This window comes from Phascolarctos cinereus, unplaced genomic scaffold, assembly GCF_003287225.1.
Source record: "Phascolarctos cinereus isolate Bilbo 61053 unplaced genomic scaffold, phaCin_HiC Scaffold_7;HRSCAF=346, whole genome shotgun sequence".
NCBI lineage: Eukaryota > Metazoa > Chordata > Mammalia > Diprotodontia > Phascolarctidae > Phascolarctos > Phascolarctos cinereus.
This window is the reverse complement of record NW_027556180.1, coordinates 92,719,228-93,007,585: the sequence shown is the minus strand read 5'-3', so window position 1 is coordinate 93,007,585 and position 288,358 is coordinate 92,719,228. Positions and strand designations below refer to the sequence as shown.

At 37.3% G+C, this 288,358-nt stretch overlaps 4 protein-coding genes, 1 long non-coding RNA gene, 1 other non-coding gene and 1 pseudogene across 7 annotated transcripts; 2 read left to right on the top strand and 5 right to left on the bottom strand.

Annotated features, from left to right (window-relative positions):
* Positions 1 to 19,097: 19,097 nt before the first annotated feature.
* Positions 19,098 to 26,987, bottom strand: LOC144454854 (uncharacterized). Its single transcript, XR_013483416.1, has 2 exons — positions 26,905 to 26,987; positions 19,098 to 19,368 (listed from the first exon to the last, which is right to left on the bottom strand). It is a non-coding gene; the product is annotated as an uncharacterized LOC144454854 (long non-coding RNA).
* Positions 26,399 to 44,301, top strand: CNMD (chondromodulin). The gene is made up of 7 exons (XM_020977032.2): positions 26,399 to 26,515; positions 26,980 to 27,120; positions 32,258 to 32,398; positions 34,855 to 34,968; positions 37,052 to 37,205; positions 41,688 to 41,854; positions 42,842 to 44,301. The coding sequence occupies exons 1-7, from the start codon at positions 26,444 to 26,446 to the stop codon at positions 43,058 to 43,060; spliced, it is 1,008 nt and encodes a 335-aa protein (XP_020832691.1). The 5' UTR covers positions 26,399 to 26,443; the 3' UTR covers positions 43,061 to 44,301.
* A 12,422-nt stretch (positions 44,302 to 56,723) lies between these two features.
* Positions 56,724 to 124,339, bottom strand: SUGT1 (SGT1 assembly cochaperone of MIS12 kinetochore complex). Of its 2 annotated transcripts, none has more exons than XM_020977024.2 (13): positions 124,193 to 124,339; positions 124,025 to 124,082; positions 115,742 to 115,832; positions 111,586 to 111,655; positions 109,931 to 110,001; positions 106,525 to 106,578; positions 105,791 to 105,813; positions 103,864 to 103,886; positions 100,949 to 101,045; positions 100,031 to 100,138; positions 60,728 to 60,818; positions 57,545 to 57,726; positions 56,724 to 56,845 (listed from the first exon to the last, which is right to left on the bottom strand). In XM_020977024.2, exons 1-13 carry the CDS (start codon positions 124,222 to 124,224, stop codon positions 56,744 to 56,746), a joined length of 1,002 nt encoding a protein of 333 aa, XP_020832683.1. In that variant the 5' UTR covers positions 124,225 to 124,339; the 3' UTR covers positions 56,724 to 56,743. The 2 variants fall into 2 exon arrangements, with proteins under 2 accessions (XP_020832683.1, XP_020832684.1); XM_020977025.2 differs by lacking the exon at positions 124,193 to 124,339 and adding an exon at positions 121,794 to 121,850 and having other exon boundaries at positions 124,025 to 124,064.
* LOC110201410 (cyclin-dependent kinase 2-associated protein 1 pseudogene) lies at positions 108,751 to 109,753 on the bottom strand (annotated as a pseudogene).
* Positions 124,340 to 127,489: 3,150 nt separating the features above from the next.
* Positions 127,490 to 220,225, bottom strand: ELF1 (E74 like ETS transcription factor 1). Its single transcript, XM_078147631.1, is given in 12 exon segments — positions 127,490 to 129,195; positions 129,198 to 129,672; positions 138,424 to 138,894; positions 140,489 to 140,681; positions 141,611 to 141,694; positions 149,951 to 150,115; positions 151,037 to 151,144; positions 151,394 to 151,568; positions 164,205 to 164,252; positions 177,647 to 177,910; positions 203,662 to 203,803; positions 220,114 to 220,225. Coding segments are annotated over 10 exon segments (1,932 nt in total). The 5' UTR covers positions 177,719 to 177,910; positions 203,662 to 203,803; positions 220,114 to 220,225; the 3' UTR covers positions 127,490 to 129,054.
* A 38,106-nt stretch (positions 220,226 to 258,331) lies between these two features.
* On the bottom strand, positions 258,332 to 258,403 carry TRNAE-UUC (transfer RNA glutamic acid (anticodon UUC)). Its single transcript has one exon. It is a non-coding gene; the product is annotated as a tRNA-Glu (tRNA).
* A 290-nt stretch (positions 258,404 to 258,693) lies between these two features.
* WBP4 (WW domain binding protein 4) lies at positions 258,694 to 286,405 on the top strand. Its single transcript, XM_020977023.2, has 10 exons — positions 258,694 to 259,235; positions 260,262 to 260,334; positions 263,530 to 263,592; positions 263,672 to 263,795; positions 264,927 to 265,112; positions 267,243 to 267,289; positions 267,823 to 267,898; positions 276,461 to 276,663; positions 279,607 to 279,779; positions 283,749 to 286,405. Coding segments are annotated over exons 1-10 (1,158 nt in total). The 5' UTR covers positions 258,694 to 259,233; the 3' UTR covers positions 283,960 to 286,405.
* Positions 286,406 to 288,358: the final 1,953 nt, after the last annotated feature.

The following is a 288,358-nucleotide window of genomic DNA, read 5'->3' as shown; positions in this document are numbered from 1 at the left end:
TTTTTCTCTCTCTGCTGCTCTCTCTCTCTCTCTCTCTCTCTCTCTCTCTCTCTCTCTCTCTCTCTCTCTCTCCCTCTCTTTCTCTCTCTCTCCTCCCCCTGTTTTTGTCTGTCTGCTTCTCTCTGTCTTTGTCTCTCTGTCTCTCCCCTCCCCATTTCTGTGTGTCTGCTTCTCCCTCTGTCTCTTTCTCTTTCTCTCTGTGTCTCTGTCTCTCTCTCTGGGTCTCTAGGTCTCTGTCTCTGTCTGTTCTCTGTCTCTGTCTCTCTATCTCTGTCTCTCTCTCTCTCTCCCCCTTTCCTCTTTCTTCTCCTCTCTCTCTCTTGACCTGAGTTATCTTGCTTTCAGTAAATGAGGAAATTCACTTTTTGTATTTTCTGATAAATTCTAATCTATAAGAACTTCTCTGGTTTCCTTTTGCTATCTGCTTGATAAATGATTCTGTCCCCTATTCACTATTTGTGAGGTTATTTGTATAATTACTATTTGGTAGGATGGGAGACAAGTCTTAAGATATGAGCTTCACCTATTCTTTTCCCTTTAAGTGATAGATATCAAGAAATCAGCTCAAACTGAACCTAAAATCATTTCCCTTACCTAAAAATATTTAAAGGGGCAGAGAGACATAATTCCAATCTAGTACCTCCTCTCTAAAGAGAGCAGAGTGGCCAGGCTCATGGCCCCATTCTCCTACTCCCCCTCAGATAAGAATCAAAGTTTCACTTGGAGAGTAGTGGGCAAGATTCCAGAGATATCTATTCTTCCCTCCCCTTGAGCCACATTTTGACAACTAGTGTAAATCTATACATAACCTACATAGGTAATACATATACTTGATACTAACTTCTCCCTACCCTTTCAGTCTTACTTCATATTACATGCCCCAATACACACTCTGTACTCCAGCTAAATTGGACTACTCTGCCCCCTAAACACTTTTCCCTGTGCCTTTTCTTACATAATTCCTGTATTACTGGAGTATATCCTCCCTCCCTCTCTTTACCTGCTGAACTCCTATTCATCCTTTAAAACCCAACTCAAATGCCAAATTTTCTATGAAACCTTCATTCACGTCCTCCTTCTTCTCCCCCACCTCAGTCTGCCTGGTCTAATGAACGTTTCCTTCAGATCTCTCAGAGCACTTTCTTTTGTCTCTCTCTAATATACTGCTCATAATATTGCCTATTATAGTGTATGTGTTGGGTTCTTATCTTTGCAACAGATTGTAAACTGTATGAAGGCAAAGATAATGTTTAATCAAAATTCATAGAGTTGTAGATTTAGAACTAAAAGTACTTAGAGATCATCTTATCTAACCCTTTCATTTCACAAATGGTGAATACGAGGCCTAGAAAGAGGAAGTGGCCTATTCATCATGATGCAGATACATATCTGGAATTTGAACCAAGGTCCCCTGACCCCCAGTTCGATGCTCTTTCCACTATTTGCACCATTCTGGACACAGTAGGCACGTTTGAATCCGTAGGTAACTAGCAAGGTCACCCCTAGGAATTTTGTACTGATGAGTCTCAAAAATAAATATGAGACATGTAAAAAGACAAGGAACAAAAGAACTTCCAGCTGGGGCCCAAATGGGCCAATGACCTACAGTGGTTACAACCCTAGTCATCAGCTACTCTAGCAATAACTTTAGTGAAAAAGTTAATGTGGCATCATTTACAAACAGAAAGTAGGCTAACCACTGAGGGAATCTGGCCAGATAAACATACATAGAGAACCATGCTGGGTATTTTATTTTATTTTTAAAACTTTATCGACAATTCATGTTTTATGTTCACATTGCTTTCCTAATATACTTCTCCCCCGCTCCTGCTTACCACCCCCAATGGCGTGCGCACACACACACACACACACACACACGAATTGAAGCTTTCCTTATAATGTAGGGGAAAAAAAACGCTAAGTAGAAACTAACCCATCCAGCTTTAACCCATGACTGCCAGGAGAAAAGCAGCCTCTTCTGGGTTTGTTTTTGGGGGTTTTTTGTGAGGCAATCTGGGTTAAATGACTTGCCCAGGGTCACACAGCTAGTGAGTATCATGTGTCTGAGGCCGGATTTGAACTCAGGTCCTCCTGACTCTAGGGGCAGCTGACTGCAGCTGCCCCTAAAAAACAGCCTCTTCAAGGCAGCGACATACCTCCTTCTCTACAACTTGTCCTCGCATTGGTGAATTCCTCTTCCAGAACCTCAATATAAGGAAGTGCCCACACCAGCCATGCTCACTTCGAACCTGGCTCCACCCTTCTCCCAGACCACTTCTCCATCTGGCGGCTCCTGCCCTTCCCCTAGCTTTTCACCTCCTTTTATGTAGTTGTGCTCCCACATTAGGATGTAAGTTCCTTGAAGGACTGTCTTTCTATTTTCCTTCTTTTTGAATTCCCAGGGCTTTGCACAGTGCCTGGCACATAGTACATGCTTAATAAAAGTTCTCTCTATCTGTCATCTATCATATAGCTATCATCTATCATCTGTTTCTATAACCTATTTATCATCTACCTATCATCTATAATCTATCTTTATCTATCATCTATCTATCTAAACAACCAATACACTACAGTATCTGTGTTAGCATCATTGCACATTTGTAATCATCCTCCACCTCACTTCAATAGAGAGAATGAAAACTGCTCTTTATCTCCTGAGCCAAGATTGGTCATTACAATTTATCAGAGTTCAGCTGTTTCTCAGTTTCATTTTCATTTACATTGTTATAGTGACTATGTATGTTCTTCTGGTTCTACTTATATCTATCTACATCAGTACATAAAGATTTTCCCATGACTTTTTGCATTTCTCATATTCATTATTTCTTTCAGCCCAGTGGTATTCCATCATATAGCACAATTTGTTCGATTATAACCCCATTCAACCCTGATTTGCTTTGTTTGCTGTTTCTTACTATCACACAAAAAAGAGGAGTATGGCCCCAGGACTTAGATTCTTGGATCAAATACTATAGTTTAGTGACTTTCTTTTTTCCACCAATCTTTTCTTCTCCCCTTTCCCTCTCAGCAGAGTTTCTGAACTAATATTTTCCTGCAAAAAGAGATCTGTGAGCTCCCTCTGTTCCCCATGTTTTACATCCTAAAAACCCTTGACACCATCCTGAATTTTCTCCTCTTGTACTCCACTTTCTCATAAACTTGTGACCTTGATTCCATCTCCTCCTATCTTTTCTGGAAGCTTGTCCCCATAATCATTTCTCTCTCTCTCTCTCTCTCTCTCTCTCTCTCTCTCTCTCTCTCTCTCTCTCTCTCTCTCTCTCTCTCTCTCTCTCTCTCCCTCTCTCCCTCTCTCTCTCCCTCTCTCTCCCTCTCTCTCCTCCTCTCTCTCTCCCCCTCTCTCTCTCCCCCTCTCCCCCCCCCTCATTTTCAAACCCTACCTACCTACCCTCCTGCTACTAACAATCATGTCCAAGTCCCCTACATTCTTATAAACCTTTGGTCGACCCTACTCTTTTGCCTTTCTTTGCACTGCCATTGTTTAGCATAGTGCTTGGTACACAGTAAGCATTTAATAAATGCTTGTTGGCTGACTGACTGAATGACCACCATCCCCTCAAATTAGTGTCCTACATCTCTCCTCCCTTTCTCAAAGTTCAGAAAAAGTTACATTGCTACAACTTCCCCTCTTCTCATTCACTTGTTAATCTGTTACAATATGGCTTCAATCTTCATTACTCAACTGAAACCTCTTACCGAAATTAGCAGTGATCTCTTAATTGCAAAACCTGAGTCTTTTCTCAGTACTTATCCTTCTTGACCTCTCAATAGCATTTAGTCCTGTTGATTACCCCTCTTTTCCTGGATACTATTACTCTGTCCCTTGGTTTTCATGACACTTGTCTCTCTTGGTTTTCTTCCTATCTATCTGGCCACTCCTTTTCAATTTACTTTGCTGAATCATCCTCTATGTCCCCTCTCTTATTTGTGAGTCTACCTCAGTATTGTCTCCTGGGTCCTCTTTTCTTCTCTATATTTTCTATCTTGGTGATCTCATCAGCTTCCATGAGTTCTCTATCATTTCTCTACAGATGATTCCCTTATCTATTTATTCTGTATCAGCTGCCTGCTGAACATTTCCAACTGGATGTCCCATAGGAATCTCAAACTTGATTTTCCTAAAACAGACCTCATTATATTTCTCCCCAAACCCTGACCTCTTCTTCACTTCCTTATTTCTGTTAAGGGTACCACCATCCTTCTGGTCACCCAGGTTCTTTGCATATATTTGCATTTATTCAATTTATATTTATGTTCTCTATATTTATATGTGTACTTGTCTCCCCATTAGAATGTAAGCTCCTTTCAAAAGGGAATTGTGTCATTCTTTGTAATTGTGTCCCTAGTGCTTAGTATAGTGTCTCGCTCATAGTAGGTGTTTAATAAAATACTTGTTAATTGACTGATTAATGCTTGATTCAGCCTTCTCCCTTATACCTCACATCCAATCAATTGTCAAATCTTGCTGATTCTCTCTCTACAGCATCGTCCACATTTATCCCCTTCTCTCTACTCAACTGGCCACCACCCTAGTTCATGCCCTGGACTATTCCATACCTGGACTATTTCAATAACCAGAAGGTTATTGAACAATTAGAAAATTGTACCCACTTCGCTAAGTCTCTCCCCACTCCAATCTGTCCTCCATACAACTGCCAAAATGATATTCCTAAAGCATAGGTCTGAGCTTATAAATCCCATTCTCAAGAAGCAATATTACCTCTAAGACAAAGTCACATTCCTCTCTTTGGCATTCGTAGCCCATCACCATCTAGCTCTGTTTCCCTTCCAGGGTTATTATATAGTACTCTCCTTTACATACTCTCTATTCCCACCAAACTAGCCTACTGGCTCAATTATAACAGATAGATAACATTCCTCCACCTATCTTGGTGCCTTTGTCCCCTATGTCTGAAAAATCTCTGTTCTCTCCTCTGCCTCTTAGAATCCCTTCAAAACTCATCTTAAGCACCACCTCTGAATGGAAGCCTCTTCTTATTCTCCCCAATTAACAGTCACCTTCATCTCAGAAATTACTTTCTATTTATTGAAACCTGTGGTCCAAGGTCTCCAAACTACCTAAGCTTTGGGATCAAACCAACTGTGTCTGATTCTAGGAAAGGCCCCAAAAAACATATTCTCTCTGTTATTCTGAGCAATCTCCAATTATATTTTGTGTCTAATTCACAAGTGGAAAACAGGGTCCTCAGCTCCCATATAAGCATTCAAGGAAATAATTACATATCAGATAAAGAACAGCCTTGATTTCTCCCACATAAGATACAGAAGGCACAAAAGATTCACAGGAACTCATAAACAGATACAGCAAACACACAAAGTGCTCACATTAAGCAGTCCACAAATATCCCTTAAAAGGTGCCTGAACTTCAGATTGCTATCAGCACAACAGCAATCTGACATTCCGATAAAATTCTTCTCTCCTGAAGTGTTCTGTCCAGGCCTTTTCAGTATCATTGTGCCACACTGTGGTTTGAGCTTTTTCCAATACACTCCTCAGAAGGCAAACACACTTTGGGACTGCTGGACAGGTAACTTCCTTCCCATTGGACTTAACACTGTTCAAACAGTTCTCTGAAATAATGGAAGGTGGAAACATCCAGATCTCTTCGCTCCCCTTATCAGGTTTTAGCCTCTTTTAATCATTCATTTATTCATTCATTCATTCATTTGTTTGTCTGTTTTTAGTTTTCAACATTCACTTTTATAAGTTTTTGAGTTCTAAATTTTTCCCTCTCCTCTTCCCCTCCAAGATGGCATGCAATCTGATATAGGCTATACAGGTACAATCATATTAAACATATTTCCACATTAGTCATGTTGTGAAAAAAGAATCATAAAAAAAGGGAAAACCACAAGAAAGAAAAAAAGAGAGAAAATAGTATGCTTCAGTCTGCATTCAGATTCCATACTTCTTATGTGTACAGCATTTTCTATCATGAGTCTTTTGGAATTGTCTTAGGTCATTGTACTGCTGAGAAGAGATAAGTCTATCAAAGTTGGTCATCGTACACTGTTGCTGTTACTGTATACAATGTTTTGCTCACTTCACTCAGCATCATATAAGTCTTTCAAGGTTCTTCTGAAATCCGTCTGCTTATCATTTCTTATGGAACAATAGTATTCCATTACGTTCATATACTACAGCTTCTTCAGCCATTCCCCAATCGATGAGCATCCCCTCAATTTCTAATTCTTTGCCACCACAAACAGCTACTATAAATATTTTTGCACATGTGGGTCCTTTTCCCTTTTTTATGATCTCTTTGGGATACAGATCTAGTAGTGGTATTGCTGGATCAAAGGGTATGCACAGTTTTATAGCCCTTTGGGCATAGTTTCAAATTGCTCTCTAAAATGGTTAGATAAGTTTACAACTCCACCAACAATTCATTCATTTTCCAATTTTCCTACATCTTCTCCAACATTTATCATTGTCCTGTTTTATCATATTAGCCAATCTGATAGGTATGATGTGGTACCTTAGAGTTGTTTTAATTTGCATTTCTCTAATCAATAGTGATTTAGAGCATTTTTTTCATATGACTATAGATAGCTTTAATTTCTTTATCTGAAAACTGCCTGCTCATATCCTTTGACCATTTACCAATTGGGGAATGACTTATATTCTTGTAAATTTGACTCAGTTCTCTATATATTTTAGAAATGAAGCCTTTATCAGAGACACTGGTTATAAAAATTGTTTCCCAGCTTTCTGCTTCCCTTCTAATCTTGGTTGCATTGACTTTGTGGAAAAACTTTTTAATTTAATGTAATAAAAATTATCCATTTTGCATGTCATAATGTTTTCTGTCTCTGGTTTGGCCATAAATTCTTCTGTTCTCCATAGATCTGTCAGGTAAACTATTCCTTGCTCACTCTTTATTTCTAAATAGGATACCCATTTTGAACTTATCTTGGTAAACGGTATGTTGCTCTATGCCTAGTTTCTGCTATACTATTTTCCAGTTTTCCCAACAGTTTCTATCACATAGTGAGTTCTTACGCCGTTAGCCTCTTTCAATAACAAGACTGGTTCCTCCAGTTGCAGGGCTAGATGCATGGGTGGTCCCTTTCTTCAAAGAAGTATTCTGTTCAAAAATGGCCTCTTCTAGCTATAGGATCTATGTAAGTGATGTTCTGCTTTCTTTCAGAGGCACGTTGCTCAGGAGCTCCTCTTCTTTCTCCATGAACTCCCAAATTTGCAGTTATTACCGGGAAACCTCTAAGGCTAGCATTTTGCAAGAGATCTCCCTTCTTTGAAAGAAGGCTAGATTCTGGGACCATGTTCAGCAATATTTTCCTTAAACTCTCCCTTTGAGACATCTAGGTAAGTGCATACCTGCTTCTGCCATATTCATATTCTCTCTTCATGTGCTCCCTGCCTCTCTGTCTCTGTCTCTCTGCCTCTCTCTCTGTCTCTCTCTCTCTCTCTCTCTCTCTCTCTCTCTCTCTCTCTCTCTCTGTCTCTCTCTCTCTCTCTCTGTCTCTCTCTCTCTCTCTCTGTCTCTCTCTCTCTGTCTCTCTCTCTCTCTGTCTCTCTCTCTCTCTCTCTCTCTGTCTCTGTCACTGTGTCTCTGTGTCTCTGTCTTTGTCTCTCTCTTTCTCTCTATCTCTGTCTCTATCTCTCTCTGTCTCTCTCTGTGTCTCTGTGTCTATGTCTCTGTCTCTGTCTTTCTCTGTCTCTGTCTCTTTCTCTCTCTGTGTGTTTGTCTCTCTCTCTGTCTCTCTCCCCAGTCTCTGGGTTGTATAAATACAGCCCTGGGTCACCACAAATGCTTGTACCTGGTCATTAATGGTTCCCATGGAGGCAGTGGACAAAATCTTCTCCTCCACCTTGGGAGAAAAATATGAGGGGAAAGGCCAAAAGGGACGGGGAGGGGCACACAAATAGTCATTCCTCTCTGTTTTTTAAGCTGGCAAATAAAAGTGACTCCTCCAGGAAGAGTCTATCTTCCTTAGAGTTATAGCTAGCCAAATTATTTAGGGGGTAGTCCCAGTTGCTAAACCCCATCCACCAAGAAGTACCAAGGGGCAGCTTCAAAACAGCCAGCTCCTCTTGGAGCAGGCTTAGTCTCTGAGATCTAATCAGGAATTGTCTTTTTCTTCTTAACAAGGTACCAATGGATATCTCCATACTCTACAAAGAGAGATGCTTTCAAAGTCCTACACAAAGTTTTACTGCTTACCAAGTTGAATATCCCATCAACTCCAGGCCCCCAAAAATGTTATGTTTTTATTTACTTATCTGTACACATATTTCTTCCAACATAAGGTAAACCCCTTGAGGGTCAGAAATCTTTTGTTTTTGTCTTTGTATCTATCACCAATGCTTACTACAGTCCCGAGACAAAAGTATTTCAAAAATGCATGTCCGGCCTCAGACCAAACATTTGACACTTACTAGCTGTGTGACCCTGGGCAAGTCACTTAACCCCAATTGGCTAAAAAAAAAAAAGAATTAAAAAATGCATGTCAAATGAATGAATGATTCCAAATGGTTTTCCAGAAGGGTTGGATCAATTCAAATCATCACCCATAACATATTTCTACTCACAGCCCACCATGCTGAGCATTTTAATTCTACTAAACAAGACTTAGCATAACTTAGATATATCACATCAGCTTAGACGTGTCACATCATTTCTCAATCCTGCTAAGCATACATTGGAATGGCATAATAGTAATCATAATAACAATAATAATAAACATCATTTACATAGCACCTACATGGGCCAGGCACTATACAAATATTATCTCATTTGACCCTCATAGCAACCTCAAAAGGTTATGTGCTATTATTATCCCAATTTTACAGTTGAGGACACTGAGGAAAACAGAGGTTAAATGACTTGCCCAAGGTCACACAGTTAGTACATGTCTGAGACAGGATTTGAACTCAGGTCTTCCTCACTTCAGGCCCAGTGCTCTATCCTCTGTACCATTTAACTGTCTCAGTAAATATAATAGAGTCAAACACTGACACTATAACCCCCATCAATGTGTCCCATACTCTAGGACTTCTGTGCATGGAGCTTTTTCATTTGAAGACCCTTGGGGCTCTAGATGGGTATCAAAAAGACAAAGATGCACCCAGTAAGGATACCTGCAGATTGACTACGGTTGCCTTACACCCCATAGGCACTCGATCAGCGTTTGCTTATTTTATAATTCAGAGTTCGTTCTACCTCAGTGTGCATTGATTTAGGGGTCCAATATCATTTCATTTTTTCAAGACAATCTGAGACTGCTCACCTCCTGGCTTCCTTCACCCCCTCCCCCCCACTCCCCCACCTCCCACATCCCCCCCACACACACACATATGCCCAATGAGAAACAGCTTCAAGGGCAGCTTTCCTAATAAAGTTCCTTATGACCAAACAATAGTGCTTCATTCATCTAAAAGGAGAGACCATGTTGTCAGAAAATCTGTAAGCAGCTACCACACAAATTCCCCAAAGCAATGAATGGAGCCTCTGTCCCATTTACTTCTGGGATCCAATTTCACTGCAAAACTTGGCCCAGTGGAGTTCATAAAACCAGCGTTCAGACACCATAAATGCCTGGTGGGTTTAGTGTGGACCCTGAAAATATCATATGCAGCATTTAAGCATTTCACAAGATACAGTTCAATTTTCACATTACTGAGTGCCACATTTTTTTGGTATGTTCATAGCACTCTTTCGAGAAAATGAAATGATTTATTACCTTTAGAGGGGTTGGTTTAAAAAAATAATAAGCACCAGTGTTGACTCTTAATATAGTTTCTCCTATAAAAAATTAAAGACAGGAGTGAAAAAGAAGAAAACGAAGCTCAGGTTTCTCCTCTGTAAAATGAAGGGATTGGACTAGATAACCCTTCTGGGTTTAAACCTATGACTCTGTGATCTGATTTGAAGGACCATGAAAAGGTAGGTTACAAAAAGTTGAACAGTCCATGTCATCATTTGCATAATTTTGAGAACAAGATCTGAATAAACAGCGAATCCCAATGTCAAAGAAAATAGTGGTCTCAAGCAATTGCCTATATTTTGACTAACAAAAAAATCCCCATATCTAGCAGGCACTAATATGGGAAGCCAACTTGCTGCTCGTCAGGTGCAAAGAGGATTTTGATTCAGCCAGAAAGAGTAACATGGGATTATTTGTGGTAATTTTCAGATTCTGAATTTGGTTTTTTAATTTTGGATGTTTGGGGGGGGTATTTTTGCAAATTGAATAAAATAAGTTCAGAACCTCTTTGTTGCCCTATTTGTTTTTGTTACAGCTGCTCCCAGGAGGAATGGTATTTTTTGCCATCTGTACATTGGCAACATCTTGCAGCTTTGTGCTCTGTCTGGGCATATGTTGTCAGCAGTTTTCCGTTTCTCACGCACTTGATACCCTCCTTTAAATTCCTATTTAAAACTCACTTCTTCTGCACAGACTTTCATGTGCTTACACTAATCACATCAACTCTCTTTAATCTTGTGTGGGTGTGTCATTATATCGTTCCTTCACACACCTGTTCAGGACAGGGAAATGCAATGCTGCCATGGGTGATTAGTTGATTGTAAACAGTTTTAAAGAAGAAATGGAAGGGTTGAATATTAATATGATGATAATATAGAAATGTTGTTTATCCAGTAGTTTACTGTCTAAAAAAATTTTATTTGGAAATGAATGATAAATCATTTCTTATACACTATGTTCCAACCACTGTGCTAAGCGCTGAGAATACAAATACAAAAGCAAAGACAATCCCTGCTCCTAGGCGTTTATGGGGCAGCTAGATGGTGCAGTGGATACCGTGCCAGGCCTGGAGGCAGGAAGACTCATCTTCCTGAGTTCAAATCTGGTCTCAGATACGTACTAACTGTGTGGCCCTAGGCAAGTCACTTAAGCCTGTTTACCTCAGTTTTCTCATCTGTAAAATGAGCTGGAGAAAAATGGCATACCACTCCAGTATCTTTGCCAAGAAAACTCCAAATGGGATCAGGAAGAGTTAGACACGACCAAAAAACGATTTAACAGTAATAACAAGACATTATGTTCTAATAAGAGGCAATAACACACATAGGAGAGTGGAGGCCAGAAGGGGGCACTTTGGTCCTGACAGCTGAAGGAGTAGTAAATGATGGACCCATAGGGACATAGATTGACACTTCCCATCCAGGAACAATGACAGTTAATTTGTCCCCAGTTCCGGAACCAGGAAGGGGAGAGGGTTTCAAGGTGGGGGAGAGGGGAGAGGAAAAACATGGTGACAAAATGACTTGTGAGCCTGTGGTGGAGATGTCCTAAGAGTGGTGAGTCAAGTGAAGCATATTGAGGCTTTCTTGAAATTCTGGGATAGGAGAGGCCCAAATGACTAATTAGGTCATTTTTTTTCTTCTTATGAACATTGAGCTTAATCAGAATGCTCTGACTAATCCATCAATCAATAAACATTTGCTAAGTGCTTACTATATGCCAGACACTGTGCTAAGCACTGAAGATAAAAAAAAGAGACAAAAAAAAAACCCTGTCCTCAAGGAGCTCACAGTCTAATGGGGGAGACAATATGCAATCAAATAAATACAAATAAGCTATGGAGCAGCTAGGTGACACAGGGGATAGAATGCCAGGCTTGGAATCAGGAATACTCATCTTTGTGAGTTCAAATCTAGCCTCAGATACTTCCTAGCTGTGTGACTTTGGGCAAGTCACCTAACCCTGTTTGCCTCAGTCTTCTCATCTGTAAAATGAGCTGGAGAAGGAAACGGCAAACCGCCCAAGTGTCTTTGCCAAGAAAAATCCCAAATGGGGTCACAAAGAATTGGACATGACTGAAAAACAACTGAAATATACAGGATAAATAAGAAATAATTAACAGAGGGAAGGCACTAGAATTAACAGGGGGTAGGAAAAGGCTTCCTGTAAAAGACAGGAGGATTTTAGTTGGGATTTAACAGAAGCCAGGGAAGATAGTAGGCTGAGTTGAGGAGGGAGATTATTCCAAAGTAGAGTCATAACTTGGAGTTTTTATATCATAGGGCAAAATTTCCATGCAACAAAGAGATCTCCTGGATGAGGGAGGCAGGACCTTTCCCAGAAGATGCTTTCTTCCTTCCTGGGTGCTCTTCCAAATCCAGCACTCTTTCTTCTGTATCCTCAGCCTTTAAAGGGCCACTGAAGTTTGCAACAATGAACAGGATCCTGAGATGAGACTGAGCCTCCCTTCCATTAGGCATCTACCCTCTCTTCTCACAACGGAAGGAATCCCACCAAACAAACCCAGAACCAGTCAAGGTTCTATTCTCCACATGGGAAAGGCCATTTCTGACCACATTCTCATCATCCTGTCTCCAGCTTCAGCCCCTCTTCTCTTAACAGGTCAGCAGTGCTGACTTGTCAGGTTTTCTGCCCTGGGGCAAAGCTCCAATTACCATGCCCCAGTTCAAGCTCTTGTCAAGAGTCATGAAAATCTTCATAAAATTCTAGGACTTCTAGATCAAAGGAGATAGTAATTCTAAAGTGCTTAGCATAGCTACTGGCACATAGTAAGCACTATATACATGTTGGTTATTATTATTTTTTTTTATTATTATTATTAGCTACTACAGGACCTGCATCCTCCTATTACATCATCAGGATGGTGTAGGAGATGAAACACCAGACTTGGAGTAGAAGACCTGGATTCAAATCCTGCCTCTGACATTTACCAGTTGTGTGACTATGAGCAAATCACTCCACCGTCATCATAACTAGCATTTATGTTTTGCCAAGCATTTTACAAATAGTGGACAAAAATGAGATGCTAAGTGGATAGAGAGCCAGGCATGGAGATGGGAAGACCAAATACAGCCTCAGACGCTAGCTGTGTGACCCCGGGCAAGTCACTTCACCCTGTTTGCCTCAGTTTCCTCATATGTAAAATGAGCTGGAGAAGGAAATGGCAAACCACTCTAGTATCTCTGCCAAGAAAATCCCAAGAAAGGGGTCACAAAGAATTGGACATGACTGAAAACACTAAACAACAATCCTTACAAATATTATCTTTTTTTATCCTCACAATAATCTTGAAGTAAGTGCTGTGATTATAACACCCATGTTACAAATGAAACTGAGTGAACTTCCTAATAAGCGTATGAGGCAAGATTCGAACTGAAGTCTTGTTTGTTCAAGGGTTATGCAAGGGCCTCCGTATTTTCAAGGTGCCTCTAGAATATCACCTCCATTAACCTCACTGGTATCTATAATTCTGCATGATAGGTTCATCCCTTCCAGTCAAATCATTATATCTTGAGGAGGGAATCCCCATTAAAATTCAATAGCAGGACACTATCAGACCTTAATCCTTCATGCAGAAATAATTTGCTATTTCTCCTTGAAAGGCAAGGAGAAGACTCCTGAGTCCATGGAGCACAAGGTGCTCACATTTTATTGGGAGTGGGGGTAGGGAAGGGGAACAGATGCTAGGCCAATTCACCCATCAACACGCATTTATTAAGTACCTACTATGTACCGGGCAGTGTGCTAGACACTGGAGATACAAGTACAACGGATGGAATAATCCCTACTCATAAGGAGATTACGTCTTGATGGATCCCAAAGCTTGTTGACTAGAATCACTAAGCAACAGAAACGTATTCGGATAAATTGCATCTGTTTGTGTTTCCTGTTGGGAATAAATTTACAGGGGTTACTACAAACTGCCAATTTCCCTGGCCCTCCAGTATCTCTGCAGCTTTCACCCACTCTCTGGGCTCTGTTCTCAAATGAGTCCAGAAGGGCATTGCTTATTTTGAAAATGACATGTTCAGTGTTATTAATACATTCCAAATATTAAAATTTTTGTCTAAGAACTGAGAAAATGATACCAGGACCATAATTTAGGAAGACCAGGTGGCTAATGAATACTTGGTGCCCAGGAATGTCTTGATTCTACTGCCCTCCTCTTCCAATTAACAAGAGCGTTGATGATCTCGGGATTGTTTCTAGCCAGCTGGGATAAATCAGCCTTTTGGCAGCTGCCCAAATGATGTATTTTAAGGGCACAGTCCATGCAGCTCTATATTGCAAGGCAATTGGGGCCATTGTGTATGCATATGGATTAACTTACTGTGCAGGCATCCTATCTGCTTGCTTAGTACCCTGTGGGTTGGCACTCAATAAATATTCAGTAATAATAAAGAGGAGAAAGGTCTAACAGCCCCTCACAATGGTTCTCTATCCTCATATTTCTCTATTACTATTTTTACTCTTTCCAGTAAAAAAAAAAAAGAAAAAAAGAAGAAGAAGAAGCAGGATGGTGAGCCCCAGGTACTGTTGCCACTCCTTCGCCTACACTAGAACCAATAGAAACTAACATAGTATTTCTCATAGGAGAAAGTGTGCTGCCGTTGAGAAATAGAAGCGTCAGGGTGAACTTGGACAAAGAGAACCTGGCATCGTTCTTACAAGGGCATGAAAATTATCAGCCTGGCCCTCTTTCCCTGGAGATCGTAGTGATCAGAAATGATGAAGGCTACATTTGGGCTGGTTACACAATTAACCAAATGAGCTACTCTAATGAAAGTCCAGTCTGAATTGCAATATGTGGGTTCAGATCACGATTATTCTGACACAGACAACCTCTAGACACTCCTGAATAATCTTTCCCAATGCCCTAGATTAGGCTGTGGATAAATAACAGGTTTTATATTCACTCATTCAGCAATTCAAAAAATTATTTAGCATCTACTATGTTCAATATAGGCAGGACATCATAGTGAATAGAGTACTAACCTAGGAGTCAAAAAGACCCAGGTTCAAATTCTGCCTTTGACTCATGCTGACTATGTGACCATGGGCTTCTCTTTCTCCTAGCCAACTCTCTAAGAATACAAGCTACAGATAGGGGCTGATCTGTATGAGTGGAAGGAGTTTCCATATTGGGAGTCCCTACACCAATGAAATCACAAATTTAGACCTCTCCACCACCAAGAAAAAAAAAGGTTCAGTTCACTGTTACTTGGAGAGTTTATTATTGTTGTCCAGTCACGTCACTTTTCATGACCCCATTTGGGGTTTTCTTAGCAAAGATACTGGAGTGATTTGTCATTTCCTTCTCCTGTGTGTCCCCATTTTACAGATGAGGAACTGAGGCAAATAGGAGTTAAATGACTTGACCAGGGTCACACAGCTAGTAAATGTCTGAGGATGTATTTGAACTCAGATCATCCTGACTCAAAGCCCAGGGGTGCCACCTACCTACACCATACTAGAGGAATACAGAGATGTATAAATCCACTCCCTGCCTTCCAAGAGCTTACAGTCTAGTATAGGTATATGAAGCAGGTAAATACACAGAGCATGATGGGTAGAAGGGGCCTTTGAAATCAAAAAGTCCCACTTCTTTATGTTACAGATGAGGAAATTCAGGCTTAGAGATTACAAGCAACTTTTCCAAAGGTCTTTTAGTCATTTAGAGTTAGGAGCAGGATTAGAGCACCACCACCTCTTACTCATCATCCCTACCATCCTTTTTCTGACGTTACTTGACACCCTAGACCTCAAGATTAATCATTTCAATGCTGCCTTCTCCATAGCCTAATAGTTCTCTTTTTTTCTTTCTTCCTTTCTTCATTCCTTTCTTTCTTTCTTCCTTCCATCCTTCCTTTTTTTTTTTTTCCAAATCTCTCTACTAGTTATGCCTCCATTTCTTCACCTCACTGTACTGAAGTTGTGCTTTTGGAAGATCACTAATTACTTCTTGTAGGGAAAGCCCCAGGGAAGAAGTGATTAGTAAACATAGCTGTCTCCCCATTTCTACATTTTCACCTCCTTATCTGTCCCAGCTTCACCCACAGTATCCAGGGTCCTGGGACAGCCACTGCCACTACCATGCCTGGCCTCTGGGAACTCTGCCTAGTTATCTTAGCTTTCCACTACACCATACTTGAACAAATCCCTTGGCCCCCTTAGGTCAGGTGAAACAACAGAGAAATTTTTCAGAAAGAACTTTTTCAGGAGTTGTTCTTTTCCCCCAAAAGAAACCAGTAAACTAAGAAGAAAACGAAACACATGAAAAAATAAAAATAAAAACAAACTGGTTTTACAGAGCACAGGCATCTTTTATCAATTTAACTAGTACAGCCTCAAATCTGCTTGGGTAACAGTCTGCCAGGCAAATAGCCCAAGCTCCTGTTCCATTTCACCCCTTAAACCCTGACAATCAAGTCAGGATACTAGTCTAAAAACGATTTGGGTAGGCCTCAAGGACTAGCGGCACTTCTAGTCCCTTCCAGAATCAGATTGTTTTCATCTCTTTCAACTATATACTACTCTTCTTCTGTAGTCATCCTGGTCCCTGCACCTCAACAATACGTCCATTGATTGGTTGTCAGCACCAAGAAGGCAGAAACAATCTCTTATTTACCTCTGTATCAGAAGAGACAGTCATATTGTAGTGCCTGGAGAGCCAATCCTGGGGTCAAGAAGACCCAGTACATGCTGGCTGAGGGAACCTGGGCAAGTCAGTTAATCTCAATATTCCAGGCAATTCTCAGACTATAAATTGGAGCAGTTGCCAGTCTGAAATGGTGGAGAGACTTTCCACACCAGGGAGAGTTGCCTAAATGGATGAAAGCCTAGTTCTGACTAAACACCCCATACATACCCACACACATCACCCCAACACCCATGAGCACTCTGTAAAATAAATGCTGGCTTGATAGAAATAAATTGTTCTGGCCAGCTTCAATGTGGAATTGTGCTTCATTCCAGGTGCCACATATTAGGAAAGAGACAACTAGAATGAGGGAGTGGGGGGGGGTGGAATTTAAGAGCGTGTCATCTAAAGATCCACCTTAGGACCTGGGGATGTTTAGCTAGGAGGAAAAAAGATTTATGGAGAATCTCTAAACCATCTTCAAGTATTTGAATGACTGTCAATTGGAAAAGGGGTACTTGTTCTGCTTTGTTTCTGGGTGGAAGTTACAAAGCAGCAAACATGTATAGAGTGCTATGTGCCAGGCACTGTGCTAAGCCCTTTTCAATAATCATCTCATTTGATCCTTACAACCCTGGAAGGTGCTCTTATTATCCCCATTTTACAGATGAAAAAACTGAGGCAAACAGAGGGTTAAGTGACTGGTCCAGAGTCACACAGGCCAACTCTTCCTGACTCTAGGCCCAGCACTCTATCCACCTAGCTACCTCAAAAATTAGGCTTGGTCAGGGAAGCTAGGTGGCACAGTAGATAGAGCTCTGGCCTTGGAGTCAGGAAGACATGAGTTCAAATCTGGTCTCAGACACTTGACACTCACTAGCTGTGTTACCATGGGCAAGTCACTTAACCCTGATTGCCTTACCTAAAAATTTTTTTTAAAAAATAGGCTTGGTGAAAAGAAAAACTTTCTAGCAATTGAATCTATACAAAAGTGGAACAGATTGCCTTGGGAAGTGATGAGTTCTCCCCCATTGGAAGCCTTCAAGCAAAGGCTGAACAACCACTTGTCCAGTAAAGATAGGATTCTTGACGTGTGAGCTGAACTATATAGATGGCCATTGAGCTCTGTTCACTTCTAATCACTGGAATTAAATCATCTTCTTTTTAAAATCAATTCTACCTCCCGACTTCCTTATTTCTGCCAACACCATCATGATTCTTCTTGTCATCCAGGCTCCAAACTTCAGAGTGTTCTTGGGCTCCTCCTTCTCTCCCTCTCACTGTACCCCACCCCCAAACAACACCCTATAACATATACCCAAATGCAATCCATCCTCAGGTTCTATTCATTCTTCTTCCTTGTTTTCTCTTTCATCCGGCTCTTCCATTCCATTCCAACCATCCATCATTCAGGTGGCAAAATGATTTTCCTAAAATGAAGGTCTTGACCATGTCACAGGGCCTCACTCAATAAGCTCAAGTGGCTGGTTCCCTGTGACCTTCAAGATGAAATCATCTGCTTGGCAATTAAAGCCCTTTATTGCCTGGTCCCTTCCTCCCCAAACAGTCTTCTCATGCTTTATTCCTTTCTACAGTCTGGATACACTTGTCTACTTGCTGTTATTCTCAAATGACACTCCATCTCGGGGCTCTGTTTATTTGCACTAGCTGTCACCCAAGCCTGGAATAATCTACTTCCTCACCTGGGCTTTATAGTTTCCTTAATTATCTTCAAGATTCAGCTCAGATGCCTACTTCTTCAGGAGCCCTTTTCCTGTTCACCTTCTTTACCTCCTTCCCTATTATAAGAGTGGCTGACATTTATACTGTATATAGTTTATAGGAGAAGCTAGGTAGCCCAGTGGATAGAGCACTAGGCCTGGAGTCAGGAAAACCTAAATTCAAACCTGGTCTCAGATCCTTACTAGCTGTGTGACCCTAGGCAAGTCACTTAACTTCTGTTTGCCTCAGTTTCCTCATCTATGAAATGAGGATGATAATGGCACCTACGTCCCAGAGTAGTTGTGAGGATCAAATGAAATAATAATTTTAAAAGGCTTAGCACCATGCCTGGCACATAGGAAGCACTACATAAATATTACCTATTATTATTCAATTTTTTGGCCAAATAATGAGAAAACAGGACTCACTGGAAAAGATCCTGATGTTGGGAAAGATTGAAGGTAAAAGGAAAAGGGGATGGCCGAGGATGAGATGGATGGATAGCGTCGTGGAAGCAATGAACATGAGCTTGGACAGACTTTGAGAGAGTGTGAGGAACCAAAGGGCCTACCATGCTATAGTCCATGGGGTCATAAAGAGTTGGACGTGACTGAATGAACAACAACAACAAATATTATTAATTAATTGCATGTTGTCTCTACCATGAGGAAGTCAGCTACTTGAGGACAGGGATAATGTTTTTGCTTTTCTTTGTATCATCAGTTCTTTGTATCCCCTTAGCACAGAGTCTGGCACAGAGTAGATTATTAATAAATGCTTGTTGACTGATAATTGACCACTACCACTCTACTTTGTGCCTTTATCATGTCATGCTTGGTCTAGTGTAGTAACCACCTGATTCCATCCATACCCACTTATCCATTCCAATCCACAATTTATCTGTTCACACACACACACACACACACACACACAGAGTTATAGATATAGATAAAACATTTATTAAGCCTTGGTTTCATTATTTATTATAATTATTGAAGACAATAACAATAATGACAATAATATGCTTTGCAATCCCAAGCACTGCCTTCTCTGTAGCAACAGGCCTCCTGTTCTCCTCCTGGTTCCTATTTGGTGTATAGAATTCATTCTTCACTGTCATGGTTCTCTTAGGTGCCATTCCACATACCAGACTGACTTCACTTCAGGGTGAGGTGACATGTCTTGGTACAGGTGAAAAAAAGCCTATAACAAAACTATAACAAGATTCTGTGATGCTTCATGGTTTGTAAAGTCTTTTCCTGCACATTATTTTATTTGAACCTCACAACAACCCATGAGCTAGGTGGGGCAGATGTTATTATCACCATTTTACAAACAGAGAAACTGAGATATTACGAAGTGACTTGCCCAAGGCCAGACGGCTAATAAATGGCAGAGATGGGGAATAGAGTCCAGTCTTCTTACTTCTAGTCCAGGGTACTTTCCATTATAACATAATACCTCAAGATTAATCTTCCTAAAGCACCTCTTGGTTGCAATAAGAATAATAACAACAATAATACTAGCTAACTTTTATATAGTTTTTTATATATATAATATTTTAAAGCTTGTAAAGCACTTTACATGTTATGTCATTTGACATCACTACCCCACTGAGAAACCTTGAATGGCTGCCCATTTCTTACCAAATATAACCCAAACTTAGCCTGATATTAAGGGATCTCTCATAACCTAGACCTTATCTGCATTCCAGGCTTACTTCATACCACTCTATTATGTGATTCCTGTTTTGCAACCAGTCCAGATGACTCCAATCAACAAGCATTTATTTTGTTTTTAAAAATTCTATTTTGTTTTTATTCTTAGGTCCACATTCTTTTATTTCCACCTCTCTCTCCCTCTCCCACTTGAGAAAGCAAGAAAAATAAAACATGTATAGCAAAACAAATACCCAAATTGGCCATGTTCCCCCCATTTCACCCCACACACACACATGTACACACACACACACAAAAGGCTTTAAAATGCAGTGTGCGCTTCACACCTTTATCTGGAGGTGGTCAACAAGCATTTATTAAGCACTCACTATGTGCCAGGGAGGTGTACTTTCTATTCTAAGCCCTGGAGGCACAAAAAAAAAGCAAAAATAGTCCCTTGCCCTCAAGGGGATGGAAATGTAATGGGAGAGACAACAGGCAAACAATTATGTACATATAAGATATACACTGAGTACATTGGAGTTAATCTCAGAGAAAAGGCAATAGCATTAAGGGGGACTGGGAAAGGTTTTTTTGCAGGTGAGATTTTGGATGGGACTTGAAGGAAGCCAGAGAAGACAAAAAGAGGAGGTTAGGAAGGTAAGCATTCCAGGCATGGGGGTTAGCCAGTGAAAATGCTTGGAGTTGTGTCTTATTCAAACACTCCGGCAGGAGGCCAATGTTATTGGATTGCAGGGTACTTGGAGGGCAGTAAAGTGTAAAAAGACTGGCCAGGTGGGAAAGATGATGGTTATGAAAGGTTTTAAAAGCTAAACAGAGGGGTAGGGCCAAAATGGTGGAGTAAAAGCAGTGACTTGCTTGAGCTCTCCCCCAAACCCCTCCAAATACCTGTAAAAAATGGCTCTAAACAAATTCTAGCACAACAGAACCCACAAAAAGACAGAATGAAACAAATTTCCAGCCCAAGACAACCTGGATGATTGATTGGAAAGGGCTATTGCACCAGGCTTGAAGAGCACAGTTCAGCATGGGCTGCACAAAGACCAGGCCTCAGCCAACCTGGAGCAGGTCCCAGGGGACTGAATCAAGGGGAGTTGTGGCAGTTTCCAGACTTCTCAACCCACATATGCCAAAGACAACTTAGAAGGTCAGTAGGGAAGGTCTGTGACCCCAGTGAGAGAGAAGCTTGGTCTGGCCCCAGTCCCAGCGCAGTGCCAGGGCAGCGACTGCTTCTGGAGCTCTCGGCCCACAGATGGAGGGGGGCTGATTAGAAGGGGATTGCAGGGAATCTCTTTGCTGGTGCTGAGGCAGGATTCTCTTGCTTTGCCTATGGTTGGATCTGGGTTGCAGTTCTGGATGGTGGTTCTTGGGCAAGGAAGAGTGTTGGCCTGGTGGAGCTTGTAGTGGTGCTGAAGAGGAAATTGTCCTCACAGTTACAAGGCAGAAAAGAGTGCTTGTGGTCACTCATAGACCAGAGCACAAGCCAGGAAAGGAATAAACACCTCACCTCTGATCATACCACCTTTGAAGAACTGAAAATTTACAAGTCCCTAGAATTATCTCTGAAAACAACTGCACAAAACCCCCAAGTTTGGGACAGTACCTTCTCCATACAGGAAGCAGACCCCTACCTTAACAAAGAATTTAAAAGTCAAATAATTGGCTGGGATCATGAGCAAACAGTGCAAAAAAGGTCAGACCATAGAATCTTACTTTGGTGGCAAAGAAAATCAAAACATACAACCAGAAGAAGACAATAAAGTCAAAGCCCCTACATCCAAAGTCTCCACGAAAAATATGAATCAGAGAAGTAGAGGGAAAACTGGGAAAAGAAATGAGAATGATGGAAGAAAATCATGAAAAATAAATCAATAGCTTGCTAAAGGAGACCAAAAAAATACTGAAGAAAATAACACCTTAAAAAATAGACTACCCAAATGGCAAAAGAGGTCCAAAAAGCCAATAAGAAGAATGCCCTAAAAAGCAGAATTGACCAAATGGAAAAGGAAGTCCAAAAGCTCACTGAAGAAAATACTTCCCCTAAAAATTAGAATGGAGCAAATGGAAGCTAGTGACTTTATGAAAAATCAAGAAATTGTAAAACAAAACCAAAAGAATGAAAAAGTAGAAGACAATGTAAAATATCTCATTGGAAAATCAACTGACCTGGAAAATAGATCCAGGAGAGAGAATTTTAAAATTATTAGACTACTGCCATGATCAAAAAAAAGAGCCTAGACATCATCTTTCAAGAAATTATCAAGGAAAGCTGCCCTGATATTCTAGAACCAGGGGGTAAAATAGAAATGGAAAGAATCCATTGATCACTTCCTGAAAGAGATCCCCAAAGGAAAACCCCTAGGAATATTATAGGCAAATTCCAGAGTTCCCAGGTCAAGGAGAAAATATTGCAAGCAGCCAGAAAGAAACAATTAAAGTATTGTGGAAACAAAATCAGGATAACACAAGATTTAGCAGCTTCTACATTAAGAAACCAGAGGTTTTGGAATATGATATTCCAGAGGCAAAGGAGATAGGATTACAACTAAGAATCACCTACCCAGCAAAACTGAGTATAATCCTTTAGGGGGAAAAATGGATATTCAGTGAAATACAGGACTTTCAAGCATTCTTGATGAAAAGACCACAGCTGAATAGAAATTTTGACTTTCAAATACAAAACTCAGGAGAAGCATGAAAAGGTAAACAGGAAAGAGAAACCTTAAGGGACTTATTAAAGTTGAACTGTTTACATTCCTAGATGGAAAAATGATATTTGTAACTCATGAGATGTTTGTCATTATGAGGGTAGTTGGAGGGAAAAAAATACATATGTATATATAGATAGAGGGCACGGGATGAGTTGAAGATAAAGGTGTGATATCTAAAAAATAAAATTAAGGGGAGAGAGGATCATACTGGGAGGGAAAAGGGAGAGGTAGAATGGGGTAAATTATCTCACAAAAAACAGACAAGAAAAAGCCTTTACAGTGGAGGGAAAGTGGGGGAAGGTGAGAGGGAATGAGTGAATCTTATTCTCATCGAATTTGGCTTAAGGAGGGAATAACATACACACTCAATTGGGTATGGAAATCTATCTTACCCTACAGGAAAATAGGGGGGAAAGGGATAAAAGAGGGGGAATGACAGAAAGGAGGATAGATTGGGGGAGGGGGTAATCAGAAGCAAATACTTCTAAATAGGGACAGGGTCAAAAGAAAGAACAGAATAAATGGGGGGGAGTGGGATAAGACGAAGGGAAATATAGTTAGTTTTTCACAACATGACTACTATGGAAGTGCTTTACATGACTACACCTGTATAACCTGTATCAAGTCGCTTGCCATCTCAATGAGGGTGGGTAGAGAGGGACAAAGGGACAGAATTTGGAACCCAAAGCTTTAAAAACAAACGTTAAAAAATTGTTTTTACATGCAACTGGGAAATGGGGTATAGAAATCTATCTTGCCCTACAAGAAAATAGAAGGGGAAGGGATAAGGGGAGGGTGATAGAAGGGAGGGCAGTTTAGGGGAAGGGGTATTCAGAATGCACGCCATCTTGGGGTAGGGGAGGAGCAAGACGGGGAGAAAATTTGGAACTCAAAATTTTGTGGAAATGAATGTTGAAAACTAAAATAAATAAGAAAGAAAAAAGAAAGAAAGAAAGAAAGAAAGAAAGAAAGAAAGAAAGAAAGAAAGAAAGAAAGAAAGAAAGAAAGAAAGAAAGAAAGAAAGAAAGAAAGAAGGAAAGAAAGAAAGAAAGAAAGAAGGAAAGAAAGAAAAGAGCAAGGGTTGGGAGCTTGAGGAGAGAGGTCAGTATCAGTGACTCTGAATGATATAATAGAGTTGAGAAGAAATGGATAAAAAAGATTGCCAGGCACCTGTGAGGACACAATTGATTTTTAAAGGATCCTATTTTTTTTTAATTCCTCCAGTGACACAATGTTCCTCCAAAGTAGGACAAAGAAGGTAGTTAGAGAGGAGAATCCAGGATTGGGGATGAGCAGGGAAGGAACAGTAGAAGTTTAAAGTGGCAAGGAATTCAAACATTGATGAGCATCTATCTTTTAATTAGCTTGCCAGAGGAACAAGCTTGTGAAGGATGAGAAGCAAAGTAGAGTAAGGATAATGGATGTGAAGAAAAGAGAAGGGAAATCAAGGGACTTGAAGTTAGGATGAAAGTGAAAATCAAGTTCAGGACTGAAGGTTAGGAGAAGTAGAAAGAGAGGTGATTGTGACCAGAGATGGGAATATCAGAGTTTAAGATACTGAAGGAAAAGCAGTTTTGAGTGATGGTGATTTCTAAGGTATGACATCCCCAATAGGCAGTTGAGATATCATTGAGATAAGGGGCAGCTAGGTGGTGCAGTGGATAGAGCACCGGCCCTGGATTCAGGTGGACCCGAGTTCAAATCCAACCTCAGACACATAACACTTACTAGGTGTGTGACCCTGGGCAAGTCACTTAACCCCATTGCCTAGCCCCCCCCCAAAAAAAATTAAGAGATATCATTGAGATAGAAGCAGAGATGTACTGGAGTTGGCTCATACTGGCTTGTGTGAGCCAGTTGTTAAATTTATAATGTAACCATTTACATCTCAGAAGTCAGCAAATATTACAAATAAGGGCTTGACTTATTATTTTGTTGATTGTTGATTTTGAAAAATTATGGACAAAATGTGAATAATGTAAATTAAACTTTAAAGTGTGCCAGTAAAACAAAAAAAAAAGCTAAATTTGATCCTGGAGGTAACAGAGAACTGTTGGAGTTTATTGAATGGAAAGGTGTAACATGGTTACACCCATACTTTTAAGATCACTTTGACAGCTGAAAGAAAAAGAGATTGGAGTGGGGAGAACCTTGAAGTCAAGAGAACAGCCAGAAGGCTACTGCAACAATCTATATGTAAGAAGGTGGTAGAAGTATCATAGGAGAGAAGGGTGTGTATAAGTGATATGTTGGGAAGTAGAATTTTCTGAATTTGAAAACACATTGGCTACAGGGGTGAGAGACAGTGAGAGGTATGGAAAGACCTCCTACGTCACAAGCCAGGGTGACTGGAAGGATGGTGTTGCCCTGGAAAACAATAGAGAAGTCAGAAGAGGGGCAGATGGGGATGAGAGAGGGGGAGAATTCCATTTTGGATATGTCGAGTTGAAGATACCTCTTCGGCTCAGTTTCCAAACACATTGCCTACCTGTGTCTTTCTTTGGTCATATCCCAATTTGACTGGAATCCCCTCACCTCTATTCCCTATCCTATTAAAAATCTTTCAAGGTTCAGTTCAAATGTAACTTCCCAGTACGAAGTTTTCCCTGATTACTCCCTGCTCATAACGATGACCCCCTTCTCAATCTTTGCCACATAATGGGTGATGTCATTATTTGTATTTTGTTCTGTGTTTTATCTCCCCTACCAAATATATGTTCCTTGACAGTAGTGTCATATTTACCTTCCTATTCCTCTCACCACCTAGCACAGTGCCTTGCACATAATCGGAGGTGGAATTTTAGATGGGACTTGAAGGAAGCCGGGGAAGACAGAAGGAGGATCTGAGGAGGGTGAGCAAAAATGTTCAATAAATGCTTATTGAATAAACAATTACAGTTTAATAGATTCCAAATGTTGATGCCTGTTCTGAGGTATTCCAAGTCCGAGTAGCTATTTTCAAAAAATAAAAAACCATCTGTTTTAACTTTGTTTTAGGAGTTTAGGTGGTTTAGGGAGAGATGTTAATTTCTAGACATATTTTGTATGTTTCATGGTCTTTGTTGACTCATATTTCTTCATCAAATTTGTATCTCTGACGAGCATGTATGCCCACCTCTGTATTACATTACATCTGTAATTGCAAGCTTTCTATTCTCCCTCCAATTGCTTCTTGGCATATGTCCTTCACTTAGTTCTCTCAAAGGAGCAGAATCATAGGGATGATGGTGGATGTTGTTTCACACTCCTGGTTAGAGAAGCAGTCTAAAGATTTCAGGTGGTCTGACTTAGTAGGGAAGGAAAAAAAAAAAGACCTGGACAAAACTACTACCATTGCCTTCCTTTCTCCCTGTAGCAAAAAATCTTCCATTCTCTCCCCTGAACCCCATACCCCCAACTGACCCTTTGGAAAATGCCCATTCGCCTAAAGAATCTAGAAATGCTATTCCTGAGGTTGGAGGGAGGGCAACAGTACCAAGAAATGAGGTCTCCCGTTTTTCCTCACTGTTCTGTATCACCAGACCTCTCTCTCTCAAACACCAATAGGTTTTAGGCACGGGGGCTAAATAGATGTAGGGACTTTCTGGGTCCTTGATAAAGCAGAGAAAGAGGAGAGCCGTCTTTCCTTGCCCTGAAGAAGCAAAGGGAACAGTAGGGTCACTGTCCACTGAATCTCGTTATGGGAAATAGTGCTCAGGTTGCAAGAAGGGAAAGAAAGTTAGAGGAAGAGAAGGCAGTGGGAGGGGATGGGAAACTGGGCTGGGCCAGGAGGGGCTGCCCAGTGGGTGTGAAAGTGTGGAGGGGGGGGAGGGAGTTGAAATGCCCATCACTTTGGGAACCGTTGGAAAGTAGCACTTCCGCTCCACTCCTGGTGGAGCCTCACGCCTCCCTGACCAGTCATGGCAGACAGCTCAGACAAAGTGCCCATCGCCCTAGCAGGCCCAGAGGACGTGGAGCAGTGTCGCCCACCCGTGAGTACTGCGCCTGGAGCGCTGGGACAGGAGCATACAGCCAGGCCTAGCGTAGAGTTGTCAGGGCGCTTGATGTAGGGTTGTGTGTGACTCTGCTTGGGTCCGGTATCTGCATGTATTTGAATGTGCAAGGGGGCATAGGAAAGCCATCGGACTGAACCCATGGCACAAGTGCATGGGGAGGGAGGGGGGATCCGTGTACACACCATTGTGCGTGGGAGTGCAGGTTTCAACAGATCCAAGGGCAAAGTGTGCTTGTTACTGAGGCACCCATGTTCGTGGTTAACCTCAAAGTTTCCCCACTCAGCAGGAAGGAACCGAAGGGGAAAAGGAACCCCTGTGGGGTGGGGAGGACACTGTATTTGAGCCCCGGGCCCCTCGACCCTTACCAGGCTCCCCGCGCGGTGCCCCAACAGGCGAGGCACAGTGTGGAAGCCGTTTCTTCTGCCCTCCCCCTTCCGCAGGCGTACACAGCTGTGGCAGTGAGACCCTCCAGCCCCGGGCGGCTGCTCAAAATCGGAGCCGTGGTCCTTATATCCGGGGCGCTGCTGCTGCTCTTTGGGGCCATCGGCGCCTTTTACTTCTGGAAGGTGAATGACAAACATGTGAGTCCTGGGGTGCCGCGGGCAAGCGGGGAGCGAACTCTTTCTTGCTCCGGGTCCGCCTGGTACGCCAGGTGCGCTGGGATCCCAAGGCACCGCGGAGTTGGAAGTTGTCAGTAGTGCGGTTGGGCGCGGGGAGGTCTGGACCCTTGTCAGCTACGCCCCGAAGCCGCCCCTGGGAGGAGCCCCAAGGGCTTGCATAGGAGCCCGATAAATTGGTTAAATTCCAACAGAGATGAGTTTTATGGTCTTAGGGAATTTATGAATACTAAAAGAAATTACTGTAATGGAAAGAGGGGCTGCATTAAGACCTAGGTCATGGTCCAGGCTCTGAGATTCATTTACTGTATGACCTTCCACAAGCGACTTAATTGCTCTGGGACTATTTCCTCATCTGTAAAATGATAGGGTTGGACCACATCTTTGAGTTCTAAAGGGTTCTGACTATTCTAGCTCTGAAGGATTGTGATCCTAAGGGAGTTAAGTCTAATGTGAAGTAATGAATGTTCCAAAAATTAGATGATTGCTCCAAGTGTCTTTAAAGGGAGCATCCAGAACCAGGTATTGGAATGAACTTAGCCTTTCAAGACAGTTTCATCTGACTTCTGCAGCAACTTCCCCTTCTTCCTCAAGTGCAGGAAGAAAATAGAGGGCCCTTAAAGATGTTAAATAATATTTAAAAATCAATTCTTCCTTCGGTTTTATAATAAATGTTCCACCGAACTGCCTCCCTACTTTATTTGTATACAAATATTTATTTTCGTAAGAGTCCAAGAAACAACATTGTTTCAAACTTCGCTTGGAAGAGTCCCAATGTGTATTTTAAAGGGCAAGAATTTTGTTCGCCTATGTAAAAAGGGTATTTTATCTCAATAACTATTGGACATGGTCTAACGTGAGCTTATTTCTAGTAATGCGGAGAGGGGAAGAGAAAGAAGGGGGAAAGAGAGAGAAGTGGGAAATCCATCTCCATCCGCAGCCCATACAAAGGACTGTTTCTTAATCATTCTCCAGAGATTTTTTACTCCCTACTCTGCCTCCTTCACTACCTCCTCTTCTCTTGATCCCTCTCTCTACTTCCTTTTCCCTCCTCCCCCTCTCCAGGGAATTCAAAGCATGAGCTATTTCCAGTACTTAGAGAAAACGGGTGCAGAAAGCAAACCAGCCATTTTGCACCTCACATCATCTTCTACAGACATTGCACAATTTGTATTCTTAAATCCACGGCCTAATGCAGATAACCAACCACGCCAAATATCATCGAATCTATTGTAGGGGCAACATCAAAATTTATAGCATCATTCTGTAAGATGAGAATGGTAGTGTTTACTGTGTATTTGTATTTGAAATGTAAAAACTGGACCACATGCTCCCATTTTAAAGCAGGAGTTCTGGACGGAGGAATGGATTTCAACATGTAAATCTCTACCAAATATTGAGTCTCCCCTTTGGGAAGCTTTATGGTATTTGACTATAAATTCATACTTTTAGATAAAAAGGGTAAAGAAATAAATATCCCAAGTCTCACTGTCATATCATGATAAAAATAACTGGATTTTATGTAGTTGGACTATGCTATGTATTAAAACTAATTATGCCACTTAGCACTTAATTAAGAAAAATATTTGTAATTCACAAGATTCTAAAATGAGAGGATAAAGCATCATACGCAGTAAGCGAAGCTTATTCATGTCTTATTTGGTCACACGTTGATTAGTTTTGTTTCATGAAAATAATGCTAAGAATTCCCAGAAATAGTGAAGTACTTAACTGTCAACAATAAAAGCTACTTTTAGCATTTTAGCAGGATCATCAAGAGAATCATGGTGTATTCTTATTTTATTTCTGTAAAACCCTCACTGGAGCCTTATATACTTGCAAATGTATATTATATAGATATGAAAGATTTTGAACACAATACTTAGTAGAGTCTCCATGTTTCTTGGATTCATCTCTTTCTACTCACGAAGCTATAATCCTAAATCAAACTCTCGTTACCTTATTCTTGGACCATTGCAAAAGCTTCTTACTTGCTTCCCTGTATCAAGTATCTCTACGCTTTCCAATCTATCCTCCACCATATCATACTTATGTTCAAGAAGCTTCCCAAGGGCCCTATTGCCCCTAGAATATAATACCAACTCTCTTGTTTGGTCTACACAGTCTGACTCCAACTCATCTTTCCAGGATTTTCCTGCCCACTCAACCTTCAAGCCAAACTGGCCTCCCTGATGCTACCGTACCCTGTCTCCCTTTTCCCACTTTTTGGCCATTGCATAGGGTAGCCTTCAAGCCTGGAATGCTCTCCACCTCCTCACCTCTTGGAATTCCCAGGTCCCTTCCAAGACTCAGCTCAGGTCACTTACACAAGGTCTTTCCAGATCCTCAGTTGCTAGTGCTTCATTCACTCTCCCAGCCTCACCTAATTACTTTTTATTTTGTATTTACTTATCTGTATACCTGCTGGGGGAGGGAGACAGCTCCCCATTTCCCTATAAAATGTAAATTCATGGTGGGTCAGGAATCTCAATTTTTTTTGTCTTTGTATCTCCAGTACCTGGCACATAGTAGGCACTTTATGATAACTTGCCGAATGATTTACATGTATACAGAGACAACTGTGTACTGTATATATTCACAGCAGATTTTCAGTTCCAGGTCTGCTTCCTATTAACATAAACTAATTTTAACAGTCCAAGCAAAAGTTTAATTGGGAAGGTACATTTGCTGTTTTAAAAGACATTCTAAAATTAAAAAGATTATCCATACCACTGCTCCCCTCCAATGGTATGGATAGATGAAAGTTGACTATAACTCAGCTAGGGTCCTTTTCATACGGATCTGTTTCCTATGTTTATGCCATTTTAATTTGGATTAAATGGTGCTTTGGGTGCTAAATAAGTAGTGATTGGTCTCAAATATGGACTTGTGCATCCTGAAATAAGCTATAAAAAGTGGGCAAAACTGAAAAAAAATGGCAATTCTCTGGATATGAAACATCAGGTTACTCTACCCCCAATAACAATAGTAGCAACAAATAATATATTTAGGTTCTTTCTTCATAGACTTTTTTTTTCAAATGATCTCTGGTTACAGCAATCAAATCAATCTTGTATATGCTTTGTTAAAAGCAGCTATTTGCATTTTGGAAGACACCAGTATTGAGGCAAACAAGACAGTTCATGGTCCTTACATAGCAATGGTCTTCAGTTTCTAAAAACACAAAGTTTTTACAAAGCTCTTCGTGAGTCCAGAGACCGCACTGGAACCCAATGCCATGTTTTTATAGCTCAACCCTTCTTGCTCCTTTATCAACTGCTATTCATACTGGATTCAAGCAATCTGTCTCTAAAACTTACCATAGCTCAAATAAGATAAATGTATGTAAACTCTAAAGCTATACAGATATCTTATCACTATTATTTATCTGACCTCTGATTGTTATTGTAGGGTAGGGAACCCCCAATGTAGAAACTTTTGCCAACAAAGCAGATGTGTAACTGTTCTGCAACTTATCTTCAGTTTCCTGGGGGCCCTAGCCCAACCAGTATGTGTCAAAAGCAAAACTATATCCCAGGGCTTCCACACTCAGAGGTTAGCTCTCTATCCATTGTATCAGGGGAAACCAGCTTATATTAGTAGTATCCATGTTGTGTCTCCTTATCGTCCTATGTTTTTATGATTATTAATGCCTCTCATCTCATTCTCATGTTGTTATTTATCCAAGTACCAGGAAGTGCTGATTCAGCAAATGAAAAGAACCAAAGCTCACCTATAGAAGTGAGGACTGTGTGTGCATATGTGGGTTCGGGCACCAACAGTGAAGTGTGAATGAGAAATGTCTGAGCTGAGACCCCCCAGACAAGCTGTTGTACTCATTCAAGTCTTAGTTCCCTTTGTCACCAAAGTAGATCACAGACTAAAACAGGGGATCTTAACCTCCTTTAGTTGCCTGGTAAAGCCGATGGAGGCCTTCTCAGATTAATGTACTTAAATACATAAAATACATGGGATTACAAATGAAACCATTATATTGAAATATAAGTACTCTAACAACTTCATGAACCCCAGGTCAAGAGCCCTTGCATTAAAGTCTCAATGAATTCCTTACCATACCTTCTGTGCTCCTGATAATGAAAAATGTATGGTCCTTAAGGGCAAGGAGTGTTTCATTTTTGTCTTTGTATTCCCCAATACCTTTCACATAACAGGCACTTAATACACCTGTGAAGGTAGTCATGGTGCTAGTCTTCTTGCTCCTTTAAAATCCAAGCCATTGACATAAATTATATTAGCAAATTTGGGTCTACAAGGAAGTGATTTGCCCAAGGTCACATGGGTAACAAATGGCAGAGCTGGGATTCAATCCTAGTTATGCATCTGACTCCTAATTTAATACTTGCTCTGATATACCAAACTGCTTTAAATTACTAAGTAAAAATAAATTAATTAATTAATTAAAGAAACACACAAGATGATCCAGGAACATTATGATACCTGCTAATTTATCAAAGAGGAGTCTGGGCACCAATTCTGTCTGCAAAAACAGGGGATGAATGTGACTGCTAGTTCTATTCTAACAAAATCACACATAACAACACAATCTGAATGCCTTGGGAGTTCATTATAAAAAGAAATTCCCTGTACTGGTCTAATACAGACATGAAGATTGACCTTGCTTAAAACAAATGTGAGCTATATAACAAGCTCTAAGACTCTGTGATTCTGTAAAATCTCATATATTCTGTTTAACAAGCTCTAGGATTGTGATTCTGTAAAACACTCCAACAAGCAACATTTGTTAACCCTGTCTCTGTATTACTTAAAACCTATTCTTGATTAAGCCACTACTACTAATACAAGCTGGTTTCCCCCAAAACAGTACATCCCCCTGGGCATCTTGCCAATACCATTTCCCATTCAGCTGGAAGGGGAGCAGAACAAAAGACATTTTAGGTTTTTAAAGAACTGATTGAGGGATTAATGTGGATGAGGTTCTATCATAAATACATGTATAACTGTTAACGACAGATGTCAGGGGCCTTGGAAAAAATGTAAGTCATACTATATATTGAAGGGCTAAAGAGCCACTGATTGCTTTACAAAAAGAAAAGCACTAACTCCTTATATTCAATTCCAGATTTATAATGTCCATTATACCATGAGTATTAACGGAAAAATACAGGAGGGATCAATGGAAATAGATTCTGGGAACAACTTGGAGACCTTTAAAATAGGAAGCGGAGCTGAAGAAGCAACTGAAGTTAGTGATTTCCAGAATGTGAGTAGATTTGATCCATTTCAGAGATTTAATGATTCACTCCTTTTGGATTCTTCCAGTTCAGGCAGAAGCAGCATTTCATATACACAATCCAAGCAGTAAGTATATTTTTATGGAGAAATCTGTTACCAGCTTAGGCCATAAGCCTAGGTCTTTAAAAAAGCATGAATCAGATGGTGTAGTTCTACTAGTACTTTCTCCTCTTTTTTTTAAGCCTTCCATTGCTAATGCTGTTTGTTACCTGGCTGACTCCTCCAATTGTCAAAGAATTAGCTCAATGGAGTCATCATGTAATGCAACTAAAAGCAGCTTTTTATTTTCTCTTCATCCTGTTTCCAGGCACTTGTCTGATAAACTGGAGGAGTGATTGATGTAATTTTGCTTCTTTTAGCTCCCTTTGTTTTACTACCTGCTTGCTTAAATTGTTTGCTTAAACTCTGCATGGATTTGGGGGGGTGGGGTGGGGATAGTTTAAAAGAGGGTACAGAGAAGTGGTACAGAGAAGTGACAATATCAGTTACCAACATGATGTAGATGACAGTTCCCCTCCCCCCTCTGGGAGGGAGAGAGAGGAGGGGAGGTTACAAGAGGGAAGAAAAGGGGAAAATTGAGAAGTGGAAGGAAGAAGGAAAAGGAAAGGGAAAGGGTGAGGGGAGCAGGGAGGGAAGGCAACCTTTACTTCCCATAGGCATCCCCCATGGATTGTTTTATTTCAATACTCTACACAGTATAGACCACTAGACCAAACTCAGCTGTGACTCTGGGTTCTCAAAGGCTATGCTAACAGAACAAAGCTCTGGAGGTCCTACCACAACAAAGGGTTTCAATGGCTATGAGCTGTGGTCCAAAAGATGAGCCTGGCTAAGTATGGAAAATGCTCATCACCAGGGCGGTGTCAGGTTGATCAATTTTCTGGGCTACATTCTCAAAGACCAAATGATAAAGGGGTTTCAAGAGTCATCAGTGGAGGGCGAGACCCACACCCTCCTTGAAGTACTGAAATAACATGGTTGTAGTCTAGGCTCAATCACCTTAGACCTCAAGGCCCTAGAAAATACACCTTTTTGGGGTCCTCCAGGACCTTTCTCTTCGATCAATGAGGAAAAAGAAAAGGGAAGAGAGAAGAGGAAGAAGTGTGGAAGAGGAAGAAATGTGTGAGCATAAAGTCACTCTAAATTGATCCAAGTCATGCTTCAAATTCTACCTGAACCATCTTTAAAATCACAGGGATAAAGGGACCTCAGAGGTCAGCTGGTTTAACCCCTCATTTTGATAATGAATAAACTGAGGCCTATGGAGTTTATATGACTTGCCGAGATTATGGAGCAGCATTTGCGTCTTACCTCAGCTTGCAACCCTTCCCTGCAACCACTTTCTCTAGGAATAAAATCAAATCAATACTATTATTGCTACTGGAAAGTCTATTAGCTGCACTATGTCTCTGCTCACTGTGCCTATGAATTCCCAAACCAGTGCATCCCTCCTAGTCTATCTCTCCCCTATAGGTATTAAACTGTCTGCTCTAGAAATTTTAAATTCCTTAAGGGCAGGAACCATATGGCTTTTGTATTTGTATCCCTAGCATTTGGCACAAGGCAAATGCTTTTTTATTTATTTATTCCATTTATTCAAGAAGAGAAAGAAGAGGTCACATTCTTGAATTTAAAGTCTGCAAAGTGCTTTACTTATAACCTATGATGTAGGAAATAATCTCACTTTAGCTTTCCTCAAGCACTTGGAATTTTATGAATCCTGTTTTAAGCTATGAAATTTGTTTTTAGCCATAAAAACAAAACATTATAATAAACCTAAAATGCTGGATTCCACCACCCTCAACTAAGTATATAGACTTACCCACTGAACTTTGAAAGGTCAATCACAGCAACTTAACCACTGCTATGGACTGCAGAGCTGTGAGTTTTGTTACTGATGTAATTCCTGAGGTTAGTAAATGGACAAAGTAAAATCATTTTGAGAACAGGGTGTGGGGACAACACATCAAAGCTCTTGGGAAAGATTTAGGAAAATAGTTAACTATCTGGTTTTAGATTATGCTAATTTATTTACCCTTATCTCAAAGCCCTTTGGAAAGATCAGTTAAGGAACCAGTCTTCAATTATGTTGACTTAATTGCTCTTTAGTCCTCTTGTGGGATGTAAGTCTGAGACAAGGGCCCTGCTCCTTAGGGGTAGAAGAGATGATGCACAAAATAAACTGTAAACAATAAGGTTATATGTCATAAATGCAAAATTAATGATACAATGTACTACAGGATTCAAAAAGGGAAAGATAAGACCTGGCTAATGAGGTTCTGGGAAGGCTTCATGAAGGTGGTATCTGAACTCAAAGCTCAAGAATGCGTAGTGTTCCAAGAGGCAGAGGATCAGAGGTTATGCTAAGAGGTACTTAATTATAGGTAACCAACCACCAAAGATCTTTATTGTTGTTGTTGTTAGGGCATCACTGGAATCCGTTTTGCTGGAGGAGAAAAATGTTATATTAAAGTCCAAGTGAAAGCTCACATACCTCAGGTGGATGCCACAACTAAACAGAGCATCAGCTCAGAACTGGTAAGTAGCAACAAAGCAGAAGCCTGGTTCCCAATAATCTGTGGTAAAAAATCCTTCATCTTCAATCTCCTGGTCTTAGAAGACTGAACACAGGTCAAATTTCCACTTCTCTCTTAAAGGAAATTACTATTTTTGTTTCTGTGGCTGAAAAACTCTATTTTCGAAAGACTCCTCTTTCATAATGCAGTCTTTTAACGAGGTAATCTCACTAGGGGCAGGGTGAGGGGGATATCTTAAAATACATGATGATTCCTGGCTCTAAACGCTATGAATAAATGGCATCTAAACCAGCCTTTCTCCATAAATGTTACCTATTGGACCCAGTTTCCCCTCTAGGTCTATGCAAAATATGTCTAATCCTTCTTCCACATGATAGCTTTTCAGGTATTTAAAAAGTTATTTTCCCCTAAGCCTTTTTCTTTTCTGGGAAAAATCTTCTCAGTTTCTTTAATTATTTATCCTATAAGAATGTTTTGTGATCCTTAATGTCCCTATTAAGATGTGATACCCAGAACTAACAAAATATTACAGTTGTGACCTGACCAACATATCACAGTATGACCATATTCTCCCTCTTGTTCTGGACATTATAATTCTATTAAAAAACTGAAATTGCTTTTTGGAGGGGAAGGAAAGGATGTATTGGGGGGTGGGAAGGCCCAGAGGTGGAGGGGAACTGACAGCTACATCATGTTGCTGACTGATATTGAAATTACAGTAAACTAAAGTCCAAAGTCTTTTTCCTACAGCCAGTTTCTCCTATCCTGTATTTGTGAGGATCTGCTCCCCAGCCGTCACCTAGCTAGCTAAGCCCAAGCATGGGCCTTAATGAAAAAGCCTGTTGTTTGGGGACTCTTTACTATGTATGTTGGCTTCCCTGTGGGTAATAATAATGATAGAGTTTGGCAATTCCATTATGAGCTGTTCTAGGCTCATCGATGGGCTGTACTGATAAGCATAAACTTCAAAACAATTAGTTTTAACTATTTTAACACACCCCACCTCACCTCCCACCAGTATTTTATATGGCACACAATTTGGATAAAAATGTAGCAGACTTTTATGCAATCTGTTTTAGTAGATTTTCTTCTACAAACTTTGCGTAACTTTTAAAAGATAACTGAGCTTAGTTAAAGGGGAGAGAGAGAGACATTAGGAAATGAATCTGATATAGAAAGTAATGACATCAATAATGAAATATTGGGTGGGGTAACCTAATCTAAGTTGAACAAATGGATTAATTAAACAGTAGTTTTCCAAAGTAACACGAAGTAATTTTAATTCAGCCATAAGCTCAAGGGGAAAAGTGTAAATAAGTGCTGCTTTAGATTAAAAAAATGGAAAAAAGTATTTTGATATCCCAACCTACTGCAGATGAATAAATACATGAAAGGAGCAACTTGGCAAAATAAATTTGTCTCCTATGTTATCAAACCACTCTAAGGAACCTACTATAAAAGAAAATCTAGAGTTTAACTTTGAAATCTCACTGGTGTGCTTGATGCCACAGACATCTGAAATATGTTTTGCTACAGCTAGAAAATGTCAAAATGGTTTACGTTAAATAATACTTTGAACTAAAAAACACTGAAGAACCAATCATTTGCATCTCCCTCCTCAAGCTCTTTGAAACAACAAAACAAAAAAACCCGCAGAGTTGGTCCTATCTTCAAATGGGGGTAGGGGAAAGGCTGGTTCCTGTATCTTTATTAGAATTTGGGGGTCCATTTCGTTGCTTTGCCTTCTAAAGAGCTTGAATTACCAGCACCTGAGTAGCCTAAAACTAAAAAGCAGATAAATTTCATTTTCAATTCAGGACCCTGGCTTTTCTTTGTGGAAACTATCACAACAGTCTAAAATTCAAAGAAGCACCTCTGAATGACACACCTCTGAAGATTATGTAAATGACTACAAAAAGAAGCCAATCTTTGTAAAAGGCACCTGGTAGTCATTTCTCATGAAGCTTGTATAAAATTTAATAATCTTACAGGAACAAATGCATCTTAATATATCCACGCATATATAAAATGATCCATCGTCCTCTGCTAAACTACCAGTGCATTTTGTTTTTAACTGCTCACAGGAAGGCAAGATCATGCCAGTTAAATTTGAAGAAAATTCTCTTATCTGGGTAGCTGCAGACCAGCCTGTTAAGGATAACAGCTTCCTGAGTCCTAAAATCTTAGAACTTTGTGAAGATCTTCCTATTTTCTGGCTTAAACCAACACATCCAAAAGGTAACATTTTAATTTTCAGATGAACACTACTTAAAATTTCCTGGTTTTTATCTGGATCCTGTGAGTCACTCCACACTAAGCATTAAAAAACTGGGCCAATTAGAAAGATAAATCAAGATGTACGGACAGACCTTAATAATTAGCAGGCTAGATAAAACAGCAAATAAAGACAACTGTAACTGAGCATTAATGGCAGGGAAATGAGAATGAAGGAAGATATAACTATATTCATTACCTATAATTTTCATTTAATAAGTTCATTTTTTCTTTACCTTTGCCTCTGAATCTTTGCTGTTTGTTCATTTTGACTTTGCTCTTCTGCCACTGAAGCATAAAATCATTGTTCATGCATAGAACTGTGGGAAAGCTCAAGATGCTGAAAGCATACGCAAAGACTCATCACACAATTCCAGCCTTAAGCACTGGTTTTCAAATCTTAGTTTAAAAAAATAAAAAAGAAAAGAAAGAGTCCAGTTAGGCAGGTCCAAAGCTGTAAGTAAATATCCATCAAAAGGTCTATACCTCTGGTATTACACTTGGTTCGTCTCTGCTCCTGGCAAAAGTATAGCAGTCTAATAATTTTGTTTCTTTGTTAAGTATACACACCATAATAGTATTATAGGGTCCAACACATCTACTTTGGGGGTAAGGAGCAGACCTGTCATTTTACCAGTGTGGGAAGTTCCTCCCAACTTCTCAGTAACTTAAGTCTTAGGGGAGTTGCCAGGGGGAACTGAGAGGTAAAGTGACTTACTTGCCCAATGGTTACAGTGTCAGAAGCAAGACTTAAATCTAGGTATTCCTAACTCAATGGCCAAACCTCTATTCTGCTATGCTGCATTTCAGACCTATATAAAACATGCTTCATTCCATCAATATACAAATAAACACAGTGAGGAACTTATTTCAGCATCACTATTTTTTTAATTTAAAAGCCAACCCCAAAATTTATGATTTTATATACACATATATTCCATAGGCATATTTGTGTGTCCATCTATGCACATACACACACACATTTAAATATTAAAAGGAAACCAAAAAAAGGCAGTATGTTGCCATTTAGTGTTGGTCGAGATTCAAATTACAGTCACCAAATGTCTTAGAGAATGATCTTCTTGAAAGGATCAAAAAGGGAGCAAAGCAAACATATGGACCTCATTAAGTCCCTAGTGACGAAAAAGTTGTCCCTATGCCTCATTAATCTCCGTTTTCACTCCCCAAGTACCTTTAAACAAGTAAAACCAAGCATGAGCTGGACCAGGTTTGGTATTTCAGGCCCAGGTGGGTTTGCAATGGGTGGTGCTGTCTAGTACCACTAATTTTATCTCAAAGTACTGTGATAGTAAAATATCGATACCCATGCGCTGGAATAATGAAATATATTTGAGGGGGCCCTTGGCATACAGCAGTGGTACTTAAAGTATGGTCCAAGGAATCCTGGGAGTCTGAGAGACCTTTTCAGGGGATCCACAAGGCCAAAACTATTTTCATAATAATATTAAGACATTTTGACTTCTAATATGATATACATCAATGAATATAACCCACGTATACAAAAACCTGGGGAGGCAACAATAATTTTTAAGAGTGTAAGAAGGTCACCAGACCAAAAAGTTTGAGAACTGCTGGCATAGAGAACAGTGCTGGACTTTCAGGAAGACCTGCTGTTTTAAGTCTTGTGTCTAAATCTACAGAATCAGGTAAAGACTATAATTAAGATGATTAAGGTCTTTAGATGGAGGACCTATGATTTTTGGATTGTCAAAGACACAATATGGAGGCTGTAACAGTGTCGCTCTGAAGGTGCTTGACTCCCTATGTAGAAAAAGGAGCAGAGCACTGGACTTGGGAGTTGGAAGAAATCCTGTCTCATATCCTAGTAATATAACCCTAGTCAAGACACTTAACGCGAGATGCAGTTTCTTTACTGTTAAGTGGGGATAACATCATCAGGAGAATCTACCTAATAACATTATTGCAACAACAATCCAATTCAATAAACTTGGTACCTACTGTGGGTTGACACACTGTGCTGGGTGCTGAAAATACAAAGACAAATATAGGGGATGAGGTGTTGAAAGAGAGGGCAGTGTTAAGGACACTCTGAAGGTTAAGCCCTTAACTGAGAGGAGGCACTCAATAGAAAGATAGAAATTTGGAGTAAAGGTGGATTTAGAGAGAAAGGGAATTCTCTTTTGGACAAGATGATTGAAATATATAAAAGACATCAAACTAGACTATCTAGCAGGCAGTTAACAATTCAGACATTTAAGAATTGGAGTTGAGGAGAGAAACTGTAGCTGCAGATAAAGAATTTTGGGGTCACCTGAACCCATGGAGATCAATAAGAAGCAATAAAGAGAGAAAATGGCTCAGGACGGCCATTGGGGAGTGGTATCCACAATAAGGAAGGAGATGGTTACCAAGCAAAAGATATTGAGGACCAAAACCACAGAATCAGTTAGAAGAAGATCATCTTTAAGTCAAAGGCCATCTAATCCAACCTGTACCTGTTGCCCCTTCAACAAAACCAACAAACTTTGGAACGAGAAGTTTGAAAAGAGCAATGGGAGTTGAAGTCAGATTGCAAAGGGTTGAGAAGCAAGTGGGGAGTAAAGATATCAAGTGGAAGCGTCAGGGAGTAAGCTGGAAAGGGAGAAAAGAGAAGAGAGGGAAGAAGGGAAAATAAGGGGAAGAAGGGAGAGAACAAAACAATATGAACAATGGAAAAATTCTAGAAACGAAAAGGGATATAATTGGGGACACATTTGGGCAGAAGGGGAGGACAAAGATAAAAGAGTGGATGAAGATGTAAGAAAGATTTTAAAGTGTGGATGACAGATAAAGGAGCTCCCAAAGGACCTCGACTCTGAGTAAAATGGAAATGAGGACATCTTCTGAAGGGGATGGTGGTGAGGGTAGCATTGAAGGCCACAGATATTTGGAACCCCTGCTGAGAGGACCAGGTTAAAAAACGTAACTTCTGGCTCTAAATCTATAATTGGGGCACTTCAGTGAGGGCCTAATTGAGACTGGGTCCACTGTAAATTCATGTTATCTAATCAAGAGTGTGCTGTGATTTCCCCTTCCAATCAGAAATTTAGAAATAGGATAAGCAGATGAAAGATCAGGAAAGTACAAGGTGGGAATAATCCAGAGCTGAGGATGGGTAGAGTGTAAGTGGTAGGAAAAAGGGCCAAGAAAGTCAAGGGTGGAGTTGAATTGGTTAAATATGGGATCCAGACAGTGAAGAGTGGAAAGTGAGGTCAGATCAATGGATTAGGAGAGCAGGGAGAGTTGGAGGGTACAGAAGTTGAGCTGAAGATAATGCATATAAAAGAACTTTTTGAACTTTCAAGTGATATATATTTACGTATGTGTCAGCTATTATCATATTTATTAATAATAATATTCCAATAAATCTCTGAAGTTTAGGAGTACACACTTCCTCATTGCTACATTTTCTAGCTCAAAATGTCTGGGTAACAGAGACTTAATTAATAGGGGGCTCAACAAACTCATCACCGGCCATACACAGTCTTAGTGGGAATGGACTATAGCTTAAAAACTGCTTTAGCATGTCTGAGCTGTTAAGATTTCAAATTTTGTGGCATCTGTACGCTCAGTATCCACATGTCATTCTATAACACCAAAGAACAATTATGTTGCAAGGGAAGAAAATGCTGGCCTAGAAGCTGAGAGAGGTGTTCTCATTTCAGATGGCCAAGCACTCGCCTTGGACAAGTCACTGAAATTCTTGGACTCTGTTTTCTCATGCTTAAAATGAGAATAATAGTTACTGTCTCTTTCAATGGGCTGAGATGTTTTTAAATTGAATTGAGTTTGGTGAGATGTGAAAGTACCTTTCAAACAATAAAGTTCTATACAAATGTTTAAGATACACGACCAAACTTTGACTACCCTTGGTGTTTACTATCCTAGATTCTAGGATGACTATCCATTAACTTTGAAAATTCTCCTCATATCCGTATTAGGTGGTAACTAATTTTGTCTGTTTTAATGCTCACTTAGGTTATTCCATGAACTACTAATCCACTTTCCTTTTCTCTAGGGTTTAGCAGGTGGCCAGAGTACACCAATGTTAATCTTCATTTTAATATTTTTAAATTCACCTTTAATTACAATGAATAATTACAACAAGTGCCTTGATGCTTAAAATTAACTTCTTATGGAAGGAGTGCTATCATTCATTAACATCCTTTTTAAAAACTATATTGATGATATTCACCATCAAACATACTAGGGAACTGACATTCTCTCGGAAGGATAAAATTTTTAAAAGTTTTTAAAAACACAATCAATTAAATGCAATTTTCATAATCATCAAAGAAGAGACAAGTTTTTCAAATACCTACCTAAACTGTGGCCTGTGGCCTTCTGCTTCATTTTCATGTAGAAGCAGGAAGATTTGAACTTTTGTTTTTAACTAAGGAAATAAAGTAATGTCTCTTTTCCCAGAAAACCAAAGAGAACGAAGAGAAATCCTGAGAAAAATTCGTCAGCCTACTACAAGAAGACCAAATACTGGGCCACAGGGTAATCCAGGCCCTGGAAGTCCAGTTAATGAAACAAGGCCCAGTATTCAGGAGGATACAGAACCCTTCAATCCAGATAATCCTTACCATGTGAGTAGTTATGTTCAGATCAATACAGCACTTAAAATGTTTTAGAATATGTATTTTGAAACAAACATTTAACACTCAGTAGTAACTTTTTTTCTTATTTAGTAATAACTTTTAAAATACAAGCCTGTGAGAATTAAGACACCCCACCCTCAATCCCCTACCCCCACCCCCATGCAAGCCTTGCCCAAGTATAGTAAAATCTTGATAGACCCAATTGGAATTTTCAATTAACCTACATTGTTTTTCTACATAGCACTTAAGAGGGAAAGAGACAAATCTAAGAATCCAAATGTTTCAGATTTTGTTTTAGAAACCAAACACACTGAGGGCCAGAACGTCTGGCCCATCTTTTCCACCAAAGCACTTTCTCTAGCTGATTTTCTAGTATTCCGAAGCCTACAGTTAGTTACATTTCAGATCTTGAATTTGGATTCATTTGCACAGCATTTTTTCCTCAGTGACTTGAGGTTCAAGGAGTATTTTTTATCCCCAATGATGAAACGAAGGCAGGAGGAAGATTACATCATTTCTCTAGGATCCCTGAGAGTTACACCCTGAATTATTATAATTAGCTCCCCCTCTTCCACCATTAGATCACTGGGTTCCAAACTGTGCCACCTAGAGATTTAGAACAATCCCAACAAGAAATCACTAGGTGTCCCACAGAAATTAAATTGGCAGTGGTAGATTCTTTTTTTGCTCTGTGTCTGTATGCTTAATGATGCCTAATAACCACATCTCTGTACTGTAGGAAACTGCAATGTAGCACTTTCCCTTTTCAATGGCAGTTTTGGTAGGTGGCAATTCCATGAAATCAGAAGGAATTTTATATAACTTTCAAGCTTTTAAAAAATATTAAAGACTCTTCACATTAGCCTATCCTGAATTCTTGTAGCAATGAAAAATTCAGGATCTAATTCTGAAACCATGTACACAAAGTGAACTTTACATCCTAAAGAAAATACAAATAATTCTTTTCTCTTACAGCAACTAGAAGAAGGTGAAGGCATGACATTTGACCCCAAATTAGATCATGAAGGCATCTGCTGTATTGAATGCCGGCGGAGTTACACTCACTGCCAAAGGATCTGTGAGCCTCTTGGTGGATACTATCCCTGGCCTTATAACTACCAAGGCTGTCGCTCAGCTTGCAGAGTGGTCATGCCTTGTAGTTGGTGGGTGGCCCGTATCTTGGGTATGGTGTGAGGTGGTTTCCTATCTTAGGTACAATAACTAAGGCAAGAAAAAAATTGGAAATGATGAGACTACAGCTAAAGAAGTATGGAGATTCTTGGAGTTGAGGACACTTAAGTATATAGTCATGTGTCATCAGTAGTTCATTCTAGATGCCTTTATTACTCTCTACTGCTTTAAACTTCCAACGATGCAAAATATATTTTCTCTCAGTATGGGAAAAATCCACCAAAAGGGCAATATTACACCAGAAACACACATTAATCTCCTCCTTTTTTGCTGTGGAATTTGGTTTGTCAATAGTACCATTTGTTTCTAAATATCACCATCCCTCTGCTCTGAGTTACATGTGAAAAGTTATGTCCAGTTAGTCCAAAACTCAACTTCTACATTTGGAAGTACCTTTTATACCAAGTGACTGAGGAAAATAAATCACAGGTCAAGTTGTCCCCTGTTATTATTCATACTAAGTTCCAAGATCATTTTGTTTAAGACAGTCATAGCTCATCCAATTCTAGCAAATATGCTCCAGAGGCTACAAAAATGTAAGTTAGATAACAACCAAAAGAAGTTGAAAGAATAAGCTGCAGAATGGAATGTGCTAACATAAATGCTATCTATACATCTCAAAGTGGTGGCAACATGGGAAGTTCCTTTTCCATATAGTATGGTACACAATGCCATAATCCTTCAACATCATCAGCTCCAGGAAACTATCTTTAGGATGAACGTGGTCAAATTTAACCAAAGCCAAACATTCCCGAGGGTGCAGAGGGAAGGCAGAGAGAACTTTATTATCAAAATTTAGAAAAGCAGATAATCACAGCTTTTTCAACCTGCTTTCAATAAAGGGTCACAGGAATAAAGGAGGATGGTGATTTCTACCTTTGTAGTACAAATCAGGCTGTCCAATTATTAATAAATCCTTCTCTTGGTAATGGGGCTGATGCTGTTACTTAGAAGATATGGCCTAAGAAGAATAACAAATATCTTTTGAAATTAAAATATTTCTCTAACGAGAGCATGAAGAAATTTTCCATTTTTTGACATTTAAGTTCTGAGTGCCACAATTTTAGAGAGCCATAAAAACACTTTTCTAAAGAAAAAATTATAAGTTGCTTTCGGGAAGATTTATAAATATGAGCTGAGGAAGTGGAAAGGAAGATCATCATGCTCCTGAAACATAATAATTTTGAATGTACCATACTTATGTGCTGATGTGATAATTCTTATTTTTAATAAATTACACACTGCTGCCAATGAAAGTATATAAAAATGTTAAAAGATATTTACAGCCTTTTCTTTCTAACTTGATTACTGGGTCCTTGTTCACACACTTGCATTCAGTGACATGGGACATGAAACACTGCAGCAAGAACCAAGAAGGAGCAACAGCTTAAAGCAGAAATAGAATCTGTACAGTCAGCATATTCTCAGGCAACAGAGAATCTTTAAGGATGTTAATGGACAACTAAAAATGGTTGTCATTCTATTGCAGAAGACATTCTCAAATGATATACTTTGTCATAAACTTCATCAACTGATAGAAACATAGGATGGAACATTCTAGGGGGTTGAAAAATCGTTAAATACAAACTAAAGGAACACCATCGGTGTTAGAAAACAAACTACGTATCTGGGAGTATTAGGAGAGAAAGTGGTGGAGGAGAGCTGGGACTGGGTTCAAGGCAGGAAAGATAGAGGAAGGTAATCTACCTGTGTTGAGGGGAATGAGGTTCAGGGAAAGGCAGGCTTTTGCCAGGACAGGATGAGATCCTGGGAGGGCCTAGAAAGAATATGTGGTAAAGGGAAAGGAATTCCTGCAGCTCAGGAATTACTAGGATAGCAGTAGGTTATTCTGAATGAGATTACGTTACTAATGAAACTCACTGTGGTAAACTGTTATTAGTCAATTATCTTAATTGACTGTTTAAGAGTCTTCTGTAGACTAGGTGAGAACAGGAAGATAGAGAACACGGACAGAAGTGACAGACTGCCACTGTTACCAAGGTGAATAGAAAGAAGTACAAAAAGAGAAGGCTGTGGACATAAGACTAACTTCAAAATATTTACAGCTTTGCCTAAGAGGGACCGTTTCTCTTTACTTAGGATAGAAAAAGGGAAAGCCTAGCATAAGACACTTATAATGGCACTACAAACACAGACATTCTTTTGTTTTTTTAGCTGATAAATTCTGAGAAATCAGTTAATCAGCGTATACAGAAATTACTATTAGATGAGATGCATTTTGTTGTGACATCTGCATTAGAATGATAGACTCTTAAGCTTAGAGATCACCTACCTAGTCCAACTTCCCTCCCATGGCATTTCTGATGAGATGTCATGAGATACTTATCACCTCTCATCTGCCTATTGCAAGTTTCCTAATCGGTTTCTCTGCCTCCACTCTACTCCCCCTTCACTCAGCTACCAAACTGATATTCCCCAAAAGCAAGTCAGTACCCTTCTCATAAACCTATTACCTCTATGATCTAAAGTCCTTTATCACCCAATTGCCTTTCTAGGCTTATCATTATACCCACCCCACCCCCAATACAGTCTATGAGAGTCAAACTGGCCTTCTTGCTGTTCTTCACACTTAGCATCCCCCTTTCTGTTTCTGTGCTTCTGCACAGGCTGTCCCCCACACTGGAACAGATTCCCTGCTCTCCTCTGTCTCAGAATCCTGGGTGGACACAAAGCTTGTCTTATAGACCCCATCTCCTACATCAGGCCTTTTCTAATTCCTCTTTTTCCTCTAATTCCTTTGCTAAGTTCCTCTCCCGTGAAATTGCTTCGTATCTATTTGGAATATGCTTATATATGTACATTCTGCCCCCCAACAAAAGCTCTTTTAGGCCTTTTCTTTTTGTCTTTGTTACTAGTGCCTAACAAGTTGTTGGTGCATAACAAGTGCTTAATAAATGTCTACTGATTGATTTAGCTAATGCTAAGTTTCTTTATACTGAACTGAAATCTGCCTCCCTCTAATTTCCACTCATATCATGTGGTATTTTAGTGTCTAGTGTGCAATGTGGTAATCCAATAAATATTAAAACACCACCACAAAGATACCCCTACTACTGTCATTTCACAATTTAAACAAATCCTGATTGGAGTTTTTAAAAGGCCCATGGCTATTAATAATTTGGCTCAGAGAAAGGGCTACTCAACTCATATAAGAGAGCTGCTGTCTATTCTTAAAAGATACAGCAGACCTGTAGACGATGCAAAAATAAATGCCCTGCAGGGTGCATGTTGTGCATAAAAGATGCTCTATATGACTCACTTTAAAATGTCACACTAAAATACTGTAATATTCTTTTATTGCTAATGTAAAGAAATCCTTGTTCAGACCCCTGATTTAGTTCCATACAACAGTCTGGACGTTAAAAAAGTAAATATATTCAGAATAACCATTTATGCCATTCAAAACTTTCTCTCACCATAAGATTTCATTACACACTGAAATACAAGCTACATTTCTTACCAAAGACAACATTTCTCATGTGCATGGCCTAATACTTAATTTTATGTGCTTATTTGTATATATGTTCAGAGACATGTTGTATGCACACATTTACAACTGGCTACTTTAAAAAAAATTCTCTTATCTTTGTGCAGCCAAAACTACACTGACATAGTTCCATACCCCAAACATGAAGCATCCTAAGTTCTCTCGCTGCTCTGAAGGCACAAGTTTTAAAGCTCCTGGGGCTCAATGCACTGACATGCCGTGCCTTAAAGCTTCTTGGAAATCACACTTTAGCAGAAATATTCACATGCAAAGTCTGAAAACACATTAAATCCTATTCAAGGACTTTCGTACACATGATTCAAAGAATGTTAGAAGGGTTCTTAAAAAAAACCCAACTAATCCAATGTTCTTATTTTATCAGTAAAAAGGCCCAGGTGGCTGAGGTAACTTCAACTCAAGGTCACATATACAACATGGGCCTCAGATTAAGGAAACATAGTGTATAAAATAGGTTAATCAGTAGTTCATTATTTACTTTCAGAAAATATTCACCAAAACTTTTCATTAAATAGCCAGCTCCCTTAGTAAAATTAGGATGTAATTTATGTACAAAACAACAGGAACTCCTATTGCATGAAGTAAAGGATTCATGCATATGCAAGTAGTTATGCAGAGTGTTCTAAAACTCTAAAATGGTACTTAAGCTTTTGGATCATTTTGTATCTTCTGGTCAACCATGTATAAAATTAACATTCCTTTTAATGGTTTCTAGACATTAATTCTTTGTTCACAACTTAATGATTTAGTGATCCACTATACAGGTGCCATGTATAGAACACTGGACCTAGAGTGAAAAAGACCTGAGTTCAAATCCAGCTTTAAACACTTAACTAGCAATGAGACCCTGAGCAAGTCACTTAATCTCTGTCTGTATCAGTTTCCTCATCTGTAAAACAGAGATAATAATCACACCTACTTCTCATGATTGTTGTGAGGATAAATAGACAATTTTGATAAATATACAGGCATAGAAGGAAAAAGAGTTAGGTGAAGGAAGTGGCAGCCATATGAATCGGGACTGAGCTAAAGCTATGGGAAAGTGGATGAAGGTGGGAAGAAATAAACTATGCAGACAGAGCACTCACTGGCTATGCAAGATTGAGGGGAGTGAGTTTTTACCCCCTCAGATGGTGGTTAGTAACCATGATTTTACCACACTTAGTTGATGATCATTGATATTAAGGTCAATATAATTTAATGATGTTAAAATTTTGAGTTATCAAAATGTCACCATCAGATGAAGAAAACATTTTCCCAAGTGTCAGACAGTATTCTAATTCTAGTTCTACTGCTAATCAGTTCTATCAACAATGACAAAATATCTTAGTGTCAATTTCAATTTGTACAAATGATAAAAAAATAAAATTTGCTCTTTATGCCCATAGGAAGTCAAATGACAACTTAAGATGTGAAAGCACCTTAAAGTGGTAAAAGTTCTAAACAGATGTAAAAGACTGACTAGCTATGTCATTTCAAACAAATCACAATCTCTTTGAACCACTGTCCTCATCTCTGAAATGACGGGATTGGGTAAAATGATCTACAAGGTCACTTTCAGCTCTCAAATTCTATGAGATTCTCTCTCTCTCTGTTCCCTCAAACATGATGGGGTTACAAAACACCTTTTCAGTACAGTTTTACCTAACAAAGAAAGCTACTTCTTTGTTCTAAAACCCAGCCCAGAAAAACAATGCTTTCTTGTTTTAATTTCAAAAATTCTGCTAAACAAAATCTTTGTAAAATAAATGTTTCCAAGTCTTCATCCAGAAATCAGCATTTTATTCAATCAAAATGTTTCTTAGGTTCTGTATTTAGAATATACTGGCATTCTAAGACAGAACTATTTTCATTAATTATAGGCCTACATTAAAATGCAGCATTACACATAAGTAAATGTATGAAAAGAAAATGAATGGAAATTGGGTGTGTAGTAAGTTAAAGGACATTCTAATACCACCAGAGAAAGTAGTTTAACAGAATTCAACAGAAAAGGTCTGGTCTTCAAAAATATTGTCCTATCTATCTAATCCTTTGAAGGATAGCCACCATAAATGTTTTCTAAAGCTGACTTGAGGTTTTTATTTCTGATATTAGGGCTACTACCACCATGGTATATTTGGCTGCTTATTTTTTTAACCTTTTGAATCTGTTCTGCTCCTGGTAAGCTCCCCAAGGGTAAGAAATGGCTTTTTTAGTGTACCCTAGCACAGTACCATATGCCTTCTTTGAATTACATTAGTTGAACAAGGAAGAGATGACAACTATATGTATTGGAAATATTCACGTTCGCATGGAAATATTCACTTGGCGTTCTGTGTTGAAATGTGTTTTGCAAGGAAGCATTAGAACAACGATAAATTCCATAAAGGACAAGTGGATGATATAGTAAGCTGGGTTTAAAGTATAAGCAAACATAGAGCTTGGCTGAATTGTGAACCAAGACTTTCTATTATTTTTTTTCTCTTACTTTATTCCATTACCAAACAAAGAAAACACCTTTTCATCTGCCTTTTTGGTACGAAAGACTAAACAGTAGTTGCTCTATTGTGACACAAAACTACCACCAAAGGGACATATTTGGTTCTCTGTACCTGAAAAACTCTGCACAACAGTTCTTTAGTGTTTTAAGACAGTTACATCCTTAAATGGAAATATTTCTACTCGGGATTTCACCCTCCTAAAAAAATGGTGCCTACATTTGTTAAATGGTCTCAGTCACTGGTGGTTCTCTACTCTTCTACACTTTTCTAAACTCAGTCCCTCATAAGAATCATTTGGAGGAAAAAAAGAGTAGACAATAAAAAAAGAAAACATTTCATGCAGTCTCCCATTTATGTACAAATACATTGCTACTTTTTAATTATTCACAGATTATCCACAGCCAACTTTCACTACAACTTAATTTTTACTAAGCACTTTTACCTGTGCTATCTCCCCCTATTTTTAGGCAAGAAATATATGCTAATAGTAATATTATATTATCCTAATTTATAACATAATTAGGAATGTAAATCTCCCAGGAAAAAGAAATCCTCCATAATGAATGAGTTAAATATAAGGTCACTTTTTTCCTGGTTACCTCTTCTTTTCAATTATCCACACTATAGCTCTTCTCTATTTGCACAGCTAATTAAAGGTTGGTCATAATTAGATTCTGTTCAAGTGGACTTAAAGCCTAGAAAACTACAAAGGCAGTGAATTTCTATCATCCTGGTGCTGATTATACAATTTGGGGGTGATCCAGAACTCTTCATTTGTTTACCTTTTGAGGAATTTCACTGTTCAACAGCATCTTTAGGAAGAAACGGCAAAGATATTCTAGTCATTTTGATATTAATCAGCACCTCTGGAAAAAGCTTTGAATGGTAGGAAATTCAAACTTCTGACTAAAATGAATTCAGATTAGGAATTTCAAAGAAGCTAGTACTGACAAAGCCGACATAATCAAATGATTACCCTTTATGAACCAATGAACGTAGTCATAAACAGTCATCTCACAAAAGGGCCTAATTAAGAAAATGTATGGATAAATCCATCATCACCATCAAGTAAGAGAAAAAACCCTCAAAAGCACAGTGTACAGGTAAGTCACTTTTTTAAAAATACAATATAATCTTTACCACAGGCATCAATAAGCAAAGGTTAGCTTATAAATCCATTAAGTCTTAGGAACAAAAATGCAAAGAATAGAGGCAGCTAGGCGGCACAGTAGATAGAGCACTGGCCCTTGACTCAGGAGGACCTGAGTTCAAATCCGGCCTCAAACACATAACACGCACTAGCTGTGTGACCCTGGGTAAGTCACTTAACCCCATTGCCTAGCCAAAAAAAAAAAATGCAAAGAATTCTCTAACAATCCCAACTATTCACTGGTAAACATCTAACTAGGGTTAAATCATCATATAGTTCTGTTTCCACCATAAAGAATTTAAGAGTTATTAACATTAGTTGATTGTGCATGCCCAGGGTTCCTCAAGTCAGGAAGATAAGTTCATTTAAATCCCACCAGTAATAGTTGCTAGCCATGTGACCATGGGCAAGTCACTTAACTTCTCCTATCCTCAATTTCTCCATTTGAAAAATGGGGGCAACACCACCTATAGTTCCCTAATTCACAGGATTATTAAGGCTCAAATGAGATAATACGTGTAAATCTTCTGCAAAATATGAAGCACTTTATACGCCAGTTATTATTCTTCTACCAAATGCCAATTTTCGTTAAGATTTTATTATTTAACCATGTAATAATCCCTAGTGGATAAGAAGTCAAAGAAATATAAAGACAGTTTCTCAAAAGCACAAAATAATAATTATTTGAAAAGCTATTCAAATCTTTAACATTTAGAGAAATGAAGATTAAAACAACTGTGAGATTTCTTTCACATTCGTCAAATTGGCACATATATTTTAAAACTACAAATTCAATGGTTGTGGGGCAAATAGTATGCTATTATACTTTTGGTAGAACTATAAATCTGAAGAGTAATCTGGCAATGTATGATAAAAGTTACAAAACTGATTATAACCTTTGATTGTGATTATACTCAAAAGACTATATTCTACTATTTCTTTGAAAAGAAACCTATTTCTACAGAAGTTATTACCACTTCCTTTAATCTGTAAAAGGGAAAAACATAAAGCAAGTCATCTATTAAATAATTAGGGAAACATCTTAACAAACCATGTAACATAAATGTAATAGAATATCATAGAGCCATTTAAATATGATGAATATGAAAGACATAAGAAATACAAAATCAATAAAAAGTGATGCAAAATAAAGAGTGAAGATTAATAGAAGCATAGACAACAATGATTACAATAGAAAAAAACCAACAAAATTTCATAAGTACAAAGAAATCTAAAGGAGAAACTGCAAATGCTGTTAAGTTTATAATTTTTGGGGGGGAAAAAGGTATTTTGGATAATACTGCTTTGGGGAAGATTTTACTCTATATTGCATTTGATCATTTCTGTGTATCTGAAATTTTTATTATGTATAACAAAAATTGCTTATAATAAAAAAAAGAAATAATGTTAACAAATATGCAGTAGTGGGGGAGGGGAACAGGGAAATCCTCACATCCTACAACTAATGTAGAATATATAAATATTAAATTTCCCTGCCACCATTTCGCCTGAGTTATTGTATTTGACTCTCCCTGCCCTCTTAACAAACTAATTGACAATAAATGATTTATTCCCTTAAGTACTTCCAAGACCAGCCCTTTCCCCCATACACATACAAACACTTGATATGAATTTAGCATTTCCAATATCATGCAGTAGTGGTAAAAGTGTCAAAAGTTGGTGAGAAACTAATTTGTAATGAGAAAAAAAATACTTCTGAATCTCTGCCTTAGTATAAGCAGATCAGACATCAATTTTTTTAGCACAAAATATTGTCAACTATTTTTTAAAGCATAAATTTTTAATTAAACGAAAGTTCATCAAGAATAGTTTATCCCCTCTCCACTTAAAAAAAAAGGGAAAATGGTAAGATAAAATTTGAAACAACTTCTCTTGACCCCAAAAAACCTCAAACATCTCTTTTATGTTGGAACTTAAAACCCTCAGACCTAAAAGTGCATTACAAATAATGAAAACCATTTTCAGCTTTTTGTATAGAGCATACTTTTAAAACTACTCAGACACTGATAATTATTATTTTTCGACACCCTTCTAAGAAGTATTATGATGTAATTTATTCAAATACATAGCATTCTATTTGAAAATCAATGAGGAAAAACATCCATTCTCACAAAAAGTGGACTTTTCACATTAAAAAATAAAAATAAAAACAATGATAATATTAAAAAGCCAAAAATTAAGACTATTAAGTATGTGATGAATTTAGCTGAATAAATTTAATTAAATAAATCTACCTTTGTTTACAAGCATTCTGACCAACTTTAAAAATTAGTACTTTTATACACCCATTTAGAGGGGAAATTAAATTATTTTTTCCCTATGTAATGTGTTGAAAATGTTAACTTCTACATTAACAAAAAGTATTTTTAAAATGTTATTCTCTGTAAGAAGTAGGAAATTCACATTCCTACTAAACGTTCCTACTTAGGTCACTTAGGATTTATATTTTGATCTTAAGGCATATGGTGATACAACCTTTGTATTTATCAAAGTTGAATAATAATTTTAATGAATATTTTTCAATGATGCTAGTAATTCCAAGACAACTCACTCTGTGTTCAGACTCATATATTTATCACACTACATACCCATCTGATTATTTGGAAAGGAGTCCAGTGAGTACCATTATAATCATTTCTTCTCAAAATTAATCCTGTGGTGGCTGGTTTAATGAGATAGGAAAGAAGGCTGAGCATTCAATCTAATTAAGGAGTCAGAATGTGATGACTGTGATGAAGTTGAGAAATCTATCTGCCAGTAAATTACATCCCTAGATTTTTAGTCATAATCAAAATAGTCAATCTACAAGCATTTATTAAGTTTACAATGTACCGGGCACTACACAAAGGTGGCACAACGGATAGAGCACTCATCTTCATGAGTCTGAATCTGGCCTCAAACACTAGCTGGATGACCTTGGGCAAGTCACTTAATCCTGTTTGCCTTAGTTTCTTCATCTGTAAAATGAGCTGGAGAAGGAAATGGCAAACCACTCCAATATCTCTGCCAAGAAAATCCCAAATGGGGTCACAAAGAGTCAGACATGACTGAAAAATGACTGAACAAGAACAAAAGGCACTACGACTAGGTAGAATAATCTGTTTACAATGTAATAGAGTGTAATACGATGTAACACTTGAAAATATAGAAAAGGCTATATTAATGTTGGTGTTACAGTGATACTTTCTAAAATTTTCTTGCTCTTTTACAGATTAATTTTTGCATGTAAAACAACAGTCTGTCCATTTCCTTCTTCTCATACCTCCCATTTCTGAGACTTGAGAACAAAATGAAATCTAACTATGTGGCTGCAGTCATGGAAACTGGCATAATCATAATGAAAATGTCATGTACTAAAAGTAAAGAAAATACTCAAGGTCTCCTATCTTTCGCTGGCAAGCTGGAATTATTTAAATGACTGCCGCTAAACAATTCTAAAGAACTCAGGCTTTGGAAAATGATACACTCTAGAAGCAAGCTAAGAAATCTGAGAAACTTTAGCCAACATTTAAGAAAAATTTTATTTGAGCTTCAAAACAAATCAACATTGTATCTAAGTTGCCCCTAGAAATGTGGATATTGCAGCATTTTCAAAAGGCTCTTTTCTGATATCCATCCAAAAATTTTATGTGACAAAATCCAGTAACCATCCTTTGTCTTATAAAATATACACAAAGGTCAAAATAATATAGATTTTCACCTTTTTTTTTTACTACACTTATACCTCAATTTCTAAAAATACATGTTTTTAGTACTTACTGCCAAACTTTGTCATTCAAAAAAAATATAATATTCTCTCCAGTAGAGTAGGAGGATGGTAAGAACTGAACTGCTTTTTAGTTAGTTAATACTTTCAAAATAAGAAATGGAAATGTTACAAAAATTGTATGACTGCTGATACAAATGCTGTCCTCCCCACACTATGCTACTCATTTTACAGATTACTAAAAATAGATTAAGAACAGAAAGTCTATGCTAAAGATAACCAGAGTCAATACTTGACAGTGGGAACAGAGAAGTGTGGTCAATTCTGTGAAGAAGGAATCATATAATTTCACAAGGACAGCCTTATGGACAATGAGTATGACAGCACTGCCAGGTCCCTCCCAATGTTGTATAATTGAGTTCAAGAAACAAGATAAGCTGGGGGCAGTGAGGTGGCGCAGTGGATAGAGCACCAGCCCTGGAGTCAGGAGGACCTGGGTTCAAATCCGGCCTCAGACACATAACACTTACTAGCTGTGTGACCCTGGGCAAGTCACTTAACCCTCACTGTCCCCCCCAAAAAAAGAAACAAGATAGGCCATTAAAGATAACATGAAGATAGTGACAGTCTCAGAACTGAATGAAAATGGGTAAGTGGTGTAATAAAAAAGAAAAAGCTGATTCACGTGCATGTAATGGAAACCATGTCATTATATGAATTCTGCAATTATATGAATTCTGCAAGATGAAGACAAAATAATACAGCTATGCCTGGAGGGAAGGTTCATTTTCAAAGGGCAAAGAGTCGTCAAAGGTAGTCATAAAAGAATCAAAATTCTAAAGTACCACAAGAAATAAGATACCAAAGGGTGTCCCAGAAAGTGATTATCAACTCAATGCCTAGTACAAACAGAGGAGGAGGATAGGGAAGAAATAACAGATCCTTGACTAAAATAAAACTGTTGATCCTTTAAGTCAAATAAACTTTCATTATGTAGAATGATGGTGGAAAGGTATTATTTTTAAAGTAGTCCTAAAGACCTATTATTATCCCTTCTAGTTTAGAATCTAATCTCCTTGCAAGTAAGAACTACTTCATTTGTTGCCTTTGCACCTCCCATGCCTACCACTGGGCCTGGTTTGGAGCAGGAACTAAATAAACACTGGTGGATTAACTGATAAGCAAATGCCTTTTATATTGCTTTTGTTCACATAAAGAATTCATTTTTTACCAGTATCTAACAGAAGCTCTCTAAAAGCAGATATTAGATTTAAGAAGTAATGTCTAATATCAGATATTAAATACTCCTTTTTAAATAGCAAATGACTTTTTTTAAAAAAAGAGTAGAAATTGAAAAAAAATGAGTTCTGTATGAAAAAATGGGATGATGACCTACAAGTCAGAAAGAAAAAACCTAGATAGCATATATTTTGAGATTATGTTAAATGGTTAAAATCTGTTAAGATGTAGCTCAACTGTCATTTTGCAGACAAGGAGATCAAGGCACAAAGAATCAGATGACTTGCCCAAGGTTACAGAGCGATTAAGTGGAAGAAAATAACTAGAACCTAGATCTTGAGGCCAGTGTTCTTTCCACCCCAAGAAAGCTTCCTTAGAGCTAATACTTGGGTGTTGGGTGAGAAACTAAGTGGCTTCTCACAGCACCCAGAGATTTCCAATGATCTTATGGAGTTGAGGAATCCCCATTATCTCAGACTTCAAAGTCTGGAACAAAGTTCTAGGAAGCTTGATGAGGCTTTAAAATTTTCATTTAGGCAGCAATTTTCCCTCCTCTGAACTTCAATCATATTGAATACCACAATTTCAGCATTCATTGTTTTCTATCTCATGTATAAATTTGTCTCCTTGACTAAGCTTATACTTCCTTTGTATGTTCATAGCACTTAGCGCTGGATTGGGCACACAGATGATGCTACACAAATACTTGTTAATTTAACTGAAAATGCAACCACCCCAATCTCTAGAGACTGGATGGGGCATACAGAAGCCACTGCTGCCATGTTCTTGGGAGCTGCCATGTTCATGATGTGTCAAAAGTACCAAGAAGTGAAATTTAAGCTACTCTGAAGATCCTTACCTCAGCTTCCAGTGAGGTACAAATAGCTTATCTTGCAGCTTGCTTAAATCAGCAATATGTTGAATCCTAATATCCCATCTTTTATACCATGCAGCATAATTTGGAAATCAAGAATCAAAATCTCAGCTCAATTATTCATATTATTTCATAAAGACACCAAACAATAAATTCCTTTTTGATTTGCCTCTAATAAATAACAAGTTCTCATTAAAAACTCTTTAAAAATAAAATAGACCAAACTTCTTAATAGAAAAAGTATATTTACATCTTCATTTCAGAAGCAGTTAAAAAGCAAAAACAATGTAACATTTCAGTTGAAAAAAAAAAAACCTATGTTGACCCAAGGTTGCCAAATCTAATAAATTAAGTGAATACTGTGCATCAAAAATAAGGCAAGAATCCTAGATATCCAATGAATGATTTCTCCTCCCTACAGAAGTACAGAACTAATCTAGCAGAAAATAAGACAAATGAATTTCAGTACATCTGAAACCCTTAATGACAGAAGTGATAAAATGTGAACTTTACACTTGATCAGACACCTAGAATAACCGCAGGAAAAGCATCTTCTAAAGTAGAGAAGAAGGAAGGAGGTATCATTTTTAAAGGAAATATTCTGTTCTCAAATTCAGAATGCAAAGTATATAGACACAGTGGACATTAGGTGAGTATACTCAATACATTTATAGCAAACTGATTTATTTAGAACTTTTTCCATTCCATGTCATCGGGAGGATTAACATCAACTTTCCTTTTACCTACATCAGACCAGTTGGTACTCAGAACTGTGCCTCCAGACTCCATCTGCAATAAGGTATAAAGTTACACTGTGTTAAAGCCAAGAATCAGAATAATTATTTGTCTTTCTAAAAATATACCATTATTTTAAATTACTGAATATACACATTCCTGAACATGTGCAATAATAATGTTCTAAATATATAAAGATAATATTCTATGTAACTTAAGATGGCCTGAAAAAGTAATAGATTTTGGTAGACTTGAAAGCTTGGAAGTAATGAGAGTGAGTTGAACTGTCACTCGACTATGCTCTTCAGGTAGGTAATAACTGGTTATGAGGAATAATAGAATTCAAATAGATTCCAATGCAAACTTTCATACACAGGAAATATTATCAGTTTAAATGATGAATGAACTGGTTCCCAAATAAGATTACTGAAGACATTAAAAACTAAGTAGATAATAATTTTCTATATAATTGTGCTTAGGCACAATTATTTCTTGAAGGCTTTTCCAAACCTATATAAACTACATTTAAGGTATCTAATCAATTTTCTTATGTAACCCTTCACAGAGAAGCTGGTTTGTACCTGCATCCTCTTTAGAGGAATTGTTTCAGGCTTTGTAAGAAGAAAAGTCTATGCAAAAGGTCTCAGGTGACAGGACAGAAAAATCTAACCTTTAAAAAGGACATATTTAGTACTCTTTCAAAATTTTCTAGTTATTTAATAAATTCTTCTTAAAAAATGTATATGATCTTACAAATGACTTGTTCATGGCACGTTTCACTTCATCAGAACCATCTGAATAGATCTGTTGAAATAATTTGTTTAAAGCTGCATCTCCTTCTAACTTTTCATTCTTTTCTTCTTCCTTGATCTCACCAACTAATTTGTCCCAATTCCTTGTATAATGAGAGGATGATGGATAGATGTGCTTTGAATCTATGAAATTAATGAGAAGAGATTAACAACAGGTTTTGATCACATCAAGAATATTTAAATGATATAGGATAAAAATTTTAGCAAATCATCTAAGCAGTTGAATTTCATATTTTTAATAGTATTTTGTTTTTTTCTCTGTCACCTAAACAAGCAATCTATCTGAATATCTAAAATTTCTCAACCAATTGACAAAATCAGAATCCTGGGAATTTTGTCCCACAGTAAATAGCACTTAATAATAGTAAACTTGAAGCATTTTATTTAAAAATCAATTTAAAATAGATTAAGGAATTTATCAGGACTTTTATGAACATTAAATGTTAATGCCTTTATCTGAGGTTCTCAAATAGCTCTGAGGACCAAGAATAAATGAATCATAAATCATTTTCATGACATTTAAAAGCAGAAATTAATGGTCCATCCTCTCCTCCACCAAACAACAAAGTCTGCTTTAAATGTGAGATACACATTTCTTGTAAGTGCTAATAAATAGTAAATGTTGCCTCATGGGCTACGGTGTTAAATGTTCATTAAAGTAGTTATTTGAGGTTTTAAGCCAATAAAAAATAAGTGATTTTGGATGCTCAAGTTATAGGTATACTATCAACAGTGCACAAGCTTATCCTAACATGAGCCCTTGTTTTCCCACTTCCTGCCCCCCACTGTAAATATGGGAACCACTCCCTGTTTCAGGATTCTTTGTGCCCTTCTCACCCCCACATATATTTTTATTCACAGTAAGTATATTCTCTTCAAACTTTTGCTCACTCCTTCACCAGCATCTAATCCCCAATCTTTATCCAATTTTCATCAGTGGGCTTAGCAAATTACAAATATGATAGGAAAAAGACTAGGAAATGCTAACCTAATTAATACTAGCATCAGTTCATGAGATATCTGAGAGCAAGGGTTACAATCTCTATTTTACTGATAAAGAAATTGGCCCAGCTGACTGAGACAAGTTAAGCGATTTGCACTTATCTATAGCTTCCAGCCTACAGCACATAAGAATCTGACAAGCATGCTAATTTAGAACAAAAGAAAACAAAGCAGGAAACAAAGTATCCTATATATGCATTATTCTGATTGGGTAATTTTAAAAAATAAATGTTAATAGCACAATTGTGTCTCTGAAAATGTCTTATTTTTTAAAAACTGGCCATAAACATCTACTACAACAGATGAATTAGTAAAACTTTATTTGCAGGAAAAATGGTAAGCCTAACTTTACCTCCAATTTCATTCTTTGGAATGGGAACTGTAAAGATTATTTTAAAGTACTCATTTAAAATAATCTACTAGACTATGCACCATTGTGCAGAAACCATGACTGACCTTAATGAAACCAGCTAAAGAGAGAAAAATGTGACCACAAGAAAATCTCTGGAAATCACCAAATTTCAGATTATATTTTATTTATATTGAAATAAAACCACTGATTTCAGATTATATTTTATCTATATTAAAATAAAATATAATTTTATTTATATTAAAAATTTAAGAAAATCAACCTCACAAAAATTATATTACAGAAGGACAAAAACAAAAAAGTGAGCCCCAAGAGCAAGGAAGCAATACCAAGAGAGATTAGGTCACAGAGATGATTCTGGTGATTGGAATATGAAAAAGGAGATTGATAAGGTTTACTTAATATTAAGAATTAACCATTTCACTAATAAATAACCAGTACTGGTTTACTGAAAAAGCTGATTATATTGACTATATATGGCATTTTTCACTATAAGAGTTTAGCAAAATACTTTCCAAAATAATTTCAAGCTGTACCTAGAAAATATACTCCTTCCAATACACATGAAAACTATCATATAATCTGCAAGTAACAAGTCCAATTTTCTTTTGTCTGGGTCATCCAAATTAAGTGATAATAGCACCCGTTGAAACTACTCTCATGCCACATGAAACCTTATTGTTTTAATTACTAACTAGTTTAAGAATTCAGGGTTGATGTTTACAAAACAACTTACAAATTACAGAATTTTATTTCCTCAAGTATAGAAATATAGGCTATTGCATGAGCTCTGATTTCACCATAATCATATAATAATCCCTCCCCTCTTTTGAAATGACAAAGCATTTCATACTTGTTATTATACCTGTATATTATACCTTAAAGGGCAGTTAGTTGGCACAGTGGATAGAATGGCAGGCTTGGAGTCAGAAAGACTCCTCTTCCTGAGTTCAAATCTGGCCTCAGTCACTTACTAGCTGTGTGACCCCTGAGTATGTCACTTAATTCTGTCTGCCTCAGTTTCCTCATATGTAAAATGGGCAGGAGTAAATGGCAAACTACTTTGCCCAAAAAACCCTAAATGGGGGCAGAGTCAGATACAACTGAAATTACTAAATAACAACATCATACCTTGCACATCTATAGTTTTTATTTCCCTTACTAGAACTGTGCTCCACATTCTTTGCATCTCTTCATCTTCCTGACACTTCATACAGTATTCTGCAAAGCAGATACCTTAAAATCTATTTGTTGAATTAAAAGCTCCTTAAAATACAACTTATTTCCCAGAAACTAAACCCCTGTATGGCTGTAGCAAAATGTACTAAATATTCTGAAATTCCAGGAAATTTGGATTTGACTACCTCAACAAAGACAAACAGGTGGAAAACAAACAAAAAAAAGGTAAGGTGAGTAACTAATTCACACAAACAAGCCAAAAGGAAACATCTAACACCAAAAAGATCACCAAGGTGACAACTTAAGACAGTACACAAACTTGAACTTTTTTCTGAAGATCTGCTGTCATTCACTCAACATTCATTCTAAATTATTTCTGAATTTTTATGGCTTATAAAGTTAGGACCTTTACAAGAATTACAATTTTGTATTCATTTACAGAACAACCTTATTATCCTCAAAGTATTTCATCTTGAGGATATAAAATAATGAAAGGTGAAAGAATGCTCATTACTTTTTAATGTCAATGGTACAATGCTTGAATTTCAAGATCATCAAGGTCAGAAAACAAACCTGGTGTGAATTGTTTGGGTTTGGATACATCTCTTTGTCCCTCCAGCTTCTCCCATCTTACAGCCTCTGACTTTTTCATTTTTATTTCAATCTAGAAAAAACACATACACACAAAAAAAAATCCATGTACAAATCACAGACAGCAATCCACAAAGACTTAAGAGTTTCCTTAGATGTCATAAAATTCTTATGAGATAAATTACATGGTTTTGGCAACTTTTCCTTAAATAAAATATTAAGAAATAGAGATATCCTGTTCATCTTTTTGTTTCCAGACCAAACACTCATCTTCCACAAATGTAGAATTCAGAACAATGTACACCAGGTTAATAATAATTATCAATATAATGGATCATGGAATCAATATTCATTTTTTTCACATGCATTTCTTATGCTTACTCCCTAACTACACTAATGATCACAGCAGTACTTCAAAATCTTTTTACTCATTACATAAAAGTCACAATCACGTTTTGATGTCTATAATAAGAATTTTACTTGATTCATGCATGCATTCAGTAAGTATCTGTCAAATAACTATCATGGGCAAGGCATTATGCTAAGAATTGCAAGGGATACAAAAAACACGTGAGACATGATCTTGCCCTCTATGAGCCTATAATCTAGTAGGCAAGACAGGACAGGTACAGAAATAATTACAAACTAAGTATATGATAAATGCCAATGAGTGATACGGACTATAAGAGTGATACAAACTACAGGGTGATACAACGGCTATCAGAAGAGATATGGAGCTGGGTGGTTAGGGGTGATACTGTTTCAATTAGGAAACAATATTTCAACTGGGTCTTAAAGATGGCGAGGATTTTAATAGGCAAAGATGGAAAGAAAGGGAATTCCAAGAAGAGGGAATAGCATGAATAAACATATCAAGGTGGAAAAGGGCAAGATATATTTAAGGTAAAGCAATTAGGCTAGTTTGAATGGAGTGAAGCAAAGTAAAAAAACTAAAACGGAAGAAATTTTTAGATTCTTCCCTCTGACCCTAAGTTATTTGATACTGACTTAGCTGTAAAAATATTTTCCTTCCAATTCTTTGAGAGTGGGAACTGCTTTATTTTTTGCCTTTGTATTCCTAACATAAAATACACAATAGGTGCTTAATTTTAAAAATTAATTGTTGAATTGAACTGAATACAGTTAAAACTTAAGGATTATATAGGTCAGATGTGGAGCATCTTACATGCTAGAATAAGGAAATTTAGACTTCAGGTTGATCCTACAATAAGGCAGTTACAAATTGTTTCCTTTTGCTCTCCATCTGGGCTCTATATAATCCTTCATTTTCTTCACTGTCTAACCCTGTTATCTCTTATGTAATGGCTCATCCCTACTGAACACTGTCAGTTCTTTAAATCATAAATGCTATGTAAATTAGAATAGTAGTCAAAAGGAAACAAGCATTTGCTATGTGCCAGGCACTGTGCTAAGTGCTGTTTAGTCTATAATAGTAAACTTAAACAATATATTTGCATAATTTATTACAAAAGTAAAGGTAGCAATATATACTAATCTATACATGAGGCTTAAGTGGAAACAGTTAACCGAATATAATACACAGTACAGAAGAATTCAGTGGTTCATATTCTGCCTCCAAAGAATACTCAATGATCTATGAGTTTATGCTGAACATATACTTACTGTTATGAAACTGAACTAAACAGTCTACTTTAGAAAATAATTTTACTTTAGAACAAGTACTATGTGAACATAGTAACTAAAGCATCTAAACCAGGTAGGCACTTGAAGAGGAACTGTGTCACCACAGGTGTCCCTCAGGGTTTTGTTCTTCTCTTCTCTATACTATTTCACTTGGTGATCTTACCAGCTCCCATGGTTTAATTACCAGACATCTATGCTGATGATTCTCAAATCTATCCTGCCCCAATCTCTCAGCTGACCTCCAATCTTGCATCTTCAACTGCCTACACCTCATGTCAAAGAAAATCAGTTAAGTGAAAACAGCAAGAAGTGACATGCAACATTCTTCCTTCATAGTCAGTTCCACCTCTCTGGAATCATTTGTCATTTTTCAGTTATTCAGTTCAGCTTCCTCTCAGTGATTTTCCGTCTTTACACTGTGACAGTTATTGTGTACAATGTTGTGGTTCTGCTTATCTCAATGTATCAACTAATACAAATCTTCCTGTTTCTCTGAATTCCTTATATCTGACATTCTCACTGAACAATAATATTCCAACACATTTATATGTTTGTTCAGTTATTTCTTATCAATGGGTGCTTGTTTCATTTCCACTACTTTGCTACCACAAAAAGCACAGCTATGTATATTTTTCTACTTACTTGTTCCTTTCTTTCTATTTATTTATACCTTTGGTTTGTATGCCTACCCAGGAGTAGGTTCTCCAAAGAATATGAACAGTGACTTTTTCTTGCCTATTTCTGAACTGTTTTCCAGAAACAGCTGGACCAATTCACAGCTCTATCAACAATGTATTAGCATAAATGTATTCTCGTAGCCACTCCAACATTGTTTCCATTTTTTCATTTTCCCTTTTTCCTCCCTTTCCTAATCCTAGGTCTTTAAAGACATGCTAACAGAGTATAAGCTCTGGCAGATCCTATAAAACTTGAAAAGCTCCCAGTATGAGTCAGGCAATTTACTATGTTACCTGAGGATAAGAATAAAGCTTGGAAAAACTTATAATCAAAATAGTGGCCATCAAATGATGAGTTTGTTTTTCACCATAGCAAGTCATTAACCTATCTATTAAGGAGTTGGGAGGGGGAGGGGAGCCCTACAAGATAACACCTATATACCTGAAATAAGGGATCTCTGAAGATTGCTTAAATAATTGGATAGACAATGCTGATGAGAAGTAATGAATGAATACTTTTAACTTTAAAAGTAACCTACAGAAGAAACAAGTTCGAGTTATTTGATAGCCTTCCATTTTAAAAACTGAACAAACACATTTAGAATGATTAATATTGAAGTAATTCCTTTCGACATTTTAAGACAAAATCTAAGAATAAGATTACGATGCTATGAAGGAAGTAACATTTGTTCAATCATTGGTTTTATGTTAATTAGAATAATAAACTCCCTCTATATTGCAGTTCCACTTTAAAAACATTAAACATTTTATTACAGTATATTACAGAAAAAAAATATCCCTATGATGTTGGTGAAAATGGACAGTTTCCAGTAAGGGATTTCAGTTTCAAATGAAGAGAAAATGTTTTCCACACCTTGTTTATGCCAACTCCAATGGAAGATTTTAAAATACTATTTAAATGAAGGCTAGTATGCAAAATATACACACAACTTAGATATTTTTTTTAAAATGATATATAAAAATAAAATATATCAATTGAATTTTTAAAGCAGTTGCCTATTCTCCAACGACAGATGGTCTTATCTGATGTAATATCTTTAGAGAAACATACTTAACACCATATTTTGGAGGAGAGCCAGAACTCACATATTTTAGCAAAATTAAAGCAAATTTATTTGCCTCTCAGAGTATACTATAAAAATCACAAATTACTGTGAAACTATATTTAACTGAGACATGAGATAGATGCTAATGAAATACCAACAAAAAAACCTACTTAAATCTACACTGTTATAACTGATGGATCACATAAAATTCACAAAAGCACAAAGCTATAATCAAATAAACAAAAATCCCTGATTCTTTTTTAATGGATACATATCAAATATCAGAACATGTCAGTCAAAATTCTTAAGAGTACCTACCTTGCTAAATCAGATTTCCAGAAAGACACATGGCTAGAGCTAAAAAGAATTTAGATGTCATCTAGTCCAACCTCTACATTTTGCAAATATAAACCCAGAGACGTGAATGGTGTGCCTACAATCTCTTAGTTAATCAGCAACAAAACCCACTGTGTTAAATATCAATCTATAAACCAACAAGACTTTATTAAACAAATGCCATGTGCCAGGTACTGTATTAGGTACTGGGATACAAATCCCTGAACTCAAAGAGTCTACATTCTACAGTAGTAAACAACATATACTAAAATACGTAAATATAAAAAAGTTTGGGGTGGGGTACCCATAGCTGGAGAGTGAGGGGTCAGGAAAGGCACTATGTAGGAAGAGATGGTACTTGGGCTGAATTCTGAAGGGAGCTAGGGATTTTATGAAGAGAGAGTACACTCCATGTATTCCATGGTCAACTTGTATACAGCACAGAAACGGAAGAGAGTATCATGAGGAACAAGTAGCTCAATTTGGTTGGAGTGCAACATGTTTGAAGGAGAATAAGGCATAATAAACCTAGAATGTTAATTTGAAGCTAAACAATGAACGGCTTAAAATGCCAAGCGGAAGAGTTAGTGTTTAATCCTAGGGCCACTAAAGCTTATTGAGCAGGAATGATATGGTCATACATGTACTTAGGAACATCACTTTGGTAGCTTTGGAAAGGATAGATGAGAGGTGGGAGTAACTAGAGGAATCGAACACAATTAAAACTACAGTGAAAACTTCTAGTCACTATAGTTGCCTGAATAAAAGCAGACTGCTCAACTCCAGCAAAATCTTGAAATTCATACCAGACTGAATAATGATATAGAAATCCAGAAAGAAAACACAGTAAGTAGTTTCTCCTCCAGAACTGCACATAAGTCAGCCTGAAATCCAGGGACCATAGGAAAGAGGATCCTTTAGCAAAATAAGTAGCAGTGTGGCCAAAGACCTAATATAGCCTGCAAGCAAAGCTCTGTGTCTAGAGGCAAGAGTGAAGGGCTCCCCTGAGAAAGCTCCAGGGCAGAGACCTTTGAAGCCCTGGAAACCAGCATCAGGCAGCAACCAGCACTGCAACTACAACATTCAGATCATAATAATCCAAGCTCAGGGTCTCCAAGGTCCCCAATATTCTGTCATGAAACCATCAAAGAGGGCCCTAAAGATTCATCACTCTGAACCTCAAAAATCTAGGAGGAACTAATTCCAGGAGTTGAAGGTCAATGCAGATATCCAAAGGACTCAAGGCAAGACCAAAAAAGAATCAACCATCTTATCCAAAAGCAGAGCAGGGAGAGCAACTGGACCTGGACAAAGCCACCATTCAGGAATTAAAGCTGGAGAGAGAAGTATTTCAAAGAAAACCAACCAGTATCAATAATTATTGCAAATCTAGAGACAAATCCAAAAAAGAATACAACTCCTTGTTTTACCAATGAAGAGACTGAGATGCAAAAAAAAAAAGCTAGTATTTGAAACTCAGTTACTCTCATCCCAAAATACAGCACTTGCCTGTAAGTAATGGGTAATCAATGAAAATTTTAAATAATGCAACAGCCTAATAAAAGTTTTTCAAGAATTTTCAAAAGAGTTTTCAAGAAAACTTAGCTGACCTCTGGGCACATGTAGAAGAAAGAATAAGGAGGGAGACGCAAGGCAGGAAGATCAATTAAATATGCCACATATGAAAATGAGCACTTTATTTAGGAAAAGGAGGCCATAGGTCTAGTTTTCCCTCTACCATTTTTTAACTATGACCTTGGACAAATCACTTAATCCCCTACACTTTGACCTCATTTATAATGAAATTAGTATCACATGTACAGAATTTTTGTTGTTGTTCAATCGTGTCCAACTCTTCGTGATCCACTTTGGAGTTTTCTTGGCAAAGATACTGGAGTGGTTTACCATTTTCTTTTTCAGATCATTTTACAGATGAGGAACTAAGGCAAACAGAGTTAAATGATCCGCTCAGAAAAAAATGGAACACTGATGCATTACTGGTGGAGCTGTGAACTGATCCAACCATTCTGGAGAGCAATTTAGAACTATGCCCAAAGAGCTATAAAACAGCATACCCTTTGACCCAGCAATACCAATTCTGTGTCTGTATCCCAAAGAGATTATAAAAACAGGAAAAGGACCTACAGGTACAAAAATATTTATAGCAGTTGTTTTTGTGGTGGCCAAGAATTGGAAATTGCAGGGATGCCCATCAACTGGAAAATGGCTAAATAAGTTGTGGTATGTGAATGTAATGGAATACTATTGTGCCATAAGAAATGATGAGCAGGTGGACTTCAGGAAAACCTGGAAAGACCTACATGAACTGATGCTGAGTGAACTGAGCACAACCAGAACACTGTACAGAGTAACAGCAACACTGTGCAATGACTGACTTTGACAGACTTAGCTCTTCTCAGCAATGCAAAGATCTAAGACATCTCCAAAAGATTCATGTTGGAAAATGCTCTCCACATCCAGAGAAAGAACTATGGAGTCTGAATGCAGATCAAAGTATACTATTCGCCCTTTTGTTTTGTTGTGTTTCTTCTTCTCGTGGTTCCTCCCATTGGTTTTAATTCTTCTCTATAACATGATTAATGTGAAAATACGTTTAATAGGAATGTATATGTAGAGCCTATATCAAATTGCACACAGTTTTGGGTGAAGGCAAAGGAAGGAAAGGGAGAAAATTTGGAATTCAAAATCTTATGGAAATGAATGTTGAAAACTAAAAATAAATAAATTAATTAATATTTTTTAAAAGGTGGGGGGGTGGAGGGAAACGACACTTGCCCAGAGTCACATGGCTAGTCTGTCTGAGATTGGATTCCAATTCACAACGATGAGTCTTCCTCACTCCAGGCCTGGCAGTCCATCCACTAGACCACCTAGCTGCCCCAGGTACAGAAGTAGGAAATCTCCAAGGTGCCCCCACACACACAATATTCATATCACATGTAATCTAAGGTTCCTGCAGAAACCCAACTGTGAAATGACAAGGGCCTAAACTAGATCCACAACCATGGGAACTAGTGAGAGTAAAAAAGGAAGGGCTGTGCATTTTCTAAGTTGTGAAACATTTTAGTGGGAGAATTCATTAAATAAAGATAAGGGAAAAGACTCAAAATGAACCAGAAATTTCGAGTTTGGAGGAAAAACTCTCTCAATATACAAATATTTATTACATTTTTGTTTGACGTTGCCATTGACAGAAACAGGGACATTAAGAGAAAGGGTGGAAAGAAGCAGTTAAAATTGGCTTAGAAAAAGATTAAATCTATTTTGGACGTATTGGATTTGAGAAAGTGGAGAGGAAACTTCAAGGAATCATTTAGAGCTAATAATCATTTCCTTTATAACCTAAGAAGAAAAGATTAGTACAGTTCTCACATTTTTATCCAAGACGAAGAATGTTCTTCTTGAACAACAGTGCACTGGAATAGAGAACTGTCACTTTCCTGGAATTATTTATTTGTCTAATAAGTCAGTATGCAAAGCTATCACTAAAGTTCTAATATAGGGGCAGCTAGGTGGTGCAGTGGATAGAGCACTGGCCCTGAAGTCAGGAGGACCTGAGTTCAAATCCAGCCTCAGAACTTGATACTTACTAGCTGTGTGATCCTGGGGCAAGTCACTTAACCCCACTGCCTAGTCAAAAAAATAAAAAATAAAATAAAATAAAATAAAGTTCCAACATAGATATTCCTTGATTTGCAATGATTCAACTGCCTATGCTCAGTCAATTCACACATCCACCATCATTCTTATAATATACATTAAAATAGCTTATTTTCATAAAGTTAGAGTTACAAAGTATCTTCACATTATCTCGTGTGGTTCTCATAATAGGTAAGGTTTAAGTATTAGGATCATAGTGTCATAAAAATAGAGCCAGAAAGGAATCTCAGAGATCATCTAATCCAGGGCTTCTTAAACTTTTTCCACTCATGACCCCTTCATCGCTTCTTAAATCCCATGTTGGGTCAGGACCCACAGTTTAAGAAGTGCCGACCCAGGTCCCTAGATTCCAATTTCAAATTCCAAACCTCCTTCACTGTATAATGCTATTATCCCCCACCATTTTAGAAAACTAAGGCTTCAAAAGGCTTGACCAAGGCCATATTATGCAATATGGTATGCTTTTCTATGCCATCAATATGCCATTTCACTTGGTGATCTCATCAGTTCCATGAGTTCAATCATCATCACTAAGCATATGACTCCCAGATCAAAATATCTATCTAGTAGTCCTTCTCCCTTTCCTGAGCCAGTAGCACATCCCCATCAGCTCTTCAACATCTCAAACCAGATGTCCTGTAGGCATCTTAAATGAAACCTGTCCAAAACAGAATGTATTACCTTTCCCTCTTTTCAAACTTCTCTATTCTTGCTGTGGGGACCACCATCCTCTCAGGCATCCAGGCCCCAGCCTTGGCATCATCCTCAACTGCTCACTTACGTGCACTCCACATATCCAATCCATCATCAAACCTAGCCATTTCTACCTTTGCAACATCTCTCATATACAACCCTTTCTCTCCACTCCTATAACCACAACTACAGTTAAGACCCTCATCACCTTTCATGCAGGATATATAAATGGTCTCCCAACTATGTGCATTTTCACTGGCTATATTCCATTCCTAGAAACGCTCTTCCCCCTCACCTCTACCTCTTAGTTTCCCTAACTTCTCTCAAGAACCAATTCAAAGTCCATCCTCTGAAGAAGGCTTCTCCTGGTACCTCCAGCTACTTTTAAGTTCCCCTTTCAGATTACCTTCCATTTATCAATTTTGTATATAATTTGTTTGTAACCAGTTATTTACAGTGTCTCTTCCAATTGAATATATACTCCTTGAGGGCAGGAACTGGGTTTTTTGCCTTTGTTTGGATCACTAGCACTTAACACATAGAACCTAACACCCAGCACATAGAAAGCACAAACAGAGAATACAGAGGGACTGACATTAGTCAGTGTGCTCCCTGCATAAGCTTGTCTCCAGCTCCCAGCTTCAACCTAGGCCTGCCTTCTGGCCTAAAACAGCCCCATATCCCCAGGGTCTACAAAGTGTTAAAAGAAAAGGAGGTGAAAAAAGGTAGTGAACCAAAGAGAATGTCCTATAAAGTAATGAGCTTGACATTATGATACAACTAATAACCTATCTCTGAAGGCAATTTCAAAAAGCTCTCACTCATATTCATATGTCAAAAATTTAAGAGATAGAAAGGACCTCAGAAGTCATCTACTTCAATTCCATTTTATCGATGAGGAAACTTGAAGCCCACCAAGGTTAAATCACTTGACCAACATCACATAGGAAGTAAGCCAAAGAGCCAGATGTGAACCCCAGGTCCTTTGTCTTCAGATCCAGGGCTCTTTCCATGTCATGTGAATAAACGTTAATCTCTAAAGATTATTCTGGGAATTATGCTCACTTTGATACATAAGTGCAGCCACATTAGTATAAAAAAGTTAAATACATCACTTTATAATAATACATTATATTCAAACCTTTAAAATGGCTGATCAAATTTAGCACTGTGTGCCTTTGAGCTCAACCACAATTCAAGCCAAATTTTGAGGCTTTTTAACACTAAGTAAAAACATGAGGGCAGCTAGGTGGTGCAATGGACAGAGCACCGGCCCTGCAGTCAGGAGGACTTGAGTTCAAGTTCAATCTCAGCCCAGATACTTGACACTTACTAGCTGTGTGACCCTGGGAAAGTCACTTAACCCCAATTGCCTCCAAAACAAAACAAAAAGAAAACATGGTAAAGGATAAAAGGATGAAACATTCTATCCAATTAAGAGTTGGTTTACACATTTTAAAGGCAGACAAGCTTAATATGAAGCAAAATGTGCTGATCCTTCTTGACCTCTCTGCAGCTTTGGAAATTGCTGGACACTCTCTACTCCTGAACAGGCTCTCTTCTTTGGGAAACAACGTTGCGTGTGACACGTGACAAAGATCTCTCTAGGTCCTCATTCCACCCAACCATTTCTTCTCAGTCTTCTCTGTTGTATCATTATCCTTATAACAAAGATTAAATGGGTGCATTCCCAACATCTCTCCTGGACTCATTTCTCTTTATAACTGTCTCACCTGATGATCTCATCAGCTCCAATGGGTTCAATTATCATCTCTATAAAATGACTTTGAGATCAATATATCTAACCCAAGCCTCTATTCCTATAACACCTACTGGTTATCAGACACCTTTAAATTCCAAGTCTAAGACGCATCTCAAACTCAGAAGATCCAAAACTGAGCTCATTATCTTTCTTCCCCAAAGGTACCCTCTTCTACCATGCTATCTTATATTTCTGTCAAGGATGTCCCCACTCTTCCAGTGAAGTTAAGTTCCCCACTTCAATATCATCTTTGTTTCCTTACTTACATATATCTAATCAGTTACCAAATTTTTTTTTCTTTCTCCACAACATCTCTCACATATACTTCCCATTCTCTTTTCTCACACAGCCACAACCCTGATTTGGGGACCTCATCATCTCTCTTCCAAACTACTACAATAAGCCTCCTAATTGGTTTCCCTGGTCAAGTCTCTATCCACTCAAATCCATTCTCCAGATGCCTGCCCAAGTGATTCTTCTAAAATATAGATCTAATCATGTTATTTCTCTAACTCAATAAACTCCAGTAGATCCCTATTTCCTCTATAAAGAACTCTGGCATTTAAAGCTCTTAAAAATGTAGCCCCAATCTATCCTTCCTGCCATCTTACTCCTTACTCCCTACTCCCTTCCACACATTTTATAGTCCAGTCATACTTGACTACTTGCAGTTACTCATACACAATACTCCAGAGATCCTGTTTTCTTGCATTTCCATTGGCTGTGTCCCATGCTTAGAATGCTCTCCCTCCTCATCACCTCTTGGAGAACCTGTTTCTCTCAAGACTCAACTCAAACACTTCCTTCTGCATGAAGTCTTCCTAGTCCCTCCAGTTACTGGTGCCTTCCCCTTGATGATTCACCTTGAATCTCTGCTGTAGGTACCTTGTATGTATGTGTGTGTGTATAAAATATATATATATATATATATATATATATACATATATATATATATATATATATTTTATACACACACACAAACACACACACATATGCGCATGTTATTTCTCCCATTAGAAGTAAGTTCCTTGCAAGCAGGGGCTATTTCATTTCTTTTTTTTAATCCCTAGTACCAAGCATAGTGCCTAGCACATAGTAAGAACTTAATAAATGCTTAACTGACTGAAGAGACTGAAGCATAAAAGAACCAGAAGATTTTGTTTCAAAGGCAGCAAGATTACCAATAACCTGTTTTCTAATGTCTATTATTCCTACAGGAATGAGAAAATGCAGTGAGAAAAACAAAGCAGCATAACATGTATCTCTGGATACATTTCTAAAAGTGATATCAAGGAAACCTAAATCTCCCCCAAAAGTCTCACAGATAACTATCAAAATCTCTCTGCATAAGATAATTCCTTTTGAATTATATAATGCCAACCAAGTTGTCTCTACACATTCTAATTTGTTGCAGTAAAAATAGGGCAGAAAATATGAAGAAATTTTTTTAAACACAGTAGATAATATAAATGTGTATTTGATGTAATAAGGTTATATAAAATACATGTGTGATTGGTTACCAAGTTACTGTTTAAGCAATTTATAAGAGCATTAGAAAGCCTAACATCGTACCATTTATAACTGATTAAATAAGTGTTTCATAATTCCCATCAAAAGTTGGGTAGAAATAGGTCCTTCCTTAAGCAACTAATTCACTATTATGTCATTGTTTCTATGAGATCAAATATGATTACATTATTTTGGTTAATAATATACATTTTTCATAAATAAACTTCTCTTTTTTCAGCTGAGAGTTCTTCATTCTCACAAAGAGGTTCATAACCTTGGAGTTACTGTCATCAGTAATCAGTTGCTAACAATAATAATTGCTGAATTTATTGTTTATACAGTCCTTTGAGGTTTCCAAAGCTGAAAGAAAATGAGGATTCTAAGAGACACATGTGGAAGGGGTGGCACATCCCAGCTATCAAAAGATATGCAAGGCAAAGACACTAGAAACAGATTATTTAAGTTTGGGAATTAAAAGTAGGCGAGTTTGGCTGGAATACAAAGTGTGAGGAGAACAGTATGAAATAAATTTGAGAAGATAGGTAGAAGCCAAATTATGTCAAGGCATAAGTGCCACCGAAAAGTCCCCATTTTTTAAAAAATATAATAGGGAACCACTGAAGGTTCTTGATAAGCCAAGTGTTAAGATAAGATAAGATAAGCCATACTGTTAGACCTGTGTTTTAGGAGGACTATTTTGGCAACTATGCAGAAAATGAATTAAAGGATGAAGAATGAAAACAGAGAACTCAATTAGGAGACTGCTTCAATCATGTATGTCAGAAGCGAGAAGGGTCTGAATTAGGGTAGTAGTTTTGTGACTGGAAAGAATATGTCATGGAAACAGAGGGATGAAAGTATTTAGAAGGAAGATTGACAGTGTAAAAAGCTGAAGAGAAGTTAAGAAGGTTAAAAACTTTGAAAAGATTATAACATTAGCAATTAAGAGATGGCTAGTAACCTTAGATAGTGAAATTTCAACCCCTGGTTAGCTCAGAATCCAGAATGACAGTAAATGAGAAGTGAGAAATTTACAGTAATGAGCCTAACCACATTTTTCCTACGAGTAGGGTTACTGATGAAAGAAGAAATATAGGACAGCAGACCAAGGAGATAGCATGTATGATCAAGTGAAGGTTTTTTAAGAATGGAAAAAAATCTGGTCATATTTGTAGGCAGTAGAGAAGCCAGTAGATATGAAGACAATGAAGATGAGATAGGTGGAATGAATAAAGTCTTAATTCACACAGCTCCACTTAATACACTATATATATTGTCAGCCACAATGAATTACTTACTAGCTGTTCTCTGAAATTGACATTCTATCTCATGTCTGCCTATGCTGAGACAAGCTATCTCCCATGTCTAGAATGTACAACTTACAATAATTTTCACTATTCACAATCCTTATTTAGGCATAAACCTTCCACATAATCTATAAAACACTAACTTCTCTTGCTTTTTACTCCAGAACCACGTGTTCTAATATATTTTAGCCAGCAGCCCATGCACACCTTTGCATTAAAATTATCTAGTATTAAAATAAGGCTCATTTAATTTAGAGGTTTCTACCAAGTCCTTTGTATAAGCTGTGATTAACTTCATAATGTCTTTTTGCAAATACTTAATCAAGAGCATGACAACAGGAGAAAAATAACTATTCCATAAAATGATGATACTTACTACCTTTATTTTATACTCTTCAAGGAGTTTATGGTGAGAACCATCCTTCCGCTTAGCTACAACTTCCTTTTGTCTTCTAATTTAATTTGTAGCAAAAATGCTAAGATAGTATGATTTCATTTCCCCCATGCATGTACAGTCACTTAGACAAAGATCTCATACTTAGTGACACTACCAATTTAACAAAAGGTAAGTTAACGTTCAGTCTAAAAACTGATTTTTAGAATACTTTTGCTTCCTCTTTCCACCACTCTGCCATAATCACTGCAGCATCAAAGAGGAGTCAGAAAAGACTAATTATTTTGTACTACTCTTCAAAAATCTTTACTAGACCATATAATCTCCTCAAGATATTGTCTTATATATCTCCTCCCTTCCTCAGCCAAACTCCTTGAAAAAAGGTTATCTACTAGAAGAAAGAAATTAAAGGCATAAAGACTAGTAAAGAGGTGATAAAACTATCCCTACTTGCTGATGATATGACAGTTTACTTAGAAAAACATGGGGAATTAGCAAAGATACCAACTGAAACAACAGCTTCAGCAACATTGTAGGCCACTAACAAATTCTCAAAAATCAACAGCATTTTATATAAGAATAAAATCCAAGTGGCAATAATAGAAAAGAAAATCCCCTTCCAAATAACTACAAAATGCATAAAATATCTGGTGATCAATTTACCAAAGCATGTAAAATATACTTCTATAGATTCAATTACAAAGTGTTTCTTAAATACAGAACAATTTAGCATAGCTGGAGGAATATCCAGAGCTCATGCCTGGGCTGTGTCAATATAATAAAAATCACAATACTACTAAATTAATTTTCAAAAGGATGTTTTGCAGAACTTAATAAGATAATAATAAAATCCATTTTTAAAAAAAGGTCTAGAATATCAAGGGAAATAATGAAAATAGAGTAATAGCACTTAAAACAGCAGTCATCAAAACCATTTGCTATTGGTTAATAAATAGAGGTAGATCAATGGAACAAACTAGACAAGAGAGAATCAGAAACAAAATAACTCAATAACCCAGTGTCCTATAAACCTCAAAACTTAAGTTGTTTAGGAAGAAATTCCTTATTTGATAAAAGCTCCTAGGAAAACTGGAAAGCAGTCTAACACAAATCATGTTTAGACTAAATTCCATAATACATGCTAAATGGATGTGACCTTAATATTAAAGATCACATTATAAAAAAATTATATACATATACCTGTCACAGCTATACATAGGAGATGTATTCTTAATTGATCAAGGGGCAGAGGCAACTACAAAATAGGTTAACTATGATCACATGAAACAGAAAAACTGCTCAAACAAAATGCAAATAGAATAAGAAGAAAGGCAAGCAAATGGGGAAAATCCTTGTATTAAATTTCTCTGTTAAAAGTTTGGTACTTAAGTGAATAAAAAAATTAACATATTTATTAGTTTAAGACCAGAAAAGCCATTTTCCAAAAAGATAAGTGGTCAAAGGATATTAACAAACAGTTCTCAAAAGAAGAATTATAAACAATTAACAATCATAGGGAAAAATGCTCCAAATCACTTGATATTTTACCTCATTCACATTCTACAAAATGGCAAAGTTAACAAAAGATGCGAACAGTAAATGTTGGAGGAGTTGTGAGAAGACAGGAACATTATTAGTGCATTGTTACTGGAGCTGTGAATCAGTATAACCATTTTGGAAAGCAATTTGGAATTATGCAAATAAAGTGACTAAAATGTCCATACTCCTCCTTCACTGCACCCCAGAGATTTCATTATCAGGCTCATATACCAAAGAAGTCATCAATAAGAAGAAAGTTTCCATATATGACAAATTATTTACAGCAGCACTTTTGTGACAGCACAAAACTGGAAACAAAGTACATAACTCATCAGCTGGGGAACAGCTAAACAAATTGTGGTCTATTACTCTGCTCTAAGAAATAATAAGTGAGATGAATATAGAGAAGCATGGAAAGACTTATATAACTGATGAATGAAGCAAGCAGAGCTAAGAAAACAATAGATGCAATGACTGTAACAGTACAAATGGAAGGAGCTACCAAAAAATTTTTTTCAAAAGTTGCAAAATTTAAAAAAACAAGCATGTCTCAAAAAAAAGAAATATAACAGCTCCACCCCACCCTTTTGAAGAGGTCTACAAGTGGGGTACTTTGCACAAAAACAGGTAGGTCCCAATTAGTCCAAATTATGAATCCTATATGTCACTTTTTTCAAATTCATATTACAAATTTCCATTTGGCTAGAACCAAGTACTATATTTTATATGTTCAAATTTGAATTTATATAATCACTTCATGGGATTCATAATTTGTATTAATTCAGACCTAGCTGCTGACCATTTCCCTCCTCCTGAATATTCTCCCCCCCCTGGCTTTTTATGACAATATTCAGGTTTGCCTCCTACTGTCTGGTTTGCTCTTTCTCGTTCCCCTTTGCTTGCTCATCATTCACATCATTCCCCCTAACTATGGGTGTTCTCCAAGGTTGTCCTGGGCTCTGTTCTCCTATTCTCTTTCTTGGTAACCTGAGCAGCTCCTTGAAGTTTAACTATCATCTCTAAGTAAATGACTCCGAGGTCAATGTATCCAGCCCTAGTCTCGTCCCCAACTTTCAATTTCACATCTAACTGCCTACTGAACAATTCAAAATAGATGTCCCAAAGATATCTTAAACTCAGCATGAACATGTTAAGAGGACATGTCTTCTTAAACTCAACATGTCTAAACATATCTTTCTCCTCAAAGCCTTCTCTCCTTCCAGTGTCCAAGTTCATGAACATTATCCTGGACTCCTTCAACCCATATATCCAATCAGTTGCCAAATCCTGCAGTTTCTACCTTCTCAACATCTCCTGAATCCCAATTTTTCAGTCCTCTCACACAGCTACAATTTAGTACAGGTCCTCACAGCTTCTCATCTAGATTATTACAATAGCCTCCTAATTGGTCTCCTTGCTTCAAATCTATCACCGTTTCAGGTCATCCTACATACTACTGTCAAAGTAATACTTTTTTTTTTCGTGAGGCAATTGGGGTTAAGTGACTTGCCCAGAGTCACACAGCTAATGAGTGTTATGTGTCTAAGGCCGCATTTGAACTCAGGTTCTCCTGACTCGAGGGCCAGTACTCTATCCACTATTTCACCTAATTGCCCCCAAAGTAATACTTCTTAAGCACTGATTGGACAAGATCTCCCTCTTGTATATTTTGAGTGACAAGCACATAACTTTGTTAAGCACAGCACACTGTAGGCACTTAATGATGAAGAGTAATAAACACCATTTTTGCAATTTTAAACTTTTTTGCTTTCTTTAATAATAAAATATTACCTCTTAACTACTACCAAAGGGAGAATGAGACTTTTTTCAACCACCTGACTTAATCACCTAAGAAAAAAAGCTTTACTTTCCACCTCATGAAAATTAAACCGAGTTACCACTAACTCTTCATTTTTATTTCTTTATGGAGCCTAAGAGGAAAGACTTTAAACACCAACAGTAACTTCCTCCAACCCAGAGAAGGCATAAACTGGCTTAAGTTGTTTTTTGTACATTATTCTAAGAAGAAAGCACGTCCAGCTCAAGCACAGAGTGCAAAGTAGAGGAGGTAGGAGAGAGAAGCTAAAAAGTTTTCATCATCTTTAGTCAGATGTTCAGAGTAAGGACTGAAGCTTCACTGCAAAGCACTATGAACTTTAAGACAAAGTACTAGTCAAATGTATGCTGAAAACAGAACACAAAATTAACTTAGCCTAAATAAGATGATTCTAACTATGCGCTACTCTATCTTACCTCACACTCAGCAGCATTCTAACATAAATTTCATTTATATACATTTCAACATATATCCTCTCCCACCCATGCAATTGTAGGCTATTTGAAAATAGGAACCATGTTGTTTATCATCTTCATAAAACTGTAAAATGGGGATAACAGCTGTAACACTTACCTCAAAGAGCTGACATGAAGATAAAAAAAATACAATAAATAATATTATTGCTATACTGTCAAAGTTAAAAGACACAACCTTTTTGTTAATCAGTAAACTACAGAAGTGGAAAGTGACATGTGTGAACAATCAAAATCAAGCTATAAGACAATTTTGTTTAACTGCACAGGAGAACTGTTCAGAAATGTTATCCACTGTGTCAAAATAAAAGGTATGAATGCTTTTTTTTTAAAGACAAACACACACACACATACGCGCCCTACTTGGCACTCCTCCTTTCAGCCTATCTTTTTACAATTTGCTTTCATATCTCTTCAAAACTTGCTCTCTCAAAGAGTTAGAGAACAAAGTTATCTTAGGGCAGCCAAACTTCACCAGGATTATAACCAAATTTAAAGTAATTTCATCGCCTCCACTTCCCTCTTAACACCACCATTTTAAGTATCTTAGCTCTCTCTCCTTCCAGAAAGCATTCTGTGATAGCATACCTGAACAACCACAACATCCAACTTAATTAAGGACTTATTCAGACACAAGCATCAACTATAAGAAAGATGCAGCCACCTGCCTGAATCATGAGCTGAGAACAAGGCTTTGAGTTTCCATAAATCAACCCAGCTATGGTGCTACTAATGACACAGAGATATCTTGCTTTATGCAATACACGCTTTTGAAATTGTATATAAATACACTTTTAAAATAAATCTACCCTATGAACTTTTAAACAATCTTAAAAGGAATTCTTTTGTAAAGAATTAAAATCTTCTGTCACTACAACATTAAATAAGACATGTATATTACATAATAAAAAGTTGTGTGTATAATACTGATCCCGATATGCTAAAAATCCCCGGATCTCACAGCTAGCAGATCACCTTAAAATCTAGAAATAGAGCTACTTTCATTAATAAACACAGTCGCTAATTACTAGCTAATTTGAGAGAATACATGAGTGTGCCAACAGTTACAGATGCTGAAGAGTCTACTCATACTTTCATTTCCATTCTGAAACCTAGAAATATATCCTGACCCCCTAGTTTCCTGTCCCAGTGGAAATATGAAGTTGGATATATGAAATAGCAGCATACAGGAAATGAATACCAAAGGATAGATAGCTCACTTAATTTCTTCTCCATGATCCATTCTTTCCTCATATACTTACTTTATATTATATTCTTATTTCTGAATCACACATAAAAAGTTTCTTGTTTTACCTGAATAGTTGAAGAGGAAAACAGTCACAGTATTACCTAAAGCCACTAAAACCTGGGGAACCATACAGACCTAAGAACAAAAAGGCCTTTGTAAATCCAAAGTCAAAGCTCCTAGCAACAAGCTGTTTAAACTGCAATGTACTGACCTGAACTTCAAATTACAGTTAATCTATTCATTAAAACAGCTGCAGGTAACTATCAATTTAAGAAGCTTTTTGAAAGTACGAGGAAAAAGAAAAAGACTAAATTTCCATGAATCTCTTTCCATGCCCACACTTTGCTTTTGACATTTTGCATATTTGAAAATTCTATGGCTTTAAATCTTAATGGTTTTGGCAGAACATTCCTAGAATTATCACCAACCTTATTTCAATCTCCCTCTTTCAAAGAAGAAGTACAGAAATTTATGCTAATTATTTCATATAATCCTATTAAAAACCATTAGTAAACTAGATTGTTTCAAATTTAAGTCAAAAGTTAACCCTAAACTTCTAGTTTGGTGGTCATAGCCCTACTTTCTTACCTATATGGCAAAATATTCAGAGAAGAGTACATACCCTAAACATATTTAAATTAACATTTAAAACAAAGTTTCTAATAAGAATTCCCTAATTGACTTTTATGTATAATGATTTCTAACTTATGAATTTATTAAACATGACGGTAAAGATGGGGGAGGGGAAGAATCACTCCACAGCAAAAAGAAAAATGCAAAAATTCAGTTGTCCAGCCCTAAATCATAGTGCCCTAGAATAAGCAGGTTTCTTATACCACCAAACTAAACGAAATACACAAATTCAACTTTCGTTGAGTACTACAAATAAGGAAAAGTGCTATCATTTGTAGTTTTTGGCAAGAAATCAACACACAAGCTCATCAGGGATAGGGAAAATGTATTGTACTTCTTTATACCTCAAGTATAATGCCTTGTATACAGCATGTACCCAACAAATGTTTCCTGGACTGAATTGAAGCTTCCACTCCTTTCAAAATCTCCCCTTCGGGGCAGCTAGGTGGCGCAGTGGATAAAGCACCAGCCCTGAAGTCAGAAAGACCTAAGTTCAAAAAGGACCTCACACCGAACACTTGCCACTTACTAGATGTGTGACCTTGGGCAAGTCACTTAGCCCCAACAACCTAAAAAATCTCCCCCTCATCAAAACAAATTAATGGTCTAAGGTTGGGTCACTGAAGGGATGACTACATATTTCTATCTCCAATCACAGAAATTACTGGTAAGAACCTTCATCTCTTTATAAAAAAAGCAATACAGAGGGAGAAAAAAAAAACGTGAAATCCTTTAGTCAGGCAACAATACAAGAACATTTCCATAAAGCAAAGTTACTTTGACAAAAATTTTGTTAATTCTCTCTTCTATTTAGAGGTAGAATATTTGTTTCTTAAAATTACTGTTTCATAGCCCAGTTTATTCTACATTAAAGGCATAATCCTATGATTGTTTTCTTGGAAATTAATAAGAAATCAAATAAAGAAAGCCAAGAAAATCAATAAGCAGGAAAAATTATAATGACCAAATTTGGTCCCAAGAAGAGATATGAGAGGCCCTCTCACGACTTCTTTACAAGGGTATGAGTACGGTACAATACATACATGGGATTTTTTTCAATTCATTGATAAATTTTGTTGAACTCCCCCCCCTTTATATTTTGTTGTAAGGAATTGCTCTCTACGGGTGCGGGGAGAGATAGAGGTCCAGTGTGAAATGTAGGTAATGCAAAAAGATAATAAAATTTATTTTAAAAAATAAAAATGGATTAGTAGGAAGATATTTTTGTAACCTGGCATTTAGTAAAGTAACAATTTTAGCCTGCCATTAAACAGTGAAATACTTCAATTAAATTGTTTATTAATCTATTTTAGCTTTTCCTGGTTCCCTTACAGAAAATTTTTCATTCAAATCAACCACTGGATAGATATAAAATGAAAGAAAAAAAGCAAACTTCATTCAGCCTTGAGGATGAAAGCAAATAGGATTAAAAATATAAAGAAAAAAAGGAAATGCAGCCTGAAAAAACAAGCTCATGAAGTCACATTGGTTCATGTCACAATAAATTGTCAAATTTCATTAAGTCACAAATTTCACTTGATCTGTTTAGTAAAAAACATTCACCCACCATACTAAGTGGTTCAAAAATGCTAATAAGAATACTGTAAGAAAATTATTTTATGCTTCTTGTAACAGAAATTTAATGTGGTTTCACTTAAGGAATGGGGAGACTCAAACACAGGGTTTTTGGAGAACGCTTTTACACACAATTTTATATTGCATTTTAGCTCCCCCTGCTGCTCATACAGACAAAATTATTTAAGTTAATTTTTAAATTAACGCCTATTTGGTATCACAATGTGTTATGTGAGTGTGACACCATACAGTGGGATCCCTGGATTAGGGATGCTGATCCTTAAGCACATGAAAATTTCATTTCTCAGAACATAAGAGTAATGAAGAACTAATAGTCTGTACAGAATGCTAAACTAGTTGGTAAAATAGAAGTGTAGCAGAATCTTTGAAAGAAAGTGATTACATTATGCCATCATTTATAACAGCCAATGATAAATACTGTCAGACATGTATCACAGCCTTTAAAGTAGCTTATTTCAAAAAGTTACGATGTGGTCCCATGACCTACAATACTAGAAAAATATGCTGGGGAGGCTGAAGAATGAAACTGATGATACAGTCAATAATAGTGCCTTTATAGGAAGAAAAGGTAGAAACATTTAAAGAGACTGCTATGGCTTTAGAAGATGGCTCCTGACTGAGATTCAAAAAAGGACAAGTTTAAAAGATGAAAGCAGAGACACATAACCAAAAGAATATGTAAAAGAGTGACATGAACCTGGAAAACCGTATAGGTTAAAACTTATAGTTTGTAGGAAGTTGGGATTTAGCAGAAAACAAAAGCAATGGCCAACTAAATAAGTCTGACTTTCCATCACCACTGATAGCAAGCGAGGAATGGCAAGGAGTGACAGATTTTGCTTTGAGACCCTTCAAGCCATCATTCATGAGTTCTGACCCCTGAAGTAGGATACTCCAAAACAGAAGCACTATGTGCTGTATGAGTAGCACACCAGCTCATCCACAGATGGTGACCCTCGCAGTCAAAGACGTACAGACATCTACCAGCAACAATGGCCCAGCTAGACCACTGTGAACAAGATGTCTGAGCCTTGGCCTTCACACTATCTTTTCCAGTCTCCATCTTCTCTATCCTGTTCCTGACGTTATGCTGTTCTTGCTCCTTCCCTGTAATCTGCTTCATTCCATCCTACAAACTAAGCACGGCCAGCTCCAGTCTAACTCCACCATCACCACACAATCAACTGCCTTCCCCTATACACATGCCTTAAGAGTAACAGGGAGCCCCTGAAGCTTTCTTGAGCAAAGGAATGAAACGGTTAGACTCACACTTTAGGAATATCAATTTGACAGCGATGTGAGTGAGGAATTTAAAAGGGGAGAGACCAAAGGCAAGAAGACCAATTATGAGACCTGGAAATGAGCCGGGTTATGACAGCTTGCACTAGGGGGCTGTGGTATGAGCAAAGAGAAGGGAGCAGATTCAAGGAACGTCAAAGAAAAGCAATCAACGAGACTTGACAACTGAATGACCTTAATGAAGTAAAGGAGAGTTCAGAGTTAAGAATAACTCTTAGATTATGACTAGAAGAATGGTGGTTTCCTCAAGAGAAATAAGGAATACGGGAGTGAGGAAAGAGCGCATGGTTTAGAAGAAATTGTTTGGGCAATGTTGCATTTGTGATACCTACAAGATATCCAGGTAGATATTTCAAGCAAGAGGCTAGAGCTGTGGGACTGGTACTCAGAAGAGACAGGGTGGGATGTGAAGTATCTGTATAAAGCTGGATAGGATTCACCCATACAAAAAAATCAAGGCGAACTGAGATCAGCAAGGACCAAAAAAAGGGGAAAAGCCTAGTGCATAACCCTGGAGTATACACATACCCAGATAATGAGCACAGATGATGAACGTGAAAAGGGGGACTGAAAAGAAAGGATTAAACAGGGAAGAAGAGGAGCAGCTAGGTGGCGCAGTGGATATAGCACTGGCCCTGAAGTCAGGAGGACCTGAGTTCAAATCCAGCCTCAGACCAAACACTTGACACTTACTAGCTGCGTGACCCTGGGCAAGTCACTTAACCCCAACTGCCTACAAAAAATAAAAATAAAAAAATAAACAGGGAAGAAGAAAACTATGACAAAGCAATACCACAAAAACTCAGGAAAGACAAAGTATCCAAAAGAATAGGGTAAAATACTGCAGAGATGTAAAGAAGGATGAAAACTGAAGGAAAGCCATTAAATTTAACAATAAAAACGTCAACAGTGACCTTGGAAAAAGCAGATTCACTTGAGTAGTGGGGAAAGAAGCCAGTCTAAAAGGAACTGGGAAGAGAATGCGATGATAAAAAACAGAAGTAATGAGTACAGATCTGTAGGCAGCAGAGAACAAGGCGGACAAGGAAAGGGTGAGAATTAATGAAAAAAAATAAGAGGAGATAGTACAATAATACAGAAGAGCTGCTATTGAAAAGAAGGGCCACCTCAACCTCTGAAACTAGAGCTAAGGAAGAGAAGATAGGGGATGATGCTGAGGTGCTCTGAAAAGTGAAATAAGGAAGGTTTAGGCTGGTTGGGGTGTTAATAGGTTACAGACAGGCCAGACTTACTCACCTGCTAGTTTACTTCCATCTTCTTTTACAAAAAGAATGATCTTCAGGCTACATGGGTTATTGGAGCCAGTAACAGATGGGTTCAACTTTGTGTATTTTGGGACTACTCCTGTATTTCATTTCTAAGGTGATGGGAGAAAAATCAATTGTAGGCAACAGTTCTCTTTATCCTGTCCCTCTTTGGGTATTATATAGCAACAGAGTCAGAATACTCCCAAACCTGACACTGACTACATCAGGGCCTGGCTCCAGTCATGCTTCATTTGACCCTTGCTTTTGAATAAAGTGTGCACTGATGCACTCATGTACTCCCCTATGGCTCAACATTCCAGTAATTTTTCAGATTAAAATATCCCTCCCTAGCCACCACTCCCCAATGTGTTGCCTCTATTAGAAGGTAAGCTCCTTGAGGACAGGGACTGGCTATAGTTTTTGTATTTTTATTCCCAGCACTTAGCCCAGTACTTAGCACTTAGCAAATGCTTTTTTTATTCATTCATTCTTTCAGCAGGCTTCCTATTTGTCCAATAATAAAGAATAGGCTAATGTGTTTGATCCAGGACACCAAAGAAAGGGAAACTAAAATCACTGTGAAGTATTCTGAGAAGACATTACTCTCCAAGAAGGAAGAAAGAGTCAAAAGTTCCCACACTGAAAAGGAATCATGGAATAGGGAACAGGAGACACCAGCGTTAAGGCTCCAACAAACAAGAGAAAGAGAAGCCGGTAAAGCAGGAGAAAAGGGGTTGAGTCCATGACAGTTATTAACATGCTCTGTAATAACATGGGCTCTGTAATGACTATCCTATATATCAGAACTTCCCTTCTTCACAGGGGAGTTGGACAATGGAGTCACACAACAACAGCCCATCACAAAGGCTTCTGAAGTCCAAAACTGCTTGACATGCCAGTGATCCTTTGCAAGTGAACCCTAGCCAAATTTGGTGATACCTATAGTTGTCAGAAACCACAGATCTTGCTCAGGACTTTCTAAACTTCCTGCTGCCTGGCTTATCTGTCCTGTCCTTTTAACCTATATCTACAAATGTCCTCTCCCTTAATCGCCACTCCCCACCTGAAAGCCTCTAGAAAGTATAATATCTTTTTCCACTCCCCTTTGAGCAGCTGACAACTCTCTTCCACTCTGCTCCATTGTAGAAGCTTCTCTCCCCTACAAGCCTTTTCTCAGACAATAAATGCTTTTAACTGTTATCAGATTCTGTTTCATTTCAGGTCCCATCATGGGCCTGGGAGTCTTAGTTAACACAGTGGAGCAGAGAAACAGAAAAGATTGAGTTGTGATGAGTGGAAGCTATATGACAGCTCCTCATTGACCTGTGTGTCCTTAACCAAGTTTCTTTACATCTATGCCTGGAACCTCATCAGTTACATGAAGAAGTGAGGTGAGAACATCTCTAAAGTCTCTTCCAACTCTAAATCATATGATCTTATTTAATGGTTAGGTTACAAAGCTTACATTGCATCTAATCAGAGGATAGGTAGCTTTCATTTTTATGTTTCTAATTATCTCACCCTGCAATGTCATTTCTGAATTTTCACACTCTCTTTTCTCCCTCTTTTCCCTTTTAAGGAAACCCTAGACATAAACAGCCCTTCTGTAGCCTGGAGTGTGCAACAACAAGGGTAAAAAGGAAGGAAATATGGTGGTGGTATCAGTAGGAGAAAGAAAAATAGTAATCAGGGAATGGGAATGGATTTAGCGACCAGAAAGATCCAGGCAATTCAGTGTCATGAGTTCAGTCACAAGAGAAGTTTAAAATTTACTAAAAGCCCTGAGGCCAAAGACAAAACCTCCATGACTGGTTAGAAAGAGAACTGAAGCCCAGGAAAATAAACCAAGATTAACAAGGCCTGTGTCCCAGGACTAGATCTTCACAGAGCTGCGGATTAAGTGAGAAGACAGTAAGTGAGCACCCAGGAACTCCAAGTAACTTTTAATTCTAAAATTCTTATAGTCTACTAAGTATCGGCTTAAATTATATTCCCTACTATAGTGAACATTCCTGTTCATGGCTGTCATTTAACATCTACACTCCCCTCACTTAAATCAAAACCCCTAAGAAGGAGGTTCATCCTTAATTCTACAGCATAATCACTTACCCGATGCAATTTAATTATATAACTACATGGATAAACTCAAATTGACACATGCAGTTTGACATTTTCAAATTACATTCCGGGGGAAGGCTATGCATTACAACTAACTTTGAATAAAATGTTACTTCAAAGCAACTGTAAACCAAAGACTAATTATGACATAATTTGTGAGGCAAAGAATAATAGCCTATGTCCATTTTAAAAACACTTAGGAAATGGTCTAATTTTGTACAGTGGGCATTTTTTCTTACACAAAGAAAAAGGTAAAGACACTATAATGGTCTCCAAATTCATCTTCTTCTTGTAAATCTAAATACGTGGCACTGCCTTAAAAAAAACAAATCAATTTATATTTATTAGGTGCTGAGGACAAAAAAAAAACCAATCCCTGCCCTCAAGAAATTTATAATCTAATAGGAGAGATATGTAAACATATAAAATACATGCAAACAAGCTATAAACAAAATAAATAGTAAATAATTAACAGAGGTAAGGCACTAAAGAATTAAGAGGGGTTGAAAAGTGCTCCCTATAAATGACAGAATATTACTTAAATATTACTTAAAGGAAGCCAGGGAAGTCAGGAGATAAGAGTTGAGGAGGGAGAGCATTCCAAGGTATGGGGGACATCCACAGAAAATGCCCAGAGCCAAGAGATGGAGTGCCTTGTCTACGGAACAGCCAGGAGGCCAGTGTCAAAGGACGAAGGTGGGAAAAGACTGGAGAGTTAGGAGGGTCTAGGTTAGTAAAGCTTTGAATGCCAGCATATTTTGTATTTGATCCTGGAGATAAAAGGGAGCTACTGGAGTTTACTGAGTAGGGGGTGACATGGTTGGACCTTTGCTATAGGAAAATCACTTTAGTGACTGAATAGAGGATGGACTGGAGTGGGGAAGACTTGAGACTGGCAGACACCACCTCACCCTAGAAGGCTATTGCAATAATCAAGGCATAAAGAGATGGGGCCCTAAACTTGAGTGATGGCAGTGTCAAAGGAGAAAAGGGGGCATAAAGGAGAGATGCTGCAAAGGTGGAATCAACAAGCCTTGGCAACTAATTGAATACTGGGGGTGGGGAGAGATAATGAGGAGTTAAGGATGAATCCAAAGTTGTGAGACTGAGGGACTAGAAGGATAGTGTTGCCCTCTACAGTAACAGAGAAGGTAGGAGACGAGGGAGGCTTTGGAATGCAAAATACTGAATTGTTTTAGATATGTTTAATGTGTCTTTTGGATATCCAATAAGAGATGTCTGAAAGGCAGCTGAAGATACACGAGACTGAAGGTTAGCAAAAAGGCTGGGACAGAGTAGGTAGATTTGAGAACTGTCAGCACAAAGGAGTTACTAAATCCATGGGAGCTGATGAGACTACCAAGTGTAACAGTATAGAGTCAGAAGAGGGCCCAAGATCTCTGAGGATTTGATCTGGATAAGGATCTAGCAAAGAAGACTGAGAAGGAGCTGTCAGGAAAGAGGAGAAACAGGAGAGTCCTGTTTCTAGGTCCTGACAACCTAGAGAGAAGACAGTATCAAGAAGAGAATGTTCAATACTATCAAAGGCTGAAGAGAGGTCAAGAAGAATAAGGATTGGGAAAAAATTTCACAACTAAGAGATCATCAATGAGTAACCATCAGTAAGAGAGCAATTTTGGTGGAATGATGAGGTTGGAGGCCAGATTGTAAGGGGTTAAGAAGAGAGCGAGAGGAGATAATGTGGAGGCAACTACTGTAGATGACCTTTTTGAGGAGTTTAGTCATAAACGGCAGAGAGATATAAGTCAATAGTTAGAAGAGGTAAAAGGATCAAGTGAAAATTTTTTTCAGGATGGGGAGAGATAGCGGCATATTTGTAAGGAGTAGGAAAGGAGCTAGTAACTAGAGAGAAATTGAAAATAAGTGTTAAGAGTAGCGATGACAAAGGGAGCAATCTGTTGGAGTGGATGAATGTGATCATCACTTGATCAGGTAGAGAGGTTAGCCTTGGTAAGGAGGAAGTCCATTTCATAACGTGGAAGAGAGAGTGGCAGAAGATACCTGAATGACAGGAGATAACGAAGAGGGGGGAAGAAGGAGCTCATGACAAATTGCCTCAATTTTTTCTGCAAAATATGAAGCAAGATGCTCAGCTGAGACTATGGAGTAAACGGAAAGCCATGGGAGATCTGAGGATGCATGAAAGATTAGAAAAACTTGGTATGGAGAGTGAGATAGTGAGTTAAGGCAGGTTTAGAAGGAGAAGCAGTAAGGGCCAAGTTGAGGTTGCAGAACATAAATTTTTTTCCTCTTAATAGCATTTTATTTTTTCCAATTAAATGTAAAGATAGTTTACAACATGCACTTTTTTTAAATTTTTTAAAATTTTTTTTGGTTAGGCAGTGAGGTTAAGTGACTTGCCCAGGGCCACACAACTAGTGTCTGAGGCCAGATTTGAACTTAGGTCCTCCTAACTTCAGGGCCGGTGCTCTATCCACTGTGCCACCTACCTGCCTCTACAACATTCACCTTTATAAGATTTTGAGCTCCAAATTTTTTTCTCTCTCCCTCTTTCCTCTCTCCCCTCCCAAGACAGCAAGCAATCTGATATAGGCTACACATGTACAAGCATATTAACCATATTTCTACATTAGTCATGTTGTGAAAGAATCAGAACAAAAAGGAAAAACCATCACAAAGAAAAAATAACAAAAAAGAACACAGTATGTTCGATCTGCATTCAGACTCCATAGTTCTTTCTCTGGATGTGGACAGCATTTTCTATCATGAGTCTTTTGGAATGTTGTATTGTTGAGAAGAGCTAAGTCCATCAAAGTTGAACAGTGTACAATGCTGCTGTTACCATGTATAATGTTCTCCTGGTTCTGCTCATTTCACTCAGCATCAGTTCATGTTAGTCTTTCTAGGATTTTCTGAAATCTGCCTACTCATCATTTCCTATAAGATAATAGTATTCCTTTAAATTCATGTAACACAACTTGTCCAGCCATTCTCCAACTGATGGGCATCCCCTCAATTTCCAATTCTTTGCCACCACAAAAAAAGGTGCTACATATATTTTTGTACATGTGGGTCCTTTTCCGATTTTTTTTTTATCTCTTTGGGATATAGACCTAGTAGTGGTATTGCTGGATCAAAGGGTTGCACAATTTTATAGCCCTTTGGGCACAGTGTGTAACATAAATGTGCAGTGGACCTAGTAAAGATGGTTGCATGATTCATTCCAAAAAGGGGAACCCCTTTCATTCAGCAGCACTTGAGTAGAAGGGAGCCAAGAGCTTTTCTTAAGGGAAGATCAAAGAGTGATGAAAAGCCAATAGATTATGGCCTGATAAGGGGATTTCACAATCTTGAACATCGAGGGGGTACCATTTGTGGGTAACGGCAAGATCAAGGGTTATCTTTATATGTGGCTCCCAGGAAGTGAGTAGGTTGAGGAACTGAGTGGCTTGAGGGAGGGTCAGTGTGTTTGTTGAAGTCACCTAGTATGACAGAGGAGTTGAAGAGGAGAGAAAAATTGTTATTTATGTTCTGAACTCACTGAGGAAGAGGAATGACCTGTGCGTCTAGAGATTAACAGCTACTATGATTTTGATTGAGCAACAGATAGGAATTTAACACAAACCTCAAAGGAGGAGAAGTTACTGAATAATAGAAGTAGGAAGTGGCAATGGGGAGCAATGAGTATTCCAATTCTCTTGCCTTGAGGAGAATGAACGAACAGTCAGTGCTGGAAAGAGTGGCCAGGGAGGCTGTGTCATAGGTTTCAGAAATATCTAGTAGATGGAAAGAGAGAGAGGAAAAGATTTAGGATGAAGGCAAAGAGGTTTTCTGTCTATGGAACAGGAAATTCACAGGTCACAGGGGAAAGACTGGGTGATATTTGGTTTAAACTTTGGGGTGGGAGGATTGAGGGGGATGGGAATAAGGAACTGGGTTACAGTGGCTGGGAATGGTGTTTAGATAAGATAAAGGAGTTCAGAATCACCGGGATGTAAAAGATATCCAAACGTGAGAATGTTCATCATTGAGTGGAGGGCACCACTCATCTTCCTATAAGAGGCTAGAGATTGAGCTGGAGGCCAGTAGGGCCTCCTACTTCAGAGGGAGGCCCTGCTCACTACTCCTTTTCCTTCTGAAGGGTAGAGACTGGGAAGGAAAAGGGGACAGGAGAAGATGAAGGTCTACTTCCTTCACAACAGGAGAAAGAAGCCCTATTCCTCAACCACTTTCCTCTTCCTCTTTCCTCAAGGGAAAGGCATAGCAGGTGATGGAAGGCCACTCCTCTTTGCACCAATGGGTCTTTTAATCCCTGTTGGAAATGGGGCTGGCAACAGGAGGCAGAAGTTACCTTGCACTGGCACAGATGAAAGCCATTGCTGTGAGGCAGATGGAAGATACTTGGCCAGCCATTTGCCTTCCTTCAGTGGACGTGCTGTGTGCATCAGGAGATGAAGGTAAGGCGTGCAGTCTGAGGAACATTTGGTTCCTCTTCTCATCTGAGGAGGCTGGAAATGAGACAGTATCAGAAAGGACAGACTTCCTATACACAGGGAGGAGTTCTTTGGGGCAGAGGGAAGCTGGCCCTGCCCCTCGACATCTTCCCTCAGAGGGCACAATGAACACAGAAGGTGATGGATGAACGCAGAAGGTGATGGAAGGCACAAGGTCCACTAGGTCAAAGTTCTAGAAGAGGAACATTTGGCTCCTCTTCTAACTGGAAAATGACACATTCTTTGGTGCAAAAAACAAACATGAGCAGAAAAGGCTTAAAAAATTAGCTCTACATCAGGAGATCTTAAGCTTTTTTGTGTGTCATGGACCTCTTTGACAGTCTGGTGAATCCTAGGGACCCCTTCTCAGAATAATTCTTTTTAAATGAATAAAATAAAATGCATAGGATTTCAAAGGAAACCAAAGTTTAGCGAAAATAAGGAACTAATTTTTCCCCCATCCAAATTCATAGCTCCCCTTAAATGGACCCCAAGTTAAGTGCTGCTCTACATAAATGTTTAAGAATTCTTCTGCTTCCCAAAAAAATCTGATGAACCCAAGAGACTTGTGATTTTAAACAAAATTTTCAACTTAAATAAACCAAAAATAAACTAGATCTGAAACACAAAGCCCATACAAAATTCTGGATAATGAGAGTTTGCTTCCTTACATTTGCTTAGTATCCTAATTACTCTCTCCAACTAAAAACCTGACTTAATTTTTTTTATAATTCAAAAAGTCCCTGTACCTATGTAAAAATGGATCTCTCTAGAAATATGTCCATATATCTTCACCACCACAGCCAGCAGCGTGTTGGTGCAGAGAGTCTCTGATCATACTTAGTAGCTACAGTAGCCACATGGCTCTGATCATCCTATTTCTCTGCCCTGAGCACCCCCCAAAAAGAAGGTTCAAACTCTACAGCCTACTGCGGCATTTGACACCCTTTATACTCCTGTCCTAACTAGTCCTTTCTTGGAATTTAGAGCTATAAAGAACTGAGAGATTCAGGCTAGTTTCCTCATTTTACAGCAAACCAGGACCTAGACTACATTTCCTAGACTAACTCTAGGGAATCATTTCCAACTACTTCCCCTACAAACTTTAACCAAACTGGACTACAAAGGTTTGAACAAAAGTTTTCCAAAGAAGAAATGCAATCTGTCAACAACCATATGAAAAATTATCCAAATCACTAAGTTAACACCTCATACATAACAAATTATCAATGTTAGGAAGGCAAAATATACTGCAGGTAGAGCTATATATTTGTTCAACCATTCTGGAAAATAACTTCGAATTATTCTAGAAAAGCCATCACACTGTACATGTCCTTCTTCTCAGAAATGTCACTTTCAAGCATATACTTCAAGGACGTCAAAGACAAAAGGAAAGGTCTCATATGTATAAAAATATTTATGTACATAGCACCAGTAAAGAACTGGAAGCAAATAAGTGTCCATCAATTGGGAAATGGCTGGACAAATTGTGATAGATGACTGTGCCATCAGAAATGAGTATGAAGAATTCCTGGGGCGGAGCCAAGATGGCGGAGTGAAAGCAGTGACTTGCTTGAGCTCTCCTCCAAACCCCTCCAAATACTCATCAAAAATGGCTCTAAACAAATTCTGAAGCAGCAGAACCCACAAAAAGACAGAGTGAAACAAATTTCCAGCCCAAGACAACCTGGATGATTTATCAGAAAGGTGTATCGCGCCAGGCTGAGAGCGCAACGCAGCGCGGCATGGGCGGGCAGGCTGCAGGGAACCTGGAGCAGGCCTCAGAGGACTGAATCGTGGGCAGCTGTGGCGGTTTCCAGACTCCTCAATCCACGAATGCCAAAGACAACTTGGAAGGTCAGTGGGAAAAGTCTGTTTCTGTCGGTGCTGAGACAGGAAGGTGGGGTTTCAGATCCATTCCCCAAGAGCGCGGCCCTGGGGGGGGGGGGGGCAGTTGCTTCCCAAGCTTCCGGCCCACAGACTGAGGGGGAATCCAGTGGCTGATCAGACAGGGACTGCAGGGATCTCTTTGCCAGTGCTGAAGCAGGAATCTCTTGCTTTGCCCGTGTTTGGACAGGCCCCTACAAGTATCTCTGAAAACAGCTGTACAAACCCCCTAAGCTTGGGACAGTACATTCTCCACATTGGAAGCAGACTCTTACCTTAACAAAGAGTTTAAAACTCAAGTAACTGGCCGGGATCATGAGCAAGCAGCGCAAAAAAAGTCAGACCATAGAATCTTATTTTGCTGAAAAAGAAGATCAAAATATATAACCAGAAGAAGACAACAAAGTCAAAGCTCCTACATTCAAAGCCTCCAAGAAAAATAGCAATCAGTCCCAGGCCTTGGAAGAGCTCAAAAGGGATTTTGAGAAGAATGTAAGAGAAGTAGAGGAAAAACTGGGAAGAGAAATGAGAGGGATGCAAGAAAATCACGAAAAACAAGTCAACAGCTTGCTAAAGGAGACCCAAAAAAACACCCAAAAATAACACCTTAAAAAATAGCCTAACCCAAATGGCAAAAGAGGTCCAAAAAGCCAATGAGGACAAGAATGCCCTAAAAAGAAAAATTGGCCAAATGGAAAAGGAAGTCCCAAAAGCTTACTGAAGAAAATACTTCCTTAAAAATTAGAATAGAGCAACTGGAAGATAGTGACTTTATGAGAAATCACAACACAGAACAAATCCAAAAGAATGAAAAATTAGAAAACGATGTGAAATATCTCACTGGAAAAACAACTGACCTGGAAAATAGATCCAGGAGACAGAATTTAAAAATTATTGGACTATCTGAAAGCCATGATCAAAAAAAGAGCCTAGACATCATCTTTCAAGAAATTATCAAGGAAAACTGCCCTGATATATTACAACCAGAGGGCAAAATAGAAATTGAAAGAATCCACAGATCTCCTCCTGAAAGAGATCCCCAAAGGAAAACTCCTAGGAATATTATAGCCAAATTCCAGAGTTCCCAGGTCAAGGAGAAAATATTACAAGCTGCCAGAAGGAAACAGTTCAAGTACCGTGGAAACACAATCAGGATAACACAAGATTTAGCAGCTTCTACGTTAAAGGACCGCAGAGCATGGAATATAATATTCCGGAGGGCAAAGGAGACAGGATTACAACCAAGAATCACCTACCCGGCAAAACTGAGTATAATCCTTCAGGGGAAAAAATGGTCATTCAGTGAAACAGAGGACTTTCAAGCATTCTTGATGAAAAGACCAGAGCTGAATAGAAAATGTGACTTTCAAATACAGGACTCAAGTGGAACATGAAGAGGTAAACAGGAAAGAGAAATCATAACAGACTTATTAAGGCTGAACTGTTAACATTCCTGCATGGAAAGATATTCATAACTCATGAGACCTTTGTCAGTATTAGGGTAGTTGGAGGAAAAAAATTATATGTATGTATATGTACATAGATAGACAGGGCACAGGGTGAGTTGAAGATTAAGGGGTCATATCTGGAGAATAAAATTAAGGTATGAGAGAGGATTATACTCAAAGAAGAAGAAAGGGAGAGGTAGAATGGGGTAAATTATCTCACAAAAAAAAACAGAAAAGAAAAGTCTCTTGCAGTGGAGGGGAAATGGGGGAAGGTGAGAGGGAATGAGGGGGATCTTATGCTCATAGGATTTGGCTTAAGGAGGGAATAACATACACATTCAATTGGGTATGGAAATCTGTCTTACCCTACAGGAAAATAGGGGAAGAAGGGAACAAGAGAGCAAGGGGATGATAGAGAGGAGGGCAGATTGGGAAAGGGGGTAATTAGAAGTAAATACTTCTGAGGAGGGACAGGGTCAAAAGAAAGAATAGAATAAATGGGAGGGCAGGATAGGATTAAGGGAAATAGAGTTAGTTTTTCACAACATGTCTACTATGGACGTGTTTTACATAACTGCACATGTATAACCTACGTTGAGTTGCTTGCCTTTTCAATGAGGGTGGGTGGGGAGGGAGGAAGAGAGAAAATTTGAAACCTAAAGTTTTAAAAACATATGTTTAAAAAAATGTTTTCACATGCTACTGGGAAATAAGAAATACAGGAAATGGGGTACAGAAGTCTATCCTGCCCTATAGGAAAATAGAAGGGGAAGGGGGTAAGAGAAGGGGAGAGATAGAAGAGAGGACAGACTAGGGGAAGGGATATTCAGAATGCATGCCATCTTGGGGTGGGGGGGGGGGAGATGGGGTGAAAATTTGGAATTCAAAAACTTGTGGGAGTGAATGTTGAAAACTAAAAATAAATAAATTTATATTAAAAAAAAAAAAAGAATCCCCACAGGTATGATTTTCCCTATTTTACAGACAAGGAGACTAAAACTCACAGGTGACTTGTATCAGAGGTCACAACACATGTCTCATATAAGTCCAGTGCTCTCTCTACTAGACTCCACTGCATATATTGATTTAAAGCTATAAGATTCAGAACTGAAAAGGTTAGAATGAAACAGTGAGTCCGCCCTCCTCATTTTAGAAGTGAGGACACCAAAGCCCACAGAGACCTGCTCAAAGACACCCAGGTAGTGAGGGGCGGAGCCAAAGCCCAAGGTCTCATTCTCTAATCTAGTGTTCTGTCAGCCACACCCCAGTACATCTCTGAAGAGGCATTCTCTTATATTCTTATAAGATTAGTCAGGTTATAAATTAAACATAAAGCAAAGCAAAACAATCAAATTTTTAAAAAAACAGGAAGAAACTAGCTAAAGGAAGCACACTGCCAAGCACATGAGAAAAACTTAATGTTTCAACTCCTCCAAGATTCCTGGCAGCCAAAATATAAAGGAAAAAGCTCATCATATAATTTTTATTTTCTACAAGGGAGATATAAAAATCCATCCCCAAAGGTATATTTTTCTAAAATTAAATTTTATTAGGAATACCAGGTAGATTAACACACAATTATCAAGGGAATTAAGTTCTATAACTTGCAATAAAAATTTTTCTTCACCCTCAACTCCCTTCATCCATTCATTCAAAAACTTTTCTTATTAAGTACCTAACTAATATTCTCCTTCAAAGAAATCTTAAGTGGCATTAAAGTTGAAGTTATGGCACTTGGGTTCAAATTGATTAAACATTAAAAAATCCAGTCGTGTGTGTGTGTGTGTGTGTGTGTGTGTGTGTATACACATATATACATACATAGACATATCTTATATATAAAATATCATATATATGTATGTGCATATATAGTATATGTGTGTGTATGTATGTGTGTGTGTATGTATGTGTGTGTATATGTATGTATATATGTGTGTGTGTGTGTGTATATATACATATATATATATATATATATATCTTTTTTATCTATATCTTTAGACCGAACAAAAGTTAAGTTTAACTAGCCTGAAATTTCAGAATGAGAGATGATAAAATCCAAAGCCCTCATTTTAAAAGTAGAAAAAACTGAAACCTAAAGAGGTCTAAAAAAAAAAAAGACAAAGACATCCAAGCTAAATGATAATAAGTTGGATTCAAAACTAGCTGAATCTCCAGACCCAAAAAGTAGCCATTAATGACTTGATATCAACTTGGAAAAATGTCTCCAATGTTGCCCCATTCCCTCTCAGGACTCAGCAGGGGCACTGCCATGGCCACAGGTGCTGTCATTTAACTCTGCCCCTCCTCAAAAATAAGGGAGTCACAAAGAACCAAAAATAGCCCCATATTCTGACTGTCAGGGTTTACCAACCTTCAACTCAGCACTCCAGCTTCAACTCTTGGAGACTGTGCTCCTTAAAAGTAAACATTTCACCATATCTAGTCCTAAAACTCCCACAAAGACCTACCAAGATGCTTTCTGGACAGTTTCATACTACGTCCCCTTACCCTCCTGTTCGGTCTCCGAAACAGCACTCCAGCTTCTACCTGGTCATCTGTGTTCTTGACTTAGAGAACTTATCATATCTCTAGTTTGACTCAGACCCACCAAACCACTCTCCCTCCAACTTTATGACACTGCATAGTACATGTACCCTCCTTTCACTCTTCCTCACCCTACCTCTCCCTTCCCACACCTTTAGCTATAGGAATAACATTCAAATCAATACTACCATTTCTGGAAAGGACATGACAATCAATTACCCTATCATTCTACTCACCATTCCTATGACTTTCCGAAACAAAATACCTATCCCAGGCCACCATTTTCCTATATGTGTCATCTTCCCTATTAGAATGTAAGTTCCCTAAGGACAGGGACTGCATTGGTTTTCTCCATTTGTATCCCCAGTGTTTAGCATACTGCATGGCACATAGTAAGCACTTAATAAATGTCTTTTTATTCATTATTCATTTAGTACCCCAGGGATTTGTGCTTGGCCTCGTGCTATTTAACTTTTCTATCAGGATTTTGAGAAAAGCACAAAGGGCATACTTATAAAAAGATGACACAAAACTAAGAAGGAAAGCTAACACAATGGATTCAAAGTCAGGACTGAAAAAAAATCTTAGCAGCCTAGAGTATTGGGCCAAATCTAATAAGATGAAATTTTACAAGGATACCTGTAAAAAGCTTTACCCTTGGCTTGAAAAAAATCACCTTCCTAAATATAAGACAGAAGAGATGTGGTCAGACAGAAATCCACAGGGAAAAGATCTAAGAGTTTTAAAGGCCTAAAAGTTCAACATGAATTCATATTATGAAATGGTAGCCAGGAAATTTAGTGCACTCAGGCTGTATCAGGCAGAGTTCAGGACTAGGGAGATTAGAAAGCATGGTGTGGTGGGTAGAGCAGTACATTTGGAGTCAGTAAAACCAGAGGTTAAATCTCTCCTCAGACATCTATAGCTGTGTAACTCTGTCTCACATTCCTCATCCATAAAACAGGGATAACAGTATGTATCCTTTTTGCTCATCCTAACATTATGTTAGCAGCAAGGTACTGACATCATGACCTCCTACAACACTTCAGAACCAAGAGGTTTCTCTTAAAGAAACAGAAGTAAAATCTTTCCATTCCTCAGTGGATTCAAATGAAAAATGGCCATAAGATAAGCTCAAAAAGCTAATCTCAACTCAAAGAGCAGACAGTGAATATGGACCAAGCTAGGGTTTATCAAGAATTGTCAGCACAACAAAGTACATATTTATTCTGGACCAAATTCAAACACCTTGTCATGACACCATACCCTTACAACTGTCCTCTCACTGAGAAGCTATCTGAAAATATTTTTTAAATATTATTGCTGAAGAGACTGAGCTATTCATTCCCATTAATTTATGAGACTGGTAGAATTCCTCAACACCTCATTCTCCCTCACCTACCTCTGCAGCCAATCAGCTGCCAAGTATTGTCAAGTCTACCTCCTCAGCAACTCTCTTACCCACCAATCAATATAACAATAGGTAAGAAAGTCAAAACCGTAGTTTACACATCTTTATCACCTTCTGACTAGGCTACTGCAATTGTCCCCTAATTAGTCTCTATGCCAAGTGTTTCTACCCTCTCCAATCTATTCTCCAGAGAGCTACCGGTGATGTTCATGTAGCAAAGATCTAACTATGTCACTGTCCTGTTCATAAGTAAACTGCCGTGGCTCTTTATTACCCTTAGTATCAAATACAAACCCTTCAGTGTATTGTTTAAAGCGTTTTACAATATGGCTCCAGCCATACCCCACTTCAATCACTCTGCTTTCCAGCCAAACTAATATACTTGCTCTTCCTTGTTCAAGACATTCCATCTCCTATCTTTATCCTTTGCACAGACTGTCCATTTATCCTCATAATGCACTTCCTCCTTACCTCTGGCTCTTAAAAATCCCTAAATACCCTCAAAGCTTAGTTCAAGCACCACCTCTTACATGAGGTTTTCTTAATCAGCCCAACTCCCAAGTGCTAGTTCCTCTCCACTCTAAAATTTTCTTATATTTTTTATGTGTATGTATACATACATCTGTATGTATATGTACACACATAAAGATACACATGGACACAACTGTGTGCACATGCACATCTGTATATACACACACATAAATACATATGTAAGCACAGATTTGTATGTGTACACAGTGTTCCCCTAATACAATGTAAACTGCATGATAGTAGGATTGGTAGCAGAGGATGTTTTACCTTTGTGTTCTTATCCCCAGAGCCCACCTGCCACATCATAGGGCTTAATAAAGGCTTTTTAATGGATCAAGTCCTCCTCTTTAAGGAAAGAAAATTGGGGCCAAAGATTTTATGACTTCCCCTGGTTCATACAGTTAATTTTTAATTGAGCAAGGACTAGAATTCATGTCAATTAACTTCTAATACATGTCTTCCTAGAATATTAGTCTCCATGTTTTGACTGTCATCTGATTTGCATTCTAATTTTGGATGTTACAAATTATTTGATCGTGTTTATGCAAAATTTGTATAAGATAACGAAGAGTCAACTAAAGTAACATGCAGGGGCATCTAGGTGGTACAGTGGATAAAGCACCCAGCCCTGGAGCAGAAAGACCAGAGTTCAAATCCAGTCTCAGACATTTCCTAGCTATGTGACCCTGCAAGTCACTCAAAGTCAATTGCCACCCACATCCTCCCCAAAAAGTAAAAAGAAACTTTTCTCCACCATACTAACATTCTTTCACTCTAATTTTCCTCAGTTACTATGAATAGAAAAAAAGTCAACAAATGCACCGAAAGTGCAATCTAAACGATTTGCTATTCCCTCATTTAAGGCAAAGAAATTTTAAGTTTCAATTATAGCAATTTTTTTAAATAAATAAAATTTGCAAAGCCCTTTGCAAACCTTAAAGTGCTATATAAATGCTATCATCATCACCATTATTATTATTTTTTAAAATAAACAGAAATAATGCTGACCTAACATTAGTGTTTTATGACAGGATGACCAAGGGTAATAAGATAATACATGAAAATAAGCAGATTTGTGTATTCATAGGAAGAGAGCATTTTAGTGATAGCAGTAACAAATAAAAACCAGACTCCTTAGCTTGACACACATGGATCTCCACAACTGAAACCAAAATTTGTTCCATCCAAAACGAACTACTTACCAATCCAGAAACATGTTCTAATCTTTACCACCTTCATGTCTTTGCTCACACCATTCCTCACTGGTGCTGCTGCTCTCCCTCCCACCTCTACCTCAGATTTTCAGGTACCTGCTGATTGGCTGAGTTTCAAAGACCACATAATTCACAAGGCCTTCTGTGATACCCTTGGCCAGAAAAGATCCTTCTCACTTCTGAATTCTCGTGGATTTAGTTGTACCTCTCCAAGACAAAGCTAAATATAAACGTACAGTTTATCTGCGTGCATATCTACTAGATCTTTTGCACATGCCTACTGAGGGACAGGACTTATTTTCCTCTGTACCACACACAGTGCAGTGATTTACAACAGTGGATATTTTATATTTGTTGAATCCATTTTAAGTACACACTGCCATCTTCAATCCTTCATTTTAATACATTTAATACTTTAAAACGTTAATACACGCACAACAGTTACACAAAAGTCAACAAATGCAGTAACAACAATTAAAAATCATATTTTATTTAGTAACAGAGTTCAACCAAAGTTTTCAATACCCAAACTAGGCTATTTCTGAGTTAATGTCTTAAAAAATATATATATTAATACCACCTTTTAGAATTAAAACCACTTGAAAATTTGTATGGATAGTTTTATCTTTTTAAATAATATTACTAGCAATCAGCCCTTTCAAAATGCTTTACCTTTGTTGAAAGTATTTTAAAGGTGCTCTGTTCAGGTACTATAGGATGAATAAGTGAAAGCTTTAAACTATAGTCCTCTCCAGATGGAAGTTTCACCACTGCAGACAACTATTGAATAAAAATATTATTAAACTTCAGCATAATATTCGTATTAAATTTAGCTCTAAGAACTTGAATAGGGATATTATTCAAATGAAATATCAGCTCTAAGGTAGAAACCTCAAAATATTCTATTTTTCCACTTAGTATCATTTATATGCATTCAAATGTGAACTAGAAAACAAAAAAATAGAAAATATTTCAAAGAAAAAAAAACTTTTCTCCACCATACTAACATTCTTTCACTCTAATTTTCCTCAGTTACTATGAATAGAAAAAAATGATTTAAAAGTACCTACCTGTGTTTCATGTTTGAATCTCAAAAAAGCTTATCAAAAACAGACTAATACTCTCATAATTTCATTTAATTCTGCACTGCACATTATCCACCACCAAATTTAGCTGTCATAAACTTCTAATCTGCAAACAGCCACTAAGTCACTACACATACTAAGGATACGCTGAGATTTAAAATCTCTATAGATTTCAAAAATAAAAACTAGAACCATTTTACATAAACATACTACACAAGAAAATAACACATTTCTCAGCACTGATAAATTGGTTCTAGCAAATTTCAAAGCCAGAAAGAATTAAAAAAAATTGTTTTTAAAAAGCATACCTACACCTATGGTATGATTTGTCATGTCATTGAGCCCATGATAATTTTAAACTAAAAAACAATCATTAAATGATCAGTCTAGATTTTTTATATTACTTCAGGTAAAAAATAAGAGTAATGTGTATATACTGTATTTGCAGTCAATACTATTTAAGATGAACAAGCAACTGCAAATAAGGTTCAAAGAAAGTAATCACCTCATTTTCCGAAAACACCACATTTATGTTATTCTTCTGAACATTCTTGATCATAAGTGTAACGATTACTTGAGATTCTGTTTGGTACCAGTCATACCTTTAAAAATAAGCACAAAGAATTCCAACCAGATAAGAGACTTAAAACCAAACTGAACTGCAGAAAAGATAGAAGAAATGGAATTAAAATAATTATAACAACTGTGGAGGAGAGATGAATTGTGTTCATTGTGACAAATAGAAAGAATCATTAGGAACAAGACAAGTGCTTAACTACATGAAAGTCAAAATCTATGTGCAACAAAATTCAATATAATATAAAGAAAAAGAAAATAGACTGGGAAATATATTTACAGCAAAAATTCATCTAAAATACATCATGTTAAAAAAAAAGGCCACTGATAATTCCAAATCCACAGGAGGTAAATGGTAAAAAGATATGAATAATTTTTCAAAAGAAACATAAATTGTTAATAAGCACTTAAAAATGCTTGACTTCACTAATAATCAGAGATGTAAATTAAATAATTTTGAGGTTCTACCTCATACCCATCAAATTAGCAAAATAACTAAATTCAAAGAAATTTAATCCTGGCAGTGTTGTAAGGAAATATGTATACTCATTACATTGACTGGAAAAATGAAAACTCATATAATCTTTTTAGAGAAGAATCTGGTAATACCTAGCAAAAATTACAAAAATGGTCTCATTCTTTTACCCAACAATTCCATGGTTGGAGATATACTGTGAAAGGCTTATGAAAAACAAAATAAAGGGTAACATACTGAAAGATGTTCATAGTAACTTCACATATCATTGCAAAACACTAGAAACAACCTAAATATACAATAATAGAGGAATAGTTAGATAAATTAAAGTGAATCAAGTAAAACGGGATACTTCAATTCAGATTAAAAAGTATGAGGAAGATAAAGAATCTAGAAAGACTTAGGTAATAATGCAAAGTGAAAATCAAATTGAAAGGAACACAGTACATACTAACTACAAATATAAGAAAAGTGAATGAGAATGAACAGAATCCAAAGGAGTAACTGAAAAAAATGACATGCAACTTTGTACACTGAGATTAAGTTAAATGTAAGTAGATACTAAGTAATTTTAGTTGTGATGATATTCAATGTTGTTTTTTAAGAAAACACAAAGTTTTAAAAGGATAAAAGTAAACACAAAAACATAATTCATTTATGTGGTCCTAATTCACAAAAAAATTTATAATATAGAAACAGATGCTACATTTTAGTTCTCTAACCCCTATCATAAGATTCCCTGAAGTATTTGCTTCCAAAACAAGGAAAACCAGTTACCAATTAATTTACGCACAAAAATCACTGCTTCTCTTTGACATTTTATCAAGGAAAAAAAAAAACCTGTTGTATTAAAAATAGCAAGGGCTCCACCTTGAGGGACAAAACAGCAAAGCAATCCAAACTACCCTGCCTACTTGTTGGGGAAATTAATATGATTTTATAAGTGGTACTCCTAATCGTGTTTTGCTTAAGTTAATATTAAATTACTTTCTTTTTATTCCCTCAATACATACCAACTGATGATACATACAAGTTCAAAGAATGTTAAAATGATATAGGGAAACCATCCTAGAAACAACTAAGTTATTTACTAATCTATAGACAGAGCTGAGTAATTACAATGCTCACAACTATGAGGAAAGTCACTGAGTGCTTCTTCACTGTTTTCACAGCACAGCTGTCAAAGTAGGGTTCTAATTCTGTCCAGTTTCAGCATCAAAGTTGTCAACACTAAGAGACTGTTCTTCTTCTGCATTACTTTATGCTTAAACAGTGTCATGCATATACATAAATACTCTGTGGTGATTATAGTGCTGGTCAAGCCCAAGTGCCCATGTTTCTATTCTCTTACATTGGCCACCTCATCCCATATTTTTTCTTTTCTGCTAAGAACGTGACAAAAGTAGAATACTCTGTTAAAATTTTCAACCTGCTTTGCTTGAAATGAACCTTCATTAAATGGATTACATGGGGAAAAGAACCCAAATCTTCCCTAAAAAAACACAGAAAAGATCTAGAACAGACTTAAGTTATATTTTTCCCAGTTCAAAATATATAGAGAGGGGCTAATATATTAATAAACTCAAATATTTTTGGTAGTCTTCCATCATCACCTACCAGCTTTTCACCAGTTTAAATTTTTATTATCAATGCTGCTCCCATATTTCCTATACTCCTTATCCCACTAACCTGGAAAACAGATATAAGCTTGCCCAAACAAAAAAATTTTCATGAAAATCCAAAATTACTGGAAAAATTGAGTACCTGCAATAACCAGGTGCTTTCCTATTCCTATCTTCCTTGCTCTTCCAAAGTGAGAAAAGAACGTATCTAACTAGTTTATCAGCAGAGGCATGGGAAGCATAATGAACCCAGAACAGCAACTACTATCAGGGGGAGGGCCAGCTCACAAGCAATCATCCCTATATTGCTTATCCTTAAACAACAATTAGTCTTCTGTCAGGGATGGCCCTAAGCAGCTGCCACCCTTATTTTGCTAAAGGTGTTTCTCTGAAAATTTCACTGGACTTACCATCAGTTTTCTTACCTTGGAATTACTAATTTGCTTAGCTACTATACTATTAGACTTAAGAGAAGGAAGCTGACCGTTCTAATTTATGGAAAGGTGATGAAGGAACAAATATGAAATTATGTGAAATAACTTCAAGATTAAACCAAATTAAAGACAAGGTTATTTGAACTAAACTGAATATCAATACTAATCACCAAACACCCTTGGAATTAATTTTAGCAATCCCATGGTGAAATAAAAAAGGACAAGGTTATTTTAAAATCATAGCATGAACCCTTCTTCAGTAAGAGCACACTTTACTGAACAATTTAACACTTTTTAGAAATAAAATACTTACTTGATTTTTGATTGCTGGGTTTGCTGTTGTACAATCCAATTGTGGCACATTGAATTAAAAAAAAATTTACAAGTTAGACTGGCAATTGTACATTAAAATGCATTTATTTTCAAACTTTATATTTAACAGTTTGTTAAACTACATTGATAATGGAAAAGCTAAATAAAAACTTGATTCAAAAATAAAAAGTCTCTTATTTTTATTATTATATTACATAGCGAAAATACATAGGGAAAAAAACTGTAAACACTGATTGTTTTCCATTTGTTCTGCAATATCTTCTATCTACTTAAATGCGAACATGTGGAATCCCTCCAGCAATTTTCTTAAAAGTAGAGTTCATCTTGCCTTTATTGCTGTATCCGCAGGGCCTGGCACATAATAGGTGAGTAATAAATGCTTGCTAGTTGACTGAATGAAAAATGGCTAACAAACTGTGGTTTATAAATGTAATGGAATAACACTATGTAATAAGTAATGTTGAAATAAAAAACTCAGAGAAACAGGAAAGTTTACATGAAATAATAAGGTAAGGAGAATCAAGAGAGAAATATATACCACAACCACAACAAGGTAAATGAAAGCAACACTAAAAGATACCTGAAGTCAGAGTTAATACAGTGACCAGCCTTGGTTCCAAAGGTCACTAATGATGTATGTATTTCCTTCCTCTCAGCAGAGGTGGTGGACAAGTGTAGTATATTGCATACACTATAATACGAAACTGCTAGATGGTTCTCATTTAACAGCTTTTCTTTGTTATAAAGTAGGGTTCTAGTGGTAGGGGAAGATTATGAGGAAGTAACAGTAGTACAATAAATTATTTTTTTTAAAGAAAAAAATAAAGGAAAACTTTTATAAAAAATTTAAAAGGAAGGTAGTTATTCTAGGACTTTTAAACTGTGACACTTATTCTTATCTACATTATATCCTCAGATTAAGAGAAACATTACTGTTCTTCAAAAAAAAACCCAGGAAAGTCTTGACCATTTTCATGACTTTACAAGTATCGTTCAATTTCTTCTGAGCAATAAGAAATTGGGCATGTAAGGAAATGGAAAAGGTACAAGAGAAGCAACGAATAGAAAATGTTAATTCTAAGGAAGATATACTAACTTCCTGAATTGAAACTGAAAAGCATCACAATTTACACATATACATATGTATAACATTCAAAAGTTGCTATGAGCTGAAATAGAAATATTTCCTTTATATCTCACTCTACTAAATACTCTCTACCCTATGCATTGAACACCGGTCAGAGAATAGAATATGGCTATTCACCAGGCTCCCAAAGACATGCCTGTCAGTCAAGATGGCATGAAATTAAAGACTAGTCACAATAGGTCCTGGGTCAATGCTAAAACCAAGTAATACTATGGTGTTGTATTAGGTAGGGAAAGGTGGAGGGTAGGGGACAAAGAATCCAGGCCTAAACTGGGAATATGGATCTGTCCTAGAACCACTGTCTAGAGAAGAAATTGAGAACTATCTGGTAGTTGACAAAATTCAATGGAGATGCTGTACATCTCTGGTGATATTAACAGAATATGGGCTGGAATTCAAAAGCATAGGTATTTATAATACTAAACTTTGCTGGGTTTGCAAATCTCCTAGAGCTAACAAAAATCTTGTCTCTATCCAACAACTACCAGGTGGAAATTATGAATTAATGAAACTAAAGGAGTATTAAATCAATGTTTTGTGCAAACTAACAGCATTATAATTTTCACAAGTGAAAGTTCTATATAAAAACATCAGCCAAGAACAGAATTTAATTTCAATTTTTAAATAATGAACAGCTAATATACCATAAGTACTGACCTTTTAACTAAGAAACTGTTCATGTTAAATCCTGTCATGTACATATTTAACCCTTGAAATAAAACTAAAACAAACATAATAAAAATAAAAATGCAGGGCTTACCATTCCAGGTTCTGATACTACTTCTAAAAGATAAAATGACACATTTTCAGGCACAAGCAACACACTTAAAATCAACTGGATAAACATTTCTTTAATGGGTCAAGATAACAATTACATATCATCCAAATAGTTTGTGCCTATCTTCTATGCATTTTCAATTGAGAGAGAAAGTCTTTTAAGTACTAGGATTATCTTTAGTTCATTGATATACTCATACCATACCACACCAATTCAAGTAATTTCATTTTATTGTCAGTATAATACAATGTACAAATCTGAAACTAGCACGCCTATTTCCATGAATACCTAAAGGATATGTAAATCTCACTTAATATCTTAAATATATACAATATGGTTCCAAAAACTATGTTAGATGAAACAATATTAGAGGAAGAATTTAGTCCCACAAAAATATTATAAATGGAATATCAGCCACATAGCATCACAAAATTTCACAACTTTACAGTGTTTACTTATAAAAAGTCAATTTTATAGAACATTTTTAAATATTAATTTAAATATTAATAATCTTACTATAAAATTATTTTAGTTGAGGCAACTTTGTACATTATAATTATATCATTTTAAAAATCTGAGGGCATCAAATTTTTTTAAATATTAAGTTCAAAGGATAGAGATACTATTAAAAATCACTCTAGGGAGACAAAATCAATTAATGACTTTGAGAAATCTAACTAATTTAATAATTATGAAATGTACAAAGCTATACTTACTATTTTCAGTTTCTTGACATCTTTTAATCCAGATGTTGAAAGTATTATCTGTATCTGAAAAGTAATGAATTCATTTTAATACACTATATCTAACCAACTTAAAAAATACAAGCGTCTGCCCTTTAAGCAACTGTTACAGTTTGGTTATAGCTAAAGAGAAAACTCAATTTAATCTCTAGTTATTTGTAAAGAATTTGTTTTAGCAGCATAATTTTTTTAAACTACAAATTCCCATTATTTCACTAGATAAACAAAGATAACCTACAGCTTTTCACCTGACCACCTGCTTTTATAAAAACCTCCTACCATAAAACCGCTCCCTACATCAGGGTTCTCTGTCATTCATTTGGATTAGCATGGGGACTTGATATCTAGCAGCAGGGTTCCTCATTTTCCGACTGGGTCTCAGGGAACTTCTTGTGGCCCTAAGTTTTTTATTTTTTAGTGTGCAGCTATTTCCTTTTCTCTCTCCTCCTATAACTCTCCTACCAGCTTTACCTGTCCTTTAAACTGATTTGGCTTTGCCATCATAGCCAACAGTGAGAAGCAGCTTTGACCACAACTGCATAAAAGAAATGGTGGAAGCAGAGTCGCCCAGAGAGAGAGAAGCAGCAAATACATATTTAATACATCTGCATATGTACATACATACAAAAAAGGTCATTAAAAAAAGGCCACTTCAGAAAACCCAGAACAATGTAATGCATAAGTGCCTTTAGTGCCTAAAAAAGTAACACGCCCATAGAAAAGAAGAGTAGACCCTAAAACTGAATAATCGCTCCAATATTTAAAATATTCACACACTTATAATAGACAACACATTTCATTATTAATAGTAGTATCAACACTTTAGTACTATTCCTAAACAATTATTTCCAAAGTTATTTCATACATATCAGCCTTATTCAGACCTAAAGACTCAGATATACTTCCCTCATATTCAACAAAAAATAACTGCTTATTAAACTGAATCAAGCCCTTTTGTAAGGAATGCACAGAAGACAGCACTGGATAAAAGAGACTATTCAAACACTCCAGAACAGGAAACATAATACATATTGTGTAATTTTTGATAATTTATTGTTATATCATGAGACCAAAAAAACCCATGAGAGTGCTAAAAAGTTAGGGCTTCATATTTTAGAATTCTCTACAGTCTAATTCAAAAGCAGTATTAGTGTCAGTAAGTCAAGGTAAATAATAATAATGTGTTGTGCTTGGTATGAATATAACCCAAGTTACTATTAAATGCTTTGAATTGGTTTTCTAGTGATCAACACAGCCTTTAAGTGTTATGATCTTTGCTTTTACAAAATCATTTCTATAGGTATACCTAAATAGTCACACCTCTGTAATAAATTCTACACATGCATTTCAACTTAAAAGAGGTGGAATGATTAATGCCATTCTATTCTAATTTATTAGTTCCCCTCACCTACTTATCCTTTACCATAATAACTGCCTGAACCCACAATTTGCTTCTCTGGAAAAGCCCTTGCTGAAATATTTTTCACCTCACTAAGACAGAGCAGAAACTAATAATGAATTAATGCTAAACAAAACAAGCACAAGCTAAACCATTCTGCTTTACAAATAACATGATCAGTCTGAAACAGGAGAAAACATTTCTTGAATTTTTATACCTTTGGGTTTTTTTTGATACAAATTGTTCATGAAAATAAGCTTTATTATATCAACTAATAAATACATACAAAAATGCACATAACAGTTTTAGTCATTTATTCAGATTTTTTTTTAAATCATTCTATGGCAAACTCAAAACCTAAAATCTACAGTCTTCCTCTGAAAAGTAACTATCTGGGTTCTTAATTTTTTAGTAGGCTGCTCAGTCCTCTATATTTATAACTCATGAATTTTAAATTGATTTCAAAGCACGAACTATCATGCAAATGCTCACACATCAAAAACAAAACAAACGAAAAAAACCTATGTTATTTTTTAAAGCAGGGTCTCTATCACGTAGCCTTAACTGGGAGATATGGAACTGCCACAGAGAACATGCAGTCGGCATTGAGTCATGAAAAAATCCTTAAGAAGGGGCAGCTAGGTGGCGCAGTGGATAGAACACCTGCCCTGAAGTCAGGAGTACCTGAGTTCAAATCCAGCCTCAGACCAAACACTTGACACTTACTAGCTGTGTGACCCTGGGCAAGTCATTTGACCCCAATTGCCTAAAAAAAAAAATCCTTAAGAGTTATTGGAGATTCTGGAAAAGGTACAAAAGAATGACAATTTGTATGGTTTTAAGTGTACTCAAAGGAAGAAAATCAAAGATCGGGGCAGGTTAGCAGGGCAGTGAACTACAGTCAGCAGCAACATAAGCAGAACTTTCTGGACTGCAGTTTCTGGACTCAATGTTTTTTAAAAAAAAGTTACCTAGGTTGTTCGTAACTACTTAAAATGCAACTCTTAAATGCAAAATTGCCTTTTCTTCTATTCTTACAGACTGTGGTGGGGATGAGAAGAAGAAAAGGGGAAAGAACGCAAACTTTTAGACCACTCAAAAGAAGGGATTGATATGAATGTTTTGAGAGTCACCAGAGGAACAAGTGTTATTCTTTATTCTTCACAAAGAAATGGAAAACTCTGGAAATGAAGTGGGAGGCTAGGATCTTGCATTTCGTTCAGTCTCTGCCAGGCATTCTCGGACTAATCCTCGAGCATGAATGATGCCTCACTTTAGCCTCTCCATGGTGCTTCTGCTCCCAGAATATGTGGGTCTGATCTCTTTGCCTAGCTCTTCGATGATAGCCAGGAGTTCTGTATATTTGCTTTGGGGTACCTGGCTGCTCTCTGTACCCTTAGTGTAGCCTAAAAATGGGGGTCTATCGTCACTGATCAACACCCAGTGGGTGGAGGCCACCATGCTGGCAAAAGGAGAGGGTACACTCCCAGCCTGGTTCAGGGACATGCCCAGCATGTGGACATTCAAGGTGGGCTTGTAAGACATGCCCAGGAAGGCAAGCAGCTCCCGGAGCAGTGGAGCACCTCCGCACCCTGGCTCCCCAGCCCACTTTTTGTTTACGGCTCAGCCGGCACTGGCAAATATGGCCGTCACTTTTATTGACACCCACAATGCAGTATAGTTTCCATACATCACCAAGGAAGGGGAGCCACAAAGTCTGGAGAGCTATAGCTTTGTTTTCTAAAGTTGGAAAGTTCACACTATGTTTTAAAAGCTAGAGAAAGACTCCAGCTAATTATTTTTAAAATCAACTCAAGTTTGATAATCACTATGAAATGCCATGAAGGGAAAAAAAATAAGCCCTACTTCGCAATTAATTTAAAATTGCACTAAACAAATCTAGATATAAAAACACTTACAGTCACAACTAATTCAAACACCTGAAATATTGGATGAATTTAGTGTGGTTATGTTACTTACCATCTAATTTATGTCCTTCTATGAAACTCTCTAGAGCCTCAGTGTAGTTTTTTTCATGGTATTCACCTATCCTGGCATGAGTATATGAAAACAAAACAAATGAAAGACAATAAGTTATTAGTTGTCAAATGATAAAAACTATTTTTTCAGCAAGTTCATATGAAAAATTCTTTTCCAAAATAAATAAGACTGGTATCCTGATGACAATTAAAAAACCAAATACCATTTTGGGATAATAAAAAAGGTTTCAAAAATAAATTTGTAAGGTTTCTCCTCCTATGCTAGGTAAAGTTCAAATCTATATGGTATTTTAACATTTACAAAGTACTTTACCTACAACCTCAAAGGGTGCATCAAATGTGGGGGGATGGGGAAGATGACACACACCAAACAAGCTCTTCTTCCTCACTCAGGCCCAGTTGTCTTTTTACTACATCACACTGCCTACAGGCAGTGGTTTACGTTTCTGACTTAACAACAATGTGAGACATCAAAACAAAATGATGTGAGATGTGTGTCTTCAGAGAAGTTTAATGTCAAAGTATACATTTTGGGCATTCTGCGGCACTGCACTTTGTTACATAGCATGGTCACAAAATAACAACATTCTGGCTAAGCCCCTCAAACCACTGGCCCACTTATGACCAGAATCCTCATTCTGATTCTTCTCAGCACCACCAACGAACTAAACAGCCTTTTAACACAGAAAAGAGGGCTGTACAGTGAGCACCTCAGGCAAGAGTTGTTAACTTTCTTTGTGTCTGGGACCCTTCTAGCAGTCTGGTGAAACTTATGAACTCAGAATGTTTTACATGCATAAAAAAATAGGTTTACAAAAGAAACTAAGTATACTGAAATATAGTTTTCAAAATATTTTTAAATAACACGAGAATAAGGATTACTCAATCCCCATGGATTATTTTCTCAAAACTGACTCAATATAAGCAAAATGGTATAATCTGACCCCTTTTCAATGAGCCATATTACATGACAGAATCCCAGAAACACAAGAAGTTAGAAGAGACCTCAGAAGCTTTCAAGTAGGACCTAATCATGAAAGGAATTCTCTGATTATCAAAACACATTTCATTTCTTTAGCAATTCAAAGTCATCAAAATGCTTTAGTCAAGCCATATTAATGAGCCCCACAATGACCCTGTGAAGTAGGTCTTGCCTGACAGATGAGGAAACTGAGGCTCAGAGACAGGTGAAGTGACTTGCCCAAAGAGACATAGGTTAGATTTCAGATTCCTGACTTGAAGTCTTGCACTCTATCCACTATGCCAAGTGCCTCTCCCCAAACATATGTTTTTAAAATTGTTCATGGTAGAAGAGCAGGAGAAATATTTAAGGACAGAGTGAACCAAAGTGGATAGTGCCCAAAAAAGGAATAAATTCATTCAACAATAACTAAGTTCATTACTTCTTTATTAAAAAAAAACTACTGTAAATAAGTTTGTTACTACCACATTCCTGACTTTAACACAAAACAATTGTAAACTGTATATGAAATTAAGTTAGTTACCTATCACCTGCAATATTTCATTAAAATTTATTATCACATCATGAATATTACAGCTCCACTACAAATCTATAAAAAAGTATTTCAACACAAACAAGAAAAATTATTACTATACTATATAATGCATACATACCCTTTCCTCAGCAGAGCTGTGGAATTATTTGGGTTGAGTCCAAGAGACTTCTTTGCATCTATAATGGCTTCTACAAAAAAAGTATAGGTAGAAGTTAAGCCACCTTACTGTTAAGGCACTGTATCAGATGGCCCATTAACCTTTAAACAGACCCACTACTACTGATAATGAGTCAAATCAAATCTATTCTGGCCAGCGTGTGTGTGTGTGTGTGTGTGTTGTGCGTGTGCGTGTGTGTGTGTGTGTGTGCGTGTGCGTGTGTGTGTGTGTGTGTGTGTGTGTGTGTGTGTGTCCGTCCCACAAAAAATATGTCTCTCTCACCACAGATTTGGTAGAAATATTAAATGGTTTTAAACTGTGACTTAAGTTACTTTTTTTCTCTACATGTTTCATTAGACTTGATAAGGATATCACAAAAACAAGAAAAAAATAAGCTAAGCTGAGTAAAAGATGAGGGTTATTAATTCATGGTTTAAAAAAAAAAGGAACTCAATTAACATGGAGTAAGAATCAAGAAAGTACTAAAAAAGGAGAAAGGAGACCCAAAAAGATACCAGGTAAGGAAGGTGGGAGGAAACCCACGGTTCTGAAATTCTGATTTTAAAATATGGCTTTTTGTTTTGGAAAACTTCTTGAAACAACTATTTGAACAAATTCTGCAAATTTCAAGAGTAGATTAAAACTATTTTTTCCTATTAATTAGAAGAACTATCAAAAAACTAGAGACTTCCCAAGAAGTAAACCAAGATAACAAGGCAACTCAAAAAAATAGCATGGAAGGATGAAAGCAACCAGAAACATACATTTCCAAGAAACTGGTTATCAGTTGAGTATCATAGAAATAGTTTACCTAGATTTTAGCACAGAATTTGATAAAATAAATAACAGATATAAAATAATTGTCGAAAAGATAAGAGAGGTAAGGACCAGACAATAATACAATCATATAGATCTGAAAGTGGATGAATGGCCATCCCAAAGAGTTGTAATTAATGAATCAGTGTCAATGGGGCAGTCTCCAGTGGAGCTGTACCAGATTCCTGTGCTGTTTAACATTTTTATCAGCAACTTCAAAGTTTTCCTCGACATGGTTCAAGATTAACTGTGTCTCTACAACTTTAACCCAATGCCCCAATTCCTCTCCCTACGGCTAACAAGAAAAGTACAATCCCTCTAAAATCTCAAAGCCTTTCAAATTACTGTAATGTTCCCTTTAAGTCTTCATTCATCCTGTTGTTTTTTCCCAACAGATCTCGTATGACTTGAATTCAAGGCCCTTCCCCATTCTATGTGCCCTTTTCTGGACACTCTCAAGCTTCTCAGTGTCGTTCTTAAGCTCTAGTGTCCAAAACTGACACGATATCCTAGTTAAGGTCTGATAAGGGAAGCATACAGAAAAGCTATTATGTCTTCCTGGAAGCTTTGTTTCCTGACAATCAGACTTATCCAACAGTAACCATACCCCCAATATAGGTCTTCAAACTGGACAACCTCTTGTTGGGTACATCATGGTGGGATTACTATAGAATATGGCTTGAATGAAATGGACAATTGAGATCTAAATTCTATGACATTTCATTTGGGGAAAAGAGGATTTAGAGAAAATACTATAGATATCTTCAAATATCTACATATTTGTCATGTAGGAGAGAAATAAACTTATCCCATTTCACTCTATAGGGCAGAATTATCTCTCTTACCTCAGAGTTGATGGAGATGTTAAATTAATATTTCTTTATTTTTTCCTGCTCCATGTTTTGTTAGCGACATAAAGGATATATTCACCAAAACAAAACAAAAAAATTATGGCTAGGTCTTCGATAAGCTCACAGTGGGACCCCAGTGCCTTATGATGATCTCAACCCTGATGGGGCCTTAGATCTATATGGAGATAGTAAGATGCAGTGTAAAGGGTATGTCAACAGACAATCACAACTTCATGAAACTTATGTGAAAATTGGATTTATTACAAGAGGAATTATCATGCATGTGGAACCCAAACAGTTTACAATCCATACAGAAGTTTATATATTTGTAATAGTACAACAAACAAAGGAGGAAGAAACAAAAATCTCCATCTAAAAGGGTATTGCATAGAAGAGGGAAAGGTACAGTAAAGGTAGAAAAAGGACAAAACCCCTACCAAAGGGGAGGAGCAAGATGATGGCAAAAGAAGCATTCTTTCCCCTTGGGAACTGCTAGACCATGAAGATAGGATGGTCTGCTTATCTACAAGGGTCCCAGGGGCACAGACTGACTGGCACCTGTCTTGACTACCAAGGACACACAAGGAGTCCAGCTTGGAATGCAAACAACAATTGTGTCAAGGAGGGGAAAGAAAGGGAGGGCATTCATCCTTGACATATTCAGGGCCTCCTGCATATTCTGGGTCCAGTGTTTCTGGAAAATATGACAATTCAAAAAGAAAAGTTCAGAGGATCCCTCAACATTCCTTAATAAGTGCTAGATTTAGAACCAAAAGATCTGGGTTTCAATCCCAGCTCTGACATTTACTACCTACCTTGGGTAAATCATTTAATTTTCCAGTTATCTCACTTGTAAAATGAAGAGGTTGGATTAGTTGATTACTAAGGTCCCTTCTAGAATTAAGTCAACGATGATACCAATGCAACTGAATCATTAGTCACTCTACAGTCTCATGTACTTTGTTATCCAAACCACAGGCCAGGACTGAGTTACATGTTACAACTTTTTATAACCTCCTAATGCAAAACAGCAATCACAGATTTGACCTAATCATTAGTGAGTCCTCAGTTCTCTTGATAAGGCCAATCTCTGATTCTTGCATAGGCACATTTTCAATTTATGCTCTTGATAGCGGTGATCAAAAAAAGCAGTTTTCAGATGTTGCTTTTTGGCACAAGAGACACAGCTGCAATAACAGTGAAAAAGCCTCTGCTGGAAAAATAATTTTTTTAAAGACTTCTGCAAGGTCTTCTATATTTATCTGAAAGCCTTCAATATGAGGAAAAACCTCCTAATAATTAGCAATGTCTAAAAATTAAACAGACTATTTTGTAAAGCAATGAGTTCCCTGTTACTAGGAAGTATCCAAGTAGTGGTTGGATGATCATTCACCAGGGAAACTGAAAGAAGGATTCACGTAACAGGTAGATGAGTAGCTAGGCTAGCTGACCTCTTAGGTCCCTTCCAACTCAAGGTTTTGGTCTCTATCTTTTAAAACATGTCTGTGGCATTAAAGCAGCTTCCAATAAAATGTCAAAATGCTAAGGTAAGAGTCAGAAGAATTCAATTCACATTTTCAACTATCATATGAGCTATGGAGCCTTGGCTCCAATGATTTGCTTACTATCAGAATTCTTTTACCTACAGAACAACAATATTTTCTTTAACAGAGTGGGGCTTGTAAATATTTTCACTTAAAAAATACCACGACACAAAATTAAAAAGCATAGAAGTGTTTTCTATATCAACATAAGGAGACTCTATGAAAAGACACTACATAGCAACCAGCTTTCAACTGCCTCGTATCAAAAGTAAGCTTCTAAACCCTTCACAACCTAGCCCCAACCTACCTTTCCAATACTGTACAATGCTCCCCTTTCCACATTCTACAACTCAGCCAAATTGGCTTTCTTGATGGTCCTCACATGCAACCTTTAAACTCCTGCCTCCACACCACTGCACTGACTATCCATTATGCCTGAAATCTATTCCCACATCAACTTCTGTTAGAATCCTGTTTTCTTCAAAACTGCCCAAACACCACCTTCTACGTGAAGCTTTTCCTGATCTTCACTCCCTCTCCCTACCTACAAGGGAGAACCTCCCCAAAATTTTACCTTGTATTTATGTGGCAGTACTAACATATTGTCTCCACCAATAAGTTCCTTTAAAATAGGAAATGGTTCGCTTTTGTCTTTCTATCTTCAGAGCCCAGCACAGGGCCTGACTCATAGTAGGGGAGACTGAAATCCAATAGAGAGAACAGCTGCTCAAGAATATAAATTTAAATAGATTGCAACTCAGTTTGACCACAAATCACCTGTTACTTTACAAATGAAGAAAAAACATGTTTAATTCTTAAGGATAATCACTAATATTATTTGATTCATGACATGTTATAGAGATCTTATCTTTTATCTAATTACATTATCTTACATAAGGGAGTTACCATAGTAATTCTTCAGAAGAATGTGAGCATAAGCTCTTTGGCAGTAATATTCTGCATCATCTGGTTTCTCTTCCAGTGCTCTTGTCAGTGCCTATAAATTCAAATAATATGAAGAATGCTTCAGTAAACATCTTAAAAAAAAAGTTGTTGGTTTTTTCAAAAATACAAAAAAAAGCACAAATTTTCTTTAAGAATTTCCACTCCACAGAAAGAACCAATTTATCATGCTTACATATTTTTCTTGAAAAGAAAAGTCCAAGGACACAATCTTGTCTCCCTCAACAATAAGAAAAGCATTAAATATAATTTTCCTCACAATTTCCCTCAACTTCTATATTCTTACCCACCTTACCTTTTCTGGCTAATCACTGCTAAGAGTAGGGACTAGAGGGAGAAAAAGTTATCTTTAAGAATATTAGTCTTAAAGACTCAGTGACAAAACAGGAAAATGATAAATATTGGAGATGCAGGAAAATCGGAACATGAATGCATTGCTGTTGGAGCTGAACTGATCCAACTATTCTGCAGAGCAATTTAGAACTATGCCCAAAGGGCTACAAAAATGTACATACCCCTTGATCCAGCAATAGCACTTCTAGGGCTATATTCCAAAGAGATCAAACAAATGGAAAAGGACCCACATGTACAAAAATATTCATAGCAGCTCTTTTTGTGGTGGCAAAGAACTGGAAATTGAAAGGATGCCCATCAACTGGAGAATGGCTGAACAAGTTGTGGTATATGAATGTAATGGAATACTATTGTTCCATAAGAAATGATGAACAGGCAGATTTCAAAAAAACTAGAAAGATTCACATGAACTGATGCTGAGTGAACTGAGCAGAACCAAGAGACTATCGTACACAGTAACAACACTGTGCAATGACCGACCTTCATGGACTTATCTCTTCTCAGTAATGCAATAATCTAAGTCAATTCCAAAAGACTCACTATGGAAAATTCTATCCACATCCAGAGAAAGAACTATGGAGTCTGAATGCAGATCAAAGGGTACTATTTTCTCTTTTTTTGTTGTTTTTTCTTTCTTGTGGTTTTCCCCTTTTGTTCTGATTCTTCTTTTACAACATGATCAATGTGGAAATATGTTTAATATTATCATGCATGTATTGTTTATATCATGCCATCCTGGTGAAAGGGAAGGGGGGGAATTTAGACCTCAAAAGCTTAGAAAAGTGAATGTTGAAAATTTAAAATATAATTTTTTTTAAAAGAATATCAGTTAGTGACAACAGTCATTGCTGGAGGGGTTCTGGGAAGACAGACACATTAAACACATTGCCTTTAGAGCTGTGAAACAGTATAACCATTTTGAAAATTCATTTGGAATTATGCAAATGAAGTGACTAAATAAAACAGTCTTTGACCTAGACTAGAGATTCCATTACTAGGCTTCTACTCCAAGAAGGCAAAAGAAAAATCGCCATTATACATCAAAACTTATATTTATATTAGCACTTTTTATCCTAATAGGTTAGCATATTAGCACTAATTATATTAGCACTTTTTGTAACAGAAGAAAATTGGAAAGAAAGCTGACGCCCATCAATTGGGAAATGGCTAAACAAACTGTCATACATGAATGTAATGGATTATGAGCTATAAGAAATTATGAATGTGATGGATACAGAGAAGCATGGAAAGATCTGCATGAACTGATTCAGAGTAAGGTAAACAGAGACAAGAAATCATTATAAACAATGACAACAATGTAAAGGGAAAAAACAATACACACAAATTGAAGCTGAGTATTTCAAAATCACTTTTTAAAAAGTATGGCTTGAAAGAAGAAATATGAGAAGATACTCCCCACCCAAGCCTTTAGAGGTGGAAAGTCCGCAAAAGGTTCACTTTCTTGCCTATATTTTCGGACTTTTTTTAATATATTGATCAATTATGCTGGGATTTTTTTTCCTTTTTCTTTGTCTTTAAAAAAATTCCATTTGTTATATGTGATGGCTCTCTTGGAGGGGAATGGAAAATGGGAAAAACTATGGTGATGTTAAAAACAAAATATATCAATTAAAATTTATTTTAAAAAGAATATCATGGGTGAACAAGCTACGACATGAAAATGTGATGAAATACGACTACCACGTAAGAAATAACTTAGGTGATGGTCTCAGAAAAACCTGGGAAGACTTTTTGACCTTATGGAGAGCAATGTAAACAGAACCAGGAGAAGAATTTATTCAATGACAACAAAATAGTAAAGACAAACAAATATGAAATAAATTAAGAACCCTGATCAGTGTAACAACAATGATCCCAGAGAACTAATGATAAAACATGCTTCTACCTCTTCAGAGAAAGGGGAAGGTCTCAAAGAGTGAAAAACGAAACAAACAGTTTTTTGGACCTGGCCAACACCGAAATTTGTTTTGCTTGACTAACTATACTTTTGTTCTCAATTGGGAGGGAGAGAAAAAAATAAAGCAGATTTTTGCTGACTGAAAAAAAATTCTTTTTCTTAAAGAATATTAGATCACAAACAGATTGTAGGAAAATATAAGTTCTTTCAGGGAAGGATCTATCTTGTTTGGTACCTCCAAGCAGTAGCACACAGGGCTTCACACTGAGTAACTACTCAATAAATGTTTGCTGCACTAAACTAGAGCCAGAAAGATAAATACTATATAGCAATTACTTTCTTAATCTTGTCCAAGGTATATTACTATACTCTGATTTTTCACTAGACAAAATCTATTTGTTAAATCATGACAGGACAAAAATGTGTTTAATTTAATGACACCATATACAATCTCAAGTAACTCGATACTTCTAGAACATGGAAGAATCTGAAAGAAGGTACCTCTGTATGAGATCTTAATATTTTTCCCCACTTTCCTTGAACTCTCAATTCAAAGGTTGGTTCCAATGCACACTTGACAACACAATATAATATGATATGATAAATATAATGTATAATATAAACATTTTGTAATTTTATATTATAATTTAATTATAATTTTTAATGAATAGGACAAGGACCAAGATGACTACAAAGTTATTTCCAATCCCTTTTCAAGGCTTACAAATCACTTTAAGCACATTGTTTCATATGATCCTCTCAACAGTTCTGGGAGACTGATAAGATTTCTATTTTTATAAATGAGATAGTGAGAGTAACAAAAGCAAAGTGACTCCCCCAAAGCTAGTAAACAAAAAAACTAGGATTCAAACACAGATCTTCTGACTCCAAGCACAGTTTCCCTTCTACCATCTACACTCCCTGATACAATAATACAATAGTACAATACTACTACACAGTGTATGAGTAAAACACCTTTTCCTTTCACCACACAAGCCCACTCTCAGGTATCATGAATACTTCTTAATTACAGCTGATATGTAGAACAATTATTCTTTAAATAAAATAAAGAGAAATTATCGCACATTGACAACTTATTCACAATCTCTTCTTTAATTTTTTAAGAACCCTAAATTTCTTTGAAATTAATAAACCTATAGCATGTGGCATAAAATCTCAATTAAAAAAAAACAAAATAAAATAAAACCTCAATAAATCAGAAAGTTCAGTAAATATAGTGTTCTTAGCTCAAGGATGCTAAATCTTTTCAAAATCTTTCCAAAAATCATAGAATTAGAACCAGAAAGAACATTATTATTCATTTACTCCAACCCCCTTCATTTTATAGATTAGGACCTTGGAATGAAATGCAAGCCTCCTGACTCACTGTCTCCAGGTCTTTCTCCATTACAACATATCTATCTTTGCCTTAGTAAGTACAATATATGGAACATAATTTAATTTTCTTTGATGATCTGGGTATATTATTAAGTTGTACTGTCTAAATGGCCCTTCAGGAAAGTAAACAGCTTAATTTTTTAAGTAAAAAGAACATATTATTAGAATACTTGAACATATGCTGATTTCATTATTAGCAATGTAGTAATTTAGACCAAGAAATCATGAATCTAATGCAAGCAATGTAACAAAATTCCAACCAATACAAGTAATTCAGACAAATTCTAGAAGTCTGTTCTAATGGTATTTTATCTAAGGTAAATGTTCAGAATTCCAATGTTTCAGTGACAATATAGGAACATACTCTGAAACACATCTAAGGACAAGAAGTACTTTGGAACCAAAATTTCAATCAACATAATTAAAGCCTTACAATGGCAGCAACGTATGCAGTTTCCAAATTAACTTGCTTCTTGCAAACTTAAAATTTATAATGCCACAAATGCATACCTTTCCAAGGCTTTGAGAAATAAGACACTGGTTCAACAGTGCTTGAATGCAGATTACAGGGTATTTCATGTGTGCTATGATCAATTACTCCTCTAGTAACCATGTAAGAACTCTCCTGAACTTAAGGTTGAGTGTTCTTATACAACGATCTTAAGATAAAAACTTAAAAATTTTGTATCTAATAGCCCATCCCATCTAACTTCCATCCCCTCCAATTTTTAAAAGACTTCAAAAAATGTTAGCACCTGCTATGTTCCACTATCATGCATCTCACTTAGAAACATAATAAAGCTGAGAATGCTACAAAGAGGCAATTCCTGGTAAGCCCAAGGAGCAGAGGTAAACCCCAAATCAGTAAAAGCTAATAATAATTTTTAAAATGGCAGCCCTCAGGTCAAACCAGTAACTTTCACTTACACAGCACTTCATTTAATATTTGCGAATCATTTTACATAACTATTGAATATTTGATTTACTACAATCTAGTTAAAGGGTCATATACCTTATATACAAGACAAACATTAACTACAAAAGGATTTGGAATTGGTTGATGGAATGGACCCAAAGAATAGAAACAGGATTAATATCAATTTGGAGATGTCTCTACAAAAGTGGGAATCTCAAGGATTTCTCCTTGATTCTGTCCTGTCCATTATTTTCATCAATGACATGGGCAACAACTTACGCAGGCTGCTTACCAAATTTTCAGATGACACAAATTTGGTGTGCATAAATAACATACAGTATGGCAATGTCAATACCCAAGAAAAAGGTGAAACACTAGAACAATGAAGTTGTTCTTCAAAGAATAAGAAATTTTATTGGGAATAATGTAAAGTCTTACATTTAGGTTCAAATAATTAACTGCTTTAACAAAAAGAAGTAGAAGGCATAACTTACAAAAACTTATGTGTAAAAGCTTACTTTTTATGGACATTGTCAATTCATTCATTCAACAAAAAGTATTAATCTCCTACTAAATGCCAGGAACCATGTTAAGAGCTGGTGATATATGGAAAAAAAACTAAACAGTCCATGCTGTCTTGAGGTTTACATTTTACGTGAGTCAATATTGTGACATTGCAGCCAAAAAAATAACAAAACCTTAGTTTCCATTAATATTAGTACAATGTCCTAAATAAGGCAAATCACATCTCACTGCACCTTTGCCTAGTCAGAGGTATAACTGGAATATTGTGATCAGTTTTCAGTGTCACATTTTAAAGACATTTAACAACCAGAAATATTCCAGGGCTTTAAAGACATACCAACTGGTGAAAGGTCCAGAAACTTTGTAATGTAAGGACCAGTTAAAAATGAAGTAAAGACTTAAGAGGTCATATTAATAGTTGTATGTCTTTCTCATGGAAGAACATTTAAACTCGTTCAGTACAGCCCCAAAAGGCAAAAAACATGAGCAACAAGAAGTTACAAAAAGAGATTTGGCTAGATGTAAGGAAAAGGTTCTTAACATTTAAAGCTGAACAAGAGTAGAACAAGCTGCTTTAGAAGTACTTCATGACTGGAGATCTTCAAGTGAAAAAAAATGATTCATTATTATAAGATGTGGTCAAGTGTGCTCAGGTACCACAGGCACTAGCTAACTTCTAAGATCCTTTTTACCACTGAGATTCTGTAAAAGCCTATTCAGATCTGCAGGCTATTCTAGGGTAAATACTATTAAGAATTTTACCTCAATCACTAGACATAAAATAAGCAACTGTACCTAAAGGAATTTCTACTGTTTATAACAGTATAAAAGTATACTTCCTATGAAATCTTCCAGGCTTTTTCCAACAAAAATTAAAAACTTACTGGATAAAGAGTTGGTTTCATAAAGTACTTTCAGTTTATTCCACTGAATATCAACCACTGAAAAAATCAAGCACATACACATATCAGGGATTTCAGCGTACAACAATAAATATTCACATCTAGTCAATTTTTTTTTAAACAGAAAAATGTTGAGTCTAACATTTAATCAAACTTACTCTATTTTCCTGCAAAACAAAGTAAAACTATTACAGCAAAACGTACTTTGTAATAAATCTTAAAGCACTGCAAAAACATAATCACAGTAATTACTTCCATAAATAGCAACACGAAGCCTTCATTTATGTACAACTTAATGTTAAAATAACCTATAAAATACTTTTCACAAAAAGATCTTAAAAACTGGACAAATATTAATTGCTCATGAGTAGGCCAAGTGAATAATAAAAATAGCAATCCTACCTTAATTTGCTTATTCAGTGCCATACCAATCAAATTACAAAAAATTTTACAGAGGTAGAAAAAAATGACAAAATTCATCTGGAAGAACAAATGCTCAAGAATATCAAGAGAATCAGCGAAAAAATGTTTAGATGGCCTAGTAGTAGCAGATCTCAAAGTAGATTACGAAGTAGTAAACATTCTAGTATTGGCTAAGAAATAGTGTACATACCCTTTGACCCAACAATAGCACTACTAGGTCTGTATCCCAAAGAGATTGAAAAAAAAAAAGGGAAAAGGACCTATATGTACAAAAGTACTTATAGCAGCTCTTTTTGTGTTGACAAAGAATTGGAAATTGAAGGGACGCCCATCAACTGGGGAATGGCCAAACAAGTTGTGATACATAATTGTGATGGAATACTATTGTGCTCTAAGAAATGAGGAGCAGCACAGTTTTGAAAAAACCCGAGAAGACTTTTACGAACTGATGCAGAATAAAGTGAGAACCAAAAGAACATTGCATACAGTAACAGCAATACTGTATGATGATCAACTGTGAATGACTTAACTATTCTCAGCAATACAATGATCTAAGACAATTCCAAAGGACTCATGATGAAAAATGCTATCCACCTTCAGAGAAAGAACTTACGGAATCTGAATGCAGATCGAAGCATACTTTTTTTTAACTTTATTTTTCTTGAGTTTTTTGGTGTTGTTTTCTTTCACAATATGGCTAATATAGAAAAATGTTTTGCAGGACTGCACATTTATAATCTATAACAAACTGCCTGCTTTCTCAAGGAGTGGAAAGGGAAGGAGAGAATCTGAAACTCAAAATTTTGAAAAACATTAAAAATTGTTTTTACATGAAATTGGAAAAGAACATAAAATTTTCCACGGAAAAAGAATCAGTTTCTTCAGCTTCACAAAGCTCTTTCCTCCCAATCTTCTCAGACATAAGTACAAATTTTACAAAGGAAGAAAATGGCTCAGAAATGTTAAGTGATTTACATATGTCCAAATAGCTAAAAAATAGGAGTCTGAACCCAGGTCTCCTGATTCCACGTTTGGATCCTTTCACTACATTATCTTGTTTATTTATGTTTCTTATCCCCCTGAACAACCGTAAGCTCCATGGGGTGGGGGAGGGGGGGAGGCAGAGAAATGTGAAACTCTCTCAATCTCATCAATGATTTGCAGAGTGCACACTTAATAATAGTCAATGAATTAATATTCCTCCCTCACTCAAAACCACACCAACCCACGACTTGCCCACATCAAGACACTTAGCAGAAAATTCTACTTATAAGTTATTTTCACCACAAAAGTAAAAAGTGGCTGTACTGTCAACAGGGGGTTCTGCTTAACTGTTTTCCCCCACCTTAATTTCAGGTAGTTGTTGAGAAGTGATTCTTTAAAAACGGATGAGGTAAGACAAGGTACAATTTCTGGTTTCCAAAGCCTAAGGTGGGGTAAGAGAAGTGGCCTCCCCCTTTAAACCCTGGCGTCCTGCACATAACACAAGTGACCAGACAACAGGTTATTGATTAAGCATTCGCCCTATGCCATGGGCTAGGGGCTAGGGGCTGGGGGCTGGGGGCTAGGGGCGAGGGGGCGGGGCGGGGCTGGGCGGGCCCCCCCCCAAGTCCGCGACGGCTCGTTTTCCTGGTCCGCTGCGGGGAGATGACTTTCTCTTGACACCTGTCAGCGGAGTGGGGGGCGGGTCTGAAGCCCCCCGGGGGAGGGGCGGGGGAGATGCGGAGGGGCTGGGAGGGGGTCAGGGGACGGCGAGGACCCGGTCAGCCTGTCACCCCAGCTTCTCTCACCTCGGCGGCCGCCTTGGGGTCCTCGTCGATCTGCCCGTCCGACAGGGGTGGGAACAACCTGCCGGGGAGACAATCACGTCAGCGACGGTTATCACAGTGGGGAGCACGGGGAAAAAAGGGCAGAACTGGGGAAGGGGTCCAGAACCCCCGGGGGCTGGAGCCACTCACCCCGAAGCCGATGCAGGTCCTGCCGCCGCCATACTTCGCGCTGTCTCTGCCGCCGCCCAGGGGGGAAACTTCTGGAGAAACACCCAGCGAGCTTCCGTCCAGAGGAGCCAGTGAGAAGAGCTAGCGTGAGGGGAAGAGCGGACTAGAGGAGAGGGCGCGAGGGCTGACGGGAACCCGGAGGACGGCCGGCATCGCTAGAGTCCCGCCTCCCGCCGTGTTACTAAGGCAACCCACGGCGCTACACGCGCTCTTGCTTCCTTCGCTCGGCGACGCCAGTCCCGCCTCGCTCTTAGCACCACCCCTTCCCTGCCCCACCTCAGTCTAGCTCCCACCCCACCCCCTCCGCCGGGATTTTCGGAAAGTCCCTCCTCGAACTGTTAGGAATATACCAGTTTGGTCTGCTCCTCCCATAGGTCAGAGGTCAAAGGCTATAAACCGTCGCCAGAATAAATAATCATATGAAAAATATTCCAAATTATTACTAGTTGGGCGGAGAATTTAAAATTAAAACTCCAAGGTTTCGCCTGACACAAAGGGGGCAGAAACTGTAAATATTAGAGAGTTGGGGGGGAGGGGTAGAGAGGGGACCGGGAAGGCCGAACAGGCATGGTAATACAAGCTTGTTGCAGCTGTGAATTGGCTCAATCAAGGTAACTTATTTGAACTGATGCTTAAATAGGGGAGAAACTACACATATCCTTTGATTCCAGTACTCAAGGAGGTCAAACAGGAAAAAATGCACTAAAATATTTGTAGCAATGCTTTCCATGCTGGCAAAAAAAACTGGAAACAAATTCAGTTCCTAATAAATGGGGGAAAGACTGAATAAATTGTGATGGTATTTTATTGTACCTGTAAGAACAACGAATGGTCAACTGTAAAGAGTGTGGGCTTGGAGCCGGGAAGACGTAGGTCCATATTCCACTTTTGACATTTATAGCTGGGTGATTCAGGGCAAAACAAATTAATCAGTAGATGTTAAAAGCCTACTATGCGCCAAACTTTGTAGTCGTTGCCTGTTTATTAGAGGACATAACATACACATGAGTGAATGTAAAATATGCACAAACGAATGTTTGGGAGAGAAGAGTGAGTACACACTTGCAGGGGAAGTATAAATGCCAGTTGACTGGCCTTTTATCAAAGAAGATTCAAGCTCAGACTTGAAGGGAGATGATAATCCTAACAGATAGACGTGGAGCAGATGGATTTGAGGCTTTGACGACTGGTTGTGGAAAGACGAAGAGCATTTATTTTGTGGCTCCTCTGCGCCAGGTGCTTTACAAATAATATCTCATTAGAACCTCACAACAAGCCTGTAAGGTAGGTGCTTTTATGACTCCCATTTTACAGATGAAGAAACTGAAGCTCACATGGGTTAAGAGATATGCCTATGGTCACACAAACAGCTAATAAGGGAAGAGAGGAAGATAGAGGATACATAGGCTAGATGGGTAGGCTGGTAGACAGACAAGTAAGCACACTGGCCAACAAGCTGGCAAGCTTGGCAGAAAGAGGCAGCCTAGAGACACACAAGCAGGCAAGCTGGCAGACAGGCTGATAGACAGACTGACAGGCATAATGGCCGTCCGACACACAGCAAGCGCTGGGAGCTCGTTTCCCTAGTGAAATACAGCACTGAGCTCAACACATGCAACTTCCGACCTCACAGCCGCCACTCCCACGTCACGGCGCACAGAGCGCGCTGGGACACCTCCTGGCGCGTTACGTCACCATTCCACGATCTCGTGTTTTCTCGGGAAAAGAGGCCCGAGAGCTACAGAGAGACACTCAGTGGGAGCTTTGACTTCCGGGTATTGAGCACGGTGCTTCCGGTTCCTTCTAGGTTCCTTTTTCCTCCCAGCTTTCGACCAAGGTCAGAGGTCCAGCTTCCGTTTCTTACCGCGAGCTCGTGCTGTCTCCCACTTCCCAGAGACGTCGGAGCCATAAATAATCGTTCCCTCGAATTTTAATGGGGGGGAAAGGAAAAAAAAAAGTAAAGGAGCAGGGGAAAGCGATCCGAGCCTTGCGTGGAAAGCCCCCTACCTTGGAAGGCAGAAAACTTCGGCTCGAGGCCCGTTTCTGTTTCTTCCCTGGCTAACTAAGGTCTCCTGGGCTTCATCCTAAAGGGGGGGGGGTCGCGCTTTAGGACCCCTTTGCGCTGAGAGTCGATGTTCCTAAGATGGCTCGGAGTACCAGGAGGGTGGCGAAGGGTCGAGCTCCGGGGGGCTATTTAAAACTAGGTCCCACTTCTCTCTCCCCGTCCCCCACTGTGGGCACACGCTCCTTTTGCAGGTCGCTCGGAAGTACAGGGGGGTCTCCAAAATCTACGTGAGTTTAATCTTTAATTGCGTAAAATTAATAAGGCAGTTTGGAGTACACTTTATTAAAATTGCCCAGAAACTTTTGGAGACATACTGTGAAAACAAGCATCACTAACTGTTTTAAGTTGAACATGCAGCCTTTTAAGGTCACCCGAACTATCCCTGAATGGCGGGTTCAGAAGGAAACCTAAACGAGGAAGTACATCAACATATCATTTTTCCTGTTTGGTCAGTTTTAACACTGGATTTGGAGTTTGAATCCCAGAAGAGATTTTACTTTCTTTAGCCCTGTTTGCCCATCTGGTAAAGGAGCAAAAAGATGATCTCTAGTTCCTTTGCTTACAGCACTAGTGCACAATTTTATCATCCCGATTTTGCCACTGGAAGGCAGGACCCGTACAAGAATTATTCTTAAAAGACCTATGTAATTCCTAGGTATTTTGACACAGCATGCTCAGGTTGTCTATCAAAGCAATCCTTTAGTAAATCTCTTTTGGTTCTATTAATCCTTTAACATGCTTGATTTTTAGCGCAGTGTTAGACAATTCTGACATAAAAAGATAAAACCATTAAGCAGGAAAAAAAATCAACATTTTAACACTAATGCTCAAGATTTGGAATCCGAGAGGATGTCCAGTTGGGAAATGGCTTTAAAAAATTATGAATGTGATGGAATACTATTTTGCTGATTGAAATAATGAAGGAGACAGTTTGTAAGACTGGCAAACAAAGAGACAGCCCTAAAGAGCAAACTACTTACTGTTAGGTATTTTTGCATCATTATAAAAGACAATTGTTTTTCACTATCTAGAATGTAATCTGCTGTATGAGATGTAATCTTTTTTATTTGGGATATTAACAAAATATTGTGCTTAATAGCTTTCTGTGTATAAATTTTACATTGGAAACTGTCTCAATGTACAATTTTAAAAAATAAATATCCTTCCCTAAAAACAAACAAGAAAAAGAATACTTGAACTTTTCACATGATTTATTCAGTAATAAACCAATTAAAATACAAAAGATTTAGGAATTTCAAAATTTTTAAATTTGTCTTTAAATACAAATTCACTCTGTAATAATATGAATACATATAACATTAGACCTCTAAATGATTTTTCATCTATAAAAATCTCTATACTAGGAAATAAATTTGCTGAAAACTTTTCTTGTGAAATTAAAAATGTACAATATTTACAGCTGAAAAAGTATTCTACTAAAACTCCATTTTCAAAAGCCTGGATATGTATGCATTTATGTGTGTATGTATGTGTGCATGTATGTGTGTATATATATATATATGTGTGTGTGTTGTGTGTGTGTGTTATACAATTCCCACCCCTACCCCCCCATCTCCATTACATAAAGATCAGGAACAGAAAAGTTAAATTTTTATAAGCTATTGACAAGTGAGCCAGATTGGCCCAAGGCTAAAACTTTTCAATAAAATTAAGTAGGCACTTAGGAAAGGAAATCCCCCCCTGCTTATTCAGACCACTAGTGTATATCATTTAGTAAATCATGGCCATCATTTACTAAATGCCACTCAGTAGTCTAAGGAGTTAATGAATCTCCAAAGTATCTAGGTAGAACACATGTATATTTGGCAAAAAAAAAAATGCTGATCAAGAACTACTACATTGGTTTCTTCCTCAGGTATAATTTATTTACAATAAGCTTGATGTTTTAAATGGTATAATAAAAATGCTTAGTATGAGAATATTGAAATCTGAATATTTTAGAGCTAAAGCTCAACTTGATAAAATGTTAACAGATAATAGCAATTTTTTTCTCCTATGGCAGTGTGGAAATTATATCATGACAACTGGCTAGTACCTTAAAGATGACCTAATTCCCCAGATGAAGAAACAAACACAGAACAATTAATTGATGTGCCCAAAGTCACACAGAGTAAAAGTCCAGACTAAACCACTCCAGCATGATCCTGGGCTGCCCCTGCAGGTAGTACTTGCAAAGCAGCCCAGATTCAAGACTGAGCTTTTTTTTTTCTTTCCATTTTGCATTTTGCACACCAATTCTTTGTGGCACACAATGTTACCAATGGGAAGCAGATGGGCAACTGAAAGCAATCTTAAAAATATACGTCATAAGATAGGTCACTTGGTATTTGCTAGCATTAAACTTTATACAAGTGGAATGAACATTGTTTTTATATAAACTCACTGTTGCCTTAAATTTAACTAACATATTTACATAGGAAACAGAAAAGCTATCATAGAATAGATAGAATCAGAAAGATTAAAAAAAAAACTAGCAATTGAGACAAACATCTCAAAAGAAAGCCTTCATAATATAAAATGCATGTTCCTTCATGCTTTAATTCTAAAATATGTCCTTGGAGCAGATGCAGCATTTTTTTTGTTTTTAACATTTAACAGAAAGCACAACTAAGTTATGACTAATAATTGCCAAAATTATGGGGCTCTCTATTTGCTTCAGAATCAAATCCTTTATATACAACCAAAAAAATGTTGCAGTAATTTAAAAAAATAAATCATCCATAATTCGTTTGGTATATTAATAAGAATGGGGCTCCAACTGTTCACTTTTCACAGACACCTGGGGTGGGAATCCATTGGAACTTGACACCATCACCACAATGGGCTGTGGCTGCAGCTCAATATTCTGCTCTGCTTGTTCAAGGTCTTCTATCCTGTTATTTCCATCTCCTCTTTCATCATTTCTTGTATAACAGTTTCTTTTGTGTCCTGTGCTTTGATTACTGAAGTGATCACTGTGCCTGGTGGGTGAGCAACCAACTGTGAATTTCGAGGGGAAAAGGTCACCACAGGAGTAGTACCACTAAAAGACGGAGATGAGGTCACACTGACTGTCCCATTGCAAATGGTCTGGACGTTGCTAGTAAGAACTTGTTGTACATGGGCAGGACTGAAAACAATAGATGAAGGAGGAGAGCCTGGCTTTGGCGACTGCAGCATGACATTTTCTTTCAGGACAGTCATAGGCTGTGATGATGGAATGGCTTGTAAAATAAATTTCTGAGACCCAGTTCCTGATGCTGGATCTGTGCTGGCTATGACTGTTGTGAGTGGCACTGTCTGGAGTGTGACTGTATGCAACTGCTGATTCCCAGGAGAAACCACCACAGGAACTTGGGTAGGAGTCTGAAGAGCCCTGTTGAAATCCCAGAACAGAAGCAAGAAAAATGAAAACATATCCAGATATAGTTAATGTCTTTTAAAATGAAAAATTATGCTCACTAGGCACATTCTTTTTAAATGTCATTCTTTGGCAGGAATAAGTTGTATAACCAGTGTGCCCCACACCCCCATATGAATGCTGGGGGAGACACCCATTAAGAGTATAAAATACAGAAAGCCTGAGAAAACTTAAGTAGTGATTGTTCTCATTAAAAACATTTTTTCACCTTATAATTCCTAAATTTCTTTTGTGTTATCTTTCTTTCCACTCACATAGCCACCACCCTGATGCAGTTCCTCCTCATCCTATTAAAGCCTCAAGTCTCTCCCCTCTAGAGTCCACTCTCCACTCAGCTGTCAAGTCACCTCCCCAACCCCACTCCAATTCAGTAAACTCCAATTACTACTCAGAGCAAATGTAAAGTCCACTGTTTGGAATTTAAAGTCCTTCACAGCATGGCCTCTTCCTACCTTTCTAGTCTTCTTACAACTTACTAACCACCATGTACTATCTGATACAGTGACATCACCAGCCTCTTTACTATTGCTTGCAAAAAATACTCTATCATCGCCATTCTATGGCCTTTTCAATGGCTACTCTCCATCCCCTGGAATGCTCTCTCCTCCCTTGCTCCAATCTTATTTTCTTTTCTTCCCCTCTCCAGAGCAACTAGTCACCATAACTTTAAGATCACATTTTGTGGCAGGATTCTTTGATTTGCTTTTCAATTACATTAAACATATTTAATTCTACTATCCTCACCAGAGACTCATACAGTAGATCAAAAAGCCTTTACTAACTACCAAATAACCAGTAACACTATTATTCACAAGAACATCAACTGTAGAGAATCAAAATTTGGCATTTTATAATGCAAGATACAAATGTAGCAGATAAAGCTGAGAATCTGAAACTCAGCGGGGTTCCTCCCAAACATCATTAAGTTGGATGTAAAGATAAGTATTCTGTAGAGACATGTTATTCTAAATTAGCCACTTTATGAAGGTAATATGATTGTTAATTCAAATAGCTAACAGCTAAGCTACTGTTACAAATAAATAGATTGTATCAATAAGATTACAAGTTTTGTATATGTAGGTATAGGGTAAATTTCAAATTTTCAGAAATTACAGGTATTGGCTATTATATCTGATAAAAGCAGAAAAAGAAGAGGAACATCCATAGGGAATATAGTACTTTGCTACACTGTAGCAAATGATTTTAGCAAGTTTCTAATCCCTAGCTGACTTCCCCTTATTACTTCACAATAACAGTAATAGTTAATTAACAAACACTTATATAGCATTCTTTATGTGCCAGGTACTTTGCTAAGGATTTTGCAATTATTATCTGATTGATCCTCACAACAACCCTGGAAGGCAAATGCATTATGCCCATTTTAGAAATAAGGAAACTGAGAAAACAGAAGGTAAGTAATTTGCTCAAGGTTACACAGCCAAGGCTGAATTTGAACTCGTCTATGTTACTAACTCCAGGCCTGGCAATTTATCCACTGGGCCACTGGCTGCCTCAATGCCAGTATGTTTCCAGGACACTTTCTCCAAATCACTTCTTGGTGTCTTTTTGTCCCCAAGGGACACTGTACTAAATTTCCATATCTGTAATATAAACCTATGAAGATGAACAAAGAAAATCTGATGTATTGAAAACCAAATAAAATCTGTATTTGATTTGTATTAACAGCAACTCTATGTCCGTTATTATGGGTAATTAAGATAGATTTCATTTACATTATTGCGCTAAACATTTTTAAGGGGTTCTATTTATTTTAGTTAAAGTGAAAGTTGTGAGTGTGCAGTCAGATATCAGCTCTGTCACTTAGTGTGTGACAGTGGGCAAATTAGTCTGGGGTCCTCAGCTTCTACTGCTTAAAGGGGGGAATGGAATAGATTGGGGTTCTTAACTCTTTTGTGTCATGAACACCCCCTCTGGCAGTCAAGTGAAACTTATGACCCTGTTATCAGAATAATTTTTTTATTTAAATTAAATGGAAAGAAATGTTAAATTTCAGTTACAGGTTAATGAAAATAAAGATGTAACTTTTTTACCCATCCAAGTTCAAAGGCCCTCTGAAATCTCTCTGTGCACCTCTTTAGAGTGCCTGGACTCAATCTTTTTGGGGCTTTTCCAGCTCTAAGTATGTGATTCTATGACATGGATTTATTTTCGAATGAAGAAAACACATATAGAGGAACAAATGTAGGAAGAATGAAAGGGGAATGAATAACAAGTTAAAGTAGGAGACAAAAAAGTATATCTCAAAGTCTGCAGTGGTTCAACTGAAACACTGATTTATCAGAAGGGACTCAAAAAACAATTGGCAAGAACTATGGGCTTAAAAAAAAAAGCTTGGGGAAAGGGAAGTTTCTTAGGTGAGAGGAAAGAATAGCCAGAAGTCAGATCCATACCCAGGAGCTGCACCTATAACTTCCAACAATGAGGCTTCAAAGATGCACCAGAAGCAGTGTCCAGTGCCACCATCTTTGCATTTTATCTGGTGTCCCTCAAAGCAGGAGGAGAAAGGGGGAAAATAAACCAAGAGAAAAGCAAGCAATGTAGAATCCTCAAAGTCACAAGCCTTATTCTTATGCAATGTAGAAAAATTATTTGGAGCCAGCAATTTAAGAGAGATACATAAAAAAGAATACTGCTAAACAGGTTATACTGAAACAGACTTAAAATGACATATGATGAAAGAGGGATAACTTGCACCTAAGCAGCCCCAGCCTCAACTCTGTTCAACAGAGACAGAAAGGACCCACAGAAGCTCATCTAGTCAAACCCTTACCCAAATCATTTATGTCTTCTACAACACCCCTGAAAAGTGGTCAACTAGTCTCTGCTCAATGACCTCCTGTGACAAGTTACTCCCTTTCCTTACAAAATCCTCTATTTTACTTTTATAGAATGGAATCACCTCTCCATAACTTCCACCATTAATCCTAGTCCTGACCTCTTGGGCCAAGCAGAACAAGCCTAATTTATCTTTCCACATGACAAAGCTTTCATGTATTTGAAAATCACTTCTGCACTAGCTCCTTCTAGGTCACAAAAATCTTTACATCTCCTCAGTCTTGTAAAAGCCTTCCTTTGACTCTCCTATTCCATCAAGCTACCATGCTATATTTAGGTTCCCTCTTACCAAACTTCTTGCTAAAGTAAACTATAATAAATATTCATAGAAATTCTTTTCTCAGTTGTAAGAATTTACAAATTTCATGCCTATCCATTAGAGAATGGGGCAGGTAGGTGGTACAGTGGATAGAGTGCCGGATCCAGAGTCTTGCCAAATTCAAATCTGGCCTCAGACACTTACTAGCTGTATGACCCTGAGCAAAGTCACTTAACCCTGTTTGCCTCAGTTTCCTCGTCTGTAAAATGAGCTGGAGAAGGAAATGGCAAACTACTCCAGTATCTCTGCCAAGAAAAATCCAAATGGCTAAGGGGCAGACAGGACTGAAAAATGACTGAACAACAGTTAGGGAATGGCTAAAAAATTATAGGATATGAACATAAGAAAACATTGTGCCTTGAACAATGGCCAATATAAGGAACTCAGAAATGAGATTTGTATGAAAAAACAACAACAAAAAAACACAACCTAGGAGAATATACTCACAATAACTAATGACAGTTACAAATAAATGAGGATAAGACTAAACTACAAAACAATTCAGATCAACTACAATAATGTGCATTCCAAATGACTGAGAACATTTTTTTCCTACACTCTGAAAAGTGGTGGTGCACAAAGTAGAGAATTTTGTCCACTTCCTAGTTAAGGTTGGGAGTGAGGAGGGGAGAAAAGAGAAACCTACAGGGAATGATTTATATGAAAGTAATTATAAAAATGCATAAAACATTTTTAAAAGCAATCTATATTCAACCATTGCTCTTCCTAACCTGCCAACATCCTTCTCAAATCTCTTACAGTATGGCTCCCTAACAATGCTTCTACTTGAACTGCTTTCTCAAGTCATTAATTACATCATTATTTCCAAATCTATAGACCTGTTCTCATTCCTCATCCTTCTCAGTTTCTCTGCAGCTTGACCGTTACTGACCATCCCCAGGTTCTGGATACATTCCCCTTCCCTGTTTTGCATAAGGCTATTCTCTCTCTTGATTTTCCTCCTTCATCTTTTAACTGTTCCATCCTTTTCTAATTATCTTTACATCATTAAAAAAAACAAAGTGTTGGCCTCTGTACAAATGTCTCTAGGTAGAAACATAACAAAATTAGCACATTGCTAACTGTAGAAAGTATACACGTAACTGGAATGACTAGTTTTAGACATCCGTTATTGTACTGGGCTGTGATACAGTTATACCCCCAGCAGCTGTTGTTATTTATAAGAACATCTGCCCCTAAACTAAGCGGTCCCGATAGCAGTAATGAGAGTTCTTGGATCTACTTTTCTAAGAATGTTCTGATACCCACATTTGTGAGCTGTCTGTCACTTTTTGCTACTATTTTATCAGGTTCCTAAAGCTCAAATGACTCCTCTGCAAGAGACACCTCCTCCCTCTTAGTTCACTACACATCTTCTGTGGGTTCAAAAACCAAAACCAATGCTTCTGGAACTGTGTAAAAGTATAAAATAAAAGCAAAAAGTGTAAAATCTCAAAGGACTATACTATAACTAAAATTTATGAGCTTTAATTATATGTACTTTTTAATTTTTTAATTAAAGGGATTTTCTTTTTTCCCTCACTTCAATCAGCTTTTAAGCTCTATGTGTGCAGGAATCTCTCAATAAGAGCTGGGAGCAAGAAGAAAAATAACAATCCTAATAATCCCTTATCCTCAAGAATAATACTAAAAATGTCAACAAAAGCCTCATCTCCATAGAATCTGAGGGTTTACAATGTTCCTTCTTCTCAACAACCTAGGAAGGAATGTAGTACAGGTATTATTATGCCTATTTTATAGATAGAAACTGAGGCTCTATGATGTTAAGTGGTCTGGTTAAAAATTGGGTGCTCTCTTCAACTCTATTCTTCTACTTTACCATCCCCACCATTCTTTCTTGGTTGACTATTTCAGATAGCTGAGATTGTCCCAGTTAAGATGTAACTATAGATGGTATCCTGAGATTTCATTAGTTGTAGTGAAAGAGTTGCTAAACTTGAAATGACTGAGCATACTGAACCAAATGGAAATGGTGGGAAGAAAAAACCAACAACACTGGAGAAGTATAGACCAGTGAGGGCGAGGACAGCCTCTGGAGGAGAAACCCCAGGTTGGTGGCAACCAACATGAACCAAGAGATAGTACAGCTATTGGAGAGCCTTCTCTTCCTGGGCTGCCCCTCTGGCTACTGTTCTTCATAATCACCATCTTCCATTTGTTCTCTTAGGCTTTTCACATGAGCTATTTGAGCATTTTGAGATGGATGGAGAATAGGGAGATCAATGGATGATTCCAGAATTCAGTAAGAAGAAGCAACAAACTTGCTAGTATTAATAACTTAATCCTCATTTGTAATCAAAATTTGTAAAAATAATGTTAACAAACAACACTTATTTTCATCTGGAATATAGTTCAAATGCTGTCCTCTGAAAACTTAAATTCTACAGCTAAAAGAAAGAACAATGGGAAAAAAAGCCACCTAGCTGTCATGACCCTTAGGAAATTAATATTGCATTAAATATAATTTCCTGTAACTTAAGTTCAGGCTGCAGGTATTCTAACTTTATATAACTAGAAATCTGGAAAGAGTCCTTTTTGTGTAATATATATTCTTATTTTGTTTTGGTTTTTGTTTCAGCTAGGCAATGAGGTTAAGTGACTTGCCCAGGGTCACACAGTTAGTAAGTGTTATGTGTCTGAGGCCACATCTGAACTCAAGCCCTCCTGAATCCAGGGCCAGTACTCTATTCCACTGTGCCACCCTGCTGCCCGGTTTAATATATATTCTTAAAATAATCATTCTAATCTAGTAAATAATCTACATCCAGAAACTACATACAACATACAATAGGTATATGTATATAGAATTATGTACAACTATCCAAATGACAAAATCAATCAGTTTTCAAGATACAATTCATTGGGGGGCAGCTACTAGGTGGCACAGTGGATAGAGCACCGGCCCTGGATTTAGGAGGATCTGAGTTGAAATCTCGCCTCAGACACATAACACTTACTAGCTGTGTGACCCTGGGCAAGTCACTTAACCCTACTGCCTAGCCAAAAACAAAAAAAATGAAAACGAAAACCAAGATACAATTTATTAGAACTAGAAGAATAACTCTAAAACTTGAGAGGGAAATTTCAGGTACATAAAAGAAAATACTGCTTCACATAAGTAAACAGGAAATTTAGCACTCATTACCCTAAAAAGCTAAAATCAAAAATAATCTCTAAAATAAGATGAGGTAAATTAATAGATGAGAAATCCATAATGAGTTGGAGAAACTAAAATATTTTGGGGACATTCTTCACATTTGGAGTTGATATTCTAGGGAGTGTTTGTCAGACCGAGTATGACCCAATATGACAACTATGTTATTTTAACTTTTGGCACCGAATTTTACTATCATAGTAAGTGTGATACTCTACTCTACAACATAATCATCTCTTTCAAAACTAGGATTTATTCTCAAGGTCTAAGAAGAAATATTTTTATTATGCTCAAAAAGAGAATTGAAGAAACAGAAAAGCAAGTGATTAGCCATGGCCATTGTATCCCCAAGAAGCACAAACATTTCCAAAAGTTCAGAATGCCTAGAGGTGAAGAGGAGGGAACAGCATACACTCACTAACCATTCAATCAATTGCCAAGAAAACCAGTAACTCCTTTAAAAAAAAAGAAAAGAAAACCTCCAAACCTGAAAAGAATAAGGGACAGATGAGTACTCCGTAAGTAACACAGTTTTCATTCCTGTCCAACTAAAATCTAAAGAATCTGACTTTCCTCTCTCCCTTCTAAGTCAAAGAATTAAGTTAGTTTCCCAGCATCCAATGTATAAAATTTATCACTCATAATAAGGTTGAAATTTCTTTCAATGTTTTAATCATATAGTGGCACTTTTTAATCAGCCAATCAAATAAGCACTTATTAAGTACCTGTCAGCTAGGTAGCAGGCATTAAGTCAGGGATAAGGGATAAAAGCACAAAAATCGAGCAGCTTATTCTTATATCATGTAGACAACATATCCTTGCTCAAAAAATCTTTGTTAAAATCAGTTTAAAAATTTTATTCTTGCATTGATACTCTGGTTTAGAATACCACAAAATGAAGTTAAATTTGCACACTAGCTTCAAAGTGTCATTCACCCTCAATTCCACAATTGAAATTAATTTAAATCAAATGTTGATTCTACAGACCTAAAATTTATATACTGAACTGATCTGGAACCCACAAATGGGGGAATCTAAAGAAATTTTTTCATCACCAAACTAGTGTAAAATAATCCACAATTTTTTTTTCCACTTTGGCTCAAAGACAGTTGATGCTATGGAAACACAACAGGTCAAGCAAAATAACAAAATCACACTAAAAGATCCAGTTGTCTTATCTTTTCCCCTTCTTTTCATTCCCCAAATCTATAAGGAAATGTCGTGCTGCTTCCCTTGTTTATACAAAAGATTGGTCAAACAGAAATGGACTTTTTGCCACTGTGCTGGTTCATATCTTATCTGGGACAGGGAGGAAAATCTTTTAGATATTTAAAAAATTTTTTCTTTCAACTCCTACTGAATAATTAAAAGATCCTCTTTAAATGAATGGGATATTATGCAACCCTAGTTATCAGCCCCTAGTTATATGATCATCTAGTTTATCTGGACCATTTAGCAAAGCTATGATGTTATCTCTCCACCAAAAAAGAATATTATCTTGGGATTAAATATAAATTGAAAGGGCTCTCAATAATAATAATTTATAAAGATATGTTGTTGTTAAGGGTTTTTTTGGTCATGCCCAACTCTTCAGGACCCCATCTGGGATTTTCTCGGCAAAGATACTGAGGTAATTTGCCATTTCCATCTCCACCTCATTTTAACAGATGAAGAACTGAGGCAAACAGGGTAAAGTGACTTGCCCAGGGCCATGCAGCTAGTAAATGTCTGAGGCTATCTGAACTCAGGAAGATGAGTCTTCCTGACTCCAGGACTGAGCACTATCCACTGGACCACCTAGCTGCCCAAGTTAAGCCACTTACCCAGGGTCACACAGCTGCTACAGGTCTGAGGCTGTATTTGAACTCAAGGCCTTCCTGACTCCAGGCCCAGTGCCCTATCCACTGAGCCACCTAGCCACCTGTAAGGTTATGAATGCCTGTTTTGCTTGAGCCTCACCAGTTCTATCTGATACAAAGGAAAACTCCTAAGCTTTGTATATGGATTTTTATGTATTTGTATCATACCTAGTCTGGTTTAATCCAGGTATGTTAAGTTGTATTAAGAAGAACAGGTAAAACAATAAACTAAAATATGAAAATCATGTAATCATACCAGATTGATACTTGTGGTAGGTACAAGATCCTAAATACCTGCCCAACCTGCCCCCTTCCCTCTCACCCCCATGCAACTTAGGCTAGCCCTAAAAATGATAAGAAGATCTGTGGCCTCTATAATCTGGCTTGAGGTCCACATAATTTTATTTCACAATATAGACCCCACCACACATGTACAAATAAGGCCTAATAATCTACTATTCAATAGTTACTTAAGTATAAAGTAACCTATTTATTACCTAATATTTTGCAGAGAAGAATTTAATGTTTCATCTTGCATGTTACTGGTTACAGCTCCTTGACCTTCCGGAACAGCTTGTATTGGCTGCATAAGGTGAACAGTCCGAAAGAGCTGGACAGGATGTGGAGCCTGTGATGACTGAACTGTCCTCACAACCTCAGGTGACAGACCAGACAGGTGTGTCTGTGTGGCTTCCCCAGGCTCTTTGGGTTTTGCAGATTTAGAATTCCCTGGTTTCAGAACAGTGGTGGATCCTCCCTTTATCCCTGGATTTGAAGACACTCTGGATTTGCTGGGTTGGTTTCTACTAGAAGTGGTTGTTGAAGATAACAATGACGGATCTGAAGATTCTAGACTGGAACTTGGATCTTCATCATCTATGTAAATAAGGTCTTTTGGCATTTCCTTAAATTGATATACCAAGCGCTGACCTTCCACTTTAGCCAAAATACCCCTTTGGTAATAGTACCTATTTCAACAAAAAGAAAAGTCTGGTTGAATAAAAAGTTATTAAAAATATTATTCATACCATAAGAACTTTAGCACATTTTTAAAAAAAAAACTTTTCTGGGAAATATCAGAAGCACTGGTTTTAATTAGGCCATTTTTATACTTACAAAGACATTATTTCTCTGTCTATATGCACACAGAAATGATTACCAACCTAAAATTGATTCCTGATTTAGAGAATGAATCCAGGATGTAAATTATATCAATCTCTAGATTCACACCTCTCCACCTCCTTGTTGCCCTGCCTTTTTGCTATGTGCTATATGCACACAGAAATGATTACCAACCTAAAATTGATTCCTGATTTAGAGAATGAATCCAGGATGTAAATTATATCAATCTCTAGATTCACACCTCTCCACCTCCTTGTTGCCCTGCCTTTTTGCTATTTCACAGCTTATATTAAGTTTCAAAAGATTGTGGTAACAACAGGATAATCTCAAGAATGTCAACCTGACTATGATTAACAGCTACAACATAAGGATTCATATAGAAAGAAACTGAAACTAACATAAACGCCAAAAAGGAATATGAGAAATACTGATAAATAAGGATTTTCTGGGCTTTTCCCTTGGCTCTGTTATTAGCAGGATTGCCTAGATTCTATTGTTAGGCAAACCTAGAAATGTGACATTTTTAGGCTTAAAAGTATTTCCTATGTAAATGGCATTAACTCATAAATATATACCTATATAGCAAGCAGTGTGATTCATCATGTTTGTCATTAGCTTATTAAAAGATAATCAAATCTCTTTCACATCCAAAAAACCTGAGTTTCAAAAAAGACATGATTCATTTTACTAATTTAACATGCTGTTATTTATAAAACTCCAGTAGAAGTGATGCAAGACTTTTCAGATGAACTAAATATTTTTTTAAAATTGTAAGTTTTAATATAGTTTTAAAAGGCTAAAAAATAATATTACAACCCACTGTCATTTTATCTCCTTCAAATATAGAATCAACACTGAAACTAAAAGTAAGTTTCTGCAGTAATATGATAATTTTGATTAAAAACTTATTTGATAGCTAAAATATTAAACTTCACATCTAACACATTTCTTTGAATACAGTAATATAAATGTTGTATTTAAAAATCAAATTACCCCTAAGTAATCACATCTTACTCTATATGCTATTTCATTTTGCCTTTGTGCTGATATGGCTTAATGGTGCAAGATTTTAGAACACTGTGGTTGATTCATAATTCCTGTGAGGACCACAGCTCAGAATTTTCTGACCCCTATACAAACAAAATGTCAACCACAACTTATTTCTCTGCACAATATTTCCTGTTTTTAAAAAGGAGAACAGGACTAGGACATAAAACTGATTAAGTGTACCATCTCATAGGACATAAGAGTATTATTATAAAAGCATCACCTCCTTTCACCCAGAAAAAAGACCTTAATATTTCAATTTAAATATATGTTGCTTTCTACAATATTACTTTTAATACTTAAACATCTTACATTAATACTTTATTATTCTGAAACATATCCATTTTTAGCTATCAGTAAACAGGTACAACAAACTATTAAAACTTAACATACCTGAGAGCTCTTCCCATAGTTTCGTAATTCATATCAGGTTTGTTTTTGTGTTTCCCCCATAACTTAGACACAGCCTTAGAATCCACTAGTTTAAAAATTCCTTTTTCCCTCTGGGTCCACTTGATGTATTTGGGACAGGTAGTCTTGTCCTGAAGAAGCGCTAACAAGAACTCCCAAAGATAAATTGTATTTCCTGAAACAAAGGTTTTGTGGGGTTTTTTTTAATTTTTTCCTTTTTTTCCCCTCTAACATCAACAACAACAACAACAACAAAAAAATCTTTCAATAGACAACAATGGCATCATTTTTTTTTAATTAGACTAGGAAAAGCAGTTTAGGATTCTGGTCCCAGTTTGACACTTCTTAGGCACTTGACTTGAGTTATGTCACTTCGTGGTTTAAAATACAGAACTGGACTAAGAAATTTATGGACTTCATCCAGCTCAAAAAAATCTGTAAGTTTACCAAATTGCACTTGAAAGTAACATTCATGTGATGACTTTTCATTAGACTTTCATTAGTAACTCAACAGTTACACTGGCTTAGTATTCAATATAGTTACAGTTGAATTTTAAGATTCTGAGAGATTAATCTTGGAGTGATGACCTCAGAACAGAGCCTTATTTGCTGGCTTTACTTTTATTTTTAATGTGAAAAAGTATCCTACATAAAACATAAAAAACAACTGTTGCAAAATTTACATTTAAACTATGGAAGCTACTCTTACAGTTATAACCTGCCTGGTGACCTGCCTTAACAATCTGCCTCATCTTCAATTTGCTACGTTAGAAATGGACAGATGTGAAGATATTTGTGAAAGTAGTACCAACAACGATATTTACAGGAAAGCATCTCTAATTTGAAAATGCAATTCGTTGAATAGTTCTTCCAAGAGCCCCATCAGTAGGCTGAAGAATAGATTATTCTGATAACAGAGAAAGTTAGACAAATAAGGGATTTCTTTGGCTTTGTATTCCTTGATAGAAAGTGGCAACCTTATCATAAGCATGTGGCAGCATGTCAGGAAAGCTGTTGGACTTACTCCTTCTGTTATTCCAAAAAGCTTTTCAATTCTGAGTGCTGTCTGACGAGTACATATTACAACTAATTTGTAGTACTTACCCTTCCCATCTTTGTTTTTCTTCTTCAAAGATATATTTGGTGTAGTAGCTGGGGAATCTGGTCGAGGTGGTTTAGTTTTTCTCCCTGAAACCAAGCCAATTATACATAAATCCCTTTTCAAAATTCCAAGAAAAAAGGACATATCATTTTCATCTCATCTTTTGATATACTGCATAAAATCTCAGGGTCATCAATTTCTTTCTAAATAGTTCCTGTGATTTAGAATGCACACTGTCTTGGGGTGGGGGGAAAAGGGAGAGATGGGGAGAAAATCTGGAACTCAAAATCTTGTGGAAGTCAATGTTGAAAACTAAAAATTAATTAAGAAATTTAACAATTCAAAAAAATAATTTGTGTTTTTGTCAGAAAAAAATTTACATTCATTTACTATAAAGAAAATAATTTTCACAAAAGTGAACGTAAGAATGGATATGGATGGAATATTTTATAGAGTAAAAACAGCTACTGAACTAGGGAAAGGATCCAATAAAATGATCTTAAATTAAAGTTGCTCAACCTCAGTTTTATCTCCTGCAAAACCTGTAAGATTTATGTTTTTTACTTCAGAACACTGCTAAAAGTTCTTTACTGTACATGTAAAAGTACATATGTTTTCTGATACGTTGACATTTCTCTCTTAGACCTTTATATCAGTTTGGACTCAAAATGAACCAATCCACTTCTGATTTCAACACCACCAGTTTATTCTGTCTACTGTTCATGGAAGTTTCTCAATGGCAGAGAGATTTCAGTTTCAATTTTCCCTTTCCTAATAAGTACCTAATACTTCATCTACATTAATTTAGTAGAAACTCAGAAACTGCTGTGGACTGATCGACACTTCCTAGCATTCCATATGTATTTAACAATCCACAACATTTTTTTCCACTCATCTTTCAATTCACTAGGCATCAACTTGTAGGGTATCCTGACAAATAAATTTGTATCACATTAAAAGCAATGTTGTAGTGGCTGATAAACTAGTTCTGTTTCAGGTCCCTGTTTGAAATCTTGTCTTGCAATATACATACACATAAATATATACATAAATACACACACACACACATACACACACATGTGTGGAATTCCATCAACTAGGAGCAAATGTTTAGGTAAATTTGAAGGAATATTCCCTATAAAGAGTATGGTAAGACCCACCTAAAATAAGACTGTGCCTTGAGATATTTCTACCATGGTAGGTTTTTACAAGGGTGAGTATGGTTCTAATTGGGCAAAGGTCATAAGTATTCATATCATGCAAGTAACAGAAAAGTGTGGAGGTTAGGCCAGGGGGAAAGGAGCAGATGGGCTGTAGAAACCAGGATAACAAAAGTTTTTCTGGGATCAGCTGGGTGGGGGGAAGGGTAGATGAAGGAAATAAGCAGGACAGGAAATATCTCTGTGGCTCTTTCTGAAGAATCCCAGATCCTTTTTTTTCTAAGGTGCTCCAGGAAATGATCTCTCTCAGGTTTTTCAGCAAATACTGTCTCCCACCTCTTTGTTCTCTGGTAGACACTAGGCTCTGAGAATATTTAAATATCTGGATGATAGCCTCACCAAGGGGTAAACAAATACTACCTCCTCTTTCAAAAAATGTAGCTCCACCTCAGGTAATCTGCTCTTTTTTTTCCTTCTGTTTTGTTTTGTTTCCTCTTTCTTGTGGTTCCTCCTATTGGTTCTAATTCTTCCTTAAAACATGACTAATTTGAAAATACGTTTAACAGGAATGTATATGTAGAGACTTTATCAGATTGCATGCTGTCTTGGGGAGAGAGGTAGGGAGAGAGGGGGAGAAAAATTTAAACTCAAAAGTATATGGAAGTGATTGTTGAAAACTAAAAATAAATTAATAAAAAAATTAAATCAAATCAAATTTTAAAAAAAAAAAGAAAGAATACTAATAAATGATGAACAGGCAGACTTCAGAAAAACCTGGAAAGACTTATATGAACCGATGCTGAGTGAAATAAGCAGAACCAAAAGAACACTGTACACGGTAACAGCCACGTTGTACAATGACTGACTTTGATAGACTTAGCTCTTCTCAGCAATGCAAGGATCTAAGACAACTCCAAAAGACTCATGATGGAAAATGCTATCCACATCCAGAGAAAAAACTTTGGAGTCTGAATGCAGATGAAAGCATACTATTTGCTCTCTCCTTTTCTTCTGTTGTTTTGTTTCTTCTTTCTCATGGTTCCGCCCATTAGTTCTAATTCTTCTTTACATCATGACTAATGTGAAAATGTTTAATATGAATGTACATGTAGAGCCTACATCAGATTGCATGCCGTCTTGGGGAGTGGGGAGAAGAGAGGGTGGAAAAAAATTTAAAACTCAAAATCTTATGGAAATGAATGTTGAAAACTAAAAATAAATAAATTATTAAAAAAAAATACTGAGGGCCTCAGTTCAAATTCTGCCTTAGAGTATTTATTTACTCCAGCTGAATCATAAAATTTCACCACATCCTATATGATCATAGGTTTAGAGCCGAAAAGATTTCAGAGGCCAACTAGGGCAGCTCTTTTACTTTAAAAGTGAGGAACCTAAGGCTGGTATTTACTAAGGGGAGGATACATAAAAATAAAATGATTTGTACATTCACTTAGTCATTGCCAATTCTTTCCAACTCTAAATTCTATGGTGGGGAAGCTAGGTAGCCCAGTGAATAGAGCACTGGGCCTTGGGTCAGGAAGATGACTTCCTGAGTTCACATCTGGCCTCAAGACACTCAGTAGCTGTGTGAACCCTGGGCAAGTCACTTAACCCCTTGCCTCAGTTTCTTCATCTGTAAAATGAGCTGGAGAAGGAAATGGCAAACCACTCCAGTATCTTTGCCAAGAAAGCCACAAATGGGGTCACAAAGAGTTGGACATGACTGAAAATGACTCAACAACAACAAAAATGAAAGTCATGAAGAGTCAGTCTGACACGAGTGAAAAACAACTGAACAACATAGACTACAATACAAAAACGCAACCACTCAGCAGAGTTTGACTTTGTTTATTTTCTCCTTGGGTAGATGGTGGGAAGAAAGAAAGAAAATAATGATTCAAACACTGGTGTTAATTGAGTTAATCAAATTATAATACCTAGCTGAGAACTTCCCCCAAAAAAGAAATAGGAATTCCAGGAGGGAGCAGTAATTTTAGGGCATGGAGTACTAGGGAAGACTGAGGAGCACCAGAGGGTAGGAAAAGATTCATAAAAGGGCAGTGAGAGGACTGTGAAGAACCCACTGTTTCACTGGGGCTTTCAATGATGCTATACTCAAACAGTGCAAGGAAATTATGAAAAATCGACTGACTCTCTTTAAAGACAAAAGGTGTTTCAACAGAATATCAAGTGTAACAACAAAGGACTCAGAGAACTCAAAGTGTCCAGGGCAAGCTGCTCATTTACCAGGTCTAACCTTCCAAGAGAAGGCCTCCAGGAGTAAGGATGCCCAGGAGAGGAGAGGGGCCAGGCAAATTCTGTGCTGACTAGAAGACAAAAAAGTAATGAAGTCTATATGCAATGGAACATAACCAAACATCTCCTCATTTTTCAATGCCTTTATGATCTGGCAAGAATACAACAGAGAATAACAGAGAAACTCATTAGTAAAAGCTGAGCATGGTCAGGATGTGTGAGCAAAGGATTCAATTCAGGCAGAAAAAGGAAATGCATAAGGGCCTTTTAATGTCTAAGTGGCAAAACTATAAGGGCTAGGCCAGCCTTTTTAAAGTCTAACAGCACTGTAGGTGAAAGAAAGTAGAAGTTCCATAAGAATAGGCAGAAAAGCTAAGATTGGTTACAAGTGTTAACAGCTGGGTCTAATGGCAGACATACTGTATACTCTGGATATTTTATTTCTTTAAATCTTGCTATTCATTTTCTCTTCGGCACTATATAGTAATTATAATGAACAAATTAAATATTCAGATTTACTTTAATAAAGTATTTTAGTAAGTAAATAGAAAATGAACTATATTGCTAAATAAATATTAAGCCTCAACTAGCCACTCCTGAGGCAAAATCTAAATGTCCACATCATGTCACCTACCCTAATTCCAGACAGCACTCAAGGGACATTAATTAGCCTTCAGAGGATATTCCTTGAATACACATCATTAAGTCAGAGTCAAAGATATGCTTTACCCACTTCACAATTTTACCTAAAATTACAGAATTCCTAATTGGAAGGGAGATCACCTAGCTCAACTACTACCTGAAGGGCGAGTTCCTTCTACAATACCCCTGAGAAATGATCCTCCAACTTCTGCTTGAATTCTTCCCATCCTGCCAGAGATCAGAGCATCTTTTTCAGGGAACCTCAAGAGAGCTACCAAGAGCTCAGGTGGAAGAAAAACTCCATAGCTCATTTTGCTCCTCCAGGGACCTAGGATAACCTTGTGAGCCAACTTCTCTAGTTCTGGGACATAAGCCTCCTGCCTAGTGAGGAATCTGGCTGACTACTTCCTGGAATAGAGAACAGAGATTGCCTTTCCTCCCTAAATCATCTACCAGACTCCATCTGAGAAGTTCCTTCTTATCTCTTCACTTTTCCTTAGATGCCCCAGTGAAGCGGTTGCACAGTAAATTGGACAGAAATATGGCAAAGTTTCACAGCAATGCAACTAAGGATTAACTTAAACATTTAAACATCACTAAGTAAACAAGGCAAAAAAGATATATTAGGTACATATCTCTGTGTACCCTCATAATTTAAAGAGAACAGCTTAAATAATCCTGAAGATGTTATTTAAGAAGCTAGATGGTGTGGGTGTGTGTGTGTGTGTGTGTGTGTGTGTGTGTGTGTGTGGTTTCAAAGATTATACAAAGACTGATACTTTCATCATTCTATCAGACATTTAATATTTTCTTTTTCTCTAGTCTTTTTTTTCTTTCTTTTTTTCCCTCATCACTTTTACTTGTTTTTAAAATCATTTTTTGGCTCTCTTTTTTTTAATCTCTTGCTTTAGTTCTTGAATTAGAATTCCTATTAGGCTTTACTAAATCTGCATTTTTCTTTGAGGCTTTATTTATAGATGTTCTGGAGTCATTCTCTTTTTCTAGGTTTGTGTTTTGAGCTTCCTCTACCACCATAGTAACTCTTTATATTCAGAGTTTTTTTGGTTTGTTTGCTCATCCTCACAGCGCACTTCTTGACTTTGGACTTTGTATTTAGATGGGCTCTATTTACTACTGAGGGGTGCAGAGATAGGGGTTGAAGAGGGTTGTCTAGTCTAAGTTTCTGCTACTTTCACAACTCAGTCTGGAGGCCTAGAAATTTTTGTTCCTTCCAAAGTGGTGTGATCCCCAGGTCCTGACCCAGGCCTAGGTTTGCTGGCTTTATGTGGTTGAGTTTCAGCAGAAAGTTGCTGGACTCAGTCACTATTAGCCCAGTGGGAGGTTCTGCAGGTTAAGAGCAACTGAACTGCTGGCTCCCCTTTGGTCTCTTGCCCTTGGTTATTCCAGTACAGCCTTGGTGCTGGGCCAAAAGTTGGAACTGAGTCACTGCTCTGCTCCTGGATTCAAAGCCACATAGCTACATTATTGGAACTTGTTTTGTGCTCAGTACTCGGCTAGGACCCTGCAGCCCTCTCTGTGCTGGATCGGTGACCGAAAAGTAGGTGATGAGTGCAGATCGTACTTGTTTACTAGTTCAGGGGTTCCCTGAGATCTCGATCTCGATCTCTATCTATAATGTTTGCTCCTGTCTTACTATTGTTGCCACCATTGTTGCTGCTACCATACTACACTGCTGGCCAACACCCAGCCCAGCGGACCTCTCTATCTTCCTAAGCTGCCCTGAGTTGGAAAAAATGATTGCCTGACTTTTTCTTGGCTTTCCTAATCAGAATTTAGTCTGGCACGTTTTCTAAGTTGTTGTGGAGGAAGTGTGTTGCCTCTATCATTCTAGAGATCAACAATTAGATGTGACAATCATTTGATAATATTAAAGATAACAGCAGTTATTAATGAGAGTAAGAAGGCAACATTTCCATTGTCACTATGATAGTTTGAATCAGTTAATTCCAATATTTGTTTCCTGGTAAGCATGATGTAGTTGATTGAGTGCTAGGCTTGGAATCAGGAAGACTTGGGATCACCTCTTGCCTCTAACACTATGGGCTTTGTCAGAGGGAGGTAAGGGAAAAAGAATGTGCCCAGTGGATCATACTACCATCACTACCTCAGCTTCCACCTCCCTTCATATCCTGGTGGCAGCATCCCAGGACTCAATAATACTAGGGAATGCAGTCCCACAACACCCTTCCCCACCATCACCACCAGTCCCTGCTTCCAGCCTTCATCTAGGGAGTCAAGACTTATGAAGAAGGGGCACACTATTACTCCACCAACAATTATCACCAATGGGCAGATACCCCTAGAAAGAACTCCAAGAGCCCAGGAAGAGTAGTGTCCCCAGACCACTAGTCTTTCTCCCAATATAGCAACCTTGCAGCCATCATTTGGGGGAGTAAACTGTAGAGAAAAGGTACTCGATCCCCACAACCCCCAACTGAAAGCCAATTACCAGAAGTATGACAGGCAAGCCAACCTAGCTGAAGCAGCAAAGACATCTTGAAGGATCAACAAGAGGTGTACTGCACGTGCCAAGAGAATCAAACCAATGCCATCAACTCTACAATCACTTTCCCCCTGGACTCTAAGACAGCTCTGAAATCGGAGTCCAAGAGCCCAGATTACCTCCCAGATTACCAGTGTGTTTGAGCCCAACCATCATCAACCCTTATGGAGAAGGGTCCCACCTTCCCAGCCATCACCAAAACTCACTTTTATTAAAGTCATATTATTTTTCCTTTGATTTTTATGAAACATGGAGGAGAGGCAGATATATAAGGGAATTTAGCAGGTATCCCTCCAACCACTGCTTTTTTTTTTAAGTTGGCTTACAGAACAAATGAAAATCTGTTATATCTCAGTTTTAGGAGATTTTAAAACAGCCAACACTAGAGAGATAAAGAAGAAAGACAGGGGTGGGGGGAGCATGTTACTGAGCAAGAAAACATTTTGCTCAGAAGTATGGGTGCAACAAAGTTGAAAAAGGAGACAAGCGGCAGAATGGACCTAATCTGAGTGGAATATTTTGATGAAACACTGGTCAACCTCTAGGATTCTCTTACATGGATGCCAATAAAATAAAAGGCATCATCTAAGGGAGAGGATGTAATAATGGAATAGTATGAAAACCACAGGAACTATTTAAAAATAATCTTTGCTAGCATTAAGAAAGGCAAACTTGATAGCATTATCACAGAAAAGGCTAACAATGAACAAGCCTTGTAATGCTGCCTTATGTATTACAAAAAGGAGATGTCTCTTATAAGATATGCTTTAAAAAAAATGCACCATATATCTTTCAGTTTCTCTTTATGTAGATTAAGTAGGTTTATGTTTATACCAGTATGCTTATGGTTCCTGTGTTTTGGTTCATAATTCCACCCAAAACTAACATACTTTTCTTCTTCTTTTAAAAGATTTGATTAAGTTTGACATTCAATTGGTCGGGTACAACTTTTTTTAATGAAGGTAGTCATCTCTACCTCCATAAGATTTTAGTGTGACTTAATAAATTATGGGAAAAGCCTACTCAGTAGCTTGGTATAACTTTAACCTGTGGTGTGCTCTGAAAAAAAGTTGCTGTTGACATTCAAAATCTTATTTAACAGCATGCCTCAACTAGCAAAAGGCAACGGCTGCAGCAGGTCCACTGAGTGTAAAAATTCTCTAATTTTCCATATGGTAAACAACAGATTAGTTATAATTCTTCCATTAAAACTTTGATCTAATTTTTTTTCAATTACTGAGAAGCATTTTGTTGTAATTTGTCTTTAAAATTAAGATGCACCATCAGCACAAAGCTTGAAATGATGTGATTATAAGGCTCAATTCAACAATTAGATACTCTTAAGAATAAAAGAAACCTTAAAAATATTTTACATTAAAATGCATTACCAAGTCTGATAATTGTTCTCCAAAGAGAAAAGCTCAAGAAATTAAGAATGAAAATCATTGGAATCAAAAACTTATATAAGGCCATTTCCAACAAAGAAAGCCAAAGACAATGACTAACTGTCCACAGCTTCTCTAAGAGAAGACTCCAAAGCCAAGAAGTGATATTGCTGGATTACTAACTCAAACAGGGATTGAGTTACCCTAACATGTTGGTACCAGCACAAGACTAATGAATAAAAGGAAAAAAAAATTCACATTTCTTTTAGTTTCTGGAACCTGACTTCTGAGCTAATGTAAGGAAGAATTTAAAGTGAAGTAATGAAGTATATAACGCCACAACAAAAACAAGCTGTCAAAATGATTGAACCTCACCTTTCTTTCTCTTAGGTTGTTCTGGTATTGTAGCTTCTGGGGATTCCACATAGGTATCTGGAATCTGATGTGCTTCCATCACTTCAGGAATCCCATCCAAGGTGACAGAGACATGGGTAATGGGTGCAACGACAATCTCATCCTCAGATGAAGCAAATATATTAGCTAAGGGAAACAAAGTTATAATTACCTCTAATGAAAATAAAGGCCAGAGGCAGCTAGGTAACAGTGGATAGAGCACTGACCCAGAAGTCAAGAGGACCTGAGTTCAAATGCGGTCTCAGACCAAACAACACTTACTAGGTGAGTGACCCTGGGGGCAAGTCACTTAACCCCAATTGCCAAAAAAAAAAAAAAAGAAAAGAAAAGAAAGAAAGGCCAATAATTTTTATTTCCATAGGAAAAACTAACTGGAGTGGGGAAAAAAAAACTAATTACCAACTTAACTTTCCAAACTTCACTAACATCCTTGCAGGAATGCCTTAAGTACATAATAAAGCATGGCAAAAATGATGCAATAAAGTTAAAACAGAATGTTATAAGCAGAATTTGGATATATTCTCATATATGGAATATTACCTATATAGTGTTAGCTGTTTATAAAAATTACTACCAAACCTTCAAGAATTATGTCCATATAAACCTGTATTTTAAAAAATTCAGCTAAAATAAGAATTTTGTATCATTTTTATATTGGAGACTTCATTTCAAAAATTACGATAAACCTTTCTCAACAAAAAACAAACACTATACATGCAAAACACTGTCCTAGATAAATTTAATATATGTTAAGAGGGGTACCACAATTAACACTGTATTGTTCTAGGAAGTGTCACCAAAGACAGGATATTTAGAGGAGAAAGAGAAGCAGGAATAAGCAATTAACAAAAAAAAAAGAGTGAATATTTCTGCTTTTATTTAGAAATAAAACAGATATTTATCTAGCACATGATATGTGTAGGGAAGACATCATGCTAGATGAGAAGGATACAGTTAATTCACTCAAGTAACTTAAAATTCTGCTACAGACAAATACTTTTTACTAAGAATACACAAACTCTTATATGAATTATTTGAAAAACTTACACATTCTTTTTTCATCCAGCATTGGGCCTGGGGAGTCCATATTGAGGAGGGCCTCAGCAGCTTCAATCGTTTCAATAGTTTCATCTCCATTATGGCAGGAGGCTTCAACTACAAGACAGATAAAGAAGTTAGGTAAAACTGGCTTCAGATCATTCTTACCCTATAAAATTTTATAGGATGCTTATTTCTCATATGTCTTATTTCCATAAAGGAATATATTTTACTCTTCTTTAACTTAAGCCTTATGTTGGAATTATACATCTACCCTAGCGGTCTCCAAGCTATTCTGATCACAAATCACAATCATGGAACCCACCCTTCCAAAACCACAAGGTTGCAGACATTACAGTCACTCACCGGTAAGAGTGATATCATCATCATCAATAATTTCTTCCTCAGCAACATCCAGTGAACTCTCAGTAATCATATCACTAGGCTCATCCACACAGGCTAGACCAGCATACCCATTGAGGATATCTGCACCAGGAACATGTTCCACAATAACAGCTGGGAAAATGGCAGGATCACCAAGCTAAAACAGAAAAGAATAATCCTTTTAGAAAAGAATTAACAATGATTAATTCTAATTTTGCTAAATAAAAGTTAAAAGAACACTTTAAAAGCAAAGATCAATTTAGTTCTAATGTTATCAGCCTACACACTATTCTAACAACACTCCCTTCTAGTAAATCAGTCAATAAACCCTTACTGAGTGCCTACTGTGTGCCAGGCAGAACTGTACTAAGCACAGGGGATGGAGTGTACAAAGAAAAGCAAGACAGTCCCTGCTCCCAAAGAGCTCACCATCTAATGGGAGAGTCAACATCCAAACAGCTACAGATACACTACACACAGGATAAAATGGAAAAAATCAACAAAGGGAAGGCACTAGAATTAAGGGAGATCAGAAAAGGTTTCCTATAGAAGGTGAGATGAAGCTGAGACTTTAAGGAAGCCAGGAGGTGGAAATGAGGAGAGAGAACATTCCAGGCATGTGAACAATTGTATTCCAGGCATGGGGACAGGCAGGGAAAATGCCCCCAGGTTGAGACATGGAATGTCTTGTTTGAGGAACAAAAAGGAGGTAGGAATCACTGGATCTAAGAGTAAGTGTTGGGGGCGGAGAGGGAAAGAGTAGGGAGGAATGTAAAGTATAAGAAGACTGGAAAGGGGAAAGGTCAGACTACGAAGGGGTTTGAAACAGAGGATTTCGTATTTGATTCCGGAGGTGATAGGGGCCCACTGGAATTTATTGAAGGGAGGAGTCAGACCTAAGCTTTAGGAAGACCAGTTTGGCAGCTGAATAGAGGAGCTACAATAGCGAAAGGCTTATGTCTGGGAGACTAACAGCAGGCTAGTGTAATAGTCCAGGCATGAGGTAGTTAGGGCCTGTATTACGGGGATGGGAATATCAAGAGGAGAGAAGGAAGCTTATATGAAAAATGTTTGAAAGGTAAAATCAACAAGACTTGGCCACAAACCAGATACAGGGGGTGAGAGAAGGTGAGGAGTCACAAATGGTAACCAGGTTGTGAGCCTGAGAGAATGGCAGTACCCTTGGCCAAGAACAGGGAAGTTTAGAGGAAAAGAAGGTTTGAGGGAAAAGATAATGAACTCTATTTTGGATTGGTTAAGCACAAGATGTCTGCAAATGATCTAGTTTGAGACATCCAAAAGGCATTTGAAGATGTCAGAATGGAGGTCAGAAGAGAAGTTCAGGCTGGACAAACAGATCTAAGAATCATCCACATAGAGATGATAACTGATGAGAGCTGATGAAAAGAGAAGAAGGCCCAGCATGGAGGTCAAACAATAGACTGTGATCAGATAACAGAATTCCAGAGTTAATGTGAACATGGAAGTGTTGCATTTGTGGGTGATGGCAAGATGAAGGGCAAGTCTTTGTGTATGGCTAAGGTGGGGTAGAAAGGTAGAGTCATGTGAAATGAGTAAGGTGAGGAACATTTATTAGGGCAGCTAGGTGGTACAGTGGATAGAGCTATGGCCTTGAAGTCAGGAGGAGTTCAAATCTGGCCTCAAACCATTAACACTTACTAGCTATGTGACCCTAGGTAAGACACTTAACCCTGATTGCCTCACCAAAAGGCAAAAAAAAGAAATAATAATAAAAAAGAAGAAATAAGGGTGTTTGAGAGGATACCAATATGAGTATTTAAGCCCCCTAGTGTAACAGCAGGTGTGAAGGACTTAAGCCCAGCACTGGACTCACTGAAGGAAGGAGAATGTGCTGGAGGAGGGTAAACAATAACTGCCAGAATCTTGATTGAACAATAGATACAGATTTAGTGAACCTCAAAGGAGGAAAGATTACTGAGGAAGGGTGCTAGTGGTGACCTTAGAAGTGGCTATGGGGAGCAAAATTATTCCAACTCCCTCACCCCAATCAATGAATCGGAGAATGAATAAAAGTGCAACCAGGGAAGGAAAGGGTGCTTAAGAAGGTTCAGGAGGGAGCAGTGAGAGAACTAGCACCTTCTAGTTCTTAATTCTATGAAAATGTATTTACCTAAAGTTTTGTCAAATAGAAAGGGAGAAGACTGTTCACATGTATGTTTCAAGGTAGATACAATATGAAATAACAGAAAGAAGAAAATACAAAGCATGCTAGAAATTCCAAAGATTCAACATTCAAGAAAGAAGTCAGAAATGAAGCTCACCATCTTCCATGTTTGTAAGCAAATAAGATGGATGAATTAGAAATACTAATGCAAGGAAAAAAAATTGACCTTCCAGGTATACTTGAACATGGCTCTGAAAGGATATACCTTATTTAAAAATAACAAAATACATAAAGGTGGGGTAAGGCAGAATAGCACTGTACATTTTAAAGCAATTTTAATCTACTTCCATTCAAGTAAGGAATTCTAGGAACAGGGACAGAGGAAGATATGGGGGAGGGAGGAGAAAAGAGAGAGGTATGAGTGAGTGAAAAAGCATTTATTAAATAGCCAAAATGTGTCAAGCATGTACCAAGCATGGCACTAAAGGTCTGGGGATATAAACAGACAACTGAGATAATCCCTGCTCTTTCAAGAAGTTCACAATCTATTTAGGGTGACAACACAATATAGGAAGGTTTATCTACTGATCCACAGGAAAGTTCAATAGGGTTCAGACCCAGAGCAAACCCATGGTCCTTAGCATCCAGTTGCAGGGTAAAGAACCAGTAATCTGGAGGAAGCTGTTTGGAGGACACAACAGGAGGGCAGATGGGTAATTTTCAGGAGTCTGGAAAGGGCAAGGAAGATGGTACAGTCTGGTGGTCCTTAAAAAGAGCAGTGGTAGCCTGGTGGTCCTCCACATTGCTTGAAGGATTTAGTTGGTTAATTCCCTGTTCATTGAAACAATGTAAGCAGCCATATCTGCCCCATCCAAGCGAGGGGAGAGGTTGCAGACCTGAGGGTTGGAATAGGGCTGACACTCTGGGCTCCTTCCAGCAGGTATCTGTATGAGAGATTGGTTTTCTCTTGGAAAATGCAAAAGGGAAGGAGAGGTATATTGGCAAGAAGGGGACATTTCGGTGAGAGCTGAGAAGGTGGCAAGGGTGATGGATAGCTTGTGTGTAAAGATTAACTGAGGCAGACATATAAACTATGTTGCCATCAAAGGATACTATAAGAGCACCTGAAAAGAATGAGGAAATAGATGAGTTTAAGAAACATGTCACAAGCCTGACACAGGGTCATGATATAGTGGAATATAAAAATGACAGTAATAATAAAAACTACTAAATATTATGGAGCCCTTAAATGTTTGCAAAGCACACAATATCCCATTTGATCCTAAGAAGTAGGTCTTATTGTTAACCGCAATAGGAGAAGCAATGATAGAGGGCATCAATTATCCAGACATCTTCTGGAGTTCTCTTCTTATCTACCAAAAGGTGAGCAGCTAATATTATCTTGGCTTGCCTTAATTAAATTTTCATCCTTCAAAAACTAAAGGAAGTACGGAAGGGAAGTTATATTCTAGAATTGATCCTCACCAATACAGATGAACCTTGGGAGGAAGAGAAGATTCTTAGAATTTGCAATGAGATAAGCAGGAATGCTAAGTTAGGTGTATCCTAGACATTGGGAGAAGAGATTCCAAAGGCTTCAGAAGACATGAACACAGAAGGGACAAGAAGAGCTCAGTAATGAAATTCTGAAGACACAAAGAAACAGTTCAAAAAAATACTCCAAGAGGAAGCTTGAACGTCAAGAGACCTATATGAATACATAAGCTATTGACTGGCCAATTTAGACTTTTAAAAGATACACATAAAAGAAGGAATCAGGGGAAGGCAATGCAGAAAGATTACAAAGGTATGGCATAGTGTAGACAGCTAAAATTAAGAATGAGTTAAGGGTGGAAAGTCACGATAGAGACAACCAGACAGAACTTCCTCCAGACTTGTTACTGAAGCAGTCTAGGGAACTCCCAGTGTGGAAACTCCTTCCACTGATGCAGATCAGCAACTCATCAATAACCTGGTGAAGATGCTTGAGGCACTGAGGAGTTAAGTGACTCAACCAGAGTTACAAAGCTAGTGCTAATAATCCACTTCTATCAAGGTGCCTCTTTTGTGGGAAAAAGAAAAGGACTAGAAAAATAGATAAGGTCTTAAATTGGAGGTAGATGGGATGATAACAGATCTAAGAGAGAATACAAAACTACCCAAATCTTATTTTGCTTTTGTTGTTTTGTTTGGTTTTTTTGGTAGAGAATAACTCTTGTATCAGAGTAGACCAAGCAAATGCCTCACATGGCAGTGAAACTCAAGATAAGTAGGAAGATAAGAGTACTTGGGAAAGCTTAAATCACCAAACATCCCAAGATACTAAAAGAATTAGAAGGCAGAACTGCTGAAGTACCACCAGTGATCTTTAAAGAATATGAAGAATAAAACAGGTAGATACCACAGGGTTAGATAAAAAACAATATCTCTGGGTTTTTTGGGTTTTGTTTTTTAAATGAGAAAAAAAGAAGCCTTAAAAAAGGCCTGTGAACATGACTAATTCCTAGAAAGAAATGTTATGATATATAGTCAAAGAAACAGTTAACAAACATTTTAAAAAGGAAGCAATAAATACAAAGAGCCAATATGACTTCAAGAACAGTGACAAATTTAACTTCATTTCATTTTTTATAAAATTGCTAGTCAAGTAAAACAAGAGAATGCTATAATTTACCTGAGTTTTAGCAATACATTTGACCTCAGTTGTGTCCTAGAAAGTTTCTTCCTAATTTCTTCATGCTATTCTTTCAGACAAGAATAAAAGATTTGTACAGTTAGATAAACTGGGACCTAACTGAAGGGACAAAGGTATGGTATCGTGTGGAGTTAGTAGAAGAGATAATAATATTAATGGCTCATTGCACTGAATGGTCATGTGGAAGATCCCCAGGAATCTATCCCTAGAATTTTGCTGTTCAGTCCTTTTTTTTAACCATGACTTGGGTAAAGGCAATGATGAACTTCTTATTGAATATGGCAATGACACAATGCTAAAAAGAATTAGCTAGGGGCAGTTAGGTGGCACAATGGCTAGAGTACGAGCCCTGAAGTCAGGAGGACCTGAGTTCCAATCCAGTCTTAGACCAGACAGTTGACACTAGCTGTGTGACCCTGGGCAAGTCATTTAACCCCAACTGCCTCACTGGGGGGGGGGGGAGAGACAGACAGACAGACAGACAGACAGAGACAGTCCAGCTACTAGTATTATTGGAGAGTACCCAGGCTTAATCCGGTCACATTTGAAATACTGTGTTCTGCTCTGAATGCCACATCTGAGGAAAGACACTTGTTAAAATGGAGGACCCCCAAGATGGTAAAGAGCCTTGAGATCATGGCACATCAGAAAGGGGATTATCTATTTAAGATGAATTGGGATTTATTAGCTGTCTTCAACAACTTCAAGGCTTTTCATCTGGAGAATCCAACTTGGCCTGCTTGGCCCAAGAGGGAATGAGAGCTGGATGATACAGTGTGAGTTTTGACTCGACTAAAGAAAAACTTCTTAAAAACACTATGAAAAAATCAAACACCCAGCCTCTGGAGATGGCAGAAGTCTTGAAGCAAAGGCTGGATTAGGCAGGCAAAGTTAGCTAGAATTGTTAGGTATATCATAAAAGAAATTCTTATTCAGGGTTGGCACAAAGGCCTCCAAAGTCCCTCCAGCTATGAGATTGTGCAGTTCTGTGAATTCTACTGAGAGTTACATTTGAGTGCAGTTTATACTTGGCTGTCATTAACAAGTAGCAAGGAAGAAAAGTTAAAGATGCCGATTTCTAGTCTATGACATTAATTAACTTCTTTTATTGCACAGAAGAGAATTCAGATCCACAGCTCAAACCTAGAAATTATCCCAGTCCAAGGCTCTTCACACTATATTATAGTGTCTCCCTGGTAAAAAGGTAGTTTTCTTCTTTAAAAATAAGAAAATAGAAATGCTTTTTAACCTTATAGCATGCATTCAATTATTCATTCTTTTTGTCAGAAAAGTGGTTAAGAGGCAGGAAAGCTCATCATACCCTCTTCATCATTATTTACAATTCCAACAAAATTTAGGCTCTTTAAATTAGCATGCATAGTACTGACAAGACCAGATTTTGCACTTAGGTTTGAGGTGAGCTATCATTACAATCTAAGAATATTTATGAAAAAGCTGTCTTGCTATCTTATCTTTTCTGGCCTAGGTAGAAGAAAGAAAAGAACAAAATGAGTCTCCTCTTTCTATCCCATCTTTCCCAGGGCCCCTTCTCTTTGAGGCTTCCATCATCAGTTTTGTCCTATTGTAACAGAGGTCCATCTAGGGACAGGATAACTAAAATTGCCCTTATCTGAGTCACTCATTCCTTTCCTTTTTCTTCCTGTGCATCCCCTTCTGAGATTTCAGGGAAGTAAAGATAAGTATTCCAGTATTTGTCCTGCGACCATGAACCAGAATTGCCAGCAACTATCCAGTACCTGAACCTACAGATACAGAAATGATTACTCTTGCCTAAATTCAGTTAATTTCCAAATGTGTATATATACAATAAACTAGAAAGAAGGCCACTTTCATGTAACAAGATCCCAAAACTAGAATCTCTTCTATAATATTTAGTGTATTTTAACAAATTTGGGGAAAGATAAACGTTCCAACTACTGCTCTGGAGGCCATTTTAAATTGAAACATGGCCTGTACCCGAAATGATCAGAAACTCAAAGAAACCTGTAAATCTCATAACTAAAAAGAATTTTTAAAGTATCATACACCACAACATATAAGCAAAGAATACTAGGCTTAGAGTGGGAAACTCGAGTTCAAGATTTGGCTCAACCCCATACCAGTTTCAACTTCTTCATCTGTAAAATGGGAATGATAACATTTGCCTCACCTATCACAGGGCTATCAAAATAAAAATGCCTTGTAAGTCACAGGGTGCAATATCAATGTGATTTTTTGAGGCACCTAAGGCAGGCCACTTGTGTGACTTATCAGAGCATGGAAAGTCAGTCCACCCCTCCACTGGTTTAGATAAAGAACTCTTCAGAAACCTACAGATAAGAGTTTCCTGGGGCACTAAGAGACTAAGTGATTTGCCCATGGTCTTATGGTAAGGACTTGAACCCAGGTTTTCCTGGTTCCAAGGCCTGACCTATACTCATCACACCATGCAGCCTCTTTAATTATTAATATCTTATTTTATAAATTTGAGAGTGGAAAATTTTCTTGTAGAGTTCTCTCACTATAAAGTACCTGAAAATGATAAAAATAACCCTGGACTGAATTTTAGATTGTGAGCTCCTTGAGGGCAGGGACTATCTTTTGCTCCTTTTTGTAGCCCAGTGTTCAGCAGTGTACCTGGCACATGACAGGCACTTAATGTTTACTGGCTGACTTACTGAATTTATTGTAAAGACTATTAAAAAAAGTTTTTTGAGTGAGCAGAACCAAGAGGACTTTGTACACAATAAGAGCCACGTTATGCAATGACTAAGAATGTTAAACTGAACCCTTCTCAGCATTATGAGGATCTAAGACATCTCCAGAGGCCTCAGGATGGAAAATGCTGTCCACATCCAAAGAAAGAACTATGGAAGTTGAATCGCTATCACTTATTTTTACCTTCTGCTGAGTTTTGTTTCATCTTTCTGATGGCTCCTCCTATTGGTTTTAGTTTTTACTTACAACTTCATTAATGTGAAAATATGTTTAATGGGGATATAAATGTAAAGCCTACATCAGATTGTGCGCCGTCTTGGGGCAGGTGGGGGGGGCAGAAAAATTTTCAACTCAAAAGCATATGGAAGTGATTGTTGATAAATCAAAATAAATTAATAAAATTTTTTAAAAAAGAAAAACTTTTTTTGAAAGTTACATAGCTCCATGCAAATGCTTTCTTAGGCCTAGAATAACAAAGACATGGACAAGCTCTTTTCTCCTTTAAGTAACAACTTAAAGGTCCTATCACAGATTTTCCTGATTCTTATCACTTCTGCTTTTGCTTACTGTCAAGAAAATAGCTGTCCCATTGATGGCTAATGGCACTATCTGTTTCCTCAGCTCAGGACAAGAAAGAAGCCTGAAGACAGTGTATCTTCTTGGCTGACACACAAAGGAACTGTTTTCCACATAAGGACAGGGTCTAGACCTGTGATTTCACTGGTATAGGAAGTTCCCTCTACCAACGCAGGCTGTCACCTTATTTGCTACTCACAGAGTGAGTTAGTATAAATAAAACATGGCTGGTAACTTAACTAAAAAAAATTTTTTTTCGCCAACCATAAGATGATTTCCTCACCTGATTCAAAAGTGCTTTCCTGAGTGCAGCAAATATTCTTCATCCTCCTTAACCTCATTGTAGCTTCTGACAGTTTTCACCCTTTCTTCCTTAACTCTCTTCTCTCCTGGTTTTCCTTCTATCTATCTGCCCACTCCTTCTGTCTCTTTCATAGGATCCTCATCTAGATCATGCCCTCTAACCACAGGTTTCCTCAAAGTCCTATCGCGTGCTCTCTACTTCCTCCATAGAATTTCACTGTGTGATCTCATCAGCTCCCAAGGATTTAATTACCATCTCTATGCCAATGATTCTCAAATCTACCTTTCCTGCCTCCAACTCTCTGCAACCTCTAATATTATATCTCCAACTGCCTTTCAGACGTCTCAAACTACATGTTCAGTAGACATCTTAAACTTAATATGTCCAAAACTGAACTCATTTTCTTCCCCCCCCACCCACCCAAACCCTCCTTCCCCCTATCTTCCCTATTACTTTCCGTAGAAGACAACACTGCTCTCAGTTCCTCAGGCTTGCAACACAGGAGTCATCCTGAAATCCTCATTATCTCTCACCCCCCATATCCAAGCTGGAGCCTGTCAATTTCACCATCTCTCAAATAACTCCCTTCTCTCCTCTGACCCTGCCTCTCTACTCTCGTATAAGCTCAAGCCTGGACTACTGCAGTAGCCTGCCTCAAGTCACCCTTCATTTTAGCTACTAAAGTGATTTTCTTAAAGTACAAGTCTGATCATGTCAGCCCCTACTCAATAAACTCTATTGGCTCCCTATTGCCTCCAAGAACAAATACAAAAGGCCCTCTTGGCATTCAAAGCCCTCCATTACCTTAGTCCCCTCCTACCTTTCCAGTCTTCTTACACCTTACCACTAAACACATACCCTTCAATCCAGTGACCCTGGCCTCCTGGCCAAGACCCTCCATCTCCTGGCTCTGGGCATTTTTCTCTAGTATCCTCCATGCCTGGAACTCTCTCCACTCCTCTGCTCTGATTACTGACCTCCTTGGCTTCCTTTAAGTCCCAACTAAAATCCCACTTTCTACAAGAAGCCTTCCCTAACCCTTCTTAATTCCAGTACCTTCCCTCTGTTAATTATTTCCCATTTATCTTTGCTTCGAAATATGTGTTTGCATGTTGTCTCCCTCATTAGATTGTGAGCTCCTTGAAAGCAAGGACTGTTTTTTGACTCTTTTTGTATTCCCAGTACTTAGCATAATGCCTGGTACATGGTAGACACTTAATGTTTACTGATTGATTCCTTTTTTTTTTTTTACTTTTACTTCCCACAGGGCTGACACACAGTAGAAGCTTCTAAAGTTCTTGCTAGGTGTAAATCTAAACAGTCAGTCGTCCCTTCTACATCTCTGCAGTTAGGGGTGCTGTAATCTGGAAAAATCTGAGTAAAAATTTTTGGCCCTACCTTTGTACCAGAGAAGTCTGAATTTTTTTCTTTTTCTTTCATGGGGTGTTTACCTTACATAAAATTTGGGTTAAGTATTTAGTCAAAGGCTCTGTGTTGCCTGCAGCTTCTGCAAAGCTCCCCAAAAATTCCCATTTAATTTATTATGCCGACAAGTGACAGTTATAATGGGGAAAGTTGTGATGTGGAAGGGATAAGTGTAATCCTATGATTATCTGTGTTCTCTCTGGACTTAATTTTCCTCATCCATGAAATGAGGAGGTTGGAATTAAATGGAGACTGTAAGGTCCCTTTTTCAGCTTTAAATCCTATGACATTAAATTCTGATACAAACAACAGATAATGCCACAATTAGATCAGCTTCTTTGCAGTACAATGGAAGGGGGGGGGTTGGGGGTTTTTTGTTTGTTGGTTGGGGTTTTTTTTGTTTGTTGGTTTTTTTGTTTTTTGGGTTTTTTTGCAACAATGGCAGAGTTACCCATTATGTTTGGTTTAGTCTATTATTACAACTAGCATTCCTGAAACATACACCAGGTGAAAGTAGGAGGAAATAGTCTAGAAAGCGTGCTGGCAGAAAAAGCAAAACCTGGGATTAAAATTTTGCAAGAGACAATTTTCTAACAGCACTGAAATACTGTTTATGTTTATTATTTCCAAACTCAAGAGGAAGCCTAAAGCAGTGGAAAAGAAAGGGCAGCCCTGGAGTTAAGAAGCCCTGGTCACTGATACTTTCTAGCTATGTGACTAAGAGCAAGTCACTTTGCATTTCAGTGCCCTAGACCTCAAAAACTCTGAGAGTTGTCTTATTAGTCACAGATGAACTGACATCAGAGGCAGCAAATTTGAAGACCACCCCAGTGTAATCAGAGGCAGAATACATGCAATTGGGCATTATTTAACAAAATAAGTAAAAATACAACTCACATAATATGACTTTGTGGTTTTCTAAGTCAATATGCAAGCCATACATGACACCACTGTTCTCCATCATGCAAGTTGCCCATACACAGTTTAAATCACAGGAGCAGGTTTCTAAAATCTCAAAACTTAAAATTTTTTCCTGAACAACTCCGCCCTTTTAAAATGTTCGACAATACTCACACCTATCATTTTGGCTAATGTGACCAAAAAAAAAAAAAAAAAGGGACAAATGTTGGAGGATGTGGGAAAACTGAGACCCTAATGTATTGTTGATGAGGTTGTGAATTGATCCAACAGTTCCGGAGCAATCTGGAACTAGTGCTATAAAGCTGTGCATACCCTTTGCTCTAGCAATAGCACTGCTAGGTCTTTGGGGGAGGGAGGGGGTGGGACCAGTTATTTGTACAAAAGTGTTTACAGCAGCTCTCTTTGTGGTGGTTAAGAACTGGAAATCAAGGGGCAAGCTAGGTGACACAGTGGATAAAGCACTGGCCCTGAAGTCAGGAGGACCTGAGTTCAAATGTGATCCCAGACACATGATACTCACTAGCTATGTGACCCTGGGCAAGTCATTTAACCCCAACTGCCTAAAAAATAAAAAGAATTGGAAATCGAGAGGGTATAATCAATTAGGGAATGGCTGAACAAATTGTGGTACATTATTGAAATGCAATATTCTTGTGCTATAAGAAGTGGCAAAGCAGGATGATTTCAGAAAAACCTGGAAAAATTTACATGAACTGATACAAAAGGAAGTGAGAAGAACCTAGAGATCATTATACATAGTAATAGCAATACTGTACCATGAAGAACTGTGAATGACTTAGCTATTCTCAGCAATACAATGATCCAAATCAATCCCAAAGGACTCATGATGAAAAAACCTATCCACCTCCAGAGAAAGAACTGATGTTGTCTGACACAGACTGAAGCATGATATTCTCTTTCTCTCTCTCTCTCTCTCTCTCTCTCTCTCTCTCTCTCTCTCTCTCTCTCTCTCTCTCTCTCTAGTCCTCTTGCCAAAATGACTAATAGGAAATGTTTTATATTATTGCACATGAATAACCTGTATCAAATTGCTTACTGTCTCAGGGAGGGGAGGAGGAAGGGAAGATAGAATTTGGAACCCAAAACGGAAAAAAAAATTTTTTAATTGTTTTTTATATAGCTATATTTTTTAAATGTTTGACAATATAGAACTTTATTCCAAATCTTCCTCATTTTCAAAGAAACTAAAAAATACTAAACTAAAAGGTAATTTTTAAGCATACTGAAAATGAATTTAACAAGAAATCAAGCCATAATCTACAGGATAGATGCTTTACTCAAACTGCACGATAATACTGGTTTCTTCTGTCACATGTGAAAATGAAGGATAACAGTTAATATCTTTTTTTAAAAAGACAAAGAGAAAAATTAGTTAAGCAACAGGAAGTGCTGAGTGGTTTTGTTTGCTCACTCAATCCAGCATAGGCTCTGAGAGAGTCTTCAAGAAACTATGTGTGACCCTTCCAACTCCACTGAGTAAATAAATTTGTTCCCCAAACATGTGGAAATAAAAATGCTTGAGAGCTGACCAAATAACTTGTTAGGTTTTGCCCAATTTCTCTAGCAACAGAGCTCAATCTGGTATGTGAATGTTGTGTAACATCCTGTCAGTATTTTATGAAGCAACTTAAAAGGAAACAGCTATTTATCCAGGCTTTCCCTTAAAGTGCCAAGCAGTTAATTACAACTACTTTATATAGACCCCCTCTTTCTCTTTTGAGGACCTTTGTGTTCTCTTCAAATTACAGTATCCACTCTTGATAAAGGCTGTTTACTTTACATACCATAAAACAATTAGAAAATAACGTGTTCTTTCTCTAAAGATCAGAAGCTCCTAGGACTTTAACCACAGTATTTCAGCTAATTGTAGCAAATAAACTACATGAAAACTGGATATGATACTTTCATTGTTTGATTATCATTGTGGCAACCCAAGCATACACAACTTAGCTTATTCAGTTTCTAATGACTAGAATATTGAACTTACAAGATTTTCCTTATCTTCATCACAGCCAGCATTCATGAGCTGGGATTCCTATGTAATAAAAACAAAAGTCTTTTCAGAGAAACATGATCAAACTATCATATACAGTTTATTAGCTATGCTCATTACTAAATATTGTATAGGCTCCAGCTCCTCTATGACCAGGTTTTGTGTTTTTTTCTCTTGTTATGTTTTGTTTTGGTGACAGGGAAGGATGGAAGGGCAAAGTTTCCAGAGGTAAAAAAGAAAAATGGCATTTTCAGACAAAATTTCCTCCATGCAGAAAATGACTTTCATAACCACAAACTTCCCAAATCCTTTTAAAGGTCACAATCATTATTTTCAAGCAGGAGTATTACTGTCAATTAGCTCAGGTTCCCTGTGAGCATTTTCTATTTTGGGGGGAGGGGGGCACACAAATTTGGGGGATTTCATAATCCACAGAGTCAACAAAATGCAACACTTCAGTGCCTTGTCTACCAGAATTATAGAATGACAGAGCGAGACGGAGCCTTAGATCTCCTAATCCAACAACTGCCCCTCCCCCCCCTTTACACACAAAGGAAGATGGTCTGAGGTGACAAAACAGAATTGAGATCTCCTCAGTCCCATGTTCTTTCCACCTACAACAGAATCACAGAAGAAGGTACCTTGACAGGGATCCAATCCCCTCTACAATATATTTAGCATGGGGGCATTCCAGCTTTCGCTTTTTAGACTTTAAACCCATTCACCTTTGGAGAGTCCCAATTGTTACAAAATATTCCCTTATATGAAGCCTAAATTTTGTCTCTTGGTGACTTCCACCCATTGCCCCATAATGTTCTTCCACACAACAACTCTCCAAATTTTTTAAAACTATCCCTGTGTGCCGCCCCCCATCCCTCTCCTCTAACCTAAACATCTCCAGCTCTTTCAATCAGGTTTTGTCAGACAATGGGATCCTATTAAAAGTTTTTAGGCATAAAAATAAATTAGTAAGATGATTCCAACAGCAGGGTATAGATGGTTAAGAGAAAAAGAAGGAAAAAAAAAACCAACTAGGGACAGGGAGGGATCTCAGTTGACCCACATTACAGGCAACTAAAGGCAGGTCAAAAACCCCACATAAATCTATTTTTAAAATAAACAAAAATTTATTTAAAATAAAAGCAAGACAGTCATTTTTTTTCTAAGTCACCACGGATATAGAGAGCTGGCCTTGGAGGCAAGAAGACATGAGTTCAAGTTCTGACTTTTGACACATACTGTTTATGACTATATTAACCTTTCAGTGTGCCCCAACAGGTTTCTAATGCTAAAGGTTAACAGGAGTGTCCTCTTCATCTGTCACTGAAATCACTGCTCCAAGTTCCTATTTTCCTCTCTCACCATCATCACATAGGAAAAAAGGCCTACGGACAAGTACCACATGCCTGAGATACTAGGGGGAAAAAAATGCAACAATAGCTTCATAGTACGGCAAATTGTTGACTGGTCAAAAAGCCAAAAGACTTTATTCCTTATAATCCAAATGGGTATTAAAGGGTATTTAGTAAATTGTTTGGATGCTATTATGCTGGTGGCTTGTTCTTCTTGAGCTCTTTGTAGTATCTGACCCTGCCTCCTCCTACCTGTAGGATGGCTTGGTGACCTTCTCTGGATCTTCACCATATCACATCCACCCAACAGTGTTATACTCCAAGGCTCTGAGCTTCCAGATCCTCAGAATTCTCTCTCCATTCTCTCCTTTGGTGACCTCTGTTGCTCTCTTGGATATAACCTCTATGCAGATGACTCCCAGACTTTATATATCCAAGCCCTAATCCCTTTCCTGAACTCACCAACTGCCTGCTGGGAATTTCAAAGTGAATGTTCAAACTGGATAGGCATCTCAAACTCAACACGTTAAAAAAAAAATGCTTCATTATTCCCACCCTGCAAAACACCTGTCTCTCTAATCATCCCAATTCTTACCAAGGTTACCACCATCCTTTGGGTCTTCCACGTTCTTACCCTTGGAGGCACTCTCCTCTATCTCACCTCTCCAATCAGTTGCCACATTCACTAGTTTTAGCAAAACAACACCTCTCAATAGGTCCACTTTTCTCCATTCCACTCAACCCTGCTTCAAGTCTTCATCATCCCTCCCCTGGACGACTGTGATAGTCTCCTAACCATTCTCCCTGCCTCATCTCTTTCCTCTCCTATCTACCTTCCCCACAGCTGGCAAAGTAATTTTTCAAATTTTCAATTTAAATTTTCAATGACCATGTCATTACCCTAACTCACTCCAGGGGCTTTTCTACTACCTCTAGGATAAAATGTATAAACAACTTTTTGTCATTTAAAGCCCTTCATAACCTGCTCCAACCTGTCCTTTCCAGCCTTATTATACACTGCCCCCACTCAGACGCTACACAGTCCAACCAAACAGGCCTTGCTGTACCCCATATACTCTGTGCCTCTGTATTGGCTACCTTCCATGTCTGGAATGCAATCTCTACTCACCTCCATCATTTAAAATCCCTTTTCTAAACTCAGCTCAAGTGCCACCTTCTACATGAAGCCTTTCCTGATCTTCCCCAGGGGGTCTCATGCCCTCCCTCCACTCTCATCCACTTACCTGATGTTTATTTTGCGTATACTACATATGTACAGTTTTCAAGGGCAAGGGCTGATTTGTTTGCCTTTTCTTCTCAGTGCTTAATACATAGTAGGTACCTAATGATTATTGATAGACTGGTTAATGGCCTTATAAACTAACTATCCCTAGGACTTTACAAAAGCAATGAAATAACAGTCTTTTAGTAACAAACCAAGGCACAGACCCTCATATTAAATTCCACACAAAAACTATCCATGTTTCACTACAGAGGTACTACAGTGTTCAAAACTCAAAACAGAATCAGGGCCACTGAACCATCCCCAGAGACCACATAATGATACAGAAAGCCACTTATCAACATTCTTTAAATTTCATTGTATTTTTATTTATTCTGCTAAATCTTCCCCAATTATATTTTAATCTCATTCAGCTGTACTCAGGAGTACTGTCAATTGACATCTCTGTTGTAGGTAATCATCCCCAATACCATCTGGAGAACAATACAGTGTAGAGAACAGTCTTGGGATCAGGAGATCCAAAATCTAATCCTGGGTCTGCCCCTTGACAAGCTCTGGGCAGTAAGAATAGTTAGCATTCATGTGTTGCTTTAAGATTTGCAAAGTGCTTCACATACAAATTCAATCCCCCTTAATGCTAATCCTTGTCTCCAATATTACTCCCAAGTTTAGATAGACAGATAATCTTGTTTGTACACAATTGTTTGCATGTTGTCTCTCCCCCATTAGATTGTGAGTACCATAGCAGGGAGCATTTTTGCCTTGTACCTACAGTGTCTAGCACAGTGCCTAGCATGCAGTAAGTTCATTATAAATGCTTGTTCATGTAAATTCACAATAAAAAAAAAACCTCATGCTTTAGCAAAGAGGCTTATGACAAGAACTTTATCAGTAATTTTATTAAGTAGAAAGTAAAATGAAGCAGGTACTTGAATGAAGCAGTTTAGTTACAGCATGACTCTAGGAAATAAACAACCTCCTAACAAATGTTAACAAAATGCTGATAGAAGAAACTCCATCATGTTAAACCAATTAAGCCCAAGCTGATAAGCACTGCAGTAGTAAAGGGGAGCGCTGCCCTATGACATCTAAGCTGCCTGATTAATTAAAACTAAAACTGACAAGACTATTCAATCCAAGAACCATGTCAGCTGTTCTCAGAAGGCCAAAAAAAAAAAGAAAGAAAAAAAGAAAAGCTGAAGCAAGTCAGGAAAAAAAAAAGAGGAGATGGGGTTACAGCAGTCTCAGTTATTCAGAGCATTCTATTCCCAACCGTTCTAGATATATGGATGTTCTAGTTATCAGGGTTCACTAAAACATGGGGAAATTCACGTTATAGTAGAATAGGCATTATAGCTCACAGAATTTGCAAGTTGGAAGGGACCTTAACAACCCTTAATTTGAAGGTCCCAATATCCCTTCTAATAACTATTTAACATCTTACTACTTGAAAGAATAAAGAACTCACTACTTAAAGACTAAATACTGGCATGAAGCTGATAATTAACAGGTACCATAAGGGAAGGTTGAAAGGACTTTGAGAGAGTTCTAGAAGGATCCTCCATTCTGGACTAATCATTATTATGATGAGCTAAAAACTGCCACCACTTAGTCCTAATTCCGTCTTCTGCAACAACATCAAGCAAGTATCCTTCTTCTACATAACAGCACTATAATGAAGAACACTATCACACACCCTCTCTGCCACTCTCAATCTTTTATCCAGGCTTCAACCAGTAGTGTGACACAGTTTCCAGACCAATAAAGTCAGCCACTTCTACAGATACTCTGGTTGCTCAGCAACCCTTTTAAGAATGTAGCACCCAGGTCGAAAGACAATATTCCTGTGTAGTATAATTAGAACGAGTAAAGCAAAACTTATCACTGTAGGGATAGGTGATTACACATGTGGAGCATGTCATATACTGTCAGATACAGTTGATTCATTTTGCAAAAAAAATTTTTCTTTATTTCCTTTAAAAAAGAGAGATGCCTCACTGGGGAGAGAAGGAGGCTTGTATATTTGGAAATGAAGGTGATGTCAAAACAAGAAATATGGATTAAAAAAATGCAAAAAAAATGTGTCAAAAATGGAAGTGGTAAGAGAAAGGGAATAGGCATGTAAGCATATATTACCTTTTAGGAACTATGCTAAATGCTTTACAGATCTCATCTGGGAAAAAATATTCCAGATATAATCTGATTAGCACATATTTAAAAAAGCAAAGAAAAATAATATTCCAGATATGATCTAATTAGCACAGAGTAAAGCAGATTCATAATCGCCATGAAATAAACACTATTGTTCTACTAATGTAGAGTAAGTTTAGGTTAGGATTTCTAAAAACTGCATATTGAGCTTGTGGTCAGTTAAAATCATGATGGTCTTCTTTCATATGAACTGCTATTGAGCTATCTTTCTCATCCTATACTGGTTTTTTTAAAACCTAAATATGTGAACTTGAAAAATGACAGGAGTAAGGGTAAATGAAATAACGTTGGTATCTGCTTAGCTCTGAAATTCATAGAAATCCTTCCCAATCACAACTCTGTCATACAATATTTCTCTTATCTTTTCAATTATGTGTCATCTACAGATTTGATTAGCACACCTTCTGGGTCATAATGTTTGTGTATGTGATACATCCCCTTTCTAGGTCCATAAACTGTAAGCTTTATTAGAACAGGAGCACTTGTATTTAACTAATGATTGCTGAACTGAATTCAATTATCTTTGTATCTCTGCAGCACCTGACTGCTATATGCACTTGGGAGTACTTAATTAAATCATCCATTCAACACCATTCATCAATAAAAGTATTGAACAAGATAGGGCCAATGGAAGAAGAAACTTGCACCACACTAACAGAGACCACTCTTCAGGCTGAAATTACTTTAAGTACCTATAATAAATGCTTTATGTATGTTTGTTCAACCACGTTATAGAACCACTCAATTCTAATTATCCAAACCACATTTCTCTATTTCATCCAAAATTATATCATAAAACACCATATAAAGTGACTTTGTAAAAGTAGGACATAATATACTTACAATCAATTTAATTTGTAACCAATTCCTGAATATAATAGCCTATGACAAAGTGAATTTGTTCATACAAATATTGAGTATCCACCATGTCTATAGGCACTATGGGGGATACAAAGAGGAATGAGGACTTTCAAATAATTAGAATAAAATATATAACACTAGAACTATCCTGAATTCACACTAAATTCACACCTTTTTATTACTGAGGGTACTGGAGAATACTGCAATCATCATTACAAGCATCAATTCTCTTTGAACAAAAGGCTGAAGAGAATATAATGAACCTTAACTAATTTTCTGAAATAATGGTTTCTACCAAGTAAATCTTTTACACAAAGCTATTTGTCATCTGTTTCCTCATAAATGATTACAGAACACACACTGGGGGAGGGAGTTTCCATAAGCTTTTCAGTTCCTTTTATTCAAGGCACACGCATTTACTCTAGTTTTTCTTTGCCCAATATAGCAAGTCGGTCAATAAACACTTATTAAGCACCTAGTACACTCCAGGTGCTGTGCTAAGTGCCAAGGATACAAAAAGAGGCAAAAAACAGTACCTGCAGGGCAAGTAGGTGGCACAGTGGATAGAGCTCCAGCCTTTGAGTCAGAAGGACCTGAGTTCAAATCTGGTCTCAGACACTTGACACTTACTAGCTGTGTGACCCGGGGCAAGTCACTTCACCCTGCTTGCCTCACCAAAGAGTAAAACAAAACAAAGAAACACGCAGCACCTGCCTTCAAGAAGCTCACCATCTAATGGATGAGACAGGCATACAAATATATATAAGCAAGCTATGTACAAGATAAATAGGAAATAATGAAAAGAGGTAAGGCACCAGAATTAAGAAGAGTTCAGACAGACTTGCTACACAGTACATATTTCCTTCAAGTAATCTGGGAAAGGATAGGACCTACTAACATTACAAAAACTCATTATAAATTTTCAAATTAAGATGCTTACTATTTTGATTTCCCAATAAGAATGAAGATATAATTAAATGTGGTTTGGTGCACCTGATCTGTTTTTCCAATTGCTGCAGCTGGTCCCAAGTTTGAAATAAGCAGCATTCATTACCTGATCGAATGTTAACCATATCCAAAGACTGTTAACAAAATTTTACAGGATTTTCTACCTTACTAGAGAATGACTTCATCCTTTCTTATATTAACAACACTACTAATGCCCAATTGAGATGAGTTAAACAAAACTGCACAATCTATATCTTAAGTGGACTGCAGACTTCAGGACTGAATGTGAGTAGACAGTAGGGGACAGAGTGTTTTCACCATCCTTCTAACCCTCTCTTATGGTTCCTCCAACTCTTCTTATTCCAGCAGTAACACCATGCTTCCACACTCAGTCACCTACAGTGTTAACTTAGCAACTCCCCCAAAAGCTATGTATGATCCCTCATTTCCCTCCATCAATTAATAAAAAAAAAACTTTGTCTCATTACCTAATTATTCTCTATGCAATATTGAGTAATAATTAAAAAGTTACCTAATTTATTAAGTGGGATTAATTTGGAAATTTAACCTACTGTTAACTTCAGAAAGCCATAAAGGAACAGTCTTAACATAACGAGTGATTTTAATATAAGAGGGGTCAGCTTCTTCTTCTCCTCCACATTCCTTCTGCCAGATCTTGGTCATAATATTAACTCAATTCTAGTGATCTTTTCCAGGCACCTAAGCCTTCAATTTGAGGAGTAAGACATGGAACTAAATGACTTCTAAATCCTTTTCTACTCTAAATCTATGTATGATCTTATAAAGAAGCTGGGCCCCATTTACAGGCTTCCTCATCCAGCTTACTTCTCTGCTCATCACTTTATTAACAACAAGAAAGACTCCAAGTGAGAAGTAAAAAGGGCCTGAACCAAAAGCAATGGGAGTATAAGAGAGAAGGGGATCCAGGGATCCTGAGAACTAATCACAAACTCAGCACTCAGAACTCAGAGTTAGATCTACAGAGCAGAGCCCCCAGAGCTGATCCTGGACTCAAGCTCAATCTAGGATAGCACAGCACAAAAAGCCTCCCACAGAACAAATCACGGACTCAGTGCCTTGCCCAGTACAAAGCATGTGTTGGGAGGAAGGGAGGGAAGGGTGGGGGTAGTTACCCAGAGGGACTAGGATTACAATTTCAGCCTCAAAAGAGCTCTCAGCTAGGCCAGTAATGCTTGCTTACCCAGAGCAGACAACTGAAGAATAACTAAACAAAAAAGATAGAGTGCTATTATGAGGCATGGGATATCCAAGGCATAAACCCATAAAACAGCTCCAAAACACCTATCAGTAAAGCCTCAAAGAAAAAAATTGAAACACTCTTTCAGATGCACTCTTTATTAATGCCCAATTTCAGGTACTTGGAGTCACTTTACAATGCTTCAGATACAGGTCCAATTTTTCTATACTATTAGATTTTTTCAATTTTGAACATTTTGGTATTTACTCCCATCCTCCACAAATACACAATTAATGAATAAGCTGTTGAAGCTTCATGCAAGGGTTGCAAATACCCATACATAGCTACTGTTAATGAACAAGCATTTATTATACACCTACTATGTGCCAGGCACTATGCTCAGTGCTAGAGATACAAACACTAAAGTGAAACGGACCCTACCCTCAAAGAGCTTACATGTAATGGAGAAGACAGCATACAAGGATCCATGCGTGCATACATGCACATACAAACATGTACAAAGCAGACCGGGGGGGGGGGGGCACGCCACATCACAAGTAGCTGGGGGCCAGAAAAGATACATTCCAAGCATGGGGCATGTAGTGTCATCTGTGATGAATAGCAAAGCCAGTTTGGTCTATCTGGAGAACATTAAGGTCAGTAATGGGTAACAAGAGTGGACAGGTAGTTTTGTTCTGAAGACCTTTAAATGCCAAACAGAGGAGCTTATACGTTGAGAGAGAGAGAGAGAGAGAGAGAGAGAGAGAGAGAGAGAGAGAGAGAGAGAGAGAGAGAGAGAGAGTGTGCGTGGTGTGTGTGTGTGTGTGTGAGAGAGAGAGACAGAGAGAGAGAGAGAGAGAGAGAGAGAGAGAGAGAGAGAGAGAGAGAGAGAGAGAGAGAGAGAGAGAGAACGCGAGCACATTGTTAGATTTTCATTTCAGAAAAATTACTTGTGTTCAGAGTGGACTGGAGAGCACAGGGACAGAATTGTGGAGTCCAGGTTATAGTGACGAGGGTATGATGTATGGGTGGTGGCAGTATGAGGATGCATGCAAGAGATATTGTGATGAGCAAGTTTTATCAACTAACTGAATGTGGGTGGGGTAACATCTAGGAACAGAGGATGACATAGAGATTAAGAACCTAGGTAAGTGGGAGGATGTTAGTCTCTTGAAGAGAAATAAGGAAGTTTGTAAGATGGGCAAGTTTGGACGGGAAACTAGCATTTGTATAGCACCTAAAATGCTGCAAAGCGTTTTCCATGTTACCTCATTTCATCCTCACAACTTTGTGAGGTAGGTGCTGTTATTATCCAGACTACTTTTTACAAAACACCTGCAATTTTAGAAAACAGAAAATTTCTTCATAGCACATGCCCTGAAATAAGAAAAAAAGTTCTCCAAGCAATTAAATGAATAGAGATTTTAAAATGCATGTGGATTCGTGGTCTTAAAGAGCAATTCTTACATTTTTAAAAGGTAACAACCTTAGATCAAGGTAGAATAATAATGACATCAATATCATTAGGCTCAACCCCCAACATTAGATTTGCTCTGTTCATGGGTCACAGATGCAACCCTTAACCCTGACCATCTGTTCATTTTTTTTTTAATATTGGGTAATTCATCATCTACAGATAAATCAACACAAATATGTTCAGCAACGTTAATCCTACTGAAGGCAGGTCAATAGCATCCTGTCACCAAAAAAGCAGGACATCATTATTACCGCCCACTGTCCTACATCAGGGCCAACCAATTAGCAATAAATAAGATGCCATTCAATTGTTGCGCACCATGTTTTCATCTAAATGAATTACAAGAAAGTTAAAGTGAAGACTGTCTCCTACCATGAGCTAACTACAAAGACTGGACACAAATAGAATTAAATGCTGTGATCAAATAAAACAAGAAAATCATTTATTTAATGATATGCTTCATTACCATTTGCCAAATGGTAATTATGTAAAAAATAAGCAAATAGATCTCATAAAAAGTCATAATCATTACTTTTACCTAATTAAACCAAACTGCTGTTTTTCCCCCTTGATCCTCACTCCAGACAAATTGTAATTTGCTAACTTTTCAGTATCTATTAACAGCATCGATGTTAATTTTCCTTTATTTTGCTCACATTTTAATCCTTAACACAAATCCTAACAGTCATAAGTTAGAAAACAAATTATTCTCCAATAAAAGTGAGTATTCTGTCATCCATGTCTGATGCCTCTTGGGCTGTCTTCAACATTAACACCCCTAATCTCTTCTGGCATGGTCCTTGAACATCAAAAAAATCAAAGAATCCCAGAAATCTAATCCTAATTTCAAAACTAATATACTTCAACACAAGACAATATAGCACAAGAAAAAACATCTCTGTCAAATCCTATGTTCAAATTTTGGTTCAGAAAATTAAGCTAGACCTGGCCCACACTCTGGCTTCATAGGAGCAAGCATCAGGAAGATAAGAGTAATGAGAAGAATTACACCTTCTGTTCTCTGCCCTGTTTTTATACCCTGAAGTCATTCAAGTTGGTCTCCATTTATCTGTGCACAAGGAGAAGCTGTGTAAAGATGTATCTTACAGTACATATAAAGATGCACCTGTGCACCTTAGGAAGGGCACAATTCTCCATTTCAAATGCTTTGGGTAAGTCAAAGGGCCACCTCTCAGATCCAGGACCTACTATGGTATGTTATGGCTATAATTCTACGGAAAAAAATTAACTACATTGTATCAAAATATAATATAATCATATAATTTATCACAGATAAGAAAATTCAGGCTCAGAAAACACTAAGTGATTTTATTAAGGCCACACAGCTACTAAGTGAAGGGCCAAGGTTAAAACATAAATCAGCTGTCTCTTGGTCCAGGGATATTTTTATCTTCATCATGCTTCCCCTCCCATAAGAATGTATTATCTATTCAGAAAGCATTGTTTTATAATTCCATATGCCCCCATTATTACATCATCAAAAACTGTTTTACTCTTAGAACCAACCTCAAATTCATTGATGAAATGTCTGACTTTATTACATAATCTACACAGGCAGTACAGTGGATAAAGTGCTAGACCTGGGGTCAGGAAGACCCCAGTTCAAATTTGACCTCAGCACTTACCAGTTGTGTGACTCTGCACAAGTCACTTAACCCCATTTGCCTCAGTTTCCTCCTCTGTAAAATGAGTTGGAGAAGGAAATGGCAAACCACACTCTAGCACCTTTGCCAAGAAAACCCCAAATGGGGTCATGAAGAGTCAAATACAATTGAAATACTGAACAAAACAAAATACACGTAAACAAAATAATGGAACACCACAAAACCCAACTAAGGTGACACCCACAAAGAACTACCATGCCCCCGGGTGTTTGTGTGTTTTGTAAAGCACACAATTTTAAGCAAAGAGCTTTTTTGGACATCACCCTAAAAAGGGAAAGCTGTGAAGCAGTAACGTCTCATTAAACCAGTCCTGCATTGAGCAGTTGGCACCAATTTTCTGAAGGAAACTGTAAAGCTTAAATTTTCTTCCATAAGACTTCCAATGTTATGTTAATGTAGCTTTTGGCACTTAATTCAACTTAAATCTGTCAAAAATTTTATCTGAGATCATATATGTATGTCTAAGTCATTGGTTTAGATCATAAATCATGTAAGATTAGCAAAGTGGTTAGCACAGTGCCTGCTTGTTCCCCTCCCCCACGCTGAAGGAACCTTTAATAGCACTTAGTCATCTCCTTTGTTCTACAGATTGAGCAACTGAAGGCCAGAAAGTTTAAGGGACTGGCCCAAGTTTGCAAAGGTAGTTAAGTGGCAGAAGCAGAATTTGATCATGGGTCCTCAGACTCCAAATCCAAGGCCTTTCCACAGTACCATGGCGTTCCTTGTAAGATACAGACACAACTCACACATAATCACACTTAAAATGTATTCCTAGGCTATAAAGTCCAAGTAGGCAGGGAATGACTTATTCAAATTGTCTATCTAATAGCAGTGTGGTGTTTACTAAATATCATAAGTTTTAAGAGAAGGCTACTATTACCCTTGAAACATACTCTGTATTCTCCATTGCCCCTTCCCGACGGGCACTTTCAATTTTTTCTAGATTAAAACCTAACCAATACTCTCAAAAAAGCCATTCAATTTGTCCAAGCACAAGAAAAATTAAGCAAAAATGGTACCTCAATGTTACCTAAAAGAAGATTTATTCAGAGGTTTAGGTCACAACTTCCTCTGAGTTTCTTTCAAGTTTTACATGTGTTAACTAAAAACTAAAAAAATAAATCAGGATGATAGTATTAGGTCCTATGAAACCCTTCTATGAAAATAAAAGCCTAATATAACATGTTTCACTTACTCTTGAATATACACTTCATAAGAAGGATAATATAACTATGATCTTGGCATGGTTGCCTTGTCCTTCTCATGTGCTCACAGGGCTACCAAGATTTTTGTCAACCCTTTCCTGATCCTGCCACAACTAATTACTCCTTGTTTACTAGTGATACCACCAAGTCTTCCTAAGTATGCTTCCTAATCTGTAAAAAGTAGAAGCTGATCTCTAAGTCTCAGAGTTCTATAATTCTGTCCCCCACTAACTGACTCCCCTTTCTATGAAACTCCTCTAGAATACCACAGTGAATTCAAATTTATTAAGTGTTGACACATATGCAAGGTACTGCATCAGATAATGGGGATAGAAAGAGAAAAACCAGCTCCTATCACAGGTGATGTAAAGGAATGGCAAATTCAAGGAAAAGCAAGTAGACCAAGTGTAAGAAGACCCAAATACAATTCAATTTCTCCAGAAATTGGGGGGGGGGGCACGCGCCACAGGGGCAGCGGGGTGGAAGAGCATATTCAATACATTCGTGTTCCAGGGTGGGTAGAAGTAGAAGGAGGTGTGGCTCACAAGTGTTGTTAACTCAATGCTCAGGGTCCTTTAGAAGAGCCACCAAATTATTTTAGGCACATATTAATTTGCATATAATCATGTTAGAACCAGAAGGAATCTTTGAAATCAAGTTCAACTCCCTCATTTTGCAAATAAGGAAACTGAGACACAGATTGAATGGTTTATCCAAAGGCATATAGATTCGTGTTTTAATTATATTATAGGACATTATTTTTAACAGCTTACTTTTAATCAATGTTATTCAGAACATATTTATATAAAACTTATTTATATTTATAAAGACTGGTTTATATAAATTACTGTTACTGTATTACTCCCACAGGTCACATGCAACAGAAAAGTTCATAAGTCAAAAAAAAAAACTTATTGACATGTATTTTGTAACACTATTACTCAACATGTATGCCAAAATCTTCAAATCACCATAAAGTGGGTAACTTGAGGCAAGAAATTAATTCACTTGCCCATAGCCCATTATCAGAAGAGAATAATAATTTGGAATGCAAATGTTCAAAACATGAGTTCACATTCCCTCAAATTCTTTACTTTCACTTTCGTTGATAAATTAATTTGCTGTCTTCATGTTTTTAAACCATGATATTTTTAAATTTTTCTCTTCTAAAAAATTATAAGATGCAAATAGAGAAGACAAAGATACTTAAATATAATTTCCTTTATCTCTCATACCTGTTGTTCATCCTCCATGACGTTACTGGCAAATTCAAAGACTAGATCGTTCTGTTGTACAACAGCAGCCATAATAAAGCATTCCCTTTAATGCTTCATGAGAAAAATTTCAGGTTCAAGTATCAGATGAAAGATTCCAGTACTCAACTTGCTGTACAAATCACAGGTGTCAAAAACACATAAATTTTCTGGGTTTTCCAGTGTTTTAATTTAAACAAAGGAAACCTTCCATTGACTTATTTTTCTTCATTTATATGTCTTCCCCTGAAAAGAAAAACAAGTCACTTGGTTAGCTTCCACTTGTAACACAGCAAGAGCAGGCCATATAGAAAAAAAATTAAAATCAATTCTAGGGGCACCTAGCAATTAAAAGGATCAGACATAATGAGGGTCTTGGAGTAGTTAGTCTCTGAGGTGCCTTCCAGCTATAAAGCTATGATCAAGTCAATCATATAGTATTTTCTTGTTGAGAGCTTGGCTCAACTTTTATTAGTTTGATTTCCATAAACATTTTCTGAAAATTATCATATCTAGAATATTTTAATTTTCAAATATTTATGATTAGCAAATACATAATTACTATAAAGGCAACATCATAAACAAAATCAATTTATGCCTCCTACCTCATTTTTACCAACCAGGTCAATTACCTACTTAGATGCTGTATAATATTCATTTTCCCCTTAGCAGAACATCCCTGCTCAGCCTGCTCTATAGGTATAATAACTTTTGTGTCATGTTTTCTGGTTCCATTCTAGATATTTAAGTCATCTTTACCTTACTTCTGTAAATAAGCAGAAGACAAAAAGAACTTCAGGCCCTTAAAAAAATCTTCTGAGAAACAAAATGGTTTTAAAACCGAGTTACCGTGTTGTTCTGATCTTCGATGGGTCTTTTTTTTAAATGTACTGAAATGTACCCTTATCTCTAACACAGGCTTGCAAGCAACAGGAAGGAAACAGCACTGACCACGTCATGGCAAATTAGAACATGCAAAGAACTGCACACTATAAGAAAAGAGCAGAAAGGCAACTCAAGAACTAAAACAATTCACAGAAAATAGGTATATGTCTATAAAACCTAACTCTGTGTTTAATAAGGGGAAAAAAGATTTTTCAATAAATCCTAAAGTATTGTTGGTCATAAGACATGACATGAAATAAGTAATATGAAAATTGGAATGTGTTAACATTTAATGATTTTATATGGTATTTGAGATGTTAGTACTGATATTATAAAAAAGAATGGGATAGCTATCAGCCAAAGCATAGAAGTGATGGTCATTAATTCTTTAATTGTTTTTAAAAGCGGGCAGAGACCTAGAAACAAGTTGATGTGATGAATCCATCGCCCTCAAAACCTTAAAAAAACCTAGTTAGGTTGTGCCAAGTCATATACCCTGTTTTCTAACTTAAGTAAAGCTCATTTCATCTATTTTCTGGACATCAGAGATCATCAGCACAGATGTGGAATTCCCCAACTGGCAATTAAAACAAAAAAAGAGATGGGAAAGAATTCACTCAAAACACTATTTCCTACACTCGGTTGTGATACAGAAGATTTCTGATATTTCTAAGACTCTTAAAAATTTTTATAAAATTCTAGACAAGTTAAAGGGGGGGCATAACTCTGGAGAATTATTCTTTCAAAATATGTATGTGATTATATGGGATCCAAAAGAACAGTGTGACATGGAATTTTACATGGCATGCATACATAACATAAAAACTGAAAAAGTTATTTTTAAAATTAGCTGATAACCCCAATTGCCTGACCAAAAAGAAAAAGAATGTTAAACTTAGGTGACAGACAAGTAAAGCTTTTACAACTTTAAGAAAAATGCATTCAACAAACACCAATTAAAAGGAAAGTGTGGCTGGGCACTAGAAATAGAGATGAAAGACAGAATAGTCCCTATACCAAAAGGCTTACAATGAAGTTAGTGGAAAAGCTATATGCACAGGGGATAAGCACTGTGCTCATAAGCATGTTGTCTTCAGAACAGAGCATAAGTTCCCTGAGGTCATGGGAGACAGCCTGCATAAAATGCAGAGAGGCAAGAGAAGACAGAACAAAATGGAAGAATAGTTTGGTGAGAGTACAGAAGGTAAACAAAATCTAGTGAAGAATAACTTCAATTTAAAAAAACACAAAATAAATCCACAGCAAAGATTAATATTGCTGTACATAATTAACAAAAACCAGGAGAAAATTTTATAGAGAAATTCCATCTGAAATGTCCATCCCCCCCCCCCAAAAAAAAAGATTAAATTATCTGGGAGTCAACAAGACCCATTCAGGATTGCATAAATAAAACTACAAAACATTTATATGAAAAAAAAATTTTTTGTTTGAGAACCAGGTCGCTCCATCTCAACCAGGCTAGAAGGGCAGTAACCACTCATGAGCCCACTATCTCGCTATACAAATTGTCATAGGAGCTGACCTACTCCATTTTTGATGCAGACAAGTTCATCCTTTCTTAGGCAGCCTGGTGGCTCCAACCCCATAGCCTTAGACACCTACAACTCAGAAATCAGGAACTCAAGTTATGAATGATGTCCTAACTGCCAAATCTGTGGTCTCTTCTCAGTCCTCATTCTTCTTGTTCTCTGCAGTTTTTGACAATGTTGACTCTCTGGTCTCCAGGTTTTCAGAACAACATTCAATCTTGGTTATCATTCTATCTAGGTAACCACTTGCTCTTCAGTCTTCTTTGCTGGCTCATCATCATTATTATCTCATCCCCCTCTTATTGGTATATTCAAACTTTCTGTCCCGTGCCCAATTCTCCTTTTTCTCTCATCACTGCCTTAATTTGGTCCCTTCATCAATCACATGTGTTTATCATTTCTATGCTATCAACTCTCAGACTTATAAATCCAGCCCTCCTAACTTCCAGTTCTGAGTGACCAACAGTTAATTGAACATTTTGTACTAGAGGTACCATTGCATCTCAAATTCAATATGTCCAAAAGAAAACTTATTACTGTTCTCCAAAACCCACTCCTCTTCCAAACATCAGTATTTCTGGTAAGGACACCTCCATTCTTCCAATCACACAGGTTTGTAACCTCAGTCGCCCTAAACTCCTAATTCTTCCTGAACACATATACCCAATCAGTTGTCAAATGTTGTTGATCCTATTTCTACAATCTCTCTCAAACACAATCCCTTCCCATCATTCACACTGCCACCACTCAGGTCAGGCCTTGTCACCTCAACTGGACTATTTTAAAATTTTTCATTTTATTTCATTTCGTACTTAACAAATACCAAATAAGATCAGTATTCTTCTATAATGCAGAATAGAAAACTATTTCATAAGCAGACACAAATCTGAGCTATGTACAGTGTGCTTCTCCTCCCAAGTATGTATCAAATTTAGCACACCAAGTACGTATCAAATTTCAAAGTTGTCTTGCTTGTCTGTGTTTCCCACTGATCTTTCTTCTGTTCTCTTCTGGGCATTTTCACCTGGACTATTATAATAGCCTCTTAGGTGGATGGAGCCTAGATGTCTTGAGTAGAGGCAGCAACCCAGCCAGGCTGTTCCAACATTCCCCTCCAAACTTTAAAATAACACCACAAATCAAATTCTGGAGCAACAAAGTCAACAAAAGGTCAGGGTTAAGACATTTTTCCAGCTCAAGATAATTTCCAAAGGTTGGAAGGAAAGGTCAGTGACACTGGGGTAGAGGCTGGCCCAGACTCCACGCGGTGGCAACACTAGCTGTGGACTTGAAGGTGGAGGAGAACAGCAGCAACAGCAGCTTTGGGAACTCTCAGTCCAGAGATGGCAAGGGGATGGGACAACCGGTCAGAGTATGAGGACCCCTTATGCTAGCACTGGGCACAGGACTAGGGGCTGTTTGATAACTCCATTGCCCATACCCAGTTTAGTAGTTGCCATTCCAGAGCAGAGAAGAAAGCCCGTGGTAGCAAGGGAGCAGGGACTCTTCTTGGGTAAAGCCAGACGGCAGCCTAGGAGAGCAGTGACCATTCCTCTTTCCAGATCATACTACCTTAGAAACACTAAAAACTTCCAAAACCCCACAACTAGCTCTGAAAAAAACCTCAGAATCACACAACATTTAGCAGCTACTATGATAAAGGAGTAGAGGAATAGGGTTATAATATTCCAGAAGGCAAAGGAGATAGAAATTACAACCAAGAATAACCTACCCAGCAAAACTAATTATAATTCTTCAGAAGGGAAGAAAAAAAAAAGAATATTTCATGAAACAGTGGACTTTCAAGCATTCCTGATGAAAAGACCAGAGATGAATTTGACATTCAAACACAGACAAGACTCAAGAAAAGCATAAAAAGGGAACTGAGTCAAACTTATAAAAATAAAAGCCATTCCCCAATTGATAAATGGTCAAAGGATATGATTAGGCACTTTTCAGAGATAGAAATCAAAACAGCCATATGAAAAAATGCTCTAAATCATTAATAATTAGAGAAATGCAAATTAAAACAACACTAAGCTACTACCTCACACCTACAAGATTAGCTAACATGACAGTAAAGGAAAATGACGGGATGTGGGAGAAATGTGCCTGTGGGAATGTGGAAAAATAGGAACACTAATGCACCGTTGGTGGAGTTGTGAACTAGTCCAGCCACTCTGGAGAACAATTTGGAACTATACCCAAAAGGCTTTCAAGCTGTGCATATCCTTTGACCCATCAATAAAACTCAGTCTCCATTCCAAAGAGATCAAAGAAAAAGGAAAAGGACCTGTATGTACCAAAATATTTACAGCAGCTTTTTATAGTAACAAAGAACTGGAAATTGAGGCGATGCCTATCAACTGGGGAATAACTAAACAAGTTGTAGTATAAGATTGTGATGGAATATTATTGTGCTATAAGAAATGATGAGAGACAGTTTCAGAAAAAACTGGGAAGACTTATATGAACGATGCAAAGCAAAGTGAACAGAAGCAGGAGACCATGGAAATCAGTAACAGCAATATGGTAACAACGATCAATAGTGAAAGACGTGGCTACTCTGATCGATACAGTGGTCCAAAACAATCCAAGAACGATGAAAAATGCTATCTACCTCCAGAGAGAGAACTGATGAACTCTGAGCACAGATTGAAGTATATTTTTTTCCAATTTCATTTTTTGGGGGGGAGGGGCGGAGCAACATAGCTAATTGGAAATGCTGTTCATGACTTCATATGTACAACGGGTATCATACTGCTTGCCTCTCAATAGGTAAGGGAGGGGCCAAAGGAAGAGAAAGAATTTGGAACTCAGAATTTTTTTAAATGAATGTTAAAAATGATTTTTAAAAATGGCCTCCTGATTGGTCTCTGCTTGCAGTCTCTCATGATCATCCAGCTGCCAGTGATTCTCCTTACAGGGCATGTCCTGCCATGCAAATCTCTTACTCAACAAACTCCAGTGGCTCCCTGCAGGATGAAATACAAACTTTTCTGTTTCGTCTCCTGCCTCCATGACTTTGCACTGGCCGTCTTCCTCCACCCCCAGTTCCTAACGCCTCCTTATCAACATTTACCATGGTCTATCTTGTATATGTTCTGTATAGCCTATACAGGCTGTGTCTCCAAACAGATTGTAAAACTCTTCAAAAGCCAGGACGATTTCACCTTTGTCTTTATATCCCCAGGTATAACTAGCACAGTGCCTACCCAGAGAAGGCAATTCAATGACTCTCAAGTGACTGCCAAAGCTCAAAATACACATACCCAATCAATGAATGAATGAATGAATGAATGAATGAATGAATGAATGAATGAATGAATCAGGGAAACATTTACTACACAAAGCAATGTATACTCATTTACAAGTAACCACTATGCTTCATAAAACTCAAGGGAGAGGAAAGAGCAGGTGAGAGGGTTCTCTTATTAGCCATATACAGCAAACTTTTTTGTATACCTTTATAAAGGCACAGATATAGGAGCTAGGGGCTTTCCCATGGCAAGAACACTTCACCTAGGTCAGGGCTGTGGTCCTAAACCTTAAGGCAGCTTGGAGCAAGGACATCTCCTCCCAAACAAAACAAAAACGATTAAGTCACTACTAGGTCACCCTAAAGAATGTGACTAATAATCCAGTTAGAAATCATAAAAATGGAGATGGATGACAGGAAACTGTCACTAGGAACAGCTATGATCACTTCCCCCAGGAAGCTCCCTCATTCCAGTCGCTGGGCCACCATCTCAAGAAAAAGAGATGGGAGTCTAATTCAGAGAGGAAATAATAATCCTGCTTCTGTGGCAGAAGGAAGGCGAATGGGTGGCCTGAAATGCAGTACCTAAATGTCATAGGCACACCTGGCTCATTAAAAGGGCTCCATTATTAACCCACAAAGAGGGGGGCAAACACCAAACACCCAAATAAGTTCTACATTAGAAGGTGCTTGAGCTTACTCCTCATACTCGTTCCCTTTTTTGTTTACTAGCTCAATTCTACCACAAGACTCCCCCTTAACTCGGGCAGAGAGCAGATGGCAGCAACTGCCATGAAGTCATGGATAAACTGGATTAACCTTTTGAATGACTCAGGACTCAGAACTTCTCCAAGATACTGCTTCCAGAGAACTAAATATTTAAAGTTGTCGGTGACCACAAGTATCAATAACTTATACACAATTATTCTAATAAAACATAAACTTGACAATTCTTTTTTAACATTCTCAGATACATTTCTCGGAAAGTTAAAGTAGAAGAATTTGTTGTTGTTACTGTTCAGTTGTTTTAATCAGGTCTGACTCTTTGTGATCCCACTAGGGTTTTTGGTTTTTTGCTTTTGTTTTTTTTTCTGACAGAGAGAGTGGAGTGGTATGACATTACCTTCTCCAATTAATTTTATAAACAAGGAAACTGAGGCAAACAGGGTTAAATGACTTGCCCAGGGTCACACAGCTAGTGTCTAAGGCCAAATTTGAACTCAGGAAGCCGAGTCTTCCTAACTCCAGGATCAGCACTCTATCTATTGTGCCACCCAGCTGCTTAAAAATAGAATAGTATTTCACAGATATCAGCAGAGATATACAAAGTCAAAGAAAGAAACACAAATATTTTTTAAAAAGGTAAAGAAAATTAACTGTAGAAAGACAGAAAGGTTAACACAAATGAAAATTAAATAATAAATGAACTTTTAAACTCCATTAATGTGAATCCTTTTGAAGTTTTTAGATTATGACTTTTCATACAGTAGAATGCTCTACATATTATGTATTACAATCACTTAATTATTTTTCACTGATGAGATCTCAGAATCATAGACTCCAAAAGCACATCTTTTTAACTCCATTATTTCACCAGTGATTCTATACTGCTACAAATCACAGGATGCTACAATCTTGGTCGAAAACAAAATTTTCCTCCCTGCAGCTACCATTAAATGCAATGGGGAAACACTAGAAACTTCTCCATTAAATAGAGGAAAAAAGCAAGAAAGCCCCATTTTCCCTGCTGTTAGACATAATTCACTATCCCTATGCCTATTTGACATAGGGCTAAAAGAAACTGAAGGGAATAGCATAAGCAAAGAAACAACAAAATTATTGCTTTTGGCAGATGACGATAGTATACTTAATGAACCCTCAGAGTCAACTAAAAATTAATCGAAACAATTAAACAATTAAAACAATTAAAAACTTCAGCAAATTTTCAAGACAAAAAATGAATTCACATAAATTATCAGCATTTTGTATAATACCAAAAACTCAGCTGGAAGAGATTTTTTTTAAACTCTATTTAAAATAACTACAGAATACACAAAATACTTGGAGAGCTACCTACCTAGATACACATGGGGATTCTATTAATACAATTACAAAGCACTCTTTATTGAAAATAAAGATAGACTATTTGGAGAAATGTTTATTGGTCATGGGTAGTCAATGTAATACAAATGACAACCCTAAGTTAATTTATTACTTCTATCAGGTAGAGAAAGTTTAAAAAAAAAAAGTCAAATATAGAACTGTTATGCGAAAACAGGCACAATGGCACACTGTTCATTGAACTGTGAATTGATTTACCTGTTCTGGAAAGAAAATTCAAACTATCCCTAAAAAGTCACTAAACTGTGCATGCCCTATGCCAGAATATACTCTATACCTAAAAGAGATTAAATAAGGAAGAAAAGAACTCATATGTCCAAAAATATTTAGAGCAGCTCTTTTTAGTAGCAAGGAACTGAAAATTAAGAGGATGATCATCATTTGGGAAATGGCTGAAGAAATTATGATATACGAAGGTAAAGGAATACTATTTTGCTATCAAAATAATGAAGTAGATAGTGTCAGAGAAATCTTGAAAGATTTGTATGAACTAAATCATAATAAAGTAAGCAGACCTGGAAGGACATTTTATACAGTAAAAACAATACTGTGAAAACAAACAAGTTTGAATGCCACAAGTAGTCTGATCAATTCACTAACCAACCACCATTCCTTTGGACCGATAAAGCATACTACCACCTCCTGCCAAAGAGGTGACAGACTCAGAAATCAGATTCACATTTTAATAAGCATATTAGTAAAATTACACATTGAATAATATACTAATCAAACTACCAAAGGGGTACTCCACAAAGCTAGATGAAATAACAAAACTACAAATATAACAAAAACTATTGGAAGAATAAAAAAAAATCTAGCGTATCAAGGAATGTATAATGGAAGAAGAAAAAAGATTAACCAACAGGCACAATAGTACTTTCTGATCTCAAACAACATTACAAAGTAATAATCATCAAAACCGTGTTGTAGTACTGGTTTAAAAAATAGAAGATCAATGGAACAGACTAAATAAGAATAATACTGAAATTTAAATTGCAGTATATGATAAACCCCAAAGCATCAACTACCCAGGAAAGAACTCACTGTTTGACAAGAATTACTGGAAAATTAAACTGGATAACAGAAATTAGATCTAGACCAAAATTTGATATATGTGATAATAAAGTAAACACCTATATGACTTGAGTATTAAAGATAATACCACGGAAAAAATTAGAAAGGGCAGATCAAGTACCTTTTATGGCTGCGACTAGGGGTAACCTAACAAGGAACAGAAGTAACCACAAAAGATAAAAGAGTGTTGATTACTTGAAATTTAAAAGATTTTGCATAAGACACAGTGCAACTGGGATACAAAGGAAAGTGCTGAACCAAAGAACAAATACTTTGATACATAATAATTATTTGATAAAAACCAAAAACTATTCCCTAATCAACAATTCTAAAAAGAACTGCAAATTGTAAACAACCACAAGAAAGAATTCCCCATATCTTCTATCACTAATGATACAAAAAAAGCAAATCAAAAATGACTCTAAAATTTCACTTCACACTCAACAAGTTAGGAAAGATGACAAAAGATGGGAACAGCCAATGTTGCTGAAGGTTTAATTAGTTCAACCACCAGTGGTCAGATACTCAGATTAATTGCATTATTGTTAAATCTGCAAATTGGTTCAACCATTCTGAAAAGTGACCACATTTTTTTTTGACCCAGAGGTCTCAGTGCTAAACAAATAACCAAAGGAGGTCAATGATTTTTTTAAGGCCCCATATACAGCATATTGACAGCAACTCTTTTCACAGTAGCAAGGAACTGGAAAATGTAGGTGATGATCAGAGAATCTGTTAACAATTTCTGCTAGATGAATGTAATAGGATACTACTGTGCTACCTTCCTCAGAGATATGATGAAGTATATAAAGTGGAATTGACAGACATGGTGGTTTTGTTGGTTAGTTATGTTTAGTTATACTTCTTTGTACAGTGGATATATGGGGAAATTAATAGTGATATAACAGAAAAAGACCATTTTACACTTTTAAAAAAAAAAAAGATCATTGGTGGATTAAAGTAGGCTGAAGCCTGTCATACAGGAAACAAACACAACAGAAGAAGAGCGGTTCATATAAGGAGAACAAAGGATGACAGCTCCAAATTACACTTTTATTAACCAAATATTTCAAAAACCAGGAAAAAAAAAGTCTCCAAAATACTGAGTGAACCTCTATGAAGGATGTCAGAAAGATATGGACAAGAATCACCTAGGATGAAAAGACATAGATTGGTTGTAGTCAGCATTGCACCTGTGGAAGGAATAAGCCAATGAGAGAAATCTAATGTTCCAATGACAAGTCAGCATCTCACACATAATTTTGGGAAAAGCCCAAAACAGTGGAAATATTTTGTAGCTGCCTTTTTGAGCTCACTCTTTTTCAGGATCAAGATGGTACAGGAAAGAGTGTGCCCATGCAAGAAAAGAATATGTCCAGGTTCAAGAGGATGTTTTTGTACCTCAATTCTTGCTACATTTTTTCAGGAAACATTCCTCTGCAAAAGCTAGTTGATTTTAATTGCTTATCAATAATAATGGGGAGATATCAACTTGTTAAATGACACTGGAGAGATACTGACATTGGCAAATAACATTAGAAAAGTAATCACTGGCTACTGCATATGGGCATAGTGGGAGAACCTTAACAGCAAATGTCTAATGCTGACAGTATTAGAAAAATCCCATAACCCCTTAACCATACCCCCTAGAAATCTGAAGAAAAGATGTAGCCAGCTGAATTCTGGGGCTCCAACCTAATAATTAAATATGTGAGCTGGGAGAGTAAATCCAGTCCCATTACTAGATAAGGTAAAGGGTCACCAATAGAATCTCCCAGGGAAGATAGCAGAGAAGGACACTAGAACTATGAAGTATCATGACATGGAGATGGTCAGAAAGCAGTGAGTGCAATTAGGAAGGTACTGAAAAGTCTAGGCAAGAGGTGATGAAAGCATTAGAGGCCATGTGACTAGAAAGGACAGATAAGAGAAATGTGAAGGCAGAACAAGATCTGGAAAGTGACTGGATATGTGGGGTTGGATGAGGGTGAAAAAATAAGAATTATTCCAAAGTTGAGAACCTGGGTCACTGGAAAGATACGCTCACAATAGAAATAGGAAATTTAAAAGTGGGTTGTATTTGAGAGAAAGATTGCCATTTCAGTTTTGGACATGTTGATTTTGAGGTATCTATGGGATATTCAGCCCAAAACATCAAGGAGGCAGTTGGTTATATGTGACTACAGCTCAAGGGAGAGACTAATTAATATGTTATAAAGATCTTGAAGTTGTCTGAATAGAGATAATATTTAAATCAATATAAGGTGATGAGGTCATTGAAAGAAGAGAGATAAGAAAGAGGACCTATGAGAAAGCCTCAAAATACACCGTTTATGGAGACAGGATTCAGATGATCATCCAGCACAGGAGAATGAGAATGAGCAGGTAGACAAGTGGAGAGCCAAAAGAAAACTGTGTCATCAAACCCCAGAGAGAGTACTCACAAGCAAAGGGGAGTCAACAGAGTCAAAGGCCACAGTGAGCACCAAAGTCCATCATAGCTTCTTGAACAGGGAGTGACATGGTCATGGCTGGGCTTAATAACCTCAATTGGCAGTGTGGCCATGTGGAGCAATGACTGGACAGAGAAGAGACTCAAGGCAAGGATACCATTAGGGGTCTACTTGAGTAGTGCAGGTAAGACCTGAAGAAAATCTGAATCAAAGTGGAGGCCATGAGAGAGGAGGGAAAAAAAGGAATGATGTAAGAAACAGTTGTAGCAATAAGACTTAGCAACTAACTGGATATAGTGGAATGCGTAACAAGCAATGAGTGAAGGATGATGCCAAAGGAGCAAACCTGAGTGACTGGATGTCAATGTTCTCAACAATAATATATAAGTTAAGAAGAGGGATAAGCTTTAGGAGGAAGATACCATGAATTTTGATTTACATATGCTAAGTCAGAGGTGCATATGGGACATTTAAGTGAAGATATACATCAGGCAGTTGATTACACAGGGCTGGAGGAGCTCAAGCTACATGGCATGAGCACTGGGTAAGAATTCTAGATTGTCAACTTGCCACCTGTGTGACCTTGGGGAAATTACTTAAGCTTTGTAGGTCTCAATTTCTTCACTTGTGAAATGAGTGGGTTGGACTAAATTACCTAATTTCCCCTTCCAGCTCTAAATTTGTGATTCTAAGATAACTAAACCCAGGGGACTTGATGAAATCTCTGAAAACATAGGAAGAGAAAAGAGGGCCCAGGTTGGGGCCCCTGGGGCACACCCACACATAGGTAGAATTTGAATGATGAAGCAGCAAAGGACACTGAGTTTGGGCAGGTAAGGGGGAAATTTTTCCTAGGAAATCTGGGACTTGGAATGGCAGAAATTACATTTACACCAAAATTTTATACAATGTGTCAAAATAAGCTCGGAGTGCATAAGTGACATTGACATAAAAGGCCACATTTGTTTAAAACAAACATAGGAGAGCAAAAGAAAGTACCATTTATATCTACAGTAGTTTAGGAGGAGAATCCATACCCAAATAAAGCATGGAGTAAATAGTAATATACAAAAATAGACAATAAGGGGGTGGGTCTAAATGATATCTGAAGTCTCTCCTATTTCTAAAATGATTGGCTCATGAATCATGATCCGATTTAGAAAATAAAAACAGTAATACAGAGGAAAACAACTCTAAAAACATCAAAACCACCACGAAATGATGAATTTTGACACCAAAGACTGATGAAGAGACGTACACCCACCCCGGGCAGAGGTGGTAAAGCCTACCGGTAGGAAAGCAGTTATTTGCTATCAGACAAGATCAAGATGTCAGCTTGTTTTATTTAAATGTTCTTTGCTACAGGGGTGTGTGTGGGGGGGTTCTACTGGAAGGGAAGCATTGGGAAATGAAATTTCTATAAAGCATCAATAAAACGTTTTATAAACATCAGTCTCTACTTACTTACATAGTCAATTGTTTATGGCCTAAATATCTCTCTGTAGTTAGAAATAAGATGTATTTGAATCCCAATGTTTTCAGAAGCCTGTTTCAACATGTCAATAATTCAAAACCGAACTGCCATCAGAAAAGAGCCTTCCGTGGAAAATGAAACTCCAACCCCCATAGATATAAACAAATCATCTATGGTTTATAATGTTAAACAGCCATGATTGTTTTCACTGGTGTGGATTATGAAGAACTCAACATCATTAAGCATTCATGCATGTGCTGTGTCAAGACTTTCTCAAAATTACCAGTTGTCATTTTTTTAAAAGTCGATCTTCACGTGCACTGATATACAGAGATTACCCAATTTCCTAAACTACACATGAAAAAAAACTAAAGTTTCCAGCTTAGAAAGTTCTAAGATATGTTCATAATGCTTCTCATTATAACAGGCTATAAATCGCATTACTTGGCCAATGTTCCACTGTACGAGAGTTGCTCCAAATACAACAGGAGTTTCTTATGTTTCTTGATGGAAATCCCTTTCCATTTGATCCTTTCAACACTAAACCCAATCAACTAACGCAAACCCCAGAACACTCCAGGTGAAGCAAAGTGATTACTTGAGTCAGTCTGTAACTACTCCAAGGATCTGCCCACATTGAGACTTCAAGAGAACTAATAGAACTTTCAGGATTAATTATTCCAACACTCTCACTTAACAGATGAGAAAACTCTCAGAGAGGTCACTGACATTCTCTCAAGTAACCAGTATGAACTCTAGTTCACTGCTTCTTTCTAATCATTAAAATCTATGTTAATAAATATTCCTAGCAACTTTTTAAGCAATATATTTAGAAAATATAAATGACAGAAATAGGAAATCAGAGGCAAAACCAAAGAATTCCCTCAAATGAATATGCTGATTTAAAAACCCAAGCAGCAGAATAATCCCACAAATTATAGTACTCTTTTGACTCTACTGAACTCAGAATGCTTTCTACATTGTTTGCTATGTTAATCCTGACAACATCCTCATAAGGAAAAAAAACATAGCAAGTCATTTTCAACCATATTTTTGCACAGAGACACACTAACAAGAAGGATGAAGCTAATTACTCCCAAAGTCACAAGACAATTAATTATAAAGCTATAGACTTCCAGGCTATTATCTATTTTCACTGTTAATAATGCTTTTTCCCATTCTCTACTACATTCTCTCCATCTACTTCCATTAACACAAAAAAGGCACTTGAGAAAGCATTTATGTAAAAGCATAGTGTATAGTTTCATATGTAAATCACTATAATATTTCTAAAACTTTTTAAATAAGAGCTTAGAGTTCCACTTCTTCGACTATATTACCATTACTAATATGGACACTGCTGAAATACTTAATTTAATAAGGACAACTAAAAGAACATATCAAAATTGAGGTCGCAGAAAAGCTCTTTGCTTGGACTGCCCTTGTGATAAGTAACATGCTCAAACAAGGGCAGTTCTCAGAGAGGAGAAAGGAGAAAGCACCCTTTAGTGTATGAGCCTTACTTAGCTGGCTAGCTTAAATGAAACCATTCCCCAGATCAACCAGAATAGAAACCCTCTGCAATGTTATTGGCACCAGGGCTTCAAGTTATTTATGTGGATCACTGATATCTCAATCCCAAGGAATATAAACCGTACCTCCTCTTCTCTATCCTGCCTTTTGATACCTTCTCACATTCAATTCAGAGAACTGGAAGTGGGGTAGGGGAGGTACTTTGCATCCTTTCACATAATCACTTGTAATATCTTGCTTACAGGTTCCTTTTAATCAGGACTTAAACTTTCCCCTCTCACTCATCAAGAAGGCAAAACAGCTTAAGCTTTTCGAAAACACAGAATTTAATTTTTTATGTAAGAAGAAAAACAAATGTTGTGTTTTTTATATTGAGGGTCTGTCTTCCTGTCACCTACCCCTCACCAGCTCGGCAGACAATGAAGACCACAACTCTTCGAGACTCAGGAGGGCCTGAGAAACTGTAGCAATCTTACCTTTGCTTTGCCCACCTTAATTTTTTAAATATCAGTGAGATCCAAGAGAATAAGATGGCTCCCCTCCACCACTTTCTCCTTTCCTTGACGCCAAGCTGAACAACCCCAGAACTCTTGGGGCAAACTGCAATGACTCACGGTCTGGACCTGAAATTCCAGTTCTTTTGCATTGCTCTCGCTTTCCTTCATCTGACTGCCTGTCCTGCCTCGTATCCGATTACACAGTACCAGCATTTGTAGCACCTTGCAAAACAGAGAAACATATCACATACCTAGATCTGTCTATACCTGTTGGCCTCAGAATTAACCCTTTAAAAGACTCTGTTCTTAAAATGTGAGATTTTAAAAAGAAACTACGAGCAAAAGTCTACAATAGGTAACGTCAGTTATACTTACATGGTCATGAAGAAATAATGTTAATTCCACAACAGATAGGCAGTTTAAAAAAAAAATACAAACTATTTAATAACAATATGAAAGACTGGTCCAAATAATGAATCAGGAGATACTTCACTAAGACTACTCTAAAGTTTGACGAGAAAAGATGAAAACAGGGGCAGCTAGGTGGCACAGTGGATACTGCACTGGCCCTGGATTCAGAAGGACCTGAGTTCAAATCCAGCCTCAGACACGTAACACTTACTAGCTGTGTGACCCTGGGCAAGTCACAACCCCATTGCCTAGCCGAAAAAAAAAGAAAAGATGAAAACAGTCAATATTAGAGAGGCTTCAGGAAGACAAACATTAAGCACTAGGGAGAAGTTGTAAATTGGTGCAATCACTCTGGAAAACAATTTGGAATTGCATAAAAAAAGTCACTAATCTATTCATAACTTTTGCTTCATGGCTCCTACTATACAGGACACATACTTCCAGGTCAAAGACAGAGGGAAAGGCCACATGTATCCCGAGACATTCACAACAGTATACAGAGCGAATGCCCCCTTGATATGGGAATGGCTGAACAAACTACGGTAGATGAGCTAAACAGAAAATTAGAAACAACAAAGACCAGAAATTAAGAGAACCACAAGAAAACATGGAACATAGATTTAGGGCTGGAAGGAATCTCAGAGGACATACATTCCAATTCAGGAGAGGAAACTGAGACCTAAAGATGTTAAGGGCTTTGCCAAGGAAGCAGAACTTAGACTTGTATGAACAGATGCATGGTGAAGTAAGCAGAATTAGTGGGTAGGGATGGGAACTAGGCTAGTGAGTTCATTTTTACAGGAAGCTCTCAGTTGAGATAACTTCCTGAACCAATACAACTGCACTTTTTCTGCAAGTCAGTCTTACAGAGGTTTAAAGTGACTTGCCCAAAACTACCAGAACTGTCAGAAGCAGAACCTGAAGCCAGGTTTTCCTGGATCTCAAGGCTGATCTCTACCATGCCATTCTGCCTCACAAAGAGAACTAGGAGAAAAAATATATATAGAACAGATGAGAAAACGAACTTCCCTCCTTTCCTTAGTAAGTTGCAAGAAGAGTATGTCATGTTAACATCTACATAGGTAATCACCATTTCAGTTGTTTTTTTAACAATTTTTCTTCTTTATAATGGAGCACATAGAGGGGATGTATATCTGGATATGACTAATATTAAAACTTAAGGAATAAAAAGCTTATCACATACAAAGGAAAGGATTTTTTTAAATAAAGAAAAGCAACATGGCCTAAACTTTTCAGGATAAAGAATAAAGGCATTAATAATCAAAATTGTATTCAGCATTGCTTTTCTCATGATGTCCATGAACCTATGTAGAAAAAACTTTCCTTTCATGAGAATCCAAAACAAACCTCTGACAAGAATGTACACTATTCAGAGAACATATAAACATGTTAAAATGCCCTCCACAGCAAACCTGTTTGGGCAGTTAAAGCAGAAAGATTTTTTTTCCCCTGAAAACAGGAACTAGCCTGCAAGAAACAGCCCAAGTTTGCTTGTAAGTGGTTTATTTGTTCAGCCATTTATATGTATCAATAGAATCATACTGATAATGTCAAATCTGCAAAAGAACCTTGGCAATTATCTAATAAAATAATTTTCACAGATAAGAAAACCGAGGTTCAGAGAGGGGAAGAGATTTAAATTTTCTAAGGTCACATGGCAAATCAGTGACAAATCAAGTGCTTAATGTTTGTTGAACCAGGCCTAGAGCTTAGGTCTCTTGATCTGGAGTCCAGAACCAACACCAATCTAAACATACACACATGCACATACAAGAATGTCCCCCGAAAGACAGGCCTCGCCCTAAAGGATCTCACAAATAAACATTAAAGCAGTCATTCACCAACACATAAATACTTACATCCATGATTTCATTAACATGGGTTTTCCTCCCACCTCTGCAGACGGTAATAATTTCTCTATAACTTTAAGTGGTATTAAAAATTCATCATCCTGCCCAACAACTGGGAAACGGCTGAACAACTTGTAGTCTGTGAACGTAATGAAATACTACTGTTCTATGTGAAATGATGAACAGCAGACTTCAGAAAAACCTGGAAAGACTTACATGAACTGATGCTGAGTGAAGTAAGCAGAACCAGGAGAACATTGTACACAGTAACGGCACATTGTGCAATAACCAGTTTTGATAGACTTAACTCTTCTCAGCAACACAATGATCTAGGCAATCCCAGAAGACTCATAATGGAAAATGCTATCCATATCCAGAGAAAGAACTATGGAGTCTGAATGCAGATCGAAGCATACTATTTTCTTCTTTGTTTTTTCTTTCTCATGGATTTTCCCTTTTGTTCCAATTCTTCTTTCACAATATGACTAATGTGGAAATATGTTTAATATGCTTGTACATATTTAGCCTATATCGGACTGCTTGCCATCTTGGGCAAGGAGGAGAAGGAAGGAGGGGGGAAAATTTGGAATTCAAAATCTTATAAAAGTGAATGTTGAGGGGCAGCTAGATGGTGCAACGGATAGACCACCAGCCTTGAAGTCAGGAGGACCTGAGTTCAAATCTGATCTCAGACCAGACATTTGTTACTTACTAGCTGTGTGACCCTAGGCAAGTCACTCAACCCTAATTGCCTCACCAAAAAAAAAAAAAGGTGAATGTTGACAGCTATCTTTACATGTAATTGGAAAAAAAATAAAATACTATTAAGTGGGGAAAAAAATCCATCATCCTGCTGCCAGTCTGATGGTGTGTCTCTGAACTGAGATAAACTGTCCTCAGGTTAATTCCCAGGCAAAGTACTCTGCACACAGTAGGCAGTTACTCTAGGCTTGATAATAACTGATGGCTTCTAAGGTCCTTTTCCAGGTCTAGAATCCTATATGTGAACTACTAAATGATACCTTTTCTGTGTGTATTTGAATATCATTAACAACCTTCATCCACTGCCTTGCTCCTACCCACCTCAGACTGAGGAAATGCTATAGTAAATCATGATGAGTGGATCTACTACAAATATATGTTACATAACCTCATCTGGACCCTTACTATGTCAAGGCAATCCTTTCATACTTCCTTAATTGCCTCATTATGTCTCTCGACACAGCAGCTTTTCCAAATCTTATCTTTCTTCAAATTTCCCAAGGTTCACCCAACCACCAACCTCTCAGCTGAGAATTCTACCTTATATTTTACTGGAAAAAACTGAGGCCATTCATCAAGAGCGCCCTCTTTTCTTCTCCTTACCTTCTGCAATTATCTCCTTCTTTACCCCTGACTCACATGAAGAGGTGGCCCTTCTTGCCAAGGCAAACCCTCTACAGGCAAAAGTGATCCCATTCCTTTTTTCCAGTATACTGATTGTCCCCTCCATCATCCCAACCTTCTCACCATCTTCAATCTCTCTTTATCTACAGGCTGGCTTCTTTACCTCCAACAAACATATGCATTATCTCTCATTCTCAAAAACCGCTTAATCTATCCATCCCACTAAGCTATCTTCCCACATCTCTCCTCCCTTTTGTAGATAAACTCCTTCAGAAGGCATTGTACAATATGTGCTCCCACTTCTTTTTCTCTCTCTCTTGGACTCTCTCCAGGAGGTTTCTGACCTTATCATTCAACCAAAACTGCTCTCTCCAAAGCTACCAACTGTCAAATCTAATGGCCTTTTTCAATTCTCAAACTTCTTGACCTTCCTGCTGTCTTAGACTCTGTCAATCACCCTCTTCTCTCTAGGTTGCCATGACACTACTTTTTCCTCCTTTTCCTATTACCTGTCTGACCAATCCTTCTCAGTTTCCTTTACGGGGGAACATTCATTCAGAATGGGCCCTCCATTCTTCTCTATGTTATCTCACTTGGTGATTTTTATCAACTCCTATGAATTCAATTGAGATAATGGAGGTGATTCTCAGACCTATTTAGCCAGTCCTATCTTCCAGACCCCCCCACCTGTGTCTATTAAATACCTCTAACAGCATGTCCCAAAGACATCTTAATTTCAACATATTCAAAACTGAATTCATTATCTTTCCCCAAAAAAATTCTTCCCTCTTCCTAAACGTCCCTTTTATTGCTGACATCCTTGCAGTCACCCAGGCTTACCACCCTAGGTTCCATCCTCTCACTCCTCATATCCAATCAGTTGCCAAGTCTTGTTCATTTTACCTTCATAACATTTCTCACCCCATTTTCTCCTCTGACACTACCACCACTCTGATAGAGACCTAGACAATTGCAACAGCATGCTGGCTGGCCTCCCTAACATCTTTTCCTTCAACACTCCATCCTCCTCTCAGTTGTCAAAGTAATCTGGTCACTCTGATAACTAATCTGATCATGCCACCACCACCTCCATATTCAATAATAAATTCAAGCAGCAACTTCTCAGCTCTAGAATCAAATATAAAACCCTCTGTTTGGCCTGAAAGCCCTTCATAACCTGCCCCTCCTTGCAGCCTTCTTCTATCTTATACTTCCCAAGAACTCTAACATCCGATGACACTGACCTCCTTACTTCTCCTCACACAGACTCCAGATTCTGGGCATTTTCACTGGTTGTTCCTTGTGCCTGGAGGGCTCTCTCTCCTAGATTCTGCCTCTGACTTCCTTCAAGTACCAACTAAAATCCCATCTTCGACAAGAAGCCGTCCCAGACTCTCCCTTAATGTTAATGCCTTTTCTAGATTGATTCTCTCCAAGTTACCCTGTGTCTTTTTTGTACATGGGCATTTGCAATGTTGTCTCCCCCATTAGACCATGAGCTCCTGGAGAGCAGGGACTGTCTTTTGTACTCCTTTGTACCCTCAGTACTTAGCACCTGGCATATAGCAGGCCCTCCCAATGCCTTTACATAAAAACTACCTACTTGTATTGTATATAATTATTATATGCTTGTTGTCTTCCCCAATAGTATATATGGTTCTTGGGGGCAGGGACTGTTTCTGGCTTGTCTTTATAATTCCTAGCACAAAAGAAGGTACTTAATAGATGCTTCAAAAATAACTGACATAACTCAAAACTATTAAAGCTGGAAAAAGGTCCATATTCAACAATGAAAGATAATGTTCTCTGCATAAACTAATCAAGTATTTATTGATGGTTGGTAAACAATCAGTCCTAAATTGGAAAAGGACCCTCATGTGCAAAAAGATTTATAGCAGCTCTTTTTGTGGCGGCCAAGAATTGGAAATTAAGGGGATGTCTCTCAACTGAGGAATGGCTGAACAAGTTGTGATATATGAATGTAATGGAATACTATTGTTCCGTAAAAAATGATAAGCAGGAAAATTTCAGAAAAACCTGGAAAGACTTGAATGAACTGATGTTAAGTGAATTGAGCAGAACCAGGAGAACATTGTACACAACAAGAGCAACACTGTGTAATGACCGACTCCGATAGATCACTGCATTGCTGAGAAGAGCAAAGTCTAAATCAATTGCAAAAGACTCATGATGGAAAATGCAATCTACACCCAGAGAAAGAACTATGGAGTCTGAATGCAGATCAAAGCATACTATTTTTGGTTTGTTTGTTTTTTTCATGGTTTTTTTCCCTTTTGTTCTGATTCTTCTTTCACAATATAACTAATGTGGAAATATGTTTAATATGATTATACATGTATAGCCCACATCAAATTGTATGCCATCTTGGGGAGAGGGAAAGAGGGAGAGGGAAAAAAATTTAGAACTCAAAATCTGATAAAGTGAATGTTTGAAAACTAAAAATTAATTAATTTTTAAAGATTTGAAAGAACAAATGGTTAGTCCTCTCAAGAAACTAACAACCTGATCAGAGGGAAAAGTCTAGCAGAAATAAATCAATTAGCAATTCCAGACAGTACTCTATAATTAAGTTTAACCTGCATGTAGATGCTATAAGGAATTCAAACAAAAAGATGGTGAGCAGGAATAGTCAGGGAAAGCTTGATAAGAGACAGTGTAACGTGAGCTAGGCCATGTAGGATACGGAAGAATTGGACAGATGAAAAGGGGAAGAAGTGGGAAAGATTCTGGCAGGAAGAACAATGTAGGCAAAAGGTATAAAGTTGGAAATGACCAAGACATGTTCATGGGACAGTAAGATGACCAGTTTGATAAGAGTAGAAGGCTTGGTTTGAAGAGGAAGTAAAGTTGGGTAAATAGATTTGGGCCCATAGGATCCCAGAATTTAACATTTAGAAGAGGACTTCTATAGATCACCTAGTCAATCCTTTTCATCTTACAAATGAGAAAAACAGCACACTTTCCAATGCACCATTTGCCTACAGGTTTGTGTCTTTATACACAAAAATTTCTTATTCAAATATATATGAACTTGAAATTTTATGTTTTTTCATAAAATCAAGTTGGATACTAAGTGAGAATCCACAAAATAGATTTTAACATTTTAAAAAATGAGAAAAACAAAGCTCAAAGTGAACTGACCATGGTAATACTGGTAAGTAGTATGAAAGCTGGGATTTGAACCTAGGTCGTCTGATTTCAGCCAGTGGTCTTTTACCACATTGCCAATTATGAACTACTTTGAAAGCCAACTAGATGAGATTAAATTTGTAAAACAAAATGAAACCATGGAAGGTTGTTTGGTTATGGGGTTGGTTTCTTGTTTTGGTTGGGTTTGGTCTTCGGTTTTGTTTCCTAAAGTTTATGTTGTTTATGACTACAAAGGTCAAGACATGTCACATATTTACATTTAGTATATATGTGATTTATCTCCTTACAAACAACTATTCAATCATTTTTGCTGCAAACCTGATTTCCATTCTCTTCACTTGACAATTTACCTGACAAAATAGGTAAACTATCTGATTGAGCTTTCAAGGGCCAATGTGTATATCACACTTGCCCCTTTAAATTTTTCTCCATTAGGTACTTATCCGTTAAAGTCCTATTCTAGTGTCTCATATAAGGCATAAAGATTACCCCTGGGTTTTTTAAATTTATGTCACAAAAGCATAAATTGTCTTTGCTAATATTTTAAATTTTCACATCTACATTTACTAGAGAAATTAGTCTATGATTTTCTTTCTATTTTGGCTCTTCCTGGTTTAGGTATCAGCACCATATTTGTATCATAGAATTTCATAGGATTCCTTCTTCACCTATTTTTCCAAATAGTTTATACAGTATTGGCATTAATTGTTCTTTAAATGTCTGGTAGAATTTCACTTGCGAATCCATCTGGCCCTGGAGATTTCTTCTTGTGGAGTTTATTGATGGCTTATTCAATTTCTTATTCTGAAATGGGGTTAAGTATTTCATTTCCTCTTCTGTTAGTCTGGGCAAGTTATATTTTTGTAAGTATTCATCCACTTCACTAAGAAAGTCAGATTTATTGGCAAACAGTTGGGCAAAATAGCTCCTATTATTTTAATTTCCTCTTCATCAGCGGTGAATTCACCCTTTTCATTTTTTGATACTGGTAATTTAGTTTTCTTCTTTTTTCAAACAAATTGACCAAAGATTTATCTATTTTATTGGGTTTTTTTTTTCATAAAAGCAGCTCTTAATTTTGTGAGTTTAATAGTCCTCTTAATTTCACTTTTATTAATCTCTCCTTTGATTTTCAGAATTTCTAATTTGGAATTTAATTGGGGATTTTAAATTTGTTAGTTTTCTAACTTTTTTAGTTGCATGCTCATTTCACTGGTCTCTTCTTTCTCTATGCTATTCATATAAGCATTGAGAGATACAAATTTTCCCTAAGGACTGCTTTGGCTGCATCCCATAAGTTTTGGTATGTTCTCTCATTACTGTCATTCTTTTTGGATGATGTTATTGATTGTTTCTGTGATTTGTTGTTTGACCCACTCATTCTTTAGGATTAGAATAATCTATCTTTCCATGGCCCTTTATTACAAGAAATTTTTATTGCATCATGATCTGAAAAGCATGCATTTAATATTACAGCAACCTATCATGATCCAATATTAGGAAAACTATCAGTATAATTGACCATGTCACTAACAAAATTAAAAGAAATGATGTGATTATCTCAATAATGCAGAAAAGCTTTTGACAAAATACAGCAACCATTCCTATTAAAAACACTAGAGAGCATAGGAGTAAATGAAGTTTTCCTTAAAATGCTAAGTAGCATCTACCTAAAACCATCAACAAGCACTATATGTAATAGGGATAAGCTAGAAGCATTTCCAGTAACATCAGGGGTGAAACAAGGATGCCCATTATCACCACTGTTATTCAATATTGTATTAGAAATGTTAGCTTTAGCAATAACAGCAGAAAAGGAAATTGAGGGAATTATAAAAGGCAATGAAGAAACAAGGCTATCATCACTCTTTGCAGATGATATGATGGTATAATTACAGAATCCTAGAGAATCAACTAAAAAACCACTTGAAATAATTAACAACTTTAGCAAAGTTGCAGGATATAAAATAAACCCACATAAATAATCAGCATTTCTATATATTTACTAATAAAGCCCAGCAGCAAGAGATAGAGAAATTCCATTTAAAGTAAGTGTAGACAAGAAAGTATAAATTCTAAGCAGTCCTACAGGAAAATCTCATGAACAGACCTAATAGTGGACTGTATTTCTCCTGTCCAAGAAAGACTCATCTCTAAGTTAGTTGCAGGCAATAAATCTTTCAGCCACAGCAACACTAAGACTGTCTGTTAAAATGACATAAAGGTTAGTTACTATTAGAATCAGTGAGGGAAACACCCATGTGTTCTCTAAGTACTAAGCTACTTAGAGAACTGATTCCCAAGCCAGGGCATTTAATAATTTAAAAAATAAAAACACCAAGAGAATTAGAAATCTGCAATGGTAGGACAATATTACAAACTCCAATGATATGACTTCACATGTATGATAAGTATCATATTTCTTCCCTTCTCAATGGGAAGGGGAAAGGGTGCTGGGGAGAAAATTTGGGACTGAAAATAAAAAAAAAACCCTAGTGATAGGTTGTCAAAAAATTAGGAATCACTGCTACATGATGTTTCTTCAGTTGTCACTTAACACACTGAAGGTGCTTTGCTTATGTCAAATAAGAGTTTTGACACGAGGGAAACTTTAGAAGCTAGGAGACTGGCTATGTTCCAGGACTTCCATGTGTCATCTCATCTTGCCAACTGATGTTAAATATTTTGAAACTGTGACAGTTATTGAACTGTTGCAAGAAACTAAATAAGATTTCTGTGGCAAAATCAAAGCTCACTGCCTCTTAACGTCTGCTGATCAATAGATATTTATATTGGTATGGAGAACAGAACATTCAATCCAGGAAGGGCCATGTTTGTGAAAATTCTATGTCTTCAGATCATTCCTTTACTAAAAGAATATAGTTCTATTTTGTGGGTTTCCTTTGATTACTTCTGAAAAGTATACAACTTGGCTTTAATAATTTAATGATATTAACTAAATTACCTTCATATAATTTATGCTAAGGACTTTTGAGGAATTTAGATCGACACAGCCAATATAACAAACAGGAGTGCATTTAGATTTCCCTTATATCATTCTTTTTTTAAAAAAAGTGATAGATCACTTCATTTTACATCTGTAAATTTCCCACTCTATTCTTTTCCCCTCCCCCTCCACCATAGAGCCATCCCACACTGCAAATTATTTTTAATAGAAAGAGATAGGAGGGAAAAAAAACAATGAAAAACACCAATTACTACATTAAAAAAATTTTAATATATGCAATGCTCCACACTCACAGAATTTCTACCTCTGGAAAGGAATCTAGGGAGGTATCTTCACATATCTCTTCTTTGGGGCTATTCTTCTTCTAATTTTACACAATTCATTTTGATTCTTTTGCAGTCACCATTCCTTCTATTTACATTACTGTAATCATTGTGTATATTGTTTAGCTTTAGAACTGAATTAAAATGTAATTCAAATGAAGATACAACTTTCAAAGAGTATCTTATATTAAATGTCTAGGATAATCAGAAGGTAAAAGAACATTTTTCATTTCTTAACATTCAATCTACTCTTTTAAAGTAAGATTGAAGTATATTTGGCATAAAATATCAAGGTTTATTCTATAAAACAATTTATCTGTTCAAATTTCCTCATTAAAAGGTCAGGTCCTAGTGTTATAAGAATCCTATGTTATAGAGGAAGGCACAAGTGAGTTGGAGATTTGAGAGCTTATATAAAGGCAGTATGACAGGCCTTAAGGTAGATTTCCTTGACCCATGTGGCACCAGTCAAGTTTTTCATGAGACATCCTATACACAACATATAAAGCACAATTTCTTATGCTGAAATACATTTAGGTAGGTTCCCACATGCCCTTCTATAACAGCAATGAAGTTATTCGATAGAAAACAATCACAGAAGTATATAACACTCTGAAATTTTACCAACTATTCCCCGTGCAGTATATAAAGAGCAGTCTTTAATCAGAGTACAACTAGCAAAAAAAGAACTTTGTTAAACACTGGGTTCTCTTAATGAAGAACCCTAGGAAATATATCACAAAAAAAAAGTCCAAATGGAAATATGATTTAATATAAAAGAACCATACCATAAACAAATTAGAGAAAGGAAAAAAGGTATCTTTTACAACCAAAGCAAAGGGAAGAAATCTTGACCAAACAATGCATAAAGATCATCATAGAAAGGTAATAAATACATTGGCAAGAATACCAGATTTGGAATCATGAAGACATAAGCTCCAATCCAGCCTCAAAATCACTCAACCACTGTCTGCCTCAGTTTCCTCAAATGTAAAATAGGGATGAAAATAACAGCACCTACCTATCTCCCAGGGTTGTTGTGAGGATCAAATGAGATAAGATTTGTAAAGCCCTTAATGCAGTACCTGGCACATTTTAGGTGCTAAGAAATGCTTCTTTCCTTCCTTCCTCATAGAATCATAGATTTTAGAGCTGGAAGAGACCTAAGAAGCCAGAAAAAATGGAGAATTTTGAGTACATAAAAATTACAAAACTTTTGCACAAGTAAAATCAATACAGTCAGAATTAAAAGGGAAAGCCAACTGGGGGGAAAAAATCTTTGCAACAAATTTCTCTGATAAAAGTTGGATATTCCAGACATGTAAAGAATTGATTCAAATATACAAAAGCAAGAACCATTCTCTAATAAATGGTCAAAGGGAATGAAGAGGAGACAGGTTTCAAAAAAGCTATTAATAACTATATTTAAAAAATCAAGGTAAGCAGAGCCAATTAAGTAATGTATATACTATGATTATAACAATGTAAATAGAAAGGCAAAACAATCAAAAGTGAATGCTGTGGTGTAATAATAACCAAGAACGGTTGCAAAGAAGAGACATGAGAGGGCCTTCCTCCTTTTTTGCAGTAAGAGTGACCTATGGATTTGGAACACTACACATTCATGATGGTTATTTATGCTCAACTTCTTTATCTTTTTTTTTTTTAATTCTTTGTTATGATGGACTACTCTCTGAAGGGGGAAGAGGGAAAAGTTAAGTGAGATAAAAACAAAACATATCAATATTTCTTTTTAATGCTCCAAGTCATTAACAAAAGGAATGCAAATTAATTTAAAATAATTCTTAGCAAAAATTACAATGGGGGTGGTGGTGTGTGTGCAGCAATATAGGAGGACAGGCACACTAATATACTCTTGATAGAGCTGTCAATTGGCTCAACTACTCTAGAAAGCAATTTGAAACTATATCCCCAAAATTGTATAGCCTTCAGTCCAGTTACACCATTATTAGGCAAATAGCCCAAATCAGTCAAAGACAGGGAAAAGATTCATGTACAAAATATTTATAACAGCACTCTTAGTTGTGGCAAAAGAATAGAAACATAAGACACCCATTCACGGGGGGGAGGGCCTGAAGAATTTATTACATAAGAATAGGGTGTAATATTAAATCATAAGAAATGACATGATAATAACAACAACTAAAGTATGAATTCAGAAGTCTGGTAAGACTTATATGAACAGATACAGCGTGAAGTGAGCAGAACCAGGAGAATAATTTATACAATGACTACAAAATAATAGCTAAAAATCAAGAAACATTTTTCAGTGCTCAAGCCAACTCCCCAAGGCTATCAAGCTGAAGAGAAAGTGCCAACCTACACTGGTAAAGGGTTTTCTCATATGGGAATATATTATGATGTAAACGAAAATAACTTTGAAAGATCTAAGAACGCTAATCAATGCAATGACCGATAGTTATTCTTGAAGACTGATAACAAAGCATGTTTTCCACCCTGTTGTCACAGGGATGATACACTAGTGGCGTAGTAATGAGGCATATACATAACCACTGTTTTAATATATTTTCCACAACTAGGCTTAATTGTTCCAAAGGAGGATTTTTTTTAAAGAATAGGAGGTGAGTCCCGGATGGGTAGTGATAGTGATTCCAAAGGGGGAATAAAAAAGAACATGAGTGAAATATTAACAATTACACAGATAAAAGTTCAGGGACTCAACAATCAGGTCTTGAATTTATACTATTAAATTCAATATAGACTTTTAAAAACTGCATTGTGTAAAAGTTCAATTTAATTTGCAGACCTCTCTTCCTTTTCTTTGTTGACATGCTCAGGTTTTTGGTGTGCTGTTTTTTTTTTTTTTTTTTAAATCAAGAACTGGTAAGAATTCATCCCATTAACTAAACTCGATGTTTTTCCCAACTTTGGAAAATAGCTTTAATTCCTTTACCACATAAGCGCAAATAGCTTACTTTTTTTTAATCTGGTGACCTATGTCATGACTGGTTACAGAAGACTATCAATACATATGATGATAGACAAGTTTCTAGGCCAGAGAAGGCCTGAACTTTAACCCTTGCTCTTCATATTCAAACAGATCTACAAGCTCAGCAATGAGGACCCCTCCCATGTGACCTTTCTTGGCCATGGGATGCAACTCTTATCTGGGTCTTCCCATATGCTCCCTGGAGAGAAAAGGGGAATCTGCCCAACATGCTGAAGTCTCTCTTTCTCCTCACATAACAGAGAATACCAGTGGTACACATTAGTCCAGCCTGTCCCTTGCCCTTATCACATGACCAGCCTCATCTTTACTGCTCATACATTTTTCTTGATGATATCCTGTTATTCAAAGTTTCTTTTATGTTAAAAATCCTGGTCAAACCTGCTACTATTTCCCTTAGCCTCCAAATGACACTAATTTTTAATTGTTATGAGACTTCAGTATTCCATGAATTGTAGCTGTACATACATCACTGTCAACAGAATACTGTATTAAAAATATAGGTTCGTATTTCTGGGACACATTTGGAGTCATTAAGGAGCTCTGCAATTTCCTAAGAAAACCCAGACTGCTTTCTTCTCCTTAATTCTAAGTTCAGTTCACTTTACATTTGTATTCTCTATCCAAAAAAAAAAAAACCAAACCATAAGCTCTTGAAGAATGTATTCAGATAATCATAATGGAAAATATGAGTTCTGCTCCACAATTTAATACTAAAGAACACCTTGGTATTTTTATGGGAACTTTGTTTTAATAGAAAGTGTTATTTCCAAAACATTCTTTAACTCCCATAAAGTTTACTAACGATGCCCTACACTCACTGTACACTAATATATTAGAAGAGCTGGATGACATGTCAGAAGAAAAAAAAGTCAGCAATATCTACAGATGAGGTGGCAACCAAATAGTTTCCCAATATTTAGGTATGTCAGAATAGAGCACAGCTTGTCTACATTCTAAGCCACATACTCCCTTCTATATAAAACCACCTTTCTTGAATCAGAAAGTAATACTTGGCATTTGGGGGAAGGAGGAGAAGAGGTAAGGAGACCGGGTCTCCCATGGTCACCCATGCTGGAAGTGCTACACATGGATCCAATTCCGCTGCTGATCATCAGGGAAGCTTCAGTCCATCTTGGGCCAATTTGCCCCTCCTTAGGCAGCCTCTGGTGGCCCCCCCCAGCCCCCCAATCACTATATTAATGGCAGACATATTGCTGCTTTAGCCCTACTGCAGGTCAGAACTCCAGAGCTCCATGTATCCATCAGCCTTAGCCTTCTCATCAGTGAGGACCACACCAGGATGATACTTAGCATTTAAAGAGCTGGTGTTAAGATTTTTAAATATCTTCAGTCCATTTTATCAGGATAAGGTTTTTATTAATTCAAAAACTTTTCTTTAAGCCCCAACATGTGAAATTTTCTGCCTCCCCATCCCACACTAGAGAAGGCCACCATTTGACATATATTTATAAATATGTAAAAACCACACTACAACATCCAACATACGAAATTTTAAAATATTTTCTACTCTGGCAATTTAAAGATATTTCACAAAAACAGGCAATAAAAGCAAAACATAAAGGTTTTTATAAAGTGATACTGAAAAACTAGTCTCCCTTACAGAAACTCAAGAACAACAATAGCTTTGTGCATCTGTGCGTCTGTTACCCCAATGGTGGTTTAACTGACAGGAAGCAGAAAGGAAGACAGAGCACACAAATGTCAAGTATTTCCTGCCCTCTCTACTACATCTTTGGATCTACTACATCACAGTCATCAGTTCATGCTGAGAGAGTCAGAAACAAAATATCACCACTTAATTAAATTAAGAAAAAATTATTTCCACCTTGGAGACCAAATTCAATACGAAAAAGAAACTTTATATCACATGCAGAAAAACTATGAAAACCACAACTACAAAATGAAGTTAACTATTCAAACTCTTAAAACCTTGTTAGGTCAATAGATAGATACTTCTGTAATGCAGATACCTATAGATCAAAGAACAGCCCTCCCAAACTTCAAACATTTATCAAGAGGTAGCTATCTCAAAGGTCAAAAATGTTCTTTTCAAATTGAATACAAATTGAGGATTATCTGGTCTACCACTTTAGTTTAGGGACTATTTTTATAATAATTCTCTTTAAATTCACTAGCCAATAAGCATTTCCAATTATCTGTGAGACATCTTCCACTCATGCATGCTGAATCACCAACTATGCAAATGAATTTCACTCAAGAATTTACTCAAATTTAATCACTATTTAAAATTTAAACCACAAATTAAATGCTACCTTTCTGCCTCTCCCTTCCCTATCTCTCTAGTAATCACATGGACCCTAGGAATGTTTTACAACTCATTATGGTCTTTAATTTAGTTGTCACAAGATTTCTTTTTTCTTCTTTTATCAAACCCTGTCAATCTTCTCCATCCTCGGACAAATTTAATAAAGGCCTTTTGCCCTTTTAACACCTATTTACCTAGCTCCGAGCATAACATTATGTCCAGTATAGGCTAAAAGATATCATAAATATTAATAATTAAATGGCCTGAAATAGCTAACCTTTGTCATAAAAGATTAACCTATTCAAATGATTCTTAAAATGTAAATATAAATCTAATATGGAAATAAATCCCATGCTATATTAATTGAAATACATTAGTCAATTCTCCCTTCTTTCCAGAGAATGCTAGTTCTCTTATTAACTGGTGGTATGTGGGAGTTGGGGAGTTTTTTAGATGATTACCTTCCTGTAGTTACTATCTCTAACATTTTATACCATCACAATGGTGAGAAAAGTACCACAGCAGTTATAAAAAAAAAATTATTGACTATTTGAATAATTAGCCAAATGTGGGAACAAAGTAGCATTTGGCTATTATGTTCTAGGAGGAGAACAGGAGGCATGATGCTTCCTTCCTATCAAACTCAGTTAAACCTCATTCTAATAAAAAGGAATGCAGAGTAACTTCCCGTTTATATGAGCTGGATCTTGATACGTTGACTGGTTGTGCTAAATTTTTCCTCCTTTCTCTTTACTTCTATATTACAAGTAAGGAGTATTTATCTAACATTTTTTGTGTCATGAGCTGGTTCCTGAAGCCTATGGACCCCTTCCTCAAGTCAAGTCAACAAGTACTTATTAAGTGCTTGCTACGGGGGTGGGGAACCATCTGCCTTGAGGTCACCTGTGGTCTTCTAGGTCCTTGGGGGCAGCCTTTTGACTGAGTCCAAGTTTTACAGAACAAATCCTTTTATTAAGGGGATTTGTTTTGTGAAGTCTGGATTCAGTCAAAGGACTGAACTTGAGAGCCTCAAAGCTGCAGGTTCTCCACCCTTGGTTCCAGGCCCTATGATAAGTGCTGAATGTCCCTTCTCAGAGTAGAGTTCATAAAATACATAAAATCAAAAAGGAAACCAGTTATATTGAGACAGTTATCAAAATATTTTAAAAAGTTAACCTCTGTCATAAAGGCTGGCTCTCTGGAAAAGGGGAAGGTATAGATATAGGACAAACTGGAGGTAACATAAAAACAAAAGGAAATAATAAAAAAAATTTTTAAGAAACTAAAGTTAGACAAATCTCTCTCACAAAATGGAGGCCAAGTCACTGACAGTTTTCTTCCTCCTATCTCAACTTTCCTTTCTTCAGCTGCACATTTCACTAAAGGTCTGTAGGTAATCACACTGCAAGAAGCACTTTCATTTTCTTCGAGAAACAATAACTGAACAAATCAACATGCAATTTCTTAATATAACAAATATGTGTATAACCATTTGATCCAACAATATTACTTTACTGATGCTCTTAAATAACTGACTAGGCTACTTGCACATAGAGGGTAATAGAAACATTACCTTACCTCATTAACTTACTTCATACAGCCCTGAAGCAATCAACATTTATATACAGTAATTTTAAGTTTTCTATATTCTACTAGTTTAAGCAATCAGAGATTAGAATACATAATGTGTTTTTCCCCAAATTTAGCCAATATTTACTAAGCACCTACTACACACTCTATATACGCCATTATTTCAGCTTTGGCATCTTACTTTTCCCTGCAATATTAAAATATAGCTTTGGTTTTTCAACTTCCTTTTTAATAGCTAATAATAATAATTTTCTTGCATTTCTTCAGACTTTGTATAAAGGTCATCCAAACAATTGCAATGTCAAGTCATTTTTCCTTGGCCTAAAGCTTTTTAATTAACTTTTAATTTTGACTATTTCGGTTCACAAAACTATTGTTTTTCAGCACTCAAAATATAATCAATAGAAACCCCTAAGGTCTGCTTTCAATTTACAAGAGAACATGATAAACTTAATGAATAAGGCAACCAATTAAATCCCTTTATCTTTTGAGATAAATTTTTAGAAATGCATAGAATCAATATATGACCAAGTTAAAACTAATTGATATTTACAGACAAGGCTAATTAGGAATTTCTGATTGAAATCTCATCAAAGGTAGCCTAGAGGTCATGCACATTCCTGAATTCACTGGCAAAATCAAAAAGAAAAACATTACTGGAAATCTAACAAAAGGCAATCGATATAAATGTATGTACTGCCTTTCCAATAGTTAACTTACTCAGATTCTCCAAAAGCAGAGAACAAACGGAAAAAAAGCAAACCCAAAATCTCACAATTGTACTTGTATACTAATCAGATCTGAAAAGGACCTCAGAGATTGGGTAGGTTCAGGCCTCCTTCACCTGAATAAGCTTGAAACCAAAATATGTGAAAGTACTTACCCAAAATCTCTCTCTCTCTCTCTCTCTCTCTCTCTCTCTCTCTCTCTCTCTCTCTCTCTCTCTCTCTCTCTCACACACACACACACACACACACACACACACACACACACACTAACAGAGCTAGGTCTAGAACCTACAACTTCAAACTCCTAGCTCCCAAAGCTACTGTAATCTCCCTCATGTAAGGAAGATGATACAAACCCCATAATTTTTCTATCGGGTGGAACAACAAAATAACTCACATTTATGTTGTGCTTCAAAGTTCACAAAAACCTCGTGGGGTAGGTAGTGCGAGTATTATTATTCTGATTTTAAAGCTGAGAAAACTGAGACAAAGAAGCTAAATAACTATCCATGATCACAAATGCTAATACATGTCTCAAGCAAAATTTGTGCTCAAAGCTCAGGGTTCTACTCATTTACTTGGCCACAGTGATGCTGCCCTTGCTCTCAAGGGGCTTATAATCTAATTAGAGAAACCACTAGTGCAAGCAATAATCATTTGCAACATAAGGTAAGTGTATATATATGACAGTACATCAGGCAACATAAAGTATCAAATTTGAAAATTCTTTTGAATAGTTTTAAAATAGGAATAATGTCTTAACTGATAAGGTAGATGAGGATAATATCTATATGCTTCTAAACAAATAGCAGCTCTTTGAAAATTACACACACACACACAGAGCATTTCCTAATCTTTCATAATGCCACCATAATAATGTCTTACACACAATATTTAACAAGTAAATAAGTTTAGAAAATTATTTTCCCTACCCAAAAAAAGTGCTAAATGAAAAAGGACTCAGAATTATGTCTAAAGTAAATTTAGCAGACACGATGGTACACAAAGAATAAACCTAAGAATATACTGCAATACTCTTTGCTGAGTGTTGATAATAAAGGGTCAGCTGAGAAGACTGAAATCCTGTAACTTCACACAAAAACAAAAAATCCAGCAAAGGCTTCCCTCCCCTACCTCCTTAACCTCAAGTCTAGATTTGAACACATGAGCATAATTAGACTCATTCAACTTGACCTTTTCCATATTGTCAGGAACTCTAATTTTAAAATACAGAAAACAAAAAAAAAACCCACCACTGGTTTTGGTAACTGAGTGCTTGCTGCTTAAATGTGAATAACTCTAAATTGATGAGAGCATCAGATTTCTAGTCCTATTCAAACTTCAGTATTCCTAGTCTACTAGACCAAACTACCCAGAGATAATCTTGTTTCAAGGAGAGGATCAAATTGACTATGTGGCTATATTTAACCTTTATTTGCTAAAAGGCAAAACTAGAAATGCAGTTTATTTGTTGGGATATTTTTTAATGCCATTAAATGCTATGCCCGTACCACATTTGCAAACAACTGCTTGGAGAGACTCCAAGTAAAAAAGAGATCACAAAAGAAATGTTTGCCACTTGTAAAGCAAAAATGCCAGGAAAAATAAATACTATTATGCCCAAATTATATCCTCAACTTTTTATTACTAATCATTTTTATTAAATGATCAATGTTTTTCAAAATTGTGGTTCACTGTTAAGGGGTAAGGGAAGAATATTTGAGAATTTCTTTTTAGTAATTAATCAAGCTACAAAGTATACCGTTTCTTCCTAACTGAAGCAGATTATAAAAGCGACAGCTCCCAAACCAACTACGAGGAAAAAAAAATGTAAAATGCACACATCTATTTTAAAACCACTACCACACTAAGTCGACAACATATCTTAGCAAAAAAGTCTTTTTCTTAAAACTATTGTTAAGATGATGAGTGGGCTCCCTGGTCTTCTATTAGGAAAACATGAACAGGGATCAGTAGGCTTGGAGAAGTTGAGTCTAAATTTCTAGAAGGAAATCCAAATGAGATCAGATACATTTAACTCAAGATCAAGGCTTTTTAAGTATTTGTTGTTGTATTTGCTGTTCTGGAGTTTTCTTGGCAAAGATACTAGAACGGTTTGCCATTTCCTTCTCCAGCTTTTTTTATACTAAGGAATTTTACATTTTACAGATGAGGAAACTAAGGCTAAGTGATTTACCCCAGTTACACAAGTAGTAAGTGCCTGAAGCCAAATTTGAATTAAGGATTTCCTGCCTCCAGGCCCAGTGCTCTATCTATCCACTTTGCCACCTAGCAGCCTTTAAGGGTGGGTATTCAAAATTCAAATGGTCTAACAGCCTCGACAAAAGAACAGAGAACAGGAAGTAGGCTTCCGAAGACCAGTGTTTAGTTTAAAAAAAAAATTTCCACAAGAAGACAAAGAAGTTATAATAAAAAAGAATATTGGACAAGAAAGTCAGGAGTCCTGGAATTCTAGCTGTAGTGCTGCTACTATGACAGAACTAGTCAATTAATTCCTTAATGCTTCCATTTACTCATCAGTAAATGAAGGGCATGATTTCTCTAAGATCCCTCCAAATTAATTATTTAATTTTTTTGTTTGGCATTAAGCTTGTACACCCCTTTAGAACAAAATCCTTATCCAGAAATAGCAAACACCTTTATCTGTTTCTTAAGGGAGACTTCTAATGGGAAAAAACCCCAATTCAGCTAGATAAAATGCTTAAATTTTAATTCATCCTAATTTATATATTGACTTCCTTACTCAAAGTAGGCTGAATCAATACACTTTAAATCAATTACTTTTTGATCACTAAAAGATTAAGCTGAAAACATTACTCCTAAGACCCATGGATAAGAAATATAGAGCCTAGAAGGGACACCTCAAAAGGCATCATGCCCAACCCCTTCATTTTACAGATAAGGAAACTGAGGGTCAGGGAGGTTGACCTGTCCAAGGCAATATAAGCAATGGCAAGGGATAGGATTTGAACCCAGGTCCTCTGACTACAGTGATAAAGAGCACAATAGTTTTCTTTTTCCTGTATTGCCTCCCAAGACCTATCAATCAGTCAATAGACAAACATTTATTAACTGCCCACAACGTGCCCAGAGTACATTAATATAACTAGAATAAATGAATGTCCCCCGTGCCTTGAATGCTCTCAGATCAAACTATACCTTCTGCACAAGGCCTTTGGCTCTAAAAGCGCCCTCCTCCTACTCACGGTAGCATCTTTGGTGTGCCCATGAGAAAGTAAACTTCTGGGCATTGTTTTCACTTTTCTCAGTATCCTGGACCCTTGAGTGTTGGCAGAGGGCCAGACTGGATCAAGTGCATAAAGCTTATGAATGGAGGGGAGTTTGGTGAGTCATTCCCTTTGTTAAACAACTATTTATGCAACTAGGGGAGAAGGAGGCTTTGCTCTCAAGCAGCTTACAGTCCGATGACTGTTGAGGGGGAGATGGAGAGAGATCCAGAAATAATTTCTCCCAAGGGACAATAAGGAGACATTTAAATAGGGTAGAGATAGGGGTGCAAAGGCAGGCTCAGAGGTGGCTTCGGAGAGCAAGGGTCAAGAATGGAGGAACTCACTCCGGACAGAGGATGTACACCATCAAAGTAAAAGGCATGGACAGGAAAGAAGGCAGAACCTGAAAGAGCAATTTGGTTAAGAGGCAGGACACAGAAAATTTACGCAGGCAAGGGGCACCAGCACCCAACTGATCACCTTGCTTCTCCAACTGCCCAACCCTTCATATTACTGCTGAAGCCAAGTACCATTTCCAGTCAAAAACCTTGGTTATTAACCATAAACTCCTGACTGGAAGAAGATATGAGTGCTTTGCAGTGTTCACATACGTGGACTTTGGAGACTATTTTAAATCAGATGTTTTTAATAGAATAGATGTTTCCAAAAAAAATTATTTTACACAAAACCAAAGACAAAATCAAACTAGTTATTCCCAAACTGCAGAAAACTGCTGTAAATTCAAAAACATATGCTCTGATATACTGGAAAGTTCAGCATTAAACCATACCAAAATATTACCTAATCACAAGTTTACAAGCACAGCCAACCATGTAACACAACTTAGCAATTCCCTGAGATCAGAATTAAAGTCACGTAAATTCCAAAGAACTAGAAACCTCTAAAACTTAAATGGACTGAGGGATGAAGAGTGAAGTAAAGCCGAATCAGGAAAATAATACAAAATGAAGCCAAATCTTGTTCGGCTGTAATGGCTAATCTTGGCCTGGAGAAGAGACAAGAAAATATATTTCCCTTCTTTCTTTGAAGAAGTGTGGAACTATAGATAAAGAACACTGCGTACTGTCAGACCTAGACATGTCACTTGATTTTACTTGTTTTTATCTGTTACAAGGGAAACTTATTGGGGTGACAGGTTTATTTGGAAAAAACTTGTGAAAACAAAGGTCACCAATAAAACCCCTTTTTTAAAAAGAGAAGAAAAAAATAAAAAATAAACTGAAGAAATAGGATTTGCAATTTTTTTTAAAGAATTTAAAGATCTAAGACAGAGGCAGCTAGGTAGCACAGTAGAGAAAAGTGCCAGACCTGACCTCAAATCCATTTTCAGACACTGCTATTTGGCCCTGAAAAGGTCATTTAACCTCTTTGCCTCAGTTTCCTCATCTGTAAATGGTGACAATAGCACCTACCCTTCCCAGGATTGCTTCAAGGATCAAATGAGATAATATTTGTAAAAACATTTAGCAAAGTTCCTGGCACATCATAGGGGCTACATAAATGTGTATTTCCTTTCCTCACCCTTCCCATGCTCTTGCACCTGTTTCCATTAACAGATGGAATTCTCATCTCATCTCCCCCTTCCTTGGCAAGGATAATAAGCCCTAACAAAAAATCTTTAATCAATTCAACAACAGATCTAGGACACTTTGTATCACTGATATTAAGTTGGGCCTATACAAATTAAAAAGTAAACATTTCAGATCTTTGTATTATGGGTACACCTTATTTAAGATGGGAATAACAGCTATATGGAGGATTCATTGGCCGACTGGCAAAGAACAGAGGAAAAAGTACAAGATGGGGAATCAGGAGACCTGAGTTCTAGGCTCAGCTCTGTTACTAATCAGCTTGCTGTGTGGCCTTGGCCAAGTTATTTCACTCCCCTGAGTTTCAATTTCTTCCTATTAGAAACGAGAGGACTGAACTAGATAATCTTCAAGGTCTGTTCCAGCTCTAAAATTCAAGAAATCTAATGCTAGTAAAAATGCAAAAAGATAAAAAATAAGTAAATGGTCACCAGAATGTACTTTGAACATACAACTATTATGCCAGGGCATGTGTCAGTGATATTAATGGGTCCAGGGCACTCTGGGCAGGAAAGTATCTTTACTGGTCAGCTCAGAAGGCCAATAACAAGTAGACTACCTATAAAACTTATCAGACAGGTCTTCCAAGACAAACAAAATGGAAAGAAAACAAAGACACCCACAAACAGCAAATTATGACCAACAAACTCTCATAATTTCCAAAAGATTACATCCAGGAATCATGACCTCAATTCAGAATCTCTTCTCCTTTTCTCCTCCCATTAACAACACAAGCAGCATAGGCTTCATGGGTTTTTGTTGACAACTAGGAATTTTATTGATCAAAAAAATCACTGTTGATCTAATGGCCAAGACTCAAAATAGATCTGTAATAGAGTCCACTTTTAATGGTATTTACTTATATCCATGCCAATAAGGGTAGAGATTACTCTTGTAATGGAAGCCCCCAGTTCAACCCCATTTGACTTAGATAACTGAAAAGCAGGAGTGGTTCAGAGACAGAGTCCCTACCTGTGGATCAGCCACAGATTCTTGGACAGTCAGGGACTGACTATTCCAATAACACACAACTGACAGGAACAACTGATACTGGCTTTCTACCAATGCAGTTTGTTGGCTCTCTTCCCGTTTCCCATTAAGTAAGGGCATAGCGTTCAGCATGGCTGTGAAAAGATACTGAACCAGTGAGGCATGCCAGATGTCCCAAACTACAAGAGCTATGGATTAGCATAAAAGCTATACAGATCATATTAGGGCATCAGTTGGGCAATGAAACTTTCCCTCTCCCATTCATATAACAAAAGGAATACAGCAAAAAAGGTGTACATTATCTAGCCAGCAGTGTTAAGGATTTCCCCAGCCTCTAAGGAATGCCTTAGGGCAGAATGGAGATTATTTTGTCTTGCAAAATCTAGTGACCTAAAAAGGGAAAGCGTTTGTCTAGGTAACACAGTGAACCAAGAACCTCCCTCCCCCAACACCCCTACCCCACCAAGACCCGAGTTCAAAAGTGGCTTACACTTAGTAGCTGTGTGACCCGGGGCAAGTCATTTAACCCTGTTTACCTCAGTTTTCTCATCTGTAAAATGAGGAGGTTGAACCAGATGGCCTCTGGGGTTTTTTGTAGTTTTGTAGCTCTATGATCCTAGGACCGTTCCAGTTACACCCCTAACACCAGTTGGCTAGCTGGGCGGCAAGTGCTTCAGGGTGTTATCTCTTATCGCCCTTTGAAATGCTAAACTAATTCATTCCTTTTCAACTATTCTTTATCCTTAACTTCCAGAGACTCAGTTTACCAAAGTGTGGAAATTCTCTGGGCTACAAGGGGCCATAGCAATGAAGACTAGAGAGCCAGCTTCTCTGAGGTTCACCAGCCTCTGTCCTCAGGCATATAAGGAAGCCAAGAACAATACAATTTAAAAAAAAATTAAACTGGAGAGGCAGTACAGAGTACCCAAGAATTCAATTTATGTAATTCTGAAAAGGATGGCCATCATGGCATAGAAGATGGTTAACCGGCTCCAGTCAAACAATCAATCAACCAACATTTACTAACTCTAACCTTGTGTAAAATACTGGGTTAGGCATTGGGAATACATAAGCAAAAAGAGTCCTTGCCCTCAAGGAGCTTACATTTACATTCTAACGAGGAGACATGTACATTAATAGGCGCATATAAGATACATACAGAGTATTTGGGAGGTAATTCAGAGGAAAAGGCATTCACAGCTGAGGGGGCAGCACAAGGCCTTCTGGCAAAAGATAGAATCAAAGTTAAGGCTTGAACAGGGATTCTAATAAGCTGATATGAGTTCAGCAAACATTCCAGATATGGGGCACAGTCAATGAATGCAAGGACATTGAGATGGAGATATAGAGCACTCCATTCAGAGTGAAGAGTTGCAAGTTGGCTGATAAGGCCGCTGCACCGCCGCAGCCGCCACCCCCCACCCCACCCCCACTCCCGCAAGGAGCAGAACAATCCTGGAAAGGTAGGAAAGGACAGACCTTTGAAAGTCAAAGTACACAATAACAGCCACAGTATGTGATGACTAACTTTGATAGACTCATCCCTTTTTAGCAATGCAAGAATCCAAGACAGCTCCAAAAGGCTATGATGGAAAATGCTGTACACACCCAGAAAAAGAACTATGGAGTCTGAATGCAGATCAAAGCATATTATTTGTGCTCTCTTTTTTTTCCCCGTTTGTTTCTTGTTTTTCATGGTTTCTCTCATTGGCTCCAATTCTTCCTTACAACGTGACTGATTTGTGAAAATACGTTTAAGTGGATGTTGAAAACTAAAAATAATTTTTTAAAAATGTTAAAAAAAAAAAAAGAGGAAAAGAAAGAAGTTGGTACCCTTCATAGTAAGAGAGAAGTTTACAAGTGGGGTGGGTTTGGAGGGAAATGAGTTCTATTTTAGACATGTTGCATTTGAGATGCATGCAGAACATGTGGAACACCACTTTCAAATGCCAACAGGCAGCTGATGATGCAGGATTGAGACTACAGCTAGTGATACAGATCTGGGAATCATCTGCATAAAAATATAAACTGAACTAAACTCATAATGAAATCACCAAGTAAGCGAATAGAGAAAAGAGAAGGCCCAGGACAGTGTGTTGAGGACACTCACATTTAGTGGGCATGAAGTAGATGAAGTTCCAGCAAAGGAAACCAAGAAGTGGTCAGGTAGGAGGAAACCCAAAAGAAAGTGGCATCACCAAAACCCAAAAAACAAAAAAGATACTCAAGAGCGCCAAATGAAGTAGAGGTCAAGAAAGATAAAGATTAGGGGGAAAGTACATTAGACTTGGAAATTAAGAGATCAGACTGATTTCTATATTTATATATAACATAGCATGTTGTACACTCACATCTAATATATTACATATTTTGTGTTTGTATGTAATTATGTTTCCTCCCTCCAAAAACCAAAACAAAACAAAACACCTCAATCTAGTTATTTTTTCCTTTCACATGGACCTTTACTGACTTTTTTCTCTTATAGGCTGGTGGCCCTCAAGCAAAAGAAGAGTTCCCTACCTAGGTACACAGGAAAGAATGAGAGAAGAAAGTATTTGCTTACTCAATGGCTATGCTGATAGTGTAAAAAAGGAGAAGGAACAAGCTACTGCTCCTCACAGGTCAACAGGCAAAAGGCACAGTGAATGACTTTCTCATAAAAATATCACAATACTGAGACCCACTAGCACTAACATTCCTTTCAAACAAGTAAAGAACAATAACTGGATGAATTTATAGACTCCCTTTCATCTGAAGGGCTCTCAGCACTCAGAAAGTAGGTAAATACTGTCACAATCAAATATGACATAGAAAAGTCTTATTACAAATGATTTTTAATTCATGGTTTAGAATTATAATTAGCTTAATTGAACTTATATTAGCTTTTTCTAGACTTATCTTTTTAATGAAATTTATTTTTTAAAAATTTCAGTAAAGATTTCTCACTATCTGAAAGTAAGAAGGTCTCCACAATCCACATCACTTATTTTTTTTTCTTTTCACGTGTGAAAATTGGCAAATTTTAATAACGGTTACTACACTGGTGAAAGGCCAACATATTTGACTCTTCCTGTGTATGGAAAATTGCAGTCTCAAATTAAGAATAAAATTATGGGATTTGGAATCACAAACACTATCAACACAGAACAAAAGCCGACTAAATAATAAAAATCATCCATTTCCAACAATTAATAACCTAATTTTAATCTTTTTTCCTTAAAGAAATGTCTCTCAAAAAACGTCTTTAATTGACCTCACGTAGAGCGGACATGAAAATGCTACCATTTCTCAGAAAACAACTGCTTGAAAATTAAAACAAATTTTAAATTAAAAAAAAAAGGTTGATGTGAATGTATAAGCAAAAAATCTCAAGTGTAGCTAAATCTAAAGTAGAGTTAAGTCAGCCACATCAGAGATAGATTGATCAGTTGTCTCTATACTCCAGACTGTAAAGTTAAATATCGTAAGATACCTATTACAAAAATCTATTACTAATTGCATAAGAATACTATGACCTATAATTAAAGATCCACTTGCTTCTGAGGAAAACAGGAAATTTACTATATGAAATTTGACTTAGAATGCTTTGGTTTTACAACAAAAATAAGCCCCAAAATATTACCTCTTCTTTTAAATTAATAGTTCTTTTCTCAAGTCATATTGACAATGATTTCCATGATATAAAATGTCCAAAGTCCTTTACCAGGAAAGCCTCAAACCTACTAGAAATAGTATTCTTTGTTTTTTGTTTTTCCCAGATAGTTAAGTAGAATCAAGCATGTGACTAACTGGATATATTACGAGAGAGAGAATATGAGAGAGAGAGAGAGAATATGAGAGAGAGAGAGAGAGAGAGAGAGAGAGAGAGAGAGAGAGAGAGAGAGAGAGAGAGAGAGAGAGAGAGAGAGAAGGGGTTGGGGGGTAATGAGCACACTCAGCCATGTTCTTCCACAGGTACAGCCTGTCTTAGCGTAGAATACTGTTGAGGCAACAACCACCAAAGGTCAAAACCAAAACACAGTTACCTTAAATAGGTTTCATCCCTCTTGATTTGATCCCAGGGGCTAGAAGATAAAAGAAATCCAGCAGTTTGGTACTGTTAAAATGGCTCCTGTAGATTGGGGAAGTGGTGTCTGTGCCTCAGCTTATGAGTCATACATGAAACTAAGTGTTTCTAAGGGAGGCACGCCCATGTTGCTGTGGGCCCAATTACTTTGCTAGGTCAAACATGCAAATCTGCAGGTAAAGGTTGGGGGAGGGGAGAGAAGGAAAGAGATAGGAGTGGGGGGGGAAAGCCACTCTTCAAGAAATGTAGCTAAACACAAAACAAAAATGGTCTAAATGTCTTATGAAAAACTGGAACATAAGTTAAGTGAAAATTAATTATAGTGTTTAAAAACTTTATTTTTTTTTCAAACTCCAGTGTTTTTTCCCTTACTCTTCATAAACAATACTCCGTAAATGTTAAAGCTTACAAAGCACAATAAGAGGGGAAAATCTTTTTCCTCTAATATAATCAACCAGTAAAACCACCCTGGCTACTGATTAACTCTTATATGAAAAAGGTATATTGTCGTTTGCTAAACTATCCAGATTGCAAAGCATTATCAGCTGCATATTTGAAAAGCAGAGTACAAAGTTCAGTGGGGAAAAAATGATTCTGAATATATTTTAAATGTACTATCACATTTGTAATGGAATGGTAGTTCTTATTAAATTAAAGCAGCATTCAGCCAATTTATCATTAGCATAACAGCATATAAACTCACCACTTCTAAAAAGAGTAACACAGAATATGTCTAGGGACAGACAAAGTCAGTGAAGCTTTACCCCTCCCCTTCTTCCAAGTCCCTTAAGAGAGCTTTCTAGAAAAGCTGCTATGTTGGCAAATATAAAAATCTCCCAAGCCTCTATTTCCTCCTGTGTAAAATGGAGGAGGAGGCGCCTAGAGTAGCTGAGCTCTAAGATACTGTCCCACTGTAAACTGAATGATCAAATGATCCCATGCTCTTTCCTTGCTTAAACATTACTCTAGCACTTTGTGTGGATTCCTCCTTTGCACCCACTATCATTCTACCATAAATCTATAAATGCAGGCACTGATGTTTACATGCAGATCCCTTATAGTAGACTATAAGTGAAGAATATGCTGGTTTTCAACTTTCAGCACTTAGCACAGTCACTGTATTACACCGGTAAACATATTTAATTGTTGAGCTAAAAGACACTGAGATCTCAGATGACATCAAGTCCAACCCCCTTTGTTCCAGATGAGGAAACTGAGCTACCTCCAGTGAAATGAGTAAGTGTTCTATTTTTTCTTAAATACTGCTTGTTTTTGCTGTGATACCTATTGTGCTTTTACTTATTCTAATTCAGTTATCAGTCAAGAAATAAGCCAGAAAAAATAAATTCTCTGCTCCAAATGAAAAGCAAAGACAAATTTGTTACTTTTTCATGAACAATTCTTACTTTGATCGAATTTCAAACTTGAAAGCAAAGATTTGAGAGGTAGACAGACTGGAATAAAGGAGAGAAAGCCTGTTTCCATCTGAGATAGCAAAACCTCAGGCAAAATCCCACTTCACACAAACACTGGCTGTGACCCAGGCAAGTTATTTAGCTTTTCAGTGCCCAAAAGCAATTCTCTAAAATTGTAAATTTTACAATTACAATTATTAATTACTATTACAGAGCAGTTGCGGATCTGCATTTGGAAATAACCAATACAAATGAAATCAGAGGTTCTAATCAAACAAAAAACACAAGATTTACCCAGAGATCAATTATCTGGCAAGTCTCCACAATCTGGGAGCACAATTACCAATAACTTCAAAATACTTTTTTTAAAGTCTCTGAGCAACCAATATAAACGTTAGTCCCTCCACAGAAGTTCTAGTTCGTATATTTTAATAAGATTCCTCCAATACTCAGTCTGGTCATTCTTACTAGGAATAATCCTAAAGAGTGTGATTATCTAGTTCCCAGCTCACCACAGGTAAAATGCAACTAATTAGAAAGTAACAAGAGAGATGAACTAACGCTTGAAGAAAGGCACTGGAAAAAACGATAAATAAACTAAGCAGTGAGAATACAGAAAAATCACTTGAAACGAGGCAACAAAAAGCAAGGTCTATAGGACCATGCATGTAGGGTCAGACAGGTCCAGCAATTCAGTAACCCAGAGGCATTCCTAATAATACAACAGCAACTCTAACTTTTTTTTAAACATTTAATTTTTTTTCCTTCAATTACATGTAAAGAAAAACTCACCTCTCTACAAGGTTTTAAGGCTTTAAAAAGGACTTTCCTCACAACCACTCTATGAGTAAATAATAAATATCTCCATTTTATAGAGGGGAAAACTAAGGCTAAAATGTAAAGCACATAGTCAAACAATTATTCAGTCATAAGCTTTCTATAAAAAGTGGTTAAAATATTTAAGTTCTACTGCTTAAAAGGAAAAAAAAACCTTAAGTAATCCAAAGGAAATTTCATCATCCAAGTATGTGTTCTTATAATTAGAAATTAATGTTTGTGGACACCAGTCCATAAGAATAAAATAAGGTGACTTAAGGACTTAACTCATTTGTGAAAGGATATAAATCATTTGTCTGTACAAACACACATAAAAAATACATTAAAATACCTATATTCTAACGTGCTCTCCTTTTGTTCAAACCGGGGTAAAGGATTACACAATGAAAACCAATTCTCAGAAAAGTAACCAGAAGACACAATATTCTAAAAAGAAAAGATTCAAGTTATGTTCACTACCTCCTACTTATTAAGGCAATAAGCTAGATTAATACATTTTAGAAAGATTTTCACCATACACATTTGGTCCCTACGAAGAGACTTCTGAAAAAAGCAGTGGGTCAAATGTCAGCTAATTAAGTCAACAGAAAATACTATAAAAACAATGATGCTTAACTTTAAAGTTTGACATTGCCAAGTGAAGGTGGGAAACTACAGTGTCAGCCAGACCAAGGTGGCAGATGACCCTTGGTTGCTTGCTTCCTTCCTTCCTTTTACTTCTTAAAGATACTCTACATACAGCTTAAGGAATCAGAGGCAGAACTTCAAAAAAAAAATTTTGAAATAATTCATAAACCAAAAGGCTTGTTTTCAGTGTGGCAAAACTGAACACAGAACTATTATTTCTGGAACACATGTAGATATCTATCATTAGGATCCTCTTCAAATAGGATTTGCTCTGAAGTTTATTTGGTTATTGTATATTAAAAAAACTAGCAACCTGGCACTTTCTAAGGAGGGTCAGAGTTCCAAGGAATGAGGACCCAATCAATTGTATGTAACATTAGCAATGGGATCTAAGGTCCTTTTCTAGTTCTACTTCTAAGTTATAAGGCACAATGAATAGGTAAAAACAGGAGTTCTTAATCTGAGACCCTTTTTTGTGAACTTTCAAAATATATTTTGATCATCATTTTTAATTACATTTCATTATTTTTCCAATCACAAAAACTCTATTCTTTCTTCCACTCACAATCCCTCACTCCTAAATTGAGAACTAAAGAAAAACCATAATAAACATGTCCATGTCAAGCAAAACAAATTTCTGCACTGGCCATGTTTTAAAAAAAAAAAAGAAGTCTGTCTCATCCTATACTGTTAAGTCCTTCCCTTCTCTATGAGGAGTTAGAATTATGACTGATCATTACACCAATCAAAGTCCCTAATTCTTTCAAAGTTGTTTGTCTTTATCATACTGTTGTCATAAATTGTTCTCCTGATTCTTATCTAGTTAACTTCACATCAGTTCATGAGTCTTCCCATATTTCTCTGAAACCATCCCCATCATCACCTTATAGCACAATCATATTCCATCATATTTATATACCCATATGGGCACCTCCAAGATTTCCATTCTTTGCCACCTCAAAAAGAGATATATATTTTTGTACAAGCTTTATATGTTTTTGTACAACCTTAGAGTTTGTTTTGCTTAGGACTAATCCCTCCCTTAATCTACCCTTCCTCTAATTCCCTTATTTCCCTTCCATTCCCTTCATATTTTAGTAAAATATATTACTGTACCCAACTATTGTGTGAATTCTTCTCTCCTTAGAATAATTCAGATGAGAAGTTTACGTGTCAGCCATTCCACCTACTCCCCCTCCTTGTTTAAATAGACGTCTATTTCTGTACCCTGCTTCCATGAAATAATTTCCCCTGACTTTCTTTCCTTTCCCTTCCACAATGTACTTCTCTTCCTCTCTTTCCATTCTTAAAGTCATCAAGACATAAAAAGGACCCACTCCCAGGCATTCTTTCTATTGGACTCTCTACGACCCCTGATGATAGGGTTCACTGGAAACATGCATCATCTCCCCATAGCCCATGTTAAAATGTAAGCAATTTATCCTTGTTTAGTCCTTTATGACTGTTCACTCACGTGTGTCTTATGTTTCTCTTAACTCTAGCGTTTCAACTTCAAAGATTCTCCCCAGCTCTGTTCTTTTCATTAAGAATACTTGAAAATGGGGCAGCTAGGTGGTGCAGCGGACAAAGCACTAGCCCTGGAGTCAGGAGGACCCGAGTTCAAATCCGGCCTCACACACATAACGTGCATTAGCTGTGTGACCCTGGACAAATCACTTAACCCCACTGCCTAGCCAAAAAAAAAAAAAGTCAAAAAAAGAATACTTGAAAATCCTCTATTTCATTAAAAATCCATTTATTCTCCCTGTTGGATTATACTCAGTTTTGCTGGGTAACTTATTTATATCTTTATCCTATATCCTTTATTTTCTGGAATACTGAAGTCCAAGCTCTCTGCTCCTAAACAGTGGCAGCTGCTAAATCCTGGGTGTTCCTCACTGTGGCTACTCAGCACTTCAATTTTTTTCTGGCTACTTGAACTGTTTTTTCTTTGACATGGGAGCCTTGGATTTTGGCTATGATGTTCCTGGAACATTTCATTTGGGAATTTCTTTCAGAAAGTGACTGGCGGATTCTATCGCCACTTTGTCCTCTGTTCTAAAAAATTTGGGCAGTTTTAAGATTTCCTGAAATATGATGTGTAGGTTCTCTTCTTTTTTTTGTTCATGCCTTTCAGACAGTCCCATGATGATTAATTTTTTTTTCTCCTTGATCTGGTTTTCAAGTCAGCTGTTTTTGCTATGAGATCCTTTGGTTTTTTTTTCAGTCTTTTGATTTTAATATTTGCTGTTGTCTCATGGAATCACTGCCTTCTATTTAGTTCTATTTTTAGTTCGTGCTAAGTTTCAGGGAGTTTTGTGGCTTACACAAAGTTCTGCACCTCTTGTACCAAGGTGTTAATTCCCTTTCCAATTCCTTCTTCCATTTTTTTTCCCTCTAGAACTCTCATTTCATTATAACAATATTTTCAAACTCATTTTTCTAACTTGCTTTATTCTCTTCTAGGAATTCTAGTTGAATTTATACTCAAGCTGGATTTGACCAAGAACTGGGGAGAGGGCGACAAAGCTGCCAGTTGGCAGCTGTTCACACTGCAGTGTTTTAATATGAATGTGGGACCTCCTCTGGTCCTGCTACACAGCCAGAATCACTCCTGACTAGCCCCATTCCCAGTGTTCACAGAAGTTTCTGTTTCCCTATGCCAACCTGGGCTGGAAAAATGTCTCAGTGACATTTCCTCGGATATTCATCAGAATGTGTTTTCTGGGTTTGTTTTGGAGAAATCAGAGGAAGGGAGGCAGAAGGTGAGCTCAAAACATTAATTTCTACTGCTATTTGGAGCCATCTTGGCTCCAAATGCCAAATGTATTTCAATATAATTGATTTCCTTTCAATCCTAAGTATTTTATTTTATGCATTTAAAAACAGTATTTTAATACACATAGCAGCTCTTCTTGTGGTGGCAAAGAATTGGAAACTGAGAGGATGCCCATCAATTGGGGAATGGCTGAGCAAGTTGTGGTATATGAATGTAATGGAATACTATTGTGCTGTAAGAAATGATGAACAGGCTGACATCAGAAAAACCTGGAAAGACTTATATGGTCTGATGCTGAGTGAAGTGAGCAGAACCAAGAGGACTTTGTACACAGTAACAGCCACGTTATGCAATGACTAAGATTGTTAAACTGAACGTTTCTCAGCATCATGAGGATCTAAGACATTTCCAGAGGCCTCGGGATGGATAATGCTGTTCACATTAAAAGAAAGAACTATGGAAGTCGAATCGCTTAAAAAAAACCCAACAGTATTTTAAGAAAAGGTTCATGGGCTTCACTCACCCTGCCAAAAGGGTCCGTCTGTGCACGTGCACGCGCACACACACACACACACACACACACAATATATATATATAAAGGAAGAGGTTGAGGGTTGAGAAATAGCACAAAAAAAGGCAGTGTGGGGTAAAGAGGGCTCCTAAAGTGTTTTACATCAGAGAGCCCGGCATTAAATTCCAGTTCCATTACCTACTTGATGATCTACTACAAGAGATTTAAACCTCTCTGAGCCTCAGTTTCTGAATGTGTAAAAAGGGGGGAGGGGGCACTGTCTCTAAATCTATTCTTTCCTGAACATCCCTTAAATTCAATCAGTTTATCAGTAGAAGTTAATGCAACTATAAAGTACTGGTGGGAGCCAGGGGAAGAGACTAGATAGCACAGTGATAGAGCAGGAGAGTCAGGAGAACCTGAGTTCAAATGCAGCCTCAGACAATTACTAGCTGTCATGATCCTGGGTAAATCACTTAATGCGAAATGCCTCAAAAATTAAAAAATAAAAGAAAAGAAAATAAAGTCCACTGGGTGTGTGAAATTCAAAGCCTGGTTTAATTCCTAAAAAGGGAGAGCCTGGATTTATTGTCAGAAGATATGAATTCCAATTAGAGCTCTACTGCTTAAGCCCCAGTTTTCTCTTATCAAATGGGGAACCTGAGTTAGATCATGTCTTCATGTCCATCCGTTCTAACACCTTTAACTGTGCTGTGTAACACCTCTGCGTTCATCCCCAGAGCCAAAAAAAGTAACATGATCCAACAGGGCTGGATATTAGTCTTGAAAATGAAGGGTACCACATGTTCACACATTATGGAAACTGAATGAATGATTAAATACCAAATTCTCATTTATTTTGCCTCTCTATAGTTTAATTTCTTCATTTTAAAAATTAATCCTCTTAGAATACAGCAAAAATATTTGTATCTAAAAATATTTGTCAGAAATCCACTGTACTTGAAAATTTTTTTAAACCTTGGTTTCCAGTCATCAATACTATCCTTTCTGACAATACTAAAAGGAAAAAGGGTTTTCAACTACAGCCCACTCTGCTAACCAGGTCTGTCATCCCATTTGACTTTGACCAACACAACAATATTTTGTTTGAGAATTTAGAAATATTGCTCGCAACATCTACAAACGAACTATACCATCCATTCTGAACAAGGAATGATGATTTGGACTGATGATGGCTCTTTTAGGCTCCAAACCATATAATGCTAGTCACCTAAAATGGGAATCTAAATTACATAAGGGATTTTTATTGGGTTTTGTTTTTTCAAGGACCTATATGATCCCATGATCTTTCCAAAAACCAGAAACTATTTTCCTTCCTCTAACCGCTTATTAGAATAAAGAGAGACCAATAAACCAACACGAATAACTACAGATAGGCTAGATCTACAGAACAATTTTATTATAAACTTGGACTATTTCAACAAGACAATCCAAACTGGGGTCTAAGCAGAGTTGTGCTGGTAAATGTTTAACAATAGGCTCATCATTCCCCTCCACCATCAACACCCCTCCCCCAGGACACACTTTTAAGTTTAATCTGAATTATTAACATTTTCTCCATCACTTAAAAGTGTCTAGACAATCAACAAGACAATAAACCCGGTCCTGATATGTGGTGTTTGCTAATTGCCACAGTGTAAATGCTCGCCTAGAAAATTTAACAATCACTCCCAAAACACTAAATCTCCAGAATCTCCTTATAACAGCAGGAACCATCAGCTGGCCTCACTCAGCAGTTATGATTCAAGATAAAAACAGTAATATGACAACAATTTTCTAAGATAATTCCCATACAAGTTTCAAGTCTGGAAAACAATACAAGCCATCATCTTTTTAAGTGTGACCTTTAAAATGTTCTTCTCCATATAACCATGATCCTTTCAGACGACAAGATGGAACCCTAAAGTGGAAAGACCAGAAGGAGATCTTGACTCTAGTCCCAACTCTTCCATTATTTCACCTTAGATAAGTATCTCCCAAACACTCTGGGATCAAAATATATTGAATAAGCCTATTTCAGGATTCTGAAACAAACTCAAGATCAAGAGTAGAAACAGAAACTTTGGAGGAAATTAATATTTTTCATACAAATTATAGTTTGTTACAGCTTGAAATTACTTAAAATATTCAGTATTACTTCATACTGAATATTTTGGAGGAAAAAAATTAACATCCAAATTTTTTCATAGGAGTTCTCTTTCTATGACATTAGCTCTGCAGGATAAAATTTAAATGCAATATAAGTGAAAGTTATCATTATTATCCTAATCATTAATACTAGGAAAATCTGTGTAGGCCACTCACAATCCCTCTGGGTTGTAGTTTGTCACATGTCAAATAGGACAATAGCACTGTATTTCCTAACTACAATCACAAGGGTAACTGTGGGGACTTAAGCATGATGGTGTATGTAACACTGCTTTGAAAGGGCACTGTACAAAAGAGGTGCTGATGAGTTAACTAAATACTGAACCTAATACCATGTGGTTCCACTAGGATTGACAGGAACAGGAAAGACCTGTTTAGTTGAAGAATCTCTGGACCAAAAACACACATACACACAAATACAAACACACACACACACACACAAAAGATGTCTCTTTGCTATTCATTTTGGAGTTCCAAGTGGTGCACAGTGAAGATTTAGCAAAATTTTACTGGCCCAAAGGGCCATTAAATGCTTGGCCTCCTAGTACTGAAACATGGAAAGGACTGATTTTGCCCATAACGGAGCTCTCCAGTGCCTATAATGGTGAGGCAAGAAATCTAGCAACTAGTGGAAGGCTCAAGACCCTAAAAAATCCTACAGGAATTGTGCCTGGATTAGAAGTTGAATCCAGAGTCATAAATCTCTAAAAAAAGAAAGAAGAAGGGAAGAAGAGGAGAAGGATGAGGAAGAAACAAGTCAGCAAAGACAGAGCTGCATGGAAAGAGAAGGATTTTTCTGAGCTGCTATTGGCAGAGAAATAGGGTGGACTGATGTAGTAGAATGTAGACAAACTACTTAATAGACATCCGTGACCAACAAAGAATGCACTGGGCTGAGGAAATGACAGGGGATGACAACTCAGAAGGTTCTCTCCATGTGAGCTCTGCCAGCTGAGTCAGAGCCTGGTATATTTCACCTGAAGGGGCTGGAGATCACCATGCCAGTCAAAGACCATATACTGGAAAGAGCCAAGGGAAGAAATGACATTGTCATCTCTTTACCCAACTGCAGCAGCCTTTTTCCCACAACCATACTAAGATTTAGCTGAGAATTACTTTCCCTAACCAGTATTCCCAGCATCATGAGATACTGGATCCACTGCTATCTATGAGAGCTAGGAATGCCTTTTGATGCCTTGTTATTTCTCTTTGTTTTTGCATAATTATTTCTCATTTATTGTTTACACTGTTTTATGTATTAAATGTTTTGTTGTTGGTTTAGGACACTTGCATGGCTTAAGGGTATGAAGTGATTGTCCCCAACACTACATACAACAAACCCGGATAAAGTAGCCAGAGTTTTCTGAGCCAGAATTCAAAGGGTGGCTCCATGAGACTTTGTTACACTTACAGATTAATTAGCTAAATTACTCTTAACTAGGGATGGATACTAGTTTAGATAATTATTAATCAAAATGCCATAGAAGCTATTTCAGAAAACACACACCCACCATCAGAAACAATTGTTGGGTCAATTGGTTTTGCTCAACTGGTTTGCTTTGTTAAAAGAAACCAAGAGCGTGAAAGCCAAAAATAACTGTTAAGTAAAAACAAGAGGTTAAGTAAGACGTTTTGAAAAGCAAAAGAAAATGCAGAAGTTTTATTCAATTCATTATTCACCTCCCACACAAGGGACTTGGCGGATAGAGTACTGGACTTGGCCAAAGAAAAAGCTGAGCTCAAACCCTGACAAGTCATTTCCCCTATCTCAGCCTCCATTTTTTTATAGCTAAGTATAATAGCACCTACCTGATAGGACCATTATTAAAATGGCTGACAAAACTTCAAGTCCTATTTTTATTATTATTACTATATGTAAGACATACTACTACATGCTCTAATCATGTTTCTGAGAACTCCACCACAAGCAATACACAAAAAGACCAAAAATAAAGTGATTTCACAGAATGGTAAAGAAAAAATATTATCCCTTCCTTTAATTCAAAACACACCCTAGGTATGCCTTGCTCTACATAAAGATGTACATAGAGCATAGATAGATCAAGAACCGTAGCCGTTTAGAAATCAATTTAATGAATCTTCTTTATTTGTAGTTTTGATATGAATATGCCCAAGAGAAATATTGAGATGTAGCTATTAAAATATAGTCAGATTTATAGTCTGTCACCCAGACTTACGGCTGAAAAAGTTATACAGTTTAGTAAATGGCTTTTGTACTTTAATAACTATAGATAGTATTTATTTATCACTTTAAAGTTCCCACAGCTTGTAAGGGTCTGAGGCTGGGTTTTAACTCAAGTCTTCCTGCCCTGAGGTCCAGCACTTTATCCACTGATTCACAGTAATCACCTGATGCTTAAAAAAAAAATCTGTATTTAAATGAAGCACTACTTGGAAATTCAGTAGAAAACAGAAAATATATCAATCAATAGGCATTTATTTATTTATTAAGAATCAGTTGTGTGACCCTGGCCAAGTCACTTAACCCCAATTGCCTTTAAAAAAAAAAAGGTATTTATTAAGACTCTAAAGGGCAGCTAAGTGGCACAGTGGATAGAGCACCGGCCCTGGAGTCAGGAGGACCTGAGTTCAAATCTGGCCTCAGACACATAACAAGTACTAGCTGTGTGACCCTGGGCAAGTCACTTAACCCCAATGGCCTGACCCCCCCCCCCAAAAAATCTATGTGTCTCATGGCACATAGCTAAAAGCACTCTCCTGCAAACTATAAAATTAATCGTAATCTACTGTTTTCCACCTTTCCCTCTACACCTTATTCCCCATTCCCACTGAAGCTCTTCTTTTTCTTCACTGTATGATCCTCCAATCATTCCATCCCAGGCCATTTTCTCCCTTCTGGGTCTCAACCATTTTGTTGACCAGTTTAATTCTATACTATTCTCTATTCTTGAATCCTGGGCCCCCTTACCCTATCGCTGCTCTGGGTTTTAGTTTGTCATAATCCTGGATTAAAGCCACTATCTGCTCCATCCACTCTTATTCAAATGCTACTAAAGCCAGTAGAAGAGTTATGTTAACTAAACTAGTTTAATCCAGGACAAATTTATATTATCTAATCTTAACTGGACCCTCTTTGTAACAAAATAATCTTTTTGTTCCTTTGATTATCTATCCCACCCATTATCCAAGGTGGCAGTTTCAAACTTTCCCTTGTCTTAAAACCTCCCAGTGAACAGGATCTCCCCACTCATCTTCATAGCTGAAGGTTGCTAAGCAAACACGTGGAACATTGCATAGGATTTGGGGGTTTTCCCATGTATTGATCAATTTTGCTGAATTTTTTCTTTCCTTCCTCTTTCTCCTTTACTCTACCATCTTGGCTCCGCCTCCCTTTCTCCTTTAAAAAAAAAAAAGATATTCCTCGTATGGATGGTTCTCTGGGATGAGAGAGGGAAAGGAACAAAGGGGAAAATTTAGGTGATATAAAAACAAAAGATAACAATAAAAATTTATTTTTAACGTAATGAATATAAATTCAGAGAAACATGAAAATTTTGTACACAATGATAAAGCACAAAAAAGGCAGAACTAGTATAGTGAAATACGCAACAACAATGTAAATGAAAAACAATTTAAAAAATGAAAAAAAATCAAGAAATACAAGGATAGTTCCCACCAACATGGCATGAGCACCAAAGGCAGGCTCCCACATAGCTACTACAGCAAAACTCCAAAGTACGCACCTCCCTTCTCATATCACATGTCCAATTTGTAATTAAGTCTTGTCAATTTTACCATTGAAACATCTCTCTCCCCCTTCTCTTCTGACACTACCCACCAGCCTAGTTCAGGACCTTATCACCTCATGCCTGACTACTGCAACTGATTTCCCTTCCTCAAGTTTCTCCCCTCTCCAATGCATCCTTCATACAGCCACCAATTATTTTCCTATTACAATTAATCTGTTACTCCTTTAATCAATAAACTCCAGTGACTCCCTATTACCTTCAAGATGAAATATTAATTTCTGCTTGGCATTTAAAGTCCTTCACAAGATGGGGGACTAGGCTACCTTTCCATTTTCTGGCACATTCATTCCCTCCCAGCCAAACTAGCATCCTGGCACAAAACACTTCCTCTCCTGCCTGCTTTTTAATATGGCTAGTCTGCCATGCTTGGAGTGCTCCCCTCCCCGCTGGCCCTACTGATAAACTGTGGGTTCTGGACAGAAGCATAGCAAAGTATCAACAACCTCCCACTCACTGAAGTTGTAACCATATCTGGAGGTTGGCTGTTGCCCCTTCTAAGTAAGAAGTGAGGCTAATTCTATAAAGGTCAGCAATGGAGATTTCCCAATTCTGGTTGTTGACTAGTTGGTAATTTCTTGCAAAATAGCGGGTTTACAGTGAGAGACTCTATGTATAACATGGTTTCATCATGGTAATTCTACATGTTAGAGAGGGAATTTTTATTTAAGTAGAGCAGAGGTTCCCAAACCTATTTGGCCTACCACGCACTTTAAAAAAAAATTTACTCAGCATCTTTCTGGAAATCTACTTTCTTTAACACTTTAACTTTTTTTTTTAATAATCTGTATCATTTCAAAAAAATATATAAATTTTTGATGGTGTATCTTAAATTTACTAATTTATTATAAAATTGTGAAATTTTGATGATGTAATATTGTGTTGTGTAATCATATAGTATAATATTGTAAACAAGTCATTACACACCCATATTCCTGCTGATGGATGCTGGACTTCCCTTCCCGACAATACACAACATGCTTGCTTGCCAACACTTGCTTGTTAAGACCTGTCAGGGGACTTCACCATTGATCAGTTATAATTTGCATTTTGTGTGTTTGTTTGGAAATTAATTTAATCATTATGACTTTAACTCTGTTACACAATAGATGAAACATATATGAATGGTTTTTCAAATTCTTATCTTCTCTTATTTCTTTATGATTCCCTTATTTTTATTCATTGTGCCCCAATTGCACCTGAGGCCACTACATCCCCCTGGATCCTTCCAGCACCCCCACGGGGCAGCATGGCCCACTTTGGGAACCTATGAATAGAGGTCAGACCAGCAGCTAGGTGGCACAGTGGACAGAATGCCAGGCCAGGGCCTAGAGTACGCGTAGGGAACCTGTGGAACCCTCACATGTGGCCCTTTGACTGAATCCAAACTTCATAAAACAAACCCCCATAATAAAAGGATTTGTTCTGCAAAACTTGGACTCAGTCAAAAGGTGGCATCCAAGGACCTAGAAGGCTACATGTGGCCTGGAGGTTACACGGTCCACCTACCCCCAACCCCACCCCCAGAGTCAAGAAGACTCATCTTCCCAAGTTCAAATGTGACCTCAGACACTTACCATCTGTGTAACACTGGGCAAGTCACTTAACCCCATTTGCCTCAGTTTCCTCATCTATAAAATGAGCGAGAAAAAGAAATTGCAAACTACTCCATTATCTCTGCCAAGAAAATCCCAAATGGGGCCATGAAGGCACAGCTGAAAAGACTAAGCAACAACAAAGAGTTTAGACTAGATGGCTTCCAAGGATCCTTCCACTAAGTATTCTTAATATCATCTGAGAAGAGGGAAAGCTCTAATAGTTAGGGGAAAAGATATAATGGAATATGATAGAAACACAGATTTAGAACTAGGAGGGAGCTTCCTAGATCATCTAACTCAACCGCTTCTTCTTAAAGGTAAAGGAACAAGGCCCAGAGACATTAAGTAACTTGCCCACGGTCACCCAGGCAGAACCTGAGAATCTAAGAAACAGAAGTGGCAGTCTAGGGATCCTTCCATTATAACACACTACTGCTATTGGCAGCACGGGGATTCACTCAATCTTGAAGAAAAAGGCGGCCTCTAAACAGAAATAGGCTCCAGGATGACCGCAACATAAAGTATACAAAAATAAGGCTGGGGGTAGATTGGGGCAAACTGTGAAAGGCATTAATTACCTGGCTAAAGTTTGTCTAAAAGACAAAAAGAAACAACTGAAGGTTTTTCATCAGAGAATGCATACAGTATTCAGGCAGCTGGAAATGCCAGTAGAGTTTAAGCGAGATGAAGTTTGCAAATATAGTTGTGGGAGACATCTGAACAGAGATGCTAATTAAACACATGATAATACAAGAGAAAAGAGTATCTCTATAGGTAGGGTGGATCTTAACTATATTTTATGTCATGGATCTAGCGAAGCCTATGAACTCTTTTTCAAAATGTTTTTAAAAGCATAAAACACGAGATTACAATGGAAACCAATTATATTAAAATATAGTTATAAAAAATATTTTTAAAAGTTTACAGACCCCAATTTAAGAATCCCTGACATAAAAAGATAAGGCAGAAATACCAAGTATAGTCTTATATTTGCACATAAAAATTCCACCCAGGAAAACTAAAATATGAATTTATCACTTCATCTAAAGTTCCTGAAGGCCAAAGAATCTGAACAATACTTAAACTTCCAAATTTACATTTCTACCTGCCTCAATGGGCATCCTTTAATATCTTACAAATAAGTGCCTTTTACCTCTGATCTTGGTTCTTGAAATATATATTTAACACATGTTTTGCTCAATACTCAAGAGGATCACCTAATGATAATCTTACCTATCAGATGTCCCTTTGAAGAACTACGCTTATGTTTCCATCAACATGAATAAAAACAGAATTTAATACCAATTCAAAATACCAAAGAAATGTTTTTCCTAATTTTCCAATCAGATAAGTATTAGAATCAAAGCATTCTCACTCATTAGGCAAAAGCCAATTATTCTTAAATCTGGATAGTTCTAAAAAGCAATAGCTATCTATATTTAAAAAGCAACATTGTATCAAGCACTCCACTAAAGATTAAATTTAATCTAGTCGTTCTTTTCCAAAAGCATGGTAGCAATGAAATGCTTTCAGTGAGATGATCCTTTTTCCTAACTTGTTCTGCTGAAAATTCTTTTAAGAAAATTAAGATACATTTACAAACTAACTTCCCAGCTTTTACAAAAGGGAAGAACAAGAATAAAGGGTATTTATGCACTTATGTAAGAAAATGAAAAAGTTCTGCAGCGATGTGCCCATCTTGCCAGTAAAGTTGACTGTTAAAATCTAATAATCCAATTTTAAAGGAACACTGTCTACAATAATGTTTTTAAAGGCATTGAGGATCTTACCTATAGTTAACCTTAAGGCCAACTCTCTTCCCTAACTCTGAGAGCCAATCTGATCAAAGTTAAGCAGATTATAAGCTCCTTGACAGTAGGAACCTCTCATCCCATTAAATTCTCTCTCTCTCTCTAATGCTTACAATTCAATATTTATTGACCATTTGTTGAACAGGTCAGAGATTAGAAATATATATTCACTTCACCATAGCTCCAGAAGAAAAGAGACTTAACTGTAGAGGTCCCACAGCTTAAAAATAGGGTTGGAGATAAGCTAAATGTGGCTATTCTAGGAACTATAGGGCAATAGGACTACTCTCAGTTGCATAGTGTAAGTGGGTTTAAAGAGAAAAAAATGCCCCTCTACTCCACTTCCTCTTCTGGCCCAAGCTATTAAATCTATTTCAGGCCCAAAGGCACTAAATGTCAATCAGCAAGCACTGATTAAGTACCTACTATGTGCCAGGCACTGGAGATACAGGTATAAAGAATGAAACAATCTGAGTTAACATGTTAATGGGACACACAAGTGCATATAAATATATGGAGTATGAATATGAAGTTAATAATTTTTTAAAAGACAAAATAATTAAACACAAAGTTGTTTGGAAGAGAGGGCGCTAGCAGTTGGGAGGATAAGGAAAAGCTTCAAAAAGAAGATGGGTTTTTTGACCTGTATTTTAAAAGAAGAAAGGGACTCTATGAAATGGAAGCAAGGAGTGAATGCATTCCAGGCACAGAGGATAGTCAGGGCAAACACATTATTGAGACTGAAGATGTAATGTTGTACAATAAACAAGAGAAAAGGTCAGATTGGCTGGACTGTGGAGTTCAGGAGAGGGAGCAATGTCCAATGAGGTTAGAAAGATCACTTGGGGACATGTTGTGAGTAGGCCAGCTAGACTGAGCCTGGTGGGGATTACTTCTAAATCCAGACTTCAAGTGATGAAAATTACATGCTGAGAATTGCTTTTGGATTCAGTTTGAGACCTTAATGTAATACCGTACTTAAATGTAGTTGGTGTTTACAAATTAGATTTTTTTTATTCCTGAAAAGCTAAGACTCATTATCCAAATGCTGCATCATGCTACACTGTAGTTGCCTTTTCTGCCTCTCATCTACTATTATTTAATTCACATTATTACTAGCACCTGCCCTGGAGAGAAAGGGAAATGAGGTAAAAGTCCAACTAGTAAACTTTGCAACCTAGTATCATCAGTGGCTCCAATAAACCGTTAAATAAAGGAATCATAGTATATGTAAAGTGGAGGCAACATTGGTTGATATAAACCAATCATTCATTTTTACATACAAGGAAACCCCCAAAGAGATGTCCTCATTTGCTCAAGATCACAAAGCTAGAGTGACAAACCAAGTCTAAGACCCAGATCTCTCCTCTGTCCTTTGCACTGTCAGAAATTAAAACTTATAGGAAAGATGAAGTTGGTGGTCAACACAAAGATTAAATATGTTTATTCTGACGTTTTATATCACACATCAGACTGGTAAAGATAATTTTCAAATGAAAATAGAATACGGTAGGGTTTGTAAGAATAGAGGAACATTAATTACTTTTGGCGGAACCATGAAAAGGCTCAATTCTTCTGGAAAACAATTTGGAACTACACTCGAAAAACCAGTAAACTGTATATACACTTTTACAAAGGTATATTCCCCAATCAGATCAGACACTGAAAGGTCTCATCTACATAAAAATATTCAACAGCATTTTATAATGCATTGTATAACATCAAATAATATAATATGCAATGTGTATATATTTTTATAGTAGCAAAGAAATGGAAGTAAAGTGGATGCCCATCAATTGGAAAATGGCTAACCAATTTATAAATGTATTAAAATATTTTTGTCTATTTGTTAAGTATCAGATTTAAAACATCCTTATAAACTGCACAGAAACAACAAATATTAACAATTTAGGAAAACTTGGGAAGACTTGCATGAATGGAACCAAGCAAAACTAAGGGAACAATTCATATTACCACTAAACAAGGCATCTGTGACCCGCCTGTGATCATGACCAACCTCAACTTCAGAAGACAATGAAATACGGCTAAGATGTGATTAATGTGAGTTTGAATAATATAAATTTTATTTTAGTGCAAAGTATAAAATGGGAGCAGGCTACATGTAATATAAACGAAAACTCAATTACCGCAACAAGTGTGACACAGTTAAGGATTTTAGCATATCAATGTCTTCAGTCTGCACTTGCCTACCATCCATGTAAATGTGATGTGCTACTGTACAGCATATTACTAACAGCTGTGTTAATTTCTTTTAAAAGAGCCTTTAACCAAATGAACAAGAGGAAGTATATTTCAGATGAGAACACTGCCAGTACAAAAAGTAAGGGGCTATTCATTAAATGAGAACAAAAATCTGATGTAACTGAATGGGATGAATACGGGCACATTAAAACAGAAGATGCTGGAAGCCTGAATCGACAGTATGGAATATTATAACACATGCAGATGAAACAAAAGAAAAAGCTCAATTGCAATAGGTTTTGTGTAGCTGGCAAACAACTACACAGAATTAAAGTGTTAAAATGATGGAAAGAGTACCTTTAGCTGTATGGATTGTAAATTGCCATCCAAACACCTTCCTCTGAACAGAAGTGCCATTCAGACAAAAACTTCAAGTTTAATTAAGGTAGCGAATGAAAATGGAAATGAAATAGACAGTGAATAAACTTTTACTGCAAGCACTGGCTGGTTTGATTACTTTAAAAATCCATATCCATTTGGCTACTTAAAAAATGCATAATGTTAAAATTACTGGAAAGACACCAGTGCAGATAAGAACAACAGGGCTAAATAAGCCTGATGTTTGGAAGAAGTGAATACAATGATCAACATATTTAAGGTGGATAAAGAAGGCTTATTCTAGAAAAGGATGCATTCCAGAACTTATATTTATAAGAAAGAAATCACTTTTGTTGGGAGGTAACGTAGACGGGGACTTAAAAGCCATGCTTGTTTATCAGTCTTGAAATCCTCACGTTGAGAGACTGCAACCGTCAACCATTTCCAGTTTTGGGGGTGATTAAAGCTGTTTTTGAAGACTAGTTTTCAAGCTATTTTAGTCCAGCTGTTGAAAAGTATGGGAATACAACACGGTATTTAAAGAACTGTTGATTTTAGATAATGTCTTAAGTCATCCAACCAAATTTGGCTCATTGTGTAAGAACATGAACATGCAAATTCATAGACAGCCGGATAAAGTTATGTTCAGAGAGTTAAAGGCAGAAAAGACAGTACAGTATGCACTGCTAAAATATTTTAAACAATAACAATGTTTTCATATATTATCACTGTAGGCTTCTTTAGATATAATATTAATAAATTTTTTTAAATTTGCTTTCCTATTATTTTGTAATAAGCTTCATCATAAATATATTTTTCTTATCCTTTGCCATTATATTACATCAATAAATTATTTTTAAATGTTTTCATCACATATTTCCACTGGGCTGGAGCCAACTACCATATTTTACATATAATAATAACTTCAAATAGTGTGGAATCATTTGCCAGATTCATTATTCACATTTATAGGGACCAGGCTGTATTTCTCCCTTCTCAGTGGTAGTGGACTACAAATGAGGTCTTTGTCAGATATGGCCAAAGTGTTGCTAAGTATTCAGAGGATCATAGGCGTAAAGCTAGAAGGCAGCTATGTAAGGAAGGGGGAAGTATGAGAGGAAGAGTCCTTGAGAAGTGATAACAATGTAAAATTTTTAAAGCATAAATAAAAAATTTTTGTAAAAACATTTATGTAGTTTTGCATCACACTATTAATTTAATGATTAAAAGGGATAAGTAATTTCTGACTCGGTACCAAGAAGACAGAAACAATAGCATCACAAAGGAAGCTCTACAGTACTTGCCTTGCTTCTAAATATGTTGCCTACCATCTAGCCCTGAAGCATGCACTTTTTTTTTAAAGGCAATTGGGGTTAAGTGACTTGCCCAGGGTCACACAACTAGTAAGTGTCAAGCGTTTGGTCTGAGGCCAGATATGAACTTAGGTCCTCTTGACTTCAGGGCTGGTACTCTATCCACTGTACCACCTAGCTGCCCCTGAAGCATGAACTTTCACCAGCTACCTTACACTCAAACAGACACCTCTACTTGGATGTTCTATATTCCCTAAAGTCTAAAAATCAAATTTAACCTCTTCCCACCCCCCCAAAAAAATCTTTTTTATTTCCCCATTTCTGTTTATTTGAATATTTTTATTTTCAAGCCCAACATATTAAATATCTACTATGGCCAAGATACCTAATCTACTGTTCCTCATGCCTGGATTAAAACATAAGCACATACTTGTGCTTTAGGAGGATGACTTTGAAAAATCGGTGAAGGATAGATGAGAAGGGGGCAAAACTGGAAAAAGAGAGGGACCATGTGGTAATCGGAACCCAAATTATGGCAGTGGCATTGTGAGACATGCTGTAGAGACAGACAGATAAGTTACTCATGAGAAGAGAGACAGAGAAGAATCAAAGATTATCTGAGGTTTCAAATCCAGACATGATAAATAGCACTGGTACTATCAACAGAAACATGGAAATCAGAAGAGGGGCAAGTTTAGAGATGTGTAATAGTATTTGGCTATGCTGGAATGGAATTCAAGGGAGAAATAAAAGTTGGATGTACAATACAGAGTTATATGCACACGGCACACCCATGGGAGCAAATAAAATCATCATGAGACAGAGAGAGTATATAGTGAGAGACAAGAAAAAGGGCCTTGAATGAGCAGGAAATATGAAAGAACTAGACATGGTCAGAGAGGGAAAATTCTAAAGCTTAAAATCATGGATATTATTCTTATCAACAAGGAGGTAACATTTGGTGAAGCCAATGCCTTGGGAGAGAATAATAATATCATCTTATAATTTATGATAATGAAGGAGGGTATCTACAGAGAAGAATGTTACAATACAGGGAGGTTTCCCAATGAACACAAATTCTAAAAGAATAAATATAAAGGGCAGAAGGTGACGCACAAACAAAACAAATTCTTCTCTTCTCCATCCCTTCCCCCCCCAAAAAAAAGTCCAATTCCAAAAAAATTTAGAAGACTGCTGTTGGGAAGACTAACAACCAAAATGAGATGAAGCTTGTTTAAAAAAAAAAAGCAGAGACAACAAAAATAGCTTTATCAAAACACAAGAACAAACAAAATTTAAAAACACACACACATTCAGAGCAAGAATAAGAAGAGCCACCACCTGGTAGACCTAATAAGGTTATCAGATTATAGAAAAAAGCAAAACTTCACAAAAAGTATGCTACAATTGCAACTTTTCACTAATTCATAGAACAAAGACTCAATATGAAGTGCTGATTGTGTTTTTCTGTCATAATCTCTCCAACTAAACTGTATGATAGCATGATAGGGCCTCTCACTTCCTCTGACTTTCTGAACTCTATTACCAGGAGTGAAGTGAGAAAAAACAGCTATTAAACAATGGCAGCAACATTATAAGGACAAACCACCTCTGGAAAACTTAAGAACTGCTTAGTACAATGACCATGATTCCACAGAACCAATTATAAATCATGCTACCCAGATTCTGATAAAAAGGGGATGGACTTGGTGCAGAATGAGACAGGTAATTTTTTGGACACAGCCAATGTGGGAATTTGTTTTGCTTGATACACAGAGTTGTTAACAAGGGTTTTTTTTTTCTACTGGGGTATGGGGGTTAGAAGAGAGAAAAGATTTTGGTTAACTGGAAAAAAATTTGGCAAAAATACTGAGGCTTCAATTTTCCAAACTGCCTACCTTGATCCTTTAATATTCAGACCATTCACTTCTGAACCATCCAAAAATAAGTGAGAAACTAAAGGACTGATAATGACTTTAATGTTAATTGGAGAGGGATATTGGAATGGGGTCAGTTCATTAATGAAATCTCTTCATTATTCACTTGCTACTACTACTACTAGCTAAAATGACTTGTCCAGGATCACATGGTTAGGATGTGAGGATGAAGTCAAAGCCTGGTCATCCTGACTTATGTGTAGCACTCTATTTCCTAGGCCATCTTGCATTTCATAAACTAAAGATAATATACTTTACTCATATGAAAAAAGCCCCTCACTAAAAGTTTGTTTACTTTACACAAATCTAACAAATACAGATGATTTCCCAGCCTACAACAAAACCAAAAGAGTAAATTAAGTATGAAGGAGAAAAGTTTAAGTTTCAAGTTTTAAGCTAAGAAGGAGAAGTTTACTAGAAAGACTCCCAAGGAGGAAGTGGAGCCATGATGGCAGAGAGAGGTCAGGAAGTTTCCTGAGCTCTCCCCAGTTTCCCTCACAAACAACTTTAAATGAAGGCTCTAAATGGATTCTGGAGCCACAGAACCCACAAAAAGACAAAGGGAAACAATTTTCTAGCTTAGATAACTCAGAAGGACTTCAAGAAAGGTCTGTCTCACTGGGGTAAAAAGGGAGCACAGCCCAGAGTAGAAGGTGTCCAGGCAAGCCAGTGGGAGGCTCTTACCCAGCACAGATCAGCTACCAAGGGCCCTCAGTAGGCCAGCAGTGAAGCCTCCACCACAGTGCAGAAGGCAAATTGCAAGCTCCAGAGCTCAGGCATAACAGTCATGACTTGGCTAAGCCACCCCAGAGCAGTGGGCAAGCCACAAGCACCTGAGGCCCCTGACTGGAAAGCCTGTGAGCTGGCCCCTCCTCATAAAAAGCTTGGGATAGTGACCCCTGTGACCCAGGGGCACAGCTCAACTTTAAAAGTCATGAAATATGCTGAAAAATGAGAAAATGCTACTGTGGCAACACAAACTCAGAAGAGGACAATGTCAAAGTACCTACATGTGAAGCCTCAAAGGCAACATGAATTGGTCTTGAGCCCAAAAAGTTCTCTTGGAAGACTTCAAAAAGGATCTTAAAAATCAAGTAAGAGAGGTAGAAGAAAAAATGGAGAAAGAAATGAGAGTTACACAGCAGAATTATGAAAAAGAGTCAACAGCTTGGAAAAGGAAGGACAAAATTTGCCTGAAGACTTCCAAGGAGACCTCAAATTATATACGAAGAAGTAGTCATCAAAACTTATTATTGGTTTAAAACTATAGAAGGAAGCCAATGGAACAGACTAGATAAGGGAGAATCAAAAATATTGGAATTCAATAACCAGAAATAATGTAGGGAAAAACTCCCTATTTGATAAAAACTGCTGGGAAAACTGAAAGGTACTCTGGAAGGCATCAGGCCTAGACCTAGCATCTCACACCACACTCCACAAAAAATCCAAAAAGGTACATAACCTTCCATAAAGATTATACCATAATAAAAATTACAAGAGAAGCAGATCACATACCTTTCACAGGTAGAGGTAGAAATACATTCTTAAGCAAACAAGGGACTAAGGCAATTATAAAAGATACAATCATCTTCGATTTACATGAAACTAAAAAGCTTCTGCACAAACAAAATTAATGTAAGGATAAGATAAGGATAGATAAGGATAAGACAGGGAAGCAGTCAAACAGTGAAAATTTTTGTATAGCTAATTAACAACTATATATAAGACCAAAAGCTATTTCCCTACAAATGGGTCAAAGGATATAAATCAACCATTCTCAGAATATCTGCAAACTATTAATGATCATAGGGAAAAAATGTTCTAAATTATGAATACGACCTGCAAATTGTAAGACGATAAAAGATGGGAATGGTCAATGTTACAGAGGCTTTGGGGGAGTTGCACATACATCATTGTTGGTAAAGGTGTAAATCCAGTGCCACCATTTTGGAAAGCAATTTGGAATTATATATCCATGGAGCTAGAGATTTCACTACTCAAAGATCTCCCACTATTCAATCGCCTTCTAAGTCATTGAGGTAAGCCTAGTTAAGTTCTCGTACATGCCAAAATATTTATATCAGCATTTTTTGTGGTAACAGGGTTTATACTCAGCACCTGAGGAATGGCTAAACAACTGTAATATATTAAAATAACGGAATATTACTGTGTTGTAAGAAATGATGAATGTGATAAATATAGGAAAGCATGGAAAAATCTATATTATCCAATGCACAATGAAATAAGCAGATGTGAGAAAGCAATACACAGTTGACTACAAAAGTGTAAATGGGAAAAAAACACCAAAAAAAAATCAACAAGTTACAAATGCAAAGCAGAATCATTTAAAGAGAATTGTAAAGATATTAATCAGTGCTACTAATCAAGTTTCAAAAGGATAAGGCAGAGAATAAGGAAAGACATTTTTAGTCATACCAGGAAAAATCAAGAAGAGAACACAGAAAAGAGAAATTCCATACAAAGGTGAGAATTAAATGCAACAAATCCAATTAAGACTCAATGCTAAAATTTAAAATAGATTTCCCCAAAAAAAACCTTCACAAAGAGCAATATTTTTACACACTCAAAATCAGAAACATCTTTAAGATGAGATTCTGAATTCCATGTACTTCATCACAGAAAAATGTAAGTGTAATAGATTGCATTAAACTAAAATATAAATAAGAACTTACAGGGACAACAAATAATCTAAGAACTAAGGAGAGGGTGAATTCCCATAATGGTCAAGACAAAATAATTTGTTAAAAATCCAGTGACAAAATAAGTAAGTGGCCAAGTAATACTCTAAAATTCCTGATCATAAAGAGTTCTGCCTTAAGGACATTTGATGATAAAACAACCAAATATTCTTCCCTGCTGAGAACTCCATTCAAAAATTGTTTTAAAAATCAGGCATATTTAAATTTCTACCCACAAAATAAGTCTTGTGAGGAAAAAAATCATTATTTTTATCAAAAGTCAAGTCAAAACTGAAATTACTTTTCAGAAAAACAAAATCTTGTACACTTAAGTATGTGACAAAATAAACAAAACTGTGAAACTCAAAAAACAAAGCTAAACCACAAATGCTAGGATTTTATTCAGATTACTATAAAGACATCAAATAACTATGTGCTAATAAACTTACTACAAATTCTCCCAGCCCTTATCTCATCCTATCTGCCCTATCTTACCCCATCTATACTTCACATCTCCTCCCACCAAAAAAAAATTCAAAGAACAAGTTAAAACAAATTTTATTTATGCAATAATTTCACATTTGAGAGATGTATATTAAAAAACTGATCAACGGAAGAGATTGGTAAACAAGACCCAGATGCAAAATAATACTACATAGTAGCATAGTGTTCAATAAACTTAAGGACACCAATTGTTAGGATAAAGACTGTATTTTGCAAAAACTATTGGGAAAATTGAAAATCGATCTGGCAGAAATTAGATTTAGACCCAAAATCTTATACCAGATTTCACAATAAAGGGGCAGCTACATGGCACAGTGGATAGAGCACCAGCCCTGAAGTCAGGAGGACCAGAGTTCAAATGTGGCCTCTGATCAAACACTTGACACTTAGTAGCTGTGTGACCCTGGGCAAGTCACTTAACCCCAATTACTGTTTAAAAGTTACAGATTTCACAATAAACTTCAAGTAAATATATCATATAATTATAAAGGGTCAAAATAACATAAATCATAACATAGAATCATAAAGTTGTCATATTGTAAATATGGATAAGGAGGATAAAGAAAGAAGATATCTTTTACCACTATGACTAAGGGAAGCTAAACCATACAGTTTATGGTTTTTAAAAAGCTTCTACACAAGCAAAATAAGCAGAATAAGAAGCAAAACCGAAAATGAGCATGGTCTTTCAGGGGAGGAGATGGATATTCAATGAAAAAGAGGACTTCCAAACCTTCCTGATTAAAAGACCAGAGCTCAACAGAAAATTTGATCTTCAAATACAAGACTCAAGAGAGAGATAAAAAGGTAAATGGGACAGAAAGAAACATGTTATTAATAAAGGCAAACTGTTTATAACCTTACAAGGGAAGATGACACTTGTAATCCTTGAGAACTGTATTGTTATTACACCACGTTAAAGGGTTATATACATAAAGGGGGTAGGTGTAAGTTGACTGATGTAATGCTAAAAAAAAAATCTAATCAAGTGGGTTAAATAGATCCAAGTAAGTAGATTAATCTGATCTAAGAAAATGTACCGAGAGAAAAGGAAAGGAGGAGGCAGAGAAGAGTAAATTACATTACAGGAAAAGGCACAAAAACCTATTACAGCAGAGGGAAAGAAGGGAGGGAGGTGAGCATAGTTTGAACCTTACTCTCATCAGATTTAGCTCAAGAAGAGAATAATATAATCAGTTAGGTACTAATATTGAAAGACTTAACCCTTCTCAGCAATACAAGGATCTAAGACATCTCCAAAGGCCTCATGATGGAAAATGTTATCCACATTCAAAGAAAGAACAATGGAGTTTGAATGCAGATCGAAGCATATTATTTGCTCTATTTTTTTCTTCTGTAGTGTTTTGTTTCCTCTTTCTGCTGATTCCTCCTATTGGTTCTAATTCTTCCTTACAACATCACTAATGTGCAAATATGTTTATTAGGAATGTATATGTATAGCCTATATCAGATTATGCGCCGTCCTGGGAAGGGAGATGGGGAGGGGGAGAAAAATTTAAAACTCAAAAGCTTATAGAAGTGATTGTTGATAAATAAAAATAAATTAATTTTAAAAATTTTGTTAATAAATAAATATCCACCAGTGTAAAAAAAAAAAGAAGCAGCAAAACCACTAGCTGGGGATAAAAGAATTTCTATGAACAGGCAGGTCTCAAAGAAAGGACAAGCACCTAAAAATGCTCGAAATCAGTGATGTGATTTAGAACACACTTAGGAGTTTTGCAGTATTCCAAGAGTTTGACATCTGTATTCTAAATCACTAATAATAAAAGAATGTAAAATGAAACACCCATCAGATGACAAAAATTACAAAAGAGGAAAAAGGCAATTGTTGAAAAGGATGCACTAATGCACTGCTATTGGAATTATGAATTTAACAAACCATTCTGGAAAACACTTTAGAGCCACACCCCAAAAAAGTTACCATACCATATATACCCTTTGACCTTGTGATACTAGTATCAGCATGGCTCCCAAGGAGGTCAATCAAGGATAGATGTAAAGAATCTAAACAAATTAAGAACACTGACAGCTATTTTTGTTGTAGCAAAGAACTGGAAACAAAATGGGCACCCGTCAACTGGGGAATGGAAAATAAAATGTGTTATGTGAACGTAACGGAATTTTACTGATCTACAAGTAATATGTAAAGGCATGTAAGAAGTGAAGCAGAGTAAAATGAAGAGAACCAGAACATCACTTTATGGAATGGCCACAATAACGCATAGGGAAACAATTCTGAAAAACTACCAAACTCTGAACAAAATGGCAATCAATCTTGACTCCAAAAGACTGATAATGAAAAATCCCACATCTTGGCAGAGTTACTGGACAGTGGTACAGGAACGAGACATTCTTCCTCCTCACACATTGCTGGTGTATTTATTTTGCTTGACTATATATATTTACTACAAAAGAGTACTTCTCCTGAGGAGAGATGTGAGAGTAAAGGTGGGTTAGTAGGTAGTAAAATACATGAGAAAAAAAGTATCAAAACATTTTTAAATGCACAAGAAACATAAACTGTCATGAAACTTTACATATATATTTCTCTTGGAAAATTATGTAATGGAAGCTGTTTTTAATGTAATTTCCTTTCTCTTATTGAATATTTTAAAATGTCTCTGTTGATTATTACGTTCCAAATTTAAAAAGCCAGTTTTTTTAAAAGGCATTTTCAAACAGGAAAAATATTTTTTAAAAGATATCCACATATAGTCACTATGTCATTTGTTTTTACTTGTTTTTCTTTGCCCCAAAGGAGGATTCTATCTGAATCTGGAGGGAAAAGGTAGAAAATGACCATGATAGAAGGACAAAAGAAATCTCTCAACAACAACAACAAACATTTTACTGAGTCTTTTTTTTTTTTGGTTGGGCAATTAGGGTGACTTGCCGAGGGTCACACAGCTAGTAAGTGTTATGTGTCTGAGGCCACATTTGAACTCAGGTCCTTCTGAATACAGAGCTAGTGTTCTATCCACTATGCTACCTAGCTGCCCCCAACAACAAACATTTTAAAGTGGGGGGTGGAAGATATGTGTACTTCGTATTTAGCAACATTTCTTAATGAACTTTTTTTGGTCGAGAGTACTTTTAAATTTGGCAAAATACATTCTGAAAGTTAAATTCACTTAACATAAGAAATGATGACTAAAATTGTATGATAGCCTTTAAAACAATGTATCTTATGGGTAACATAAATATTTGAATTTTCTCTAAATCCTTCATTTACTTTCAACTCTTCAGATATTGTAATTTTTCAATCATACAATCAAGATTGTCATACACTAATTATATAGAACTTATTGAACAGTAAATTCTTCAGTGGCACATTTAGATTTCCTTAACAGTGGTAATGACTGTTTTAAAATATAACTTAAAATTCGCTTTTGAGCCTCTTGGTGTATGCACTTCCTTCTCCAGTGATGCAGATCAAACTCTAGAATAGAACTCCCCAAGACTTAGTGCAGCTGAAAAAAGTTAATGCTGTGCGGCAGGCTAAATTTATGGTACACTCTTCCAAGCTCAGGCAACCTGGTCTCTTCTCTGCAATCTAACACTTTGTCCAAACCCAGGCAGCTCAGAGCCTTTTCAGGATCATTTGTAGGCTCTGCCGCAGGTTGCAATCAGCAAGCATAGCCTTCAAGAACCCAGAGTCACTTCCATACTTTGCTAATAATAAGGTTATCAGTAGGAAGACATTAGTGGAGGTTTTAAACAAGTATCAAAAATGTGATACCTATGCTATCTTACCTTAACACATCTTAAGTATCTGGTGGTCCAATTAATATTTCATTTGTTCTGCTCTTCACACTGGCTTCTGTGTCAGGTTCTGAATGAAACTACGATGACTAAATTCTGAATATTCCTCCCATATATCTGCTCCTCCAGGTATCTAACAGCCTTACTAGCACCTATAGAATAAATTTCAAGGACTATATATCTTGTAAAGTCTCTACATCTCACTCTTGTCATCACAGAGAATTTAACAGCATGTTAGAACATTACAGCTGCCGTGTTACCCAATGGAGCATGTGTGTTAAACGCTTTATTTTGCACAGTTAATAACTAAATCATTTCCTCAGTTAGAGAGCAACTATGGTTTTTACTATCACTCCGTAATTTTGACTCATACCAAGTTTGCCATTAATTTGTTCAAGAAGATTGCCCTTCTAAACCGAGCTATATTGGCTCAAATAAAGGCCATCTGGACTCAGCTTATTTTACTTATCTGCAACAATACAGAGGCAACTTAGAATTAATTACATTATAAATCCTAACTCAAAAAAAAAATTTGAGAGGGGAGGTCACTTGGACTTGGCAAAAAATGTTAATGTTACAATATGTTAAAAGAAATGAAGTTTGAAATCTATTTAATAGCTGGAAATTTTTAAAAAAGGTATGTTAACATAAGTGACTTGTATGAGATTATAAAAGATGATAAGCAAGATACATGATGAATATAAGAAGTACGGGATTGTATGAAATAAGGCAAAGTAGAAGTACAACAGTATAAACACTGAATACAATTCTATGAAAAAGAAAACAATGTCACAAGCCTAGATGGTGCTTTAGACAATTTCAGAAAGAGACACAGAGCAAGCTTCTTTTTTTTTTCCATTGTTAAATTTGATTTTACCATCTTATAAAGTACAGTATTATTCTACCCTAAAATTGCTGCACCAGTGCCTCATTGTGACGTGACTATACCAGCCACCAATAAACTCAATATATCCCATTAAACTGAAAAGGCTTTACTTTCAGAAATCTAATGTCCAGTCTACCTAAATTCAAAGTCTTATCATCAAAATGTTCAATGGGCAAAGAATTTTTTTTGGCCACAGTGACCCTTACAGACCCTATCTATCATGTCCTAGGGGTTGCAAACTACATTCATTACCCACAGCATGGATAACTGAAATATTAAAGAAAAATAGCATCATAAAGGGCTTTTTTTCTCTCACTGATTAATATGTAAATGGTTCCAATATAGGGGCTTGGTTTGGAGACTGAATTCTTGTTTCATTTGATTCTTGGCTAGGTAGTGTTATAAATGTTGGGTCGAAAATGATAATTTTAAAAGAAATGTACTTTTGATGCTTTCAGGTACCATAAAGGAAGCAAAGGTGGAACTCATAATGTAAGAAAGAGAAACAAAAAAGTTAATTTCTATATATGCCAACAAAACAGTAATATTAGACCCAGAATTGAAGGTAAATATAAAAGAATTTAATTTTTGTATTTGTTTTTAAATTACTATACTCTGGATGCTTATTTATGTAAACATTTAAAACATAATTTTGACCACTGGGTGGCAGTCTCAACTCTTTACTTCATTGATATAAAATGTGCTCCATTTTTACCACCAAAAAGCAACGCTAGGTTGCACTGGATGAACCAGCAGCACAGGACAATCAGCAAAAGGAACAAGAGAACTGAGACCTAAGCTGTGGCAGAGAAAGGGGACATCAAAGAAGACCATCAGCATTACAGGCGACTCAAAGCAAAAGAAAGACTGCTATGATCTTTCCTCAATTTCCTCTGCCTATCTACCAATAGATGCTGTAATATAATTCATTACCCAAATGTTTCCTATAACCTGAATTTTGCCTCAACCACAGAAATGTCAGGGATTAACCAGACATAGCTATCAGTACAAATTAAGGAAGAGAGACAAACCTCTGTCTATATGTTAGAAAATTTTGTAACTGGGCTCTCCCAGTGATTGTGATTGTTCTCCTAACTTTGAGCAGCACAGGAGGGAACCATGGGGACCCAAGAGGTCTCCTAGGCTTAAAGTGAGCTAATTACATATATTTTAATGTTATATATTAGGTGTAATGCATCACCATTCTCCTAGTTAAGTTTAGAACCACAGTCATCTCTGAATACTTCCTCTCTTCATTCTCTAGTCACTCACCAAGTTCAATTCTGTTGCCCTCATTATAGGTCACCACCTCCTTCCTGAAGTATTGCAATAACTTGAGTTTCTCTGCCCTACTGCTCCCCACTACTAATTCATCCAGCACACCATCTACCGGAATAATCTTCCCAAAATGTCAATTTAATTAATATCACTACTTAATAAAAATTTTTCCTAGGCTCCTTCTGCTTACTGGATAAAAGCCCCAATTTGTTAATCAGAGATCCAAGGTCCTCCAAAATTTGGCCTCACCTATCTTTTTAGCCTTATTTCCCACTATTTTCTCTTACAAACCTTTTACTGTGCTACATCCCCTGGGATATATTGACAGGTGAGACAACTTGAATACAATAACGTACAAACAAGATATAGAAAGGATCAGAAATTATTAAAAAGGGGGGGCACTAACATTAGGAGGGATGAGGAAAGACTTCCTGTAAAAGGTGGAATTTTAGCTGGGACTAGAAAGAGGAAGCCAGGAGGTGGAGATGAGAGTAATTTATAAACACAGGGGATGGCTAGTGAATGCAAAGAGTAGAAAGACAGACTGATTGTGGTGTCTTGCAAGATCCTACAACCTTTAGTATCCCACCTCACCATTGCTCCTTCTGATTGGAGGGTGGGGCCATGAACTCCAACAGAAGCCCCACTTCAGGGGGTAGCTTAGCTCAGAATATGTCCTGGCTGCATTGCAGTGGGGCTTCTCTCATCTTTTCATGACCCAGGAAGCTCATTAAAACATCATCCTGCTTTCTGGCCCATTCACCACCAGAATGAAGACCATTCTAAGCAACCAAACCATCGACATCCCAGAAATTGTTGACATCTCTCTTAAAGGTCGGAGAGTTATTGTGAAGGAGCCCAGAGGAATCCTCTACAGGGATTTCAGCCATATCAATGTTAAGCTCTGTCTCCTTGGAAAGAAGAAAAAATAGCTCCGGGTGGAAAAGTGGTGGGGAAATCGAATAAGAACTTGCAATCTGTAATCATGTACAAGACATGATCAAAGGCATTACCCTGGGTTTTGTTACAAGATGAGGTAGGTCTGTGTATGCTCACTTCCCCATCAATGTTGTTATTCAAGAAAATGGCTCACACTTGTCAAAATCAGAAATTTCTTGGGTGAAAAATATATTCTAAGAGTGTGCATGAGACAAGTTGCTGCTTGTGCTGTTTTTCAAGTCCAAAAAGATGAGTTCTGGAAGGAAATGATATTGAACTTGTATCAAATTCAGCTGCCCTGACCCATTAGGCCACCACAGTCAGAAACAAGGATATCAGAAAATTTTTGGATGGCATCTATATTTCTGAGAAAGGCATAGTGCAACAATGATGAATAAGTTGGAAAAGATGCCAAAGGCCATGTCCTGAGGAGTTAACACTTATTCAGATGTCAAAATAAAAATACTTTTTGCCTCCCCCCCCAAAAAAAAAATCATCCTGCAAGATCCCATTAAACCTTGGCACTCCACCTCATCACCACACTCTGTTCTTCTGATTTGAGGTGGTTTCACATATTCTAAAAACCTCTATTTAAGGACAAAGCTCAAGAACATCTCATTTCTCACGTGGTTACAACGCTTTGGGACTTCTTAGACTTTTCCACCATGCCCCATTTTAGGGCACCTCCCCCGACTTTTACTTTTTAGCTTCCTTTTGTGTGTTGTTTTCCCCTTTTAGAATGTAAGCTCCTTGAGGGCAGGGCCTTTCCTCCTGACTGCTCTATCCACTGTGCCACCTAGCTGACCTGGCACATATAGGTGCTTAATAAACATTTACTTATTGATTGATTGGTTCCACAAACAGCAAAAAGGTCACTCATATGGAAATGAATAAGGTGTAAAAAAAACTAGGAACACAGGAGGGGGCCAGGTTATAATGGGTTCTGAATGCCTTTGAATGAAAAGAGAACTTTATATTTCATCCTAGGGTAATAGCCTTTGGAGTTCATTGAATGGTCAGCCTGCTCTTTATGATTAGTTTGATGATAGCTGAGCAGAGGACAGAGTACAGTGGGAAGAGACACAAAGCAAGAAGACCAATAAAAAGGCCACTGCAATAGTCCAAGCATGCCATAAAGTCACACTGGCAGGGACACGGGGATGGTGCAGGTCGGGTACATGAGAGACAATACAGAAGTGACAATGAAAGACTGCATGGGGTGGAGGGGAGGCAGGAAGCAGGGTGTGTAAGAGTCCAGGATGTCTCTATTAGTTTGGGAGCAGAGATGACTGGGAGGATGTTGGTACCACAGATAGTAATAAGAAAGTTCAAAAGGAAGGAAGGCTTGGAGAGAAAAATGAGCTCAATTTTGGATATATCTAGTGTCTAGGAGATACCAAGTTTGAAATGTGCAATAGGCAGTTATTGCAAGATTAGGGGTCAGAAGTTAGGGCTGGATAAATAGAACTAAGAATCATCAACATAGAGATGATTACTGACTTAAGGGAGCTGGTAAGATCACCAAGGGCAGTAGCAGACAGGGAGAAGAGAAGAGATGCCCAGGGCAGAACCCTGAGCGAAGCCCACCTTTAATGGTTGTGACCTGAATAAAGATCTAGCAAAGGAGACTTGACCTCCCTGCAGCCTATGACACTGTGGATCACTCTCTCCTCCTTGGTAGTCTCTTTTCTCTGTCTTCTGGACAACGCTCTCTCCTGGTTTTCCCCCTCTCTGATTGCTCCTTCTGTCTCCTTTACTGAATTCTCCTCCAGATCACACCCTCAGGGTTCTGTCTTGGGCACTCCTCTCTCTCTGTACTATTTCTAATTGGGCAGCTAGGCGGTGCTGTGGATAAAGGGCTGGGTGTGCTGTCAGGTCAGGAAAGACCTGAGTTCAAATTCAGCCTCAGACACTTACTAGCTTTGTGACCCTGGGCAAGTCACTTTACCCTGTTGGCCTCAGTTTCCTTATCTGTAAAATAAGCTAGAAGGAAATGGCAAACCACTCCAGTATCTCTGCCAAGAAAACCCCAAACAGGGTCACAAAGAGTTGAACCCAACTAAAGAACTACTGAACAACTACCCTGGGTGGAGCTCAGGATTCTATCCTGGCCCCTCTTCTCCTAAACAACTTCTCAGGCTGATCTCATCAGCTCCCATGGATTTAACTACCATCTCTATGCTGATAGCTCTCAAATCACACTTCTTCAACTGCCTTGCAGACATCTCAAACTGGACATCCAGTAGACATCTTAAACTCAACATGTCAAAAACACAAGAACTCATTATCTTTCCCCCTAAACCCTCCCACCTTCTACTTTCCCTATTAGTGTCAGTAGACTACTACTACTACAATATTAGTAATCAGGATCTGATTCACCAGGCAGATATAGATTGAGTGAACCTCAAAAACGGTGAGGTTACTTAGAGATGGATGATGAGGGAGAGACTGGAAGTGGCAGTGGGAAACAGTATTCTAAGTCTCCCACCTCAACCAGGGGGGGGGGGAGATAAGTATGAGGGCAACCAGTTCTAGAAAGGGGAGCCAAGGAAAATGGGTCATCCGGAGGAAGTCAGGCATCCATGACATCTAGGAGTGGGAAAGGAAAAGATTTAAGATGAAAGCAAGTATATTCCCTATGGAGCAGGCATTCCAAAAAGCAGCGCTGAAGAAGTAGGTAGCCTTAGAGTGGGACATAGAGTGGGGAAGAGTTGGATTGAGCAGAATGAGAATAAGGGAGGAGTGGGCAGTAAGGAAGGGAGAACCAAGGTTTGAATGATGACAAACTGGAATGAGTTCAGAGAGGTTATCAAAAACCCTAGAATTTGACCTCAGGCAAAGGTGCCAATATAGGGGAGCAAACAGAATGGCTTTTCTCCCCTATTCCAAAAGACAGGAGAATAGAATGGCATTTGTTTCTTTCCCCAGAAAGCAAGAGACTTTACTCAATAGAATGCTCTGTCCACAGAATATACCCATTACTTTTTTTTTTAACCATCACATTTGCTCACAACCTCCCTTTCTCCCTCCATCTATTTAAATCCTACCCTTTCCTCTAGGCCCAGCTCAAATCTCACCTGATGGAGGTGACAACTTGCCCACCAATGACCCCAAAGAGATATGGATCTCCTTCTAAACTTCTACAGCATCTCATGCCTGTATCGTTCAGCACGTGTATATGAAAAGAACTGAAGACATAAGAATGTAAATAAGTCATCTCCCCAACTAGGCTTTTTTCTATTTCTACTTGTGCTCAACAATCAAGTACAGTCCTTTAGAGATACACTGGAAATATCTGTTGACTGCATTAAAACTAAATCTGTAAAATATAATTTAAAAGGAGGGGAACCTGACATTTAAAGAAAGCAAAAGTATAGACTTTTCCAGAGGTGAATAATTTGAAATTATTTGTTTCACAAACTCAGATTTTTTTTTAACATATTTATTCTTAAAGTGGAACAAACCTACATTATCAGTTAAGACACTAAAATTCTCTCCTTTCTGGAAAATGCAGCCTCAGGCTCCCTAATGGCTTAGAAGATGCCTTTCCATAGAAACTAAAGACCAAGACTACATGAGAATGAGAGGAAGGCAGGTGTCAGAAACCAGTCATCAGACTGGGTCAGAGATACTGGTGGTGATCAACCTCCTGATTTTAAGCTTTCTTATCGTTCACACTGGTCAATCACCACATCCTACTAGCAAACCAAGCCAGGAAAGCACTATAAATTGGAATGATGTCCATGGCTAATCCAAGTAGCAAAACCTGCTAACTAAAATGGGAACTACAACCAAACAAACAACTCAACAAAGAAATCTGGGTCAAAAAGCCAAGTCAGACGCTACACTATTTATGACAGCTAATTCTCTTTTCTCAAATCCCCAAATCTTGCATAAAAGAGAGATATTTTTTAAATCAATCCTTCATTTTTATTAATACTTCTTTCTTCCCTTTCAACTTTTTAATTTTTTATATCAGGTCTAAACCCTCTCTAATCCATCCTACACACAACTACCAAAGTAATTTTTTTTTTAAAGTACAGGTGTAACCATATCACTCTCCCACTCAATAAACTCCAGTGGCTCTAATTCACTTTAGGATTAAATAGAAACCTCTCTGGTATTTAAAGCCTTTTACATTCTGGCTCCAATGTACCTTGGTCCAGTTTTTGTTTGTTTTTTTAATCCCTTCACACTCCTCAGTCCATCCAAACTAGCCTTGCTAATCTTCACACACATTCCACGGCTATCCATCTTTGTGCCTTTGCACAAACTGTCCTTCCCCTTCACGCCTGGAATGCACTCCTTCTTGCCTCCCACTCTCAAAATCCTTAATTTCCATTACAGTTCAACTCAAATACCACCTTTTAGATAAAGTCTCTTGCCTCCACCCCCATTAACTACTACTTTCAAACAAAAATTACCTTGTACATACTTACATGTATACAAGTCTCTTTCCTATAGAATTTAAGTTCCTGGGAACCAAGGGCTGTTTTATTTATATCTTTACATTACCAGTGCCTATCATAGTGTCTTGTAAATGGTCACTGATGGATCAGTGCAGTGTATGCAGAACTGACTACTTCTAGTATTAATGAGAATTGCTGATTCCATTCATATCATCCATTGAACATCACTATGGGTTATACTACTTCCCCCAAATACTCAATCATCTTGTAAATGTATGCCTTTGACAACCATATATGCAAGTATGAATGACTCCTTACAAAATCATCCCCAATACTAGCTAAACTCAAAGGCATATTCCCTGACAATAGTCAGTAGCTTTCAAATGGTCACTTTCAGCAACGACAAAAAAATAAAAAAATAAATAAATAACAGGGGAAGACTGCTAGATTTACTCTTTTAAGTTAAATTCATTTATTTTGTTGATGTCCCTCTAAAACTATTTTTAAGCCGTGTTATTGTCATACTAAAAAAGAAAGGCTTTCAAACTTAACAAATATCAAAAGCTTTTGCAGCACCATTTTGTAAAAATTGATTATTATTGTTACAACAAAACAAACATTTACTCTAAGGAAAACTGTTTTCTTGATAGTGCCCAGGGCCCATTTCTGTATTTAAACAAGGCTAGTCTGCCTTCAGTAATTTTGGAAGCATAAGTCTAATAATTTTGGCAATAACGGGTATGCTGGTGATATGCATTATATTCATTTTTAAGATATTACAACACAGAGAAGATAATTCCCCAAAACAACCAGACAAAGTAGAAGTGGGAATCAAAATAATTCAATAGTCACCTCAAACCAGTATGTTTCAAAACTATTTTTAAATATTATTTTTATTTATGAAAATTTTAAGTAGACTAAATCACTTCAAAATTTAAATTATTTCACCAACTTTCGTTCAAAATTTATTTGAAAAACTGCCCTCTCTGCAGAGCAAATACAAACTGCTGACAAGCAAAACTCCAGCACTGAGCAATGACACTTACCACAAGAAAAATCACTTTTTTCTTCTGTTCCTTGAGACCTCAGACTAAACATGGTAGCTAACCCCATTTTCTACTTGCTCGAATTTAAGATAACTCTTTTGTTTCATTTGCAGCTCACATGCTGACACAGCTGCCCCTTCTCTGTAATAAACACAGGGCCTCTATATTTAAAAATACAGTGAAACTTTGTTTTAACATCCCCTCCCCAGTCTTCTGCCAGTTTTCTCCTTTCCAGTACACAGCTCCACCCCCACTCCATGTGTTTTTGGGGTGTGTGTTTTTTCAAACATGTGATTCTCAAGTTCTCAGGGCCCTTGGAATAGGTTAGAAACAAGCATCGCACATCTTAGTATTTTTCTTGCCCTTTCTCACTCAAACAGACTATAACTGAACACTCCTAATTTCGAGAAGCCTCTTCCCTCCCAGCAACAAGTTCAGTATATACTTTTCTTGGGTCTGACACACTTCTCCCGGGCACTAAGTGGCAAGGTCAAGTTCAACGAGGAAACCAAAGTCACAAAAGTTTTGGGGGGCGTTGCTTTGCTTTTTGTTTGTTTCTGTGTGCAAGACAAAGCAGGACCCCGGCGCTGGCCAGGACGTGATAAACATCATCAGGCCCCTTTGCAGCCAATCTGGGATTGACATGTAGATGAATTTACAGGAAAGCAGCCCCGAGGGGCCGTCCCAGCTCCGGGCAAATCCAAACACCCTTTCTGGTCAGGGAGAAGTCCTGGGAAACTCCGCAGCCCAAACCCCAGGGAGGCGACTTACTCCCACGGCCCAAGGAGAGAGGAGCGAGCTTTTTTCATACTTTTTGTTCGTTGGATTTAAGGGGGGGGGAAGGAGGGAGGGCGGGAGACAAACTTATGAAACTCTCCTCCCGAAGAAGGCTCGGTACGGGAGAGCTGCGAGGGGTGGGGATGAAAACACGCCCAGCGTCACTTGTGAAACACTTGGCCGGGGAGAGGAGTTAATAATCACCTCCCAAAGCCATGGAAAACTACAGCCCAAGAGGGCCGAAGGGAGGGGAAGTTCCCGGCAAATGAACCAAAAGAAACCAAGTGAAACTAACTACCCTCCCCCTAGGTCCGCGGCAGGGAAGCCCAAGGACGCAATCCCACCATCCCCCGCGCGCACTTCTGGCTCCGAAGACGAGAGTGAACACGGGGGTCTCTAAAACTACAAAAAAGGGGGGGAAATGCTGGTTCCAGGGCACTAGAGAAAGGGTTAAAAAATTTCTGGATAATTTCTAAAAACATCAGCTTTTCCCATACCGGGAGTCGAACCCGGGCCGCCTGGGTGAAAACCAGGAATCCTAACCGCTAGACCATATGGGAAGCTACAGTTGCATGCACTCCCCAGACCCACCTGACAAGCGCAAGCGCCGCCGTTACCCTCAGCCGCCGCTACCTCCACTGCCGCGCTGCTGCCAACGCCGCCGACGAGCATGGGCTGCGTCTGCCCGTAGCTCAGGCCGCGCCCACGCGCTCTGGAGCGCGAGAACTCGATGGGCGAGACCACGGGGAGGGCGGGGGAAGGAGTGAGGCAAGGGAGGGCGTGGCCAGCCTTCCCCTCCCTCCTCCCCCTCACCCCGCCCCGGGCCAGAGCTCTGAGGAGGCACTCCCTCCTTCCTTAGAACACGGCAGTTCTCTAGTCCTGGGGGTGAGGACTTGGGTCACCTGGCTGCCCACCTTAGCCAGAGGCGCCGCCCCTCCAGCCCCCGTCCTCCCCCTCACGGAAGGCTCTGGGCTAGAGGCAGAGTGGCGATGTCTCGTATGCGTGAGGAGCGGGGGCGGTGCCCAGGCTGCTCGCCCGCGGTCGCTGGGCCCAAGATCCCGCCCCTCACTCCAGCTCCTGCCGGGAGCGAGCCCTAGCTTCGTTTGACCTCTGCCCCTTTATAATCTCCCTCAGGCACCTTTATGATCCTCCCCCTCCCTCTTCGGAGTACCGCCCCAGTTCGCGGGAGGGAAGGAGGGGGGAGGAGGAGTGTTAAACGCAGTTTGAGTGCTCTGGGCCTCCGTAGCTCGGGACGGTGGAATGCCGGTCCTGAGTGTGGCTGTTACTCCGGGGCTGTCTTAGGCCTAAAGGCGGGCAGGGCTCCGTGAACCCCGCGCGCGCTGACCACCCGCGCGAGCCCGAGGGCGGAGCCGGAGCCGCTCCAGCCGCCATGTGAGTGTCGCAGGCTCCCTCCCCGCTCTAAGCCTCGACCCCGAACAGCGCCCTCAGGTTTCGGGGCGGTATGCACCCCACACACACACTGCACGGGAGCCAGGGGCCGGCACCCAGGGGTGAGAGGGACCGAGGCAGCCGGGGTATTTCTCGAGGTCCCTGCTTTCGCCAGGCCTGGGCGGTGCACGCGGATAAGCTGCTCTGCACTCCGGGGCGCGGTTAAGGGAAGGTTCTCCGGCCCCTTTTTCAGGAGCATTGCCACCTTCCCGACCCCCTGTTCTGACTGTGCCACAAGGAGGCGTTCCCACCCTCGTACCCCGCTCCGATTGTGCCAGGACGTCTTGGATCCGGGGGCTTTAAAGGGTTTGGCCCTGGCCTGCGGCTTTTCCCCGCCCAGAAAAGCTTCCCTCCCGAGATAAAGTGAAGGCCCGCCTCCTTGCCAACTTTTTCTGTGTTCCTTGCCTGCCTCGGGAAAGAAAAAGCAAGAATATGCCGTAACTAATAAAATCGTATGGATCATAAAACACTTGGGTCAGAGTACCTTTTTTCCCCCTTTGGGGGAGGTAACTTAGTTTGGGTAACAGTTATTAGTTCCCACTGGCCTCTAGTCCAATTACATCCTAGCAAACTCCAAAAGTAAATGCTTGTTGAAACTATATGATCCATCTTAGCGGTTGCCTTATGTGCAGAAAGGGAAGTTGAAATCGAAGTTTTATGTTTTTTTAAGTCATGCCATTGGTATATGAGGGAACCTAGCGGTTCGAAGGTAACTTAGCTATAATCCACCTATGCAGTCTATTCACATAAAACTTTACAGTGCAATATTAGTGTATTATATTGGTATTATAACTAATGTTAGCATTAGTATGTTATTAGTATAACTAAGGGCTGAAAATGTAGCTGATAAGAGTTCAATAGCAGAAACTTAAAGTTTGAAGTTATAAGAATGTGTAAAGTATGCACAACTTTTCTGTATTAATGCTGTTCTTACCTTTGACTCTCCCCCCACCCCCATTTATTTTTCAGGGCCGACTACTGGAAATCACAACCTAAGAAATTCTGTGATTATTGCAAGTGCTGGATAGCAGACAATAGGCCTGTATGATCTCCTACTATTGCTTCCAAAATATGAGAACTTTATGCTATTCAATATCAGTTCCTGTAGTAAAGCATTGGATTTTTATTTAGAACAAAATCACTTAAGCTAATTCTTGAGCTGAAGCCAGCTCAGCAAATTAAGAACTTACTTATCAGATACTTTGCCAGGTGTGAGTATGCAATTTAGAGGACTAATAGGATAAATAGAGTTTGCATACATACAGTAGTCAAGTATGTACCACTTTAAGGTTTGCAAAGTACAAATAGGTAGGGCAGCTAGGTGGTGCAGTGGATAGAGTTGAAATGTGGCCTCAGACACATAACACCCACTAGCTGTGTGACTCTGGGCAAGTCACTTAACCCCAGTTGCCTCACTAAATAAATAGGGTAAAATTTTTTTTTATTTAAAAAAAATTTTTTTAAAGTACAAATAGGTATGATACCTTGTGATAAGGACAAAGGAGAAATTTGAACAAAATGCTTCAGAATAGTTTGAAGAGGTAGATATTACTTTCAGCTTTGGGGAAATGTTGGAAGACTGAAGGAGAAGGTAGCATTTGAAACTAGTTTGGAATGAAGAGGCAACTAGTTTTCAACAGGGTGGAATGAGTTCATTCAGGGACTCTGGAATGGGCTGTACAAATGCATAGTCAGGATGAGATGGGGAGTTGCCACCAGAAAATAGAAGACATTTAGAGAAGTACTGTACTGTAAGATTATCGAACAAAGTAGGTTAGAGGCAGATTATAGCAGGCCTTAAAATCCAAGATTGTTTCTTTAGTATTTTATTATTCCTGGTACAAGAGTTTTTCCAATATATATTTTTTTCATTAGCAATGTTAGTTTTTGTTTCAATAAACTATATTTTATGTAGATGAATGCCGATTTCATATTTTTTAAAAGTAGATTGTTGAGTAGTCAGTCTCATTAGTGTTCATTAGACATTCCTATTTCAATAGTGTGCCATGTTGGGTTCTAGAATATAGGAAGTTAACAGAAGTTTAAAGGGATTTTATAATTTAGAGCAGCTTTTCCATATGTTCCTTGCTGTATGGAAAGATATAACAGTTTTTCCACAGCTCTTTTTCCTCCATCAATAGATGTTCAAATTTGAGAACTATCAATATAACCTCCCTGTGTTGGAACGTAGCAGCTGTCTTAAGAAAATAGTAACAGTATTTATTGTCCTAGATTGAGCTGCTAAGACCTAACATACAAAATACTACCTTTTCATTTTTTCCTAAATCTTCATGCACATTTCACAGACGTTCTTTTGGGAATAAATGTGACCTCAAAAATCAGTTTTTATGATTAGTGATTTGTAAATTTTGTTATAACATAAGTTACAATATCCATGTGTAATATCTATGAGGTTAAAATGTCCATATATGGCTTAGATTATTTTTAGACATCTTCCTTCTCCAAAAAAAGTTACGCATATGTATTCTATTACCCATTTTTCATCTGTCTATTTGGTACTGAGACTCTTGGTACTTCTTTACTAATGACCTCAAACAAGGGTGTTTGTTCGCCTTCTTTCTCTGGACTCACAGTTAATAATGCATTCCAATGCATATTGGCAAAATTTGTTTAATCAGTGCTATGAACAGTGTATAAGTAAATTTTGTGCCACATACTGGAAACTATTATTTGCCTGCCCTTTTAATCAGTTACCTTGGAGTCCCTAAGACAGGATTTAAAAGTTGAAGAATTGACAAGCCTGGACCCATTTTTAGGACTTCCTTAGATTTTTATCTTTTGTTACTGTGCTTAAGAGACTTGTTTCAAAGTTTAGTTTACTGTAAAATTTCTTTAAGTCAACTGCAGGTGAATTTACCATTTGAAATTTTATAATAGTTTATTACAAGAGAGCATTATGGTAGTGAAAATCAATGTTAATGAGTGTAAAAATTTTTTTTCACCGTTTTTAAAAAAGATAGGGATTGTTATTTCCCTGAAAGTTTTGAATAATGGAACTGTTAAAAGAACTTTTTAATATTATCTGCTAAGTCAACCTAAAAATGAACTGTATTTTAGCTCTATTCTGGAAAATAATATGTAAAAATTATCTTTCTCTTAAAACTTTCAGTTCAAAGTCATCCTTTACTAAAGTTCTTTACTGCCCGTCCCATTTTGTTTTGATTAAGGCATCCTTACAAACATGTACCAACAATTTTCCAGTCCACAAAATTTGTTGATAATGATTTCCTTCTAGAAGACAACCCAGATAGCAATTGTGTACTTTATCAGTATCCTTTTTAACTTACTCAGACAAATTATCTCTTAGCTTGGGGTCACGTGACTGTTTGCAAAATGAGACCAAATGTAATAAAATAGTAAGGCAGATAACAGTACTTAGTAGATAAATGCTTCTCAAAGTAACCACCCAAAGTATGATATACTTTTTTAACCTTCAGTGGAAGGTACAATTTTTCTAGAGAAATTACATTTATTTTAGTTTGTCATAATTTTCATATACAGGTATATTCTATTTAAAAGAAACCTTTTTAAACTAATAAAATATGATTATTTGCTTTAAAAATACTATACCCTTAAAAATAACTGGAATTGTTTTAATTGTGATTTTACTTAATCTGTCAGATTATGATGTATTTGTAGACTTTTAACAATATCAATAACTTTTTTTAAAAAAAGAGGGGGAAACAACATTTTATAATTCTCTTCGAGAAATAAACTTAGAATGTGATTTATTTATTCCTTATTTCTCCCACAAAGGATTCTTTATGAATTTGAAGGGAGGAGGGAAAACCTCTATACACACTTGTTACTTGTGGTATATCTTACAGTATTTGGGCAGGTTCTTAATATGAACAAGAGTTTTCTCACTTAACCTCCAGCTTCTGTCTTATTTATTCTACAGAAGTTTGTTTTAATTAATATCTTTTTCTTCAACAAAATCATCACAAGTCTAATATACATTTTTAAGAATTCATGTAAACCATGGTTTTAATGTTAAAGGATATAATTAAAACGTTACTACTCACTGGCATTATTTTGTAAGAAGGGCCAATCTGCATTAAAGGTGTTCCATTTTTAGCTTTTTTTTCCCTTCTTTCAAGAAATTGTTTAAATTTCAAGAGTTAGGTTCTCTTCCCACCTGGATCCTACTGCTTCATTGCAAGAATTGTGACTTGTGATTTGTTTGCTTTTCCCTTTATCTCCAACATTTTTCAAGAGTGTTGAATTTCATGAACGGGGAAAGAACCACAAGGAAAATGTGGCCAAAAGAATCAGTGAGGTAATTTATATTTTTTTGTAAATTTTTCATGTTAATTTGGTCCTTTTACTTTGTTTTAACCTTTCCATATCTTCTGTAGATTAAACAGAAAAGCCTAGAAAAGGCAAAAGAAGAAGAAAAAGCATCAAAGGAGTTTGCTGCAATGGAAGCAGCTGCCCTTAAAGCATACCAAGAGGATTTGAAAAGACTTGGAATCAGTTCAGGTAGAAAAGCTGCCAACATGCTTTAAAAGTAACATCAGAGAGAATATTGAGTAAACTTTTATTGTTTCCATGGGTGAGGTTCCCTGATGGAACTCATACACTAAAGAGACATCTGTACTATTTTTATTGGCAGCCTTTCTCTTAAATGAGGACGTAGAACTTTGTACCCTATCATTTTACCTCTCATCTTTTAAGCCTCAGTTCAGTTTGAGCAGTAATACTTTCTAAAGCTACCTATGGCCATAAACTTACTTTTAGGCCATTTAAGTTGCTTATTTGGCTCTGTTATTGAGGTAAAGGATATTTATTAATTAATAAGTGTGAACAACCTCCAACTTCTAATGATAATTCACTTTTGCAGTAATTCATTATGTTTTGACCAAGTTCTTTTTATAGTAGAGACTGTGCTGTGTGTATATTTGTATTCCTACCACCAACCCAGAACTTATCATATGCTGCCTTGCATATGGTAGATGTTTAACTAATGTTTATTAATGAATAGGTGCTGATGGTATGGTTTAACTGGAATCTAATTTGGAGCTGGAGAATCTGTATGTGCCTTTTACTAGATGTGACCTTAGGCCACACTTTATCTTCTCTCATCTTATAGATCAGTTTCTTCGTCTATAAAATGAGGAGATTGGCCTGGATTGAGTACCGTCTGACAGTTTCTTGAGCAAAGTACTGCACTGTGTGTTGGGGATGTGGAACCAAAATGAAATGGTCTGCCCTCGAGGACCTTACGTTCAACTAGATGACCTCTTCCAGCTATAAATCCTATTGACTTATGTAGGAAATAATTGTAGTAAGTCACTAGGTGGGGATTTATTCAGGAATGAGAGAATGATTCCCTGCCCTATGACACATATTGTTCACGTAGTATAGAACAACTCCCTTGTTTCTTTTAGTTATTTTTTGGAGATTTCTCTGCCCAGAAATCCGTTCTTACACTGGATTATATCTTAATTATTTGTATTCCTGTTGGGCTTGAATAATCATATTTTCTACATTAATTTACTCTCTAAATCTAGTGAAAACTACTTTTAGGGTGAAGTTTCCTAAGACAGGTTCTAGTCATTGTTTTAAGAATGTTCCACTGGGTAAGTCGTTTTTCTTGCACCTTCTCTATAGATGTTACAGAATCTAGCACACCACAAGTGACCAACACTGCCCCACCTGTCTCATTATCAAATCAGAAGAAGGAAAAGAAAAAGAGGAAAAAAGAGCTTTCCAATATAGATGCAGTAGGAGCTTCCAAATGGGTAGAAGGCATGTCTTCAGAAGGTTACCATTACTATTATAATACCATCACAGGAGGTAAGTAGTTTGGGTGCAAATATAGTATAATACAATATCTAATACAGAGAATTTGTAGGTTTTTATTTTGGTTTTGGGGTTTTATTTTTATAATTTTTTCTAGTAAAGCCTTGCTGTGATTCTTCATCATGGCATAGAGGTATCTGGGGGTTCTCAAAGTCTGTGACAATGGAACACAAATTCGAGCAAGTCCTATCAATCTGGAAAAGTTTCAAGTATGAGTCTGTCATTGGACTGTATGTCTCTGATCTAAGAACCCACCTATTTCAATTTAGAGAAGCTTATCACCAGGATGGCCACTAAGCAATGAATTTTCTGGGTTTCAGCATCTTTAAAGGACTATCCACAAAAGAGTAGAAGGGATGTAATCTGTACTCTGAAGAGAAAATGTTCAATTATTAAAATCATTTATTCTTGAAGAACTGATGTATTAGAATACCATAACATTGAAAGGGAACACGTTTTCAAATTTTTCTAACCAACCCAAAATGCTAGAAAGTATATTTGAGCCTATTGGGTGGGGAAAAAAAGAACCCCAGAAAATTAGTTAAAAGAAATCTGCACTTTGAGTGTTTTACTTAGAGCCTTAATAATAAACCCAGTAAAACCCTTGGCTTAACTTTTCTTTTATAAGCTTTGTAAGAGTATGAACACCAAGTTTAATAGGAAAATAAAAAGAATTTCATACCCACTTATTCAAATTGAAGGTTTCTGTAGTGAGAGATTCTTCAGAATAAGTTTTCTGTCAGAACCATAAACCATAAACACATTTTGTGTCTGTACCTAGCATACCTTCATTGGTGCATGTTGGCATTTTGTGCTTTCAATTCTGTTGATGCAGACCATGATATTTTTCAGTTGATCTTTTGATTCACTTGAGAGGCTTCATGGTGTAGTAAAAAAAAGTACGTCTGGAACTGAGGAGAGACCTACATTGGAATCCCACCACTGATGATTTCTAGTCTTGTGACCATGAGCAGTCTCACCAAGCTTCAGTTTTTGTTTGTTTGGTTCATCTGTAAAATGGGGGTGATGATGCTACCTATAGTATCTGCCTCACAGGACTGTTGTTCCAATGAGAGAATATATGTATAATACAACTTGCAAATCTTAAAGCCCTATACAAGTGTCATAGTTCTATGTATCATCTGTGTTCTCAGAAAGATAGCTCCTTGGATCACTGGGCAATCAGTGGCATTATAGATAATATTTTATATAACTCCCCAGTTTTTAATTAAGTACCAGAAACCTCTCTGGGCCCTGAGCGAAGTAGCCATTGCACTGTAGCAGTGAGGTAGGCTTACCCTTGATCCATCTAAGTGTTGTGAGTAGGTCTTTATTCCTCCCAGAGAGTTCAGTAATGACAGATCTGACTTCTCTCATAGGTTAGCCTTAAACTGCTTTGTACTCATAATTTATCTTAGGCTTTATAGTTTTTTGTAGTTGTACAGAATATGGATTCTACACCTTGGCTTATTCTCTGTGCTCCAGAGAAATCTAGTTTTCTTCCCATACTTCATCCTGTTTGGTATCCCATCTTCATCACGGCAAATCCTTTACTTCAAAATTGATGAAATTTTAATTCTATGAAAACTTGATTCTTTTTATGGCTAATCTCTATAATCATTATAATTTTTTTTATAATCATTATAATTGTTGTAATAATTCCCTCGTTTAAAAAAAATTCAACTTTCTTGTTTTTGTCAAATTTATTTGAATTGCTATGCAGCTAGCATCTATTACGTATTCTGTATTGGCCTGAATGTAGTATATAAAGTCTTCTCCCCAAAAAAATTAGTCTGAATAAAACCTGGAGGCAGCTTATAATTGCTGTTATTTTTCAGCATATACCTGTATTTTTTTTCTCCTTTCAGAGAGTATTTTAGTGTGGGGGCCTATATTCAGGAGGAACTTATATTTAGACCAATATGGTATGTTTAATAGTTGTGTTAAAGTGTTTGTTGGTCTTCCTTCCCCATTAAATTATAAGTCCCTTGAGGAAAGAGATTTTTCTTTTGTAATTCTCCACAGAATCATGTGAACATATTAGATATTCCCAACAATTCAAGAGATCTAGGAATGTTTTTAGAAAGCAGAAAAACTGTAACTACCATATGATCTTACTTTTAGAATCTCAGTGGGAGAAACCTGAAGGCTTTCAAGGAAAATTTAGTAAGGTAATTGAACTCATTTCTTTTCAGTAAAATTCTTAATCTGTTGATGGGTAAAGAGTACTTCTAAACATTGTTTTATACTACCAAATAACAATTTGCAATTTTTGTCCTTTCTATTTCAAAACTCCTCCAAGAGTCATTCATAGAACAGTTAAAATAATTCCTTAGGTCAAAGGTCAGTAAACTGTGGCATAGAGAGAACTCTTCATAAGCCAGTCTGGGCCCAAATATACACTTATCTCGTGCTTGACAAGAGCTGCTATCTAATTCAAGAATTGGTGACTGATGAGAACTGTCTCCCGAGAAATTTGGTCTATCAATTCCCTTTTCTTTTCCCAGCCTCCCCTTTTCAGTTTCAAGTTCCCATTCCCAACCACCAATTCTTAACACTTTATGCCTAGAGAATATGTATCTTGACAGAGACTTTTAAAAAACTCTGCTGATCCTTTTATATGTAGTCAGGCTGTTTTTTTGTTATCATCTTTACTGTTAAATATGATCATTTTTAGCATATTTTATATGCTTGTTTTTGTTAGAAAGCAGCAGTGCCTCTTTGGGTAGAAGGTTTAAGTGAAGATGGTTATACCTATTATTATAATACAGAAACGGGTGGTAAGTAATACCTGCTATTATTTACATTCTTTTCTCTAAGTACTAGAAAGGATTTGTTTGCATTCTATGAATAGCTAAAGTTAAGGTTATTTGTTTCTTCTGTTATAAACTTAGCCATTAATAAATACATATGGACAAACAAAATAACATAAAACCCTAAATTTAAGTTACTTATATTTTTTATGTAACTTTTTAAAAAAGTAGTAATTATTTTACTTTCTTTTCCCCCTCTGAACTTTTTTTTCTTTTCTGTGTTTTTTCCCCCTGAATTTTGTTGATATTTGTATCATTGTAGAAAGCATGTGTATTCTTTTGGTTCTATTTTCTTCACTTCTACTTCATATGGAGAATAAAAAAGGAATGTGAAAGATTTATATTTTTCATGTATTATGGCATAATAATATTCCATTATAATCATATACTACAATTTGCTCAACCATTCCTTAATAGAATTCCTTTTTGCTAAAACAAACATTATTACTAAGAAAATGTGTGTGTGGTTTTGTTTTGTTTTTACAAACAAGCATATCTTTAGCTTATTAGCTTCCAACTTACTAGGTCAGAGGATGGATAATTTTGTAGTTCTTACTGTTTAATTCTATATCGCTTTCCTAAAAAATTGTGTCCATTTATAATAATGTACCCTTTTTCTCACAGCCCTTCTGGCATTGAATTTTAACATTTTTAACCAACGTCTTTACCAATGTAATAGGCATAAGGGGCCATCTCAGAATTGTTTTAATTTCTATTTTCTCTGATAATTAGATTTTGAATGCTTTTCCATGTGGAAGCTAATTTGTGATTCTTCTGAAAATTTCCTATTCATATTCTTTGGCCACATATTGTGAGTGAACATATCCTATAAAACTTATGTGAATAAGTTATAGGTCATGGATATTAAACTTTTTATCAAAAATATTATAGCAGTGTTTTATTCCTATGTGTAGTGTCACTGCTTGTGCCCCATGTCATTTATTTTCACCAGCTGACAGACTCAAAACAGAATGGGGAAAGGGAAAATCATTTAAACCCTTGTCTTTATTGCCTTTATATCAGAATGGTTAAAATAAAAATAGAACATTAGAGCTGTAAGGGACTTAAAGATTACTCTAGTTCAGCCTCTTTATTTTACAGTTGAGAATCCTGTAAGTTACATTATTTTAATTCTATAGGTTAAGTTCTTTTAACTTATAGATTTATTTTTCAGGTAAAAATTATAATCCATGAATCTTTTGTGTGAATATTTTCAGAACATATAACTAGTATTTAAGGAATACAGGTTATAGCCTGTGTATATTTATTAATATTAAGCCTTTCGTTGTATTTCCCTCTTTCTATTGGAGTAGAGGTCTTCTAGTGAGGAACCTCCTCCACCAATGTAGACAAGCACCTACTTTGCACAGTATGGTCTTAGCGACTTGAACTGGCCCTTTATAGGTAGTCAGTACAAAAACAGAGGGTGGAATGATTTTGATTTATTTGTTTATGATATATGTTTTTTGGAACACCTCAGACACACACCAGTTTAAATCTTTTTGTAAACTGGAAAATCAGCAGTGTTTTACTTTTTTTTTTTAGTGTTTTACTTTTTAGGAAAAAAACCCTTAATTTCATAAAAATGATTTAGTAATTAATTGTATTTCCATTGTAGTACTTCTGCTTCTTCTGAATTAGTTTTGCAGAATTATTCTAATTCTGTTACCAAAATAATATAACTTAATTTTTTTAATTATTCTTTAAGTTCTCTGTGAGCGCTATGAATTTTTTTTTGAGGGAGGTGTATGTTATTTTATAGAATTATAGAGTAGCAAAAGAGGCAAGGTGGCAGAGTGGATAAAGGACTGATCTTGAAATCAGGAAGACCAGGGTTCAGATTCTGCATCTGATACACATTGACTCTGTGACTGTGGGCGAGTTGTTTAACCCCTCTCAGTGCCTGAGAACAAGGGTCTGGTTAGCAAACTATGGCCTGAGGGCCAGATTTGGCCCACAGACCATAGTTTGATGACTCCTGCCCTAAAAAATTCTTTTAAGACTCTAAATTACAAGATCTAAGACAACTCCAAAAGACTCATGATGGGGGGCAGCTAGGTGGCACAGTGGATAGAGCACTAGCCCTGGATTCAGGAGGACCCGAGTTCAAATCCGGCCTCAGACACATAACAGTTACTAGCTGTGTGACCCTGGGCAAGTCACTTAACTTCCATTGCCCAACAAAACAAAACAAAAAAAGACTCACGATGGAAAATGCCATCCACGTCCAGAAAAAGAGCCATGGTGTCTGAATGTAGATGCAAGCAAACTAATTTGCTCTCTCTTTTTTGGTTGTTATTTCTCCTTGCTCATGGTTCTTCCCATTGGTTCTAATTCTTGTTTATAACACGACCAATGTGAAAATATGTTTAATATGAATGTATATGTAGAGCCTATATCAGATTGTACGCTGTATTGGAGTCAGAGGGGGAGAATATTTGGAACTCAGAATCTTATGGAAGTGAATACTGAAAACTAAAAATTAAAAAAAAAAACTATAAATTGGAGAAAAGGTGCGTTGACAAAAGGGAGTTTCGTTGTTCAGGAATTCCCTAGACCAATGAAATCATAGTTCCAATCAATATAGAGTTCGAAGAGACATGCATGATCAACTAGTTCAAACCCTGCCTAAAACATGAACAAAAATATTTCTAATCTCCCTTCCAGTCCTGTCATCTCAGCCTCTGAAAAAGACCTCCAGTTTCAAAGGATTTATTCTCTCTCAAGACATTATTTTTTTGATAGTTCTGATTGTTAGGAATTTTTTGAAGACAAGCAAGCATATCCCATATCCTGCCCTGCTCTGCCCCTACCTGCAAAGTCTTTTCCAGAATAAATATCTCCAGTTGCCCAGGTGTTTCAACTGAGTCATGCCATTACTTCCTTCACCATCTTTGTTGATCTTCCCTGGAAACACTGCAGCCCTGGGTCGGTAGTGCTCAAATCTGAACATATTATGCCATGTGTAATTTGGCTTTAGTGAGCAGAATTCAGAACTCTTATCTTCCTCATTCTGGACAGTATGCCTCTGCTAATGTGGCCCAAGTCCTGCCCTGAATAATTTTTTTCTTTTGGCTCCCATGTCACATGTGTCTCATTGAGATGGCAGTTCACCAGAACCCTTAGACAGGTTTTACATGAACTACTTTCTATAGATGTTTCTCCTATTCGTTTGTATAATTTTTTAAACCCAAATGTAGAGTTTTCCACTTGGCCCATTTTTCTACCTTGTCAAGACCCTTTAGAACCCTGATTTTGACATCCACATTGGTTTCCCCTCTAGCTTGATGTCACCTGCAGATAAAAAACTGGTCATTTTTATCTAAGTCATTTATAACATCATTTAAAAAAATAAGGCCAAAGAAAGAGACCTGTTTTCCAGTAGAGACTTGATTTCAATCAGCAATGTTTTTGAGGTCTCTTTATTCAATTATCCAAATCCCCCTATTAGTCCTATCTATCTCCCATTCTAAGCCTAAATCTCACAGTTTCATAATATCCTTTATATCAACCAACAAGCATTTATTAAATGCCTATGGTGTACCAGGTGTTGCATTAGGAAAATAAAAATGAAACAGTATTACTCTTGGGGAGCTTACGTTCTCTGTTGAAGGAAAACACCACATATGTATTTCATGTATACAGAATATGCAAGATAATTTCAGAACTGAAGGCATTAACAGCTAGGGAGATCAGGAAAGGCAGAAAGTAAGAAGTGGTACTTTAACTGGATTTGGAAGGAAACCAGGGATCCTGAGAGGTGCAAGAAAAAAGGGAGGCCTGAACAAAAGGATGGAGGCTGGAAATGGAATGAGTAAGAAAGCGAGTTTGACTAGATTATAGAATGATGAGGAGAGTGAGTTACAGAACAAAAAAGATGGAAGGTAACCAGCTAATAAAGGGCTTTAAATTCCAAACAAAGGAGTGGTCCTAGAAGCAAAAGAGCCCCTGAAGCTTGTGCAGGGAAATAAGCTCAAACCTGTACTTCAGGAATTAAACACCTTGGCAGCTGTGTGGAGGGTAAGTTAGAGATGGGAGAGACTTGAGGCAGGGAGGCCAGTTAGAACTGGTTTTTTAAATACTCTGAAGGACAGCTATTGTGGCCCAGTGGGTAGAGTGGAGTCAGTGGCCCTGGAGTCAAGAAGACATCTCCCCAAGTTCAAATCTGACCTCAGACACTCAACTAGCTATGTGACCCTGGGCAAGGCACTTAACCCTGTTTGCCTCAGTTTCCTAATCTTTAAAATGAGCTGGAGAAGAAAATGGCAAACCACTCCAGTATCTTTGCCATAAAAACCCCAAATGAGATCACAAAGAGTCAGACACGACTGAGCAGCAGCAACAAAACTGAAATATTCCAGGTGAGAGATGAGAAGGGCCTGAACTGGGGTGAGTAGAGAGGGGACTTAATGCTCTGATAAGATTTAACAACTGTTACGTTTGTAGACTAGGCATGGTCCCAATATCCTTCTGAGTATACTGTGACCACTGTGTTTATCTGATCTGCCTAATTTAGATAAAGAAAGCTGGATTTACCTTATGCTGAATGAATTTATAATGACTTATTATAATTGCCACATACCTTTATAAGTGCTTATAAAGCACAAAATCACACAGTTTAAGGGTTGAAAGAGTCCTTAGCAGCCATCTGGTCCAACCCAAAGGAATCCCCAGTATAGCCTATGAAATTATCCACTGTCTGCTTGAAGACTTCCAAGGGAGAAGCCCGGTACTTCTTGAGGCAGCCCATCCAGTTTTGGAAAGGCTTAGAATTGTTAACAAGTTTTTCCTTACTTGAAACAACTGTCATGGTTCCTCCTTTCCCATTCTGCCAAATATGTCCAGTTCCTTTAATTCTTTGTTTCCATATTTTGCCAGCAGTTGAAACCAGATGGTAGTTTGCAGGATTGAGCTTTAGCTTTGAAAGTCAGTACTCCACCTAGCTCCAATCCTGTTAACTCCTTTCTAGTTCTGTAGTTTCTAAAAGATCATGACAGCGGTTCAACAGTCATACTGGCCAAGTTCTGCCAGTACTTTGAAATATCCTTCATCACATTCAGATTATTTGAACTCCTTGTCTTCTCACTTAGTTTGACATTCAGTTCCTTCTTAATTCTTTGTTAAATTCTCTGTAGTCTTAGGATCATTCTCCTTAATAGAGAACACCAAAGTAAAAGAGGAGTTGAATAATTTTACTTTATCATCTTTTGCTAGAGACCTAGTTGCCAAACAGCAGGCCAGTGATTTCCTTGATCTTCTAGTCTTCAACATAACTTTTAAAAGCCCTTTCTGCTGTCATTTTTTTTTAACCAGCTTCAACTTGTCCAGGAAGGATTTAGTTTTCCTGATATTAGTCCTGTAGAATAGCATTACTCTTTCACATTTGTCCTTTGTGTCTCCTCATTTCCATCTTTCAAACATGACTTTTAAAAATCTGACCTCATTGGAGAGCTCTTGCTGTTGTTCAGTCGTTTTCAATCATGTCTGACTCTTTCTGACCCCATTTAGGGTTTTCTTGGCAAAAACACTGTTTGCCATTTCGATGATTTGCCCAGGGTCATACAGCTGGTAAGTGTCTCAGGCCATATTTGAACTCAGGAAAATTAATCTTCCCTACTCCAGACCCCGTATACTATCTACTTTGCCACCTAGCAGCCCCAGAACTTTTACTACACAGCTGCATTTGATTTTTTGGTTTTTATTCCTCTCCTTTTTTCATTACAATTGTTTGAGTCTGCATCAGAATTTCTTTGAGAGTCTTTGTCCCCATTGAAGTTACTTGACTTTTAGAATATCAAACCACATAATAAACTTTATGAATGGCTGGTGTTTATTATGACATCATTATTGTCATCAGCGTATGATTGTTTTCCATCATTTTAATAAAATTGATATTTTAAGTTTTTCCTAGAAGGTTCTTTATTAACTCATTTTTGGTGTGGAAAAGCAAAAATTATATATATAAATTGTTTCTAGCATCATCCCTGTTAGGCATAGAATATGCACCATACTGACAGATCAGAAGATAAGCAAGAGATAAAAAATGCCAATTACAAATGTATGCTAAATGCCAGAAGGACCACTAGGTGTCAGTGTAGATCAACTAATTAAAATTAATGCGTTTTTTTTAAATGGCAAAAGTTAAACTTGACACATTTTTTAATGTGAAAGATAAAGAACTAGTTTATATTTTTTTCTTATTCTCCCTATTTTCTAATGTAAATCAGTATATTTTGCAACAGTTGCAAATCCATGTCAGGGTCAGAATTGAGGCACTAATTCAACTGCTCAGCAAACTGAGCTACTGTTACTCTAAATGAAGTTCTAAGCTCATTTGATAGGTTCTGTTTCTGTATTTCAAATATGAATTTCAATTCTGTATCCCCTAGTTGAATCTTTCATGAAATAAAATATGCCCCTTAGACAGTTTATAACAGTTATTTAAAAATTAACCTCAAACACGATGTAAAATGTTTTATTTTATTTTTTCAAAAGAAAGCTGTAGGGGCAGCTAGGTGGCGCAATGGATAGAGAACTAGCCCTGAAGTCAGGAGGCTCTGAGTTTAAATCCGGCCTCAGACCTGACCCTAGGCAAGTCACTTAACCCCAATTGCCTAAAAACAAACAAACATAAAAGAGAGCTCTAATTTCATAACCACATGCCTTTTCTTTTTTTTTTTCCAATAAAGTTACCAACCTGGTAGGTCAAAAGAATGTGCTAGACATAAAATGCCTGGATTTCAGCAAAACATTTCCCAAAATCTCTGTCTTTCTGGAGCCCCTTGTTTCAATGGATCTGTGATATCATTGGTGCATATTGAAACCCAGTCAGGTGATAAAGTTCTGCTGGGAGTTTTAGTTAACTTCAAATTCAATGTATGTAAAAATAATAATAATGCATTGAAACAAACAAATTTGATTTGGGGTACACTAAGAGTGTCCGTAATAAGGGAGGTGACACAGTCCTACTGTGATCTGACCTAGCCCAACTTTTTTCACTTCCTGGCCTCACATTTTAGGAAGGACATTAACAGGTTGGATCACTTCTAAAGAAGGACAACCAGGAGGGTAAAAGGATTGTAGACCATGCCATACAGGATGAGTTGTTCTGATTGAAGATATTTTACATAGAAGAGAGATTTTAGAAGGAACATGATAGCTGTCTTTAAACATCTGATATGTCCAGTTAGACGAAAAAAATATTGCACTTGTTTTGATTGTTGCCAGATGGCAATAACTAGAAGCACTGGGAGGAAGTTGCAGAGTGATAAATTATAGTTCAAAGTAAGGAGAACTTCCTAACAAAGCATGCCTAAAGTAGAATTAACAGCCTTGGGATATGATAGATTCCCCATAACTAGAGGTCTTCCAAGCAGAGGTGAGATGGTCACCTGCTGGGGGATTTGTAGAGGGGCTTATTGTTCATACCCAAATTAGACTAAATCAGCAGTTATCAAACTTCTTAGCCTCAGAGCCCATTTACACTCAAAAAAATTGTTGAGGTGATCCCAAAGAGCTTTTATTTATGTGGGTTATATCTAGTAATATTTACAGTATTAGAACTGAAAACATCTTAGTATTATTGTGAAAATAGTTTTTTGACCTCACAGACCCCTTGAAAGGAGCTTGGGGACCTCCAGGGATCCCCAAACCACACTTTGAGAACTGCTGAAATAAGTCATTGCAGGGGGTTCCCACACTTGAAGAAATCACAGGCCCTTCGAGCAATAGTTTATAAATTCCTTGAAGGTAGGGACTGTTGTTTTCCATATTTGCTTTGCTCGTAGTAGGTGTTTAATAAGTGTGTATATTGAATTAAGTGGAAGTAAGGTCCTGGTTTTTGTAGGATGTTGAATTACTCTATTTAATATCTAGGCCCCTTGATTTCTAATTTCCAAAAGGTATAAATACAAGATCCCCAAATGGGGAGCAGTGGAGCCTGCACACTGACTAATGTTAATCCACCCTGCATCTTTAGAAACTAGATGCTTATCTGCAGGATGGAGAATTAGTATCTGATAGTAAGGAGTGAAACAGTTTTCATCTTGTTGCCATTAGTGTTGTATAAATATAACTCAGCCATTTAAAAAATAACATTTATGATGATAACTTTCTGATCTCAAATGTAATTCTGGGAATTATGAAGAAAATTAGTGATTTCGGTATTGTTTGTGCTGTTGGTATGAAACAACCTAAAAGTCTTAACTATGAGTAGGTGAATAGTTCAACAATGTGCTATATCAGTATAATCAAAGACAGTCATACAATTGAGATATAAAGAATATAAAAAAATATGGAAAGGTTTAAGAGAGAAATAATAAGATTAAGAAAACAAACCTAAATATCAGTATTTACATAAACTATAAGTATATAAAAAGAAAACATAGGATGAATGGACAAAGACAATGGAAAGAAACACAAAGGGAAGGAGTTAACATGCATTTTTATAGATCGCTTTAAGTTTAAATAGTTTAAAATTTTCATAGTAAGTTAATTGTTAAAAATGCTATATCAAATGTATTGGAACAGAATCCAAATGGGAGAAGCCTGAGGATTTTGTTCCAGAAGTTGGAGAGCCCATTTCTAGTAATAGTGCTGAAACACTTGATGCCCCAGCTGAATCAAAGTCATCTGATTCCAATAGTGATTCCAGTGAAATACAAGAAACAGAAGAAGAGGAGGAAAAATCGGAGACCTCTACAGAAGTACAAAAGCCAAAAATAAAGTTTAGGGTAAGTCTTTGTGCTCATTTTTCTCAAATATATTAAAAAATTTTATGAAGGTTCAGAAAGTTAATCCTACCTTATAGTAAAAGAGAAAATCAAAGTGTAGCGAGAACAAGTAACTCATATAAATCTACTTTAAGTCACTCATAGACTTCCAGTTAAGTGCCTTCTTTAGTAGACAACAGGAATAGAAACAATTTTTACAGAATAATTTCTGTGTAAATCTGACTTCCTAATAATTGTAAACCTTTCTTTCATCTACTTATCCACTGAAGTAAGTATTCCCTTTACCAATGCAGATGACAATGCATCTATGCCTTCTCCTGCATAATTCTCATTCATGACCTTCTAGAAATCCCCCATGGAATTATTTTCTGCCTTCTCATACCTCCAAACTCTGGAGACCTCCTTCTGGGTCTTCTGATATTTAACATCTTAGTGGAACACTTGGGTTGCCTGCTTCTTATCTTTTGTTTATAACTATAAATGGCCTACCTCCTTTTCTGGTTGTACATATGTATGATATATTTTATACCTATGAAATGTTGTTGAATTACTGGGCAGATTTGACAGCAAAAGTGCAGAGCATTCTGAGTCTTCTGTTTACTTAGGTTTGTTGTATTTGGCATTCTTCCTAAAGAACTATGTCCTTTTCTGTTCATGAGGGTCCCTAAAGGCTTTATGAATAGGGTTTATCCCTGGGTGTATTTTTTCATATTCAGTGTATTCCAAAGCATCAGTAAATCTACATACTCTTTTTCTCATCCTGAACTCAGCTTTTGATTTATTTTTTGTCTCCTCTTACCTTATGAAAGGTCAAGATTAGCAGACTACATTATAATATAAATATGAAAAACAGAGAATTGTTTGTGGTCAAAATCACTGTTCAGCTTTCACCAATTATTTGTATATCTTATATGTATTACTGTTTGGCTAAGGCAGTCGTAGTGGAAATCCATTTACTTTTGTAAAAATTGAGCTGTAGAAGCTAAAAAGAGAGAAATCGTAGCGCAGGAAGCACAGTCGTGTTAAGGAATCCTTGAAAGTGAGAGAAAGAGAAACAGAACAGTGGTTGTGAACTCTGACATGGGGAAGAGGCGTATTCAAGAGGTTCTGGTCCTGAAATGAAGAGAGAGAGCAGCCAGATGTTCTTGATCAGGGATTTGCATCTGGAGTTCAATCAGTCAGGACTTGATGTTCCCTTGGAAATAACCCATCTGGTAAAGCAGGTTAGAATAGAAAGAGAATTGGATTTAGAAGACCACAGTTTGAATCCCAGCTCTCCTGCTTCATTGCTGTGTAACCACAGGCAATTCACTTAGGCTGTTTGAATCCTATTGCTTCATCTGCAGAATGAGGATAATACTACTTACGTAGCACTACGTTGTCATGAGGAAAGCTGTTTGGTAAACCTTAAAGCAATATGTAAATGAATTATTTGTCAAGCAGTATTAAGTTAGAATCTGTGATTAAAGCTGGGTAGCTATAAATGGCTTTACCTGTACACTGAAAGTTTTTCAGTTAGTAAAGTAGATCTTGTGATTTAGTTCAGAGGTGTCAAACATGTGACCTACAGTACTCTTAAGTACAGCCCAAACCAGATTAAAATGTAACTGGGAAATATTTAACAAAAATAAATAAAAATACAATAAAACATAGATATTGTTAATATGTGGTTTCCTAAGTCAGTATGCAGCCCACAGGAATCTTTGTATATGGTTTAGAGGCCCCCATTTCTATGAGTTTGACACCACTGATTTAATTAATTCATCTAACAATGTACATGCAGAAGATGACAAAGGAAGGAGCCAAGCCATGGCCCCTTGACTCTGGCAGTAAAATGGATTAGAAGTGAATTCACAGAACCTTCTATTTGAGAGTACCTTAGAGTGGTGGTGTCAGACTCAAATGGAAATATGAGAGCCACAAAACGGTGAATAAGAATCCCTTTGAGTTTGTAGGCCACATTGGCCTACATGTGTTTGACTCCTCTGCCTTAGGGTATTTTGGGTGGTTTTTAACTATGATAACTTTTAGCCATGATAACCTCTTGAAGCTCCCAAATACTTATATGGGGTATGAGCCTCCCAGTGTATACCTTCCAGGTTCCTTGGGAGCAAGATACATAATGAACCTTCAGGTGCCTTTTGAAAGACATTCTTTATGCTACCCTCTACCTATCCTGAAGGTAGAGACTCATAATTTTCTGAATAGGAAAATTCCCTGCACCTTACACTTAGTATCCAGAATTTACGTTCTTTAGTATCTAGCCTTGTTGAATCCATTGTGTAACTTCTCTTAAGTTGTATGGCCAAAAGAAATTAAGGTCTAGAGATTTACTGCTTCTGTCACATAATACTGCATTATTTCCTTGAGGTCCAGGATATAACTGAGATTTTCTTAATGCAGAAGAACCTAAGCCCTCTCAGTTCCTTCAGTATTCATGATAAGGGCAGACTTGTCCATAAATCGCAACCATGGCACTGACAAATTTCTATTCTTGAAAGTTCAGGAGTTTATATGTTTCTTCCATAGAAGTTCAGGATAGTATTCATCCTATTAAGTGAACAATATTCTCAAACACTAGACCTAAACTGTAAATTCTATGTAAAAATAAAGTATGTTGAGTCATTTTGTAGGGAACTCTGATTGGTCCCTAATATTCAGAGAATTTTAGTGCTAGAACCTTCATTTTACACATGAGGAAACTAAGGTCCAGAGACTTGAAGTAATGCTCCCTAAGGGCACACAGTAAGTCACAGAATTTTAGAGGAAGGGACATCAATGGCCATCTTGTCCCACCCTTGCTCAAAAAAAAAATCTGTACTCTAATACACCCACGTAGTTATTCAACCCCTGCTTGAAGCAATCACATACTTAAGTAAAATTATTAGAACCTTTTTAAAGGTTGTTTTAATGTAGTTTCCAATCATCTTTTCTCTCATTCAGAAAAGAACTAAGAATGATCATGCTGAAAAAACTGAAACTGAATCAAAGAAGGAAAAAAGTGATGGTGATCAGGAACAAGACTCATCAGGTCCATTAGAAGAAAAACCTAGATCTCCTAAAAAGCCTAACCCTTATGGGGAATGGAAAGAAATTAAGCAAGAGGATAATCCCTAGTAAGTAACAGAAACTTATTTATATACAGTTAATCTGAGAAGATAGCATCCTGGTTTTCCACCTACCTTTCTGGCCATTTCTTGTCTGTCTCTTCTTACCACCGCTAAATCTTAGCCATCACTCAAGGTAGCCTTCACCATCTACTAAGGTCTAGATCCCCATTTCAACCTGTACCCTGGGTCTTCCTACTTAGATAAGATCCCAATTCCAGATATGACATCATTATCTTTTAAAAATCTGTCCCTCTTTCTTACCTGCTTATTTTTTAAATTAATTTATTTTTAGCTTTCAACATTCACTCCCATAAAATTTTGAGTTTTTAATTTTCTCCCTCTCTGCTCCCCAGAACCAATGGGAGGAACCACAAGAAAGAAGAAACAAAACAAAACAACAAAAAAAAGCTTTCTCCCATCCTATTTTTCCTCCTGTTTATGCTTTTCTCTCTCCTTTCTCCCTTTTCCTCTTCAGTAGAATTTTGCTTTTGACCACCACCTCCCTCAGTCTGCCCTCCCTTTTCTTCCCCTTTACCCTTATTACGTCTTCCCTCCCTTCTATCAAGCTCCTCCCTTTTCTTTCCCTTTTCCCTCCTGCTTCCTATATGGCTAGTTAGATTTCTGTACCTAACTGAATATGTTATTCCTGCTTTGAGCCAAATCTGAGAGTAAGGTTCAAACAATGCTCATACCCCTCCTCTGTTTCCCTCTACTATAATAGGTCTTTGTGCCTCTTCATGTGATGTAATTTACTCTTTTCTGCCTCCTCCTTTCCTCTTGTCCCAGTACAATACCTTTTTACCACTTAGGTTTTTTTTATCATCACATCAAAGTCAACTTATACCCATGCTCTCTGTCTGTGTATACCCCTTCTAAATGTCCTAATAAAAATACAGTTCTCAAGAGTTATAAGTATCATCTTCTCATTTAGGGATGTAAACAGTTTGCCCTTATTGAATAACATGTTTTTTTCTTTCCTGTTTACATTTTTATGCCTCTCTTGAGTCTTGTATTTGAAAATCAAATTTTCTTTTGAGGTGTTTTCAACAGGAAGGTTTGAAAGTCCCTTATTTCAGTGAATGGCCATCTCCTCCCCTGAAAGATTATGCCCAGTTTTGCTAGGTAGTTGATCCTTGGTTGTAATCCAAGCTTCTTTGCCTTATGGAATATCATATCCCAAGCCCTTTGGGCATAGTTCCAAATTGCTCTCCAAAATGGTTGGATCATTTCACAATTCCACCAACAATGCATCAGTGTTCCAATTTTCCCACATCTTCTCCAACATTTATCATTTTCCTGTTTTGTCATTTTGGCCGATCTGATAGGTGTGATGTAGTACCTCGGAGTTAATCCTCCAAGCTTCCTGAGCTACAAGACTGCTGTATCCTGTCTTTTTGTTTGCTCAGCTCTTTCAGGGTTTTTCCTGGGGCAATATTTTCTGGGCTTTTAGAAGTCAGTAAGGGAGAGTGAGAGCGACTTACTTCTTACTCTGCCATCTTGGCTTCTAGAAGTCTCACCCCTGTTTTTGTTGATGGTATTCCTAGTTACTTACACTTGAAACATTAATGTCATCATCCATTCCTCCTATCTAGTCAGTTACCACCAAGCCCTGTCAGTTCTTAGAAATAGCTCTCCCCCTCAGGGCAGATGGCGGAGTGGATAGAGCTCCAACCTTGGAGGACCTGAGTTCAAATCTGGCCTCAGACACTTGACACTTACTGGCTATGTGACCCAGGGCAAGTCACTTAACCCCATTGCCTAAACACTATCCCTCCAGCCCCGCCCCCCACCCAAATAAAAAGAAGAAGAAACATATCTCCCATCTCTTCCCTATCAGTCTCACTGCTGCACACGCCATGCACACCTCACTACCACCCCACCCAGTTCAGACCCTTCATGCCTCTAGACTGGACTATGAAAGTACCCTCTTAATCATCTCTCCACTTTCCATTTTCTTCCTCACTCCCAAGTTTATCCTAAACATAGCCACCAAATTAATCTTCCTAGTACATGGTTCTCATAATGTTTCACTGTTCAAAAACTTTAAACACCTTATTACTGCAATGTGTTCAGTTGATAAATCCTCTAGTTTGGCATTCCAAACCTTAACCAGTCTGACACCAGTACATTTTCCTCAGCCTTTTTCTCACATTATTTTAACCAAATCAGACTCCCTTCCCAACTTTTCACCCCACCCAGTATCACATCATTCCCTCAATCTCAAATATGCTTTTTTCTTAATCCTATCATCTCAAGTGCCCCCAATTTTAAAGTCATCACTGAACTGCTCAGCAAGATATGGTACTTCTCATCTGAATTCATATTGTCCATACTTACTCACTTTATCATATTATGATCTTTGTAATTATTTTGTGTGAATATTTTATCACCCCATCTCAATTGTAAACATATTAAGAACAAGGGTCATATTTACCCTTGTACATACCTAATGGCTAACATAAAGCATTATACATAGTCATTAATAAACTTGATTTTGCTTGAAATAATCATGGACATTGACACTGAACACATAGTGGAGATAGAGGTGTTCAGTAATGTGTATATACCACAATGCACTGTAGTATAGTGGAAAATAGTCCCAGATTTGAAACCAGAAAGCCTATGTCCATGTCCTGGCTTCAGCATTTATAAGCTATGTGACCATGTCTTTACCTCTCTGAGCTTCAGTTTCGTCATCTGTAAAATAGAGATAATAATGCTTAAACTACTTGCCTTACACAGTTGTGGAAAAAGTGCTTGTAAATCTTAAAACACCATATTAATGTGTTATTTTTTTTCTCATTCTCATAGCTGATAGATTTCACATAGAAACAATCATAGTCACTAATAAGAAGTCATCTTTAATGTTCAGACTATTGCACAGGCTGTAGCTTTTGTAAATGAATGGAAGTGTAAGTATATAAGTTTCATCTTCTGTAGACTCTCTGAAGACATTTTTCACATAGCTTCCAACCTTGAGACAAAAGGGGAGATAAATAATTCTGTTTTCATGTGGTTTCAACTTCTCCTAGGTTTTTATATTTTGAGAGATGTTTCATTACTCATAGTTTGGAAGTTAGAAGCATCCCTTATAGATCCCATGTGGATTATTAAAAATATTGTTCTTAAATGTTTCTGGTTAGCTGTTTTATCTGGGCAGTCATAGGCAGTAATTTTGTCTTTGATGAGGTTCCATTTTCAGAACAATTTGTTAAATTCTCAAGAATTTTTTTTGGGGAGGGAATAGTATGGGGCTCCTTGCCTCTTTACAAAGTATATTGAGCTTCTGTTTTTATATCTAGAATCCTGTCTTTTTTGGTGTTTAGTAGTGGTACATTTTCATCTAGACTTCTTAAGGATAACCTTTTCGTAATCTCTAATAACAACGACCTGGTCTTGCTATAATAAATCCCCCATTTCTGTAAACAGAAGCTCATTATTCAGTCACTTGCTTTCTTCTTGGTTGATGTTTTCTTGGTTGTTGCCCGTGAGGAGGGCCTTTTCTGTTTCATAGGCTTCATTCAGAGGTAAACCAGCATTGGTTACATTTGATAATTGCAATGACCATGTACCTGTTTATCATGAGTTTTGAAAATGTCTGTCAATTCTCTTCCTCCCTTTTGATGAGAAGGCATTATTTTTTCTATAGCTGCCTTAGGATGATGATCCTTGGTTTTTGCATGAATCCTTTAAAAAAAAATCTGTTATCTATTTTCCATTTGGAACATAAAACCTGTTCCATAAATGTATGTTAAGATTGGTTTTGCTGTTATGGAGTTTATCCACTTGAAATAATTATTAATTTAAATTAACCAGTGACATCAACCTGTGTGGTAAAAAACATTCTTAACAAACTCTCTAACTATAATAGACATAAATATTTCTGGGCTTGATTTGAAGACATGCATTATTTGGAAAAGTTTCCATCTTACTCTGATTGTTACATAATAGTTCTTGTTTTACTTTCTACTCTAGTCAGAAGATAGATTTGGAACTTCCAAGTACAGAGGATGAATACATAGGAGCTCCAGTTGCTGATATGAGTGGGGACCCAAAAGTGACATTTAAAGAAAAAACAGTCACTTCTCTTGGAGATGTGGCAGAAGGAGTAGCTCCAGTCTTCAAAAAGAGAAGATTTGATAATGGAAAATCTAGAAATTTAAGGCAAAGAGGAGGTGATCAATAATTTTAATTTAATAACAAAAAAGCAGTATGTGACCTCTTTTGGACCTGTTTGGACAAGAAGAGCCTCTAACTTTGTAAGCTATTTTTTGTTTGTTTTTGATGGTTTAGATACTAAGAATGTAGACTTCTAAGTTGTACTAGATGTGAATTGTAATAAATCTGTTTTTTATTTTTATGTGAATCCTATTTTTGTTCTTAAAAATGGGAGTCTTCTATGTTGCATTGTTTATGCAGTGTTTATTATCTTAAAATTCTTAATTATGTCATCATAATTCAAGATGCTATGTATCTGCTATTTATTATATGTGAAAAGCAAATCAACTACTCTGTTCTCATATACATGAGCATACCTATTACTTTGTCTGAAAATTCTTCTTTCTTGCACACTGACAATTGACTTTTAACTAAGAAGTAGTACCAATTCTATGGTATAAGAGCTTCAGGTCCCAGGGGAAATTATTCTGAATATGCTGTCAGCAGGCTGATATGGAACAATAGTTATATTGCTGGACTTAACTGAATATAAAGGCCAAGAGCTAAGTTTGCATCTGACTCCCAGGCACTTTAGGAATGCTTACTTAGTGTGGATTGAAGGTCAAAAGATGAAATGAAAAACTGTCCTTTGCAACCATTCCTTTCTTGGTGTCTAATGATGTTCTGATGAATATTCTAGATATCAGCCTTGTGTGAACCAGGAAAAAAAATAGAAAGGGCACCTCTTAAAGGCTTTAACCCCCAATACAGGGTCTTAGTGCAGTTTTAAGTTTCAGTAGCTTGATGTTAATAGCTATCTGTAACTTAAAAGGTATTGAAGCTCTAAACCACACCAAGATTTTGGGGGCAACCGGTTCTATTTTCATACAGTGATTTTAAAATAAGGCATTTTTAAAGGTAAGCATTGGCTTTCAGGAAAAACACTCAGTATTGGCTTAGGCAAATGGGAAATTTCTTTTTTTCTGGTTAATTTTTGTAACTAGTGAAATTTTCCCATTTAATGCTTTGTGGAGTATGTTCTCTTTACCCCCTAAAAAACCTTTTAAAGTTATATTTTCAATTAATTCTACAGTATTTAATTTACTGTAATGATTTTTTTCTTTCAGATTGACAATATGTATGCGAATTAAACAGTAGCTTGTTTTAAAAACTTCTTAAAAGCATGCATAAAGTACTAATTTTGTCTTTTTATGCAAATCTTATTCTAGGGTTTGGGAAGTTTCCCATTTGTTGACATTTTTGTGGTTTCCATTGTGGTATTTTGCAAACATCAAGAAGCATTTTAGAGCTTTACATAGCCTGCCTGCCTCTTGTGGCAAAGTAATCTATTTTGATCTTTGCCTCTTCACCCAATTGGAGCAATAACAACCTCAGGCTACAGCAGCATTCTGTTTATATTGTTTGGTAACATCTGGGTAGATGTCTATCCAAATGATAGTTGTTGCAACTGCAAGAAATCATATGCAGACCATTTCCCTGTACTTACATCATTAAAAAAAATTCAATTTAAGGTCTTTAGTTTTTGAAGTCCGTTACTTTTTAAAATTGTAAGACGCATTTCAAAAGCATATAACCTATGCCTTTTAAAATAAATTCTTCTAAAAGTTAATGATGTGGCAAAGCTCCTTACCATAGCGAAAACTTGTCTTTAAGACACACTCAGGCATAACTTTCTCAGAGTATTAAACATTGCTTTAGTCAATCAAGTCTTCCAAATTATCTGTTGGTATTAAAGGAGAAGTGCTACAAAGCTCCAGTTTGTATTCACTTTTTTGGGGTATTTTAAATGTATATCAGCAGTAGATAATTCATTATACCAAATGGTTACCAATTTAAAGAAAGTGAGGTCTCACTTATTTTTTGTTTTCAAAGTTATATATTTTATTTGTCATTTATCTGCTCTTAGTGTTGCCTTTTGGGGAAGCTAGGTGGCACAGTGGATGCATTGCTGGACTTGGGAGTCAGAAAGACCTGAGGTTGAGTCCTTCCTCAGACATGAGCTAGCTGTATGCCGGGCAAGCTACTAAGCTTATGATGGCTTCCATCTCCTCATCTATAAAGTGAGGAGGAGCACCTACCTCACAGGGTTGTTGTGAGGCTCAAGTAAGATAATATATGTAAAGGGCTTTACAAATCTTAAAACATTATATGAATGTTAGATTTTTTTTTCCTTAATAATTTTAAAAATTCCATCAAATCTAAATCCATGATAACTAGTAACTCCTTTACCTGTGATTTGAAATATCTTTATTACAAAAAAAATACCAATTAGTTTGTGTTAAAGCATCTGTGTACTACTTTACTTTCTCTATAATTAAAGAATACTCTATTCTGTAACCCTTTTAGATTGAAATTGTCTGAAGGAAATCTCATTTATATAGCTAGAATTTGTGTATTATCAGCTTCATTGGTAGAGAAAAAAATGAATGATAAAAAAAACACCATGATATTTATTTCTGTCGCCTCATTCTTCCTGTTTTCGTAATTTCACCACCCTACTCCAAATCCTCACCACTTCTCCACCAAATTGCCATAATATAGCACCCAACTGTTCTCAAATATAGCCTCCACAAAATCGCCAAAACAATCATCCTTGGACGTCTGTCACATTCCCCAAGAGCTCCTAAGGTATCAAATCAAAATTACTACTTAGCCTTTAGGACCTCTGTCATCTGCCAGAGCCACACACCTCTACTGCTTCATCCCATTCCTCAGAATATCTTTTCACTATTGACAGCTGATACTATTCCCATTTCATTTTTACTGAAAGTGTTCTCTCCTTCTCTAGAATGCCCTCTCATCTATCCTCTATTAATTCTTAAACATTTCCTTCAGGACCTGACATAAAACTTATCCCTTTCAAGAAGCTGCATTTTTCAGTAGTTTACATTCTCTGTTGAGAGGTCTCTCCAGGTCAAGATCCTTTCCTTTTCAGAATTATAAGCTCTCTGATTGATTTGTGTGTATTGCAGACACTCCGTGGTCACCACTAGGCCGCAAAGATTAGCTAGAAGACCATTCTAGTACATTTAATGGGGCCTCATCCATCAACAAGCACTTATTAAGTACCTTACAAGTGTCAGGCATGTTAGGCACTGGGGGTAAAGAAAAAAAAAGTGCCCTCAAAGAGCTTACATTCTATTGAGAGGAAGCAACATGTACACATACATGAAATATGCACAAAATAAATCTAAACAGTATTGGTGGGAAAATACTGGCAGGAGGGGGATCAGGAAAGGCCAATGAGGGAAGTGGCTTGAGCTGAATTTTGAAGGAATCCATGGATTCTAAAAACAGAAGTGAAGAGGGAATGGTTTCGAGATCTTAGAGCCAACCAGTACAAAGGTATAAGGATGGCTAATGTAGTGATGTATGAGGAACAGCAGCTACGAGGCCAGTTTGGCTGAACTGAAGAATGCATGAAATAAGTCTGGAAAGGTAGGGTGGAGGCAATTTTAATTTTTTTTCATTTTAAACTTAAATACAAAAAGAAAAAAAAACATTTCCATGTGTACAAGCAGAACATGAGAGGATTCAATGTAAAAATTTGCATTTCATGAAAATCTATGTAATAAATCCTGCCCATTGTTTTCAAAGCAGCCCAGCTTTTCTGTCCTTCCTTCTAGGGTTTCTTTTGTTCTCTGCTGTGCACTTTTTATTTTATTTTTTCCCGCCCCAGAGAAGGCTACAATTAAATGCAAATATATACATATATATACATATCCATAAACATCAATACACACACATGTGAGACCATACTATGCCTATTTCTGTTTGTCAGTTTTTTCTCTGTAGGTGGATAACATCTTCCTTTATAGGTCCAAATCTTTCCTTGTTTTCCTAAATCAACCAGTTTATCATTTCTTATATCACAGTAGTATTCCATCATGATCATGTGCCACAGCTTATTTAGCTGTTCCCCGGTTGAAGAGTACCAGTCATTTTAACTAATCTGATAGGTGTAAAATTATATCTCAGAGTTATTTTAATTTGTATTCTTCTGATCAATAATGATTTAGAGCATTTTCTCGTATAATTATAAATAGTCTTGATTTCTTCATTGAAAAACTTCCTATTCATATCCTTTGACCATTCATCAACTGGGGTATGACTTGTATTATAAATTTGGCAAAGTTCTCCATATATTTGAGAAATGAGACTGACCCCTATCTATGAGATTGTCTATGAAAGCTTTTCCCACCCAACTTTCTGCTTTCCATCTAATCTTGGCTACATTGGCTTTATTTATACAAGAATTTTTTAATTTAAAATAATCGAAATTATCCATTTATACCTCAACAGTGCTCACTGTCTCATTTCCTTACATTCCCCTATCCATGAGTCTGATAGGTAATATGTTCTAATTTTCTTGTGGTATCTCCCTTTATATCTAGGTCATGTATCCA

Excerpts from the sequence above, each read along its gene's own strand:
- SUGT1 (XM_020977024.2), bottom strand. The coding sequence starts at position 124,224 with ATGGCGGCGGCAGGACCTGCATCGGCTTCGGG. Across the intron at positions 124,083-124,192 it reads GGACCTGCATCGGCTTCGGG|GTTGTTCCCACCCCTGTCGG; the intron begins GTGAGTGGCTCC and ends TCTCCCCGGCAG. Across the intron at positions 57,727-60,727 it reads ACCCAAACAATTCACACCAG|ATTCAAAGCACATCTATCCA; the intron begins GTTTGTTTTCTG and ends TTAATTTCATAG.
- WBP4 (XM_020977023.2), top strand. Across the intron at positions 267,290-267,822 it reads TTCAAGGAAAATTTAGTAAG|AAAGCAGCAGTGCCTCTTTG; the intron begins GTAATTGAACTC and ends TGTTTTTGTTAG. Across the intron at positions 279,780-283,748 it reads AAGCAAGAGGATAATCCCTA|TCAGAAGATAGATTTGGAAC; the intron begins GTAAGTAACAGA and ends TTTCTACTCTAG.
- CNMD (XM_020977032.2), top strand. The coding sequence starts at position 26,444 with ATGGCAGACAGCTCAGACAAAGTGCCCATCGCCCTAGCAGGCCCAGAG. Across the intron at positions 27,121-32,257 it reads GGAAGGTGAATGACAAACAT|ATTTATAATGTCCATTATAC; the intron begins GTGAGTCCTGGG and ends ATTCAATTCCAG. Across the intron at positions 41,855-42,841 it reads ATCCAGATAATCCTTACCAT|CAACTAGAAGAAGGTGAAGG; the intron begins GTGAGTAGTTAT and ends TTTCTCTTACAG.